This window comes from Tympanuchus pallidicinctus, unplaced genomic scaffold, assembly GCF_026119805.1.
Source record: "Tympanuchus pallidicinctus isolate F22 unplaced genomic scaffold, pur_lepc_1.0 scaffold30, whole genome shotgun sequence".
NCBI classification, from domain to species: Eukaryota; Metazoa; Chordata; class Aves; order Galliformes; family Phasianidae; genus Tympanuchus; species Tympanuchus pallidicinctus.
In genome coordinates this window covers 2868055-3102840 of record NW_026294748.1, presented here as the reverse complement: position 1 = coordinate 3102840, position 234786 = coordinate 2868055, and the positions used below count along the sequence as shown (strand labels likewise).

Below are 234786 nucleotides of genomic sequence, written 5' to 3'. Positions count from 1 at the left end.
TTCCTCTGTGAAACTCACACATGTTCCCTCCAACTCCAGGAAGATGCATTCTTGGGGGATGTTTTACATCACTTCCTTCAATGCTGGAAAAAAAAAGACAACACAGCATTAATTGGAGGGGGTGTAGGAATAGCACGATGGACAGTGAGTGGGAGTGCTGCTGTGTGCTTCCATAGGAGGCGATCAGGCCCTAAGGAATCTGAGCCAAATTGCGCTGTCTCTCCAGCCTGATGCAGCCTCCTTGTGAGCACACAGCAAAGGGTCCATTCCCCAACAATGGGAATACTCTGAAATAAACAGCACAACAGCAGGAAGCGGAGCAGAGGCTTTGCTTTCCTTCTCAGCTTCCCTCCCAGGAGCTCAATGCCATCAGAGAGCCCTGACCCAGCGCTGAGCTGCCGACATCTCCCAGCTGCACTGGGGCAGGAGGGAGAAGCAGCAAGGAATGGCTGTGCCCCCCCCTGCCTGTCCCTGGAGAAGAGAAACACCGAGTAAAAGCTGCACAGAGAAGGGCACAGCAAGATCACCGCTCCCCAGCCTTCAGCCTGCTCTGGCAGTTATTTGCATGCTGAAGTCGTTTCACACACACGGATTGTCCCCATGGCCCATCTGCAGCTGCAGGAGGGTGACAGCCTCCCCCCTTATCTTGCTTTGGCACCCCCTGTGTTATCTGTGTCAGCTTTTGGGGCCGAGCGTCTGAAAGCATTAAATAATTAAAAATTGAGTCTGCCCCAAGCACTTTTTCCCCTCTTATTTTGTCTCCGGCGTTCCCAAATGTCGAGAAACAGTGATTTATCACTGAGAAAAGTGAACAGCTGCCTTACCCTTGATTCAAAACAGCATGAAAACTGAGGCAAAATTATTAGTCAGATTTCTGACCGAGTTGAGACGCTGCAGCAAACTTCAGCCCATTTCCTCTGCAGTTCACAGTTGCTCTGCGGCAGCGCTGGTGACTGCTGGGCTTTGTGTCCCAGAGGGCCACATTCCTGAGAGCAGATCAGTCTTAAAGCTTAAAACACCTTTCCCCAGGTGTTCTGCCTCCAGTAATGGAGCTGCTCGTAGCTGCAGCTCTGTCCCACAGGGGTGGTCCCCTCGCTTTGCTAAGCATCCATCTGCACAGGGAATGGGTGGGGGTGGAGGTGTGGGGATGCGTTGGGCCCTGGGGGGTCCCAGCACTGCTGGCTTCAGCAGAGAGCAGCTGGGCCTTTGGCCTGCAGGAGCCAAGCTGCCCACAGGGAATGGAGAATTGGCTTTTCCAGCTTGGATTTTCATCAAGTTTGGGGTGTATTTTCCTCATTACAAATAAAATCCACTTGGGTTTCACCATAATCCCTTCATTTGTGCATGGAGTTGCGGAGTCAAGCTGGACTGTGCGGTGAAGCCAAGAGGCAAGGCGTCCTTGGGATGCTCAACTGGAGGGCAGAGGGCAGGGATGACATGGAGCCCCACTTCCCAGCCCTGTTCTCACTCAGAAGAAAGATACAATAGTGTGTATTTTGAAACACCTGGAGCTATTTGTAGTTAGAATGCAACAGGGGGTTCAGCATGAGGAAGGGCCCCCAGGCTGGATGTGTGCCCAGCCTCCCCCCGCCTCTATGGTCCTGTGCAGTGATGGTGCTGGGGGTGCAGAGGGGGACAGCAGCTTCCTTTGGCATGATGGACTTCCATGGGTTGCACTGCTGGATGGGCAGTGAGCAGCTGAGGCCTTGCAAATTCAAAGTTTACCCGTTGAGTTCTTCCATAGGTTGAGCAAATGGCTGCGTGCAGCAAATCTTCCTTTTAATTCCCCCTGATGACTTGCAGATGGGGAAGTGATGTATGTGGTGCTGTGCAAGAAGCTCTCAGGAGCTCTGCATTAGCACAGGTGGGATTTCAGAGGGACCTAAAGCCACCAATACACCGCCATAGTGGTACAAAACCCACTGGGGCATCATGGTCAGCTCGTGGTCTGCCCTGTGCAATCCTGGCCTCCGTTAGTAGAAGAGACGTTGAGCAAACAAAACACTGATGAGCTCTGAGCTTCTCACTTGCCCACGTCCAAGAAACATCTTGAACTATCTTATCCGTTGGATTTCATGTCTGTTTCTGCTACACTTGTATGAATGTAGTTTATTGTGGTGATTATTTACTTGCTTGGGTATAAGCCAAGAAATAAGGAGATACAATAGAAAGCTGCTGGGATTTCCCCAACTCCCACACACAGTAAAGTATGCCGACGTGCTGGAGGTTGTACAGAATCTGCAGTGTTTCTGAAAAGGCCTTTCTGTTTGACTCTTCCTTTGGTGTAATTATTAATTTGGTCGTGATTTGCTTAGCTGCATTCCTGTGTAATTAAAGGGGATTTTGTCAGATTACTTCGAGCAAAAAAACGTGTTTGTTTGATTTGATATTGGCAAGGAAAGGAAGGGAGTGCTTATGATCAGTTGAAATCTTCCTAATTCTAATTACTGGAAAAGATACAAAGTTGGTGGTTTGGTTTGTCTCATGGATAGCAATAATCCAAAGGAGGTGGAGGAGTGACTCTATGGATCATTACAGTTTCTTTTCTCATTTTTTTTCTTATTTTTGGTCTTAGCTTTCCTCTCTTTGGGCATTGCAATGGTCTTTGAGCAGAGGATGGGAGTGCATACAAGCAAACATGAAAACGGCCGATCAGATTCCATGAAGGTCCTTGAAATGGGAAAAAGAGGGTGATAAAGCAGGGATGGTGGAAATAAGGAGAATTTGAAGAAGGTGTTTGTAATGCAGTGCTCAGAAATGCTAAGGAACATACGAGGGCAGTTTTTAATGCCTCTGGTAAGAATTTTATCTGGCAAACCACCCCTTAATAGTGCATGTGTTTGTATGGCAGAAGATTGTTGTACATGTTTGTGTATGTCCACTACTGACACATTTCTGTGCTTTGAGAGGGTCTTGAAGGTGTAATTCCAATGTGAGGGAACATAATCCAACATCTTGCTTTGGCTGCAGGCGTTTGCAACTGCTTTCATATTTAAATCTTCATTAGGGACTGGTTAAAAGACAGGGGCCATTCTCTGTACATCGCATTATGCCCTGCATGGCTCTGTGTGGAGCTCCTTGCAATCAGGAGCCCAACGCCTTCCTCCACATCACACAGGAGGAACGTGCTGCCCTGTCGGCGCTCTGTGCGCTTGTTCCTCCAGCCCTGCTGGTGGGAAGTAGCGGTGTTATCCTACTTGTGTTTCTTGTTAGGATTTTGGGGGATAAACAAAACAAAGCAGGCAAACAAGGGAGGAAAAGAGTTCCTGTTTGCAAATAATTTCCCATCTGTTTCTCATTCTGTTTGACTCCGGGGAACATTTCTCCACTGTATACATCTCATTTTAACCAACACGAAGTCTGGACGAAGGCTTTGAGCTTCCTACTTCCCATCAGGATCCCTGGCTGTGAGTGGCTCCCACCCCAGGCACTGAGGATGGCTGCTGGTGCAGAAATCCTCTTTACAATCAAAAAATGACCCCAAAATTACAAAGTTTTGTTTAACCAGAGGGTTCTGAATCATTCTCTGCCATCACAAAGAAGGAGAAGTGTTGTTCAAAGCACACTCTAAGAGCTTGTTTCTATTAATCCTGCTGGGATCCTAAGCTACTGGATGCTGATTCCTATTCTTTTGCCCCTTTATGGGCATCCTGACAAGAGATATTAGATTATTCCTTGCATTTAGGCAAGGAAAGGTATGGATAATTACAACTGTACTTCTGAAAAAGTGCGTGGCCCAATTGCATTTAACTGAGAGCCTCAACGGGAGCATTTGCTGAAGTTGTTGGAGGCTGTGGCTGCCCAGGTGCCTCGTGTCCACTGAAAAAGCAGCCTTGAAGCTGCAGAAAGGCAGTGAGACCTTTCATGGGTCTGGGCATCTGTGCAAGGGGAAGGGGAAAAGGCACAGCCGTGGGAAGATCCTCTTTTACAGCACAGGCCTTTGAGCTGAGCATTGCTCGTAACAGGCTGCATTTTGGTGCTGCACTTCCCTCTGGTGTTCATTTTTTTTCTCAAGGCAGGAGCCCTATTTTCATCCTCTGAGTACAGCAATAGGATGCTGACCAGCTTGCACACCATATGGCTGAGGCCACAGGAAGAGAAGTTGCCCTGAGACAGAGACATTTTGTCTTTCTTCTGCAATCAATGTCCACGTGAGGGCTGATTCCTCCAGGAGGCAGAGATCCACCTGTCCTTTTGCCCTGGGGAGCTGAGCAGCCCATAGGCAATACTGCAGAGCCAGAGTTTGGTCCCGGAGCTTTAAGGCTGAAGTGTGCTTGCGTCCCCCCTGCTTATTGCAGGCAAGAGGTGGAAGTGATGAGGTTTTCCATCAGCAGTTGTGTTCCAGCGGGTTTTTCTAACTTTTTGCTTTAAAGAACAGTCATGTGGCAGCAAAAGCCCCAAAACCACAGCGAATACAGCAAACTATTTCTCACCAGGATGGATAAGAAGGGCAGAGATACTTGGTATCACTGGGACTGATGCTTTTTTTCCCAGTCTTTGCTCAGAGGTTCACCTCAGCCCTGTCAACATGCCCGTAGAGATATTTTGAAAGGGTGGCACATATGCTTTATTTCTGCTTTATTTCTGAATGACTTCACTGCATTCTGCACAATATTTGAGTACTCTTTTGACAAATCCGAAAAACCCAACAACTGCAACACAGAGTTGCAGCAGATGGGGAGCACAAGATGAGGCATCCTCATAACACACACAGGCAGATTGCCTTCCTCCTCAGCTCTGGATCTGACACCATAGGGAAGGCACACATAGGAGTTACCATCAGCTTCCCTGATGTTACTATGCTGAAGGAGACTTCCAGCACTGAATACTGTACAGAAATATCTCCTAATTCTATCTTCACTCTGCTGAGAGTTGCTCTGCTGAAGTTTATCTGTCTCCACAGGGAGATACAGTTACCTGCTGGCCAAAAGTTCTGCTGCAGCATTTACAGGTGGACTCGCTTTCTGTTGTTCCCATAGGAAGCAGCTCAGAGGTTCTCACAATGGCTCGGTGCTGCCTGGTGTGCACTGTGCTATTGATGTGAAGCAAGGCTGAAGAGGAAGTTTCCACAGGTCAGGTAGAGATGAGTGGCTGATTGCGATGCAGCCTCCGATGCCTCGTTTCCATCCATCCCCCTCCGTGAACACCTGGTAGTTCATTACAAAATTATTCGTTACAAAACAGGTGTGAAAAAACATGAACCAAGCTTCTGCAGGCCAACAGGAGATGAGGTCTTCAGACACGATGTGAGGGCACTGAGCGAGGTGAAGGCTGTGATGCATGAGCTGCAGCACAGGCTGTGCTCAGATGTAGCCAGGAGTGGGCAGTCACTGCCTGCAGGCTGGGGCTGTTCTGTGCAAGCAGCCACAGGGACACAGCGATGGTTTTGGTGAATCAGATCATCCTGGCTTTGGGATGGAAGAATGCAGTAATGCAAACTGAGGTTTGTTTTGCTGTACTTTGTATTGTTGTTGTTGTTGTTTTCATTTTCTTTTCTTTTACCCATGGAGCTTTGTCAAGTGCAGTTTTATTTCTTGTAAATTAAAGCACAGAGATGAAAGGAAGCCTTCTGAGGTGGTGGGAAAGTGTCATTAATGAGCTGTTAGCCCTGGGTGTAGGCTGATGGCATTTCCTTTGGAGAGGAGACTGGCCATCAGGGCTGCTGGTGGGTGCTTGCAGCAGACACTGACATCGTGATGTTGCTGATGGCTGCTCAGGTTGTTGCAGGACTTGCCAGGTAGAGAGATAAGGGTGGAGTGTGCCTGTGGGTGCTGAGCAAACTGCTGGGCTGCAGCTGCAGTGTGAGAGCAGCTGGCATTTCAGCTGTGAGCCTGTGAGGTGCCTTATTCCTGGACTTCATCCTGCAAGCCTTTCCAGGAGAGATCTTGGAGGAGACCCTCCCAGTGTGCAGGGAACCTTCATTGGCTTTCTGAATAGCACGTGGCAGATCGGTGGAAGCTTTCCCATAACTCTTATTTATTTTTAATGGACTTTGGATTCTGTGCTTTTGGCCTCCCCAGTGTCTGGTTTGCTAACATCACTGCGTGTCAATTCCTGCATCTTAGCAGTGTGAAAGCAGGAGGACGTGGCTGGCTTTGGCACTTTGCTGATGCTGGTGTACCTGAAATCACTCTGGTTAGGACTTGGTGCTCATCCTGTGGAAGGTGAATTTCAGACATAGTCCTGATACCGAAGAGGGAGAAATATGACTTCTAGAGAAGTTATAAAGCAGGTTTGTCCTGTCCTTTGTGTTGTGGGTTAGCACCCAAGCGCTTGCCCTGCCCTTCTCCCTGGTCGCAGAGGCCAGTGAAGTGCAGCAGGGAAAGCAGAGCCTGAAGAGATCTGTTTTTTGGAGACAGAACAGAGCTTTTTGCCCCATCTAGTGGGTACACGGTGTATTGAGTCTGGATTCCGTGCTAATAGTTTAATTCCAGAGTCCTGCTTACCTAACGCAGTTCCCAGTGCCTGGTTTGAAGTTTGCCTCCTGGCTGTTTATGAGCATTACTCGCATTAAAGTGCTGGCACAAAGTTAACCCGGCTTCCTGAGTGATGCTGGAAGTGAATATAACGTCTGCAATCTCCCATCTGATCTCCAACTCCTTTTGTTTTGTTTTGTTTTTCCCATCACCATTACAGAACTGACACCCAAGACTCGAAGGCTCTTTCCCGTCTTTCAGTGTCGCTGACTGCTGCCAAACTTCTCTGTGAGGCTCACAATGGTCCTGAGCTCCAGAAACCTCTGGCAGAGCCAAGCTGCAGCGGTGCCAGGATGTGCCATCTGCCAGGAGGGAGAATCATTCTCAGACCTCGTGAGGGAGAAGGATATTTCTTGCAAGAAATGCTGTTAATGCATTTAGCTGGTGGGCCAGAGCTCAGTTTGTTCTACGAACTGTCTGACTTGAAGCTGAACAGCTGAGGGTGGGACTGCCATAGAGGCAGCCAACAGAGGCACAACTTTGCTTCCAAAAATGTGTTAAGGTAACATGAACTGCAAGGCCTGGAGACCTTCTGAGAGCTGAACTGAAGCTCCTGGTTCAGCTGACACCGGCAGCACTTTGCAGATGGGGCACGTTTCCTATCCAGCAGTGCAGGCAGTGTTCGTCTCCTGATTCCTTTGTCTCTTTGCCCTTTGTCTCCTGATTCCACCAAGTGGGAATGTTCCTACCTCACAGAGACCGAGTCCTAATGTAATACCTGTAAAACATTGTTGTAATTCTTGGATACAAAGTCAGCGTGGTAACAAGGGAACAATTATTATTTGATTTACTCTAATACGCTAAAACAGATTGTCTGCTTTCAGGCATACTTTAAATCTGGTTAAGTATTGGATGTGATTCACCAGGAGGGTGATACAAGAAGGAAGGAGCTAGAGAAATGAGGGCTTAGCATTACAAAGTGCAGTAACTCAGAATTTGTTCTGGTTATGTTAATCTTCCCTTGCTTCTTAAGTCATTGCCTCCTCATCTTTAGGAAGCAGTAATTTGCTGACAACGACCCACAATAAGGATGGCATTTTCAATCATTACCTAAAGGAACAAGGAACTGAAATAACAGTATTAGGTCTTTAGAGGATGAGAAGAATTTACACGCAGGCCACGTCCTGCTCTTCCCTTTTCTGATCCTTTCCTCAGTTTTCAGCTCCCTAAAGGCTGCCTTCTTGGGCACGTAACACGCTGAGTGTGGAACCAGAGTGCAGGCCATTCATTGCAGCAGTGACACAAAACGTGTGCTGCAAACATCTTTCTGGTCATAGAGCAGACAGCAAAGGCAGGATGAGCTGTGTTTTACAAGGACCCTTGCAAAGCAGCCTTGCAATACTGGACATGGACTGTGCAGATTCTCCAGTGTGGACAGGGGACAAACCTCTGCTGTGCTGCTGCACTCAGTGGGGCTGTTTCCATGTGGGAGTGTGGTTGGTTGCTCGGTGAGAGGGACTCTGTCAGATTTCTTCCTTACCTGAATGTCCCATGTGGGCTTGGTGCATCTCTAGGCATGTCAAAGGAACTGTACTTTGGTTACTGAACTTGCAGGAGTGTGAGAGCAGCGATTAACAAACGACTTACAGTGCTATGGGAACTCCAGATAGAAGGAGCTGTAGCAATGCAAACTATTATTATTATTTTCTAGGTCAGAGGAAGAAAGCAATTAGTTGTAGACCAGTAATTTTCTTTTTCTATTTTATCCTGCAAATGAATGTGATTAGAAGACAGCAGTAATTACACTGATGGGATGGAAAAAGGCCTTCCAGCTTCTCTTGGACTGTTATTTTTTATTTTATATTAATTCTGGATTTTCTTTGAGCTGGCAAGAGCATTTTGTTTTTGGGAAGGGACCAAGCAAATCATTCTGGCAATACTGTAAGTCCAGTCAAGGGCAGCAACTCTTTGATAAGAGATACTCCAAATAGCCTCCATACCAACCCAGCTACCTTCCTGCACTGGAATTTTGATACTGTATGAGGATTGCTTAAGCAGCAGCTGCTGGCTTGCTGTGTTTTTAGGATGTGTTTATAAACTGTTCACATGTGGGTGGAATTGCAAACCATCATCTACCGGAGAAGATAATAAACATCTAGGGTTGGCTGGAAGTCAAGAATGACAGGTTGCTTAAAAAAGCTGGAGTGTTATCACTTTCTTCCATCCAGGTGTGAGGCTGAGCCGTGATTTTTAGAAAACCTTTGTAGGGAAATGAGACTCCTTGGGCAGAGCAGCTGCTGACCTGACAGGGAAGACTCTCATCTGCCATCTGGAAGGTTCCAGTCTGAGTCAGAAAAGAGATTCGAACCCAAGCATGACATTTTCCAAATAGGAGGCTCAATCCCAAAGGTATTTGGCTAGATAGGCTTCAGTGTCTCTCTGAGACTATGGTCCATGCTGACCCAACAACCTTCACAATTTGTTTTTCCTTCTCACAAGCTACTGTATCTCAATGAAAGTTGAAATAAAAAATTCAGGCCAGCTGCAATAGCGACTGCCAACCACTAATTGCTTGCTAATTTTGCGAGGGACACAGATGCTAACAGCAAAATCCAGAAAGGGAACAGGGGCTTGGGAGTTGATTTGCATCGAGCTGGAGCCAGGAAAAGTCATTCTGGATTCAGACCAATTCTCATATGTTGGTGGACAATGGGATTTAAGTCACTACAGATATCTGTGGGGATTCGCCAAGTATTTGGTGCATCTTTGTATCCTGAGACATCCTTGTGAATCTGAGCCGTTGCTTCCAGCAGTTGCAGGGAGCATGAAACCAGATAGCAAAGCAGCTCACAATAGTAATAACAAAGCCCTCTCAGTTTCATAGTCTGATAAAACATACAAGACTCGCGGGACCTCTCTGGTCAAAGTTCACATTCACAGTCAACTCAAGGACTGAGGTGTAGTCAGAGGGCTCCATGGAACATCTGGTTCATTCCCCTTCGGTTGCAGAATATCCACTAACAAGCTGCAGAGCTACAGTGAAGGCATGGAAAGCCATGGTCATAAAGCACTGCACAAAAAAGCCAGCAGAGGAAAGCAGTGCTTTTACAGGTGTCCTGAAGCTTGCCTGTTACAGAATCACAGGATGGTTTGGGTTGGAAGGGACCCTCAAAGGCCATCTGGTCCCACCCCTTGCAATGAACAGGGGACACCCAAAGCTCCATCAGGTGCTCAGAGCCCCATCCTGCCTGACCCTCAATGTCTCCAAGGATGGGGCACCCACCACCTCTCTGGGCATTGATGATGTACACCCTAATTAAATTTCCCAGATTATCACATGAACTGGAGCATGCTCTGAGACAGAGGGTGAAACCAACCTGGCTGAAATTCCCTGACCTGTGAAGAAAACTCTTCCTTGGGCTGAAAATGGCAGGCAGCCTGAGAGCAGGATCTCCACGTGCCTGCACCTTGTCTTTAGCTCTCCTTGGATGCTGGTGCTTCAGAAATCCCCTGTCCCCCAGGAGCCAGCTTAGGTAGTGTACATGAGCAGAAATAATCTCCTGGCTTCTGTCTGGGAACACAAGCCAGATGTCCCACTTTTTGGGTGCATGTAACACAAGCAAACTGACCGCCTCTTGTCTGTGCAAGAAGCTCTGCTGAAAGCCCACAGACTTGAAGGAAACAACAGAAACTGGAAAGGAAATGAATTCTCTGCTGCAGAGCACAACAGATGGGTCACCTCTGTTGTGGGTCATTTCTCATATTTGTGGCCAGCGTGAAGCAGACTTACAAATGTCAGTGTGAGGCAACTGCAGAAGTGTTGCACACAGCCTCAAATTCTTCTGTCACAAACGTTAGAGGCTTTCATTCCATCTGGGAAGATCCATCGTAACAGGTTTGCTTGCAGTACATAACAAGCAATATCGCGTGTTCTCCGGGATGTGAATGCAGATAGCTGGAGAGCAGTGAGAGCCTTTGGTTGTGAGCAGAGGGATGAGGAGCAGAGGGGTGAGGGCTGCTTATGGAAGATCCGTCTGTAGGCACCTTGAAAGGGCAGACCTGTGGGATTGATTCAAGGTCGTGCAAGGAGCGTGAGGCAGAGCCAGGGCCGGCATCCACACCCGCGACTCAGCGTGATGCCTTAAGAAGAAAGGCTATCTTTCATCTAAATTAAAACCCCACCATTTTATAAAAGCTTCAGGGCCTCTGTCTAATCTATTCACACAGCATTCATCACCGTGGCATCTAGGTGCCACTCTCGTCGTCTCTTAACCTTGCCAGCATCTATCATGAATATTCTGAGCATCTATCTGGGTTTCCAAATGAGATGAACGCGCTCTTCCACTTTCTGCATTGAGTTTTGCTGAGCACAGCCAGGCTTTGTGTCTGATAAACAGCCCATCCGAAACAGCCTCAGAAAAAAATAAAAGAGAATAAACACCACGAGGATGCCCAATTAGCAAATATCGCACTTAGCCATATTTTGGAGCTTCTCTTCTCCCTTTCCCATTCGAACTTGTGCACTCTAACAACACAGGCCTGTGAGTCTGTCACCACACAGCCGCCAGCTGCATAAAATCAAGGCATTGGGCTCTTTAATTGAATGCATAATGAGTTGACTGACAGGTTTAATTAACAAAACTCATCCTGTGTGTGCACCTGGAGGTGAAAATAAGTTTAATCAAGAGGAGTTGGCAAGTGCCAACAGCTCTGTCATGGCTTTTTTTTTTTTTTTTTTAATTATTTTTATTTTTCTTACTTTGGTTGGTTCCATCTAGGCTTTATTTTTGCAGAAATGGCTCTGGGTGTTGATTAATTATCTTTTGCCCGAGATTGATGAATTGTTGCAGTCTGCCTTGTAAGGAGGACTGACGTTCCTGCAAAAGCTGCTCTGAAGGCTTTAATAACCAGTGCCTTGGAGAAACCACTGATGGCAAACCTCCAACACGTCCCTTAACATTTGGAGACCTCATCTGTGTGAGGAAAATGTGCTCTTAAAATGTGTTGAATGATGTTACTGCTAAGATAAGATGGATTTCTGGTGAAGCTGGTGATGTGCAGCTTGCTAAGAAGGTGTGGGAATGAGACAGAAACCACCACAAATCCAATTGCTTAGGTTGAGTTCCTTCTGTTTTGAAACACCAACTGTAGCATCTTTGGTGGGACTTCTGTGTTGGATACAGCTGCTATCTGGGAGGCGAGGGAATGCCTTCCTTGCTTCTGAAGGCAAGGCTGCAGGAGATGTCCTCATATCCAAGGTCAACCTGTGGCACCATTCCCTCTCTCCACATGCTAGGGCACTCAGGCAGTCTCAGGCCTCCACTTTGGTCCTTGTGCATCCCAGCTTGAAGCGTCCAGCTGGGCGCCTGGAGCTGGACTGATGCCAAAGGTGCCCAAGGGCCATGCATGTTCCCTGCCTCCCAACAGCAGCCCTGGGGCCTCTGGAGCTGTCGAGTCCCAGTCTGCTCACCCAGCACACCAAAGATGTCTACCAAGTGAAGTTCTAGCAAAAGTTGTGGGCGTTCTACAGGGAGGTTAATGCATTCAAGCTGTCAAAATATTCTTCCTGCTATTCACCCAGTTAACATGCCCTCTCTTTCTTTTGCCTGAAAAGGCATTTGCTATGGTATTTTAATACATGGTCTGTGTTCAAGATGTTAGTGACAGCTGTTGTATGACTACAGGAAGGAAATTATGACTCCCTAATGATAACATGTCACGGCATGTCTCTTTGCTTTTCTTTTCCTTTAGATGTACATTTCTTCTGCCAATGTCTCCGTCACTGCACACATGCAGTTAATTGTGTATCGATGACATGTATACTGTGTGTTGGGAAGAGGGTTTTCAGGAAGAATCTGAGTGCTTCTACCTTGCCTTTAAGTGACGTGGAATTGGCAGAGCAGATGCCCCATGTGGCAACGTGATCTTTTGTGCTTTGGGTTGCTTCATATCAGGATGTTGGTATTGCCATTGCTTTTTTCTGGGGTGATGGACCTACATTGAGCTCAGTGAAGGATCCAGCATTCAGGGATTGTCAGTTTAATGTCCTACATGACTTCTGTGGCTTCATATTCTGGAAGGGCTGACAGCTGGTGGGGACCCAGCGCATGAAACACACGGAGGAGGATGGCCCACCATCGCCACCGCGTTTCAGCTGCAATCTCACACCTCCAGCCTTCGCAGGGCATCTTGGCACCGAGCTCTAATGAGAAGTGACCAAAAAAGTCTCTTGCATCTGCTTTAAGGAACTTTCTGGAGTGACACGCATGTTTAACCTAGTTTTGAATTCCCTCGGTGTGGGAAAGTTTCTGTGCCCAGGCAGAAGGCCCGGAAGGGTTATGCATCATTTAAAACCTCGTGTTCAAAATAAGGGGCAGGCTGGGGACGGGCAGGGAGTGGAAATGTAGGTTTGTAATTCTCAGCTCAGCAGGAGCCACTGTTTTGTGCTGGGGCAAAAAACCATCTGATTAACAGCTTCTGGCAAGGGCAGCAGCCCTTGGTTCCTCTTGCTTCTCACTGGCACAGCAGAAGAAGTGGCCTTTTGCTATGGCAAGGCACTACTGTCAGCCAAGTGTACCTCTGCCCAGCTCCGACTCTGATCTGCAGCACCCCATCAGGTTTTGGGGTTACCTCAAGCAATCAAACAGCTTTAACTTTGCTCTCTGAAGCACAGCCCCTGCTGGTTTCCCATTGGCATCTCAGGCACAGCTGTTTGTCTTTACAGGTGATGAGTTGCTACCACTCAGTATTAAGTCTTCTAATGCCAGGCTTTTTTTTTTAAGAGAGAATCCTCAAATGTTTGAATAGGAACAGCAGGAACAAAAGGCTTTTTGTGATATCTGGAGACAGGAGGTTCTGTGCACAGTCACACTGTGCTTCTTGGGGTGTGTGTGGCTCCCAGGGATGCTGAGCATTCAGGGCAGTACCTGACAGGTGGCTGAGGCTGCATCACCCAATGGTTTTTGAGTAGGATTTGAGTTCTGGGAGTCTCTACCATGATCATCTTTTAAATTATTCCAATTTGCTGCTTGATTGCTTCTGGGAGTTCTGAGCTTCACAGCTGGTCAGTGTGATTTTAGGGTGAAAATTCGTGGCCAGTCAGCATTTGACCCCAGAGGGGATTTTCAGATTGCCTGTGGAGAAAGAGCACAGGTTTGCATGAAGGATAAACACAGAATGGAAGTTGTTTCAGCTCTTGCAAGCTGTGACAGCCACAAAAAAAACCAAATGCTGTCTTCCTACTCTGCTGCTTAGAGGAGTGGTACCAGTAGGAATGACTGGACATCCCTGCTTCCTTGCACCCCCTCTGCCACAAGGTGCCGTTTCCATTTCATTTTTTCCCACTAAACTCTGAGTGGATTCCATCCATTTATAGATGAGTGCTGGACAATGCAAAGCTTGTTTTGGGAAAGACACGGCTGCGTCTCTGTGGAGGACCAGCTTTATCTCTTGAAGGTAGGTTTTGGTGTGGGACTGATGCCAGGAGCTGTACAGGCTTTCCTCCATCCTCCCACACGCAGAACGCAAAGCCAAAGCAGAGGGCTGCGCACAGAGTGGGGTTTTTCAGCCCCTTTTGCCCAGGGAACCCAAATAGTCGCTCGGTGAGGGCAGGAGACGCTCCTGCTCTGCTCGGGTCGTGCCTGAGGAGCAGCAGCCACACGAGGTCAGTGTTGCACTGTGCAAATGGCTGCAAGAAGGCGGCACGGCCTTGGAGGAAAACTTGACCCGGAGAGAAGGGTTAATTCGTCGTGGGCACTTCTGCGTGCTTTGCTGTCCGCTTTACCTCTGCGTTCCGCGAAGCCCTGTGCTAATGAGGAATTTGTTCCTGGAAGGAGATTTTGTGCCAGCGGGGAAGAAGAGCTGCCGGATGGGAGCAGTGCAGAGCTGGGTGCTGGCACCCTGGTGGGATGGTTGGGTCAGAACCACCTTGGGAGCTGCAGGCTTTCCCCGTGCAGCCAGTTGGGTGGAGGTGGCAGCTGGGCAGGGGTGCCAGCAGCCTGGCTGCACACCAGTGCCTGCTCATCACAGCTCCACTCTGCTTACTGGGGCTGAAAAGTCCTCTGCGCCTGCTTGCAGCTCCTCAGCCTGCAAAGTATCCTTCCAGGGTGGTCCGGGCAGGTTGGTGCAGGAGGGCTGCCTGCACGGGGTCGTGTCTGGCTGCTGATGGGGATTTGCATTCCAGCAGCTCCGGCTGCTGCCTCCCCAGGGGCTCAGGGCTCGCAGCCACACTCCAGGGCCCATTCCTGGGGAGCTCTGGCTGCTATTGATGTGGTCTCGCTGCTTTAAAGAGAATGGCTGGGACAGTGACAGAAGTGAAACTCATTCTCCAGTAGGCTCTGCGGTTCCTTTATTAAAAACAGACAGATAAACAAACAAATTACAGCCCCGTTTTGAGCACGTCCTTCGGTTCCTCTTCAAACAGCTTGATGCTGTTTTAAAAAAGCTTTAAATAAGAACACAGCCTCCTGAGTCTTGGCTGCAAACTATTGGATTTAGGCTTTCCCTGTGCCTCTAGGTCCGCTGCCTTTGCTGTCTGCTGTCTGGCTGATGGGAGCTTTTCATTCGTTTGGCTTTTCCTGGTGAGAGGCTTCAGAACGAGATTCCTTGTGTGCAGTCTTTGATGTTGTGCCACAAAGAATCTCCCCTTTTTCCTAATGCTCCGCTGAACCCCATTAAGGAAAAAAAAAAAAAAAAGCAGTTTTATGTAACTGTGCTGAGAGGAAGTGGGGTGACCCATGCAAATAGTTTTTGTGTCACTTACAAAGGCCCAGATGCTATGGTGATGGGTTCAGCGAAAAGATCTGAACCCATTTAGCCAGGGCTGAGCTGGGCCGCCTTAGCATTGCGCTGCCTGAAAAGCAGAGGATGTGCAGCTGGGGCTATGAAGGCATCCCTGCCCTGCTGGGTAATGCGGTCCGACTTCTCAGGGATGCTGTGCAGCACTTGCCAGCTTGCTGCCTTCTCTGCACACTCGTGATGTTCTTTGGTGATCCGTGATTTGGTGAATGTGAGGAACCTCCAGATCTCAGTCTGGAGGTGAAAAGTGAGGTGAAAAGCACTGCGGACTCTTCCTCCTTCAGAAGCAGATGAATAGCTGTTCTGTTTCATGTGACACTTAGTGGCTTCAGCTTTATTGCTTTGTTGACATCAGGCTCTGTCCTTGTTCTCCCTGTCTAATATCTTCCAGTACATTTGGTTGGGTATCTCTCATTCTTCCCATGCATGGTATTCTTAAGGCTGAGGGAAAGGATAAGGATTGCCTTCCTCATAGACCAGAAGAAAGCTCCTGGTTTTTAGGCTCAGTCTCTTTGCCCTGCAGTATGGGTTGGTTGCTGAGCAAGGCACAGCTCTTAGAGAGCATTTGCTTTGGGCCCCTGCCTGCAGCATAATAACAAAACAGGTGCCATCAGCATGCCTGAGAATCCCAGCCTTGTGAATAGGCTTTGCTGGAAGAGCGTTTTTGGAGAAGAGAAACCTATGCACTGACCCTTTTCAGCATCATCTGATGCATGCACCGTGATTAGAAAGAGTAGAGGAAGTTAAAAATAACCTGTGGAGGAGGCATTCTAATGAGCAATTATCATTCCTTTCCATTGACTTTTGCAGCAAGGCTCTCCATGTGTTTAGTCTTCTCGAAAGAGCATGCCAGATGTTAGAGTGACTTGTTAAGTCCCTGAATACTGTTCTCACTGGTGTACTGAGCCATTGTCAGGGCTTTTTTTTTTTTTTAATAACTATTAAAATAATTGGGCCCTGAACATTCTGACCTGATAACGCGAAGGAATCTTGGCTGGCTTTCCTAGGGGTCACGTTTGTGAATAGAAAACGCGAGGAGTGTTTGCCAGAACAAAGAAATGTTTCTGCATGTAAAGATCTTCAATAACTTAATCTGAGGTGGAATCATCTGGCTTCAGAAACTGTGCCTCCTGGCAAAAGCTGACTTTTGCATTTCAACATCCTGAACTTTAGTCTTCAAGGAAGCTTTTGTGCTTGTGGGGCTCTGCTGTTCTCCCCAAAGAGTTCTTTGCAGATGATTGACAACGGGGCCAATTCCACCTTTGCACGATTTTAATGTGGGGAAGGCGGCGAGGAAAGCAGGCGTCTCTTTACAAAGCGTCTGAAGCGCTTTGCTCACACGTAGGAATCTTAATTGGATTAAAATACAAACGTGCACGTTGTGATTTTGCATGCTATGGATCCCACCCTCTTGTTTTTAGCTGCATTGGCCAAACTCAGTGAAGTGCACGGTCAATGTTTTAGCTTTGCCTTTGGTGTCCCTCGGTTGGAGCTCATTAAGCATTCGGGGAATAATAATTCTGGGACTTGAACTTTGATCTGAGGAATCTGGGAAAGAAAGGGCCGGAAATTGCAGCAGCCTGATTAGCTACCCCAAGTTGATCAACTTCTCTGCCAGATGCAGGCAGAGCTCCCAGAGGCTGGGGGACAATAGCAGTGGTGCAGGAGAGGCTCCTCGCGTGCGGTGGCTGCGCTCCCATCACATCCCATTACCATCTCCCATGCAGATGGCAGCTCGAGCCGCTCCTGCACACCCAGCGCCGACCAGAACCCTCATACAAAACATCCACTTGGCAGATGACTGCGAGTGCTTTTAACCCTCTCTGTTTGTTTTGCTGATTTTCACACGTTTGGGAGTTGTGTGGTTTCAGCTGGGAGTGGAAACATCAAAATATCTTGAGAGGAGCTCGGCCAGAGCTCTGCTGGGAGGGCTGTCCTGCGTCTGCTCCAAACCTGTGGGGATTCAGAGGTGCAGGGTGGGATTGCAGACCACGTGTGTCTGAGTTTTATCCTTTGAGCAGCACTCTGTTCCTCAGGAAGACATTTAGGCTGGGGTATAAAACCTGCAGCGCTTACATTCAGAACGAGGCAGAGTTTGTATTTTTGTCCCCCCTCACCCCCCAAAATATCCTGAGAGTTTCGACTCCAATTCAGCTCTGTGTTTTGACAGCCTCAGTTTGATGACGAACCACCGCCGGCGCTCGGCTGTGTCAGCCTGGGGATGCTCTGACAACTCCCAGCTCTAATTGAGCAACAGGTTTGCTTCTCACACAGCGGAGTTTGTGACTCTGATCCCTTCCTCTTTGTGAAGCTACACCCGTCACTACTGGAATACCTTGAAAAGATGGGAATATTGAGCCCTCCATCTCCGGAAAGCTTTCCCCGTTGTCTTCATTTTTCCTCACAACTTTTTACACCTTCTCTTTCAGTCTGAGGCACAGCAAAGTTCTGCCTCAGTGTCAGAGAGCAGTAACCACAGGGCTGTGTTTCTGCTGCCACAGGGGAAAGGGATGTGGAGTTTTTCCAGAAAAGCTTCTAAGGAAGACGTTTATTTTGTTCCTGCTAGAAATGAAACACAAAATATTGCAGCTGAAAACCTAAATGATGTATGTTCCAAAATGAGGACGCTGGGGTGTTTCATGGACTGTAATTCCAATGCTGGGTCTCTCTCCTTCTGTGGGAGATACTTGGCCCCTGTCCCACAGGGCAGCACTGGGCTGTCACGTCGGGATGCTCTTCAGGGGGAAAAGTAATCAGTCACTGAGGATAACATTTGAAAGAGACCTTCATTTTTGAATAAAAAATACCATTTTGGCACAGTCCCGTCTGCCTGCCCTTCTGCCTGCTCCATGTTGTGGTTTTGTGCAGCATTAGGAGCTATTTTGAATAGAACTTTGGGCACTCAATGTCAGGGAATGTTGGAGGTTGTGTGGCAGGCGGTCGGCTCTCTCTCCATTTTCATGGTGGAGGGGTGTTTTCCCATCCCTGTGTAAAGCTGAGTTTTATTTTGAGGCCGGAGGACTCAGGAACCGTTCCCCCATCCCAGCACATCCTAAAGCCTTCTCCTTTCCACTGGCTGCAATAGCACCATTTCACTGAATAAATTAATCAGAACGTAAAATCTGTTGCATGTGGGGAAATAAAAAAGGGCTGCACTTCGGTGAAGCTGCTGGTGGTTAGTCCTTCTTTTTCCCTGTATGGGTGAAACGGTTACATGAACCTCCACTATTGTTGCAAGAAAAAGTGGCTTCCTGTGATATAAAGTAATTTTTTTAAATAGGAAACATATGGCTGGGCCCTAACAACAAAGTGATATTCAGGTGCTGATGGCATATGCCTCCAGTCGTATTGCAGGAAGCTATCTTGGAAATCTGGTGGCAGAGGCTTGCACACTAATGTTCAGGAAGTGCGGTGGGGGAGGGAATCTGAAACCAACATCAGAAATACATTTACATTTTTAATTTCACTGAAAGTCCTTTGCCATTCCTCTTTTCAAAGTCACTGAGATTCACTCCCAGTTGGCAGTAATGAACGGATGCTGAGTTGGGAGTGCACTGCTCCATTTAACGCTCATCTGAGGGAAAAAAAGAAAGGTTTTTGGAAGGAGAGCTGCACTCCAGACTGCTGTGACTTCCCCCCCATAGCTGTGTTTGCACACTGCCTCCCTCCAACAGAGCTCTCTATGGGGAAGTGGGGTACCCTCCTGTGGAGCAGGATGGTGGAAGTATTCCCTGATTCCAAGGGGTTCAGCCTGCAGGTGACCACCTGTGGCCTGAAGACACAAAGTCGAGGTGTTGCTGTAGCATCAGCTCTTGCACTTCCCTGCCTCTTTTGTGGCTTGCTCTAAGCTCAGAGGTGGTTGCTGCTGTGTGTGCAGAATGACATTGCTCCCGTGGTGCTTCTTGTATTACTGGAGCCAGGCATCAAGGAAAGAACTTGGCCTGAGCCATGGTGAGACTTTTTTTTTCTTTCCCGTTGGCATTTCTGTCTACCTGCTTGTAATCACTGTTAATATTTACCTTTGTTTCCTTAGCTCTGTGAAAACTGAGCCAAACATCAAACTTTTTTATTTTCTGGCCTTTGGCTGAAAACTTCAGACGTGCTGTTCCACCACAGCCCCGACATTCAGGTCTGTTCTTATCTGCAGGCTTGGGTTGGACGCGCGACCCTGCATGACGTTGGTCAGTGGGACCCAATGGAGCCAGAGATCTGCTCACTGTGGATGGCAGCTGTTGGAGGCACAGCTCCCCTTGGCTCTGTGAGAGCTGCCTGCGTTGGCTGTAGGACAGCATCAAGCCACAGAACTTGGTCATGGTTTTGTCTTCGGTCACAGAACCCCACACTTGCAATTGTTGTCCTTGCACCATCCCTTGCTCCTGCTTTCATTACTGTCCCCTTACTCACACCTGCAGTGTCCTCATCTACAAATGTGCCCTTGCTTTAACCCTTCAGTGGGCCACAGCTGGGGAAATGTGAAGATGTGAGAAATTCCCATCGGTTCTGGATTTGGGATGAGTGTAAAGAAGGGATGTTTGAATTTGTTTTATCCATGTCTTTTTACTGAAACAGATTGTCCAGTGTGGTTGTGGATGCCCCCTCCCTGGAAGCATTCAAGGCCTGGCTGGATGGGGCTGTGAGCAAGCTGGTCTAATGGGAGGTGTCCCTGCCTGTAGCAGGGGGTTGGAACTGGCTGATCTTAAAGGTCCCTTCCAACCCAAACCATTCTGTGATTTTGGGAGTTGTCAGTGGAGCAAAGCTGGGAATGCTTTTTGTTTGGCAAAGAGCTTTAAGAAGATACGGGTGGCACAATGGAGTGCCTTAACTTTCAGCATGAGACAACACGTAGACAAGAATTCCAAGGTTTTCCAATAGAAACCTTGAATCGTGGAGGAATTTTCATCAGAGGTGCACAAGGTGCAGAGAGCCCAAACAGCTCAGCAGGATTGACTGTGAGTGTACGGTGTGCAACCAAGGAGGTGCCACGGGAGATGAGAAATGAGGTCAAGTAGCACGTCTGCTAGAAACGTAGCCTTTCTGAATGGAAAAAAAGCATGCTGCAATTTATTGTCAATGAAGACCCATCAGCAGGAGAGAGTGAACCCCATTCATCCCGATTAATTAGGTGTGGGACTTAAGCCTCGGTCTTCCACAGCTCTAGCCACGGAGCCAGGCAGCATCTCCGAGGATTCCGACTACAAAATCTTAGAAAGAATTTTAATTGATTGGTTCCAATGTCTGCTGGAACAATAACAAATAAAGCCTTCTGAACGTGGGGATGCCACCGGTTTCCAGAGGGCGTTTTGCTGGGCATCATTTTCCTGAGCGTTTCCCTGCCTGCCCTGACCTGTGTAGCCTTGGTTTGAGGGAGGCACAAGAGCTGCCCTCGGGCAGAAGGCACAAAAGCTGCTTTTACGAGGCTGGGTGAGGCTGCTGTGCGCTGAAGGGATCCCTCCGTGCTGCCACACGCTGGGAAAGGCAGCGTTTGCTGTGATGTCACCCCGACACCGCCGAGCAGCGCGGTCAGCTTGAGGCTGGGGGCGGAGGAGGGGGGAAGGAGAGGGCTGGGGGAGCACAGAGGAGGGCGTCCCGGAGAGGGAATGCTTTTACAAAGAAAAGAACCAAAACACAAAGCTCTCCCTCCCCTGGCAGTCTGTCGGGTTGTGTGTGCAGTCTCCGGTCGCTTGTCCTACAGCAATGATTTGTTAGACAAGTGGAGCAGAGCTGAGAGCTGGGAGGGAGGGGGAGAGAAGGAGTCGGGTGGAGGGGGAACCTTGGAATGGAGTCAGGAATGAGTGATGGGCCGGGCTGCAAATGTTACTCGAGTGATACCTAATGGAGGGGGGCTGCGAGGGGAAGGGGGAGAGGGGAGGAGAGGCCAATGGAGATCGGGCTGTGCGCTGCAGCAGCACGGGGTTTTATTTTTCACTGCTAAATGCAAAATTGATTATTATTATTTTTTTAGATGCAGAAAAAGAATTAAAAAAAAAAAAGAAAAAAGCCTCTGCCTCTCTCTTACATTGCCCAGACAAAGAAAGCTGCAGCAGACAGTCCAGACAATGGATGGTCCTTTATCTGCTAAGCATTTGCCTTTCTCAGCAGTTAAGGTTAAAAAAAAAAAAGAAAGAAAGAAAGAAAAAAAAAGAAAGAAAGAAAAAAAAATCCACCACCCAAGAACCAAAAAAAACCCCAAAACCCCCCTCATTGAAGGAATGAATTAAAAAGATGACCCCGGAAAACGTGGCAGCCTTTTTATTTGATGAGGAATCAAGTTCATACAGCGTGTCAGCAGAGGTGCTGCGCTTTGGTCTTTTATTTGTTTCCTGGCAATAAGAACATTCCTTTTTAAGCTGATATCATCCTCTCATCTTCTCCCTCCCTCTGCCTTCCCCTCTCTTCCTCTTCTCGCATCCTTTTTCCTTCCTCCCCTTTCTCCCTCGCCCCTTTCTCCCTGCATTCTCACATACATTACCCCTTCCTTTCATCTCGGGGCTGACCTGAAATGACCTTTTGCCTGGCACTAGACGTGACTTAACTGATAATAGCAGATACTCGGGGGCCTCAAGCGGTGGCTTGTCTGAGCACGTAGAGGGAGGGCAGAAAGAAAGATCCTTTTTCTTTTTTTCCCTTTTCTTCCCCCCCCTCCTTTCCTCATAGGCAAAACATGGATTTCTCTTTGTAGCAGCGTTTCCTGCAAGGTAGCAATTAATGACGCTTTGTGCCGCTCGTTGCCCGTTAGATAAAATCCTTCCAAAGCTTTCCCTGCGGTGTCTGTCCCAGCACACGAGGGAGGGGCAGGGAGGGGAAGTCTGTCTGCAAGCGGCCGGCAGCCCCGCACCATCGCTCGGCCGCCACCGGCTCCGCATTGCGTCTGCTGCCTTTGTGCTCCGGCTTCAGCCAAACCCACGTCGGAGCAGCACAAACGTCCTTCTGTCTTAAATAATCAACACTTCTAGGCTGCCCATCCGGCCACAAGGTTATTATTTTGCTCCTTAATGTCCCTCGAAGCCATCGCGGTAAAGATAAGATTGCAGGCGGACCCGCTGGGTTTTTATTTTATTATTTGATTTGATTTTTTTTATAATGTTAACTATTTATTTGGATACTCGGCGAGGTTGGGTGAGTTACCACAGCAACGACTCTGCATCTTGAACATGAAAGGGCTCTTATTGTGCCATGTGGTGCCTCAGAGATACAGAGAAAGGAGGAGGCGGGGAGGAGAATTCCTCTTTAAAGAAACAATAGCCAAACATTATGTGAACTCGGGGGCTTTATAATAAAGTTGGGAGGCGAAAAAAAAGAAAAAAGAAAAGAGAAGGGGCTGCAGCGGTCTGCGGTGAAAAAATGTGCTGACTTACAGAACTTTGGATAAAGAGGTGTGCGTGTTTATAGAAATATTAATTAATTAGCTGTTAAATAAAAGCTGAATATATATACACGTATTTCATTCTCTCAGCAGATCGTTTGCTGGTCGGGCTGTCAGACTGCCCAGGCAGATCAGAGCTGAGGGTCAGAGCCCAAGATATGGTTTTTATTTCATTTTATTTTATGAACTTTGTTCTGCTCTTTCTTTGGAGAGAAAGGAAAAGGGGTGGGTGTTGAAGTGTCCAGAAAGGAACCGCAGCGCGGTCTGTTCCCCATTGTCCAAAATAATGGGGTGACTGAATCCCCAGACAATGAGGAAACCTGGATAATAGGGTTACTAAAGGATGCGGAGCAGAAGTACATGAATGGCTGCACGCAGCGCTGAGCGAGATCCAGGGGAGCTTGTTAGCTCAGATTTTCACTGTCCTGCTTGGACCCAGGCTGCCATGCACATTGTGCCACCTGCACGCCCCTGTGCTGGCACCCAGGGGGGACTGCGTGCTGCAGAGCACATCCCTGTGCTCAGGTTGAGCCCCACAGACCTGCTGTGCCCTGTATAGGGCCAGCTGGAGGTTCCCTGCTCTGCCCCACACTCAGATGAGTGCACGTGTGCAGACTTGTCACCAATATCTGGGGATGGATTGAAGTTCTCAGACCAAGGAGCCTGTTAGGCTCAGTGCAGCTGTACGCAGAAATGGCTGCTGCTTGCAGTGACCACACCTTCTGTTGTTAGGATAAAGGCACCCTGCCCAGGTGTGCTGCATGTAGGAAATGGAGCCCTTCAATGCCCTGCAGGCCTTCCCTGGGAGGGTCTTTGGCCCAGGAAGCAGCTCTTTGCTTGGGTTACTGTGCTCTGTTTTCTCTTCTGCATCTTTGAGAATGCATTGCAGAACTCACAAGCGCTTTGTTTCCTGCTGTACCTCGCAGGTAATGCATTTCCTTTACTAAGATCCATTTGTAAACCAGTTCAGGTTGATCTTCCAAGTATTTATCTCAGCTCCATGCCTTGTCAGCAATGTGGATGAGGGTGGAGGGAAGGATGGGCCAGCTCAGGAGGACATCTCAGCAGCCCTCTCTGCAGTTTCAGCTTGTTTTGCTTCACATGGTTGGTAGCGAGGTGCTAACCATTGGGACAAGCCTCAAAGCACCATGTGAAACCTGGCCTTGTCTCCCATGCCTTGATACAATTTACGTGGGGGATCGTGCAACCAGGTGGGGAACTTGTATGGTTTCCAGGCTTTGGTCAGACAGAGTTCTTGCAGTTCCCCTGAAATTTCATAGAAGTACCACCTTTTGACAGTGGAAAATAAGAAGGAGTCCTGGGCTTCACTGAAAGTTAACATTAGCAATTTAAAATCCACCATGCATCATACGTTCAATACTTCCCGTTCCCCTTTGCTTTGGGATATGCAAATCTTAGTGTATGAATTAGTAATGCTTACTGAAGGCAGAAAGGTATAAAGATATGGCAGTGGGAGCCACAGTCCCTTTGTGGAGTCTTTGGGGTGTTCAGCCTCATCATCTGCTTACACTCTTGTGCTGTGCGTGCCCACAGTTTGCTGTCGGCACGCTTTTATAACAAGATTGTTTCTTCCCAGCCTTGAGAGCATCATGTTTAGAGACCTTACATTTTGAATAATATTGCATAACTACTTAGGATTACTTTCACTCTCCAATGCAGGTTCGAGCTCTGTTCTTAATTACCTGGGTTTCCAGCTCTTCTTTTTAGAGAACAGACTCTCAGTTGAGTGGGTTAAATGACTGTTGCAGGTGAAGGACAAGGCAAATCATGGTTTACTGCCTGAAAAGCGTGGCTATGTGAAGTGATGATTGTATTTTCCTGAGCGCGTTAAAGTGTTAGCTGTCTGAATGTCTGCGGTGGTGGCATCATAAAAGATTTCTGGTTTCTTTCATATGTAGTGGGCTGAGATCTGTCAAGGTAATATTGGCATTAAACCTGCCTCTAATTTTCAAAATATATGTGAATGGGAGAGTAAGAAAAGGAGCGGTGTTAAATCGCTGATCTCTTTATCAAGAAGAAAAAAAAAATGATGCAGTGGAAGAAGTGAAGTGTATTTGCCTTTGATGGCTGCTCAGGTTAAGGAATAATGGCATATTATGGGTTAGCAGCCAATGGAGTTATGCTTGTAACTCAAGTCGCTGTGGCCTCTGCTGAGTGTTTCAGGTTCAAAGGCTCCTAATGGTGCACGGAGCAGCCCCAGCCTGAGAACTGCACCCAGGAACAGCTGTGTGTGCAGCGTGGGGCTGCCCATTGCAAAGGCACACTCCAGGCTCAGGACCAGTGTTTGACTCTACACGTTGTTCCATACACTGCCATCACCTCTGTCTTCCTGCTCGTGTCCTTGTGGCTCTACTAAAGCCCACCTCCAGTCACCAGAGTGCCTTCTGCTGGCACAGGTTCCTCGGAACACCTGAGGCCAGCTGAGAGGTAAGATGAAACAGGAGGTGGATATGAGGCCATGTGAATGTTGCTCTGCTCCAAAACCTTCCAGTCTGCTTTTAATCCTGTATTTGGAGAGTGTCTCTCACAGTGGGAACATTACAGATGTAGCTGTTCCTTAGCGATGGGACAGAGCACTGTGAAGGAGCACAGCGTCCTGGTGAGGTGGGAGGAGTCCGATTCGCTGTGCCTAGTGATGCTCCTCTGCCCATCCATGGCCTCTGTGCCCACAGAAAACCCACTGCTCCCCACTTGCTGGTATGGATAGGACCTCTCCTGGCAGTCCCAAGCTGATGGTGTATCAGGCACTCAGCAGGCAGTTGTTTCCTCTGCAATCAGTGGCTTAACTCCTGTGTGTTAAGAACACCAACAAAAAGTGATTGAGATAAGCTGAGCTTATTTGAAACTGTTGAGTACATTGAGCATGTGGGAATGGCTGCTAAAAGCATTTGTATTGCTTAGTAATTTGAAAGTAGAGAAACATAAAAAGGAAATGATGTCCACAGTGAGTTGGATGGTGTTCCTGCATCTGGGGAGACAAGAGCTGGAAACTGGAGTGTTACTTAAGAGTTTTGACCCCTGAAACTTGTGTCTCCTTCCAGCTGGCAAGTGAACAGTGTTCAGCGTGTAGTGGTGCAGGGAATGGCTCAGCGAGTCCTCCAGCAGAGCTCTGCTTTTGGGAGGGAAAGGGGAGAGGAAGCTGCAGACCTCTGCCTCTTTCTGCCCCACGTGTCCCGTTGTGCCCATGCGTGCTGCTGCTCTGAGGGGCCTGTGATGACTGGAGATGGAAACTGGGCGATGTTCCACGCTCTCACCTCTTCCATTAATTTCACTGCATAACCTTGGGCGCGTAACCACAATCTCTCATCTGTGGGTGGGAGTGGAATCGCTCGGTATGCCTTGAAGTGAAGGCTCCCCACTGCCCGCGCATCGCTCTGCCCCAGCCCCCGGCACCTGAGCTCTGCTGAACCGCTGCAGGGAGCAGCGAAGTGCTGGAGGCACTGCTGGGCGACTTGGGACTGCCGTGCTGCAGGCGGTGACATTTCGGCAGCTGATGCTCCACCAGCTCAGGTGAGGGCAGGCAGCCAGGCTGAGCACTGCCAGGCACCGGGGCGTTGCATCTGCATGCGCTGTAATTAACCAGCAGGAGATGGCAGGCGCTCAGGAGAGGCTTTCTTAACCGATGCTCACTGGACAGGCTGACATCTGCAAATTTCAGACACAACTTGCACTGTACCCAATGGGCCTACATCCCTCAGTGCTGTGTTAGGTGTGAGGGGACAGGACAGAGGCACTCGGTTTGAAGAAGGCTCCTAGAGGAGGAAACTGTTTCCCTTAGAAGTTTCAAATAGAAAGGAAGTAAACTGCCTGAAGTGTTTTGAGGGGTGAGTGGGCTGATAAACAAAAAAACAGAGTGCAGCATCTTCTCATCCCATGGAGCAGGGCAGCAGAGCACCTCCCGTTGCCCTTGCTTTGTTACAGTAACACTGCAGCTTAAGTAGCTGTGCTTTTCTCTCTTACGTACCAGCTGAGTTCGTAGGCAAGTTTCATTAATGATTATAATTTAATTGCATAAATTTCTTGCATGCTGATAGAAGAATAGGCCCCCTGCTTAAGTGTGCAAAGTGCTCTGGAGTGCTTTTTCCTCTCCTTCTCCTTGTGTTATGACTTGTTTCTCTAAATGTTGTTTTTGCATAATTATTTGTTTAAATGTCAGAAATGCTACAAATCCTGCAAACACCACTAGGTGTAGCACTCAATACCAGCAGTTTTAGTCCTGCTGACTTTTTTTTACAATTATGTGTTTATGGCAGAAGTACATTTTAAAGTGGTTTCCAAGTAAACACAAGACAAAACTGTTTGCATGGAAAGCTTTACTGAGACGTGCATGTATTGATTGCACTTACCTCTGTAACAAATGAGAGGCTTTCAGTCCCCTAGCAGTTACTGAAGTAGTTACTTCAAGGTCTGCAGTGATACAGAGATACGTGAATGCACCCAGACACTTTAAAAACTACTAAATCCATACAGGATCTGATCAAAAGGAAACATGCAACGTGCAGTGGTGAGGTGCAGAGGTAAAACAGTGGTGGCAGTGGCATAAATAGACAACAGTATTTGCAGGACAGGGCGCTATTAAATTCATGGGATGTAAGACAAACACACCGTGGCACTCACTTTGACCCTGCAAACCACTTAAATGGGATCAGCTAAGAAAAGTCATCATCAGCCCAAGAAGGGATGAGGGAGGTCTTAAGAAGAAAGGAGAGTGCTTCGAATGAATCAGCAATCAGTGGTCTGAAAGAGAGGAGGAACAACCAGCACAACGGATGTGTTCAGGTGGAAGTTAGAGGTGGATTGGTGCAAGCTGAGGAAGGCTGCTTGGGACTTTCTGAATGAAGAATCAGCATCGGTATATCCCAAACCAACCTTTTCATGGTGTCAGTTCTAATGATGCTTTCCATGAGCCTTTTCAGATGGCTTGATAAAGAGTCTCACCTTCTCTTCCTCGATCTTGGGAAATTAACTACTGAGGTCCCCAAATCACGGTGGTCACACTTGAGGTTGTCCATCTTGCTGCTGGGGATGATTTGTGGCCACTGCAGAACTGCTGCTCTTTGAGATCCTCCTAAAGCATTGAGGCTCCTTGGGGGAGGCCTGCTGCCCTTCACCTTGCCCCATGTCTTTGCAAAGCATGTGGGAAAGCCTTAACAAAGCGATGGAATCCCCAGAAGGGAGCTGTTAGAATCCTTACAGGCTTAAAAATTCAGTACTGACAAAATCAAACATTGATAAGGAACAAAAACAAAGGAAGAAAAGTAAACTTTCACCTTTCTTCCCCTCTCCCCCGCGGACTGTCATGAGCTAAACGCAGTGTTTTAGAAAGAAATGTAACATATAATCCCCAGGTAAAGCTTAATAATTCTCTCTGCTGCAAAATTTGCTTTATAAATGACTTTCCACTCCTCTCACCCCACTCTGATTCCGGAGCATTGCGCACGCTGGCAATGAAGACCTTTTTTGTTGGAGTGCCAAAGTTGAACTCACCAGCAGCTTTAAGTGGAAAAAATGAAATGGATCCGTTTGTTGCATGGGGATGATGTGTATCCTGTGCAAAGCACCGGAGCAGGAATTTAAGGCAGACCGTACTGGCCTGTAGCTGAGGGTATTACCGTCTTGTTTTGTAATGGCTTGACCCTGTTGTTGTGCATATTGACAGTTGTCATCCTCCTCTGAAATGTTTATGGGTAAAATATGGAGCTTGCATTGCAGCTGGTTCCTGGAGGTGCTACATCTGGAGATTGGCAAGTGGGAACTCATAGGCTGAGCTCTGGCAAGCTGCTGGCTAGCCACACAGTAGGGTGTTTGCCTTTGGAATGGTCCATACAGGAACATAGCAGTCACCATTCAAAGGAATCTTCCATCTTTGCTAAGGTTCTAAGCTCACAGAGAGCAGAAAAGCAAACCCTCGAGCACGTTTGGAATTTGTAGGACCTTCAGTCAGATTTTAGGGTCCAGTTCAATTCCTAAGGCACTGTGATGTCTGAGGTAGTCCTGCCTTTTGGCCTGTGCCTTGCAATGCCATGGATGTGTATTATCTGCTTTTCATTTTCTTATGGCTGGATGCTGGTATTCACTGCACTGTGCACTGCTCAGCTGAAGTCTTTATCAGACTGCTGGCTTTGTTGGGATTAGGTACCAGCCAACTCATTAATCCTACAGAGGCTGATAGATGGTGAGTCTTCCTGTGCCGGCAAAAACTCCTTCAGGATGAGATAATGGCTTTTAGTTACACTTAATCAGAAACAAAACTCGGAATGTTTTACCTTCTATCAGAAATTACTAACAAATCTTGATTAAGGTAGACAAGCTTTTTTCCTTTCTTCATTTTTTGTCCTTTAAAGTATCATGTCTCATTGCAGCTTAGAGACAGCACAGATGATGTAGCACAATCCTTTCAGGAGAACTGCACTGCACCAACATCCTTCTGCAAATATTTATCATATATACCTCGCACAGAAAACATTTAGCCTTGAAACAACTCTCCTGTGAGAGGGGAAAAATGAAGTTCCCTGAGCTCAATGCTGTTGCTCATGCAGTTTGTCTTTCCTCCTCCCTCAATGAAATTTATTGTGCCTGGAATAGAAACCTTAGGTTGTCATAGGAAATACTTGCTGTTATTTATTATCCTGCAAGAAGACTCTGCTAAGCTAATTCATGCAATAGACTTAAAAAAAAGGTCAGGAGGAAACAAACAGCCCACATTTTTGGTGAGAAATCTAAAAAATCCGTGAACCACAGCTCTGAATTGCTGTGAGATACGAGCGGATCAGCACTGGTCACTTTGACCTCACAGCATTGCACCGCTGAGCTCCATGGTGCAGGCAGTGCTCTGCTCTGCTAAGGTACCACTGCCCTCCCCACGCTCTGCAACACTGGGTGGAAAGAGGTTTTGCTGCAAAATGTCCTGCAGTCAGCTCATTTCAGAGTGCTACAGGGGAGCGGTGTGAGGCTTGCCTTGTTTAAAGTGGAGTTTGAATCTCTGGTAAGACTGTGGCTGTGGCTTGATCTTTCCTGCATTATTTGTAGCCTTTTGCCAGTGCTGTCTCAGATTGATCGTAGTGATCTTTGTAATAATTACATCCAGTTCCTTTTGGGTGCTATAAATCAGAGACGTGATTTGCCCAAAGTTACGTGGAAGACCAGAGCAGATCTGGGAACTGCTGTACTTTCAATATCTGCTCTGTCATTCTGTCCTAGCAAAGCAAGGCCTTTAAAGTTAAAGCTTCTCGTGCTTTTATTTCTAGTACACTTAGATTACCTGCTGCATTCTGGGAAACCTGCCAGCTACTCATATTTAATATTTTATCAATAAATGAATGCATTAATGCCTCTGAAACAGATCCTAAGGTTGAAAGATAGACAGTTTGGTCAAATTTTTGTCCGTGATCATAGAGTTTCTCTCAGTTTCTTGCCTCTGAGCTCAGCTTCTTGGGTCTGATGAAAGAGGAGAGAGGGGCAAACCTACAGTGTTGCAGCTCCATCCCTTTGAGGCTGTGTACTCCCTGCTGGCAGCAGCCCTGAGGCTCCTCCTGCAGCACCCTTTGCTCTGCTGTCCAGGGGCAGGCTGTCCCAGAAGCAGCTCTCCTGGGGCCATTGGTGTCCCCATGGTGGTGGGGAACTGCTGCTGGCGGAGCTGAGGTGCCACGTTCCTTTGGTGGAGATGCTCTGACTGTGGGTCACTGCATGCACAGCCCACGTGGGGCTCAGACCCAGGGCTGCTGCAGTTCCAGCCCGATTCCTGCTGAAAATCAATGGAACAGAGGCTTCTGAGTCACGTAACTCCTTTTGAAAAGCTTCTCTATGGACAAAAGCCAACTTGACTGTTGAGAGGAGCAGAAACAGAGCCCCACCCTTTACAGTCTTTCTTTAATTTATCCTTTCCCACCGACAACTGAAGGATGGATGCGTCTGAGCACCAGGAGCAAGGAAGATGAGAGCCAGCAGACAGCATCCCTTGGGAAGTCCTGTTCTTCTCTCTTGGTAGTGCTTGGAGTGGCCGTGGGGAAGCACCGACAGGTAGTGCTGAGCTCGCCATGTCGTGCTGCTGGCACATGCAGCCGTGCCTGCTGCTTGCATATGGTGGAAAAAGCACGATGCGGCTCCAATTCCTCCGGGCAAAGACGATGCTGTAAATAGCATGGCCAAGTTTCAAGCTCTCACAGTACAGTGGGAAGCGATCCAGGCTTTTCTGGTGTCAGGAAGGAGAGCAAAAATGTATTTTATGCATCCTAGGGGGAAAAAGGAAGCAAAGCTGCCCCAGCTGGAGTTGTGAGCTCTGGGAGGGGCAGCCATTTGGCTCTCATTAAAAGTGGCAACAATAGTTCCCCATTGGATCTTGGTGAATGTGTGCTGGTGGGCTCTGTCGTTCATCCTGGAAAGGACTGATGCCATGCCAAAGTCTGTTTCAGGTCTGCGCCTTAGGGCACAGCTTTCTGGTTAGGATATGTAGTCATCATCCCAGAAATCAAGCAGTCCAAAGCTTGTGCAGCTCCCTGTAGGCTTTTCACTTATCTAGGCTTTTCCCAGTCCTTGTCCTGACTCACAGATGCCTGAAGGATGCAGTTCTCCAGTTGCTGATGATCCATCTTGGGGTCACTTGTTGGCTTCTAGGCACAGCACAAGTCTTCTTTCTCTGCTCCTTTTCAACCCTGCCCAAATATTTGCTATTCAGCAGCCCTAATTGCAGAGTCTAGAAGGAGTTTAAATGCCTCATTCCTGCTGAAATTCACTTTGGTCTGTTGTCCTGCAGTCCCAGCTCAAAGGCAGGTAGAGCTGGTCCCAGTTTCCCTCAGAGAAACCAGACTCAGTCCTGTGGCAGGACAGAATGTGCATAGCTAGGCTTGTCTTCACTGACAGACATTGTACCACTGGCATACAGTGCTCCAACAGTCTTCAAATGATTAACAGGAGAGCTCTGTGGACTCGAATGCCCCTACATGATTTTTCTTTCCAGAAGAAAACTGGAGCTAGAGCACTTTCCTTTTGGACACGGGATTCGTCTGAGCGCTGGGCCAACGCTGTGCTAAAGAAATGGTCGTGCCAACCTCTTATGGCTAATTAGGCATGAAGGGAATCAGCAGTCTGCTCCCTGTGCTGTGACTCACAGACGGCGGATTTGCAGCGTGCCTTCAGCTTGCAGGCCTGCAGTGCTGTGGCACAGGAAGATGGATCCTGAGCATGCAGCAGCCTGGAGGGGCTTGGTGGGAATGGCAGAGCCCTGCTGTGGCAGTGCGTGGTTGCAGCTTGGAGCATTTCATGCTGCTGTTCTATCAGGAGCACAGCAGGGAGGGTCTGGTTGTGGGCAGCTGTGGGATTTGTGTCACCGTGTCTCTCTAGCAGGTTACCAGCACTCTGACAAAGTTGCCGTCATAAGGTCGTGCCATGATGGTGTGCTCCTAAGATGCATTAGTGCTCTGTGCTTTGGTTTGGCTCCTGCTCCCAGCTGGAGCTCAGTGTAAGCTCTTGGGCTCCAGGCTGGAGCATACAGGCACTCCATTCACCCAGGAGTTGCTGTGAGCAATGGGTGAAGACAAGGATGGCTCAGAGCACTACAACTGTTTGCTGAGTGAGCCTGTTTTTAAGCCCTGGGTTCATCACCTCTGAGCTTTAGGATCATTTTGGATGCGAGTAAGGTGCGCTGCCTGCCTGCTTTTGATGCCTCAGGCTTTATGAATCCAACAGATTTCATTCTCTTGTGCAGCTGAATGACAAGGCCATGAAAAGTGGCCCAGAGATGGTCCAGGGGGAAAAATCCAGTTGGGCTGACAGTTTGTTTTGTGCTGTTAGGGACTTCCCTGACCAAAGGAAAGCTTAGGGAGGCGAGATGGAGGTGTACCAAAGGGAAAAGCCTTTTGCTTGTTGTGCTGGGGTTGATCAGCCTTATGCGGCTGCTTCTGCACATCGACAGGAAACTTTCTTTCTCTGGGGATTTCCCAAACCTCAAGTTATGCACATTAGAAATTCAGCATGGTTGTTTTTGTTGTGCAGTTTGGGGACTTTTCCTTGTGTGATCCTGAAGGAAATGAGGAAGAGCAGATCTGTGTGGGCACTTCTTTTTATTATTACTTTGTTCAAACTTGGTTGCCCAACAGAGTGGTTCTGAACGTACCCATGTGAGTTCAGTCCCAGTGTGCACTAATACCATTTGCAATCTAAATGGGGTCTAAATGGGACGTTTGGAATCCAGGGACTTGATTTTTGCCGTGGTCTGTCCCCCTTCAAACCCAGCCCCGGAGCCACGTGAGGTCTGCAGCTGCTCAGATGCAGAGGTCACAATCGAATTGTAACCTATTTTAAAGTGTGGTGTGATAGTCGTTATCTAAGAGGCCTTGGAAATGATGACAGCTTAGATTTTGATTAGTGCTCTTTACCTCACAATACCACAGCCCTTGTTATTCCATTGTAACTCATCGTTTGCCGCCTGGTGTTTTTATGACACGGCACTCTGGGCCAGCATAGCCTTCATTACAAAAAAATCTCCTGGTCCTATTGTGGGTGAGAATTGAGATGTGAGAGCTAAGTGTAACCTGACGGAAAAAAAATTGGCAAGCAGCTGAAAAGCTTGAAATATAATGAAAAGCTTTAAAAATAACACATGCGATTTTGTAGAATTGCTTTTCTTCAGCCACTCTTGCGGGCTTTGGAAGGAGGGAGATTTCTGCTGCACGGTGTTCAAACACTCAGACACAGCAATATTGTAAATTGCAAATTGAAGTGCCAGAACCAGTCTGTCCTGTACAGGTCACTGAAGTAGACACAGCTCTTGCCTGAAAGCATTTGAAATCTAAAACCGTGGTGTGATTCCCACTGAAGGTAATGACAAAACTGCGAGTGATTGCAAAGGGAACGGGATGGGGCTCTCACTAAAGGGAAGGGTCTGTATTTTTGCTTAGCAGATGCTCCTCACCTAGGACAAATCCCAACAACTTTTGTTCAGGAATCTCAGAATCGGAAGAACTTTTTTACGCAGTGCTCATTCCTCATTTTAAAGCAGGTTTGGGAAGACGAGATTTAAAGAGAATTCCCAGCTGTTATTGAAGCATTTAATCATCCTTTAAAAGCCGGTGCAGTTTTATTTTCTCTGGGGAGCGAGTAGCATTAGCTGAAGCATAAAGCAAACTATACCAAGTGTAGAAAAAACTCAGCCCGATGTCCTGTTTGACAAACTGACCTGCGGGTCACAACCTGGGTTTATTGATCTGTGGGGCCATGTCTGGGTGTCGGGCTTGTTTTCTGGACTTTGGTTTCAGCTGCATTCCTGACTTCTGAAAGAGTAGGGGGTGTGGATTTCTACTAGGAGTAACCACTGGGAAGGAAGTAATGTTCATTAAGTGTGCAGGCAGTGCAGGACTAAGCATGCTCAGTGAAAAAGCTTTTCTCCCTTGCCTGTCAAGCCCTGTGTTTGAACTCATTCCAGAATGCCGGATTTACTTTTCACGAAGAAGCAGTACCTGGCCAGACCGCATTTTTCTCGCTCTCCTTGGTCATGGGAAGATTGGAAACAATATTCTTTTGATGCTCAGTGCACTCAGCCTGCGTGCGTGTGCGGCTGTGGCAGTGGAGGAGGAGGACAAACTTTGCTACCTGTGAGACGAAGGCTGGTAGGTCGGTGGGGGGTGCAGAGGAACTTTTGCAGCTCGTGGCTTTGGCTGACGCTGTGCTTTCTGCTCTCTGTCCCTTCCCATCTGCAGCAGAGCTGAACTTTCTGAAAGTTGAGCAGCTTTCTGATTGCTCAGCCGCTCTGAGAAGGTAAATTTGTTTGAAGTGAAAAACGTGCGAGCGTGTTTTGGGGATCCAAGCTTGGCTCTTGCAAACTGGTAGCACAGGGGTGTGTTTTCTTTTACTTTCCCTGCTCTTAATTCTTTTCAGTGGTTCCTATAAATGCAATCCTTTCCTTCAAGTGTGTGTGCTGTAAAAGGCTGCTCCCCCTGCTCTCCCCACCCTCTCCTTTAAGGCTGAAAATGAGACTCGTTCGTGAATAATGAACTCTGTATGTCATCAAGCAAATCTTGTGGCTGCTTCATGTGATCGCTCCCAGTCTCAGCAGAGATGTTATGCCTTTTAATACGTTCACAGCTTTTTATGGAAAATGAATTGCAAAACTGCTAGCAGAGGGGTGAGAGAAAGCAATTTGATTTGATAACAACATGTTTCAATGTAGCAGACTGTTGTGCTTTTAAATTTTTAAGTGCTTTCTACTTCTTTTTTGTTTTGGTTTGGAGATGTGCTTAGAGGTCTTGAAACAACCTTAGAAAGAGGAAAAAGGGTCATTTTTCTTCTGCAACTCTGTGCTGCCTAATGGAGATTTTTCTGAGCATAGGCCACACGGCCAAGGAACAAAATGACCACAGAGTAAGAAGTGAAATGGACTCAAATAATTAGAAACTGTGTGTAGTTAATGATTGTTTGCAATAGGTCAGAAACATCTGGTTAGATTTTGTCCTCCAGTGTTCTTTAGGATGGTCGTATTGCTTATTAAAAGTGAGCATTTTGTTTTCTAAGTGTGAAAAGTGTATGCAGCCTTCAGCATTCAAATCACATGGATTTTAGAGACTCGAGATCATTAAATAACTAGATATGCAAATGCAAAATCCTTGTGCTTACCGTTTGGTTATTTTAAGGTGGGAATCGATTGTCTTTGCAAAGGATCTCAGGAGGAGAAAGGGTAACAGGTCAGTCACGATGGTCCAGTCCTGGTTATGGGGCGGGAAGTGCACAATCCATGAGCAAAGTACAATAATGGGCTGTGCTGCTGCTCGCCACTCGCAGCATGGGAAAAAACCCCTCAGCATCTCTTCTTTGCAGAGGGTGAGGGTAGAGAACAAGGAGGAGTGCTGGGTTCTCTGGGCTTCGGGTTGGTTCCCACCAGGATTACCTGCTGCGTGCACACGGAGGGACGGGGAGCAGCTAGGCCAAGCAGAAGGAATCTGCAAATGACCAAAGCTGAAGCTCTCTGATCTTGCCTTACTCTTATCCCCTTGAGATCCTAGGAAGTTTTTTTGATGAGAGGAGGCTGGGAAAATTGCTTTGCCTTATTTCACTTCTTTGATTTAGCAACCTGCAGGGGATTATGGAGGCAGCAAGGGTTGTGCTGCAGATGGACACGGGCCCTGTGTGACCACAGCACGCTCTCTGCCTTCTTTGCATGCAGTCCCTCCATTTGCTTAGCTGTGCACTGGGGCGGGTGACCACGAGGGATTCCTGTGAGGCTCTTTGAGTATTTTCTGGCAGAAAAAATACCTTGCGTTGCAGGGAAGTGATAAGGCCAAGCTTCAAAAATGCACATCCAGATTTGGGTTCAGAAATGAACTTTGGGACCTCTCGAGTCCACAGATTTCAGCTTAAATCCTTTTAGTCACTGCAGGAAGGCAAAATAGCACCGTTATCCAGATGCAAACTGCACGGCCTGCCCCACACTATTGTTTGCTTTCAGGTGTCCAAATCCAGCAGTTCTGTATGGATCCACTTCACATGCAAAACATAATTAGAGACAGGAAATGTTTTTAAATTATTTCGTTTCCCCTCCCAAGGTTAAGATTTTGCAATTCATTGGCGTGCGGATGTTCCAAGTGAAAAGCAGCTCTTTGGACACGGAGCCCATATCTTAACACCCCTATCTGTGATCCATTACTGTAACATCTGCTGAATGGGTACCAGCCAGATCCATCCCCATCTCTGTTTTCATCCATCATCTTTCCAGGTATTCCCAAAGCAAATCCACACCTGCTCACTGATTGAATTTAAATCCTCGTGTATTTTAAACAAAGGGAAGGGGTCTGTGTACTTCTTGGAAAGGCCCAGGTGTTCCCAAGGTTTCATTGCGTCCAGAGTAAGCATTTCTTTGCCATGAAGGCATGTCCTCTGAAACCAGCCACAGTCGATAGGCAGAGGTGAAATCTGACAAGAGAAAGAGGAGGTGTGGGCATGGGATGTGCCCTGCAGCACTGAGCAGTGGGTCACAGCAGTTACCTCTGCTGGGAGTCTGCGTCAGCCCTGGGATGTGCAGAGCAGCAGCCTTAGGTTTTGGGAGCAGTTATTTGTGGCAGCTTCCTTGTTTCAGTGCTGACACAGAGATGCCCTTCTTTGAAGACGGGGGTTTGCTTGGAGCATTGTGAGTATCAGGATGTCAAGACCCATCTGAAACACCCTGGATAAGGCAATCAGCGAAGCAAGTCAGCTGGTATCCAGCTCTGCTGGAGGAAAGCAGGCGCCAATGGGTGTATCTCTGCTGGGTCATTCTTGACCTGCAGATGTTAAATGTGATCTCTTCAGATAATGTGCTTGTGGGATTATTGGAATGTTCTCCAAAGCTGGGCAGGACTTCTCTTATCGCTGAACACGCTGAAGTGTAAAACAAACGGGGAATGATTTGTTTTGGCACGAGCTGCATTAGATGCATTGCATTGCTTTATTCAAAGCACAGATTTTGTGCTGCATTTCAGAATGTGTGTGCAAATAATGCGGGTTTTTTTTTTTTAAAGGTCTAACATGAAAGCAGGTACCGCAGCAGTAGTTTAACCACAGCAGGGCAAGTCATTGTAGGCCATTGTATCTGATGTTTGTTTGGAGGAGCTGATCTTGGTCATTCATAGGAAGATGCTGAGTGTGCCTTTCCTTCCCCGCTTTCTTTGTCCCCAAAACAGCCCACAGCTGTGGCTGCAGGGAGAGCCGTGCACTCCAGCTGGAGCCATCGTGGCAAGTTGATAACAGCACTGATTTCCTCACCTGTAACTCCATGTGGAGGCTGCCCACCTACAGGTCACACTTCCCAAGGAGGGCTGTTGGGTCTTCTTTACAAAGGCTTTTAGCCTTTTCACCAGTGGAGTTTCCCCAGCTCCTCCCTGCCCCATCAGTCACCTCTTTCCTGTGGTTCAGCAGCAGGGCTGTGCTGGGGGTGTTTCCAGAGCACCTGAATTAAGAGCTGAAATTGTGCCTTCTCCTCTCTGTAGACCAAAACTAAGCAATCTCTTTGCTGTCTGCACTGGTGGATTTGAGGAACCATCCAAAGATGCAAAGGCCTTCAGAGCAAAAGCAGCAAAGCACAGCTGATTTCTGAGGCATGCTTTTCCTCAGGCATTGATTTTGTTTTTATTAATTTCCCCAGAACTCAGAGATATCTGCAGGTATTGCCACATCATTGCTACGTGCTGGAGACATAAGATGGGGCAGTGACTGTATGCAAAAGATAATCGTTTAATGCAGCACTGGCATTAATGATGAATCCCCTCATTTATTGTTACAGGTAGCACTGGAAATGAAAAGAGTTCCATTTACGATGTTGTTCTCAGGCTCTGTAAATGTAAGTACCAATATAGTTCCAAATTGCACTGTATTTCAACGTAGGCAGAAATGGGTGTCTTAATGATCAAAGAGCAATGCACGTGCTAACGTTGTGTGGGTTTTCAAAAGAACAAACAAATGAGGAGGGTAGGGAGAAGTGGTGCTGTTTGGCATTCCCTTGCTGGCTCTGCACAAAATCAGTGCTGGTTTGGGTTTGGATTCTGCTGTATTTGGGCCAGAGCTGTCTCTGGGGAAGTCTGGGAGGCGTAGAACAGGAGGAGAGGTTGTAGCTCTGCCCAGGGATGGATCTCCTGGGTAGTAATTTCACCAGCTCCCGAGGGACTGCGGAGTCTGAGTCCTGTTTTTAGCAGCATTGTGGAAGCTTAGATCAGGTTTAAAGCTTTTAGGAGCCTGGAAATGCAGGTAGGAACCCCATGGGATCTATGAAGTGTCTGCCAAGGTCGTGTGTCTCACCGAGAGCTCCTACCTAACTCAGCTGTTAGTAAAAGCCACTTCTGCATGAATCTTCATATAGCCCTTATCCTTGTGAGCCTGATATCGCCTTATTTCAGGGGATCTGTGACTCATAAATACCACAGCCTGCCTTTAAGGTGCTGAATGAATGGAGGTGATTCTGACTAATGTAGGTGATTTTGACTCTGCTTTAAAACCAGAGGGGGAAATAATGAACAGAAGACAGAGCGGCGCTGCCTGGTGGTGCCCTCTGGATTTGTTTGTGTGTTCATTGAATTCTGTGGGAGTTTTCGGCTGCTGCTTCAACTTCTGCCACTCGAAGGGCTGCAGAGAGCTGCTCCATTTCAGCCGAGGCTCCGTGCGCATTGGGAGCTCTGTAAAAGTTTGTGGGAGCTGCAGCTCGGGTTGGAATTCATCGTCCGGAGCTCCTCCCTGGGTGGAGCTGCAAACGAGCAGAATTTTCTCATCGATATGCAAATTGCCCAAAGAAACAATTTCTGAATCGCCTCTGTGTTGCTGTTGGGGTTCAGGTGGTCGGAAAAACGAGCTTTGTGTTCACAAGGCAGCAGGGACGAGGGCTGCTCCAAAGTGCCTTTGTTTGAGTATATGTAAAGCCATCAATGCGTCATTCTTTCTGCTTCAGTTGCTAGAGACTCCCATCTTCTCTATTGATTTTACCCAGAATGCTTACTGCCCTTGAAGGTGTGACCTGTACCTCCGGCTAATTTATTTCTGTCATGGCTGCAGCATTTTTTAGAGGGCAGCGGGGGTAGGAGAGAGAACAATGAATTCAACATGGAATATAAATCCCAAGTCTGTAGCCTTCAGACATTCCAGCACGCAGCCCGCTCCATTCTCCCGTTTGGCATTCTGCACGGTCTTGGATTAAGGAAAAAAATAAAAGGCATTTGTATAACTAATCAGGTGAGCCATTCTGGGATAATCCCTTTGGTCACAGACTGCCATATATACCACGATTTCCTTGGGCTGCTGAACGTTTTTCAATGACATCCTCGTGTATGAGCCCGAATCAGAAGTCTCACCTTGATGGCCTTGAGTCGTTTCGGATCTGAGTGCTGCTGCTTTAACGTCTCTAGATTTGTAATGTGGAATGTGAAAGGACAAAAACTTTTCTGCGTGTGTGTTGGAAACTTGTTTTGGACTGCAGTGGTGTGATGGATCTTCTTTGTTTTGCTTTATTTTTGTTTTCATTTGTTTTTTTTTTGCACTTAGTTGTTCCTGTTCAGGTTTTTATAGTGAAAAATAAGTGATGTGTAAGCACACGAGTTGAAACTCTCCACAAATAGTGAGATTAAGCACCTGGCCCCTTTCATTATTCTATTGAAATATGTGGTTTTTGCTCTCATGACCTGACTGCGTAGCTGAAGTCTTTCTCCCCTGCCCCATGCAGTTCATCAATAGTCCTGGATTTCTATAGGGCAAACACAGCGCCCTATAGGAATTGTGGAGGGCTTGGATGGAAAACTTTGTTGGTTTGGTGCTGTGCCTTGGGGATGCGTGCAAGGAATGGGGTAGAGCATGTGGTGCTTTATGCATTGCTCCTCCCACCTTGCTTGGTTTCCACATCCATAGGCACAGAGCTCTCTGAAACTGGGGACAGAAAGGAGCAAAAAGGATCTGCAATGTAACGATGGTGATACTGAATCGTAGCTCAGGCAGGCTGGCTGAAACTGCAGGTTGGTGCTGAGATTTGAGCTCATCGAGAGAGGTGACTTAAAGGAGCCATATCAAAACACGAGCTGCACGTAAAGCAGAGTAACTGCCTTCCTGGGGGATGCAGATCTCGTGGAGCAGTTACTGCAGGATGCCCACCTGGGGCTGCTGCTGCAGGACAGGGCAGCGAGGCCAGCTGGGAAGGTTGGGCTGCAGCGGAATGCACCGAGCTCTGCAGTGGAAGCACTGGAGATTTCCAGGTGCTGTGCTGAGATCCACTGCCACAGACAGCACTGAATTAGCCCCAGATAACTGAACTTAGTGAAACATCAACCAGTCTGGCCTGCATTCAGATTTTATAGATAAATCTTGTTGCTTGCCATGGGTTCCGAGTGGGTCTGTGCCACACAGCTGCAAGTGTTTGGTTTGGTTTCCCCAAATATTTTCTGCAGTGAATCACTTGGAAACATTTCTGTAGCACTTACTGCTGTGGAGAAGAAAAGTGGAACAGAAGGGATCAATTTGGGGGAGAAATGGGAATAAAAAGGTTTGTGCTTCACGCAAGGTGCAGAGCGATGCTCTGCCACAGGAAACAAAAGGCTCTGTTGGTATAAAGTGAATCTTTTTGCACCTCCTCTTTCTGCATTGTGGTGGATGTCCACACGTGACCTCTGTCAACATATGGGCTGTTACTCATGGAAGAAGGCAGCCAGGGCTGGGCGTTCAAGCATGCAGTCTCCTTGTTTCCTGGCATTTTTGTGTTTATGGGTCTCTCTCTTTTTTTCCTTTGCCCCTAATGGCAATAAAGTAAAACAAGATCCGGTCTTTTCATAGCATTGCCACTCTCCTAAAACAGAGGGAGGGAGGAAAAGAAAGGCATTTCCAGCACAGCAAAGACCCCGTGCTCCTGTAAAAGTGTTTTTGGGCCTCCTAGGTAAACCCAGTGGAGAGAGGGAGAAGCAGAAATGCGTAACTGCGAGGTGGTAGCAGGCACCCCTGTGATTTAGCACGTTGCCCTGAGGCCTCATTTATCTCTCACTGGTAACAGATTCAGACACTAACTCAGACTGGAGCTCACCTCGTGTTATTCTGCAGCAAATCACCGGAAAAAGAGTTGCCTGTTTTTATTTCCTCATTTTTTTTCCACCTAGAAGCTGAATTTTTGGTCAAAATGGAAAAATATTGAGTAGTTTATAACATGGAAGGGACACCCTGAAGATAAGATTTCAGTCTTCCTTCCACTCCTGTGTTGCCACCATCAAAAGGTGATATTTTGACGGAAAGTGCTTTTGTGCTCTGAGTGTAAATCAGCCATTTCAGCACTGAAACACGTCCAAATGCAGCCCCTGGTTGCTCTGTGCCCACTTGCTGGTCCTGGTGCCCGGTGATTTTTCAGCTAAATGTGATATCTTTCTTCACTTTCTGTCCTAGGAAGGTATTTGTGTGCTCAGTAGAACCCCTGAGGCGACCTCATGTCCATGTTGGGAGAACTGAATCCCAAGGCTAATGGCAGGAACAGGGTATGAGGATGTCAAAGAAACACTGCAGATAAGATGGATAAGGTGTAGTGGGAGATTCTAGGCATGAAAAGCATTCAAGTAATGCAACCGGGTGGTTATTATTTTATATCTTACAAACTGAAAACATCAGTCAACTTTTCCAGCGTGCAAATGAAGGAAAAATACCTAAAGGTGGGTTTGAGAGAGGTGCTTCACAAAATAATTTTATATATATATATATATATATATATATATATGAAAAGGCTTCTCATATGCTTCCCAGATGTACCAATCCCCTATGTGTGTTCTCTCAGGCTGATTATGGAATACATGCATTTATCCCTCAGAGCAAAGGGAGAATTGATTTCTTTCCAGAGCGGTGTGGATCGCTGTGCTCAAGACCATTAAGCATCAGGAGTGAGATGCACACATACAGGTCCACCCTGGTGCGTCAGCGTTGGAGGCTGCAGACGAAACTTTTGGACAAAAGTAGTGCAGATGTGAGAAGGTGTTGTGATGCTGGATGGCTCGAGGCTTTCATTTCAGTCCTGCAGGTATGTGTGGGAGCCTCCTGCAGCTGGAGGGGCTCTTTGCTGCTAACAGGCAAGGGCTGCACGCCTCTGAGCGCTTGGAGATCCAGGCCTGAGTGCAGCTCGCATCGTGTGTTCACTATGATGGCTCAGGAGAGCTCAACCTGGCCAGACAAAGGGATGTAAAGAACCGTGTGCTTGTTTGTATTGGATAGATAGAATTTAATTCATATTAAAGTAATGATGCATACTTAGAGTGCAACAGTTAAACTGCGCCAAACCCCTTTGTGGTCGATCTTGTTCACCATGAAGGTGATTTCTTTTCATTTCAGCTTGATTCGTGGCTTGGCTGAAGTTTGCTTTTGATTTTATCGTTGGTTTGTTGCAGTAGTTTGCGTTTATGTCTGAGCTGATTTCAGCTTTCAAGAAAGAAAAAAGTGTGTGGTTTGTTGCATGGAATGTCTTTGAGAATATTAACCCCAAAGGTGTCAATATCTGAATTTGAGTCGTGTCGGACTAATTTTAAAGGTACACTTGCTTTAGAAAGTTCAGCTTTGCAAATGCTGAAGATTCTTTGGTACCCTGGAGGGAGCGATGGATATTGAATTCTAGTCAGTGTTATAACTGAAAATCTAATCTCTGCAAAATCGAGCTCATGGCTTAGCACTGCATTACTCTGTGCATAGAGGGAAAGCAGCCTGGCTGGGAGAGATCCATGGTTAGGATGAAATTCAGTTAGGTGTGGGTCTGAACTTGCCCACATCCAGCTGTGACCCCAAAACGTGAGCACTCACACACAGAGCTGAGTCCTGAGGCTCTGGAAGGTGAGCTGAAAGGAAGAAATGGAGTGCATGACACGGCTTACTGTGCACAGAAGCTTTGCTCCTCACAGCATGCAGGGACTGGGCTACAGAAAGTGAATACATTACAGCCCCTTCCTGTTTGCACGTACCTCCAGCTTCAGTTTTTCTGCAGTGCTGTGGGCCCGTTGCTGAGCTAACAGACTGCAGTGCAGACTGAAGGCACAGAGGACGTGATGCAATTAAATTACAGAGATGTGTTAGGTCTGTAATGGATATCTAAAGTTTTCCTATTACTACTGTATTTGGAAACGGAGGCATTTGACAGACCTGTGATGGGTGGAAGTATAATTATTTTATATAGATTGGGACCCAGGAAAAACAGAAGTCTGTTGGGTTTCATTTCCACTTGTGTTGCTGGCTTGCTCTGTAAGCTGGAGGGGCAAGTAATTTAAGAGCTGTGCATCTCAGTTTCTTCACCTGTCAGCTGGGGGAATTACTTCACAGGGGATTGGAAGTATCATTATAATGATACTTGCAACGTGCTTTCATATGCTAGGTAGAAGAGTGGGAGCATTAACATGTACAAGAGAGAAAGAAAAAGTAGGTTAGCTTGTCTGAGCTTGTCATGCTTCTACTGTGTCAGCAAACTCAGGGAGACAAGAGAAAGGAGAGAAAGAGAGATCAAAAGAATACATTAAATTAAAAAGTAAACAGAGAAAGTTAAACTTGAAGTGGCAAGCGTGGAGATACGTCGGGCCTGCTCTGTGCTTTGCTGCATTAACTTTCCTTTTCCATCGTGTGCCAAGATCTTGGCCATCACCAACGTGCCCCCAAGGATCACGAGGCAATCCGTGCGCCTGCTGTGTGGCCGCGAGCTCCTTCAGCTCTGCTGAGCTGGCCAAGCTGAGGCTGCTGCATGTGAATAAAGGCTTTGTGAGGAAAGCAGGGGAAGTTCAAAACCTGTGCTTCCCCCATCAGCAGGGATCCCTCTGCCTGGGCTCTGCTGGGAGCTCTCAGCACGTTGGGATGCAATGAGCTGCTGGCCCTTAGTGTGGGGGTGATGGCAACCCCTCATCCCACTGCACCTCTGGTTGTGGGGACACGGATAAAGCAGGGCTGTGTACCCTCCTATCTCCCAGCAATCCACAGTTAAGGGCTCATTAAACAAGAGGCTGCTTCAGGTGCCGCATGCTAATTTTGCCCTCTGTGTGCTCTGACTTAACTCACAGACACAGAACAGTTAATTTACCTTTCTGTCCTTGCTGAGGTACTTCTGTGAAAGCTCCTACAGTAACACAAAGCAGCAGCATTTGGGAACAGCTTTCAGCCTTCATTGGTTTTGTCCCTCGTTGTTGCAGTGGGAGAGCAGAGTCTCTGGGTGGGATGGCTGTTTCCTCTGAGCTTTGTCAACACGTTCACACTAGGTTAGGCTTCTGCACAAATGTTTTCCTTTGCTTCAAAGTCCATGTGTGAAGAAGACAGCTCTGTAATGTGGTGCTGCTGCGCATCGCGTTGCGGTCGAGGCGCTGCCTGTTGTCACAGGACAGATCAGCCAGATTGATTTGTTGCCTCCACATTGATGTTCCTACTGTGTGGATTCCTTTTTGGAAGCGGTGCTGCAGTCCTGCAGGGTGGCCACTGTTCAGCATCTTACAGTGAAGAGGCCACTGAAGTGGTCTTAAAGCTGTTGGGACAGAAGGAAGAGAGGCTGTCCCTCCCACCTGCCCCTCTCCTTACCCTGTTTGTTTTGCAGGCACTCTCTCATGGGTAGGTGAGATGACCAGGCGTAGTTTGGAACTAGCTGTGCTCAGCTTGCTTCAGTCTGTTCTGCCCGCTCGTGAAATGAGCACAAGGAGTCTTCGTGTGAAGATCCATAATGCAACAAATTTTTCCAAATAATGTAGACAGAAAGGAACAAAGAGTGAGGGAGAAGTCTTGACAGTCAATATATGAAGGGTTACTTATATTTTTTACAGAATTATAGGTCAACCACCAGGCTGCTGAAAGTAATCATACCAGCTGTAATCTTCTTTAACGATATCCAGTCAGAAAAGATGAAAAATTGTTTTGCTTCCTTTGAAGAATGGGAATATCTCTTTCCTCATCCTCTTTGACCTGTTTTACTGTAACAGATTCTGGATCCACTCAGCTAAGTCATCATAAGCAGAGTTTGATGGAAACAAATTGCACCATAAAGCTTATCCTAAAAGTCTGTCTTTTGCACCTTCAGCAGCTGGCATGGCTTTGAAGAAAAACTGCTCAATCTGCATCCTAAACCTCCTCAGTCTGCCTTATCTGTGGCTAAACTGGACTGCTTGGAACCATAGCCTGCGAGGTATAATCTTATTTTTACACATGGTCCAACTGTTTTACTGTGTGTCATCTGAAATGCAGCCTTCCTTTCTGAAACCCACAAGTAGCCACGAGCTTCCGCTGATGTGCCAGGGAGCAGTAAATTCTCAAACGAACTGATGAGTGAATAGAAGTGTGGTAGGGATGTGGTAGCAGAAACCTCCTGCAAGACAAAGAGGACGATGGCATTTGTCAGAGATCTTATGGACACAAATGCCTATTCCTCATCCACTTAAAGTGAACAAAACCTATGCAGAGACAGCACAGCCTGCAGGGGGGAAAGCCAGCCATATCACACGTGGAGGGCAGGACTTGAAGCACACGCTTCTCAAAGATGTCAGGAACGGAGCACTGGAAAGTGTTGTTTCCTTACAAAATATCTGGCAGTGGGGCTGGGCAGCAGAAGCATCAAGCTGCTTTGCAGCAGTCTCTGTGTCACTGGCAAAGAAATGGGGTATGGAAGGATAGACAGTTGTGTTTTAATGCAGATGAAACCACTTGCGGGCATAGCAGCAAGAGCAGCTCATTTGAGTAGCTCTGTTTGGTGTTCTTGAGGATCTGAATAAGGCTAGCACAGAGATACAATGAAGTAATGGGATCTCCTGCAAAAGGAAGTTATTTCAACCAAGATAACGTGACGTGGACATGAAGTCAGAGTCTTCCAAGTGCCTGAGGACCCTGCATGCTACTTTAGAGCCATGAGACCTGATCGTTGATCGTCATCGCAGGTACCAACAAAATAGGGATGTTGTGCAGCAGAGTTTTTGCTCGTCTCCTTTACTTCTGCCCTAGCCATCGTAAATAATGGTTTTAGAAGAGGAACTTGAGAAGGAGGTCATCCTGAGGAAAAGGCTCTAGGGAGATAAAGGCGACATATCACTTAATGCAAAACAGATGATTAATGGTGAGGATTGTAACTCCTACTTAGCAAGTTAGTGTTTAATGCAAATGTGAGCAGTATCAGGGAAGATAATGATTTGGCTTTTAATTCAGAACTGCATATGGCAACTCAGTAATACCTACTGTATAAGCATAACATGGAATTATTGAGACACCCTCCCAGCTCTTTCTTCTATGAATGTGTTTATTGTGGTGCGGTTAGCTGGTTGACTGTTAGTGATGCTGTAAAATAGAAGCTGTCTCTGGTGTTTTCAGATTTATGCTTTTCATGCACAATCACATCTTTTCATGCTATCCTGATTGTGCTGTGTCCCTGCTTACCCTTCATGCCATCTTGTGAGGGTGTCCAATCATCATCAGCTGTGCAGACTGCTGCTTGTTCCTCTTCAAGACTTCTTATCGTTGCTTTTGTGCAAACCAAATAGCAGCCACTTTTCATTCAGTGGTGCTGGAAGGGAAGCTGGGCACCAGCCAGTTTATTGAAGTCTCTGGAATGTTTGTTCTCCAGTGAATAGTCTGCCTTTAAACCTCTCCATTCAATTGTGGTGGCACACCTGAAGCTGACAGATACTCATAAGACAAAGGACATAGTTGGTTGTTAGTTCCATTGTTTTGTCCAGATAACTTTCTAGTTACTTCTCTCCATTGTTTGAAGGAAGAAAAAAAAAGGCCAACAGGCATAGAAGTCCTTGGTTTTCTCCTGGTTGCCTCAGAATCCATTCAGAATCCAGCTCAGAATCCATCCCTCTAGAATCCATTCTGTGTGAGCAGTTTCCTTTGGTTCTACTCACAATTGACTGGGTTTGCTGCAAGCTGAGTATGAGCTGGAGGCGACATGCCATTAGAAATATGACATTGAAATGAGGTCCTTCAGCATTGAAAATACAAAACTGAGTAAGAGATCCGTTATCAGAAGCGGTCACTGGAACAGAATCCTAAGTCTGGGCGGAGCAGCTTTTTCAAGGGGGAGGTTGGTGGCACCCAACAAGACGTGGAAGTGAAGGTGGAGGAGAGGCCTGGGGGCTGAGATGCTGTAGGATGAAAGCTGAGGCTGTCAGGAGGAACTGAGGAGCTGCCAGAACAGCAGTGCACCCGGACTGCAGGTGAAGCCAGGAAGAGCCTGGAGAGTAACCCATGAGAAAGTCAGTGAAGCAAGGAGTTCTGTGGTCAGAGCACACCATGAAACTCATGGGAACATTTCCCACTGTAGATAAGAGGAGAGCATGCCTGAGATGGAGAGCTCTTAGCCCAGGGAAGTCATTAAGTGTCTGAATTCCTGGCGGCTGGCCTGAGGACATTGTTAAGAGAGGAATGAAGTCAAGCATGGACCCCCACTACGTCTTGGCAGAACAATATTTAATATTTAAGCCTTTTAAAGTGAAGAGAGCTGTGTAGGAGCACATCTTAAAGAAGAAGGAGCACAGTCCGTGTTGATGAGCTGTGCACAGTTTCTCTGCTTTCTGTTCAAGATGACTCTAGTGCCTTAGCTTAGTCTGAGAAGCAGCTTAGGGGAACTGACCGTTTCCAGTTGGTTCACAAGTCCTAATTAATACTTCTATTTCCCAGTGAGTTTTTACCTTCTGTTTAGTTTTGGCTGGGAAGGACAGCATGGCAGTGTGTGGTGGCCCAGCATGAAGCTGGTCGAAAGCAAAACAATGCCTGGTTGGTTGGTTTTCTTCAGTAGTGTTTCTGCCTGCTGGAGGAGGAAGCATTCCATGTGATTCTTGTTAGGAAAGCGAAGGACTGGAAAAGGTAAGGGGCATCTCTTAAGGCACTCAGCTAAGTGGTGGTAGAGTCAAGAAATGGAGGCAAGGTTTCCTCCTGATGGAGAGAAATTGTGAGGCCACAGCATTTTCTCCAAGGTACGGCATGGAAAGTCTATTTCAGAGATTGGTCACGTTAGGAATGAGACAGTATTGAAAATGGGAGGTTATTTTGTAAGGAAACAAAGCCCTGATCCAAAGATGACTTGAAGTCACTGGAATTCTTTCCATTGATTTCCACGGGCACAAATGTTTATTTAACAGGAAGATAATGGGCAAGATGAACTGTTTCCCATCTCTGACTGCAATAAATACAGCTTTTAGAGCATGGTCAGCCGTTACATTTCCATGCACAGGGTGGCTGATTGCCTTCTATTTGAAGAGAGAGGGAAGGAGAAGAAATGGAGGTGAGAGGAAATTGCAGCAACAGGCAGCGCAGAAGGGAAAGAAAGAGGAAGCAGGGCATATTTTGCTCTCACCTGCTACAAATTATCCTGCAGCACAATGGCAGCAGAAGGCAGAGAGGAGGAGGAGGAGGAGTGCAGGGCCGGGCGGTGCAGCCTGCTGCTGCGAACAAAAGGCTTTTCTGTCTTGGAACGCGGTGTGCCGAGGTGGCAGCTCTGCGCTCGCACTGCTTTGTGCTCCTTTGGGTTTGGTTTCAGCAGACAGACACCTACCTGGGAAGGGCTGCCCTGCAGTCTGGGAGAGCTTTTGCTCCCTGCAGCTGGCAGCGTTGTGTCCTGCTATTGCTGGTCAGTGTTTGGCTGGCAGGCTGATGTTACAGTTGTAGCAGAACTGGTTCCATATTGGCGTTTGATCCTGGGAGAATGGGAAAAATCTGGTCAATGCGGTTTTCATTAGCCAAAAAAAAACCCAAAACTGTAGCATGCTGGAGTCATTAGTAGTTTGTTGATTGAGTTAACCGTGCAGGGCGGGCTGCAATTGATCATCTGCATTCTCATTAAATATGCCGCTGTCTAGGAGGTTTGTTATAAAGCTGCTTGGAGGACGCGAGGAGTCTTGAATTCAGCCAAGAGCATCGGATTCAAAATACATTTGGCTCAAACTTTCAAACTGTGTGATTAGTATCAGAGATGGGACGGAGGTGTAATGCACAAGTAATCTGGAAGTGTGGCTGCGCCGGGTCTGGTTTCAGCCCTGCATGGGGAGAGAGATCATGGCTGAAACTTGAATCCAAAGCAAAACTTCTGTGGTGCTGCAGCGTTTCCATGCAGGGCTGTCCAGGAGGTGTAGGGGAGGGAAGGAAGCATTGCTGTGCCTCATTTAAAGATAACGAGCTATTGTAAACCCTAACCTAAAGCCAAATCCACACCTTTGCGTTGCTGGTAAGGCAGACAATAAGTTAAAAAGATGCATACAGGGAGAGGTGATATAATTTTGCTTTCAAGAAACGGGTGAACGGGAGTTGCTGAAAAGTGTTACCTTGAAAATATATCATGATCACTTTAAGCCTTGTCTACGTCTTTCAGCTTTTGAAATGCTGAAGATCACATCTTGAGGGAATTTGTTAGAGCCTTTGAAGTATTTTTATGTTAGGCCCCTATGGCAGAAGATTGCACAGATCAAGAAAGTACCGAGTAGATTTATTCACAGAAAATGCATTTAAATTACCCAGCTATACGGGCACACATTCTTCAATTATAGCCCGGTGTCTGGTCTCTGAAATCCTCCCAAGAATTGAGGTCGTAGAATTTGAAAATGAGCTTCTGTACGCCATACTTCTGGCCTTTCAGATGTAATGTAGCCTGTACTGTGTGCTAAATTGGATGGAATTCAGAGAAGAGCAACAAAAACGATTAAGGGAGCAGAGGAACTGACTTACATGGGAAGATTAAAGGCATTACAAATTTGTGGCTTGGTTAAGCAAAGACTACTGCAAGTCATTGGAAGTTTCTGGAGGCAGGAATGCAGCTTGAGAATCCCCGGTCTTGTCTGAACCTGTTTTTGTTTGCGTGTTTGTTTTAAAGCAAAAAAGCTTCTTTAGAGCAATATCTTCATCTGGTGCAACTTAGTACAGTTCCAGTGAAAACAATGGAGCTGAGGGATCTGTGCCAAATTAGGCTGTCTGAAAATGTGGCCCATACACTTTTTTTTTTTTTTTAAAGAGGCAGAACCAGGAGGTTAGGAATGCAAGTGGTGGTTTGGATACTGCAAGTTAATTCCTGGTACGTTCAGAAGACAGTGTGGTGAGGTGCAGAAAACACATTGACTCCTCCTCTTGTTGCCTTTGCTGATGCCTGATCTGGGGTAACGGTGCTGTGGTCTCGGAAAGGGGGGCGGTGGAAGCCCCGATGCTTGGGATGTGGTCCTTCTCTTAGGGATGGAGTCTAACTGATTGCATACAATGAGATTTTAACCATCAAGTTAATTTCTGGCTGCCTTCATGCTCCTCATTCCATTTGGGTGAGGAGTTATTCTGTCCCTGGGCCGGAGTGCATTGGCTGCACCTGGAATTCAGGAGCTGCTGCCTCTGTAAGTGGCTGCTCTTTGGAGTGAAGCTGCCAGAGAGCAGAGGAAGGAGACTGGAGCATGGAAGCTTCTGAATGTATATTCCTGCAGATGTCATTTCCCATTGTAATTCACTGGTGATCTTGACTGAGAGATAGCAGAAACCAAACCACTAGAACATGATTTAGACTCGTTTTCATTGCACCAAAAAGGCCCAGCACTAAGAGGGCCTGTGGAGACCGTGCTGCCATTTTGTCTGCATCCTGATTCTGCTGGGTCAGGATTGGCACAACGACCTGCCAGATATCTCAGCATCCCTGCAATATCCAGCTCAATGGATGGATGGAAGAAAAAGAAAGCATAGCCCAAGTGAAATGAGTGTTTGGAAAATGAGGATTTGAGTGTGCGAATAAGACAGGCAGGAATACCAAATGTGGACCGAAGATGCCAGGGGAATTGTTTCCATAGAAACACAGCTAAGGAGGCTCACATGGCTCCCCAGCTCAGACTTACAAATTCATATGATTATCTTAATGGTCAACATAATGGATTGAAAAGAGATAGGTGATTAGTAAAATTTGATCCGAGTTTGTTGCAGATGTAGGAGCATTGTGCTGAAGTCTCTGATTACAGCTTAGAATGGCTCAGATGCGGAGTGCGGATCGCTCTGATTTGATGCAGTAAATCAGGATTAACTCCCGAGCAGTGAATGGTGCCCTAATGGTGTCAAACAAAGGGAATCAGACCTAGCTTCTTTTAATTAACTTGAAGAAGAAAAGTCCATGCTTGGTTTCTTGACGCATTGTTCGTCCACCTTTGTTATCCAGTCTTTTTGCATGGCTGCAAGCATAATCTTTTGCATGTAAATCAATACCATTCAGAATGCCTCAGGAAATATTGTTCTGAAATGTGCTCAATGGAAGCACATGCCTTTCAGTGCCAGAATTTATGAGGGGCCCTGGGAGCCTGCTTTCCTTACTTTGTTCTTGGAGATATTTCTCCTCAGAAAATCCAAGATGTGTAGGACTCATTTCAGAGTCTTAAAGACTCTTAAAGAACCCAATACCCAAAAGAGGCCATTTGGCATTGCATTGGTGGGCTTCCATGAGCAAGCTGGATGATTCTGCATTTAACTGCGTAAGCATTGGTGATGTTCACAAAGAGTGTTTAACGTTCACTTGCATGACATGAGGCTGGTCTAGGCTCGTATGGGTGGTGTTTCTAGGAAGATGGGATTGAAGCATTTAGTCTCAGTCTGAACAGCCCTAAATGGAACCCAAAGGATTCAGATGCAGTGCAGATGTGTGGCTTGGGCTCCTCTCTGTGATGCCCGTGGTGGCCTGGCCATGTCCTGTGAGGCTGTGTTTGAAGCTGGTTTGGTCTGTCTGATTTCTAAAGCACCAAAACAAGCCACAAGCTTCATCTCTAATGATAGTCATTCGTACTCTTTTTTGGAAGAGGATCTGTGTGGAGGGAGCGGAGATGGGACAGTTTTGGACACCATTTCCAGTAACTGATGTTTGTGAGCAACTGTCCCAGTATACAAGAAAGAAACATCTCTACAGCCAGAAAAATATGTGTTGTTATCCTTCTGGAAGCATGTGGGGGGGAAAGCAAAATAAAGGCTGAAATTATGGGGAAAATGGTTCCCAGCTTTGCTGAGCTTCCCAGAATTGTCAAAGAGTTGCCGAAGACCCTCAAAACCTTCCTAGCAGCCCAGCTCCAGATGAGCGTCCCCAGTGCTCCCACAGCTCCGAGAGGAAAACATCCGAGGTTTGGGAAGGGTCAGCCAGAAACGACATAACTGCAAACATGGAAGGAAATCAAAGAGCTGCAGGGTTCCGCCCAGCAGAGAGGAGGGCGCGAGAGGCGGCTGGGCCAGCCAGCACCAGCACAGTGCTAAGAGGAAGAGACGCCCAGCGAGGAGCATTTCTCCTTTCCAGCCACATTCAGGGCTAACCTCGACCCGTGCTTGGAGTTGCCTTGTTTTGAAATGCCCTCTCTTGCAGCAGTTTGCTCTCCCACAGCTCCTCGCTTTCTTGCTTCTGTGGTGGGTTGAGTCTGATGTTTTCTGTAAGGACCTGTGCTGTACAGTGACATCATGGACTGTAATTTCTATCCCTTCGTTTCTCTGAGTTCCTTTTCTGTACTGTGATCTTCTAGGACTCTTCTCATGCATTGCTGGGAGCGGGGCAGCATTTACAAAAGCACCTAAATAACTTGGGACCCCAAGTCCTATTTAAGAAAAAGGGCTTAAGGGCCAGAATCGGAAAGGTATTCAGTTGACAAGGAGAGGGCTAGGTTGAAAATGAGACAAAAGACAGACAGCAAAGACTTACTCCCTTGAAGTAAATAGGAATGTAGCATTTCAGTATTGCTGAAAATTCAGTGAGGTTCTATCCTGTAGAGCCCGAAATGAATTAGAGTGCTGCTGTCTTGTGACCTACGTAAGCATTCCAGCCTTCTTCTATCGTGTCCCTTAAGGCAGTGTTCTTAACTCAAGGAGTTTGGACAGGAGTGCTGCTGTTGTGCTCAGAGCGTGCAGCTGCCAACAAAGTGGGCATTGAAGCTCCTGCTGCAGCGTGGCTGGCACTTATTGGGGACATGTTGAGGAGCTGCATGTTCTGCCCTGCATCGCGAATGCTATCGTTAAGTGGAACGTTGTTAAGCTTTACTGATGCTTCCCACGCCCTCAATTAATGGGGAGTGCAGCGTGGATTGACTTTGTCAAGCTGTTGATCTGGGGAGACTTTGGGTTGCTGAAGTGCCTCTGTCTGCAACATGAAATTGGTTGTCAGCTCACACTTCCCCATCCGTCCCGTTCCCAAAGCTGTTTTGTTTGCCTGTGTTGAGTGATCTCTCTGAAATTATTTCTTGATTTTTATCTGAAATCCATTGATAATGGTTATTTAAGCTCTTTCTGTGCTATCTGGTTGTTTTAATTTCAGGGAATGCATCGAGGAGTTTAAGTATGTATTAGTTATCATATTGATGGATCAGCCAAGCAAGGAGCGCTTGGAAATTCACATATTCCTTTTTGTTGACCTATGGTATTTGAAATATAAGCTCTTCACACGCTGTTAGCAGTTTGAACATCTATAAACATTTCTCAGTATGTTTAGATTTTGTTTTGGAGTACTTTGAATATATACACGTGGATTTTTCCTTTAATCCATCCAAGAATATTAATTGCCCATTTGGTTTGTTGTTTGCCATTTATTTAAGGCTCTTCCTTCACAGTGGTGTTAGTGTAATTTGTGCTAAATCCAGTGCAGGAGCGAAAGCTGTAAGCTCTGCAGTGCTGGAAATTGAGAGCTATTGTGGTCTGTGTGTGACACAGCCGTGATTTATGTCCTGGGTCACATTATACACCTCTGCATCTCACTTCACTCAACTGTAAAAGGCAAAAGTAGCACCTCCCCCTCCTGAATGCTTTAAGATGTCTGTAGTACTGGTACAGTATGGTAGTGAAACTGTGGTGCTTGTGTTTTATTCATGGCAGAGCTTGGTGCGCTTCAGAGGTGCATACATTCAAATGTATGAATTATTTTTGACAGTTTCCTTGCCAGAATCGTTACAAAATCTTCCCCCTTGTCATTAATTGCTGACGGGTGTTAAAAAATTTCCTCCTCTAACTTGATGCAGGTCAGTGCAAACAGTCACTGTGTTTCCATGAGCTGTTCGTAGGACTGGTGCAGGGCATCCAGGTTCCTCCCAGACTTGTTTGGATGAAAGCCTTACGTCCTCAAGAGTCCCCAGAATATTCCAGGGTGTCTGCAGGAGAAAGAGGAGGCTTCTCCCAGGTCCAAAGTTTCTTTTCTTGGATGAGAATATGCCTATAGAACCATCACTTTGTTTAAACTTGCACCAACATTTAGGCCAGGGGATTATTTGTGGTAGTGATTCCCTTCTTCTTCTGGCCCCTACTCACCTGAAATCTGGACGTATCAGCCTGGGTGGGATCACACAGTGCAGACACAGAGTTGCACCTGTTCTGTGAGTCCCACGCATGGCTTGGGGGCTGGATGGGAACCTGGGCTTCAGTGGAGCCAAGTGGGGCCATCTGGTGTGAGTTGCTTTGATTCATTGGCATCTCTGACATTTGTGCCAGGCCTTACCCTGTTGAGTCTGGATGCTTGATGAACCTTTAAGTATCAGCGGCAGGCAGAACTGGTTTGAAAGGCTGCACTCAGGTTGATAACTACTCAGCTAAAGACCTTCTGCAAGGCTCCTGCTGCCTGGTACCAGAGGGCAGATTGGCACATCAGCCATCACAGCATTGATTTGTGTGGCTCCCCTGGCTGAAGGTGAGGGTATGCATTCACAGGCTGAATATCTCTGCTGCTTGGAGGTATGACATGCTATTTTGTTCCCTTTCCCTTCCCTTCCCCTTCCCCTTCCCTTCCCTTCCCTTCCCTTCCCTTCCCTTCCCTTCCCTTCCCTTCCCTTCCCTTCCCTTCCCTTCCCTTCCCTTCCCTTCCCTTCCCTTCCCTTCCCTTCCCTTCCCTTCCCTTCCCTTCCCTTCCCTTCCCTTCCCTTCCCTTCCCTTCCCTTCCCTTCCCTTCCCTTCCCTTCCCTTCCCTTCCCTTCCCTTCCCTTCCCTTCCCTTCCCTTCCCTTCCCTTCCCTTCCCTTCCCTTCCCTTCCCTTCCCTTCCCTTCCCTTCCCTTCCCTTCCCTTCCCTTCCCTTCCCTTCCCTTCCCTTCCCTTCCCTTCCCTTCCCTTCCCTTCCCTTCCCTTCCCTTCCCTTCCCTTCCCTTCCCTTCCCTTCCCTTCCCTTCCCTTCCCTTCCCTTCCCTTCCCTTCCCTTCCCTTCCCTTCCCTTCCCTTCCCTTCCCTTCCCTTCCCTTCCCTTCCCTTCCCTTCCCTTCCCTTCCCTCTACCTACCTATCTTCAACAGCCAAGTGGGTCAGTTCCTGCCTTTGCTTATTAATTACAGATACATACTGTAATGTTACTTTCCACAATCAGATGAGCTGTTTAGTATCTGATGATCCCTTAGCAGAGACTTTATTTTCAGTACGTGTGATTTTCACCCCAACTTCTTTCAGATGCAGCTCTGCTAAAATCAATTGAAACCGGTTAAAACTTGTTAATTTGGTAACACATAAAAATCCAAGATCTTTTCGGTCTTTAACCTAGGTGATCCAAAGGAATCAATAGAATTACATTTACGTCCTCTCCAGGACTGTTATGGGCCTTAATTAACAAAGCATTTAAGTCACTTTGTGATCCTTTGATTAAAAAAATAAAGTAAAATAAAATGCAAGGGCACAGAGCTGAAGGATAAGGATAAAGGATATCCTTCTCTTGGAAATCTCACAGGTCTGTCCCTCACTGCCCCTCTAGATCCCAGTAGCTGCTCTGGGGGTTGGATTGGCCCTTGGGCAGAGAATTCATCTGGACCCGTCTTACAAAACACATCTCTCAAGTGAAACTTTTGCCTATATTTTTCCCAGAAGATTCTTCTCTTTCAGTCCAGAATTTTATCAGCAATTCTTATGCTAACAGGGGTCAGGAGATGAGATGTTTCTCACGTTACACTTGAAGCTTCTCATGAATAATGGCCTGTATCACCTCTATTGTCTGTCCAAAACATAAGCAACCAGACATAAGGCCAGAGGAGAAACTTAAAGAGTGCTGAATGAGCCAGCAGGGCAGACCAAGAGCTGAGATAGTCGGAGAGGGAAACAAATACAAGGTAGAGCAGATGGTTATTTGGAGAAATAACTGAGCAGATTAACTACCAGGCAGCTAGAGAATGAGTCAGTCCCTAGCTAAAAAGTGCCCTGAAATCTTCAGAGTGAGATTAACAGAAGCGCAGATGAAGATCGCTGTAGCCAAAATAAATTAAAGGTCATTATTCCCAAGTGAATTTTCTTAAGTGTGAAGTAGAGCACATCAGGCTTTTCACAGACATCTGAGGGGATGGCCGTGCTTAAGACCATCGCTTGCTCCTTGTGTGGGGGCAATCTGTCCTTTCTGAGGCAATTTATTCCTGTCGGTATTGTCTTCCTTTCTGAAATTCATTTCTTTGCCTTTATTATTACTATTATTATTTGGTATATCTTTATAAATATGTGTATTACGTATGGGAGGAAAAAAATAGCTGCAATTTGAGCCGGATGATAATCCTAAAATACGTGGCTTTTGAAAGGCACTGTGGAAATTTTTGTTTCCCTGCCCCCCCAGTCTTTTTGTTTTTCCTTGGTAAGACTGCAGCTGCCATCTGATTTGTATTTATATACGCTCTTTATAGATATTAATGCAATAACAGATTAAACCTAAAGTAACTGTTACTACACAGAGAAATCTCAGGGCCTGATCTTGCAAACACCAATGCCTCTGAATAACTTTAATCTTGTGCATTGTATATTTGAATTTAATGGGGTCTCTTACACGTCAAAGTTTCTCACATATGCGAATGTTTGCTGCAACTTCAGACTTTCTCCATATGTTGATGTCAATTTGTTTTTGCAACCTCAATACGGTTTAGAAACCTAAGGCTCCGATCATGGTTAGTATATGCTTTTTCAGTTCTGTTGGCTTCATTGTACCATGCTTCCAATCAAAAAAGTGGGCTGAGAGCTCAGAACTGTGCATGGATCCACACCTGCTTACATCGGGCTGTGTGGTTTGCAGGGATTCTCCTGGCATTTCTTTTAGGGCTGAGCAAGTTCAGTGGCACCACAAGAACCAGTGAAGGCTCTGCGTTCTCATCTTCTCATCGCACGTTCTGAAAGTAAATTGCTGAAAAAAACCCTGGACTTTAACTTGGAAAATCATACAATAGCCAAACATCCAATTTAATGATTGCATAAATAGCAGAAAACGTCCAGGAAATGGGTGGTGGAACTGTATCCACCTCCTCTGGTGTTGTTGGCCTCTGGGTTTCTTATAAAGGATTAAGGTAAACGACGAGAGTTTGGACTCGCTGTGTTTGTTCTGTAGGGTCATCTTTTCTGAACCACTTACAGGATTGTAGTTTAATCAAATTTGTATTAGAATGTATAGTTTGAATAAATCCATTTCAGACCAAAGGGAATCATAGAATATCCTGAGTTGGAAGAGCCCCACAGGGATCATGGAGCCCAGCTCCTGGGTCCCTGAACAGTTCAGAGGGAATCAAAAGTCTGTTTCTCTAACGTATTCTAACACTAACATACAGGTATTTAAACTCACACAAATCCTGCAGCAAGCCAAAGCAGTACATCATGCTTGCCTTCTGCCTTGGAAGATATGAATCACATGCACAGCACACGGCCAGCCTGTTGTACTCTGCTGCTGAGCTGAAACACCAGTGGTTAGTTTTGAGCTGGATAATAATTGTAATTTTACAGGCTAATATAAGGGTAATAAAGTCTTCCATCAGGCATACTGTGACCATGAGGAAAGTTTTATTCCTGTAGGTTCAACTGTTTACATGTGACTAATGTACTCCCGGAGGAGAGGTGACGTCCCTTTAAAGCATGCAGCAGCTGACTTGCAGAACAGTGATACATCTGTGTTTGCAGTTAAGGCTCGGTAAGCATTGGCATAAATCTGATACGCATCTGATAGTACCTCAAATTATCTCACTTCTCAGCTTTTGAGTCAATAAGGCTTATTTATCAGCCCACAGAAGTGTAAATAGGTTATCTCCATATCTGTTGAGACAAAATATATGTGTGAGTACATGAGCACAAGTGTAATAGGGACAGAAGTGCAATAAGAAGGTGAGAATCAAGGCAACACACAAGGTAATTATTAGGCACTTGAAATTAGTATGGGATTTGCTTCAGTAGCCTATGCAACATTGTCCATAACCTCTTTCTCAGAAAGTTCCTCTCCTGAGATGTTGGAGGAAGGTACGAGAGATACCAGTTTGTGCATCAGAAACTCACGTGGAACAGCTGAAATACTGGTGAGAGCTTGTGAAAGGCGTTGTTTTCAAATGACACTGAATTTCCATGACTTTCATCAATTGAAGGCTGCTGCGTCCCTGTAGGAGATCTCAGTGTTACTTACACAAGAGCTGGGTGCTTTGGAGAAGATTCACCTTGTTGTTAAAGGTCTATTTGTAGTTCAAGGTGATGCTGGTCCATTAGGCTCCCTGTATAGCCAGTGGAGAGGAGAAGGCACGTTCAATTTGGGAATGATGCTGGCTGCTTTAAGAAGTCATCTGTCTGCTGGAGGCGCTGCTCTTTCAGTTCTTTACTGAAGGTGACTGCAGAACTGATTCCTGATGTCAAAGCTTGTATTAGTAGTTTCAGCATAATGCATAATGTTGTCATTTGTTTAGTTGGGAAAAGGAAGCAAAGAATACCAGCAACAAAAAAGAGGTCTCATTGTTCTTTAAGAGCAAATTGGCACTAGTGAAGTATTAACGTTAATTAAACAACTAAGGGAACAGAACACCCCTGGTGTTTGCTCAGGTCTGGGTGACGATGCTTCCGACCTGGGTGTGTGGGGTGACTCTTCTCACTCTCCTCCATGGAGCAGCCTCCAAATTCCACTGGCAGCAGCCTGGAGCTGTGCTGTGGCTCTGCCTTCTCCTCCTGTACGGCGTCCCAGCGCTGTGCCTCCAGGATGAGCAGCAGAAAAGTTCATCGGTCGGAGAAGCTGTCCTTGCCAAGCCCCGTGCTATGAGCAGAGATCCCAGCAGGGAGATCAGGAGGCTGATGATGAGCTCCTTTCTGGGCCGGCTCCCTCTGTGTGTGTTCTTCTCCTGTTTCACATGGGCCCCAGGACTGGGGCTTGTCCTCAGAACACCACGCATACTACTAGAAGCTGCATTTTTGTATAAATTGGGAACAGAGCTGGTCACCAGAGATTGAAAATCTGGCAGGCAGAGCTGATTAGACATGCTCAGAAGAACTTGCAGTTTCACTGCCGCGTGCTTTGGGCTTGCAGTGAAAAACAAGGCTGAATGCTGAGTGCCAATATTTGTATATGTGATTCCATTGTTTTATCTGAGGATGAGATCAGATGGGGGAGAGAGCCCAGAACAAAACTGAAGTGCTCCTTTTTATTCTGCAGCATCATGAGGAATGTGAAACTGGGGTCACCCCCCACCCCACCCTGCAGGGATCTGTATGGCTCCTAACCCTGTGCTCCTCAATCTTTTTCCATTCCAGCAGCAACTACCACCCTTTCTAAAGGTCCCTGTGCTTCTCTGGCTCATTTAGGTGTGTAGAAAATGCAGAATTGTCCCAGTAGACGTCCTTACCTCCTTTGGAAATCCCCTGTCTTGACAACACAGCTATTGGTTGTTGATTGCTTGACAGCTGGTCTTGAATTGAACCTGTGAGGGTTATCATCTTCTGTCCTCAGTGAAGCTTAAGGATGCTGAAAGATGTCTGTCAGGTGCAGCTTTGGATGGGGCAGTCAGACCTAACCTGGGCATTGTGAGTCAAACGTGATGGAGCTCTGCTACTGAAGAGCTGAGGCCTGGGTTGTTTCTACTGGGAACTCAAGAAATTGCTTTTCTGGATTAAAATAGCAATTTCTGTTTGGTTGAGTAGATAAATCCTGAGCAAAGCCTGTTTTTCTCTAAAGCAAACTTGGGTCACGTAAGTGGACAGTTACTGGAACAGTTGGGAACTTGGTCTTTTTTGTCTGCAAACTGTTGGATTGTTTGAATCCCAGAGCCTGAAGGTCAAGGTTTCTTATGAAGATACTTTTCTTATTCTTTGCTTGTTGGATTCCTATTCTCATTGCGCTTCCCTTTAGTTTTCCTTTAGTACTCATTTATACCTTTTAATAGTATTGCACTGCCAGATAGTTATTTGTAAAATGCAGGTACTTGCCTTTATTTCTATGGAAGGCAGTGATGGCGGTGCTGTGGTTGGATGGGGCTTTGGAGAAGGCCAAGGGTGGGATCCCAGGACGGGGAGGAGATGGGAGTTTTGCATAGATGGTGGCTGAATTGATTGTTTCAATGCTGAAATTTAATTGTAGTATTAACCATGTGCCAGAGCACCAGGAGCCCTGTGAAGGTGTCTGTTTAGTTACTATTTCAGCAGAAGGAAGCAAATTGAATAATGACGTTATTTAAATGTTATGATCAGTGGGGATTGAACCCAGGACCCTGCTAGCTGCAGCTCTGTGTTCCTGTAGCTAAATTGCCCAAAATTCATCGCAGCAGTGAGACAGGGTCTGGTTCCCAAGGCTTTGCTGCTGACTTGGACCATCCCGGCGCGTTTTTCCTGTCTGTGCTGCAGGCAGAGGTTTTCTGGCTTTCCTGTTGATAGGAGCCAACAGAGGCCCCAAAGCTGTTGCAGACAGATGCATTACCACAAGGCCAGATGCTGCCTCTGCCCCAACCACTGAGCAAGACAAACAATTAGAGAAGCCATCTCTTTATCAAATTCATTTACAGCAGTTTCTCCCAGTGCTCTTTTCAGAGAGATGAGGGAAAGAATCCAGTGAATACCTACTGAAAGCTCTGTCCAAACTCATTTAAAAAGAAAAAAGAGAAATAAAATATCAGTGCATAAGTCTGTCTGCAGCTACAGAGGAGGGAAGCAGATGTAAGCAAGCCTGCCTGCATCTTCTGAAGTGCTGTGTGTTGCTGGAAGGCAGCCAGGGCTGGAAAAACGGCTGGAGGCAGCACCCCTTCTCTCTCCCTGACCTGCCAGCAGACGTTTTGACACTGGGGAGCTGTGGAGCACATACTGTGCTTTGCAACTGGACACTGTGCAGAGCTGTAAATCTCTGGTCACATATTCACTGTGAGACGTTTGTGTGTAAAGCCAGAGATCCTCAGACTCCTGCAGCTCGCCTGGGCTCCTGCACATTGCAGTGGGTGTGCTCTGCAGTTCGCTTTGCTGAAATGTGCTGAGCTCTGGAGGATGGTTTGTACTCCATGGGGTGGGGAGAAGGCATAGTGACACTGAACACGAGCATCTTGCCTCCTAACCAAAGCTGCCTTTCTGTTTCACGAATCTCTCTGCCTAGATCTTTTCTTCTTTAGCCTACATTCACCTCTCACGTTTTATTCTCAATGAGCAGCCTTTGCTTCTGCAATTTATTTATTGTTATTTTGCTGCCCAGCTCATGGGCAGTGTCCTCCTGCCCTACTGCCGTGGTGCTGGCAGATCCCCTGGCTGTGCACAACCACACTGAGGTGTGACTGCATCCCTGCAGGCCCGTGACTGAGGGCTCATTGGGAGGTGCTGCTGAGATTTGAAATTGCTGAGATGTGACTGTGTAGGATGCCAAGAGGGACGGCCAGAAGTGATCCTTTAAAAGTGCACTTTGATGGTGGAAGGGATTGGTGAAGTGAACCTTAAAAGCCTCAGTGTTGTTCCATTTCTCATTTTCTCATGTAAGGATTTCTTTTCCCTTTCTGAAGACTTCCAAAATCCACAACCTCACTGAAAGCCTATTGCTCCCCAAAGAACATCTTTCTGTAGGCGTTGTCCCAGCTCTATCTCCTATTACAGCTGCAGCTTCTTTCCTTTGAGGCAAAGCCAAAGCTGCCGCAATAAGTATCAGCGCTGGAGATCTGAGCTCTGTCTGATCCAGAGGATGGGGTTAAGGTTGTTGGGCAGTTCTTGTCCCATTTCCCACTCTGTCGTGTGGGTGAGAGGCGTCCCATCACCTGCTGCACCCTGAGCTCTTCCAGCTCCTGCCCAGGGGCCCATTGGTGAAGGCCTTTGGGGACCCAGCGTCACCCAAGGAGAAGGGAATCAGGAGCTTTTTGGCCACTGCATCACATTCAAAGAGAGAACGTTTGGTAACTTGGGCATTTTATGGCTGCAAAGCTACCTTTTAATGAAATGACAATTCCAAGTGCGATCCCTTGAATAAACTCAATGTTGTGGTTAATTGCAGTTTTCTTTCCAGTAGTGTTCAGATCCTCCAGACAGCATCCATACCATGTGCTGTGAGGGGACTGAAAGGCGCTTGGCAGCTCTGCTCTGCGCAGCCTCCATCATTTCTGTCATTGACCCAAATCTTACAGCAGTTCCCCGATGTGAGGTGTCTCCCATCCCATCCCATGGCTGCTGCTGGACTGCCATGTCCCGCCTGCCCAGCTCTGCCCCACTTCATTTGGTTGGAGGTTCATCACTGTGTGGTGTAGCTCCATCTTTAGCATGCTCTGTGAGTTGGAAATTTGGTCTCTAATTGCTGCCATCGTGCTGGAGAAGGGTCTGCAGTCCTGCCCTGTATTGCTGGCACGGCTTGGCTCACACAGGGCGCTCACACGGCTGGCTGGGGGGGAAATAGGGAAAATGGGCTCCTTGGTGTCAGACAGAGCCTTTTCCTTAGCGCTGTGCGTGCTCAGCAGCAGCAGAATGAGAAATACCTGTCTGGGAAGGAGACAGCCCTGCTGTTAGCCAAAAAAGAAACCCAAGGTGATTTTTTCTTTGAGCGCTCAGGGCTTGGGCTGAGACAGGAATGTAGAACGCAGGCTTGTACAGAATGGCTTAAACATCCCCCAAAATCTTGCTAGGAGGATGAAATTTTCTTTTCTTTTCCCTTTCTGGTCACGTTTTAGCACTGGAGTTACTCAGCGAATTAATAGGTATAGAAATGCAAAGCTCTTTTCTTATTACACGCCATCGATCTGATTGCAGTGTCATTAATTGAAAGACTCGGGAAATGTGATGGATGGTTCAGTTCAGGATTCCACATTCGTTTTGGCATAGCCCTGCAGGAGAAAAGCTGCATGAAGCTGATTGAAGGGCTCTTTTTGTCTGACATGAATTATTCTTTCATTGTCAAACCTTGTAACAGCATTCAGACATAGGGAGATTTACAACGTGAAATCCTAAATGGGGTCTATTCTTAAAATAAAATTAGAAAAAAAAAAGAGAGCTTTATCTCACAACGTTGAAAATAGCTACGTTAAAAAAAAAAAACCCACCACTATTTCTACAAATTAAATCTCTGCTGCAAAACCCAAGGGGCTGATGTTTCCCACTTAATTTTAAATTATTCCAATGGTAAGGCCCTAAATGAAAAAAAAAACAACTGCTTTAATCACGTAACTGTTGTCAACATTTTTATTGCATTCAGAGATATTTGTTTGTAGGGGAGGGCTTGTTTGTTTTTCCAACTGCTGTCATTTACCTCGCAGAGCGATTTGTCCTTAATGGGAAAATCCTGCTTGCCCTGGAAAATGAGGCGAGGTGTCTTTTTCTTTGGGGAAAACCCAAGAAGATGCTGTTTAGAAGCCTGGTTTTTGTGGCTGATCCTGGGCCGTTCTGTTGTTAAATCCCTGTTGGTCTTTGGTGGGTTTAAAAATTTGCGCTGTGCTCTGGGAATTGGCCGCAATATTCCGAAATGCATCAATTAAAACACAGCAGAGAGGTGCAGATCGGTTCTCTTTGCACACAGCGTCGCTTGGAAAGTTGATAGAGAGTTTGGAATGCAAAGCAGCCACTCAACTTGGAGCCTTGTTGGAGAACAGAATAGCAAAATAACATAGGAGACCCGAATCGATGGCGTGGCTTTGTGGTGGGTGCTGGTGGGATGACGATGTTACAGAGCAGACAGATCAGGTGAAGGAGAGCATTTGATTACATTACATCCCATTTGTGCTGTCTGTTCAACTGATTTCTTTCTGAAAGAAAGAGGCGTTGTGTCGGAATGTGGTGCGCTGGGTTGGAGGTCTGGGACAGGCGCTGGAGGAGCGCAGAGCTGTCCATAGCGGTGTGAGCACACAGCCACCCCGTGACCTTTCTTGGCCCGCTTTGCTATCTTTCACCCCCAGATAAGCATCGAGCGATGAGTTTGCATCCGAACTCCTGAGAAACGCTCCCTTCCACCTGCGCTGTGCATTCGCAGGCAGCGGAACAGAGATGAGTAATTCGCATTAAAGTGAGAAAGCGCCTTTTCAGCGCCGCAAAATAAAACGCCTCGATGGGAAACGTTCTCGCCACCCCCCCCCCACCCCTCCCCCTGCCTGTTCTGCATGTAATACCCCTGCACGTACATTTTAAGGTCCCATTGTTCAGCGAAGGGCGCGATTATTTGGTAGTTTTGGTGACTCTCACCCGGAGCTCAGCACCGCTCCGTGGGACGCGCCGTCTCCATAGCGCGCCGTCTCCATAGCGCCGCACATCCCAGCGGCGCGGTTGGGACGCGGAGCCGCATGGCAGGCAGCGCTGCGCCCGCAGAGCCTTCAGAGCCGTGTTCTGCAGGGACGCTGCGTTGTTTTCCTGCAGCGCTGCCTCTCCGCGAGCACCTGCTGTACGCATAGCAGTCTGCTAGGTGAGGGAGCTGGGCATTGATTTCCCGAAGGAGGTATTTCTGTTGTTTTAATCGGAAGATTTTTTAATTGTTATTATTATTATTTTAATTATTATTCTTTTTGTCGCTTCTAAAGCTAAATAAACTTGGCAGGTTCTCAGAGCCCAACACTGGGAAGAACGCTTTTCCTTTGGTGTCACTAATGAGCCTCCCAAGGAAGCTGGTAGGAGTAGGAAGCGAGCTCCCGGCAGAGGGTCAGGCAGTGCATCCCTGCAGCCCTGCCCGCACGCTGTACGTGGGGAGAAGCTCAGCACCAAACCATCCCTCTCACACTGCTTAATTCTCAGACTTCCCCGCACTTCGCCACGCGGGATATAATTTCTGCAAATTAAATTACGGGTTGGAGCCGTTGTCGCTCTTATCAAATCTGTGTAAATAACGTTGTCCACAGAATCCATTGCCACCTCTGAAATGCTGCCTGCTCACGGATAGCAGCCGCGCTCTGCTCGTCTCGTGCTGCACTCAGGGTGCTGCTGGATCGTGGAGCGTCTCTATTTTATCGCTTTGCTCTTTCATTCAGGTTTTTTTTTTTTTTTTCCTTTCTTTTTCTTATTTTTCCTAATTTTCTTTTTTTTAAGTCCATTTTACCTCTGACCGTTTTTAAGGGTAATATCCTCTTTTTTTTTTCTTTTTTTTTTTTTTTCTTTTTTTTTTTGAGGTTAAGAAGAAGGAGAGAGTCAAAGGTACCGTATCTTTCTTCTTAATTGTTTGGCTTACGTCTAAAACATCGGAGAAAACACCCTTTAAATGTTCTTAAAAGTAGCAGTCGCTTAATTAAAAAAGATAGTAACAGATTGAGTGCACCCTTTTTATGGACTTAACTTCAGGAAATCAGGCGTCCTCTCTGTCTCCTCCGGAATAATCAGTTTCTTATCTAATATATATGAAATGTCCAAATACATCTACTTCATTTGCATCTTTAACTCAAGAACAATTGATCAAAAAATGGAAGCACTCTGCCGCAGATCAGAGAATCTTTTCGTTTAAAGCCTTTAAGTCACCATTTATTTCCATCTAGTTAAGCTTAATTTCCTTTTACTGTGTTGTTCAAATGAAAATATACAATGCCATGTCTAATTGTGTTACTATTCACATTAATAAGCTGTAACTTTACATAACAATGAGCAAGAAGCATCGAAAAGGCAGAAACAGATGCAATTATTTGTTGCTAGCTAAGTTACTGTACGTGACCCAGGTGCTGTAGTACTATTTGCATGTGTTTCTCACCTTTGTTCACCCAGACACATGGGGATCTCAAGCTATTGCTGACTAATTGATAGTTGTAGTAACTGCTATAGGCTCCTTAGATTAGAAATGCATGCAGACGTGTGTCTTGATTCAAACATTAAGGAACACACACTCTCACTTACTTACATGGGCAGAAAGTCTTCATACTATTAGAGGTGTGTGATGGAGATAGCAGGACATAAAACAGAAGAGAGAGAGACACAGAGAGAGAGAGAGAGACAGAGACAGAGAGATGGCATGCAGCATATATACCCCTACAAATAGTTCTAAAATGCGTTTGCAAATGCAGAAGTCTTCAGAACCATCCAACAGTTCAGCACACCCTTTTTATCTCTTCTCTGCGGGACGTCTCCATCCAGATTACTCGAAAAAAGCGGAAAAGGTGAGAGCTCTGCCATCTTAGCTCTGAATTCATCTGATTTCCTTTTTTTTTTTTTTTTTTTTTTTTTTTTTTATCCCCCCTCTCCCTTGTATTCCTCATGCCATTGTCCATTCTTATGATGGCAGCCGCCCTTGCTCTTGAATGCAAGTGTCACAGCGGGAGCAAGAAGGGTTCAGGGCTGCATTGTCAAAGCCATGGTTGCCTATTGTTTCTTAGCCTTTCACCGCTCTGCTTTTCCGAGCCTCTTTCCCTATCAGTGGCCCCTGTCAAGGGGAGGAGTAGGGAGAAAATTGCAAGAGTTACTCGTCCTTTTTATTGCACACTGTTATGATAAACAGCCCAGCAATGCATCCCACAAAATTAGGAATTATAACGATGGGACGGGGAGGGGGGGGGGGGAATTCTTTGTAGGTTTGCGTTTTGTCGCTGCCCTTGTGCCAAAAGCTTGGTTTCTTAGGACAGACTTTTGTGTTGGTGCTTTGCCCAGCAAAAAATAGAGGCAGCTGCAAAGTGAACAGTGAGCTTTTTAGCCACAAGGTAAAAATTTCCTGTTGCTATTTGGATACCGATGCTTTTCAATTTTAAGGGTTGGGGGGGAAGCATGACTGAAAGCATTTCTCTGGCTGTCCATCCATTCATCCATCCATCTCTATTTTGTGTTTTAAAGCAATTGAAAATGATTTTTAAAAAGGCCAGAGAGACTTTTTTGCAGCGTGGTTTTGTTCTAAAAGATCTCAGTGCAGAAGGAGGTTTGTGTTTCAGCTGATTAAATCTTGTACTGGGAAATGGAGGGGAAATGACTGCCCTGCTCGTGCCAGGGAGTGCTGGTTTGTCAGGTCATCTGAAAGTAAAATCCGGTCACGATTTCGTCCTTTCAGGGGGGAGAAATGCAGGCAGGACGTTATGGCCATTTGGGTTTGTGTTTGATGGCCGTGCGGGCGCAGGCCGGCTGCTGCAGCCACCCAAACTTTGGGGAGGTGACAAAGTCATGGCCTCAGGAGTTTCTTGTTTTGCTCTGTTTGATGTGAAATTGTTTAGGGGGAAAAAAAAAAAAAAGATTTCTAAAAATACAGATTCCAAGAAGAGTACAACCTTATTTCCATATTCCAATGGTAAATCATCCCGTTATTTCACTGTCTGTATTTTATTGTCTGGGAAATCTAACAAAGTAGGAGAGAAGTGGATGCTATTTAGTTTATGCTGTTAGCTGATTTTATAAATATGAGCATCTTTTTGAACCTTAAATTTATGCTTATTCTCCTAACTAAAGTATGCTCAGCAGTGTTCAGGTTTCATTTTTAGGAGTTTCTTATTACATTCTTCGGGCCATTCAAATCTGTGTTTCTCAAGTCTAGCTATTTAAGTGCTAAACAATTTTACTATGCCTAATAATAACAGGCAGAATGCTTTCAGGGGCGTAAAAACAGCTCGAGTTGTAAAGGAGCGTGCCGAGAAATCCTCCTAAAGCTGCTGTGCAGTGCTGCTGTTCTGGTGGTGCTTCAGCACACCGAGCTGCCTGCGCCTCCCAAATGATGAACGACCGCCGCGGATTTACTTTGAAAGAGAAGGGAGAAGATATTTCACCTGAATTCACTCTTAACCCTCAGAACGCTGAGATAGAAGTGATCTGATGAAGAAATTCTCTTGGTCCATCTCGCAGACAACTTGCTTTGCCTTTCATCCCCGGTACTGATGTTTTCACATGCACACATTGTCCTGCATTGCCAAGTTCTAGGTCAAGTGTGTGTCAGTTTGGAATATCTTTAGAACTGAAACTTTTTGAAGAAATGATGAAAGAACTCTGGCCTTGTTTTAAATCAAGCTCTGAATGCGGCCGAGGCCACCCTGAGAGCACAATGTTTAATTTCCATTCGACATCTGCCTTATATTTACCGCTGCAGACCGATGTCGGCAGGCGAGGAGCACTTATCGCCGATAAAAGTTTGCTATCTCTTTTGTCAGAGGTTGGCGTTTCTGTTCTCTCAATCTGGACTGTCATTTTGCAAAAATCTTTTGTCACCGGAGCTGAATGGAAAACCTGGAGTGTGCAAGAGATTAAAGATACGGGGAAGAGGATTCAAATATGTAGAGCAATTCTGCTCGTTGACTCTTTGAGACAGATGGTGCCTAATCCTGATTTTCCTTACTCCAGCGTAAGGACCGAAGTGCCCCACTGCAAGCACCGCTGAATACTGATGCAGCGTCAGGATCAGGCCTGGCTCATTTCTTTCCTTTTTACAGAGCTTTGTGCATGCAAAGCTCTCCCTTTACACTTGTGATGATAGATGCCCACCGAGTGACTTCACGCTGGCGGCAGACACAGGGGTGCAGCGCCCGAACTTCAGTCGTTACTCCAACCTTACTCCTGTGGAAGCGAGGTCAGAGCCTGACCTTTCCTGTCTAGCAACAAATATTTGAATAAGTTGATGGGTTTTTTTCTTCAGCTAGGTCTGGGCAGGGAAACGTTATCCTCTCCGAAGAGCTGGGGTGGAATTTGGAGTGTCTGGACTTTCCACAGCATCAGAGAGAACTGTTGATGCTTGAGATATTGGATTGACTTGGGGGAAAAAGAAGTTTAGCCAGAGCAGAGGCAGCATTTGGCCCCAAAGAAGTGTTTTGCTACAAATAAAGAAGGTGGTTCAGAGGGACTGAGTGGAGAACTGATACAGCCATGGGATAAAGGCTGAGAGAACTGTTTTGGGTAGAGGAGGAGAAGGTTGGCTGTATTCTTCATTTTCTAAACAAATGTTATGTCCTTATTCATTTAGGTAACTCTGTTCATGTTGCTTTTAAAATTCAAAAAAAACCTGCAGCAACAAAGGGGTCTTTCTTGTCCCAGAGCCTGAAGTTGTGCAGAGTATCAGCTCCTGACCCAGACTCCTATTTTACTTTTCTGCGTGGGATTGCAGCAAAGCACAACCCTTACAGTCCTGCTCTACAGAAGAATACATTTTTTCTTTTCTTTTTCTTTAGGAACGCCTTGATGACTTCATTGGCAATTCCTCATGGACAAGAAGGAGAAAGGGTCATCTGAGTTCTCCTGAAGATGGGAGGCAGGGCCAGACAGGCCCCAACAACGTTCCTAAGGCACAGAATGTCACCTGCCGCCTCTTCTCCTCCTACAGCTCCACACCGAGGTTCAGGTAAGCATGGCTTTTCTCCCACTGGAACTTCTCTTAGCAGTCCTTAGAAGTGCTTGTTCTTCTCACCTGTATAAACGTGCTCAGTGAGGCTTTGCAGTGGATCAGAAGGCAGTTCTTGTATTTGGATGCATTCGTTCACACCCTGCCAATGGCCTTCATGGCATCACGTGGTCATGAATATGGCAGGTTTTAAAGTGCAAGAAGACCTAACCTTAATAAATCAGGTCAGGAAAATCTCAATCAAACTTTTACTAATTTCAAATCCATATGCTGTTACCACCGAGACATTCATAGGTAGCACAATACCACTTCCAGGCACTGATTATAGAACCCATTACTCTTGCCAACCTTTTGAGTTTTGCAAGTCATCAGGACACATTTTGTGTCCAGATAAACTTTGCTTATCATGGGTAGCATCTTCCTCAGGGAATGTCACTGGTTTCTGTATGGTTGGAGGTAGCATTAGGTATTATTCAATAGGAGTGAAGTGATTTCAGCTTAGTAGATAGAAAAATAGCTTGGTTAATACCTACTGAAAGAGGAAGCATCTAAAATAAGACATGGAAGAATATATGAACTTCCATTGGGAAAAGCCTGCTTGAAGGGACTCATTAAGCCATGGGAAGCTGGGCGAGAGGTGTGGAGTGAAAGACCAGCCAGACAATTATTCTGCTAATGGATAAGATTATGTTGGTTTTCAGTAAATCAGCACAGCTCTGTGGTTAACTGTGTCTGTTGAAACAGTTGTAAATACAGAGAGTGTAAGGGGAAAACTGATGAAAACTGCCACAATGTTCAACATCAGTTGGAAATCTGCTTCAGTTGCAAGATGTAAGGCAGATGGAAGTTCCTGTCCAAAACAATTAGGGACTCTGTCCTGCTTGGTCTGGTCTTCCCCGAGGTTGAGAGTTTTGTGCTGGTAAATTTCATTCTTCCTTATTCAAAACATGTGATGTGATTTAACAAAGACAGAGCTTTGACAGCCGTTACTCTGTAAGCACAACAGAAGACTTTCATGTGACAGTATTGGGCAAGAAGGAGAAAAGGATTTTTTTAACAGTCGTTGCTTTCTTTCTACTTCAGGGCAATGGCTCTATTTTCATATTGTGTCAGGACTGCCTCATATGTTCAGTTCAGTCTTAACTCAGATTTCAGAGCATCATTTTTGGTGCCACAAGTTGATTTTGGAAGGAAAATCATTTGTAGCATAACTTCAGTTTCATTTGTATGCTTGAAATGTAGTCAAGTGCTCGCTCCAGCATTTGTATGGAAGTCCCACTTCAAGTAAATAGCTTGTTCTGATCTCAACCAGTCAGTGTGGAAATGTGCCTGTGCTGAAAATCATGGACACTTACTTTGTTTCTTGACATCGACTTTGGCTATAATGGTATCTTGGTTTGGATATGTTTTAGGCTTAAAAATGGCAATACATGAGTTGTGTTTCTAACTGCCACTTGTTCCTTTGGTTTTGCAACATTTTTCATCCATTGTTTGAGGAGAGAATGAGGTCTAATGGAAGACACTTGTCACCTTGTAGGTCCTGGCCTGTTTTTTTCTGTTCCTACTGAGCGTGCAGTCATCTTTCTAAAGTTCAGAGGCCTGTTCAAGCTTTTCTCAAAGCAAAAACAAACTTGTGTACCATTAATAGTTTTCTGGTCCCTCACAGGTTTTCATTGCCTTGTCCAGCTTCATCCTGCATGACTTGGCCAAAGGAGAGGGAACAAGATTATGAGACTACATACTGTTCTGTGTGGGGAGACGATACCCTCAGTTGAGAGAGCAGTGGAAGCAGATGTAATCTGGCTCCAAGTGTCTAAGGAATGTGCCTACATTAAGTTTAAATTCTGAGAGCACAGTTAAGTCACTTGGAAGTCATGTTCTTTCTACATAATTTACTTCAGGCTTTGTTTCTGGTTATATCTTCCTCCATTCTACCAGTGATACCTACCTTGATATCCATCTCTGGTTCACAGTCCTGCCTGCGCATCGGAAACCCTTCCACTCTTTGCCCAGTTGTTATCTTCTAGACATACAAGTCCCACCTCAAAGCTCACTTCTTCAGCATGGAACACAAAAAATGATTTTTTTTCTTGCCTACAAGGCTGTAGGTAGATTAGCTGAACAGTGGCCACGTGTCTGCATAAACTGCTGTGGTGTGGTTCTTCTTCCCTCATTTAACTTTCTTGTTTCATTTGATTTGTTGAGAAATAAGCTGATTAACTGCTTGGGTTAGAACTTTGTGTCAAGTGATTTCATTTGTCTTTGTTGTACATGCTGAATTCTGCATAAATAATAGGTGAATGGTGAAAAATAATAATTCAGATACAAGCTGCAGCTCAGAAAAATGCTCAGTTGGCATTAAGATTCAGCGACGCCCAGTGAGCGATGGAAATCAAATGGTGGTGATGATTACCAGCAGAGGATTGTGTCTTGCTGAAAACAATGGGGTGGACAAGAAACTGAATTGAGTCTTGAGTAACGTGGCTTGATCACAAAGCTGTGTTGAGCAGGAGGTTGGACTGGAGACCTCCTGAGGTCTCATCCACCTAAACTATCCTATGAGTAGTAATTAGTCCAGTCTATAGTTTTGTAGTTATCACGTTGTGAGCGTTCAGCAGTTACATGTGCGCAGACAGGTAGAACATCACATAGCATATATCTGCCCTTTGTGCAAGTGAATGAGCTGGGTGCTTTCAGTCATTGAGACAACATACTTGCTTTGAGGACGCAGGTCTCCGGCTTGGAAGCCTCCTTCCAGAAGGTGATAGTGAAATCTAAACCTTGGTAAATGATCGTTTGGGCCATCTGCCTCTTACTTGTTTAAAGAGCTGCGTTCATAGAATGGAGCAGGCAAGGGGCTCGGTGACAAACCTTCATTGTTCTGAGGTTTAAAATAAACTTGTTGCGGCTGAAGATGACAGTGTTAGTTTCCCAGAATGCATGTTGTCATTTCAGTGCAGTACGCTTTGTCAACCAAGCTGTGATTAATTGCAGCAGGGCTGCTTACAATTTGAAACAGACATCAAATGCTAATTTCTCCCTTAATGTATGGATCATATGGGGGCTGGCTGTGCACCCAATTAGTCCGTAATGCTGCAGATAGTTCTGCACTGGTGTGCTGTGCTGATGAGGATGGTCTGGTTGAAGTTGCTGAAATCACATACGAGTCGAGCTCTGTAAACATGTGTTTGTGTAACCCACTGGTATGTGTCTGATGTATGTCCCGATTTACTGGCAACTTAATAAGTGCTGCTGACCTGTGTCCTGCCCTTTCACGCTCTTAAGCAGGCGCACAGAAATACTAGTCTGGCTGGCCTGTTGATCAGCCAGCCTCCCCAGGGACCAGATTTTCTGCCTCATGAACTGGATCTGGCCCCTGAACTCACCAGCTGGCTACTCCGCTCAGTGGGTATCGCTAATGTAAGGAGACCAAACTGCAGACAGGCTAGTTCACATACTCAGAGCAGGACCAGCCTGGCTGGTGCAGGGGGTAATTATGCCACGTTAAAGTGGCTTTTGAGGACCTGAGCTGATCTCTCTCCCTGGAGCGGTGCTGAGATATATAGGCATAGCAGTTCTTTTGGAGTTAGCTCAGATATGTGACGCAGTGCTGCTAATGGAGACTTGCCCCAAATCCCCCATTTCTAGATCAAGCTATAATTACCTGTGCGTTCTGGCCGACGTTGTAGTCACCACAATTAGTGAAAGGTGAACTGTGATGCCCCACGCCAGAGTCTGCTGTGTGCAGTGTGTTGGTCAGTGTGTACTGAGCATCCCTTGAGTGCCCAAATCTCACAGCAATGGGGTCTGTCTTGGCTGTTGGTCTTGCACCCCACAGACCACACTGTACAGAATGGTTGGGTTACTTTTGGAGATCCCAAGTACAGTCCCAGCTATGACAGATTAGCGAGCTCCAAAGTCTCAAGATGCACATTTGTAGATAAAAAGCTTATGAGCTGTTAACATTATTCCATTCCTGTGCCATTACAGGCTGACGTAAGAAGAAAAGTGACTTCACATGTGTTCACTATTAATATGGGCATCGACTATGATGCTAACTTTTTTATGACAAGAAAATAGGAACAGTAAACCTGATTCTTATCTCTCACTGCTTTGTTCCCCACTGTAATATCATTCCCATTCAGTGGGATTCTCTATTACAGAGTATAAATCAAGATTATCAGTCTGATTGGAAAGGAATATATGATGCCCCATTCCCCCACCCAAGTTCTGAGAATATGTTAGGGAACTGGAAAATAAGATGAGAATCAAAAAGCAGAGATAACTGAGCAAACTGGTGTTTGCCTAAGGCAGTGGGTTTCACATTTGTGCTCTTCCAACAAGCAGGAGTTTTAGAAATACATTCTTCATTGTGCTATTACAAAGTCCTTCACCTAAAGGGCAGCCTCCAGATTTTGCTCTTCGGTTTAGATGGCTATGCTTGCCACAAGAACTGTTGAACAAAACATAAGATGCTCAGGCTATGTATTTACTACAAGTTGTGAGTGTGTTCTTGAAGTCCTCTGGATGGGTTTCAGAGCAGCCCGGAGCTTAATATGTTTGTTGGGAAACGATTTTGGCTTTATTAAAAGATTGACTGACACTGGCAAGAAGAGCAAGCCTGTTGTAAGCAAAGGCAAATTTGTGTCGAGGTCTCTGTAAGGTGCCAGTAATGGAGCCATGATGCTTTGAAAGGATTGCATAGTTTGTGGCAAAGCATCGGTACCTTTAAATTATGAGTTGGGCTGAACCCTCACTCAGGATAGCAGAGAAGATGTTGGGGGAAAACAGCTCCACTTTCGTGTGCTGAGAGGGTTGTTCTGGATAAAATAACAGCTGGAGAGATTTAGTAACTTGTACACCAGTCAAATCTTGGTCAAATGCAGTTTGCTCAGTAAGAGGCAATCTTCACTTGGGGAAAAAGAAATTCCCTCCAAAGAGTCTTAAATGAGAGGGGTTTATCTTCTGGAGGCTGATCCAACAGCCAGCAAGCTGTAGGAGTCTTTCAGGGAACTCCAGTGGAATTTGGATCAAGCTCTTCCTAATGTGTGGATTATCCCATATCTACTTATTTACAGTGGGGTTTTCACCCTCTAAACAAGAAGCTGCTGGCTGGAATCAGCCACCAAATGGCACGGCAGATAGACAAAAGTGAGCTCACTGTGATAATCTCATTATTTTAAAACCCACTGCACTCATTGGAATAGTACTCAGTAAATTGATACTGCATTTTGCATCACTCTTAGTCAGTAAGCCTATTTCAGCTGTGCCAGGAAAGTCATTATCAGGTCAACAGCATTCATTAACCACTGAGTTTTCCTAGAGAGTGGAACCACGTTTTGGTTTAGGCTTCAAGTCTGGTCACAGGGAGAAATACAGGAGTTCCTCAGCGTGTTCCCCAAGTTGGCCTGGTCCAGGCAGAGGGTGGTTAATTCACTTAGCACTCTGCTGAAGTTATGAAGGGCTTTCTTATTATTTTATTTAGTTGACAGAATAATCTCAGTGGAGATAATCCTCTGAGCTTAGGGATGGGGCTGATTTGAGCTAAAGCCCTTGAGCACCACAAATATCCCTCCTTTCCTTTCTCACTTTCTTCTAATGCTCTCCTGGTCCCTTTCGCTCAGTAGCTTCCATATCCTTCAGGATGACAAACTGGCCTTACTGCTTTATTTCCCTTCTTCAGTATCACTGAGGAGGATTAGAGCAGCCTGTTTAAAAGTCAGAGATGGAGAAGGAACCCAAAAGCAGAATTTGCTCTTCATCAACTTGCATATCTCTTCTTTTTCTCTGATAAGCAGGAGACTTTCACTATAACCGTAACAGAAGATACGTATTCACCATAATATTTATAATATAACTTATATTCTCATTATATTCCACATTAAAAAATGAAGATTTTGAGAAAAGGCCTTAACTAATCAATAATTATGCTATTTTGCAGACATTTGATAGCCTTAAATAGGATAAAATGAGCTGGTTCTTCCTTTTCCATGATGTCAGCCTCAGTCCAGGACCTTTGCTCTTGTTCCCAAGGCTGGAGTTGCAGCACTCAGGCTCTGGGCATGGTAGCACTGGCTTTTCTCTGGGACTGCAGGAAAATCTCTGAAAGCAACATTTTGAGAAAAGGATTTAGGAACCTACTTTGTTCTTAAAGACAAATATATGCTTTAGCTCAGAAGGTGATTTTAATTACTGGCAGTTAATTCCCGTTACTTTCCAAGCTCATCAGAGCTCAGTAAATGAGCATCCAGTCATGCTTGGTGCCTTCCACATTTGCAGTAGCAGCGATAATAAACCCCAGGTATTTATGGAGCAGGTCACAGGGACACTGGTGATGATTTTGGAGGCCATGCTCATCACCTGCACTGCGTTTTGTTCAGGCAGAAATAAAAGCATAAAGCCTTTGCTGTCGCCAGGTCTGCTCTGTTGCATGTGGTACCAGTGCTCCTTGACTTCCCTTTGTTTGCTGCTACAGTAGCAAGTTAATTGTTCCCCCTGTATGACCTGATGTCAAGAAGGAACCAGCTTGGGCTCAGAAATGGCACTGCTCTTTTAGTGCAGAATTGTCTGAGTTGCTCAATCCTCACTCATTTCAGTGTTTTTTTAATATCGTTTGGAGCTCCTGATCAACTTTTCTCCACCCACAGTTTACAGGGCTGTCAGTGAGCTGGAATTTGCACTGTCCTCAGCTGCCCAATGAGTGTATGCTCAAAGTCCTCATGGACACTGGTGGACACCGGCCCAGCAAACTCCTCCTGGACCCATTGACCACAGCAGAGCATCCCAGAAGGTCACTGAGAATTTGTTCCAACAATATCAGTGGAGATTTTAAGAAGAGAAGTTCACAAAAATTCCTCTGCACAAAGCCTGGGAGAGGAGGAGGACCCCCATTCTGCTGGCACTGCTTGAGCTCTGTTTTGGTGGTCAGGTATTTCCCACTGCAGAAGTGGAAGGGGCTGAGAACAGAACTGGAATAATATTTTCCTTTGCTCTGAGGGCAGAGGCAGAGGGGTTATTCACTCTGATATGCATCCAAGTTGTGTCTGTTTGCACATATTAACTGGCTATGGTTGTTATTTTAGGTCGGTGCTGTCTTCAGATATAAAATGGTAATTTATATATAGATGGAAGGCATAACAGTGTCTGTGGGAATGAGCAGATCCTGGTTCCTGCCGAGTGATAGCAGCCTCGCCATTTGTAGCCCTGACTCTGCCACATGAAGTGCTCTTACCAGCACTCTTGCGTGTCTCACCCTTATTATACACTGTATTAGTGCTGGTGGAATTGGGCCCACAACATTATGTCACAAAATAGAAAACACACGACCCTGCACCAGCTGTAATAGCGTAATAGGATAAGTGCAAGGGAGAAACAGCAGGATATAATAGGTACTCGGCTGCTTCAGAGATGGGGCACGTGTATTTACCTAGATAGAAGAAAACTGGAAAACTAGGGCAGCCTAAGAATGGAGCGACAGTGTAAGTGCTCCAGGAGGTGGTTGTTGGTGAATTGAAAATGCAGCAATCTGGGCTGTTATATAATAAATAATAACAATAATATCCATGCTTGGTCCTGTTCATCCTTCACCCAGCTGCTTTGCAGAGCTACAAGTAGCACTGGGGCCTCTTTGGTATTGGTTTTCCTAATTCCTTCCCTTCTCCTGCTGTATAAAAGCCTCTGTGTGGTGTTCTGTGCTTTGTTATGTCTGCAGTGTGGAGAGGCATTCATGTGCTTTCCTCAACCTGCACGTCCTGGATTGCAGCTGTTCCTGGAATGGAGGGCTGTGTGTGAACGACCAAGGCCAGCAACGCTCTGTGATATTTGAGAGGATGGGGAAATAGGAATCAAATGGGGGAAATCCCAGCGCTTCCTGCCCCTTCCTCATGGCAGCAGAGCTCCATCACCACCCGCCCTCTCGCACAGAGGCTTTCACTGCAGGTTGCAGAGATCTGTGTCTCAGTGCCCTGATGGCAGCAGGGCTGTGCATTGGGCTGGGAGCTGCTTGCAGCCCAGGCCTGACCTTCTGGCTCAGTAACCTCACACGTGTTTTTCTGCTCCATTTTTTTTAATGTGTACTCCTCTTTACTCATGGTTTTGTTGCTTATCTAAGTTACCGCAGTTCCTTGTATTTGCTGACTTGGATTCTGAGCCTCCTATTAAGTGATGAGTCATTTTTACTTGCATAAAAATTTGCATTTTCCTCCACAGCAGCACTTAGGAGCAGGTTAGATGAACCACTCAGATGGCTGTGAGAGAGAAACCAGAGAAAGTGGAGATGTGTGCTGTGATGCCATTTTGTTGCTCTTTGATTCAGATTACTTCTATTCAGTTACTTTCTTAGATGTGGATTGCAGAGGAGTGCTGCCTCCCTTTGCATCGCCTCCCATTCCTGTATTTCTTGATCTGAGTTGGGCAGAATTCATTTCATGTGTGTTGGATTGTGGTTTTCCCTAAGGGCTGTGCCATTCAACCTCCTACACTCACACTGTGCTGCAGCCCAGGAGGTTTCTGGAACTGATAGGAGACTCAAGTAGTTCTCCTTGTGTTGTAATACAACTACTTGTCTCCCAGAATTTATAAAGGAAATGAACAATAAAATTCACATTATAGTTCCAGGAACAGCTGAACGTGGCCAGAAAGATTCACGCTGCAGTCTTTGCTAATAGAAGCAGTTTTGTTAAAAAAACAGAAACTGAAGCTTTTAAACGTTGTATTCTTTGCAGTTTTCTCATCTGGGTCGAGTGTTCTTAGAAGGAAAATCTAGTTTAAAAAGCCCCAAAACGTGAAACTTAATAAACTTTAGAAATGATTCCACAGCTTTGTGAGATTCAATAAGGGAAAATCAATGTTAATTTTTTTCAATATACAGAAGTGCAATCGTTGTGCTGAGTAATAGGCAGTCAGAGAAGGTACTGGGGAGGGAGCTGAGCTTTGCTTCCCAGAGGTGTCCTCTCCACTTGGAATCAAAGCAAAGAGGGGATGTTGGTGTTTGTGTCAGCTCTCAGGACAGCGATGCCTCCTGCCCATCCAGCACGAGAGATGGAAGCAAGTGAGCCATTCTGTGTCATGATGGTGCACAGTCACCTGCGTGCCCAGCCTGCCTTGGAAAAGAAGGATCTTTGAAATATCAGCTAACCTCAACTGATGTACTTTCTTGAGTTGCAGATAACTTTGAGTAAATGATGGTTAATAACTGGGTTAAGCCATGTAATAATTCTTCTCACGTAAATGTAGGCTCTGCATGGCCTATATTGCTTTCATATCAGGGAGTGTCCTATTTTTGACTGCTTTGTTCTCACAGCATCCCCAAAGTGGAATGAAGTTCCTGTTTGACAAATGGGAAACTGAGGCACAGAGGGGCCGGGTGACGTGGCTCAAAGTCAGACGAAGTGCAGTGGTGCTCAGGGATGTCACAGAGTCACAGAATGGTTTGGGTTGGAAGGGACCTTACAGCCCACCCAGTTCCAACCCTGTGCTGTAGGCAGGGACACTTCCAAGCAGACCAGCTTGCCCAGGGCCCCATCCAGGCTGATATCCACCTTCTGAGTGACGAATTTCCTCCTAACACCTATCCAAATCTCCCCTCTTCAGTTTAAAACTGCCTCCCCTTGTCCTATCACTTGCTGCCCATGTAAAAAGTTGCGCTCCCAACCGAAATGGGGACCTGCCCAAGTTTTAGGCTCAGACCTTCCTCATGGCACGGTGGTTTCTGCTTGTAACATCTGCCCTGTGGGGCTGCTTGTTGCTGGACAGTTTAGGTGAGCGCGCATTTCTTTGTGTGTTCCGCTCATACAAATGCACAGACGGCGTCTGGAAGCTGGGATGCACTTTAACGGTGAGGAGGTGGTTGGGAAGTGGGGTTTGTTATTAAACAGCCTCTTTGCGTGGGTGATGTCTATGTGTTTTTAAAACCCCAGTGCCTCCCCTCTCTCCTCCCATTTCAGCGCTCTAAAAAAAGACGGATAACAAACCCCTATTCAAACCTGCCCTGTGCACGCATGGAGCCAGCAGAGACATTTTGCTGCAGCTGTGGGAACCTCGGGCCGTGTCACATGATGGGCTTCAATCACATCTCGGTCTGCGCTGTGCAGAGCACGCAGCACGTTTTAACTGCATTTGCACTGATTTGCTTCAAACAGAAGAGGCTGAGTTATTTAGCATTATTGATTCCTCTTGACTTATTGGGTGCATTAGTTGCCGTTGACCCTGGCATCTTGCTGGAACAGACTGGCGCGTCATGTGATACCGTCTGGCTTTGTCCTTGCTCCCAGTCAATTCCTGTTTTACTCAGCAGATGTCTTTTGTTCCTGACAAAGATTGCTCATCCGATTGTTTGGGGTTAGTTGGGTGTGCCCCGTCCTGCCCTGGCTCCCTGCTGCCTGCCCCAGTGCTCCCAGCACCGCTGGCTTTGCCTTTCCTCCCCTGCACCCCAGGGGTCTGTCTGGGTTTGGTCTGATAGCAGCTTCTTTCTCCTGCGAAAGTGTCCCTTCCAACCCCTGCAATTCTGTGATATGGTGAAAATAGGGCTTGGTTTTGGGAGGTCTTGGGAAGCAGGTGGGCTTTGCCTTGAGTAAAGCAGCATCATTCCCTCCTTGGTTTTCATTTGTATCAGCAGAGAATCAGCCCATAATGTATGAAGAGTTTACATCTGGGGCATAGAGGTGTGCTGCATTGCTAGGTAAGGGGAAGCAGCTAAGGATTATGACAGAAATTTGCATGGCAGCCTATGGGATTCAGGTTCCCAATCCACCTCACCTATGCCAGTCTCCCCTAGATTGTGCATTCTTGCTCTTCTAACAGTATGCATCACTGTAAACCAGCATGGAAAACCTTCTGTGTCAATCTGATTGCAACTCTTTAGATGTCTTTAGTGGGTGTGTCACCATAGTGAATATTTTGGGATGTTTTAATAGCAGGGATTGGGCTGCTTTGGTGTCCTGGCATGTGTGGGCTGGGGAAATGGGAGCAGGTCAGGTCAGGTGGGGGCAGGCAGTGCAGGAGAGGCTGAAGGCATCTCTGTTGTGTGCTGGTGGCTTTTCATAGAGAGCTCAGGGGTTGTGCTGGTGCAGCACGGTTTCTTTAGCTCTGATTGTGTATTGCAAGAGTTTGGCTACTTGTGGGGTTGGTGGGGTCCCCACTTGAGGTGATAATGGCACGGTTTCTGCTCGGTGCCTTCCATGTGCTGGATTGCTGCTCCCTCCAGAAAATGAAGAGTGAGATCACTGTCTGATCTCTGCCCCTGTAGGCAGCCTCTAATTCCCAGCATTGCGCTGCTTCCCTGCAACTTTATGTGCAACCTCAGTGAGGTCCATGAAAGCTGCTGGGAGCCTCACTACTTTTCCATTATTATTCCTTTTATTTTCCCATTATTAATTTGTCTCAGGAACTAAATGTTTCAAGTTTTATTTAATTTAGCCTGGCTTGATGTAAGACCATTCCTGCTTGAACCACAATAAATTACAGTGTTATCACCTTACCCCACTGACTGCAGCTTTGTCCCCACGGCTTGGAGAGCTTTGGAAAAGAGGGCTTTTTTTCCTTCTGCTTTTCTGCCAGTGGGGATTGGGGGGGGGGGGGAGAGGGGGAAGGGCAAAATCAAATGTATTTAATAATAATAATAATAATAGTAATAATAATAATAATAATAATAAAACCTGTGAAAGGAGAACTGGTTGTGGTAGCAAACTCCCCTTTCGGTCAGCCCTGTATGCGATCCCCCTCTTCTGGCAGCCCGTGGAATTGGCTGCGGTGGAAGCATTGCAGACCAGCACAGACAATGGGGTTTTGGTAAATGTGATTGCAGTGGTATCGTTTTCATTATCCCGGCGAAAGACCTTTTTGGAATGGCGCAGCACGGCGTAATTCCCCCGTGCATCACATTCACCCCTGCATAACCCGTTTGCTGCAGTTAATTTGCGATCCGCGCGCAGCCGGATGCAGCTCAGCTATATTTGGTGTCCTCTATTTTTAGCCTGTTTTGCAGGGCTGACAATGGAGGAGGTTGGTTGTCCTTCTGTCTGGCACCTGGCATCGCCGTTGGTGCCTGCGAGAAGACGAGGTGTGAAACGCTGCCGTTCTGATTCGGTGCTGCCTTTCCGTTCTGTTTGTCTGGATACAAATCCCGGTGGGTAGCAGGCAGCTGAGAGCCCTGCTTCCCACAGCATCCTCAGGAAGGGTTGTGGATGAGCAGACAAGAAAAAAAATATATTCACATCAGGTGCCCAATGCTTCTGGCATGGATGGTGTCGTTAGCCAAGAGCAAATGTGGTGGTGAGAAAATGAAAAGGGAGATTAGGATCGAAACTTTGGGGCTGGGGGAATTGTGGTATTTTTCTGGGTGTAGGTACTGAGATTTTCTTTGGCTCAAAGCAGAGGCAGAGGCAAGCAGCCAACTTTATATCCATATCGGAGCTTCATCTTCCAGAAACTGAATCTAATCATAAAGGTCATTGAGCTAAAGACATGTTCCTGACTAATTGTCTAATATCTGCTATCTTGCTCCGTCCTATTCCTCTTTCTTTTGCAGCAGTAATCACATTGGAGTTCATAACCTCTACCCAGACGTTTTAAAGGAGGCAGGAAAATATTCTGGGGAAGGTATTGAATTACAAACTGGATTTAAATTGAACGAGAACTGAAGGCAAAGACAGAGCTCATAGTGCCCCCCACCTTAAGGCAGTAGCATTCCCGTATTGCTCTCCCTCCTTTCCACGTCGAGTGATGAGATGAAGTCCTCTCCTTCCTCCTCCTGGGCTCCATTTACTGTAATTCCTGGCTGCACATGGCAGAAGGGCTTGAACGTGGGTGCAGAAGCCACTGTTGTATGCAGAATCAGCTGGAGAACCTTCTTGGAGCCCAGAGTTCCCTGGAATAGGAACGTTTCCCCTATTTCTCAGGGTCTTACCTGAGCCTGAAACGGAGCCCTGTCATGGAAGAAGGTTTCTTTTGGCTTCTTCTGTCTCCTGTCCTGCAGGGATGTGCCAGACAGAAGTTAGTTTCACAGCTGTCAATGGGGGAAGATTTGTGTTTCTCCTACTGGAGTGGGAGCGGACTCCTATGGGATGTCAAAGGTAAAGCATCCAGAATGTGGCAAGGCAACGCTGTGCTGTGTGACCGAGGAAGGAATCCTCTTGGTTTTGGGTAGGAGGAGGTGATGGTGGACTGTGGGTTGATAAACGGTTCGGGTTCAGGGTGAGTTGGCTTTGTTGCTGTGTGCTTTCAGTCACCTTACCTCTCCACTTCTCCTTTCCTCTTCCCTCCTGCAGTGTCTTGCAATATAAATGTTGAAGTTAGAGCGGCATAATGGGGCCTCCACACCAAATGGAGCCTCTGGGAAATGCCACGACACCAGCAGCATTCGGGTGACCCTGAATGTTGGCCACAAGCTCTTAAATCAGGTGCCCTCCTCCTACCCTGGGGGGTGCAGTGCAGGAAGGGGCGGGAGCTGGGGACTGCAGGAGATGTCTGATGGAAGCCCTGGGCTGTGCCATAATGGATCCATCTTCCCTTCTGCTAGAAAGTTTCCGAAGAGTAATAAATTCACTCCAGGTCTGTGCTGAATGCAAAATTGATCAGACTGCAGGAGCCACAGGGAATCAATGCAGTGTGTGTCTGTGTGCTGGCGCGTGCGCGTCGGCATTGCAGTCTGGGTGTGCACTGCATTTACATTTGCTGCCTTGCTCTGCCTCCTCCTGCACCAGCCTGCAGATGCCACAGAAAATCGATTTTTTATTATTATTATTTGAAATATCATGAAATAATTTTATGAAATAAAATATGAAATAAAAAAGGTGAACCGTGGCAGTAGGCAATTCTGAGCCATCTGTCTTGACTGGAGGGAGGGCACACAGGATGGCTAGTTAAAATTATTCATTAAAAAGAGCCACATAAATAAGTTTCAGCCGCAGATGAATCCTTCTGTGAGAGAGCAACTTGCTCTTGTTTTTTCCCCCCAAAGCCATCGGGAAGCCCAGGTCCTCTCTCCTTTGCAGAGCAGTACAAAGAGCTGCACGGGGGGCTCCTTCCCTGCACCCCCACCCTGCTGAGGTGCTGAATCAGTGCTGAGAAGGCACCACAGCTTCCCCCCCACGTGGCTTCCTAGAAACACAAGGACGGAATCAGATACATCTTTTAAAATTAACCAATCCAATCATCTACTGCAGCAAAGCAGGAGCTGCTGAGTCACAACCCGGTGCTTTCTCAGTGCTGGAAGAGCTGGAAGTCCATTCCTGTAGCTTAGAGGGGACGGGTGGGCATTCAGAAATGTGGGCAGAGCTGAGGTGGTGCCTTATGTGATTTGGTGGCTGCTTTTCTTTTTTTTTTGCTGCTGTTTATGCGTTTTGCTGTAACCCACAGGCAGGTTTTCAGCTGCTGCCATGGCAAAGGGCGTTTCAGGATGATTCCATCTATGTAAGCTGCTCTGTAGCCAAAAGAGGTGGCATTGTGCTCCTTCGTTTCATGAATATTCACCGTGCTCCAAAGAAATCACAAAGTTCATGGCAGAGATTCCACTTGCAGCAGTACTATCTGCTATCTGCAGGGCAAGCTGCATCTTCCTTTTATTATTTCCATATTGTATCACGCTGAAGAGCCTCTGTTTTCAGATCGTGCCAGAGATTACAAAGCCCCACAACCCTCTTCTGTCCCCGAAGAATCAATCAACCTAAACTAATACTTTAATGACTCCTTTCCCTCCCAAGGAAACAAATTCAGGCACACACACGCATACACACACGAACAAAACAACAAAAAAAATTGTTTTAAAGGAGCAAAGGGGCTGAGGAGGACCTCGTCTGGTCAATGGAAGAAAGAGACGGATGTCTGGTGCCATGGCAATGGAACGGGGATTACTTTGCACTGGAAAATAGGTTCCTTTTTTTTTTTTTTTTTTTTTTATTCCAGTGTTTTTTTTCTCAGGCAGCGAAGAGTTGTCACTGAGTCTGAGAGGCCCATTTAGAGGAAAATGAGCCTCTGAGCAGAATTGAATGCTCGCTTTCACCGGCTGCTGCTTGAACAGTCTGCTTTGCTTTTCGGGCAAGCCAGGATGCAAACACACATATTTGTTGAGAGCACTTGCACAATCCCAGTGTGTGTGCACATGTGGGTGTGTGTAGCTGTGTAAAACAAGAGGAGCTGGGCACAGGCTTGGGCTGCTTGGATGTACATTGCTTCAAAAGCAGCAAAGATTTGCTTGTAAAAAATGCGGCCAGGTATGCAGTGCATGGCTGTGAAAGTCCAGCCTTTCTCTGCCAGGATTGTTGTGCCTGTTTCAGAGATTCCATGACATTTTATCACCATTAGATGTTTAGAGGGTTTAATTGAGCCGTTTTCTGACAAAATCTCTTCTTGGTGGCTGATGGAGAATTTCTGTTGTGGCTCTGCTGCTCCCACTGCTCCCAGTTCTAAATGGTTTTTTGGAAACGGGTTACTAAGTTTCAAATGGAGGAAGATATTTTGTTCATGACGGTGTTGTTTGGAAAACTCATCTTATTACAGTGAAGAAAATGGCCAATGGAAACATACCAAAGAGATTTTCAAGAGATTTTAACTCTGTTTTTAAAATGACATTTTGAATTTTGGAACTTTTTAGAGGCTTTGGATTTTCTGTCTCTTCTTGGGGTGGAGGAGAGGCTGCTTTGCAGACATGTTTGCCAGCCCAGAGATGATGGCACAGAACGCAGTGCCCAGACAGGAGGCACAGAGTCACCCATTTACAGCCGTAGAACCAAGCCAAGGAGCTCCAAGGGCTGTCAGACTGGATCATCTTAGGGGTCCTTTCCAACATTTATGATCCTTTGGCTTCCCCGTGCTGGCCAAAGGATCCCCTGGTCATCCCAGCTCTGCAGCTGGTGCTCTTCTAATGGGGAGCACTCCTCTCAATTTCCCTCTTTTTAGCCATCCCAGAGAACAAGAGAGCATTCATTCCCATCACAAATGGCAGAGGCAGCCCAGAAGGTAGCTTCACTGTAGCATGTGGCCCTGATTCTTTCTGTCTTTGGGCCTCCTTTGGCGTGGGATTTTGGCACTTGTGCTGCCATAAGGAGCAGGCAGTGGTTTGGCTGTGCAGCGCTGCTGCTGGGGCACTGGGGCACACATCTCCCTGCTGTGAGGGGCAGCACAAACTGCCAAGCATTTACTTCAAGCTGATGCTCTGAAACGTTGCTTTTGAGTGGAGTGAAATTGCTTTACAGTATGAGCCAAAATATGGTTTTGAACTACGTTAATCCTATTCTAAGCATGCTCTGCATTTAGCATAGCAGGGGCAGCTCAGGACCTTTGCAGTGCTGCTGCAGTGTTTATGCTCTCTGTCCTTTCTGGGCTGATAGCTGCTCTGGGCTGTGTTGTTGTGAGCATGTGTGTTTGTATCTCTCCTGTCCAGAATGAAAAATAGCTCCTCTCTTTGATCTTCCCTCCTTTGCTAAAAAGTAACCCCAAATAATCCCTCTTATTACATGGGGTAGGTGGTGACATGAGCCAGGATTGGAAAAAAATGTGACCCTCCTTTTCAGCCACTGCTAACTGTGAAATGTAGAATCTCCGTCCAGGTAAAAAATTTGAGTTGTCATAGCAACAGCAGGATGGCTATTTATTTTTGGATTTCCATTTTCACTGATTTATTTAACACTTTGACAATCCATTTATAATGAAGAGGAATTGAGAGGGTTTTTGTTCCCTAGGTTTGTACTAAACCGAGGTTGGGTTACTTTCCTTTGTAGAAAAGAAGCAAAGATAAAAAAGGTAAATAAAAAAGGAACCGTGTAGATTTCAGGGGCTTTTCTTGCAGACAAATCCTTGTGCTGAGTGGAGCATAGGAAAGTGAAAACATGGCTTATTTGTGTGGTTCTGGAAGAACTTCAGCGTTATAAAATGGAGCAGAGCTTTAAGTCCTGTGCAGTGTGAGGCAGAAAAGCAGTGGGTGCTTCTTTCCACCTGCCTCTGCTTGCTGGCACATACCTGATGCCAAGCAGAAGACAGCAGAGCCATTGCACACAGCCCCTGGGCTCCTTGCACGAGCTGGGGAGTGCCCAGGGCCATGAGCAGAGCCTTGCTTCTCACTTGGGCTGCAGCTCTGCCAGGCTCAGTGCCTCAAATTCTCCTTTTCCTCTGCAGCATTTCTATGTGAGCAGTTAGGAGATCTGGGGCTCAGAGGAGCTGCAGAACAGCCTGGGGTTCAGGCAGCCCAACCCACTGTGCTTCTGCATGGGCTGGGTCCAAAATGGGCAATAATTGGCCCTAACTCATCCTGAGGTGTCTGTGTGGAAGTCAGCTGTGCTCCGTTTTCGGGACTGCTGATCCTTTGCCAGGCCAGGGGAGGTCAGTGGCCCTTCACTGAGGAGATGTGTCTGCAGGGCTTTGTGTGATGGCTGCAGCCATCCCTGGGTAGGGGCAGCTTTGAGTCTAAACAAGCAGGCGAATTAGCAGTACCTGGGAATTTTTGCAGCATTACGCTGTGTTACTCAAAGCTTTTTGGCAACAGCGCCATGTAACAACAACAAAAATTGCACCAAAAAACCCCAATGAACAAGAAATATCTATTGAATGTATCTTCTTCCTGGAAATCTCACCGCAGCGCACGCCTTCAGGCACCATCAGATGTTAACAGCCATGCAGCCAAAGCAGGCTTTAATATTTGGTGGCTTTGGAAAGCATCAGAAAATGGGGAAGTTTGAGGCAGGTTTTCCAGAAATGAGCAGTGAAAGCAGAGTGGAACAGCAGAAACAAACCCAGCAAATTTCTGCCTGAGGAATGCGTCTGAGAGCACAGAAATGGAACGAATCTCTCGGTGTTTTTCTGCCATCGCTCTGCAGATTGACTCCTCTCTGGGGTTTGTTCTGTGATGGATTTGGGCGACTAAGATTGATGGCCATAGAAGAGCTGGTACTGATGGCACATTTGTAAGGCTCAGTGAAAATGGTGAGCCTGGCAGGTACTGGGGGAGCTTTACATCATTTTTTTTTAGTATTGCTGTCCACGGCCTGGAACTGGACTGTTCTGAAGACAAGTGAGAAGGGCAGCCAGCAGCCAACGCAGTGTTGCTCTTACAGTCCTGATCCATTAATTTGTGAAACGTGGGCTTGTTGTTGGGCCATGCGCTTCAGGGAAAGGTGAGCTCTGAGCTTTGTGTTCAGTAAAATCAGCATTATTTCTGTGTCTGATGTTGAGCTTGCAGAAGCAGAGTGCTGCCCATCAGAGTCATGGAGCTTTCCCCATTTATCCTAGGGGAGGCTCAGCTTGCAGATTGTCTTTGGGGCTGAGAGTTGGGGGAAGGGTGGGAAAACCCAGGAAATCAACTTCCAGACATAAATACAATATGGACAAGTCATAAACATTATTAAAGCAAGTCTATCCCTGCAGGGCAGGTTTTTCTTCATAATGCTTTCCTGATTACGCTTCCGCAAAGCTGGGGAAGTGAATAGTGGGCTGATTATCCATGGACCACGATCTACATCAGTGCAAAACTGTTTCCATTGTATGTGAGAAGAGAACTTTGCATATTTACTGGAAGGGAATAGCCATCCTGCTTCTTATTCTGTCTTCAGATTCACAGTGGGCCTGATCCAAAACATAACTATGTCAATGGGATTCTTTGTTTGGGCTCTTCTTATGTTCCACATTACCATTGCAAAACCTGCCCTGTTTATCATCTTAAATATACATGCCATAAATAGACCCAGTATTGACACAGTTTGTGATCAAACCCCAAACTGATCCATCAAACACTTTGGAAGTAGGCTGATCACTGTACAGGCAATGGGAAATTGTTCCAAATATCCAACATAAGTGGGGACAAACCAAACAAACCCAAACCAAAAAGGGCTGACAGTGAGATAGTAACAGAACGGTCTCTAATTGCTAAAAAGCCAACAATAAAAAACCAGCCTTGAGAGAAATCCAGGTCATTTGACATAGTGTTTTCTTGGGCAGCTCCAGTCGTGATGCTCACTTGAAGTACCTGGAGTGCCTTTGTTAAGTTTCCATGTGCAGGATGGCAATGCTTGTTATAAGAGTCTGAATCTGCTCCTTGGACAATAGCCACGAAGCATCAGGCAAAGATTTGTGTTAGCATCTGTATCACATAAAGGGCTGCTTATCCTCAGTGCGCTCAGAGCAGTAGAACGCTTCCATACAAGTGCACAAGGTGCATTGCTTTCTTTATTCGATGACAGAATTCTTCCCAACATCTTAATTAGCATTCACTTGCAATGTAATTCTGGTGCTGCAACAATTTGTACTGGAATTCTGATGGATATGTTCCAGCATTTTTCCCCCCACTATCACATTTCATATCTCTCTCCTGTAAACTTTAGTACAAAGTGAAAGTCCTCTTATGCAATCTAAGTGTAATGCATCTGGGTATTGGTTATCAGACAAAGCAGGTCAGACAGATCTCTCTTTGCAGAAATAAAAGAAGTAGCCAACATAAAGCGGTGTAAATAGGAATTTCTGAAAGATATGCAATAGAGTCAGGGCATGACTAAGGGTTCTCAGAAAGCTGAAGGCTCCATTTTGATATCAGAAATCCAAAGTATCTTTTCTGATTTTTGTTAGCATAGCTAAGAATAAAAAACTCTCATTTCCAAATAGAGGTTTAATGCTAAGTGACACTTTGCATAATCTGCTTAGAGGGTCACTCTGTGCTCCTACAGTCCGTGCTGTGGTTCAGAAACACCAGCCCTTGTGCAACGAAACAGAGATTCCATGCAGTTACACAGAGCAACGAAGGGCATCTCAGAGATGGGCACTCCTGAAGGGCTGTTGGTTCAGGTGTTTGTCATGAAAGTCTAACACTGAGAAAGCAAATGACAGCCATCAGTGGTCAAGATAAAGCATTCGGTTGTCAGTTCCTACAAAGCATGTGGAAAGCTCTTGGTTTGCTGGAGGAGGAAACTGTTGGGGTGCCCCCAGAGTGCTGAGAGCAGTGCCTGAGACTGCAGGGTGCGTGGACATGGAAGGTTGGGGCTTGGCTTCAATGCAACTGCTTTGCTCCTTACTGGTTGAACAACATGTGAACTGCAGAGCACGTTCCTTGTGTTTGCTGCAGTGTCCTGATGAGTTACGTATTGACAGTGCTGTTTCTGATGATCTGGTGTGTTGTTCTGCTATCCCTTCAGTGTGTCATTCTGTGACAATTTTCTGCCCAATCGCAGAATCGCCTTTCCTACCTTTGTCTGCATTCTCTCTCTTCTGTTACATCTTTGCTGCGTTGTATCTTATTGCATCCTGTCCTGTCTGCTGCGCAATTCAGTAGGACTTAGGAAGGCAGCAGTTCCAAACCCTGCTAGCTCACCCCAGCTCTGTCCTGGAAAGCCCCCTGCGCTGACAATGAGACATAGATCAGCCTTTCTTCCCATTCTGCCCTTGGCTTCTTTGGTAAGATGGCTAAGATGGATGCTTACTGTGATAATGGTGCTGACATTCGCTCACCAGGAATTGGAGAGAGACCATAATTTCATGTCATATAGGTCTCCAGTAACAATCAAACGCTAATGAGTGCCAGGCCATTAAAGGCCTGGCGTGCACTCCAGTAGTGTCCCACACTCAGTGTCCTCAGCCCATTATCCATTGTATCTGCTAGGTATTGCTACAGTTTGCCCCAGCAGCAGAGATGTTGCACAACCACCCAGGGCTATTCTGTTTAGGCTGAATGCCATCTTTTCTGGGCAAGTGTACAGATCGTGTCTTGAACTGTGCCAGACACACTGTTTGTGGTTCATTTTCTGCTTGTGAGCCTGGCTGAACAAAAAAGGCTGTATGTATATGTACCAGTAGTGCTCATGTTACATACAATCTGACACCCAGTAGATGGTCTTTGGGGATTAATGAGGCACCCACTGCTGTACAGCGTGTTTTGGCAATAAGGAGGGCTGGTGAATCCCATGCCTGTCTTTCTTGTGTGTCCTTGGGTTTCTTTTTGGCACATACATGCAACGAAGTACAAGATGCAAATACTGCCAAAGCTTCTAGTAGAAGAGATGACATTTATATTGTTATACAGTTTGCTGATCTAAACATACCATTGCCTTGCCTTGATAGCCCAGGGCAAGCGCTAATCAGCTTTTTCATGGGCACCATGCCATCTGAAAGGGTGAACACAAATAGAGACAGTATGTGCATCATCTAGGAGTGCTGCAAGAACACGATTCCCAGCTGAGAGGATCCAAATGTGTCTGTCTCCTGCGCTTGCATGTTGGCATGAAAGAGAAAAGTGACAGCGTTAAATATAATGTATTTGGAATAAATCAAGGTTATATTCCTTAGCTGCTTCAAGCAAGTTTTCGTTATATAGGTCACACTGTCAACTGATGTAAATTGGCATAGCTTCACTTTAGGCACTGGCGTTGATGGATTTTGATGTGCTGAACATCTGGCCCCGTGTGATTGCACTCCTTCCGTGCATGGAGCTCTGCTACAGGTAGAAAGAAGCCTAAGCAGAGGTTCTGTTCGTATTTTCCTCTCTGGGACATCATCAGAGGTCTAAAAGGCGACAGAAGATGAGTTTGGGCTCTGATGTTGTATTTGCAGCTCTGTCACTAGTACTCGATGCCGGGCAGTTTGCCCTCTTAGTACTGGCATGCCTTGCTTTACCTAGAGTCTGTATCAGTACTTTTATTTAATTAGTACCTAACTACCAAGGGCATTAATTAAGATCAGAGCTGTAACGAAGGAAATTCTGCTTTGATGTCACAGGAGAACAATAACAGAACAGGGAGAACAGTTTATAGTTGAAATGGATTCTTAAGCTGAGTCACATTTCTAGCGGAGTGTGAGCTGAAGTCTGCTAATGATTTTGTTTTCAAATCTTCAAACTTCACTTGGCTTTGGGTCCAAGATGTTTTTATTTGTAAACAAACCATGTGTTTTCTCAGAGATAAGAGGATGCTTTGGAGTTCTTGTTGTTCCTTACTGATTTACCTTAGACAATCCTCTCCCTTCTGTAAAACCAGGAGTACTGTTAGTGATCCCCTACCTGCCTCAGTTATTGTTGAAATTAAGTGATGAATATTTGTACAGTGTTCTGCACCATATTTGTATAAAGGTTCTGTAAGACAAGGCTGCACTGCTGGCACTGCAGGAGCTGCATCTCTCACGGATGGGATTTGGGAGTTAATCGACTTTGGCACAACTCAGACTTTTGCTGTTGCAGCTTTTTTTTCTTTTCTTCTTTTTTATTTATTTCTTACATTTTAATTCAGAATACAGACCAGCTGTTTGAGAGCTGTTAGCTGTAGCTCTGTCAGCCCCATCGTTCAGTGTTACAGCACAAAGTACCCGTGTAAGAGATTCAGTGCTATTTAGAAAGTGTTGGTAAGCAACTAAATGTAATATTTTGTCCCACATAGGTGAACGTTGGCTGAGAGAGAAGGAATAAAGCAGTGAGTTTTACAGCAACCCAGCACAGAAGGCATGTATGTTTATTTTCCCTAATTCTGTTTAAGTGTCTTTAATTCCTACATTGTGATCATTTGATTGTTTTTAAAGGAGGGCTGTGGAATCACAGCTTCAAAATAGAAGAGATTGAGAGCGACGTGCACATGAGTCTGGTCACAAACAATGAAAGTAGAAGTTTGAGCACGGAGTTGTGCTCAGTCAGCACTGTCAGCATTAAGAGAGTGAATCTGAAAGTTGGCACTTGGTCTTGTTGAACCTCCTACAGCTGGCCTCAGCCCAACCATGCAGCCTGTCTGCATCCCTGCATCAGGCCTTCCTTCCCCCAGGCACGTCAGAGCTTCCTCCCAACTTGGTGTGCAGTACTTCCTCCCAGCAAGGCATTATCTGCAAAATTACTGAGGGTGGAATGTGCTGTACCAATGTTACCTGCATTCTCCAGGCCTGGACTCACTGCTCTGTTTAGGCAGATATCAAACGTTCAGCATGTGAGCAGTGCTGAATTCTGCAGCAGTCAACGGCTCAGGAAAATGTGGAGATCACATCTAATTCCACTACTGAGTGTGAATTTCCTTCTCTTTCAGGATCTGTCAGCACTGGTGAAGTCCTTTCTCTGAACCAGACAACAGAAGCTGCTTTCCTAGTTCATGGTTGCTCCTTTCCACTGGCAAAACAACCTCAGGGGATCTGCTTTCAGGTGAGATATTCAGCATTCAGTCAATGGAAGTGATTTCTTTTTTTTTTTTCCTCCCCTCTGTTGGAAGACCTTTGCTAATTGTGATCTGAAGTGATAATTAAGAGCTAGAAAACCTTTTAGCCTGTTGCTAGGCTCACAGATCCATTGCTTCTGCATAGTTGATTTTTTCCCCGTTTCTATTCTTTGAATTCTTATTCTTTCAGTTAGCTCCTGCCACATCTTGTGCCTCGTTACAGCTAAAATTGAGCTCACCTGTGAATTTCACACTAAATCTGAAGGCAATACTGTGTCAGAGGGGAGTTTTGGTGGGGTGCTGGTGCTTGTGCAGGTTACAGACAGAAAATGAAGAGCAGCAGGTTAGGTTCAGTATTGAAGAATAGCATCATGTAGAGGTAACACAAAGAACTAATCAGAAGCAGGAACAGAAAAAGGACTTATCTTCTGGAAGAAAGAAAGTCAGGTAGAATGAAAGGCAAACCTGAAAGCAGTGAATCTGTTTTACATCAGTGAAGGCAGAGGAGTGCCACCTGGGATTAGCTTGGCCATCAGCAGTGCTCCGTGCTGCAGATAACACAAATTCCATAGCAACAAATTTTTAGCTTGAAATCCCTGGCTGCAAGGGTGCACACTGACTAGAAAATGGGCTCATGTTTCACTGAAATCATTAAAAACTCACTTTCTTTAATTTTTTACCCACCATCCTGCTCAGAAAACTGACTTATTTTTGAAGCCCTTAATTAAGCATGAAAATCTAGCCTTAGGGAGATGCTGTCATTTTCTTCCTACCCCTTCAGCAAAAGCCCCAGTGTAACGTGTTGCATTGGGCTCTGAAGTTGTAGGATGGGTTGCTGGTGATGAGCAGCAACCAAACCTGCAGCACATGCCCAAGGACTTGCAGTCAGATGAGTCACATGTAGTATGGGCCAAGTTTAATCCCAGAGAGAATGTTACAACACAGGAAGAAAGCCCTGAAAATAACAAGAACTGGTACAGTATTTGGACCGTAAACACAAGTTAGAACAGTCTGGGTATTTGCTCTAATCCTCTCTGATTCTATTTTGAATTGCAATGTTCCTATTTGCTAAACCACTTTCTGTTTTTACACTTTTTTACTATGACATAAGGAGGAGGGATATTTTGGAAACTGGAAAACTGCCTCTTGCACCAGAATGGCATGCTACTAATTTCTGCAGGTTTGTTGAACTGAGCATTGCCACTCTGTAGGCTCTGTCAGCCTCCTCTAGAATTCCCCATAGAGATCCCCACCCTCCTACAAGGCAGGCCATGCCCCAGATGAGAGCAGTTCTGTTTGCAAGCTCTCACCTGCTTCAACTTATGTCCTTGGAAATGATGCTCTGAGTATTTGAGAGTGGAAGGGGTTGGTGTACTGATGGTTCCTCTAAGAGCAGCAACAACTGAGTGGGCCCAAACGTGCCCAAAAGACGATGAGTGCATCCTTAATGTAGCCAGGATTAAACATTAATGTGCATTTTTTATTTTTATTTTTTTAGTTTTATCATTTCACCTGAGCAGAAATTTGGGAAAGTGGTTTAATGTCAGCTAGTGTGTTTTAATGGAGGCCTGGAAGAAGAAGCAAAAACCTTCCTGTGTCCACTTGTTTCTTAGGTACACCGCATTGCCCACAGCCAGCCTCGCCACTCCCAGAGAGAGTTTGTGTAAGTCCTAAAATAATTCCATTCCTCTGTCCCACAAATATTCCCATTCGGTCAGCTTTATATAGAGTAATTACTGTTTAACATGGCGGTGCAGCTGGGTCAGGGCTTATTTTGGGGTATGAGATATAAAAAGCTGTTTGTAAAAAAGAAGAAAGTGGAGGAGACCATGTTTGTCAATCTGTCACTCAAAACAAATGAGCCTGGAAACTTGTTAGCTGACTTATTTTGAAGAGGTGGCATTCATGAGAGCCACTGGCATTGGTACCAAAGGCACTCTGGGCTTACGTAGCACTTCAGTTATAGAAATATAATTGTTGGAAACAACATTCCATTCCTACATAATGGAGAGGTAGCCAGGTTTTGTGGTGGCACGTGTTGAGGGAAGGGCATAAAGCTGTGACCAATGGACACGTGGGAAGCTCAGGCGTTTTGTGGGCAGGTGCGACTGCTGGAGAAAGGCATCTTGAAGGAAGTGCTTTGGCTCCTTGCTCTCATTCGAGCAGATCTTTGCATTTTCTGTGCCTGAAGCACTGTGCACAGAGCAGGCAGCTCATTCCCACAGCTGTGCTGTGGTGTAATTAGCTCTGTTTTACAGCTGGGGAAACCAAGGCAGTGAAAGTATTGAGTTGCTCCTGACGACCTGGTGAGTCATATCTTGGATCTTGGGTTTGGGCTCAGGATTTGCTGGCTCTTGTGCTTCTTTGCGTTTTTTCAGACCGTGCTGAGTCAAACTTCCTTCTGATTGTAGTAACTTTGATACAGAGGGACGTGTATTTAATATTCACACATGTATTTTATTTTTGTGCCTGTTGACTCCATGTGTGTGTAAACAACAACAGAAAGAAAACGTGACTATGTATATGCACGTGTCATTTCTTATCTGTTCCTAAAATACAGGTGTCTCTGGGGGAAACCAGTTCTGAAGGTGTTTATTGTACAATGGTTCAGGAAGTTGAGAGGATTATATTCTCTTCTGTGGTTTCCCATGCTGGGCAGCTCGTTTCACCTCAAAAATTAGCATCGTAGTCTGGTTCACAGAAGACCCCAATATTTTTAGTAGTCATAGGAAAGAATGTGGTCCACTGGGACGGAGCAGGAGGCTGTGGATCAGGACTCAGGGTTTGGTTGTCTTTTTCTACTTATTTTATGGCCTGGGACTGTTCTTATCACTCTTCTGTGCCTCTGTTTCATAGCAAAACAGGACTAGTAACATTGAGTTACCTTGCATAGAACAATTAAAAGTTGAAAATGATGTTTGGAGACCCTTTACTAGCCTTTGGCATCAGAGAAATAGAGCAGTTGCAAGATGTATTCTTGTGGTTTGGCTTTATTAATAACGTGAACTCCTTCTGATATTGTACCAATGAAATGAAGCTGGGAAACAAACCAGAAGCAGATAAAGACAGAAGTTGAAATCCTTCATGAACAGTTACACAACATACTAAGAAAGGATGGCTGTATTCTTGGATTGTAAAAATTCTGAAGTGCATACAGAAAATAGTTTTTCTTTGAAACAAAAATTAGAAGAACAGTGACATTCCAGGGTGCTTTGAAGTGAGACAAATCTGAAAAGAGAGGTGCTGGGAATTACGCAGACATTTCAAAATGAAAAGTTGAAAAATGAATTTGAACAAAACCTTTTGGCTCACAGCGGGTTTTCTTGACTCCTCCTCCTTTGCCAGCTATGCCAGACTGCTGGTAAATGGCAGCCTGAAAGCCTTGAGGTCCAAGTGGTGAGCCAGAAACAGACATACCATGAGCAGGACTGGGGTGTGAACAGCAGTGAGCTCCAGCTTTGTTTCCTTTGCCAGCAGTGCTGCGTGCGGCCACTGGGGCTGTGCAGAATGTCTCAGTATTGCTGTGGGACACAAACAGCAGAAGGTGTCTGAGCACTCTGTATCCCTGGGAAAGGCGTAGAGGCTTTATTTCCTTCCCTATGTTTGCTGTCTGCTCATCCATTAGGCTTATATCCAAATGTTTCTTATTGTTGCTCCCCTAGGCTGAGCCTGCTGCCTGGTGGGGGTGAAGAAATGCGCATCCATCCTTTTTTCTTGTTGCAGACTCACCAACAAGGCCATTCAGGACTGAATGCATTTCCAGGTAAGGGAGAACGCTTTCTACTTAGGTGGTGGAGGGCTCAATCAAAAGGGAACTGATCACCATAACAGTCAAAGCAACACAGGTTGGAATATGCCAGCTTCCCCTTTGTGCAGAGTATTTCCTACATGTTCCTGGTAGGAGTCTAATTGGTTCAGATAAATGCTGTTGCGTAGACACTAAGAGTAAGTAGAAAAGAAGTCTGATCCCAGGCTGTCAGGGACAGAATTTTTTTTCATTGTAGGATGCTTCTTGAATTAGTCCAGAAGAGCTCTCATTTTATTTAAGAGGTTTTTATTGATCTACAAGGCTTCGTTCATCGGTTCTGTCTTCTCGAGTGGCTGAAGCAGACTCAGCCTGCGATAGGAGTTCTTATTTGAGTTTGTTTTATCAGCTCAGTTGTTGCTAAATTTCATGCTTTTCTTCTCTGGAAAGAGGCACATGGTTTAGAGAGAGAAAAAAAGTGTACATTTCCTTCCAGCCCATTAACTTTCTTTCATGGAGCTCTGTACCAGTTTGAGTGCACAATTGGGAGGAATCAAAACACAGACATCTAGACTATTACATAAGATCAAAAAGAGAACAGAGTTGTTTTGAAGCTGAATGTAATGTATTTGTCCAAAGTCATGAACGTTTTTGAGAACTCAGTACATTCTTCCTGTTCTGCCTTAGGATGAAACTTAGACCATATCAGCTGGAGAGAGATCCCAAAATACTTGAAGCCAAATAGGTAATTGCAGACCTAATTCAAGGTCCTTACAGAGTGAGATCAAGTAGGGGTTTGAACCTGATCATTAGACGGGCTCTTTTCTCTTTCTTCCTTCTAACTTCAAGGTCCATCTTGTGTTGAAGAAACCGTCCCCATGGATGTCAGAAATATGAATGAATTCAGGTCAAAAACTTATTTTTTTTTTTTAACTGATCCAATGTATTTTGTCCAACTGCTCCCCCAGTAAAAAAAAAAATGGAAATTTCCAGAGAACATTTTCCTGTCTTGCCTCATAGTTGTATTATGTTGTAACAGTCTTAAGTTATAACTCTTCCTAAATGAACCTGCTTATTGTAAAGGACAAAAAGAACTGTGTATGTACATTGATTGTGCATATGTCCAACCACAGTGGATGGGTTTGCTGGGTTCCCCAGCCTCTTTTAGCTGTGTGTTCTTCTGTTAGGAGCAGGCTGGAAGCTGGACTGAGCTCCTTCTGCTGTCAGTCACTTGCGGTCCTGGACAGAAAAAGAAACACCAGTTTTCCTTCTGTAGTCCGGATACTGAGTCACCTGTGTGGCAAAAGAAAATAGCCAAAGGGCTGTTGTTCCCTGGTGTCCCAACGTGCCTGGGGATATTTGATCAGGGAATTTAAAGCTGGAAGGCTGGGGCTGTTCACTAGTTAACTTGGTGATGCACTTGATCTCCTGGTGTCTGAGGTTCCCATCCTTAATAAGTTGTTTTATTTTGTGGTTGGTTTTAAAGCCATTGGCAACATCTGGTTGTTTTACATGGGTGTTTCAGACATGTGCTGTCGGTTCAAGGCAGCATTACTTATAGTTGGAAACTGATTGCAACTCATCTGCCTCTTCTTGTTCCAGGCCTTGACCTGGGCTGTGGTGGGACTGGAAACCATCCCATGCTGCTGTGCTTTTCTGCCTAATAAAGTGTTTTTGTAGCTGCAAGATGAAGAAACCACTGTTCCCATGTCTCCCTGTCTGCAGGCCAGTGGTGACCAAGGCTGTGGAGGCTGACTTGTCACACATCATCCTGTATCTGGACAGGAAAGCTGCCCGTGGCTTTATGGATTGCTTCCATGCTGTGTGTCCACCCCAGAACGCTTCTGGAGGCCTTCAAACAAAGCATTTTCATACATTCCTGCAGGAGAGGGCATCACTTATGGCACTACAGGGAAGATCTCTCCCCTGCTATGCACCTTCTTGTTATTCTTGCAGCTCATTGCCCTGAGGGGCACCCAAGCTGAGAATACTAGTTCAGGCGGGCCACCAAAAAGTTTTCTGCATACATCTGGATTGGTGCTGGGGCAGGATGCTCGTGGTCTTTGATTCACACTGGCTTACCTTCTGTAGAGCAGGACTGGAGCATTCAGTGCTGCCTTTCCTTGGCAGCTCACTGCAGTGCTGCTTTGCTGTCCGTCTGCCATCTACGCTCACCTCTGCGAGCGCAGCTGATGCAGCTGATCTGTGCTTATCTGAATGCAGAGGCATAGCAGCAAGAGATTTCATGCAAATGTAGCATCGTGCAGCCCTGTTCCTTCTCGCAAACTATTGATTACGTGTCTGATTTGCTCTCCCCTGATAATAGGCCATAGGCAGAAGCCAATAGGGCGAGGAGGACGAAAACCTGTCATGATCATTCGATGCAGCTGGTGAGCCAATGGGAGGAGAACACCCGTGGATTGGGTTGGGAGAGAGTAAGGCTGGGGGAACGGTCTTAGCAACAGCAGAAAGCATCTCTTTCCCCCTCCCACTGTGCAACCATACTGGAAAGTTCCTGATGATGTTCCTTAATCTATTTGTCTTGCTCATGCCAAGTTTGTACGTGATTTGTTTGACTTTGACGTGCCTGCCAGTTTACCCCTTTCTCTCCTTTGGAGAGGATAGAAGGGCATCTTTTCTTTGTCTGTCCTACCGAAACCAACTAATGAGCTCAAGGTAAAGTGATCTCATGCTGGATTCATTGCCCATGCAAGCCCTGAGTAAGTGAGTGAGTTTTGTATTGTCTTTTTGTGGTTGGTATCTTCCTTTGACATCTTTTCAAGACAGCTAAAGCAGTGCAGGGCTGACACCTTGCCTAGCATGAGCTTCATGGTGTATCGTTGCACTGCAGGATAGGCAGCCTGTTGTGGTAGTGGGAGCTGGACTAACAGAGCTGTTGTGTTCTCAGCTCCGTTAAAGAATCCTTGTATAAAGTCAGGTGTATCCCTAGCCTTCAAATCCAGATTCCCTTACCAGGCTGCTGGGTTCTTTGGTCTGGCAATGAGAAGATAAGCTTTCTCTGTGGAGCCCTCCCTGTGATCTGTGGGCTGAGAGAAGTCAGTCTGCAGATCATGCTGCCTTACCTCTTATCTTTTATCTGCCTTACAGCAGGGACTGTTCTTTCTGTCTCTCTGCCTCTCTCATGGTCAATCCATCATTGGTTTAACCAACCGAAAATGAAAATGGCAGTTAAATTTGTCTAAACCTTCTGAACATTTATTGAAAGCCAAACATCGGCACTTTCAGCACTCCCTTGAAAATGACCTTCATTGTCCTCCTCTCACCTGCTGCCTCCTCTGGCTCATAAGCATTCACACTTCTATCTCACTATTTGCATGCTGGTAATAGACATAGATTTTGTTAGTCCTGCATCTGTCGAGACGGCGGGGACAATAATAGAAGCACCGTCGGGACCAATATATACTGGTCATAGGAGAGTGTCCAATGATGTCTGGGTCAGGGAGCCTTTAACTGCAGTGTCAGGGAATTTAGCCAGCTGTCATCGCTTCTTAATTAAAAATAGCTGAGACTCACTTACATTCCGTTGCTGTGTGTTAGCTCATTTGTCATCTTGTCCTTTGCTCTCCAGCAACACCCCAAAACACTCTCAAAAAGGAGAGAGTGAGTAGAAGTGCAGCAGGTAGGAGGGCTGCTGGATGGAGAGCAGATAACCTGTGCTGTGAGCTGCTCTTTGGGTCCTGTGGGAGTTCAACAGGATCCAAAGGGAACGGGGATACGCAGCATCACGGTGTGCGATGTACTCTGTGTGTATTTTGTGTATATGTATAAAATTAGCCTCTGTGCAAGCATGTGTCAGGGAATAAATCAAGCACTAACTGTCCTGAAGTTAGAACTTTCCTTGGGGACAAACCAGCTCATATTTTTTCCATCCTGGCTTTCCAGCACCTTCCTCTGGTGCATTACTCTGAAGGACAGAATGTTTTAACAGTACGATCCACTCAGACCTCTCCTATGTACATAAATGATTGGATTCCTTATTCCTTGCTAAATGGAATTTAGCAGTATCTGTGATTGCTATCACCTTCCAGTAAATTTCACTAATTTATTTGTGATATTCCTAGGGGGACAGGGAGATGGGAGGTTACACAGAGGTCCAGGAGCTGCAGAGGGAGATAGATAGCATGTTGTAATATCATTACTGAACGAAAATGTAATCCCCTCCCCCTGCCAAATAAAAAAGAGTATATTGTGATTGTAGTTAATGCTTGGAGCCGAGGGACAGTTTTGGCATCAGGAGAATTTTTCAGGCTTCCTTTTTACAAGTAAATCAGAGGTGGAAGGGCATTAGGCTGACTAACTTCCTGAACTGGAAGTTGCATCCGGACTACCATATTTAATTGTCTATGATTGACCTATCTTGCATGAGTTTTGCTAATCCATTTTTGAACTTGTTTATATATTTGGCCTCCACAGCATTGGGTGGTGATGAATCCCACCATTAAATCACATATTGTTTGAAAAAGTTCATCCAGGATGTCCTGTACAATGCTATCAATCTGTCTGGTGAGAAAATGGATGGCTGTTGCCAGGGGTTGAGATTCCCTCAGCCCCATGTTGGTGGTCAATGCCCAGCAGACCACTTCCATCCCTTGCACCAGACCTGCAGTGCTACAGCACCCATCTGGGGCTGCAAGGGAGCACTGTGAGCTCCTGCACAGGGTAGCTTCCGTGGTCCCACTGCTGAGCAGTGATTTTGCTGGCTGTACGGAGTCGTTGCTCTCAAGGCAGCGTTCCTGCCCACGTGAGTGAAGATCCAGTGATGCTTGTTGGTATTTTTGCTAATAGTGTTTGTTTCCTGTTCAGGGGAAATTCACATGCAGTTTGCGGGATGAACCCAGAGGTTCTCTTCAATCTGATCAGTTTTTCCTGAGTCCTTAGGGCAGTTTGTGGGAAGAAAGAGGGGAAGGCACCTGATTTGAGTTTGTATTGTTGAGGGATTTTGAGTTATCCTCAGTTATACTGATCCAGGGAACAAGAAACAACAGGTTCTGCTCATCTGAACCCTAAGTCACCAAGCTAAGGACAGACCTTCATGTTAAAGATGTTTTCAGAGTGCAGTATTTTTTTTTTTTAAACTAATTAAGCTCTGATGACTTCAGCTGTATTTTCAGCTTCTGATTAAGGCCATGATACTAATTAAACTCTTGAATTATTAAAAATGCAAATAGTCAAACCTGTGTGCAACAGCAGAATTGTGTTTCCATGCTCCAGGAGAGCAGTTGGGAGTATTTGGCAGAATCCCTTGTGGTGACAAATATTTCATCTCTTTTTTTTTCTTTCCTGTGGCTGCACTCCACTGGATGCAGAACAGAAAACATGAGCTGCTGGGGTAAATGTCTCAACTGCCTTGCAGCTAGGCAAGTAAGTTTGATTAAAATACAGCAAAGTTTTGGAAGGAACCTTGGGTCTCTTAACATCATGACTGTGGCATTTTCACTGAATGGGCAGCTGGGATTGAAATACCATGTAGTCCTTTGAGAGTGAGTCTGCTGCCAGCAGCAAAACTCTTGGAGCTGCATTTAGCCTGTGTACTTTGTTCTCAGAGTTCAGGAGCATGATAAATTATTTAGACCTCTAGATGTCCCGCCAGCCCCTATCTCTCTGGCTGTTCAGATGCATGCAGCTTTAGTTAGGCATCTATAGCAGGAGGTCTGGTTGTGCCCTTTCCTTCAATATAGGCACATATACTTTTTGTGGCACTGCTAAACAATGGGGATTCAGAAGGATGTTTTGATCTCCTTGCTGTCTGCATCTCATCGGGAATTAAGGACAGAGTAAGAGCCATCCCTGAGCACCAACACAGCTTTGTAATTGTGAGTAGGGCTCATTTCTTCTCCAGATGGATAGTGCAGACCTACAACCAGTGGGTCTTCAGGGTCAGTTAGCAGGACTTTGGGATAAGGTGGAGCTCTGCAGGCTGGGAGCTGGGTGAGTAAATACTGCCTGTGACTGGCTCCCCAGTGCTGCCCTGTGCCTAGGTTGTGAAAGCAATTTCTGTGTTTGCTGTAAAAGGTGTAACTCCAAAGCCTGTAGTGATACACTGGGCAATGTCCCTGTCTGTACCCTGGTCACTCTTGCAGCCCTGCTGGTAGAGGCAGTGGCCAGTGGGTCTTGGACACATCTGTCCCTTCCCACAGCCCTTTTGTGCTGCCATTAAGGAGGCTTGGCTAGAGCTGGCAGTATTTGCAGCTGGGATATTAGAGGGAAATGGCATAGGCAGTCTAGTTATAACCTGCCCAGAGGGAAGTTTCTTCTTAATGCCTATTTAGGTCATAATAAAGACATAAATTAAAAAAAGGTGTGCAAGACACTATTCAAATGCACCAAGTGCTTGTCACATTGAATAAACTGGGATCCTCACTGGTGTGAAGGTATTACTGTTTGTTGGAGCCACTTATCAGATAAAAATATGACCCAGTGTCTTCAATTGAGTCCAGTCAGTGTCAGGCATGATGGGGAAGCTATGTCATTTTTGCCTTCCCTTCTCGAATGTCCCTTTAGTATGTTAAAACAAAGAAATAAGTGGTCATTACTTTACCTATGACAGTTGACTTTTTTTCATCCTCCCGCTATAATGGGCTGCAGGTGTTTCACAGCCAGCCCAAGCTAATAAGGACAGACATTCTGGCTGCAAGCCAAAATTATAAAACTGTCCAGGGAGAGAAGAAAAGAAAAGACAAGGCACAGGGGGGGTGGGAAGGAAGGAAAAAGAAAGCACGGGAGTCACTCCATGCTGAGATTTTGTACTTTTGTGTCTCCTGAAGTGAATACATCAGTCAGGAATCAAAGGTTTGGAAAGTCATTCAGCCCCTCCAAATTAGAAGGCGAGCCATCTGCCTGCCAGGATGGAGCTGTCCTCAAAGGCTGTGGGCCAGGGCTAATCTCAGTGACGCTGGGGTAAGCCTGGAGCATCTCCTCCAGAGTTACAGGCAGCTCGCCTGGCATCCCCAACCCTGGCCTGGTGCATGCATCTTCCTGCCAGAAAAGCATTTTGGACCCAACCCTTTAATGTTGTATCACCATAGTGATGGACTACTCTGCTCCAGAGCAGATGAGGAATTGCTGTGGGGCTGTCCAGCGTTCATTGGTTCTTTTTAGGGAAAAGTTCAACTCGGTGGAGGCTACGAGTGCAAGGTGCAGCATGTTTGGAGCTCTGCAGCCTCTCGTCATCTTTGGTTTTAGCAGAGTGCTGCCATCGAGTCCCACGTGCCACAGGAAATCCCTTGTGTTTCCTGGAAGTCAGAGCAATGATGGAAAATCGATGGGAAGGAAAGATGCTCTGTGTGAGAACTGATGATCCACATGCGTCCTTACAGCTTTGCAGATAATGCTATTTGGAAAGCTTGGGCTGTGATGCGAGATCCCTAAGGTGCTCCATTTTTGGGCAGAAGCCAAACAACTGCCAGGATAACGGCACAAAGGAAAGCTGGATCTGAGGCTGGCTTAGATCATTGGGCTTGAACTGCCCTAAGGCATTGTAGCTAATATGAGAGATTGGCATCTCCAAAGGTACCTCTGGCTGTTGATTGCATGAGTGCCTTGGGGATGTCTCTCACCTGAGGCACTTCAGGCAGGTTCCTAAAGGTAAGTGAGATGTGCCCAGGCCTAAGGGCATGTCCTTGGGGCAGAATAGATCCCAAAGCTAGTCCTGACACAGGGTCGCAGAGATGCTCTGATTCCAGAAACTGGACTGCCCATGTAAAATCTACATGGGTCTTCCTACATGCTGCTTGGTGTTTCTGGGTCTGGATTAGCTCTCACAGACAACCGGGGTGTCCCTGACCCTGTGGCACAGACCTACCCATGAGTCACATCCAGAATGATGGCAAAGGATGTTACTCACCTCACAGAATGTTTTGGGTCCCCGGAATCACAGAAATGGACACATCTGAGATAGATTTACTTCAGCGGGTTTAATATGACAGATCTCAACCACAAATTTCTTATCCAGATTTGTTTGGAGCCAGAATATGGTTCAGGCCAAGTGTTTTGCTTTGTTTGTTTATCTCGGATATGGTTTTGGATGCTTAGCAGGAAAAAAAATCAATGTTTATGATGTTCATTTCAGATCTCCTTTTGGCAGCTGGATGAGAAAGGAATGCCACCACAAAGGAGGGATCGCTGAGGCGAGGCTGAAGTTGTATTCAAAGGCAACAGCAGTGCTGTGCATTGCAGATGTCGTAGAATCACCACCGTGATCAGTCAGCCTCTTCCCTGGAGTGACTCTGAGTTCTGTGAGTAGCATCCTGAGGGCTGAATCTGGGCCTGCATACCAATGTGAAGGTGTTAAAAAAATGCTACAACTGCAGTTGGCTTGTTTCAGGAAGGAGTTACATAGCTGTAAGACTGACAAGGTTTTAAAAATGGTGTTAAGTCAAATGGTTTCTAGTAAGGAAATGGTTGATGAGAAGATGCTTCAGGAAGTGCTTTATAATAAGACAAGCTGGGTCAGCTTTGGATTTTCTGCTTTTTTGGATGGCTTTTAGTTTTTTGCCTTAACCCCAATGGGCACTTTGTGTGGAAAAAGATGTGAATTCTGACATTGTTTGCAAAGTACTGAGAATGCTATGAGATCTCTGAAAAATACAAATAACAGTAGCAGTGCAGGGAACAGCAGCTTATCAAATCCGTCTTAGAAATGGAGGAGTTCTTGTGCTGATTACTACCTTGAAGTATGCTGTGCTTTGATTTCTGTCTTTGGATGCTGGTAAGGTGAGATCTGGGGCAGTTCCTAAGAAACTGAATGCAATTTGGTTTCTTTGAAAGCTTTTCAAACGGGACCAGATCTGCAATTGGTGCAAGCCTGTGTCTTCAGTGGCTTCAGGAGAAGTTATGCCTTAGTCTGGTGGTCAGGATTTGAATCACACTCCTCAAAAGGTTTGGTTTCTTACAGTTCCCATAACCAGGACTCACTTCTATGATAGCTTCCTGGTGCTTTGATTGTTCCTTTGGTTAACTTCAGCACAGTTTATGCATATTCAGCTGCTGAGAAGACCAGGTGCCAGTGTAAACCATTCACACTTCATATTTGTGGCTTACTTGGACTCCAAAAACCTCTCAAGCGTGCAGCATTTTATAGTGCAAGTACTCCAGAGCTGTTCTCATTCTCTCACGCTGTGTGTGCAAGCTCTTAGTTGTAGATTTGCTGTAACATGAAGTACAAGATTACATGTCCTGGGTGACAGCCCTGTTCCACCAAGCATACCTTTGGGTCAGTGGAGAGAAATAAGGAGCAGGAGGCAACTCAGACTCCTGGCAGATTGAATATTGCTCTGAGAGAACCCCTCTCTCCCAGTGATGACAGAGAGGGTCCAGGGCCCAGCAGAAAAGGGACAGATTCAGGGCATTCCTGCAGGGTATTGAACATGCTGTAGAGCAAGGTGCCAGGGCTCTGTATTGGGGGGTGCTGCTTTGGGAGCTTAGTAGCAGCAACAGGAGGTCCTGTACAGAGATCAGAATTGTGTATGCACAAAGCTGGATGACTTCACCCCTCCTCGTGCTTGGTGTATCCATGTTAGTAGCACAGAGGCCGATGGTGTGGGCTGAATCACCTTTGGAAACACTGCTGATTCTCTGCGGGGTCCAAGAGAGTTAGACTCCTAACAAAGGGCTCAGGTAATTGCCTGTATCTCATCGGGGTGAATGGAAGGCAAAGTGAGAAATATCTTCCTGTGATGTCACACGTTGCATTGAGACAAAGCATGGCCAAAGGAAATCAATGGGGAGAGCACCAGGGTCTCTTGGAATGATCTGTGGAGGATCGGCTTTGCAGTCTGCCAGCTGTTGAATGCTCCTGTGTAGTTTGCAAGCAGGGGTAAAGATTTTTTTTGAAGAGTTGAAGGAGGGCATGGCAGGGCTTCGAATATTTCTGTCAAGGTTTTGCTTTGCTTTGAGGCAGTACCAGTAGTCCGGATTCCCTGGGAGCAATGCGTGCCATGCCAGCAGGTGCTCTGCCCATCCATGTGCTGCCAGCTTTCATCCTGCTGCTCTCCCCGTTTCCACTATTTCATCTTTGCATGTGCCACTGTTTTGAATCCCCTTGCCTCGTCCCCAGCCCATGGTGAATATTCAGAAACTTGGTCTCATTTACTGCTTGTCCGGGTGCCAGAAATTCAAGTCCAAGGCGCTGGGGCTGCCTCTGTGCTGGGAGGACTCCCTCTCGTGGGCTCCACTGCCTGGACCTGGCCCTGAGCTCGGAGCTCAGCAACCCCTAACAGGTCCCCTTGCTTTCTCTCCAAGAACATGATTAGAGGTTTGAAACTGAGCAGACAGCTGGTATACTCTCCCAGGGCAGCCTCTGTGTCTGGGCCTCCATTGTTTTTGTCCAAATCGTATCTGATTGCTTTCCAAGAGCGTTCCAGTCCGTAAAACCAGACCAGGTGCCTTTGGTTGTACTAATTCCTGAAATACCAGCTACGAACAAAAGCATTTTGGTTTGGTCTTAGAAAGGGTATAAAATTAATTTCAATCTGGAATGTTTTTTTTTCCTCATTTAAAACACTAGAATTTTGTCTTACACTTTCCAGACACAAAACTGACCTTTTTCTAATTCCTCCTTTGGTCTTTTACCTATTTTACTGTATTACCTTTTACTAGATCATCAAAATTGCTTTCTGCCATACCGTTTTCTGAAATCTGACCTCTACATACATTCTTTGCACCTTGACCTTGGCTTTTTTACACGGTGTAAAACTAGAAGGAAGAAAGATGCTAGATTTTACAGCGATGTGCTTTCCCGTTCTGCTCAGTAATTTGCCAGAAATGAGGAAAAAAAACCACCACAAACCCACCCAAACAACAGAAAATCTTACCTTACCATCCAAAATTGGTGGGAGGGCTTAAAAGCTCGAGTGGGCTCTCAGCCTTGGTTTAGTTCTCCCTGCCTTTAACTGCCAAGCTGAGTGCTTTGTCCTCCAGATCGCCCTTCGTCTGCACAGCAGGAGCAGTGCTGCTGGCACCGGGGTGCGGAGGGCTCTGCCAAGAAGATGGGCCCTGGTTACGGAGCAGAGATCTGCCAACCTTCTGTGCTGGGGAGTTTGCAAACTTCCACAGCGCATCTGTTTCATTTCAGACCATGGGCTGCACTGAATGGTCCTTTTGTGTGCTCTGTCTCCAGCTACTAAAGCTGGCTCTGAAAACGCCAGCGATAAATATGACAGCTTCTGTTACCGGGTATCCCCTGGATCCTGTGGCCTGACCCGCGGTCATTCTTTGCGAGTAGTAACATTTATATTGCTGTGTCAGCCTCGTTTCTTATCATGTAACCAGAGATGGGCTTGGATGAGCATGGAAGGCTTTTCTGTACCTCTGCATTCAGGGTCATTTGGAGGTCCGCAGATGGAACGGGCACTTTGCCACTGAACTATTTACCACAACAAATGCCGTGATGTTCTGTGCATCGTTCAAGGAGAAAATGATGCTGCTCAAAATGGCAGGGGAGCGCTGCAAGGGAAGGCTGAACGGCACAACTGCAGATGGGCAAGGCTGCCTACCTGCAGCACGTGCTGCTACAGCAGGTTTTGGAGAGCTTTCCCATGGGGCAGTGCCTTGACGTCCCAGCAAAGCAGTGCAAGGAGGAGAGCCGTCTCACTGCGCCTCTGAGCAATGAGCTCTGAATCACAGTTTCCATCAGTTGAGCTGATCTCCAAAGAGTGGTTTTGGAAAATGTGACCCGCTTCATTTCTGTTTAAACATAGGCACCAGAAAGAAGCGTGCACACCTCTGGTCCTTCAGTCGCTGGACTGTCACCAGTGTGAGACATCACCCAGTGGGAGTCACTGGAAACCCAGCTCTCCCCGTGCTGTCTCTGGACAGTGTTTGACTAGACTGCTTTTATCTCTCCAGCCTGTCTGTGGGAGTTGAATCTTTGTACAGAGCCTGCATTGCTTGGCATCTAATCTGCACTAGTTGACTCAGTCAGCCTCAGAAGGCAAGGGGGGAGGGAGATAAGTAGGAGGAAAAAAGGTGGGAGTGGAAAATAACATATTTGAGGGGACAGCAGGAAGTCTGGGCTCATTCGCATCTTGGGAATTGCTCAGGACATGACCAAGTGAGTGTTTCCTGATTCTCTTCTTTTTTTCCTTCCCTGTGGGCCAGGAAGAACGGATGCCTGTAGGCACTACTGGGAGAATCCCAACATGGGAGAATGGGTGATGCCCTTAGAGAATGTCACTGGAAAACCAAGTGTCCCAGGTGGAGGTAATCTTGACCCACCGAAACAGCTCAGCTACAGTGATTGTCTGCATGTTGTTTTCTGGGGTATTTGGATTTCCCTTGAAGATCACCTGTTCTGTGTTTATGTCTCAACAGCTCTCTGAATTGAGGATAATTTAATATATATTTGCCTGCTGTTGTTTGTTGTTTTTATTATTCTGAAGGAAGGCTATCCAGGTAGGGACTAATTAAGGTTCACTGGTGATGTAAAGAAAACAGGAATGATTTCTATAAGATAAAAAACGTTGCTGGTTTTGGATCAGAGGGCTGGGGATTGTTTCAGGCCTGCAGGACATCTGAGAAGAGATGCTGTTGCGCAGGTGGAGCTGTAAAGCAGGGCAGGAAGCGAGGTGTGGAGCTGCATGTCTTTTCAAGTATTTCAGGACACCTCAACACAAAGGTTGCCATGTGAATGTCAGGTTCTGTACCCGTTATTATGAAAGTTGTGGACCTGCTCATGCTTTTAAAGATCACTGATCTCACTTTCTCTAAGCAGGCAGAGCTGGGATCGCAGCGTGCTCCTCGCATGTTCCGTGTAGTTCAAGGACTGATTAGGTCTTTTCTTTGTCTGCCCTAATTAAATCAATAAATGGCCCCTGGAGTCACCTGTGTAGCAGGTTACAAGTTGAGCTGCTGGAGGTCACTGCAGAGGGCATCCCGGCTGCCTTTGAAAAACAAAAGGGTTTTGATCCAGAATAGTCACGATGTCCCAGTTTCCTGGTCCCTTGGGCCAGCTCGTTCCTAGAGCAGGGCTGTGAAAGCAGAAAGAAAAGAGCTGAAGAGAATTGTTTCTCTCAGGGATGAGCTAAGAAATCTGGTATTTCTGTTGTCTCACATTTTACACTGTTTACTCCAACTGTCACCTGTTTTGTTTCTAGAGGCTTTTCTCATTAGTGTGTTAGCAGTGCTGTGATGGTTAGGTGAGCGGATTATGTGGCGGTGTTGCACTGTGATTTTGTTTCCAGCTATACTGTAGCAACTCCTGGATGTGCAGGCATTGGAATGAACTGTACTGTGTAGGTTGCTCTATAAACCCAGTGCTTATAAGGTGAGATCACTGTATGTGAATCCTGCGTGTTCTGTGGCTGTTTGAAACCCAAAGCAGCTCCAAGTGAATCCCAATTTTACTCATATTATGGATTTCAGATGAATTCAGCTGGTCTGAGACTGACGCTGCCTCATTCTGGGAGATGAAAACAAATCCCCATGCTGTGGTTTGCCCTGCTGGATTAGCCTGCTTTTTCTCAGGCACCTGCAAGGCTGTCTGTAGGTGTTTTCTCCAGGACAGTCGCCTTATATACCGGCTCCTGCAGGTGTTTGGAACAGTGGCCACCATCACGAGCACAGCCTCTGCCATTAGATGCTCTTTGCCAGGCTGCAAGGATAAGGGTGTGCGTGCAGAAACCCAATTCCTTGAGCACGTGTGCCTCCTTCCTTCCCTGCAATCCTGAATTCCAAAAACCCCACATCTTCTTGGAGCGCTTGGCAATGATCAGTATGGACGAAAGCAGCACTGGTAGCATAGGCACAGCTTTTTTCTTCAAGGGAGTGAAAACGGTGTCTTTTAACCTGTCAGCACGCATTTACAGCACAGTTGATGTTTGAAAGAGGCTGTCCAAAAAGAAACCTGGAGTAATAGGAGTGTGCTTGTAGGGCCAGTAAGCATTGAATAGTCTCTGTGGTGGTAGAAAAGCCTTAGGCTTCAACTGATTGCCAATTATGTGGCTCTGTTCCTTTTTAAGAAGATGCCATGCAAGGTTTGTGAGGGAGGTAAAGTGTGTTAATGTGGAGACGGTTACTGGTTTTGTTGTTGTTGTTTTTCTTTTCCCATGCCTCAGCTTGGTGTTAGAGAGCGGGCCCTGGTTTTAAAATGAAGCTGCATTCCCGAGTTCTGCCACCCATCTCTTGGAGCCTCTGTGTAAAGGGCACAAGTCATTCCACCTTAAAAAGAAAAGGGGAAGAAGAAAAGGGAAAAAAAGCAAAACCCACACTGTGCAGAGAGGGAGAGAGTTACAGAAAGTGGGCCCCCTGCTTTTTTCAGAGGGGGAATGTAAGCAGATCCTTGCTAAAACTGCTGCACTCAGCAGTTTTCAGCTTGTTTTAATTGGCCTGGCCTGAAAGAATTCTGAATGCTGTACCTGTGCCAATGAAAATGCAAATGCTTCCCCAAGACGAGGCACTTGGAGTGCCTGTGCCCCAGCTCTGATAGCAGCAGCAGGGGCACAGAGACATGTATGTGGTGGGAAACGGGGAGGCCTTGATCTGGCTCCGCTCAGAAAACAAAGGGCTTTGCAAAATAAAGCATGAATAAGGCACAGCGAAATGCAGGGTGCCTACAGGAGCTCCTGCAACACCAGAAGCTTGTCTGCGATGAGGCCCATCGCCCTCCCACCCTACGCGGGGCTGTTGGTTCCTTTGCTGATTTACAGAGAAGCCTGATGGCTCCTTCTTTCTGGCTTTGTTTCATTGTTGAGCTGCTGTTTACTGTTGAAGGTTCCTGTCAGAAGGAAAGCTGTTCCTTCAGCTGCAGAGGTGCTGTGGCTGAGTGCATCCACGCAGCCATGGTTCTGCGTCCAGAGCAGATGTAAAGTAAGCTGTGTTCTCTTTCAAAGCATCAGCTCGGTGTTGGAGTCAGAATTACTGGCATGACTGTTGTTATGCTCCAAGCTTGCCGTTATCTTAAAACATGGAAAGACAATTGCTTAAGTCTTGGTGTTTGTTTTCCAGCACTTTTTTACAACGCTGTGTTTTCCATGTGGAAATGAAAATGGTTTCCATTTCCCTTGGATTTGAGAGTAAATCACACTGGGTGCCTCACTGCTAGATTGCAGTGAATACAAGCGTGGGAGCAAAACCTCCCTGGGGAGTCCCATCCTGCCTTACCCACATCCCAGTTTTATGCTTTTCATTCCCTTGGGTTGCTGGCACTGCAGAGATGTCCATCTCAAGAACCACTTTTTGCATGTATGCTCACCTCCCTCAAGTAGCTACGTGAACCACAAAAAGCCCCACAAAAAATCCCTTTGAAACTGTCGAGTCTCATGTATTTCCTGTGTACTCATAGTCCCCATCTGGTCCCAGGTACCAATATTTGTCATCTACTGAAATTCCCCCTCTCCTGGGCATCCCTCGTTGTGACCATTTTAGATGCAAGTAACTCTGTGTTTCTCCACAAAATATGTGCTACAAATTATAGCCCCACCAAATTATGTTCTTAAGCATCTGTAAGACATACTTCTTCCTACGAGGACACATGTTAGAGTCCTGGAATGAAGAAATAAGAACAAACACCTAGCTCAGCTTTTTATTCTGCCTCAAGTCAAATTATAGCACAGTTATGAACTGGGAAACTAATTCATTTTCAAGAAATGGTTGACCAGTATTTTCTGTCTTTGTAACTGCCTATGCAGTAATGAAGATACATTCTTTGCATCTTTCAGATAAATATCCAGCATCTTAAGGTACGTAAAATTAGATCTGTATACGTTTACAGAGCAGTGATTATTCTGAATTTCATCTGAGGCAATTAAAAAGCTTCACGATGACATTTAAGGTGATATTTTTCTCCCCTATGTTAAATAATTATAAATAATAATAATGATTAAACAAATTATTCTGTTCCTCCCAGTCTGGATCAACCTTTAGGTTAATAATCTAAATCATTAAAATTCATCTGTCTCTCAAAGGATTAAGCAGTTCTAAAAATTGGAGGAACCTTTCTGCATAAGGGTGATTGATAATTACCAAAGCAAAGATGTTCTGTGGGTAAAAATTGTGAAGGCTCAGTAGTTTGATTGGGTCATTTATTGGTCAGGTTGAGGTGATATTTTCAACGATTAAACTCAGCACAGGTTTGTCCACCAACATCCTTTCTGCAGGTCAGGTCCAAGCCTGCTTCCTTGAACATCAGCTCTCAGGACTCCGTGGTTTGCAGCTGCACATTAGCTGTGTGACCTGAGGTTGCTGACAGCCACTTTTTGGGGTTATTATTTAATTTCAGTGGAAGCTCAGCCCGTATATCATGGTGTTTTATTATTTTTCCTTAAACTGTATGAATGAGATTTCTCTTGAATAAGTTTAGACATCTAAGATGCAGGTACTGAAACCAAGCTGCTACCATTGAGAGGCAGCAGATAGTGTTGGTCGTTTCCCTCTTCTTTAAGGTTGGTTATATCTCTTCACTTGTGACAGAAAGCACCCAAACAATTAGATGAGAACTGAAATCCAACTTTCAGATGGTCACACTTGAGAGATGAATGTGACCCAAGCTGCCTCTCCGTAGCCAGGAGTGCTTTTTTCCTGTAGGCACTACAAAGACAACGTGGTAAAAAATCAGACGTACAATTCAGCTTCTCTATTGCAAGGACAATCTAATGTGACTACTTGAAAGGGATACGGGCTCCTTTGGACTTTTCATCTCTTTGGATAACTAGAGACTTGTCTGGCCATGAAAAGGCACAGAAGAATGGATTTCCAGAGTGGGAAGGAAAGATAAAGCTTTCCCCATAGGGCTTATTGGATTGTGAATTGCTCCACCTATTTGCAGGGTTTCTCAGAAGTAGTCCACGTTCATCCATCTTTCCCCTGTCCCTCCAGACTACTAAATCTCTCTGCGCTCTGCTGAAACCAACCTTCACATCGTCTTAATAAATTGGGTTTCTCTGCAGGAAAAGAATTGCCATTTGGGATTATCAGGCCCAAACAGATACCCTGCGTGCAGAGTGCAGCTTAGAGACGTTCTCCTTTAAAATCTGGTGGACTTTGGGGTTGCGAAGTCAAAGGGTCATAGAATTCATCATGAATACCTGCTATGGCTGCTTGGTAACGCTTCCCCCGGCCACAAACACATATTCTTTATTCCTATCCTATTTTGTTGCTTGCACCCCTCCCTCCCCCATCGCGTTTTGTTCCTGGGTGCCCCTTGCTAAACAGGAGCTCTGCTTTTCCAGCTCAAACTTGAGCAGAGCCTCCCGGCCGGCTGCAGGCAGGCCTGGGCTCCCCTGGGAGCAGCTTTCTCAGGAAATTGAGCTATTTCCGGTCCCGGCTGCAGCCAGGAAATGAGGAGGCAGCCATGAAGAAATATATTTTTTAATTTGACGGGATTGTTTTTTTTCTCCTTATTTTGTAGCAGGGAGCGAATGGTTTGTTGGAAGCCGGGGAGGCAGAGCTTCAGCCTGGGTTAGACGAGGTCTGGGGACCGGTGCAGGATCAGTGGGGATGTGAACACAGGGAGATGTGAGCCAACGACCCCGAGGTTGGAAGCCAAAATAGTAAACACGGGCTGGAGGAGCGGTTCCGCTTTCTGCTGCCGATTTGCTCGTTTGTTTGATTCCTGTGGATTTATTTTTGTTGCAGGAGCGAATAATTCAGAGTCTTTTCAGAAGGCAGAGCTGTGCCTTTCGGGGCTGCACGCGTGGAAATGCTCATCTGCTGCCACCGCAGTGGGAAGGGCTTCTGGTCCTGTGCTCTACCGTTGTCCCACTTCTACCTTAACATGAAATTAAGAACTTTCTTAAAATTAACCTCATGAGAATTTAAAGCGAGCAAGTGCGCTTTATTTTTATGCAAGATGTGTGGCTGACCCCCTGAATGGCTCTAAAAATCAGAGTCATGTGGGTATCCCATCCATTTCTATGGCAGGGGGTGGGTAGCTCTGCGAGCGAGCGTTTCCAATGAGAATGGAAAAGCAATAGTGATGATCTTTGAGTGAACTTGGGTGGTGTTTGAGAAGTGTGTTATTATCAGAGCTAAACAGAAGGTGGTCCGTGCAAAGGATTTCAATTGAGCTGTTTTGAGAAACTGACCTGTGCCTTGAAGTGCTCTGGAGGAAGATTTTTCCTCTGCCTTTCTTCCCTCAGAAAAAAAAAAAAGCCACACATTTGAACAGAATTTATCATTTCTTGTAATATTTTCTATTTTTAGGGTATGTCTGTGTTCAGTATAGAAGGATTGAAAAAGATCTGTGATTTTTCTTGAAGATATGGAGATGTAATAGTGGAGCTAGGAAGTGTCAAAACCAAGACTTTAATGAGAATTTAAGAGTTTGTTCTGAAGTTTTGGAACATTTTAGTTCTACATCGCTGAAAGATTTTTCCTGGTTCCATTCCATGCAAAAAAAGTGGCTGTGCCATTTGCCCAACTTTTCCCAGGGCATTCACCTGAAGCTTCTGTGATAAGGGGTGAAATGTTAACTGTGTTTGCCAGCATGTTGTTTTGTTGTGCTTTGGAACTGGAGTCACAAGGTAGTGGCCAAAGCCCTGCCATCACCTTATGAGTGCTAACAAGAACTGGCCTCTGCCCTAAATGTGAGTATTGCAAGAGCATCCGCTGTGTTTCCCAATGCAGGGACGCATGATAGCAGCCCTGCGTGCATCCCAGAGGAGCCAAGTGTGTTATCTGTGCACCTTGGTGCCATGGGCAGGCACACTGGTAATGGTGTGGCAGTGCATGTTTGGAACCCCAGAATTGGGGATCCAAGGCAGACTGGATGCGTTTTGTGCCAAGGGCAGGAGAGGCAGTTGGTGCTTTTACTGCATCCCAAGGAGTTTGCATAAAATCCGTGCCTTGTTGTGATGCTCTGGCACTGCCTGCTGCGTTACATTTTGCTTTCCCCAGGTATGTGTATGTGTTTAAGTTGGTGAAGTGAGCTGGGTACGCTCTCGGTGCAGCCCCATTGCTCAAAGAGCAATCTGTGGATTGTAGATCTGAATAGACAAAAGGGAGAGAGAACAGGGGGGAGTGACTTGCTTACAGCCATCCAGAAGGAAAGCATAAATCTTCTGACCTGCAGTGCAATGCTTGCTCCCTCAGCACCCACTGCCTCACAAGCAATGTCCCAGATCTTTATGTATGTGATAGTCCCACTGAGTTCAGTGGTGGCTAAGGAAACACAAATATTGTTACTCACATGTGGAGAGTTGCTCACACACTAATCAGATGAAGAGCAGAGATATCCATCTCAGCCTTATTAACTTCATCACACAATTTATCATTGAAGCGGGTAACAGGAGGCTCAATTAGGCACTTGTGATTTTGGCAAGTGCCTGCAGAAGAGTGTCCCATTGTATAATTTTGTTTGCTTTTGGTTTTATACAGTAAAGCACAAATAACGTTTACCCATGAGACAGCCTAGGGACACGCTGCCAGAAATAGAGGCTCCCAACAATTATACAGGATGTTGCTGTGGTGTTATCATATGATTCATCCACTATGAGCACGAACAATTGTTAACCTCAAGACACTCTCACTTTCACGCCCTCTGACACACATACCACTGAGGACAAATATCCTCACGATGAGTAAAACGTTGGGATTGAGATTTTGACTCATAAAGGTCAGTTCACATCAGGTTCATGTGTCAAACCTTAGCCTTGCTGTCCAGTCCTTGAGCAGGGGGATTAAAGGAGGATCTCTGTAAACGGCGCGATGTGCTGCTTAGTAAATCCCTTCTGCATCCTGATTGACCATAGTAATGGCTGTGCATAGAGACTGTCAGAATGGTCCATGGTGGAAACTGCTGAAATCGATTACAGAGAGAATAAATTTGGCCCAGATACCCTGATGCAACTGAGTGAAGGTCAAGACTGAGAAATACATCTAGTAAAGCTGGAAGAAAGATGACCAAAGAGGTTTAGGAGCGTGAAAGATGGTTGCTCTTGGGAAAAACTTCTGTGGAGTCTTTGCTTGAACATAAGCTTGGCAGAACATGAGCTTGGAAGACCAAGCACAGTCGAGAAGCTGGATTTTGAGACTTGTAGTTGTCTTTTCTGGAGGTGCCCTGCAATGGGTAGCAGCTGGATAATGGATGAGCCTCTTTGCAACCCCATGGCTTGCATGCATTTTGTTATCCTGTGCATCATGATGTCTGTCTCTCTTGAAGGTGTTTGAGGGCCACCACTGGCTGTGCCTTTTGCAATTCTCTTAGTATGATTTAACTTAATTCTGGCCCTTCCTTCACAAGTTGGGCTCCAGTACTTGCTGTTGGTCAGCCATCTTTTGCCAGCTCTTTTGCCTTGCAAACTCACATCACTAGATGGCAGTGTAATGGCACACACGTGCCCTGCCTGTACTGATGGGGAGAAAAGTCAAATTTCACCTAAAAAGTTGATGAAATTTAAAATTTGAGTGCAAGGCAACTTCCAACCCTTAAAACAGAAGATAGTGCTTCATCCACCTTCAACTTCCTTAGCACTCACTGCTGAGACCTAGGGCGAAGTCTAATGACCCAGTGTCATGGCTGCTACACCAATTTACAGCACCTCCAGGTTCAGCCTACAGAGCTCAAGTGGATGTCACAGCCATCCTTGCACTTTGGATGCAGTGCTATGTCAGGAAATTTGGAGAAGGTTTAAAATACAAAAGCAGTAAAGCAAATAAGCACAATATTTTCCTTCAAGTTAAACTTTCCTCACTCTTCATTTTTTGCTTCCTCGTGGGATAATGGGGTTTTGAGTTGCTTTGCAGTCTTAGGCCTTGTGGCACAGTAGGTTAAGTAAAGCATGTCTTTTTGCAGTTCTCCACAAATACAGAGGCTCTGCATCACTCCAGCTGATTTTGTAGCCCAGAGGGGAGTTGAGGGTGCTCGCAGGTATTGGTTTGGTTGTATGCAGCATGAACTGCATCCTGTGGGCCCATGGATTTGCAGCGTATATAGTACATGTATTTGTGTATGTTTTCTTAGATCTGGATTAGCAGCCTCATTTATGATCAGGATCTTGACGAGGAAAATGTCATAGTGTAGAAAAATAAACAGGGTAAAAATAAATGGCAGAAAGATAGTCTTCATCACGCTGAACGTCGTCCTTTTTGGACGTCATGAAGACAGCTGTTGGCTGAGAGGGAGATCTGAAGGTCTTTGTTAGGAAACGTTATTGCTGAGATTTTCACTGTTTGGATTTCCTGTTTTCCTCACTTCTGAACCCTTTGGCTTTCTGTAATCTCAGCAGGGTCAGGTCTGGTCATCCGTGGGGAAACAGACTGGCTGAACAACAAGGCTATGTGCTGCAGGAACAGTGCTGGGGAGTCAGTAGGTGAACGGCTGAGCAGGTTATGGAGGCAGCCAGGATCCTCGTCAGAGTCTGCTCTGACCTTCTGCATAGGGCTGGCCATAAGACTTCCCTGTCTGAGCTGCATCTGTCCAGATGAAAAACATCTATCCTTGATTTAAAAACACTGAGTGATGGAAAACCACCCACTGTCCTTCAGGAGCACTTCCAGGGGATAATTGCCTTTGACTGTTCAAAATGAGCATCTTATTTTTGGTCAGAATCTACTTAGTTTCATTTTCCTTGTCACTGTATCTGGTTATACTACCTGTAGGCAGAAGAGCCCTTGTGATTTTTTTTTTTTTAATGTCTTTGATGTCCAGATATGATATACTCCAGAGAATGCTCCAAGATCTGTCATCTTCCTAATAAGATGGGAAGGTCAGAATGGAACCATTTGATCTCTCGAAACCCGTAGTTTTTAAGGAATGTGTCAAAATTCATTCCAGTTTATTCCATTACCTCCTGACTGCACCCAAACTCTGCCTTCAGAAATATAGAATGCATTTAGTAGTCTTAGTCTCAAGCCATGCATGCATGTGTCTTTGTTCCTCCACTGGATGAACACTGTTACATCTTTCCCTGCTATAGCTAAAGCAGTGTTAACCCCAGAAAAGATGAAATTAAACTGATGTAAAGGTACACAATTGAAAATATAGAGAGGCTGAAAAATCCCATCGTGTCCACACTTGGTGACAAGTCACATAATTACACCAGGATAGTTGAAGAGCTACAATTCTGTTGCTGTAGCCCTGATCTGATCCCAGAAAGTGTTTTCATTGGTCCCCTTACAGGTAGGTGTTATTAATGTTATTGTATTGTATTATTTGTGTGGTACTAAACAATTACTTTAAGTGAAATAATTGAGCTGCATCCAACACGTCTGTGTATCAGGTGAGTACTTTCTATCAGTCTAATTCTGTTTGTGCAGTTGGAAGGAAGGGCTCCCATGGCATACGTAGCTTGTATGTGCTGCATGTATCTGATGCAAGCTAAACGTGGTCTTTCCTCCCCATCCCTGGAGTACAACCAGGAGTTCTGCTCAGCATCTCTGCCAGCATTCTCCTTCTCCTTTCATTCCTTCAGTTTCTCCCTTCAAAGGTGGATTTTCATCAGTGAACAGGTTGGATCTGTTCTGGAAGGTGGCCTTCACAAGGCTAATCCGTTTCCCTCCCCTATTACATATCACCCATTTTCTCTTAGCTGTACTTTGAATTTTCCCCAGGTTACTGTGGCACAACTCGTCCATGTTTTTGGGTTCTTTTGCAATAGGGAAGCCCCTCTAGCCACAACTGTCATTAAATGCAGCTTTTCTGTGGGACAGCAGGGAAGATTTTCACAGGGTGCTGTTGAGTTGGTGGAGTTGTCCCAGAGCCTCCACCAAATGCCTTCTTTTTCTTCTTCAAGTTCACAGGTGCAGGGGATGCCATGCAGGGATGTAGGACCGGATGCTCTTCTTATTTATGATGCTGCCTTCACAGAATCGTAGAACAGTTCAGAAAGGATCCTAATGAGAAATTAGCTGGGTTGTATCCGAGTGATTCGTGGTTTTGTGGGAAGGCGATCGGGTTCTTGTGCTGCTGGATGCACAGCGTGATGTTTCAGTCACGTTGCAAAGGGGTCGGGGCTGTGCTACAGGTTGGATGTGGGACTGGGAGACCCAGGGACCTGCTGTGCTGTCCCTGAGCATCATCTCAGCGTGCGCCCAGGCAAGCAGTGTGCCCCATCCTTCCTCCTCCCATGCAGGTGACGAGGCAGCTCCAGCTCTCCCACTCGCTGACCCTCCCGGCAGCACAACTGCAACAGGACGTGGTGATTTACAAGGACGGGGCCAGCAGGAAATTCCTACCTCCACCCCCCGGAGTAAGGAGGAAGCCGAAGCAGAGCCATGACTGAGTCACTCCTGAGTCACTGCGGACGCGGTTCCTGGGGTGGTGCTGGGCTCCCCAGCCCTGCTGCACAGCTGGAGTCAGCGTGCGCTGCTGCGCCGCTGCTGGCCGTGATGGCAGGGAGACGTGGGAGGCTGCGTGGAAGGAATGGCCAGATTGGGTTAATGCTCTTCTTTAATACACGAATAAACAACTTATGGCAGGTGCCTGGCAGGTTAGGGTAATCAACAGGGTATTTATTTGGGATCAGAAAATACACTCGGTGAAACAAATCTCTCTTCTGTGTTTGGCTTACCGCAGGCTCGCTGAAATTGGACTGGGTCATTTGCTGTCTAGTCACAGATAATAAATCAAAGGGCTGAAGAAACTGCAAGAGAAAGGGCATGAACTGACCAAACATTTAGCTTATTGTAGTAAGCATCAGCCTGGCCAAAGTGAAACTTTCCCAGCAAATTTTCACTTATCTCAAATCCAGTTATTCCCCGTGGGCTGCTGAGCTCAGTAAATAGAGGTCACTTTACCTTGACCAAACAATGACTTTGCTATAGTTGGTGCCAGCTATGTAACAGTTACAAAATGTGCTTTAAAGGCTTGCTGGTCGCAGGCTGCCAGGGTGAATGAACCAGTCAGTCTGGTCGCTGTGGGCAGGATTTAGGATGCTTAGTGAGATGGAGCTGTGGTCGGATCAGCTGATCCTGTTCTTTGAGCTGGGATATAGCATGCAGGAGGACGGACGTGCATAAGGAGGAAGCAGAGAGAAGCTGGGGGAGTGGAGAAGGGATGACTTTCCTCTGATGTCAAAAATCCCATCATTCAGTGCTCGCAGGGAGAAAGACAAGAGGAGAAGAATGTGGAGAGAAAGAGGGAGAGAGGGAGAAGAAATGGAGGGAAGGGACGCACTCATTTTTTCCCCTAATTCTGCAGGGTAACGTTTACCACCCTCATACATGGAGAAATGAGCCTGATCTCGAGTGCCAAGTTCTGAGCAGCCTTGCAGCCCCAGGGACTGCTTACATCCCCATCCCGATCTGGACTTGGTTAGTACTGTCTTGATAATGAATAATCAGGTAGATAAAAATGGTCAAGAAACTTACTGCAGTTTCCTCAGGGCTCTCTTTGTGTTATCATTTATTCCTGGCAGTTTTAATTTTCGGGTCATTGTCTGTGTTTGTCTGAGGTGTTAGATACGCATCTCTCCTAGGATTTCTGCAGTGTGGTGAGGAAGGACCAGAGCTGGCTGTGAGTGAGTGTGATCGAGCAGCAGATGCAGGAGGGCTGGAGTTGCCTGCAGCTCTGTCCAGGTTGCTAATTCTTCCTTCCGAGGGGTTGATTTCAAAGGGTGCTGGATTTGTCCTCCGTGCGTTTTGCTGCGTGCCGTTGCTTGTAATTAGCTTTTCAACTGAAAAGGCTTTCTCAACAAGGGGAGGAAAAAAAAAAAAAAAAAAAAAAAAAGCCAAAAAATAACCCCACACATTTTTTGGCAGTGGGTTGTTTTTCTAAGCGATTAATTAAGCGCTGGTTATAAAAGAATTTGCATCTTTCTTCCAGTCTGTGTCAGGCATGGATTTTGTATTAATCACTTCGCTACTCTCTGACTGAATGAGGACTGAAAAAGATGCAGAGAGTAAAAATTTCCTCAGGAAATGAATCAGACAAGGAACCTATGCCTCATCTCGCCTCCTACAAATGAAGAAAGAGAGGATTTTTGTCAATGGTGGGTCAGTTTACAAATGTGTCCTTTGCAACGTGAGTCATAAGCAGTGATACATTTCACAGCAATGCAACCGCAGATGCAGTTTAAATCCAGGACTGAATGCCAGCTAAAGAAAATGGGAACGAACCCTCATGCCCATCCTAGTAATGGGAGCAAAAATGCAACCTGTCAGACCTGCTTGTACATCAGCCAGCTTTCACTGCTGCTTAAACCAGTGTCAAAATTCTCGCTTGCTGTAATGGGAGCAGAATAGAAACCTCGGGACATGATGATGTGATTTGATTGCGTTTTGCTGATAAGCATGGAAGTGGTTTGGGTTCTTACCTGGGAGAGGACCTGCCCCACCATGGGTGGTTGGGGGAGGATGGGCTTCAGGTAGAGGTGAATGGTCCCTGGTGGATGTCCTTTCAGTGAGGGCATGGGATGGAGGTGCTGTTTCTGGGGCTGTTTGAATCACTTTACTGAGATGTCCAAAATTATCTCCAGTTCTTGTTTATCTCCACATTATTATTATTATTATTATTATTTTTCCCCCTGAAGCACCATCCAGGTGCCATTCCAGGCCAGCTGGATGGGATTTTGAACAGCCTGGTCTAGTGGGAAGCGTCCCTGCATATAGCATGATCTTAAAGGTCCCTTCCAACCCAAACCATTCTATGATACTTTGTTAGTATTATCATTGTTAAGAGCTGTGTGTAAAACTGCTGTCAGAATTTGTTGTTGTTGTGGGTGAGATTATTAAATTTAGCAGAAAATCTGAGCTGAAATCTAAAAAATGTACTTTTTCATTGGTGCCACTTTCCCTTTATTTCCCAAGACTGCCCCTTACAAGGGTGGTACTCATGTTTTTCTTTACTGAGTTTTCTGTGGTCATCTGTAGCTTGCCAGCCTTTGGAAATGTTAGGTGAGGGGTCAGATATTGAGTCAATCCACCAAAGTCAATGGTGTGATCACTGTTACTGGCCAAGAGCTCTCTGCTGGTGTCCTAAAGGGTGATACGATGAGCAGCCGAGATGCTGAGGGACTTTTCTTTAAGGACCACGGCTATCCTTGGGGAGATCTTTATGTTAAACAGGTTAGTAGAGGAAGGTGATAACATTTATTTATTTGTATACGTGCGACCTTTCTGTCTGCAGGCACACAGGCCTGTCAAGTTTGCAAATATCAGCATGTTCCTTTGTAACAAGATAACATTGGGCCAGCACCAAAAGGTTGGACATGGGGTGGAGAATGGCAGACCTTGATTCAAATTCAATTTCTAAGTGGCTGGCCGCTCAGAACCGTCAGATCAGTCCTCTTCTCTGCAGGGTTAAACATTTCCTCTTACAAAAAGAGCCAGAGGCTCTTGATTATCCATGCAAAGCAGGCCAGCGCTTTGATTTGTAAGGTTTTGTCTGACACACTTTTAAATGGATGAAGCTCAATTTAGATTCCAAATGAAAACCTAAATTTGATGGTTGAGACATAGACCCACTTTTCTCTCTTATCCCGAGGCACCGTTCTCCACCCTTCCCCTTTCCTCTTCAAAAAGTGATACTGCCTAATGCTTTGAACCAAGAAAGCGCGTTTCAAGATCAGCGTGGAACAATTAAACCAATGATCTGTGCGCTTCAAGGGGAAAACTGAGCTGCAGTAGCTCTGCTTTGACAGGTCTTTGGAGGATTTCAAGGAAGTTACACCCACTTCATTCATGATAATCGGCTGTTTAACGCAGAGCAGCTCAGTGTTATGAATGAGAGGGAGCATGTTTTGGCTTGCAGAACAACTCACAAATCTAATGCTTCACTCGTCAAATAACCAGCCACATAAAAAAAATAAATCTGACTTCATTCTTGAAATGAAATTAATGAATGCAAGATTCAGTGGAAAAAAAACCAAAAAAACAACCAAACACCTAAAGCCGCATCCTCTCTTTCTTTCTGCATCCTTCTCTTTACTGTGGGTTTGTGAGTTGCTGTGGCTGGAGGATTTGGGGTAAAGCAGCACAGCCTCTGAGCTGACTGTGCAGCTGAAGGCAAGTTTTGGGAGGGAATCATGCACTAGATCACAACACACCTACTTGCTGGATTTGAGATCGTGCTGGTATCAAAAGGAGGCTGTGGATGCCCCATCCCTGCAGGCATTCAAGGCCAGGCTGGATGTGGCTCTGGGCAGCCTGGTCTGCTGGTTGGTGACCTGCACACAGCAGGGGGTTGAAACTAGATGATCACTGTGGTCCTTTCCAACCCAGACCATTCTATGATCGAAAGGGAAGCAGAAGAAAAAGGTTGATTAAGAGTTGTATGTGGATCTACCAAAGTACCAGATTTTCATGTGGATGGGTTGTTGGGGCTCTGAGAAGCACTGGGTTCTGTGCTTATGCCTAAGTAGCCCTGCTGATCAGAATTCTTTATTCTGAGAATAATATATTATCTTTTGCTTATTGAAGCTGGCTTGCAGAATACCACTGTTTCCTCTGGTAAGGGAGCTGCTCTGCATCAGATGCCTTCGTGCTCACTGGCAACACTGGGCTTTTGGGCTCCAGAAAGTTGTGGATGCTGATGGGACTCTCAGGGGGATTCACTGCAGTTTAAAACCTCTCAAATGAAAGGCAGGAGAAAGGATGCCTTAAGGCTGTCTCTCTACCCGTCCCATATTCACAGTTCATTTGCTAATAAAATGGCTTTCGGGAGGAGCGAAGAGCACATCCATCCTGCTGGCTCTGTTTTAGCAGGCAGAGATTTGCTGGTGCCTGGGCAGGAAGGAGTACAGTTACTTTGATCAAATAAACACCAACAGGTGGTTGCGAAACCTTTGACTTGAATCTGAATGGAATGTTTATTATTTGTAGTTCCGAATGAAATGTGTATCATCATTTCCCTTGCTGGTTCTCATCTGGATTCGGGATGAGACGGCCAGATGGAATAGTTATCTTTTTAGCAGTATTTTACAAAGCACTAATTGTTCTCACCATTTTTCTTCTGAGAGGATGATGCCATCAGGTTTATCTGAGAAGCACATGGTGAGATACATAGGTTGAGTAAGGGATGTTACCGAGAATGAATCAGTGGTAGGGCAGTCGTGGGAGAACTGTGCACCCCATAATACTCAAACGGTGCATGCACTGAACATTGTGCCTGTGTTTCTGGAATGGGCCTCTCTGAAAAAGTGAGTTTTGCTGCAGAGGAAGCTAAACAAAATCAATTGGAGAAAAGTCGATTCCATGTGAAGTTCTTTCATCTTTGTTCAACAGCTGAGAGCCTCTGATGGTAGGTGAGAAAAAATATTTTCTCATCCTTTTTGCACCAAAATAATTCCCAGAACAATATTCAGCTAAGGCTGGGATCTTGTTAGAGCCCTTTCCACTTAGCAGGAGATAAAAAGGGCAGGTTGGCCATAATCCCCTGTGCTGTGCCCTCCAGGGGAAGAAGAGTGAAGGCAGAGCAAGGCAAGAGTGGCTGTCTGGAAGGGAAGGTGTGTGAGGATCACTTCTTTGATTGCTAAATGCAGCAAACTGATCTTCTCCTTTTGTCTTCTGTTCTCTAGGACTGCATGTGGGGAAATCAAGACCTGAGCAGATCCTTTTTTATTTCCATTCAATCTCAGGGTGAGTAAATTTGCTTGCCTTTACTGTTGCTGTCTCACCCTGTGCAAATAAGAGATGTGACTTAAGGTTCAGAGGAGAATCTCTCTCTTTTTTTTAATCTTTGCACTGATAAAACTGTGCTTAATTTAGCAGCAGTGAGGCAGAACGTTTGGATTTTGTCATCCATTTCCAAAACTATTGTTGGCTTCCTATTTCTTTGTTCCCCCCTACGGCTCATTTTAGATTTGCATTTTATTGTAGGTGCCAAAAGATAAGTTAATGCCAACCTGATGATTAATTAACTAATACTTGCCTTTGCCCTAAGATGGAAAACCTTTATCTAAGTAACCTATTAATTATTATTTTATATATTTCTGCATGGGTACATCTAAATGGATTTGAGTTTTGCCCTACTGAGAAATTTGGGCAATAATTCATTGCAATCAGAGGACAGAAGGCCAAAGGAACCCTAAAGTTGGTACCAGAAAGTATGTCTTAATGCTGGGTCCAGGGCACTTCTTTATCTATATTCAAGCCCCAAGCAACATCGTGGTCTTGTTGTCAAATTATTGGTAATGCACATTCCTGAAGCTTTCTGATGTGCTCAGAAATGCAAAAATCAATGAAATAGCTTGAGTTTCAAGAGGCTATGAGAAATGCTGAGGCCTTCAGAAGGTATCTCAGCCTCACTGAGGAGAAAGTTGTGCAAAAATCACACCTGGGAAACAACCAACCTGCCTGACCTGGGCCACAGGGGAAACTGAAGTAGTGCTGCAGAAATTATTCCAAGTGCCATAAATACGTAGCATTAATACAGGGCCTCGGATATCAATAGGTTTAATAGAATAAATGAAGGAAAATAAAGCAAATGGCATTGAGCATTGGTAGGAGAGATATTGGTGGTGAGATTGGTGATTTCACTCTCCTGAAGCTACGGTTGGACAGTAGCAATGAGGTGGTTGCACACTTTATGGCCCTTCTGAGAATCTTGCCAATGGGCAAAAAATAACTCTGTGTTAGGCATACCAGGTAATGTTCCCACCATGGAGGAATGGCAGGACACCATACAGCAACAGATGCTTAAGAATTAGAAGGACATAAAGATGACTTGACCCATTTTTTTAGGTCATGGTTGGACTGGATGATCTTTAAGGTCTTTTCCAACCTGAGCGATTCTGTGGTTTGTAAAGGGCCTGTGGAGATTTGAAATTCTCCCTTTTGCTCTGAGATTCTCTGCTTCTCTGCTTACGCATATTCTAAGAGATGTAACACATCTAACTGATGTCTTGAAGTTATCAGAGGTGAAATATTGAATGCATATCTGCCCACCATGTAGCATAGTGGATAACAAGTACGGCTGTAGATAGGATGATAATATAGCTTGTGAACTGTGCATCTTATGTGATAAGTATATTGTTCTGCTGCTGTTGGATTCTGGGTCCAAATGCTTTTTGCTTTCATTGAGCCCTGTGGATGAATATTTTGACACCTGTTAATCTGCTGAATTTGTTTCGCTTAAATTAGAAGTGTAGTGATTTCTCAGAAGTCTCATAGCCTACCCTTGACTTCATGGGATCACTCTGCTGGTGGATTGTGTGAACAATGTGTTATTTTTAGGGTGAAGGGAAGGAAGGGACATAAATGGCAGAACCAGAAGGTGAAGGAAGAAGAGGCTGTGTGGTTCCTAAATGGAGCTGCCTGGGAAATAGGGGGGCTTGGTCAGGCTGGGTGTCCCATGGGAGGGTTGCCTTTTTCAGAAGGGTGGTTGGCCACAGAGAGGAGTGGTGACAGCAGCCTTCAGGTTGGATATGAGGAACAATTTATTCTCAGAAATGCAGTGGTAATGCATTGGCTTCCCAGGGAAGTGATGGGGTCACCATCCGTGGAGATGTTCAAGGAACGTGGAGGGGTGGCACTGAGGGATGTGGTCTGTGGGCATGGCTGGGATGGTTGGGGTTGGACTTGGGGATCTTAGTGGTGTTGTCCAGGCTCTCTGTTTCTGTGATTTGAATCCTGCTGACTTCTGTCCTTGGTCTCCACACTTTCTTAGGGGCTTAGCTCTTTTGTGGAGATATCTCCTCTTTCTCTAGGTCTGTGCTCTCTCCTAAAAACACCTTCTTTTCCCCTAAGGTCTACCCTCATTCTCTGTACTTTTTTCCACAAGTCAAAAGACCTGAGCTTTCCTGGAGGTTTTTTCTCTAGGCGTTGTTTTTTGCAGGGCATCAGCTGAGCAGGCTGTAGTACTACTGAGGCTCATTATTATTATTGGCACATTTACAGTGTCAGAGAGAGGAGAGTTCTGCAGTGGCTGTTGAGACAATTATTTGCAGTGTCTGTGCAAGGAGGGCTGTGGCTGTGATAGACTCACAGTTACAAGCACATCTGCAATATGAGAGTCAAAGCTCAGGATTATTATTATATTATTATATTGCCCATCAGTCTGTGTTCTGATGCTGCTCACTTATGCATGCTGGGAACATAGTGCTTAGGGAATGGCGTGTCACAATCCTCTTGTAGCCCATCAGCAGCACTGCTGGAGGACCTCAGGAGACTCTAAAAGGAATGAAATTGTATCAGTCTCTCTTTTTCTTTCCAACAACCAAGGATACTCACCGTGATTACATTGCTGGAGCTTTGTAGGAGGTTAAGAGCTTAACAAAGGGTCTTTGTCACACGAGATGAGCTGTCAGGAGAGATTCCCCAGAGATGCTGCTCCTCTGAGAGGTTCACACACCGATGTTCTGGGTGCCACAAGCCAAGCACAGCACTGCACTGTCCAGTGGATCAAAAACCAGCGTTTAAATGCTTTCAGCAAGTAGTGTGTAGTTTTGGAATATGTGAGTCCTTGTCTGTGCTTGTGGCAGAGGAAATAGGATGGGAGTGCCACACATGCATTTCACGTTGCTTGGCCTTGCTCCAGCTTTCTAGTGAAAGAAGCTCCCCTGGCTGAGGTTAGGAGCTGTGCTGCGCGACGGGTAATGCATTAAGCCCTGCTCCTCCTGTTTGTCAGTGAGTTTTCCAGTACCCTTAAGCTGAGATAGGTATTGAGAGTGTAACAGCATTTAATACAGAAGAGATCAGGTATGGGCGTGGGACAACAGATGCCTTCACTGATAGAGATTCTCCCATTCAGCTGTCTTTTAAATGAGGCACAGATGTCCTGAGTTCCAGTCTATGCCTGAACCACAAGACTGAAGGGAGGAGTGAATATATGTTTATTTGAGCCCCTCGTTGCATTGCTGGCAATGTATTGCTAGTTTCCATTCCTATTTTTTGTACTCTTAGCAATCTATTTGCTATTGCCCTTTTCTTCCACGCTCAGCCAGTAATCAACACACTCCAAAACACAATGGGTTCCTTTCTGCGGTGAATCCCCTACTTGATGCAAATGTTTTCTGGCCTCATTTCTTTGGGATACGTTTCAATGGGAAGAAGAGGGGAAAGTATTCCTTGTTCCTAGAAAAAATGGCACTGGCAGCCTGGGTTATTTTGTCGGACGTGTGGCTTTAAGTGACGCCTTTGCCATCTGTTCTGTCTGCTAATTATGAATGCAAAGCAAACGTAGCCCACAATTGCTTCATTTAGAATAAGGGAGATGGCAGTGACCAAAATAGTTTTATTTTGGTGTCAGATGCTCTTTGTATTTCTCCTGTCTCTTCCTAATCTAAAGCAGGTCTGAAGCACTTCTCTCTCTGGTCTGCAACAATAAACATTGCTGTGACAAACCAACCATCTCCTACATGTACATCCTCAGGGTTTTTTAAGGAGCGATTACACAAAAGCAAGGAATAGGATGATATGGCATTACTTGAACTGAGAGGGCTAGTTTTGGACTACAATTTCAACTGCAGTTGCTCTGGTTTTAGATATGTGACTCAGAGAGGCATCACTTTATCTCTGGAAGGTTTGACAGCAACACGTGCAGCACTTTGTCTGCTCCATCCCTGTTCCCTCTCACCCAAGGCAAGTTCTGTACGCCCTCTGGAATCCATGGTGCTCACAAACGATGTGTTCTCCTCTTGGTTGTGTCCAGCAGCCGACAAGGTGAATTGTCTTTGTTTTTGCTTGTGGACCAGAGGCTTTTCTCCTTTAGCGACCCATCACTGGAGATGGGTGACCCCCTCTTTCAGTGCCTCAGCAGGGCCCAGGCTATAGGAAGCACAGACAGCTGTGCCCCCTCCGTTTACTAATTATGGGCTACCAGCTTTCAGTATTGCTAGAGTTGGTGCTGATTTCAAGCCAGAGCTGGGCGGTGTGGCAAGTCGTGGATGTATCACCAGCAGCACAGCCATGGGTTGTGGTGACCTAGATTTACAAAATGGAGATGAGATAAAATGTTTGCTGTGCTCTGCTCTAAGGGGATGTGTGGCCAAAAAGCCGAAGCGCTGAAACAGTTTCTCTTTGAGTCGTCTGAAAGTGAAAGATGCAACTTGCCTTTCCCAAGTAAGTGGCAATAATGATGTGAGCTAGGCTGTGATCTCCTTGGTTTCACCTGTCCTCTCTCTGGGCTCACACCACGGAGGATGTGGACAAGTGGCCATGGGGGTTCTTTTCCTTCTTTCCTAAATAGGACTGGCAACTTGCAGATACACATCTGCTTTGCTCCAACCCTCCTTGCTTTGCTATCAAGCATGCAGACACATTTTTTACCCCTCCTTCCTTCCTTCCTTCCTTCCTTTCCTCCCCAGCCATCACTCTTGCTATGATGATCAACACGTTTCACTTCATTTTCTGCCTGCTTCTGTGTTGGAATGAAATAGAGTTGCAGCACTACCTACTAAAAAGCAATGTTTTGGACAGCAGAAGCCCTCCTTTCTTTCTCTCTGCAATCTTCTCCAAGAACTTGCAGGTTTGCAGTTAAATAATCCTTTTTTAAGTTATCTTGAGCTTTTATGAAGAATATGAGTAGGAGTTCTGATGGCTTCGTTGTTGCCCCTTTGTGGTGGCAGAGGGAAGGAGTGCAGGGGGGACCCTATGAACATTAAGATACTGCATCTGGAAAAATCTCTTGGACCATTTTCAGCTCCCAACCAACTGTCCTGGCACAGCTGAGGCAGAAATAGGCTCAGTGTGAGAGTTAAAGATTTTTTTTTTGGGTGTTCTGGGCCCAAAGGATGATCTTGTGGTTTAAGCATTTTGGACTGGAACCAATAGACGTGAGATAAATTCCAGACACTGTTGTGCACTTCCTCTGTGACAACTTCTGAAAACCATTCCTTCTCGCTGTGCCTCCACTCCCTGCTTGTAAAACACTGCTCTCTGCTCTCACGAGTTTAATAGTGAATTTGCAGTTCTGAAAGCTCCTGATACGTGACTCAGGTTATTTTCTAAACATCTTAACTTTCAAGTTAAAGTGGTGTTCTAACCCGTGCAGCTTTAAGGGGCCAACAGTTTAAAATATGAAAAAAAAGGCACAGAAGCTTAGACAAACTTCTAGAGCCCAGTGATTAATGCTAGTTAGTCAGCATGATGACAGTAAGAGCAGCCTGGTTCAGGATGGTTGAGGTTAACAATACTGGGAAATGAAGAAATGAAGGTAGGGTTCAGTTGGATCCTCTGGATTCAGGTGGAGATGTAGGAAATGAATGTCTGTGAATAACTCTGAAAGCATGACCAAGAAGAGACAATTCTGCATGCCCACATGGCTGTGCTTTGGTATGTGTTAAAAGCAGGAGATCAGATTACTGAGATCTAATTCTTTGGAGAATGACTTTGTGAAGAATGGCCCTGAATGGGATGAAGGTTTGACTCCCTGGTATGTGGTAGGGAAACCTCCCACCTTTGTGCCAAGAGGGAAGGAAGACTGGAGTCTTCCATAGCGTTGGGTGTCTAGAATAATGTGTACAAACAGTTGTCCAGTTTTTGGCTGTAATGTTTCTGGTTCGAAGTGTTGAGGTCTTACAAACATCAGCGTTTAACGAAACATCTGTCTCACATGGTTTATGTCCGACTTCCAAATCCAATGAGCTGCCAGTCAAGCTATTTCTTTGCATTCTCTCCTGGAGGACTGCATTGCTTGGAGCTCAGCAAATCTGTGGCCAAAGGAGCGAACCTCCCATGGAATAATGCATAAGGAATGTGTAGGTGTGTGCAAACGTTCTCCCTGGGGGCACGTGGCAGGCAGTGGCAGCTCCAGGTAGGGCTGGGCAGCCTGGATGAGCTGCACGTGCCCGCTGTGAACTCAGCAATCTGCATGCCTCCTGCTGTTAGCTGGGGGTCTGCTGAGTGCTGATGGCTTTCCAAAGGGCTGGCCATAGATTGATGCTCATCCACGTTCTTTCAAGATGTTTTCTGTTGCACCTGGATAATGAAAACAAAATTGCACATCCTTGGATATATCATACAGCCTGGGATGCCGGAGTTGGAGCATCACAGCAGCTGCTTTTTGGATAAGCAGCTGTGATCTGGGTTTGCATAGTAGAGGTTGGATAGTAGAAAAGGTCCCTTGCATCTGACACTGTTTTGTTTTTCCCCTGTGAGCTGTGTGAGGTTTTACACCTGCGTGCTTCTGTCTCTCAGATTAGACCCACAAGTTGGGACTCTGGGTCTCTTGTTGCTTCCCCTGTGCTGTGGTAAAATCCCACTGCCAGGGGCTCGTGGTCTCTGGGAAGGCAGTGCTGTACTTCACCTTCAAGTGATGTGAGGGTGTGTTTTGCCTGCATGAGATTGGAGAAGGTCTTTCTCATTTGTCTGTCACTTGGAGACATTGGTGATAGGGGCAACACAAAGTGGTCCAAAATTATTTCTCTGTTGGATCTGCTGTATTTGTGACTCGTGTAACTCCAAGACAAACTATCCTCTGTCCAACTGTCCATCTGTGGAACGATTTGATATATATCCATCTTTTACTCTTCAGGAGGAACAGAACTTACTGTGAGTGCAGTGTTTTCAGTGAGAGATGAACCATATCAGCACAGATTTTTCCAGATGGCTGTGACTTGACTACAGGCTAGGAGCAAGGGGGGTGTTTTCCTTCTCTATTGAGGATTTTGCCTGTTCTCTGGATGCTTCCAAACGGCTTCTATCTCTGGGTGGCTTTAAAGAGTGATCTTTAAAAAGACTGCACTGTGGAAATGCACCAGTTTGTACCAAATAGTGGGTATTACCCCAAAATATTTGCTTGAGGAGAGGTAACCTCTGAGACCCCCTGCAAGGATTTTATCCCCTCATCTTCAAATTACCGAGTTCAAACACACAGCTAATGAGACACGTAATGATGATAGAATGGAAGTGCTGCTGTAAAGAGGAACGTTTAAAAATAAGGATATACCTCTAACTAGGTCTTACAAAAGGAAGTCTTAAATAGTTGGAGAGAAACAGATGCTTTGGGGGACTTGTGGATAAAAATAGTGGCTTTCAAATTGCAACCAAAACACAAATGTGGCCTCACTTAGTCAACCTCAGTGCTAGAAATTCCTCTAAAAACCAAAGGGCCCAGAGCTGGGAAAGGATGTGAAATACCTGCTACTGCATCTGCAGTGGTTTCAGCATGTTTTTGTGTTTTCCACCTTGCCTTACTTCTTTGCAGTGTTCTGTCTGTAACAGCACCTGGCTGTAACCTTCCTTATGGGACTAAAGATTTATTTAATCGTTGCACAGTGGTCTGAGACCTCTGGGTTCTGTTTTCCTTGGAAAAATGCTGAAGTTGTGTCTGGGCCATGCACGCCTGGTTGTCTTCTCTGTGGTCTGCACAGATTTGGACAGAGCTGGTGTGGTGTAGCTCTGCTTAGTGCTGAGCCTTTCCCTTTCAGGCAGGGCTCTTATCTCAGTTATCTCTCTCTGAGATGAGGGACCAGCTCAGCCTCAGCAGGGCTGGATGCGTAGTGAAGATCCAACAACTTCTTAAAGTCCATTTCAGCCATTTGTGAATGTGTGGACCTGACCTTGGTGTCCTGCAGGCAGCTCTGCATCCAGGCCTTGGAGCATCTGTACACAGGGGCTGAGAAGCATTCAGTTGTGTGGTTTGGTCTCAGTGGAAAAAACACGGTTAGATCAGAGAGAATATTTTTATGACTATTCCTACTTTCCCCTTACTTGTTAGGGCGTTAAAAAAAAAGGCAGACCTTTCTTTTAAGTGGATAGCTTTACTCATTCATGTGGTGTTTTTGTTTCAGGCGGTTCTTCTCAAACCAAAAGAAGCAGTCAGGTGAGCCCAGTATTTTGCTTTCCTGCAGCTCTAAGCTGAGAATGAGAATTGATGTGTGGGAGCAATGCTGGACACCTCTGAATCCCAGGGACTGAGGTTTTGGTGGTTCCATCACCTCCTGACCTCTAACCCACCATTTTTAAAACACACCTTTTGCTCTTTGTCTTCTGTGCAGTGCCACAGACTGGGTTGCTTTGGAGCCGGCATTTAGCGATTAGAACTTTATAATTTTCTCCTTTATTGGTAATGCCCTCACACTGTCATTTGGAGCTGAAAGGAAAGCATGCTGCTCGAGCTGGCCCCACCGGGCGCCGTGATAATGCTCTTATGAGTGAGACTGTCATTAGATTAAGTGGAAGATGCCAGTAGAGTTGTTCTCGATGGCCGGCCTCTCTTTTCTCCACACGGTGCTCGGAGTCCAACTATACTTTTTCTTTCGCATTTCCATATTGTCCCTCCTTTATGCCTTGTCAAGAGCATTAGTCACAGCCGTCCATCTGCATCGTGTATCGCAGCCGAGACAAAGCCAGCGGGATGTGCGGCTGCTCAGCACCCTCAGCCCCGCACAGCACAGGGCTCAGGGCCCTCGTGTGAACAGCAAGCACTGGGGCAGGGAGTGAGCATCTCACCCCATGTGCTGCGTGGCAGTCCTTCTGGAGCTGGGCTAATGGACTCGCCTCTCGTGTTTTTGCAGCTCTGAAGGGAAGAGATGCTCGTTAGGTTCCCATTCTGGAGCATGCAAAGACTTCAGCTGGACCTGAAAGCAGGGCAGTGTGCTGGGGTTTGCTCCAGGGCACCGCCCGCAGCATTGGCTTTTCTGGTGTGTTGCACTGCTGAATTTGCAGACTGTAGATTTGGATTCCCCACGGGAAGAGCCCATCTCGTGAAATGTGGTGCACAAAGCGGTGAAAGGCGGGCGCTGGCTGACTGTCAGTGGGAGAGGGTTGGAGATGGAGAATTGGAAGGAGGGTTTAAGGAGAGTGATGGATTTCCTGCACCCAAATAACAAAGAAGAGGGAAGAAAACCAACACAGATGTGATTTTGTCCTGGCCAAATGATGCTTTGTCAGTCACTGAGGAATGAATTGTGCTGCGCAGCAGCAGTCACCTTCCACAAGTGCTTCAGGCTTGATTTAATATCCCTCTTCCTAAAAGTTGAAGGTGAAAAAATGGTTTAGGGGCACACACAAAGGGGAGGGGAAGAGGGGGAGGAAAAAAAAAGAAGTAAATAAAAGTTGTTTAATATGTATGACTAACCCCACTGTGGTGGGAGAATGAGGTGGGGGGGGATTGCCATGGCTGGGGGGTGTCAGACATGTGCCATGGATGGGGCTGGGAGGGGAGAGGTGGGAAAGAGCGGGCAGGGAGGGAGCGTGGCTGTCTTCATGCATCCGCACAGCGCTTCCTCTTTAAAATTCCCTTACTAAGCTCAGCTCCTATATTTTATATTCAGAATGAAGGTTCCCGCCCCCCCCAGCCCTCCCCACCCACCACCACCCTCTCTCCCTTTAACTTGTTAAGTTTGAAAGATGATATATACACACAGTTTGCTTTGCCAGTCAGCCCGTTTAAGGCCAAGATTAATGCAGTGCATTGGTGCAATCGTGCCGCAGTGGTGCGTGATCGGAATACGAGATGGAATACAGGGGGAAAGGCCAGAACTGTGCCTGTATTCCGAGTTTACACAAGTCTCCTTAGCAACTTGTCTGATTTATATATATATATGTGTGTGTGTGTGTGTGTATATATATTTTTCTTTTTTGTATGGGATATGTGTGCATGCACACGCTGTCCCAAATCACCGGCGGATAAAACATTCCCTAAGTTTTTAAATAGCTCTGCTTGTTTCTCTTGTTTTGTGTTGTTTTACATGTGTATTTTTTCCTTCTCCCTGCCCTTTTTGTCAAATGAGTGGCTTATCAATTAATTAATTAATTTGATTTCCCAGGGTGGGAGGAGGGGAAGGGCGGGGGGGGGGGGGGGGGGGACGACCCGTGGAGGGGTGGCAGCGGGGCTGGGGGGGTGAGGGGGGGTGGGAGCACCGTAATACTTTGCATTGTGACTTCTCCAGAGTTGGTTTCTTTCCAGTTGCTCACATCTCAGCATGTGGAATTATTGCGTTTTCTCCTGATTTGCCACAGAGTTGGCAGTGGGCTGACATGGTTAGTCATTTGAATTGTATTTGGATCCGAGCTGATATTTTTATTTTATTCTATTTTATTCTATTTTATTCTATTTTATTCTATTTTATTCTATTTTATTTTATTTTACTTTTTTTTGGGGGGGGGGGAGGTGCGTTTATTTACTTCGAAACACATTCTTTGCTTTTGAAAATATGCGCCGTGCATTTTATAGCCCGTAAAATGGAGGAAGGAGGGAAACAAATGAGAGAAGGTGAGAGGATTGTGGCACGGCTGTCCCTTCATTCCCCTCCCCGTACCATTTTTGTAGTTGCCTACAGAAGAACCCCCTCCCCATAGGAGGGAGTGGCCTTATAGCGATGAAGGTACGTTGGATTTGTGTGTGTGTGTGATACTGTATGAAGAGCACGGGGCAAGGGAAAGGATGTGGGGTGGGGAGAGCAGGGGAGGGTGGAGAGAGGGAAGAGTTATCCTCCAAGTGCTGTACCTTGAAATAACCCAAGGGAAAATAGTTGCTGCCTCACTTGAGTTGCTTTCAAAATCTTGCTGTGCGCTTTTACTTTTTCTTTTACTTCTTCTATTTTTTTTTTTTGGTAGAGCATGGGGGGGAGGGGAGGGGAACAAAAAAAAGAAAGAAACGGAGCCAAAGAAACAGTGGAGGCTTGATCTTGGCTTCCATACAAACAGATGTTGCCTGTCATTCCGTGGTTAAGCAGGCAGCAGATTGCAGCGAGCAGCAGCAGTTCAGGGGAACTGCAGCAGACCTGGAAAGTGGGAGATGCCTTATAGAAATACCTTTTTTCTCGCTGTTCTGCACATAAGTATTTTTTTTCCCCTGGAATTATCCTTCATTACGTGTCTGTTTTCAATTCTGTTTTCAATTATTTTCTTTTTTTTTTTTGGTACTTTTTGAATATTTATTTTTCAGCGGGCACAACAAACCCAGAGCAAAATGGGAAAGCACTGGGAACTCTCCCTAATATTACCAAAGCCTTTCGGGCTGCTCTGGGGAGCTTCTCAGTCTGCTTTTTTGTTCCTTTTCCCATAGGCGAACACATGTAGGAAAGAAGGGTATTTTGGAAATGTTTAAGGCCCGGTAAGTGAATGTTCACCACGACTCAGGGCAGGCACTGTGTTTCTGCTGAGCTCGCCCCGCAGTGCTGTATGTGGGATCGTGAAGGTTGAAGGCCTTTCTGTCTCCTTTCCAAGTTTTAGCAGCACTGTAGGAACAAGAATCCCGCTGTTTATACAGTAGAAGTTCTAACGAAGCACTGAGACGCTCCATCCCGTGGCTCTTTTGTGTTCTGTCTGCGCTTGCGGGTCTAATCCCCCTCATTTTCTATGCTCTCGTTTTTTATTTTCCCCCCTTTTTGGTTTTTAATTTCTGCTTTCCGATTTCATCGTCAGGAGAGAGAACAGCACAGCGTGGGGAGCTCTGAGCCGAAAGAGTTAAAGTTTCTTGGCACGGGAGCAGCAGTTTAGCAACAGATCAATTCATTTAAATGAAAGAAATCACAGACCGAGCCATCTGATTTTGAAATTTCACATCTTATGGCTCCACTTTAGAACAAAGCTTCTGTTTTTCTTTCCCCTCTTATTAATAATTCACGCCGCTTTTGTTTCAGCCCGTTGCTTTTCACGGGAGCTTTCGGTTGTCTGTAGTCTTTTTTTCTCTCTGCTTGTTTTTTGTTTTTTGTTTTTTTTTCCTCTTAAAAATATGAAATACCGGGGCTGCGTTCGCCTTCTGCGCTTTGCTCTGCTGCAAAGCCAGCCGTAAACCTCTGCTCAGCACAGCTGGTGTCAGAGCTGGTTGCACCCTGGGTGATCGCCGCTTGGAAACATCTTCCATGCGCTGCCCAGCGGGTTGCACACACCTCTGTGTGCTCAGCCATGTGCACAGGAGGGATTTCTGTGCCCGGATACAAGGTGCACAGCCGGCTGCAGGCAGTGTGTGTGCACCAGCAGGCGGAAGGGCTGCATCACTCTGTGCCTTACGGTGTATCTGTGTCTTGCGTGGGAGCCCTCGCGATGTGTTTCATGGCTGGTTAAAGTCTGGGGAGGATCACGAGTAACTTTGGGTGGCTTTTTGGTCATTGAAATGCGTTGGGCTTTGGTGCCAACCCTGATAGTTTGGCTGTTTTTTTTTCTTTTTTTTTTTTCCATTAAGTAAAATGAAATAACTAAATTCATCTACAGCATTTTTAAAAAGGAACGCATCCCATCTTTTACACAATCTCCTTTAAAAAAAAATAATAATAATAATAAATCATTCTTTTCTGATAAATGACAGCTTTTGGTGCAGGGGTTCACAGACCCCAACAGGGTTGGGGTGGCAGCTTTGGCCCCGTAGTGCTGAGCCTCTTCCCAGCATGTTGGGTGCATGAGGGGGGGATGCCTTTGTTCGGCTGCTCCCCAACCTCAGCTCCCCCTGCGTGAGATCCCCGGTGGGGAGGAATGGCTGTAAGTGGATTTTAGGAGTGTGAAGGGGGGTGAGGTAGCACCCTCCACCCATGGCTGGCTGTAGATGTGGGCGCTTTTATGGCTCCCTGCCCTTCTGCCAGATCCCAACCGCGTTGCAGGGAGACGGCAGGGTTCGGAGCGCCGAGCCCGTCCCCCCCAATATCGGACTATTTCTGTGGGTGTCGTTGTGGTTACATCACAGAGCGCTCCTTCCTCATCTCCATTCTTGTGCAAAATTCAAATAATTCCCCCCCCTCCCCGATAGCAGCTGTGCATGGTTTTTTAAGTCGGTCTTTAACGTTGCGAAAGGAACAATAAAATGAAAGGCAAAACCGGCATCTTAAAACTTGGCAAGTGAAAGCAGCTTGGACTGGCAGCCAAGAATCCTGCTGTGGTGCAAAAAGAATAGCATCCACGAAGCCACCACAATCCGGGGTTTCGCTTCTTTTAACAATCGCATCGGCAGCGAGAAATAATTATTCCTTGTATCAGTGTTAAAAGAGTCAAAAAGCTTAAAATGCTTGCTTGGTGAACCTTCTCAAAAGCAGGTAACGATCCTCCTATTTGATTCTGTTTTATCAAACTTTAATTGGATAAGGATCTCTGTATGATAACTAATCAGTGGGAGAAGTGGATGCGTGTTACTAACTAGCAGGGGATGCGTTTGCTGTTACAACTTCCACGGCGCTTTTTTTGTCTTAATCGCTTTGGTGCCGATAGAATTGGCAAAGTTCTGAGATGTTTGTGTTGCAAGAGATGTTTTGTTTCCGTGGGTTGGAATCGCTGCGTTGGGGAGGGCAGGAATGGATCGATCCGAGGTGGAACGTGGAAAATCAGCTTCCCTAAAAAATGAAATTAAAAAGGGGGAAAGTCGGGTGGGGGGAGGAATTCCTCCCGTAGGATTGCCTGTTCCTTTCGCTTCTGAGGCTGCAGCCTCGGCATGTGTGAAGGTGGGATCCATTTCTTGAGATTTGGCCATGAAAGCATCCGTAAATATTTTGTCTTCCAGAAAGCACTGCTCGTCGAGTTGGGCCTAGCAATATGGCAGCGCACGTTCGGTAAGGAATCTCATCAAGTGCTGCTACGAGGTAATTTGGTTTCTCCTCGCCTCTCCACTCACTGCCTTCCTTTTCCTTACAATTTCTTTTCATTATTTCAGTGCAGAAATCTATTGATACAGGTCTTTGTGCTGAAAGTAGAGAGCGTGTGTGTGTGTCTATACATAAATATATGTGTATATATATTTGTATGTATTTACAAGCCTAAATAGACTGGGGAGGGAGGTAAGGAAAAAGAATGGGGATTGTTTTGTGGTTGTTTTTCTTATTTGACTTATTTTCGTGGCAGAAGTACGAAATGGCTGCAAACAGTGCTTTGCTCAGGCACACAATGCATTCCATAATGATCGATTTTCCTGGACAGGGCATTTATGCTTCGTGGTTTGCAAGAATACCACCCACAGACCCAAACCAACGTTGTGTCTTTAGAGACTTTATTTCTCCATGTTGCTTCCTATATTCCTTTGGCTGTAAAGCCAGAGCATGCCAATCTCAGGCGGGCTTAATGCTAAACAAAGGTGTTGTGCATTTTTTGGGTGCCAGGCTCTAGAACCAAAGCTGTGCTGATCCTGTGCTCATCGACATGTTATAAAATTAATGGGGAAGCAAAGCATCCTTGGGATCAGGATATCACAATCCTTTATGTAAGGAGTACAGTCCGTGAGGTGCAGGTGGAGACTTTTTATTTGTGATCTTAGCATTCCAGTCAAATACAGTGCGAAGACGATTGATTTGTTTGCCTACCATAGATTTTCTGCCACTGTGTGTATGTTCATCAGGTTTTCAAAAGGTACAATAGCTGTATGATTGATCAGTGGGGGGAAACCTTTTGAAACCCACATCTTGTGTAATCTTTGGCACTCCTTCAGTCTCCCTGAATATGGTTGATATAAGTGAAATGAATTTTTTTTTCAAGCAGAAACATTTTTAAAAACAATAACAACCCTTGTGTTTCCCTGTTCACTTGCTGCTGCCCCTATCAGTTCTCCGTCTCAGAAATTGTCCATGAGTTTCTTTTGCAAAAGGCATGAGAAGGAGGAGGTTGGCTGCTGGGCACTTGTCATTTGCAGCACGTAGGTGCCACTGAATGCAGTCCGTGTGCCACCACGCTGCCTTTCCTCGGGGCCCACGGGAGCACAGAAGTGGTCGATGAGATTCGTGGTGGGGGCCTGACGGAGTGTTTTCTTTGGCACACATAGGTGCTTTGCTAAAGATAGCTCCTTCTGCCTTCTCTTTCCTTTTTTAACAGCTGAAGCTATGGTGATGGAGCCTAACGCTCGTTCTTCCCTTTTGTTCTGTGAAGCAGTCAGGTAGAGAGGCGCTGGGAGATGGAGGGCCAGGACTGCAGCAGCTCTCTTTTAGGCAGCTGAAGAAAGAGCATATTTTGGTTTTTGGTCGACACCTCCCAGCTGCCCTGACGAGCTCTCAGACGGTCTGCCTTGTTCTGTCTCTGTGATCATTCCACGATGAGGACGAGTTGCTGAAGTGCATTGGGTGCCTGCAGTTTCCATTCAAACCAGTGCAAGCTGAGGGCACACGTCCTGCCACAGGAGGTTTGTGCAGGCCACCCACACGCCACGACTTGGTTGCCTTCAAGGGCTTCAATTATATCCCAGTGGTTAGAAAATGAGTCTATGAGATATTAGGGAGAAAAACAAAGATTTAGAGCTAGGGAAAGCTAGTGGAAGTGTAACCTTCGCATAGGATGTGTGCTTCAGTGAGATCAGTCCCTTCTCACACAAAAAAATAAGGGGTTTCTTTGCCAGCAGAGGCGTGCAGATCATCATACCTTAAAGCATATACATCAGAGTAGAGAAAATTAGGGTCAAAATGCACTCTTAAAAAAATACTGTGTTATGCAATATTGCATTATAGCATGGGAGTGACTTACAAAGGTCTGATGGAAAAAATCCTTGTCATTGTACGAAATGCTGATAGAGGCAGCAGCAGTGTGACTGACTCCTAATACTGTGCTTATTTGGCTCGATCGGAAGGGTCAAGAGACAATCTGAATCACAATCTTAGCTCCCCTGAAATAAATGAGCTCCGTGGTTGGAGGGTTTGGGTTATTTTTGGTGGGGCAGCATTTGTTCTGTGCCGTTTGCAGCTCAGTTCCAAAGGAGTGCACAGTCAGTGTGTTTGTGCATGACGTGACTCTGTTCTGTCTGCAGGACCATGTGCTCTCTGCCCCATTGCCTCGAGTGCACTGCAGGGTGAAGGCTTTTGGAAAGCTGGGGATTCTCATTGCACGCCGGCTCCTACCTAAAAGCTTTCCTGGTTGTGCACAGATGCTGAACTCTTGCACCTCCTGTTCTTGGTCTGAATTTTGGGCTCTGAGAACTGTGGAAAAGCTGAATGCTATCAAGGTAGGTATGGGAGTCTGAAGTGTAGGAATATAAATTTAGGCAATCAGTTTAGTAGGTAACCTTTGGACAGATGGTGAAAGTTTAACATCTCTATTGCTGGATGTGGAGCAAGAGTTGCACATAACTCAGTTAAAGCAGTATTCCAACAAAAGGAAATTGTATATTAATTGCATGCTTACAGGGTGCGCAGGTTGAAGCGTTTTAAGAGCCTACACAAGAACTGGGGGAACTTTTGAAAGCATCAAAATAGCAAAATATTTTTCCACCTGCTGACTGCTTCATTTTATAGGCAGTAATCTGAAGAAAGAGGAGACGCAGCAAGTAAAAATGTGGATACACTTTAAGCAACAATTGCTCTGACTGATTTTGTGCACAGGCAGCCTGCTCTGTGGCTTAATTCCCCACCAGTTGCCCACCCAATAAAACTTCATTAATGGGAAATGTTAGTTACGCCAGCAAGAAAACTTGGAAACTTTGGGGGAAGGAGGGGAGGTTTCTTGCTGGTAACTTTGCTCTACGATTCTCTTTGAGGACTGGTTAGAAAAAATTCTAAAGCAGTTTAATATCTGTCTCTGTCATTGTAGGAAGAAATGCTGTCAGGTAGCAGTGAGTTGGAGCTGGGGGAATTTTCTGGATCGGTTCGTGAAGCAAAAGGATTCTTTCTCTTTAAAAATAGAATGACAATAGCACCCGGCCCTGTAATGACTTCTCTGAAAGTTAAAACAACTCAGAGGCAGTTGCTCTGCTTCCACCGGGCTGCCAGCATGGAAACGAGACCACTTCTTGCGGGATGGGGGTATGTGTTTATTGCACTGCTGTCTGCACACAAAAACTGCTCTTTCTTAACTTGCTGCACCGTTAGCGATACGCTGCTGGTGTTGGCCATGGCTCTTTCAGTGCTGTGTAACCACCAGCGATTCTGCCCAGGGAAGTAGTTAGGAGAAAAAGGGAAAAAAAAAAACCCAAAAAACAACAAACCCGCTGATCTCCTGCTTTCTTTTATTTGTTTTAAAGTTGGTTTTGTTTTACTGAGGTTTTGAAGGAAACTGTAGCAACAGTGCTAATGGTGTCGCAAAGCCAAGAGGCGGCTCTTCCCCCCTGGGGGAAGCGGTGTTGAGGTGCTGAGGGGCACGAAGGCTGCTGCCTGCTAACAGCTCTGACATTTCATTTGCAGAAATGCTTTTCCTCTTTTAAAACAAAAACAAAACCAACAAACCAAAGCCCAAAGCCAAACCTAACAAATTGCAGAAGAGACCCATGCCTGTTGCCACAAACCCGTAGATCCGAACTTGTGGTCATATTCCACACAAGCTTGTATCTATAGGTATGTGTCTGTCTGGCAAGTGCACAAAGTGTTGTGTTTCTGCATTTACACTGATGATGTTCCATTCTGCTGTTTGTGTCTTTCGTCTAATGCCTTCTTCCCTCCTCCTTTTTTTCTTTTTAAGAAATGTAAAAGCAGAGCTGCAGATCTCGCTCTGCAGTTACCGTATCAGTTTCTGGCTTGGGTTAATGTTAAAATACCAACTAACAACTCATTTGTGCCTGAACGAAATGGGACGGGGGAGGTCTGTGACATCAGCCTGAAGAAATGAAATCGCAGCGACGTTACACGTGGGTCTGGCTGTGGGGCATGGGCAGGGGTGGTTCTGAGGTTGCTGGGAGCAGAGAAAGCTGTTTCATTTATCAAGTGAGGGGGATCCATTCTTTGCTCAGTGGCGATTTGTTTGTGGGAGCAAGAGGTGCTTCTGTTCTGTTCTTTATTTTGGGTAACTTCAGTCCCTGTGCACAGTGCAGCTCAGTGCCAGAGCCGCCCGTTGGCTCTCCGTCTCCTTTCTCTCTCTAAAATCAGCTCGGTATAGAAGCCAGGTTCTCTTAATTTTGTGGTATTTATTTCGTTTTAAATGGTTTTTAAAGTAGAGCAGGGGAAAAACCCATGTAAGCACGCAGTAATGAAACCTGCTGGGCAAAACTGACATTTCTAAGTGGAACAATTACTTTTGAAGAAGTTTTTTTCAACCCCAACATACAGATCCTATGTGAAAATAATTAGAATGTGAACTCAAAATAAAGTCTGACTGTTTCTTTCCAGTGTTAATTTCACCAAAGATTTGGTCTGTATTTCCACTTCTAAATTTCTCTGTTTTTGAACTTGGCTGGTTTGACACACGCTGCTGCGGTCCAAAAATGGTTTTTGGTTTTTTTTTTTTCCCCCTGTCTTGCTGAATTTCCAGGGTTTTCTGTGTGTTTTCTGCTTAATGTAGATGCATAAAACAATGGCAGAGAGCTAACAAGAACTGCAGTCTAACTGCTTTTGTTTCTTCGTGTGGATTGAAACTAGCAAGAGGTGACCGAGAAGGATGCAGGATGCTCTTCCATAGTGAAGCCTTGCTGTGATTTACTGCCCTGGACATGCACCTGGAGTCCAGATCTCCCCTGGGCATTGGTTGCCATCACCTGTGAAGTTGCTGAAAGCTCCCAGTGCTCAAACAGTGCTTCCTGACTCCTTCCCCTTTGCTGGTGGACGTTGTATCTGTGGTGGAACGAATAGGGTTTCTCCTGCAGTTGATGCAGGAGGATGAGATTGCATGTTGTGACAGTGAGGTTTGTTTTTTCTAGAGAGGGTGTTATGGTTTTGCTGTTTTTCTTTTGTTTTTAAATGCTGTGAATATTCAGTGTATTAGATTCCTGTGTTTGTGGCTATCAGGGAAGCCTTGGTTGATTCAGTCTGACCTCTGAAGAGGAATGATCTGGCCAAATGCAGCTCCCAATATAATGTGTATTTGTGCATGGTGGTCTCTTCCCTGCAAAGCCATTTGGAGACATCAGGCATCTGGCAATGTGCTGAGAGAAACCTGGAATTTGTCGCTGAGCATTTTGGAGTCTGCCACTTCAGGTGACGTTGTGTTGGGAGTGCCAAAAACCCATGGCAAAGGAATTGGGCTCGTGTGTCACAAAATGAGATACCACCCTTGGGCTTGCGGGGAATTTGAAAGCACACTTTTGGATTAGAAGAATCAGTATTTGAGTCAAAGGGAAGAGTGCAAAACGACTTTGGGTACAATGTTTTAGTGCAGATCCTCACCATGCTGGGCTCTGCTGATCGATGTCCAGCTTTCTCCTTTCGGACAGAGACTTGACCTAACCATGGCTGGATGCTTAGAAAGCAAACATGAGCGATGTGCCATCAAACACAGGGCCAAGATGCCTGCCCATGCTGCTGGGCTCCCTTCTGGAGCTCAGCTTGCTTTCTGGTCGCTGCTGGTTTTCTGCTGCTTGGCAAAGGATAAGGGCAGCTGTGCCCCTGCATAGGGATGCAGCAATTCAGCCCGGTGTGAGCTGGAGATGCTCCATGGTCTGTGGGACAAGTGGACGTGCTGCAGAGCACACCCACAACACGTCACTAATTTTTTAATTTATTTTAGTTAATTTTCCTTGCTAGGCTCCCGCCAGTCTTTTTTTAGCCGTAGCCTCTGATACTCTCCCAGCCTTTGTTTTTCAGCTCAGCCTTTTGAAAAGAGCTGTATTGTGTTTTTGGTGTTAATTTGTATTTCTTTTCCGTTGGTTGTATTTCACTGCACTTCATTAAGTTTTAGAGTGAAACTCGAGTCTGACAAAATGATGGGAAGAACCTTGAAATGTGTCTTCCCTGTAGGACGGAAGAAACTAATTGGAGGCTGCGGTGCTTCTACCTGGATGTTTCTCGTGAATATTTTCCCTCACTTAGTTGATGAGGAGCTCACATTTATGCAGCAGCTTTGATCTGAGTGCCAGACAGAGTGCACAGAGATCTCTTCATCTGTCACCGAGGCACAGCGGCTGCATCCCATTGCGCCGGCGCGCTGCAGGGTCACCATGGGCAGGGAGTGCTGGATGCTTTGCCCAGTTTGATGTTGCAGGGAACAGAAAGAAAGAGAAGGCAGCTACTGGAGCTGGAAACAAACCAGAGCCCCTCATGCAGAATGTAGCAGGAGGGCCTCCGGGACATGAAAAAATCACAATGTCCTCTCAGAAATTGCTACCTTGATCTGCACAGTGCATTCTCTAGCGATAGGCAGTCATTGCTTTAGCACCTCCCAGGAAAAAATGCCTCCTATGGAACTAACCTGGCTACGTGTGCATCTAGGGAAGCTCTGCTACAGTAGTGCTCCGTTTCTCCAGTTAGTACAGAGGCAAAGGTTCTTGCCTGAAGAAGAAAAGCAAACCTTTACCAAAGCCAGCTCCTCTTGTTCTTCAGATTTGGTAAATCACGGTTCTCTCCCTCAAAATAACAAGACTGCTTCTCCTTTCTGTTAATGACATCTTTCACTGAAAGGCCATTTGCAGACAGGTGTGTTGCACAGCATCCGCTGGGGTGCAAGAATGATTTCACTTGTGTGCTCCCCCTTTTCCCAGTCTCATCTGGTGCAGAGCACAGCGAGCGGTGTCAGCAGAGAGGAGCACACAGTAGCATTCGGGTAATTAGGAGAACCATATGCAGTGGCAAATGGGAATCATGATAAGCAGAATGTGATTGTGTACCCTGGAATTTGAACCTTATCCAAACAGTCTTCTTCAGATAATCAAATCTCGTCGAACTCTTAAAAGGCAGATAGATAACTATTTCAGTAATCTGAATTTTATTTATTGTTTTAATCAGTTCTTTGTTCTTTGTTTATTTGTTTTTAATCACTGAGGGAGAAAACAGGGAGAGGATGTTCTTAGACATGGATGTTTGGGACTAAGACCCCCATCCTTGAGCCAGGCAGTCTCCATCCACTTCAGCCCCAGTGATCTGAAGGAGGAACGTCCATGCAAAACCAGCATTGGCTCTGGGACCTCCTCATGCTATGCAGAGTCTCCAACAAGAACGTTCAACCTGGGCTCTGTGAGCTTCCCACATTCCCATGAAGCAGTATGGTGCTGCTCAGCCATACAACAAACCTGGGCCTGTGGGTTTGGGGGGTTATTTAGAGTCATCAGCCCTGCAGCTTGCCTACCAGCATCACTCCTGGGCCCAGCTACTGACACAAAGCTCTTCGTGCTTCAGCAGTAAGTGCTTGGCTACCCTTCCCCTAGAAACTACCAGATCCCGAAATGTGATATTGAGTAAATCTTCAGATTGCTGTAACTCTTGCTAAAAATTCAAGCACGGACCATTTTTGTAATGTGTTGAAAAGTTTTGGGTTGCTTTCATAATATTGTAGCTGCTCTGGATGTCAGCTGAGCCCAGATGAGATTTCTTACTTTAATTTGCATGCTCTGAAAGTCTCAGCTCAGCCCAGCCTCTAGGAGTAAACCTGAGCTGGAGTAAACCTTCAAACCTCTTGAGGTTCCTCAACCGAGTCCTAATAGTGAAGCTGCATCAAGCAAACCTCGAGGGGTGAGCTGATCAGATGGAATCACATCAGCATTTCCATTGTAAAATCTCATCTGTCTGAGGTTTTTGAAAGTCCTCTGTTAAACAGATCACTCCGAGCTGAAGTTTAGCAAACAAGATTTCTGACCTCAAACCGGAACGATATCGTTTGTGGGTTTGGGTATTTATTTTTCTTTCTCCATGACTTCAGGAAATGTGTTTGCTTCAAGAGTATTTTCTGCTTTCCACCTCCTCCTTGGCAAGCCCTGCGGTTGCCTGCCTGGGATCTGAATGTGAAGGTGGGCTCTTCTTTCTTCTGTAGCCTTCATGGTCAAAAAGGCTCAGAGCCAAATCTCAGCTGATGATCTTGCAGCTGATCGTAACAAAACAGAATTCTGCTTCTTTGAGCTCATGTGTCCTGAAGTTCCATTGCTGGTATCATTGCTGTCTCAACTCTGTATGGTCAATAGGAGCAATTGCAAATGCACACACAGTATGGTGTAACTTAGGAGGAGTAATACGTGGGGCACTGCTTTTTGTGTCAGTGTTTTTGGGGGATATTATGCCCTCTGAAGAGCTGTTTTTCTGTGGAACGTGCTGCTTTGCATTGCAAAATGTTTTAAAAGAATGGAATATTCCATTAAATCCTTGAAAAGCAGCACTGGATTAGAATTTTGCCAACATTCTTGGGAAACCAAATGTAAAGTTTGGCTTCTTCCAACACAGAGTAAGAGAGGCAGGTTTCTGTATTCTGCTGTCACCTGAAGTTCTTGGGGGGGAACAGGAGGTAAAATGAGCACAGCTCTGCATCCCTTCCCCATCCAGGCTCCACCTGCACCTCCATCTGATGTTGTCTGGGTCCCGTGGGCTGCCTTTCGCTCTGAAGATGCATTAACTTACATAGGAATGTGTGGCTCTGCATTGCAATGCAAAGCTCCCCACAACTATACTTAATAGGGACTTTTATAACATTGATACGTATCATAATTGAACATTGTCATTAGATTACATATTCACCCTAATTACATAATTAGGTATGATTGTGCTAATTGAGTAAAGACATAATTGACTAAAATCACCCAAAAACAAACATGGGGAGTCACGCCACCGAAAGGCAGTGCTATAATAGACAGCAGTGCTGGAGATCTCTCCTGCTCTCCCAGAAGAGGAACATTCCTGGTTCATAGGCAGTTACCAAGCAGGCAGATGTAGTGAAGGTGCTGGGTGATGGTAATTAGGTGACTTGTGCTTTAATATTTGATCTCAGCTCCTCGTGTCAGTAGTAGCAGCAGATACTCTAATTGACGGCATGACTAGCTGCGTGATGCTTCTTTTCTGCTTGAAATGACTGTTCCTCCGGGGTGCAAATACACTTTCATCCATCCTGGCTTCATCTGAGCTTGAAATAGTGGGAACAGAATATCTCATTCTGAGACCAGGCTCCCATTGATGGCAAATCTCACCTTGTGCAGCAACTGTGGGGGTGTCTAAAAATTGACCAGAGGGTGAGTATGGGACAGAAACTGCTTCAGTGTTTAAAAATACTTCATCTTAAAGTCTCTAGTTTTTTTTTTTTCTTCTTTTCTTTCTTTAAAGCAGCTCTGAAGCAAGCATAGGTCACATACAGGTCCACAGAAAGGCTTGTTTATTCCTATCGCATTGTTTTGAAGGGGCTTTGGATATATGGGAGCTGGTGCAGAGGGATGTATAGGAAGTGGGACACGAATACTGTCTTGGTGAGAGCCCTGCCCCATGCTGGCATGCAGCTCCAGCACCTTGGGGTGGGAGGAAGCCCAGCGGGGTGCAGCTCCCAGCTCCCTACAGTGCTGGGGAGGCAGCGAGAACGCTCCTTGAGTGAGTGCCAGCGCAGAGCTGACAGCTCAGGGCTTGGGAAATGTGGCAGTGAGGAGGAAGCTGAAGTTGTGATGGAAGGGAGGCAGGGAGAGGTGGCGAGTCAGGAGCAAAGCAGTCACGGTGGCATTTGCCAACCTGCGAAAAATTTAGGCTATTTAGGCTCAAGGTGAGAATACTGCTCATGAAGTATTTTCTCTTATGTCTGTGAAAGGACCTTTGCTGAGCTGAGGATGCGACTGAAGCAAACCAGTTCCTTCTTCCCTTTCTGTTTTGGAGCGAATTCTTGGAGGATGTTTTGCTCAGCACTGTTTGTAACTGCCTGGTCTGCAAGGCGTTCCATCACAGTGCTGATGTTAGCAGTGATCTCTTTCATTAGAATGATTAGATGCTAATAACCGTTCTTTAAATGTTTTGAATTGCATTATTTCTAACCTTTATAGGAAGGTTGAGATGCAGGGAAGATAGGTTGAGATGCACAGATAGATTGTAGAGAACATGTGTGGCCTATCCTCGTGATACTGAAATGGTGTAGCTCCTAAGTAAGCTCTGTTAGCTGCAGAATGTGGAATAGGACTTTTGAAGAAGTCAGGAGAGGCAACACACCTCCTGTGTCACATAACTGAGTGGAATCTGGGGCCTCCTGCCACCATAGGTGAGGTTCATTGGATTCCATAGAGCTGCACGGGTTACATCTCTGGATGTCATGTGTGAGGGCAGATGCTCAGTGCACAAAAGGGTGGAGTTGTGTCCAGGAAGGATTCAGGGTGCTTTTGGAAAGCAGGAAAGCTGCTGGTCTGGAGCAGGGCTGGAGAACTGCGGTGTCCTGATCCATCTGTGTGTCTGGATCATTGTTCTGAGAAACAGAGTGGTCAACAGTGACTGTCCTGCTATGGTACCATACTATGCCACTAACTGAGATACTGTGCCATCCAGAGCCTGTCAGTTCAAAATAAACTTTCCTGAATACGTAGTTATTAGAAATTCTACTAATACTATTAACAGCAAACCTTGCTGTTATTTAAATTTAAATCTCTACACTTAAATCTTGCAGAAATAGTGTTTTTCTTTCCAATTTTCTTCCACTGTTGCAAGCTGAATTCCAGCACGTGGTGTTGTTTCTCATCTTCTTTCTTTGCTTTCTAGACAGGCTTTGAATGCAGAGGTAGGGCACTGGCTTCTTCATAATCAGCAACACTACTTTATCCGAGGAAAATAGGAGCAACCAAGATGCCATCTATTCAGCACAGCTCAGCACTCATTCATGAGCTCTGATTCCAATGTAATCCCCTTCCAGCACAGAGCCGCTGTGCCTGAGGATGCATTCACCTGAGAGCAGGATCTCAGAACTGATTCAGTTCCACTGTTTGCACTGGCGTATTTTAAGATGCTAATCCCTGTTTGTAAGCTGTAATAAATAGGCAGCATACTGCTTTAAGCACTAGCTTGGTGGGTAATGGGAATGAGTCACAAAGATAACATCCTGGTTGTTTGACTGTGAACTAATACAAGTGAAAAATGTAATGAGATCCTTGTTAAGGGAACACTGTCTTATTCTGACTGCTGAGACAGGCTCAGTATTGCTTATCTAAAAGCATTAATCTGAGCAAGGAATCGATGCAAGGGTAAAACTTACTTAAATGTTTCAACCCCCTTTTGCAGTTCTCCAAATCCCACTTCTGCAATCATGCTTTAAATGTGCAGGAGCCAAGATGAGTGTTCCAGAGTCGATGCTATACGTGTTCAAAAAGGAAAAGACATGTTAGGACAAACTTCACCCTAAACCTTTCTGAGAGCTTTAGAAAATGTATGTGTATGTTCTGTGCTGTAGTCCAGATGCATCTGCTACAGAGGAGGAAAAAGCCTCATTTTTCTGGCCAGGAGCAAAATTCCTTCTTGTGTGAAAAGTGTCCATGATCTTGTTTATACCTAGCAGCAATAACCATGGCTTACTGTGTCTTATGTGCTGACATACGCAGTGCGGGAGAGCTGCGTCTGCTTTGGTGCCTTTTCACCAACACAACATTTATTACTTCCAAATTAGAGCACTGAGAGTGTTGAGGCCTTTTTTTTTTTTTTTATCATTACTATTTTTTTAATTGAACCCCTGACATAATGTGAAGTGTGGGTGGCTTTCAGCATTTTTGACTGCATGCATCCAGGTTGAGGTAGTAGGTTGTATAGTTTAGAATTACACCAAGGGAGATAACTGTACAACCTCCTAGCTTTCCTTGGGTCTTGCACAAAGCGGCGTGATGAGCGACCATAATTCCTCAGCAGTGTTTGCTCTGGACACATGGAACAGGAAAGAGCAGGTAAGATGAGCTGGAAAAACTTTTCTTTTGCCTCTCTAGAACTTCACAGATGTTCGTTCTCTCAGCACTTCCTTTTTTTTTTTTACCTACTGGTGCCATATTATTGAATATTTAGCAAATTCAGCGGACTAGTAATGCTTGTCTTCCTTTATTAGCATTCGAGCAGCGCTATGTGCTACATTCCTAAAAAGCACCATGACAACACAGCAGTGTTACTGCCTTCATGGTCAGCAAGCAGAAGTCTCCAAAGGTAACAAGGAAAACGTCCTGCACTGTGTCTGTTACTGAGATGTGCAAGTGGGTTTCCCCTGGCGTTAGCTGGGTTAGTTCTGCCCCAGGAGCTGAGCGAGGCTGTGCCAGCAGCAGAGTGGGAGCTGGCACTCCTTGCCTCTCAGAAAGGTAGGAGGCTGGCACTGATGCTTCCAGATAAAACCTGCAAGGGTTTGTGTGAAAGTACCTAAATCTACACAGTCCCCAGGAGAGCTGTTCTTAGGGAATCTCCATTAATGATTACAGTTAGCTAAAATGGTGGTTTTCAAGTTTTGGGTTTTTTTTTTTTCCTAGGCTTTTACAATTAAAGTAGGCGTTTCAAAGACTGATGCTTCTGGTCACATCTTGTAAAGGTGGTTTGCTTCTCCATCGTATCAGTTTCGTTTAGCATTGCTGCTCTGCATATGCTTTAGGCTGATTTATTTCTCTGCCCATAGATCTTGTTGGAAGTGCACGTTTTCAACTGATGTAAATCCACAAACTGTGCTGACCCACATCCAGCATAGAGTTAGTGGACACCACTCTGCAATGGTTGATTCTTTAGCTGCTTGGTACTTCTCTAGGAAAAACATTACATATTAATGGTGACGGTTCCCAAATAAGAACAGCTTGCTTTCCTTTTTGGTGGCAGAACTGTAGACCTGCTTCATGCAAGTATAAGGGTACTTTGTAAGGTTGAAAGTTGCTGACTGTGTGTACTAATACACATACTTGTGGCTATCAAACTTAATGCCAGATGGATATGTAAATCAAATAATCTATCTGCTCCAAAGAACAAGAGGTAACAATGAAGAAGGAGGATGGTCAGTGGTACAGTGGAGTTAACAATAACCATAATTCAGTGTGCATATTTTTCTTCCGAACAAAGCAGCATTCCAGCTTTCCCCCTGATGAGAGGAATGTATTGTCAATTAATTAGACTTCCATCATATGTCCTCGGATGCCCTTCTATCATATGCCTTCCATATGTCCTTATGTCATATGCCTTCCATATGCCCTCTGTGTAATTAAGCTTCTATCATATGGCTTCTATCATATGCCATTTAAGTAGATTTCCAGGAGAATGTGGCAGTGTTACAATTACGGACCTTTTGCAATGAGTAAAGGAGCAGCTCATGAGCTGTAGATTAGAAGAGGAGGAAGCAAAAGGAAGGTGTCTAGCTCTGAACGGTTCCTGTAATTGCCAGTCTTGTTTCTCCCTGCTTGCACAAGGAACAGACAGAAGTGTCCTAATTTCCTTCTCTTCCATTGCTGTTCCATTCCTAGTTTTTATTCAGTTATTCCTGTGAACAGTAGGAGAGATAGTAACTGTTTTTCAGAGAACATTTCCATTGGAATGTAAAATGAAAAAGAAACAATCCACCCCCTAGAAAATTGTTTGTCCTTTGATAATGGAATCTAAACTTTGATCTGATTTTTTGTCCTTTTAAGTCTGACGTACAAAGGGAAGGACTAGAAATGTCATGGGGGGAGAACTAATGAAAATGAGCTGGTGCACTTTGTTTGAGCACACATCCCTATTCTCTATTATGGGCAATGAGTGTAAATAGCGTTGTGCATTTCTTGGCATGGTGATTGCTTGGTAGATAATGTAGAAGAATACGTAGTGAAATGGATTCCAAATTTACTGTGGCTTACTAAGACCCAAAATAGGCTCTGATGCCTGTATACCTCATGAAGAAAACTGCAAGCGTCCAAGGAGCGATAAGGTCTTGGAATGGTTTCCAATGAAAAGGCAGCTAATGTGCTCACTTGGCTCATGTGCATCTCTGTATCCATGCCCTCTTCCTTCCCCAATACTTCTGAAGCCGTATTCTATCACCAATCAAATTTGATAGAGCAGCAGCGACTCCTGAGACCATTGTGCTCCAGCAGGCTGTACAGAATTTGCAACCATGCACCCTGTGTAGCTGGGAGGATGGCTGGAAGGATAAAGAGAAGGTGAAATATCACGAGATGCTCTGAAGTGACAGAGCTGTAAGCTGGGGAACAGTTCTGTAGTATGTGTAGGTTTATCTGGAGCAAGTGGTTGGGATGAGAACAGTTTGGACAGATTCCCACTGACTGGTGGCCAGCCCATGAAGACATTGTGACTTCACTGCTATTTTATGTGTTTTATGCAGATGAAGCTGGTATTTACAAAAAAATTGTCCTATATTTTGCTAGGTAGACATACTGCAAGTCACTACTAGCAATATAGGTTCCTCACAAGAAGATACTGGGTCTTACTTTTGTTCTAGGTCACTAGGGAAGTTATTCTGAAAACTGCCTCCTGTGGTCCTGCAGTATCAGTATAAGGATTTGCTGATGTCACAGTTGTAAACTGCTTACTGAGGAATGTGTTGGAGCCTCTTATGGCTCAGCTGTATCTTTCAACACCACTAATTTATTTAAAGAATAATTAATAAGGTCTTGCATTCAGTAGTAATTTCTTGGTTTGCTGGGCAGCAAGGTATTACTGGAAACAGCACATTATTGCAAATTCTCTTTTGTTTCTGTGTTTCCACGTGGCTGTGGTGGCTGTGAAAGGTGCCAGCCAACGGTGATGAAGAAGGAGGAACTCTGCTTATCCACAGATAATGGGATTTGCTTGCATGCAGCCCCACAAGCATCTTCTGAGCTGCCTCACAGCTGTCCTTGGATGGGCCAACCTGTGGCAGTGAGCAATCTGGGCAGGGCTGTTTCCTGGGCCTTGAATGCTCATCCTTTAGAAAGGAAACTGAAATTCAAAAACTTTCAGTGTTGGAGGGATCTTTTCTTTCTTTCTTTCTTTTTTTTTTTCTTTTCCTTAAACAATGCCTTTCATCTGCTTCCACACCCAGCTGAAACTATGCCGCAACACTTCTGCTCCTAAATCAGATGCATTAAGTATAGTCAAATTTATACATAAAAGTTTTGCAAGAACAGGGATGAAATAGAATGGAATGCCAGAATGACTCATTGTTTAATGAATAAGGCCCTAAGTGTTCTATTGATGCCATTTATAAATCTGTATAAAATGTATAGAATTCATGTCATAACTGGAATTCCAAGCACAGCAACCTTGTGAGCTAAATTATGATGATGATAGGGTACTGCACAAATTAATATGAATTCTAACACGCTTCTGCTTGAAAGCTGCTCAGACAGTTAAAAATAAGACAATTTCATTACAGAGATTCAAAGCCCGGACCTCAGAAATGGTCTCCTCTCTTCTTTTGAAGTTGCAAGTTGCTGAAGGAGGGAAGTTTTTTTTGTCTGTGTTCAAGTCACAAAGTATAACCTATAAGGGAAAAATACATCCTTTCCATTAGATACAGATATTGATTACAGTGCAGCTGGAAAATGAAAGAATTAGGTGGTAGAGAACCAGCTCTGCATTCAGACACCCATCTGTGTGAAATGAAGGGCTTGAGGCCAGAGCAGAGACCTGAGCACTCGTCTCTTTTTGACCACCTTTTTTCTTCCCTTTCTCACTTTCACCTTATCATAGATTTGCCATAGATTTGCAGCTTAGGAATGAAAGCAGATGAAGTTCAGCACTTCCAGAGTGAGTTTTCAGGAGTCTTCAGTCACAGCCAGATTCCTGGGTGCGTGGTGTTGGGCTGCCAGCATTTAATTGATAAAAACTTCCAAGGGTTGGAAATTTTGTATAGCCCAAAAGATCCAAAGCATTTTACTGGGGGGGGAATGGCTTCTTTTTTCACATGTTTCTTTTCTGACCAGAACAGGACTTCTGGTTGCCCTGACTCCACTGATCTCTAGGCAGTCCCAGCTGCATATATTTAGCTTCAAAGATTCATAATATAAAATGTATTTTCCCGAAGCAAATCAGATTTTTACATGTGAAATTAGCCTCTTTGTGCAATGTCATGGCCCTGTTTCTTGGTTAAATAAGTTCAAGAATCAGGTTTCTGGGGCAGATGGGGAAAGATTCTGAAATTCGGTGCTAAACACAGTGCCTCCCGCTTCCTTCCATCTCTCCCTGCTTCCCTCTATCTCTACAGAAAACAGTTTCATCTCCAGTTAGGCGCTCCAGCCTTGTCTAAAATGACACTTTAAAGGCAGGGTAGGTGTAGCCAATATGGGATCCTCGATTTCCCTTTTCTATCTACGTTCTCCTGTGTTCAGGTAACGGAACAACTGCATCATGCTGCAGAGGAGCAAATGTTGGGGTGCAGGGCTTCCCCCTGTCCCTTTCAGGCTGCTGAGGATAAACCCACTCCAAGCATGAGTCACCCCTCTGCCATTCTCCCCTTCCACCCTTTGCCAAGGTCTGGTGACATGACTGTGATTTCTCTGAAGCTTGTCTTTGTTACAGGTGTGACACACGGCTCATAGGGTTTCATTATGGCTTTCATAACGTATTAATGAAATGTCAGGATCAAGTCATTTGTAATTAACAGTGATGTGTAAATGTCATGTCTAACAATTGTAGTGTAAGTGTATTTTTGTGAATGGGCCATTTTTTCACATGTGCAACTGGCAGCGTCCAAAAAAGCCTTAACCAGTCAGGCAGACGTTTGATAAAGACAGACTATTTTTTTCTTCTTCTTCCTTTTGCTTTTGCATTTTCCTCCTGAAAATATGATGTGCAGTCTGATATGCAGTCAGTCCCTGTCGCCTGCTGTTGCTAAATCCAACACCAATTCAGAGCTCAAGCCATCAATGGGAGCTTTTTTGAGCATTCCAGAGCTTGGTCCTCTTATGAACGTAGAGTGGATGAACCCCTGCACAGTAGGGAGGTGAAATTCAACTGAGTGTTGTCTGTGTTTTTGGGAGCAAAAACAGTGAGGCATGCAGAGCAGGAGCTGTGCTACCAGGCCTGAGTGTTCAAAAAGATGCCAGCAAAAATGGGCCTAAGCATGGAGATATCCAAAATCGGCATAGTGGAACCATTCCCATTAGAAAGGAAAACAAATTTACATCAGAATGAACAGAAAGGAAATAATGAGGAGGTAGAATGAGAAATTCTTGTAGTCTTGCAAAGTGAGTACAAGGAGACACGCGGTGAAAGCAAATGGTGACAAATTGAAAATGTTTTAAAAGGCAATTCTTTTTCACCAGCGCTTAATTAAAAAATGAACCTAATTGCTTTTAGAAGTTAATGGGACCAAGAAGTTTGCAAGCCTAGAACAGGTTAGATACTAAAGTTTGTAATAAGCATATGCAGAATTATGCTAATTCAGAGCTGAGTTTAGACTTCATGTTTCAAGACCTGAAGCATGAATGAAGCGCAGCAGTTCAGGACAAGAAGTGAAGCAGTGCAAAGGACAACTGTGGGTCATGCAGAGCCGCCAACACCTGTCACACTTGGAGCAGGTTTGGTAGAGAAGTTTGCATTCTGCCCAGCCTGCATCTGTCTCTTGGAGATTATTAAGCACGTGGCTCACACTGACAAATGAGTGAAGGGTTGATGGAGCAATATTGATAATAATTACCCAGCAGCCTGGTCCACCTGCAGTTCCTCACAGCTGCTGTGCGTGATGGGGAAGGTTTTTGTGACCACTGTAGAGTAAAGGATACAGAGGCAGGTGAAGCTGGCTCCTCTGAATCGTGCTGCTTGGAAATGCATGGCTCTCAGCTTGGTACGAGCTTTGGGGTCACTCCATTCAGTCCCTGAATGCTGTAGGCAAACAGTCTGCGTTCTTTGGCCTTAGTGAGCTTAAATAATTGTTGCAAGCAGAAGGTCAAACCCATTCCTGGGTTAATGCCCCTGATGTGGGTGTATTTTAAAGAGCTGGGTTTTTTCCTTGTGTTTGAAGTGGCTTCTCATCTCGTCTGAGGAGGAGTAGCAGTTGTGGCTTCAAGAGCGGTTTGCAGTAATGCTGTTTGTAGTCTGACAAATGCCACAGCTTCCCCTTGGCTTTCTATTTCCTCCCATAAGTGAAGTTGTTAGATTTGGAGACAGGATCTCAAAAAAAGAATGAGGAAGAAAGGAAGAACGGGAAGGAAATGGGAAGGGGAGAAGGCGAGGCACAATTGCTATCTGCTACAGATCTTGTGGTTGGAGTTGATTTGGAAATTGCCTTCCCAGTGGCTTTTGAAATGTGAAAGGAGAACTTACGATTAAAGGAGCTAAGATATTTCAGTCACGTGTTTCCCTTCATTTGTGTGTGAGAATAGTTACTGAATAAGAAATTGAATAGTGTAGGTTCAGTGGAAAAAATACAACCAGGGTCTGCTGCTCGCTGTGTTGGTAATGATGCAGTTTGACTGCTGAATCATTTCTGTTTGTAGGGTTCTGTCATACATGGCACTGGTCAGTGAGCTCTGATTGTAGTGCTGCAATAAATCATCAGGGCCCTATGCTGGTGGCTGTATGTCCTAAAGGATCACTCAGAACTTCATGTCAAAATTAGAGACCTGCAGTCTCTTCCTTCTTCAGTGTGAGTGTGGGTTTGTCCTCGTATACCCTGCTGTGGAGAAGGCTGCTTTTAAATCTTTAATAGGGCATTAGAGCAATTTGCCTGTGATTTAGTAATAAGTGGGCAAGGAGAGTGGTGACAAACGAAGCCGGGAGGCCCTAAAATTCTTTGAATATTCCATGTTTTCCTGGAACTGTTGGGAAAAGGCTGCCAGAAAGGTCTTGGCAGGTTTTCTAGGTGGCTGGCCAAGTCTGAAGCAAATGTGGATAGTTAATAGGCTAATGCAGCTCTGGTTCCAAGTCCATACATATATAACATAAGTTTTTATTTAAGAAATCCCACCACACGGAGGAGCAAATGTAGTGCTAATATATCTTCCTGCAAGAAAATGGCAAGGGAAAAAGCACTGTCATCTTGTGAAGATAAAGCAAAGGATCCTTTGCCCTTGCGTTTTGGAGAGTTGAATTGTGATTTTAACAAGAGGAGATGTAGGAAATGAAATCAGTAGACAGGCAGTGGCTTTCCCATGGGGGCCCCATATTAATTGGGAAAGGCTGATAAAGCAATAGTTTACATCTGGGAAAAATAGCAGGAGTTGTTCAAAGAATGGATTTCCATTGCTAGATTGTCTGTTTGTTGTTAAAAAAAAAAAAGGTAATTGAGCAGGACAGTGATCAAATAATGGCGTGGGAGCAACTGCTGCAGTTGGTTGCATGTGGACAACCCTTCCTAGCTCAGAGCTGGAATCTGTCTGTGGGTCAGGCTGTAAAGCTTAGGTGTTGCTAATCAGCCACAGTATAAGTTAGTTTGGGAAGGGTTCCTCTGTGCACGGGACTCAGAATGTTGGCTCTCTGCAGCTGCAGGCACCCAGGAATGGATGTTCACCATCGTGCCTGGCGTGAGTTTGCTCCTGGGAAACAGGAGTTCAGATTTCTCTCAGGCATCAGGTGAATTAGCTTTGTAATTTTACAGTCCTCTCCAGTGTGAAGGATTCTTGTTTGTGCTCAGCTCGTGGGGCTTGTCTTGTTTTATTATTAATGAGGAGAAGGCTACTGTGCACAGCCTCTGCCGTTATCATGGAACGATTTATTTCTTTGATTAAGCTGCTGGTGCAAGTCCTGAAGTTCTGCACCAGTCTTCCTGTGGGATCTCTGATGAGTCGCTTATTTTTCTTTGTTTTCACTCGCTGTCTATTAGATGGAGGTCCTTCTAACGCAGAAGGAAAGGCAGAGGTGCAGATCGTATGTGAGTTGTTCAGTCTGCTGTGTTGCACGTCATGTTGAAACTGCAAGTGAGCATACTGTGTATCTGCATGAAGATAGATTTCATATGGACTGCTGCCATGCTGACATATACATTCATTAGCTATACAGCCTTAGAACTGACAATATTTATAATCGAATACTACTCTGATAAGAACACAATCAACTCAAAAAGGATGTTATTGTACTTCGAAAATCCTATTTAAAGAATGTCATTTATTATCATAATAGGTTAAGTAACCTCGTATTCAGATTGTTCTATTTGTTTTCCTCATTTTCTACCTCATACAAATGTTACGCTGTCTCTGTGCTGTAAAAACAACTGAATTTAAACTTAGGATGTAACAGAGCCTGCACTGCAATGTTCAGTGATGCAGAAGAACAGACTGGCACCAGGAGTGGGGAGACTGGCTGCTCTGCTTGCATCCTGCTGCTATTTCTGGCATGCAGAGACTGAGCAGTGTCTGCTGGCCCAAACCTAAGTCCTCAGACACGGCTGCATCTTCAACACGTTCTGACACTCGTGCTCTCTCTCACATGCCTCTGATATGTGGCCTTCTGATTTTTAGTATTCTCAACACCAGTGAAAACAAGTTATAGTACTTTAAGAGCTCTGTGTCTAGTTTCCAAAGGTAAGAGGACTTGCATTCAGCCCTGCGTTCAGGTTCCCAAGCCTGTTATTTATCTGACAGCAGGACCTAAATGGCTTGGCATCCTGTAGATGCCCTGTGAGAAGAGGCTTCCTGCCCCCAGGAGCCTGCAGTCCAACCAGATAAGGCCAGCAGGAGAGGGAACACAGAGAGATGGAGAAACTTGACCAACTGAGCACGTCGAGTGGCAGGGCAGGGAATAGGAACAGACCTTTTGAATTCTCACCACTGTCACCACCACCAAAAATATTTCGGTGTTCTACCTTTTGGTTTAACTCTTAAGCAATAGATGAGACAAATATTTTTGTTGCTGTTGGGAGAAATATGCCCCCCTTGTTTAATTTAATTTTATTTTTTCAAACTGTGGCAAGCGTGGGCCATAGCTGGAGTACAGGAACAACTGGAAAACAATTTTTTGTTTATCTTTGAAATAATTCCAGCCTCTCTTTAAAAAGAAAGTCATTGCTGGTGAGAAAGGCTGTGACAGGAGGTCTGGGGGATGTGTAGGATGACTGTGCCCTGAGGTCCTTCTGCTCCTTATAACCTATCAGGGCTCTCTACAAACATGAATTATGGCTCAGAGTCATTTCTTTCTCATGTGAGATAGATATGTTACCTATTTTGGTTTTATGCAGGGGAAAAATGGGCGCAGACTGGGGATCCACAGTGGGTTCATGGAGGAGAAATAACAGATCTCTGGCCTGCAGCAGGCAGCAAGCGAGGCTTTCCATCTCAGTGCAGAGTGACCTGTACACTTTTTGCCTATTGCAACATAATTCATTCTAGCTCCGTTTTCGCCTCATGGATTTCTAATTTTAATGTGATTTTCTACTCTTCCTGCTGGATCAGATTCCCAAAATGTCACTAAACTTTGTGCCTGTTACTGACGTTCGATCCGGGTTCAGTCGCTGAGATTCTAATGGAGCAGTGTCAGTCTGTGTTTTACTTTTAGTGACTTTTAGGGAAAGAGGAAAAAAAAAAAAAAAGAGTTGATTAATTAAAGGACATCACCTTTTTCATGCAATGATTCTATTTAAATTTCAAACAAATTTAAATAAAAAGCATTAAATGTTCACCGTAGGTTAACAGACTAATGAAGCTCCGTCAGTTAGTAACTGAAATACCTGAAAATCAGTCAGCCCTTTGGTGTGAGACCTCAGATCTGAAGGAGCATTACCACCAGCTCAGAAATGATCAGATTGTACTGAAATTTTAGTGAGTTTCTTGTAGCTTTGGTCATGTTTTATGTGAATCAAGCCTTATGCGAAATTCCTGGTGGACCAGAAGCCATGAGAAATACGAGGGTTTTCAGGTACTTGATGTGGTGTGGAAATGGCAAATCATGCAGGAGTAGATGTTAAACATCAGTGCGTGACTTCATCCAAGCAAGTTCAAGTTTCGTCTTGAGTTTTGGAGTTTGGTTAAATCCAGTATGTGCAGAAGAGCTCACATCCGAGAGCGGATTGGGAACTCCCTATGGACAAAACACACATAACTCCAGGTACTGCATTCCTGCTTCCCATGCTCTTTCTTTGGTAGTGAATGAATTAATCTCTGTTACATCCACTGACCTTTTGTTGAACCCTTCCCATTTTCGCAAACTTGGTTTTAAATAAGGCATGGAATGATGCAGATTTCCAAGACTGTCGTGCCTGGAGGTGAACAACTCTGCCTCATTTGGCTTTTTCCTTGCTTTTCTCACCCTAGGATAAATTGTTTCATGGCTTTGTCCATAAAGAAATATGGCTTGGTCCATAAAATAATAGCTGTATTATTCTAACTGTCCTCCATTGTCTAGAGGTTGAAAGATTCGGAGCTCAACAGCCTTTTAAAAACATGTTAGCAGAATTGGAGTCAGGTAGAAAAAAATACAACCATCCCCTCTCTATGCCGAATCGCTATCAGGATAGACCTTGTTGGGTCTGAAGGTGAGAGCTGATGGGTGGGTTGGGTTAAAAGGATTTATTGGGGATGAAATGGAGTTATGGGACCATCAGCCATACTGCATCCTCTTTGTCGGCTAACAGGGTTGAGGATAACAAGAGTTATCTGGACTGAAAGAGCAGCTTTCTTCCAAGGACTCCCTGTGGACACGGTAAGCTTTGATGTGATGGGTTTATATGTGGGGAAGCAGGGTAGGAAGAGGTGAAAAACTGCCTGGGTGTGGAATTGGGTGATGCTGTACAAGACTTCAAATTGGAAGCCTTCTGTTGTCCAACTCCTCACTTGGCATTTAGAGATTCTGGTCATGCCCAAACCAGGACGCTTCACCCAACCTTTTTTGCCATGGATATACCCCACACCATGAATTTGCACCTTTCCTCAGTCACTGTTAGAACTCTTCATTGATATTGGCAGATATTCTTTACTCCCTTGAAGACTTGCTATTGTTTCTTAAAATTCTTCCCACATCTTCTCATATCTGCTGCCCGTAGAGCTGAGGCAGAACTGGTATTTTTACAAATATTTCCAAAATGGTGTCGGTGTGGTAAAATTACCAATTTTATCTTTTTCTCCTACAGGAGGGGGAAAAAAAACAACAACTTTAAGTTGGTCTGTAGCAAAGTTACTGACTCGTCTCAAAAACACCTCAAGGTTTTATAGTTAATGCTTAAGTCCCTAAAGCATCCCCTCTGGCTGAGCCTCCCTTCCCCTATGTGTTTTCTCCTTTGAACCTCTAATTCCAATTCATTTCAGAAAAAAATCATCATAGTTTGTCTGCACTCCGCTTTCTGCTCCAACTGTGCACCTACCAAGGTCTGCTTTGAACCCGGGTCTGTGATTAAATTCATTCTTCCTTTCTGTTTTCCAGCTCCTCTCTGCAAAATGGCTCTCACTCCATTTCTGTGAGAACTCTTCCCACAAACCGGGTCCCTAAGAGGATTAGTGAAGGGGATACCAATTTATTTATACTCACCTCAGCATGGTAGCAGCCAAACACTGTAAGTTGCTGGATTATTAAATGGCCTGGAGCACATGAAAGGAGCTTCAATCTTCTGGTGCGGTTCAGAGCGGACAGGTGTCTGCTGCACAGCTGCTCTGGGCTGATCCTCAATTTTGGCAAGGTTATTTTCTTCCTTTTTGACCTGCTCACATTGGTGAGATGAACAGGTGTGCTCAGAAACAAACGGACCGTGGAGATTTGGTCCCTTTTTAAAGGCAAGGCCAGTTTTCGGGCCTCTCTCAGTTGCACTTCGCTGGGGGGGGAGGAAAAAAAGAACTAAAGAGAGATATGGAGAGTTAGGGCAACCCCTCAAACTTTGTTTAATTACAAGTTCCTGGCACTCCCAGTGCTGGGTGATGCTGCCATTTGTGTTTTCTTCTATAGTGCCTGGCTTGCATGGTCCCAAGCAGAGTTAAATGCATGTCTGTGACCACAAGAGGATGATGCCTCTGTTTCTTTGTGCCAGCCTGGAGGCCCTGAGGTGCTGTAGTTTAAGTCCTTGAAAAACAAGGTTGCTGGACTCTAGTAAATAAAGTGTCCGGATGTTAGAGATGATTCATAAAAAGCAATTAAAAAAGGAAAGTGCCTTGCTGCTGAGCGTAATGTCTTGAAGATGTCCTTAGGACTGTGTAATGCTGCAGACAGTGGGCAGTGGTAAGTGACCGCTGTGCTTAAGATTAACCAATCTGTTTCCAGTGTAACTCTTCACTTGGTTCTCATGATCAAAACTTTATATTTATATATATATATAATTTTTTGGTAGCTGAATTTTCCTTGCTGAGCCATTGCTTCAAAATAGTTCCCATCCCTTCCTTCCTTTGAAGAACATCTATTGTAATATTTTCCATGGGAGAAATGTGGTTCTTTGAAATTTAAATACCAGAGATGGCAAATAATTGAAGTTCATCAAACGTGGTTTAGTCGTGGAGTTGGGTTTTCTTTCAGTGCTACCCTCTTGCCTTCCAGCCCTGACCTTCCACAAGGCACAGAGCAGCCCACTTGTGGTGCCATTTGCAATAAGCAAGACAGAGCTGTGTTACAACACGACTGGGATTCTTGCTGTGTGCAGAGATGCCCAGCGTGGCCACAAGGCCTAAGCAAGAGGTAGGCAAACATCTCCCTGCATGGCTTTTCCAGTCCCTAACTAACCTGTGAGCTCCCAGCCATGCTGCTGGCTCTGCCTGTTGCGTTGGATGCCTTTTGCTTCTCTTGGTGTCTGCACGTGGTCCAGAGCTGGGGCTTGGCTTTGCTGTGCCCTTCATTAGACCAGGCATATATGCTAAGGGAAGCAAAACAGTTTACTGATTTATCATGGATCATTAGATGGAGTAACTATTCTTAAAACATCACCAGTATAGATACAATAATTAGAGATGTGCTTTTGTTAACATTGCCAGCCTCTACCCTCTTGTACAGTACCCTTGGGTACTAAATAATTACCCACTTTGTGTGGTTATCTAGCTCACTAATTACCCACAAAAATTGGGGTCAGGTGTTAACTGCTTGAAATAAGTATCCTCCGAAGACTTGGTTAAATTGTGTAAAGAAATTATGTGTTTGCAGCAAAACTTAAAAGGAAAAAAAAAAAAAAAAGCAAACTTTTGTTGTTGGAAGGAAGAGGGGAACAGAGACAGGACAATGGATGTGAATTGTCCTCTGTGATGGCAACATCTCGCACACAGCTATCATGCTGCGGATGGAATCTGTAAGGGGAGGGAGAGGATGGCTGGCGGATGCAGTCTTTCTCATCCTCTGCTTTTCCCAAAGATTAGATCCCTCAGTACATAGTGTCTGATTCTTCCTCTATCCAGGCTGCTGTCAGTCGGGGTTGTGTCGGTATAAATGAGAAAATTTGTATGCATGGATTCCTGGGCTGCCTTTACTGCATAATTCCCCCTCCTCTGTCACTCAGGGACTTCTGCATTGCACCCAATAATTGAATTATGCATTGTATATGTATTTCCATATGTTTATTTTAGTTGTTTCAAACTCTGTATGCATGCAGAATCTCATTCCAGGGCTGCTGCTCGTAAAATGTAGCTCGCTTTGAGTAATAATTTAATTCCTGCGTTCAGGGAGTTACCCCAGTGAGTCAAAGATTTCTAGATAGCCCCACCCTCCCCAACTTCCCGAACACTTACACTGCAGTCACTTTCTCTTTGCCAGACCCACACAAGACGCCACGGCCAGCCAAAATCCCAGGAGGCAGCTTGTCCTGCCTGCCCCGTTTCAGCCCCGGGGAAATAGGAAATAAAGCCCCGAGAGCCCCGAAACCAAAGCCTGTGAAATACCTGGCTTAGAACAGAGGGATATTGAATAGCCTGTCCTCCTAACCTGGTGTCTCACACCGGGACTCGCCGTCTGCAGCACAAAGGAAATCGATGTAAGTGGGAACGAAGATGATTCTGAAAATCCCACCGTGCAGCCTCGGGATGTCTGGCCTCGCAGATGCCCTTAACGCTGCAGTGCTGAGCACCTGCACAGCGCCCAGCCTAACAAAGGAGCTGCCTTATTTATTTATTTCCGTGGCTGCGTTAGGTGCTTTTTCCCCTGCGGTTCTCACTGAAGAACCCTGGATACGGTCCGGTTCTGGCTGTTATCGGTGCCCCCCGCCCCGTGGTTCGGGTTGGGGGGTGTCTCAGGTGGTGCTTTCTGACCAGGGCTGTGCCCATCTTTTGGGGCGTACCTGCGTTCTGCATCCCTGCAGGCATCAGCCCTGCAGAGCACAATGCAGATTTAGTCGTCATCTTTGTCTCCCCCCCCCCCGCCCAGCTCCCCGCTGATGTTAACTGTCTGTATTATTATTTATTGTTATCAAGGGATTTGGTTTGATCAATGAAGTGTATATACGTCTGACGGACATTCGGGGAGGAAATGCTTGGAGAATGAGTAACATGTCTGCAGTGGAGGGTGTGTGTGAGGAGAGAGCAGCATCGGTCCTAGAAACATTGACTGATGAGTTCATTTTAAAATCCAAGGGCATCTAGCTGGTAAATTAGCACATATTGCAAATATAGTCTGGTGCGAGAGGCAGCGGCTCTGCCGTCGAGCAAGGGGGTGGGTGTGGAGGGGTGGGGGTCGAGGAGAGGAGATCGTCAGCTCTAAAGTCACGGCGGGCAGGAGCCGGGCGGTCCGCCTGCCTCCACGCAGACGCGGGGCGTGCGATTTCCACGGGCGGCTGCGGGCTGCAGTGTGGCGGGGAGGGGAACGGGGTGGGGGGGGGAGCGAGCGAGCGAGCGAGAGAGAGAGATAGCAGCGGTGGATTTTATTGTTTTAAAATCCAGCTCCAGCCAGAGGGATGCTCGGCGGAGAGCTGCGGTCCCACCACTCCCCCTTTCCCTCTTCCACCCCCCCCCCCCCCCCCCCCGCCTCCCCCCTCCTTTCTCCCCTCAGCCCCGCGGGAAGGTGCCGGCGGGGTCCCGGGGCCGCAGGCAGGGGCTGCCCGGCGGCGGCGGGGCCGGGGCGGCCGCGGCGGTTCCTCCCGGGAGCTTAAGGGATTATTGGGGAGAGGGGGGGGGGGAAGCGGGTCGGGGTGTGCGCGAGGCTGGCGGCGGCGGCGAGGCTGGGGGGGGGAGCCGGGTCCTTATTCTGTTAAAGATTTAAGTAGGCATGCAAGGAATCTCTAGGATAGTTGGCAAAGGGCGAAGGTGGGGAGGGGGGGTGGGGGGGGAAGGATCCAAAAGAGTCTGTAACCAGACACTGAAGCTTTCCAGGAGTGAGAGTGTGTGAGAGAGACGGAGACAGAGCGAGAGGAAGAGAGGGGGCAGTGTGGTCTAGTACATTTTCATCTGGTCGTTGATTTGAGCCTGATGCTTGCTGTCCCTCAACAGCCTCCCTTGCCTGTATTTTTTCTTTCCCCCTCTCCTCTCCTTTCCCTTCTACTTCATCGAAGCCTAGGGGAGCCAGTAAAGATTAAATGTGCTTTCTAAAAGGCAGCCACTTCATGCAGCTATGTCTGCTCTCCCACCCCCCCCCAGTCCGTCCCCCCCCTTCCACTCCCCCTTTTTCGAAATTAAAAAAAAAAAAAAAAAAAAAAAAAAAAAAAAAAAAAAGAGAGAGGGGGGAGAAGGAAGGAGGAGGAAGAGGAGGACTGTAGTTTAATGATGTCGGGACTGGCTGATCCAGAAGGAGGAAAGAGGGGGAAAAAAAAAAAAAAAAAGGTAAAAAAAAAAAAAAAAAAAAAAAAAAGATTTTGAGAGCCTGGACGTGGAAGGACTTTGGTGAATGGGCTCAGACTCCCGAGGTGAGAAAAGGACGGGGTGGGTGAGGATGGGGCGGTGGTGGCGGTGCCCGGTGCCGTGCGGGGCGGCTGCGGGGCGGGGAGCGGCGGGGCCGGGGGGGGGGCTCTGCTTTCGACAGCGGCGGATGAGGAGCCACGGATATTTTGCATTTTTCAACTCGGGCCCTCCGGTACGTTTGGACTTCTCCCCGGTTATGCCGCTGGGCCTAAAGCGGCCCCAGAGATGGGTGGAGGGTGCAGATCCTTTTCTTTTTTTTTTTTTTTTTTTTTTTTTTGGGGGGGGGGGGGGGGAGGGAAAGAAGGGGGGGGTTGGGAGAGAGGAAGGGGGGGGGGAAAGGGAGGAAAGGGAGGGAGGGAAAGGGAGAAGAGCGGAGAAGGAGGTGGCAGGCTGGGGACGAAATCCTGCTCTCGGTTATGGCCGGCGTAAATTTCCATTGGCTGGGGTTGCACAAGGTGCTCGGAGAGGAGTCGGTGCGGGATGGAGTCCCTTTGTGTGTGCGGGTGCGTGCGGGGCGCGGGGTCCGTCCTGCCCGGGGTTTTTTATCCAGGTTTCCCTCCGGAGCCCCCGGGCCGCAACGGAGCTGCGGCAGCTCTGACAGCGCAGGGCTGGTCCCGTTCCGGCCGCCCCCGGCTGCCGCTGGGGGGTGAGGAGAGGGCCGCGGTTTGCGGACCCCCCCCTCCCCCGGCCCCGTCCCTCCGCAGCGATCATAATAATAACAACAACGGCGGTGGGGAGCGAGGAGGGAGGAGGGCGGCGGGGCGAGGAGCTGCGGAGGAATTCGGTTCCTTTTCCCCCCTTTTTCCTTGATATATTCCCTTTAAAAAAAAAAAAAAAAATGTTTTAAAAATGCAAGCGGCTTGCCCAGCTGCACACACCCACCCTCGCCTCCCTCCCCCGGCTTGCGCACACACCGCACGCTCGCACTCGCTCAGCTCGCCCGCGCTCGCTCGGGTGTCAAAACCCGGCGGGCACGCAGCCCGGTCCGGCTCGGCTCGGCGCTGCCCTTCCCCTGCCCCACCGCCCGGGGCCCCCCCGCCGCCCCCCGAGCTTTTCCCCCCTGCTCTTGGCGCTGAAGAGTGGAGCCTCCCCCGCTTCCAAATGGTGAGTTTCTACCTGATTTTCTCGCGGCTCGGGGTTTTTCTCCATCCCCGCCGGCCGCGGGCTGGCGGAGGGGGCGGGGAGGCAGCTCCTTTATGCTGCTGCACGCTTTGTGCCAGGCGGCTACAGGGAGAGCCTGCATATTCCTGCTCTTATTTCTGCATTCCTTTTCGTTGAAACAATGAAAATAATTCCGTCACTGCCCCGAACTTCCCTTTCTTTCTTCCTCTTCGTTATTTAATGCATTTGTCGCAAGCGACCTTGGTGGGAGCTGTAAGGAACCTGCCGCGCCTTGTCGTTTTTTTGTGCAAACGATTAAAAATGGAATGTATTCTCTCAACACAGGCTCCTTAGAGAAGCTCTTTCCTTCCACCTGTGTGTCCTGTTTTGTAATCTTGAGCCAGGAATTGAACTTGCCTGCTATTCTTTCCCTCTCTCTCCTTTTTTACCTTTTATTTTTGCTCCCCGGTTTCTGCCAGGAGTAGCTCTTTGCGCCCCTCTCAATCCCTGAGACCCTAACTTGTGATGTTTAGCTTTTAAATCCACGGGTTAGGCTCTTGGGAGCTGTGAGTTGTGCTTTGACATCTTTATTTTCTTTTATAAATCTATCTATCGAATGTATACGCGGATACATAGAGACGTATACGCACACATACAACGCCGTTCCTTTTAATGGGGGGGGAGGGGGTGGGAAAAAAAGGAGAGGAAAAAAAAAAAAAAAGCAAAGCAAAGTGCAGCTCTCCTCATGGCAGGGAAGAGGTGGCCGCTCACCTTCCCAACCTCGCATTAACACAGCGTTGGTGGTGCCGGAGGTTTCTCTCGCTCGGTGTGTGTGTGTGCGTGTGCACGGGCTGATCGCGCAGTGATGCTGCACGGGGGTGTCTGTGTGTACACACAGCGGTGTTACATCCACGCGTGCGGAGATAAGAGACACGCGGGACGGATGCATGGAAACACAGCTCTTGAGGTGTGTGTATAGAGACGCACACGGTGTGTATGAATATGTATGGGGGTAAATAAACCCGAGATATGTATATATATTTACATACGGAGGTGTATTAAGAGCCGTAGCCGTGTTTTCTCGCTGTGCCTCGCTGCAGGCCGGTGCGGGCGCACAGCATCATCTCTCCTTGCTATTTTCCTCCTTGAGAGCAGCACGGAGTACCCTGAGAGCGTAACAGTAACAGCTCGGTACATTGGTGCTTGACCTCAGCTGAAATCCCAGCATGCCTCATGCTTCCAAGTTTAAAAACCGAACGATTAATCTTAGAAATGTGCTCTTCGGAGAGAGGAAAAAAAATATATATATATCCAGCCAGGAGAAGGGTCGGATCTCGCTGCTTGGTAGAGTGAAAATAAAGAATAAAATGGCTGCGTGCACCCCTGGTTGGAAATGACTGAAAGAAATCGCCAGCAAACGCTGAACTTTTATCGTAGTCCTTTTCTGGAACGTCCAGCTTTCCTGGTTTTTCAGTCCCAACGCGATGTAAATGTCAAACGAGAAATGTTAAAAGTGTTCCCGCTGCTGTTTTCCTTATTAGATTTTCTTATACTGCTGTAAAACTAATTATGGCTGGAACTGTATTTCTTATCTGTGTTCTGCAAGGCGATTTGTAATGAAGTTACTGTACCTTGTTACGGCACCGAATTGCTGTCTGATATTTGAATGCAAATGCTTTAACTCCGACCACAATGCACCGAGAGCGAATCGATGGTGCAACGTCGGGTTCTCTCAGCGTTCCGCAGCCACCCGACGGTACCGTTGTTTAATAGGGATCGAACTGAAAAAGGTTCTGCTCCCTTCTTGGTGCTGTGTATTTTTACTTTTTATTGACGCTGTAACATTACTGACCGTTATGAAAACAATGCCGACGGAGCCGCGTTTGTACCGCGTTTGTCAGCCCGAATTTCAAAGCGAGAAACCTATCCGAGCGTCCCATTACCTGCTGGGCAAAGGGAGCGGAGCGCAGCGCGCAGCAACCCGCCCACCTTTGTGCTGACCCCATCCCCGCGCAGGGCACGGACAGACAGACAGACAAAAACTCCTTTCCCTTTTATTATTAATTATTATTAATTATTATTATTATTTTTTTCCCCCACCAGCTTGCAGCGCGGGGCCGCGCTTTGTTGCAGCCCCCCGGGGGCGGTTCGGCTCTATTGTCTGCGCGCTGCCGCGGGGCGATGCGCGGCTGCGGAGGGGGGGGGGGATGCGCGGAGCTGCGGCAAAACAATGGCCGGGGGGGGGGGAGCCTGAGGAAAGGAGAAGGGGGGGGAACCGAGGAAGGGAGGAGGAGGACGAGGGGGGGCTCTCCGTGCTGCAGAGGCAGCGCCCGCTCCCCTCCCCGCCGGGCGCGCAGCTCTGAGCTCCGGCGCAGTGAAGAACATAATTGGGAGCGGGTTCAATCACTACCAGTCTAGACTCGCCCAGACACATCAATTAGAGGGGCTGGCGGCTTAAAGGGACAGAGCGGCCGCTCCGGGCCTTGCTGCTGCAAGGGGAAAAAATAATACGAACGGGGGAACCGAGAGTAAAGAAACCATACGGGAATAAAATAAGGAGGGAGATCACGAAGCAGGACCCCGTCCTTTGCTTTTCCAGGCTTTTCCAGGCGTAACGGAAGGCGTTTTCTCTCCCATCGGCTCCCAGCGCAGGTTCCGCGGGGCTCTGCGCCAATGTCAGCGTTCCCCTATTAATAGCCGACGGGAGGGAGCGCTTTGCAGGGAGCTGCGCCTCAACGCTGCGCTTCTGCGGCGTTCTTTGCCTTCTGCAGACAAAAGGAGGGATGTTGTGTTCGGGCTTCGCTTTGGCGTGGTGGCCGTAGAGGTGAAGGCAGAGCTCGTCTTAGCCTGACGCCGTTCCTTCAGTGCTGATTTCATTCCGGTACGTTTAAAGCGGAATGAAAGCAAGCTGTGGGCAAAAAGCAGTTTTGTGTTTGAAGAGGAAAATGGCAGAGAAAAATAAATGTTTGGGCGTGAGTTGAATTAACAGAGAGAAGGAATCGGGCTCGGTGTGGATCGAAGGTTGTGTTCAGCTCCACAAAATGCCAGGCTGGGGCTCGTTGCAGGCAGGGATATGTGGAATATGCCATCCTGACATTTAATTTAACACACTCCCAAGTATTTTGTGCAACACGTACTGCAGATAATTAAAGGGAGATAAAGAGGACAAAATAACGTCTGCCTTTTTGGAATATTGCACTTAGGGAAAAAATTATAATAGTAAAACAACCCTCCACTCTGCACAACTCCGATATCTGGGAGTTGTGTCTGAGCAGCAGCTGCAGCATCCAGCTCTGTGAGTTTGACCTCCTTGTAGCTGAGTTGGAACTTGCTTTCCCAAGTTGAAAGGCATTGGGGTTTGGTGGCTGTAAAAAGAAATAACGGATAAATATAATCCAAGGCAGTCCTGCAGCTTTCTTCCATTGCTGCCCTTTTATTTTAACACAAGGCTGCGCGGCCTTGTGGCTCCAAACCTGGAAGAAACTCTGTCTTTTCCTTCTGAATCATTTCCAAAGCGCGTAAGGATTTATTGGGCTGGCCACCAAATTGTAGCTGAGATCCGATAGCAGAGCATGGAGGCCGGTGCTGATTAGATGATTGATTAATTTCTAATTGATTTCTAATTCAAAACTTCATTCTCGGTATAAATCTTTGCTATGAAGGCTCAGCTTAGGAGGAGATCTGACTGCAGCCTCAAAGTCATTGCGAGGCAGCCGAGTGCTTGCTGCAAATGGCAGAATTCTGCACCTCTTGCTGTCGGTGCTGTTAACTCTTTCATTTCTCAGTGCTTTAACGTGATGAAATGTTTATTCCTAATAAACATTTGCTCACAGCCCTGGTAATAACAGAAGGCAGAGTATCAGGTAAACGCTCACCTGCTCCTCAGCTGCCCATTGACACGGCCGCTTCCCTTTTGTGCCACCTTATTATTTTAATGATTATTTTGGGCTCTGGTTTTTTTTTTTTCTTCTTCTTTTTCCTTTCCCGGGAGCAGAACGGAGCGGGGCTGTGAGGTGGAGCAGCTGGCGGGGCTGTGGGTTCCTGCTGGCACCGTGCAGCTCTGCTCACCCACTGCCAACTGCACAGCGCTGCTGCCCGGCCCCGTTCCCAGCGCTCGGAAGGAAAGAGCATCCCGGTTCTTCTTCACTCTTGGGAACACACACATTGTTTCAATAATCCAGGCAATAAATGCTAATTAGTAATGCTTAAGGACCCTACCAGTCAGAGTCATTATCATAATCTACCTCTTCCTTGTTAAAAACGCTCCTTGCTGCTTTAAAATTTGGCCAGGCGATGCTTTCTTTGCTCTTCCTCTGGAAAGCTCTCCCTGTTGCGTTAGCAATGAGTGCAGCTCTGCTGTAGCACTCAGACATTCTGTGTAGGCAAAGCTGTGTGGCAAATGGAACTGGAGCTCGAGAGAAGCGCACGGAGCTTTTCCCCCACGTCAGATTTTTCTTCTCAAACAGATATTTTTGCTTTGCTGTCCTTCTCTGCGCCCTCCCCAGCACCACCAAAGCCCACTTACAGAGGGAGAACAAAGGAAATCACGAACTATAAAGGCATCATTAAGTGTGAGCAGCAATGGCGAGGTAGCGTGTGTGATATGACAACATATTTCATGGCACAAAAGTAGAGATAATTAAATAATTCAGCGGTATTCTTAGCTAATTAGCACGGAGATCTTTCAGAAGCCATCAGGAAAATGGATCTCATCAAATCTAATAATACGCTACATTTCCCCACGATGCTCTGTTTTCCAGCCTTGCTGCCCCTCCACCCCCCCATGCAATAACACAAAAGGTTACAAATAGTTGCACGTTTAATTGGGCTGTTTTTCAGGATCGTCTTTTCTGCACAAAGCGATTTGCTCTTTAGAGGAGGGCAATATATGCGGCTGGAATTTTCAGTATTAGCCAATAAAAAAGAAAAATAAGAAGAGCCGTAGCTTCATAAAAGCTGGATCTATTAAAAATGATCCATTATTATCAGCTAGGAGCCATTTTGGGCTGATTGCAGTGGGGCTGACTCACTTTGAGTTGGGCTCGGAGAATTAACGCCGGTGTCCGAGATCTTTCTATAGAGTTAATTGGGGACGTGGATTGCCTGCTCTCTGATTTTTCCTGCCACCGAGCAGCACGTGGCAGGGCTGGGGTGAGGCCTGTGCCTTCTGCTCTGTGTCTGCTCTGACATCAAGGCCCGTGGTACCAGCTGGGCAGAACACAGCGCTCAGTGCTTTGGGTGTCCTGCAGGATGGCTGTGCTTCCGTGCCATGCCAACGCTTCCCCCCCCCTTGGCTGTATGAGTTGTGCAGCAGCAAGCAGTGGCTGTGTGTGCTCACGAGCCCCAGCTGGCAGCCTGCAGGTGTGCAGGACAGCACGACGGGTACCTGCAGGGCTCTGGCAGTGCTGCTGAACCCACAGCACGCTCTCAGGAATTTGGTGCATCAGATGTTAGTCAGAGCATCTCATTGTATGACCTCGATCCTAGCGTAGATCCATGTGATGTGTTTAGGAGCTGATCTGCTGGCTGCGTCGGATGCACTCAGGTGATAAGCACTGCTTCTGGCCTTTGCTCCAGTCCCAAACTGAGTGATGGACTCCGGTGTTGCAGTGATGGACTGCCCAGCCCGATGCTGTTGGGGGTGCAGTGCTCTGCCTCACAGTTACTCGTTTGCACGTGCAGAGAGGCTTTTCCTCCTCCGCAACGATGGAGGCCGTTTTCTGTAGGGTGGGTGGGAGGAGTATGAGGAGAAAAGGCAGCAGAAGGAGATCAGCACACCTGCAGCAGTGCAGCAACTCATGTCTGCAGGGCTGCGGTACTTCATAGTGTACCTTCTTCTCCTGTGGGGCTTTCCAGGTTGTGAGTAAGGTTACTGAAACACCATGGGACCCTCTTAGGTCCCCCAGATGTAATTATGACTGTGTTATTTCTGTGAGCAAGTCACACATTTCCCCCCCCCTCCCTTTTTTTTTAAAATTTTTTTTTTGTCATGCCCTTCACCCAACTCTTTGTTAACTATGTTACTATCTGACGACGTTACGACCAATTAAAATCACATGTATATATATTCAAGATGAAAGCTGAGTCTCTGCATTGCAAGGCAGGCCAAGTGGAAGGCTGAGACCGCCTGCTGCAGTTGTTGCTGTTGAGCTGCTCTTCCCAAGCAGCAGCTGATGTCCCTCCGATCCTCAGTGCCCAACACAGAACCCTTCATTGCCAGTGTGGTGGGACCTACAGCAGTGACCCAACAGAGCGGGCTGATGGATGGGACACTGTATCTGGAGCGTATGGTCTTTGTATCCTTATGCAGCCTGGATGGAGGGAGGTGGTCAGGAGGAGGGAGGGCGTGTAAGGGTGAGCATAGGCTTTGCTGTGTAATATCTGCTTCTGTCCTGTAAGTAAGGCATAGCATCCAGCAGCCGATGGCCCAGGATGGTTTGTGACACTTGTGGGCTCCGAGGGGTGGCTGGGCTCTGGCAAAATGTACACAGAGTGCAACTGCTCACCTCAAATCCAACGCGCTGAGCCCCACCTGGGCTGTGTGTGCTGTTGTGTGACTGTGGAAGATGGGACACAAAGGGCTCCGTATGGCAAGCAGAGGACGAGCCAAACCAGCACCTGAGAGATCCCCAGCAGCTCCTCTGGCTCCTGCAAGGTGCTGAACGGCGGCTGCTCCTCCCCAGAGGCTGAAAGCACTCCCAGCCATCACACGCTGCTCTCTTCGCTGCTGACATCACTTTTAAGATGAATTATGTGAGAAATGCTGCAAAGCATCAGAGATTGAGGAGCTGCTTCAGTGCACGGACGCCGTTCTGCGTGGAGTCTGCGGCTCACCTGAGTGCTGCTGTGGGGAGAGTGAGAAGTGGGGGGGAGGGGGGGGTAGGGAAGAGGGGGGAAAGGACAACCAAAAAACGATTGGTGGACTTTGGTTTTCGTATGCACCTGTGTTTGTGTCGTGCCTGAACTTGCAAAGAGTATGCGTGGTTATTCGCATGGAATCCAGTAAATGGTGAATCTGTAAATCAGTGACCCGAAGTGTGCTTGTCTCATTTGATCCCCTCTCCCTTCCCCCCAGGGTTCCCCCTTTGGAGCACCTGGATGCAGTGCTTGGGGCTGGGGTGGGGAGGGCTGAGGGCAAAGCTCGGGGCACCCGATGCACAGAGGGTCCAAATTGGCCTCCAGTTGTTCGGATGTGTTTTCCCTTCATGGATATTCAGCAGGGTAAGGCGCTTTAAAAGAGATTTTCCAGCTTTTAAGGCCAAACTACACTAAAAACCAGTGGGGTTTGTATTTCTCTCGCCTACATTTCACAGGTAATTCATGAGGAACATTGCAAGTTGGGCATAATTCTTTTCTCCTTCATCTCCCTTTGATCTTTTCCACGTGATCTCCCATCCCGTGTGCAGTTTTGGGGCTTTAATGTGGGTTTTGAAAGATGCTTAAGCAGAACTGGAGAAGGAGGGAAGCCACAGCTTTGCATTGCTGATGCTCTGCTCGCTGCCATTATGTCAGTGCAATACAAGAAGAGTTGGAAATAATAAACATGTAAGCACATGGCATTCGTTGAAATCGCCAGGAGGATGCAGTGAAACCTGAAGTCCCCACATTCTCTGCACAGCCAAACGCTCCTTTGTCTCACAGTCCTGGCACACGAGCTGACACTGCAAAGACAGACAAGTAGGAATGCTCTATTTTTTTTCTCCTTGCCCTGTCCTAGGAAGAATTGTCCCCAAAGCCCACCCACAACAAGCACAACCCTCTGGCCATTGTGCCTGCATGGAGAGCCTGATAGCTGGGATCCCATGTAGTGAATCTGGGGGGCTGCAGCCAGTGAAAGTGAGCTCCAGGGGAGGAACGAAGGCTTAAAGTCAGTGTCCTGTGAGGGATTCTCTGAGTCCTTGCCCAGAACGTGGTGGGACAGCAGGGAGGTGCGACTGCACATCTATCTTTTCAGTTGAGATACAGAACCCAAGGTCCCTCTTGTTCAGGGACAGATGTCCAAGGAGAAGCTGCATTCCTCTGGCACACACCGTGTGAAACCTTCCCTTCTTTGTTGTTTGCTTTAATTCCTTTTTGGGTTTCAATACTCAAAAGGAGACAACACCTGTCGGGAATGCCTCCTCAGCACAGAACTAGAAGGACAAAACATCCTGGGATGCATTCAATCCAGGTTGGAATGTCTGTCAGAATACAACACAGGGCTTAAAGCTATGAAACATGGAGCAATGCACGAATGTGTTTTGTTCACATGCTTTTGTACCTCATTGCTTGGTAATGAGTCCCTTAATTTCAAGGTATTTTGCCTCTGTGTCCTCTTCCCTGCATGGTGTGGGCAGGGGCTGCTTTTCAGCTCTCCCCATGCCTGGTTCTGTGCTTCCATAGGGTGGGCAGGTGCCTAAAAGCCCTGATTAGGAAATTTGGCCAAGGCGCTTTGCCTGAGATGGCAGAGCTGATAATTGGATTTCAGTCCTCTGCGATCCAGTCCATTACCACAGCTATAAATCACAGTGCCTGCAATCACTTGTCTAATGCACCCTGAGTTTTAAAATGTTTCCTTTACGGCCTTTTCCCTCTGTGCCTGGGAATAAACCTGAAATAGGGCGGTGGGGACAGAGCTGCCCCTTTGGTCACTCTTAGCACAGCTCTCCACCACTTGTTGACTTCTACCCAGCATTAACCCTCCCCATAAAAGAGCTCCTAAGGCTCAGTGTGCTGCATTGACAGCCCCAATATCTTTTACACCTGTAAGGATGTTATATCCTAGCTGGGAAGGCTTCTTTTATCTGCTGAGTCATGCTAGGCTCATTTCAGACAAGCTCCCCCATCACGTGCACTGTTAGCTTGGGATAAAAGGAGCTTTTTCTCTATGCAGGCTTCACCCAGCACTGGAGCTCAGCCCCACTTCGGTCCCTTTACAGGGATGGAATCTGAAGTTCTGGATCTGCAAAAAAAGGCAACAAGAAGGTAAAGGTACCAAGAGTTGGGGAATGCCCTTGTGAAGCAGTTACAGAAGAATAGGGCATGACTCTGACATGTGAGGTATTAACATAGATCAGGCAACACCATCCCTTGCACTTCGTTAACTCCAGTTCTGCTTTGGAGCAAACACAGAGATGCATTCATGAAGTCCTCACCGTTGTTGGTCCATCTATGTGCCCCCACCTGTCTATAAGACAAACATTTTCCCTTCTAGAAGAGATGCAGAAATGGGCGCCTTGAAAATCACGAGCGTTTGAAGGTGGTATTTCTATATTATTATCATCATGTTATTTTTATGCTTTTATTTCTGAGTTTTGGCTTTTTCCCTTTTATCCACCACCGTCAGAGCCTTGCCTCTTTCCCAGGAGCTGGACTTTGGATCATGCAAAAAACCACACAAGTAATGGGAAAGCAATCTTTCTTACTTGGGTTCTGGTGTCGTTGACTGAATGGCACCAGCATTAGATTTGGCCCAAAGAATCGGATGTTAAAGCACTAAACCCAGAGCTCCTCAGCAGATCCTGCTCAGGTTAGCAGAGCTCATTCCCCAGGGCTTTTAATCCGTATCAAAAGGAAGTCTGGAACTAAATTTAATCCATTTCCCAGAACTTGCTCACGCTTTCATGTAAGATGAGGAGTTTGTTGTCAAGATGGGAGCCGATTTTCGGAGCCTTCACACAACATTCTCCGATTGGTGTACCTAAGAGATGGATTAATTTGACATAGGATGGATTGTTCTAGCAGTGGTAACTACCTCTCCATGCACACACATCAAATTCCTTTCCCACCTTCACACACCCACAGCCCCCTGCTTATGCCTAGAAACACAGAAACGGAGGATCAGGCCCCACCTCAGCATCCAGTGTTCCTAAGGAGATCCAGCTGAGTAAACCCAGGCGATTGGAACCAGCCTTTCATCTACTAATGGTCTAATGGGATCCCTTTGTGTTGATTTTAGCACTTTCTCCTCTTGGCTGAATTAAAGAATCCATTGCAGTAATGCCCAACCTTTTATTGTCGTGCCATGTTATTCACCAACCCTTCCAGCCCCGTGGTTATTTTTGTTTTGGCATGGAGCCGGTTTAAAAATATTTGTCAAACAAAAGAAAGGAACAGTTTTTCCACTTCCTGTCTGTCTGTCTAGAGCCGTGGGTCTAAACAGCTTCCAGCTTTGGGAATCTAGATTTATGAGGGTATGGGATGGGGTGAGCCCAGAGCTTGGCATCCCTGGACCTGGTGCGTTCTAGTCAAGTTCTGCTCCTGTTTCTACCCCAGGGCAGTGGTCATTATGGCCCATCCCTAGAAAACTTGGCAAAAACACATCTCATACCCTCATTCCACTTGAATTTCAGGCAAAATTTGGACTTGGGCTTGATTTATCCTACAGTTTGCCCTTTCCTTCAGGAGTCCCAGTGAAGTTTGTCAAGACATCAGTCCCACCTTTGGTGATTAAAATCCAGCTCTTCACAAAACTCTTAGAAGGAAGAAAGCCAGAAGATAACAATGAGAGCGCTGTGAGATAAGGGGTTTCACCTCACCTCCTCAGTAACAGTGGATCGGTCCATCCAAAATCACACAGACTGACATCTCCTCCAAAAATAGCCGTCTGAACATTCAGTCAATGGAGTAATCCAATTGCCTGAACATTCTTGGGTGCTTTATCATTGAAATCGTAATAAATCACAGCGTGCCACAAGCTGCATTGAGCTGCATCGGGTTACATTCCCACCAATAACATGCGGTAACCAGATGAAATCAGTGTGACATGATGTAATTGATCCCAAAATTCAATGCGTGCACTGTTTTGTCTTCAAAAAAAAAAAAAAAGAAATGGTCTAAAGAGGTGTCCTTTAAAAAATGAGGGGAATTTTATTAAAATCACCGCCGGTGTCACATTTTGACTCACTATTTCTCCCTTTTATTTACTTTAAATAATGAGCACATGGGGCCTGCCCTGTAGTCCATTGAACTCCATTGAAGGATTACTATTGATTCCAGATTTGGACCTGGCCTGGTGGGAATTTTGCTGTAAAATACGGCAGAATCACTATTCTGCATATTTGAGGGCAGCTGGATTAACACAGCGGTGCTCCCACGAGTTCCTCAGGAAGATGCTTCCACCAACCAATGCCAATCACCAGCTGGAAAACTCTCCTTACATATAGCCCAGACTTTTAATTAATTAAAAGCATCGGGATAAAATAATTTCACATCTCCTAAGCAGCCCCTTCTTCCCCAGAGCGATATTCCCCTGGACCACCTTAATGAATTCCCTCCTCCCCTCGGTTTTATACATGTTTCAGATATTTATACAAGATGTATGAACATAAAAGGATTATTCATAACATTGTTGTTTCTGAAACAGGGGACTAAAGCTAAACATAATCTGGTTCAATCCCCAGCTGATGTAAATCATTCCAGCTCTCCTGGAAGTTGCTGGATGCGCACCCAGTTCGGGATGGTTTCCTGCAGGAATGGGAGGAGGGGAACAAAACGGAGCCTCCTGTGGGTGATGTCTGCTGGAAATCCATCACGGCGGTCGTCAGAGGGATGGGCTGCCAGAGCCAAAGCCACTGCAGCAGGTAATGGGGCAGGAATGCAGGAGTGCAGAGTTCAGATTGAGTTTGTAGGGCTCTTGCTGAGCTAGAGAGCACCGAGAAGTGCGTGCCACGTGTTTTGGCTGAAGTACCCAGGTCAGCTAGCTCTGAGCCAGATGCAGACCCTGCTCTTGGTGGCAGTGGCAGCGAGCCCCTTGTTCTGCCAGATTTATGGCTGCAGTCTGATGACACAGCTGGAATCCCTCGTGGAGCGAGGCTGGCTTCTGCTTGCGGTGCCCAGAGCTGAAGGGTAAGGAGGAATGTCACACTGCCCTGAATTCAGAGGCATTTAGTGGGAGTTCAGAAGTGATAAGAAGGATGAGAGTAAAATGGGAAAGCAGAGCAGAAAAATGAAGGAAAGTGGGCAATAAGGCAGCAATGGACGTATCTCCTGCTGTAAACTCTACCCCGAAGAGTGCAGGGGAAAATGCAGCTGTGATGGAGGGCAGAATGTGTCTTTGTACCCCCATTTAACCACCTTGTCCTGAGCTGGTGCAGGGCGCAGCCCTACTTTCCAATAGGCTGCAGAATGTTCCACTGCCCATTAAACTGTCTGTTTCAAGCACAATTTCTAAGCCCAGGTTAAGCAGTGTTACTGCACGCAGTGCTGGCATTTCAATGGGAGATTCCTCCTGCCTCCCCCTGCCCTGAAAGCAGCAGTGAGCAGCAGCTGCTGAGAGCAGAGCCTTGCTGCAACCAGAGCGTCTGCAAGCAGAGCTCTGAGTTCCATCCTTCTTTCTCGACATGCTTCAGAAAAGTTAATTAAAGGAGGCTGGGATATGAAAAGTGAGAAGTGCCATTGCCAAACCAGCTCTTCACTGTCTCCCTTATTGTTCCCTCTGACCAGAACATCAGTGCAGACCTCATTCCCACCGCTGACAAACTGTATTTCCACAAACTTAATGATTACAATGTGGTAATGAGCAGTAGATCACCAGATGTTCGGGCAAGATGGGCCTGATGGCTGCCTTACAACTCACAAGGTAAATAAAGCAAGCATTCTAAATCCCTCTTTTACAAGCATGGGGCAACTGACTGATTTGCCCCAAATTTCAGATGAATCATTCACAGGGTGAGGGAAACAGCGAAGGTAATAACACAGCACTGTTGACAGCAAAGAGAACCTGCCAATGTTCCATCAGGTAGATCTAGGCTGTGGTCACTGAGGAGTGGATGCAGAGAGCAATAAATACAGAGTGATGCTTGGACCAACCATGTGCTCTTACACCAATGGGGGCATCACCATTGCTGTGCTATGGAAGTGGTTTCCCATAACTCCTACAAAGTCGCAGCCGGTTGTAATGCAGAGACAAATCTTGAACAAGTGGGGCCAGGAAGGAAGCACAGCTTTAAGAAAGCCTGGAGGGTTCCTGTCTGTTTGTAGTCACGTAAACTGCTGCTCACCAGAGCATCTTTTCTGGCCAAAGAATTAACATCTTGTGGTCTTCATATTTATAGGAGGAAAATGCCAAGAAATATCAAAGCTGTGTCTCCTCTTGGCTTGTTAACATGATTCCCCAGCCTGCAAAATTGACTCTTTCGATTGGCCATGAGGAAGCCCCTCTTTTCCTGTCTGTACCCAGAGAGGACCCTCTGAGCTTGGCACAGCAGCTTTCCATGAGGCCTTCAGCCTCTGGCCCTGAAGCTGAGAGTCACCATGGCCTTTTTGTGCTCAGATCCCTGGTAGGAAGTTTGGTTTTCATGCTTTGCTGGGGTATTCCTACTAACTTTGATCTTCACTCTTGGGAGTCTCATTTACACTCAGCTGTATCTGCATCTCTGGCCTTAATCTTTCATAACGGAGTGCCCTACTTATCAAAGTGTGACAGCTATCTTAACCCCCACCCACTCACCAACACAGACGCAAGAGATTCTCCAACTGTTATGAAAGCAGATAAGTTAATTGAATAGGCTGTTTCTTGTCATACTCCAAATATTTGGTCTCCTTTGTCACTAAAGCTTGAGCCCCTCCATCCCCCATCAATGCATCCCCCCCTCCCTGCAGCATCAGAGAGCTGTTTTGCAGAGCGGTGCATTTCCATAAACAACGGATTCATTTTGCTCACCACTTTGCTGGATGTCGAAGGGCCACTTTATCACCAACGAAGTCTAGCAGTTGCTAGCTCCTTAACACACGTCCCTACAACCAGCTGTCTCAGCATGAGTCAGCACGATCATCCTTTTGGGATGCTGTGAGCAAGCAAGAAGCACCAACCTCCAGCACACACTGCAGATGAGGCCCACGAGGCGGTTCTTTCTGCTCGTGATTTTGCTTAAAGAAAAGAGGAAAGAAAAGTGCCAGTGCAATCTGGCAGAAGGAGGATCTGCCGGGCTGCGGCGTGCAGTATATTCTGCCTGCATTTGTTGGTCTGCTGTGAGCTGGTGACAGGGCTTTTTTCCCCAGCTTCCTCCTTGGCAGTCCATTTGAAAGTGGCTCATATTTTGTTATTACCTCTGATGGTTAGCAAACGACCGTATCTGCGAGTTAACTCTCATTTATGATCTTCTCATAATGATAAAGTGGTCCTTTTAAGAGTCCTGTTGCTTGCCAAAAACCTATTATTGCAAAAGTCTAAAGCCATTTCCAAACTAATTTATTGGACATTGCACTCTGAGCAAGAAGCACTAGGAAGGCTCTCATTTAATACCAGCAATCAAATACATTTTAATGCACCCATAACCAGAGCATCCAGATGCCATGGATATAAGTGTAGCTCTGCATGTCTCCAGAAGAATCACATTCCCCAGTTTTCTTTTACAAATACTGCATTGTCCCTGGGATGTTTGTCAGGAAGGACTTCTGGAGAAGCTTGCTAAGGACCTGCCTATCCAGGGCACGCTTCTGGGCTGGCTCCCCACAGACTGTAAGCAGCAGAATAGCACTTATCTATGTGGGCAGGTGCAAAGAGACCATGGCTTCTCTGGTCCAGAGCTGGCCAAACCGAGATGACTGCAGTCTGCCAACCATAACCTGTTTGGAGAGAGAAACTGAGGCTGGAGCTGGCTCAGGTCCAGAGCAGATGGGCTCCCACGGAAGTCAAAGGAAGGGAAGCTGTGCATCTCAGGCAAGTAGGTCTCCCAAAGGGTGTAGGGGAGGCCAAACCATGCCCAAATGGGCTGCGCTTTGGGTCCACTGAGCACATAAAAATGTGTTCTTTGTGCTATTTCATCAGTGTATTTATGAATCATTCTCTCTCGTTGGAACACAGGACCATTCACAAATAGAAAAAGCCTCACTAGCTGAGCTATTTCCCTTTTTGCGCCTCTGATGCTAAGAATTAGTAGTATTTTTTTGTTGGTTTTTTTTTTTTAAATCACATGAGTTCTGTGACTCATGAGAGCTGTAGGTGGTATTATTTGTTTTGGTGTCTGGAATCCCAACGTCAAACTTGTCTTTGTCAGAAGATTGATACGAGGTTGGTTTTGGCGAGAAGCACGGTAGGAGAAAGGACATCACTTAACAGATACTTAAAATGTGGTCAGGCTCTGAAAAGTGACTCTCAGAAACGACATTGTGGTTTTCCATATTTATTTTCTCTCAACAACTTCCAGAAACAATCTGCTGAATTCACAAATCTAAAGGTGATTTGTTGAGCTGTCACCTCTCCGGGCTCAATGGCGGGTTTGAATACCCCGCCTATTCCATGTGCCTCTTCCATCATCACTGCTAATAAGGATTCCACAACTGGAAACTGGCTGACACGTTGCTGATGGATGCACGAGGCTGAGTAAACTCCAGTGTGCTCTTCCACGGCTCCTTCGACTCGCTGGGGATAAGAAGAGCCATAATTCAGCTTCAGGCCGAGTTAACCCAGAGGAACACGAAAGGAAGAGTATAAATCAGGAGTGGGATGGGCTAATGGTTAAGATATGGCTCTGAAACTAAGAGGTCTTAATTCAGTTCCCATCTGTGGAATTTGGGCTCTATACTGTCATGGTGAGACTTGGACAACCGGGGGCTTAGGCAGGGCTAGTTTTGGATCAGTCCATATGACTCTCATGTGTGTGTGTACCTGGGCAACCTGTTAAACTGGGGGAAAAAACACCCGTGTTTTTCCTTGCTAACAGCAATCCAAGCTCATTCTTTGATATGTAAGTTGTGAGGCAGGTGAGACCACCTTTTACTATGAATGTTCACAGTCCTGAGCATCATTTGGGTCCTGTTCTACAGATGTGCCTGTGGATGCTGGCACAATTCAAAGGACGTTCTCCTGTAAATAGGCCGTCTCTTAAAAACCTCTGTACGTAGCCTGGTTGCTTTTCCAGCTGGCCAAGGCAGGTATGACAAGGTATGACAAGCACCCTAAGTGGAGCACTTCCCAACTTTGGTTTTCATGGCTCTGCCATTCAGCCACGTGATCTGCTGTACGAAAAAGTCCCCTGTGTTACTTAGTCCCACATGATGGGGCAAAGGTAGAACTGGCATGTCATAGCTGGGGAAGTGGCACGTGTGGCTTCCTGGTACTTGTGCAGGATGTCAGCTAAAGCTATGCGTCACGTAGAGATGAAGTTCATCCAGCTCCAAAACTTAGCAGAACGATGCTTAATGCATCATTCCAGCCTGAGAACCAAAGCTAATTACTCCATGTGGAATGAAGCTGCTGATGCAACTAGACTGCTGCTGATGCCAGATCTAGCAGGGGTTCTTCTCCTCAGTGCCATGTAGACATAGTCGTAGGATGCTAGTCAAGCAAAAATAAATCAAGATAACTGAAATGTCCTGGACTTGTCATGGCAAAAAAGTCAATCATAGAAGTGATGATATTGAGAAAAATCACTTCATTTTTCCATGGAAAATATTCAAAGAGTCAAGATGCCAAAAAAATTAAGTCATTCTTCTATAATCCATTACACTGGGTGTCTATGGAGAAACAGTAAGGACAGTCACTTTCTTTAGATACTTTAAAAGCAGGGCACTGATCTTCCCATGCAAAGACATGCACAGGTGATGAAGTTTTATTTCAAGAACACATCATCTTTACTACTGTAATTCTTAGGGTGTAATTTTCCTGTGCAAAGGTGGGGTAATTTTGGTTAAGCAACATTTATTGCTTTGCCTTTTTATTTAATTGAATTAAATACATTTTAAATCAGTTTGTTAACAGAAAGCTTGTGGGGAAGAAAGTTGGCTTTCAGAGGCCTGAGGTTTTGCAGTCTGTATTCCCCTGTGCACTACTCAGAGCCATGGGAGGCCGTCAGGCTTGGTCTGAAGCTGACTGATGGAAAACCAGAGTCCCTTTGGCTTCAAAGGATCTGAGTCAGGCAGCTTTTCTCTGTGCTAGTTTCCTCATCTTAAAGTTGGCAAAAATGCTGCCTTCTTTGGTAGGAGAGCATGAATGATTCACCGACACTGTGCAAGGATCATGGGGAATTTTGCCCAAGGGACAAAGAAATTAGAGGGCCAGAGAAATTGGAGAAGGCTTATTTTATCAGCAGTTCTTCCACAAAATGGTAGGAGGAGGTTTTGTCTTATAATCCAAGAGGCTGATAAGAGATGTCTGTAAAATCCAGGAAGAGAGTGGAAGATGGTGACTCTGAAATATGAAAGTTATGAGGATTCAGGTTACATTGCTGAGGAAACATGATACAGCTTCAGCTAATATGGCTTGAGCAGAGAGGTTTTGTCTCAGTTATGAATATTACTGCTTGTTTGTGAGGGTCTGTGGGTATGTTATACTTGCATTGCAGATTGGGCATTTTTTCAGGTCTAAGACTCACTTGCATTCGATTTTATTTTATTCATATTTTGGGGTGCAAAGGAGAATATAGAGAAGACAGTCTACTGCAGTTTCTGCTCATCTCCAAAAGGTCCAGGCCTCAACTAATAGCCCAGATCCAGATGCCCTGACGTCTGAAAGTTGGTCCCAGGTCAGAGTTTGGCCACTGACTCCTCTTCAGTCTTCCTGCATTCAACCTTTTGCTGAGTGCCCTCTAACTCTGTGTCTGTGAAGACAAATTAGACTCTTCCAGAGGCTTCCCTGAGAGGGTCCCGACCCCAGGGAATATACATGGATCCTGCCTTTTGTTGTGTTGGGTTGTGTTGGGTTGAGTTGGGTTGCGTTGCGTTGCATTGGGTTGGGTGGAGACTCTTCTTTAGCCATGGGATGAATGACTCCATGTAAGGTCCTACAATATCTGCCCCAGCATAAACCACAGAAAAAGAGTGGTCTGCCCACCTTCAGCTTCAAGCTGCGGCCTCAGCTGGGTAGGTGGAACTGGGAGGAACTGGATGAGGTGCAGCTGGGTGCAGGGTGGAGGCCAGCACTTCAGGGACAGCTATGGTGAAGGTGGGTGTGTTGGAGAGACTCTCTGAAAGGTACTTTTTAAAGCTTTCTATATGTTTCTGGAACAAAGGGAGTGGCAGTGAAAATGGGTGAAAGCCTATTGACAAATGGTAGCTGAAATGGCAATACAGGCACGCAACACAGATACTACATATTACAGTAATTTTAATTGCTTGTAATCTAGCCCCCCTGCCCCTCTTGCTTTCTCCTTCCTCCTCCCGCTCTCTCCCCCCGCCGCACCTCCCCGAGTTAATCTGTCGCTAGATTCTCAGCTTTTCTTTTGCTTCTGGTTTCATTTTCAGATGACAAAATTCAAGGCACACAGCTCTGCTGTCTGGTTGCCCTGGTAACGGCAGCCTATTATCGTACCTTGTCATTCATCAAGAAAGAATTGCACTTGACAGAGATAGACCAAAATGCCTGCAGTCTGCGGCATAAAAAAAAAAAAAGGAAGAAAGAAAGAAAGAAAAAAAGAGAAAAACTGTTTTCTTTTCTTCCAAGTATGTAAAAGGCCTTTAATGCCTATTTAGTTACATGTTTTATTTAACGTTGCTTATTATCCTCTAAAGTGATTGTCGATACTCACAGCAATAGATATTCCCCCCTCAAAAATATATTTAAGTCAATTTGGTAATTCTGCCTCTCTTTCGAGCCCTTCCACCCTGGTGCACAATATAAAGGAAATGGTTAAACGATAAACGTTTTGCATGTCGAATCCACCAAGTGACCACACAAACGCTGCCTTTCTGCTTAATTATGCCTTGTGTTGGGTAGCTTTCCTGCTCTCTTTTATAGAGCTTCAAAAATAATTAGCAGGGCATGTAATAAATAATTGAATTTTATCTTTAATTAAACCTCCAAGTGTAGGGTGTTACAGAATACAGATAAGTGTACGTAAAGAGAAAGTATGCACATGGCATGCATGTACAGATACATATATTGTATGCATTAAAAAGGTGGAGGTTTGGGCATAAAATCTGTAATCACTCTTTCTGGAGTTGGACCGGTCCCAAATTCATTGTTCTTCAAAGGCAGGAAAAGGTAATTGCCTGTTATTTTGCCTACCTCGTCTTTGCCATCTGAATTAACCCAAATTAATTCCTGAAATCTGCGGCCTCGTACTTTTTGGTTAGGGAGCACAGGATGACAGTGAGATTGGCAGCATTAGGGTTTTTGAAATTGGGGCAATTTTTTTTCTGGTAATCGTACAGCTGCTTAAATGGCTGCAATGGAGGTGGGTTTTTGTGTTTGTTTTTTGCTGTTTTATGAAGGGGTTTTGGGTCAGAGTTTTTGCTTGCTTTGGTCAATGTGCTTGTTAAAGGTGGGATACGCTGTAAAATAAGTTTTATTGGCCATGTGGTATTTTAAGCACATATCCTCCTCGCTTGGTTTTGAATCTGTGATGGTTGGCTCTTTTGTCCTGGAGATCAGAGGAAAGGAGGGAGAGATAGTGGAGGGGAGAGATAGAGTGCACTTAGAAAAGGGGGGAAATCCCTCTCTGGGATCCTCTGGGCTCTGTTTATTTTCATTCCGTGCACCATAATTGGAGCTGAGGTGCTCTGAACTTCGGGAGCTCCATTCGCGCTCCCCCAACCCAACCCAAACACCGTCTCTGTCCGCACCACCTCCCACGCGGGCTGAGGTTGCATGGGGAAACGCACAGCTGGGGTTGCACCAAATCCAAGGCAGAACAGTCGTCAGAAGGGGAAAACCTCCGGTGGGCACATCCTTCCCATCCCACACACTCACCAACTGTTGATTTCGGTTTTAGTCGCGACAGAGACAGAAAGAGCAGAGAGAGATTGGAGGAGGAGATGGCATTGAAGCCTTCGCTGAGCGCCGGCTCCTGGAGCCACTCCTGAACTTTTTTTGCTTTAATAACGCCGCAACACCGGCATTCATTTCCTGTTCGACTCCGGCCCTACCTTTTGATTTCTAAACCTCCCTTAGGCGAGCGGTTTGGGCGGACAAAGAAACGAACAGGCAGAAACAATTAAACCAGCAGATACAGTGAAAACCAACACCGCAGCACTTGCACAGCTATCGCAGCGTCGGAGCGAACGCTGCCGTGCATTTGATGTTTCCGCCGTCAGCCTCAGTCCTGCAGTTTCTTCTGGCCTTCCTCCTGGCTGAAGGAATTCTCCCATCCCTCAGGATCTCATAAATACATAGAGGCCCTGGAAATGTACATACGCATATCTATTTTTTTTCCTGCGTATTAATATTACACGATAATCTGGTGGAGGAAAAAAATTAAAACGCTGGATCTCGAGCTTCTCAACTGCGAAATGGTTCTTTAAATCCCTTCTAAATGCTCGCATATGTCTTTATGAAAAATTGGAATTCGGAATGTTTATACAGCCCTGAATAGTGCAAGTGAATATCCTTAAATTAGCTTTTCAAGTTGATTTACAGCCTGAAAATTCTGTAACAAGACACGAGAATTATCTGTTGAGAAAGGAATAGGGTTGGTTTTTTTTTTTCTGTTATTGTCTGTCTGTGTGTTCTTTGCTATGAGACAAAATGGGAGCCAGAACGCCAGCTATGATATGTGCTCTCGGGAGGAGAAAGGGCTGTATGAGAATTAACAAAGGAATTAACTGACTCAAAAATTAGAAGTCTACTTGCTGGGGAGGGAAAGGAGTATTTTAGCTGAGATGTATTGATCAAACCTTGCAGCACAAGGAAAAAAGTGTCCCTGAGAGTTTATGGTAGTTTTAGTTGAGAAAGGCCTAAGCACACATCAGCCCCACCTAATTAATTGGTTCTGTCTATCGACGTGAGCTTCATTTATCTCGCTGTCTTTCCGGACTCTTATTTTGTGCTGTAGCTCTGACACCTGAGGTTGTGATAGATCAGAAAATGAGGACTGTGGGACAGAGGTTTATGTAGCTCTGGGAGTTTTTAACCCTACGTTCTGATCTGACCGTGGAAAATGTGTTAGCTGGAGGTTCTGTTGGGTGGAAGGCCATTGGAGACCCTCGTAAAGAGCTCGTCTGGCCCCTCTGTGAGCCTCGCTCAGCAAACTCTCTGTGCAGTGTTTCAGCAACTCCTTTGGCTTTATTGTGCTCTGGCACATGGGGAATAGCTGATGCTCTGAAGCCAAGTTTTTAAAGCGCACTTGGCACATCTTCTGGGTTTGAAGTCACCCTTAATCTCAGCAATGAGTGCAAGTCAGAGAGATGCTTTCTGTGGGTCTGACTCAATAAAGAGCCCTGTCCTGCTGTGGCGGGAGGGAAGGCCATGCAAACTCTCTCAAGCCTTCAAAAATTGGCTGTGGAGGTGAGGAGGGCTGCTGCGAGGTCTGAGAGGAGGTTGCTCTGCGTGAGAGCCAGATGGAGGTTTTATTGAATCCAGCCTTTGGGTATTGACACAATAAAACACCTCCTGTAAACCAAACTCCTTCTTTTTCTCTGCTTCTTTCTCTCACTTCCCTGCTCTTTCTTGTTCCTTTCCTTTGTTTTCCTCTTTTTCTCTCTGTCCTCCTCCCGCAGTGAAAATATGAGGAGTGCTGCGAGCAGACTAAAAATCGTGGCACAGTGTGTGCTTAGCCAAAGTTCAGTCAGAACAGAGATTCTCTTACCTTCAGAAGTGTCTGAAATTAAAATGTCATGGCTCAGCTCCTGACTTCGGCTCGTGATGAGTTATATCCTGTGCTACAAAGCTTTCCTTGCACTGAGCAGTGCTTTCTGAGGGCAGGATGCAGTGGTGGGACAGGGAGCGGTCGGCTCAGACTGCTTGTGTCCTTTTTCCACATCTGTAGAAACCATATACATTGCTGCTCTTGTTCAGTGCATAGCACTGCTCTATTTGGTGGCACCATTGCATGAGGAGGTCTGGGTCTGAGGAAGGGGTTTGGGCTCAGATTGCAGCTTTCCTAAGTGCTATTCCAGAGGTCGGAGTTGGGGTCTTCAGGCACTCCTGTGGGCAGGAGAGCTGTGCAGTGGTTTTCCCCTTGAGCACCCCTGGTTTTAGAGGATGACGGATGTATACAAGACAGACTTCAGACTTTATTTTTATTTTCTGTGTTTTAAATCAGTGAAAAGGGAATGAAAGTGAGTCAAAGATACATCTGGAGAGCTGAGGGGCATTTCTGCAGGACAGCATGGTGACCATTGGCTTCTCCTTCAGCATGATCAGGGGAGGTTTAGTTGTTGCACTAAGAGACGTGGTTTAGTGGGGAAATATTGGTTGTAAGCAGACAGTTGGGCTGGATGTTCTTGGAGGTCTTTTCCAACCTTGGTGATTCTATGATTCCTTCATTCTGTTGAAAGTTTGCTTATGAACGTATCCTGGTGATACCATCTGAGCAGGGCAGCTTGAGTGCCTGAAATTAGGGAGTATTTGTGGATTCCATGGTTGTTCCTTTCAATAATACCTTTCCCTGCATAAGAATCAATGGCTGCAGATCATAATGAAGGATTTTGTACTTAAGCACTTGAATGAACCATTCCAACTGTGAACAGCAAAGAAGTTCCAGTGCTATGCAGGTACCTTTGTGGGTATTGCTAGAAACAGTTTTAAAACCTGAAATACGTGACTGGTCAAAATAAATGTTTAAATAATCTTCCTGTGTCATATCAAAATCAATGAGAGATCATCTCTGCCCACACAGTGGACAGCATCATCATTATTATTTTTTTTAAATCCATAGCCATATATTAGCTTACATGTGGATAAGAAATGTTTTCTAATCTTTTTCTCATTCCTCCCATGGCTGTTTTTAAGCTTAATTGAATTAATGCAATGAGGGAGTCCTTATTTCTTACAGCAGGACAAACCAAACCACCCCATTTAAATATCCATTCTGTTGTGTTTTTTTTGTGACATTTGTCTCACAATTTAGATGAAGATTAAAAATTTGAGTGGGGAATTGGTTTAATCATTGGATGCAGTGTTTTGCTAGACCAGCTATCTGCTGTGGCTCTGTGGGTCTTCTGTGGTTTCTTTTCTCAATTTAATTTGTTAAAAACTAAATGCTGCTTTGTTTCATAATCACTGAAGTGTTTTGGCAAGGATTTGGGTTAGATATTACAGGCTTTCCACTTTTTTTTCCTTGGACTCCTGTAAACAGGCTGTTTTAAAAACTGCTGTCTGATTATTCCTCTATGTGTTTGCCCAGAAGTGAATCCAAGGTGGTTGAAAGTGGTAATGTCAAATTACCACCATCGCCTTTAAAGAGCTCCTTTTTGGAAAATGAGACAAAAAATCCAAATTCAGATGAGGATTTCAAACATAAAAAAAAGCAGAACAAAAATGCCTTTAATATTCTTACATTTTTCCTATTTGTTTCAGCTAGATCCTTTAGATGTGGAGACATGGGGAGGCGTAGGACAGGGTGCTTCATGCCTCCAATAAACACAGTCAAGTTACAGCAAGACTTTGCCACTCAACTGTTGGCTCTTAAAACCTTCTGGTATTTTCTTTTAATGACCAGCTTGGATTTGCTTTGAAAACCAGACCACAGGAAGGAAAAAAATATCAAAAATTTCATGTATGTGTACACCACGACTATAACTGAATGCTTCCCTTTGCACCATGGGTTGACTTTTTAGCATTACTCTCCAGCACCAACTTTGTGCCTGTTTCTGTCTTCCTTTCCTGGCTGCCCAAATGCTTGCTTTGGTAGCATGGAGGTGTTGGGGTGGTGCTACAAATCAATGTGCTTAGAAGTAGGCAAAGATCATGTGCCCAAAGCTGAGAGGTGGGGGAATTAGATGTACTCTCATTGCCTTCTGGCTTTCGAAATTGCTGGCTCTCTTTGGTTAAGTTTTACAAGATTTTTCTCCTTAGCTGTGAATGTTAAAGACTTCCTCTTTTTTCTTGCCCCCCCTTTTAATGAAAACTGATATTCCCAATGATGTATGTGATTTTTCAGGACCTGGGTTTCAAGGAAGGATCCTTAAAAATGTGGTTGGGCTTGTGGTAAGCACAGATGAGCTGAAAAGCTCTGTTAGCAGAGTTTGATGTCTCGGGGCTATAAAAAGCATTTATAGATTGCAGCTGAGGGACGCAGGGTCAGATATTGCAAGTCTTATCTCATCCGAACCCTTGAGTCCCTGCTGGCTTCAGTGGGAGCTTGGAGATGGAGCCGTGTCCTACATATAAGTTTGGGCTCTGCCTTGCTGGCAGGGGGTTGTTTTGTTTGGTTGTTTTCATTTGGGAAGCGACAAGAGATAAACACTGCTTGGAGAAACAAAGGGAGCTATAACCGGGCCACGTTCATTACAAAAGCACGATATTTGACGATGGGAATTAAACAGAGCAGAAAACACATTTTTCTGATAGTTCAGGTGCTGCTGTTGCTGCACAGAAGTCCGTGAGAAGCATTTAGATGTGTTCAGTTCCATCTGTGGTTTCAGGACAGGATAATTTTTCATCCAGCTTTAGAAAAAGAAAGCAAGCAATGTTCTATGGCAGAAAGTGAGGCTTCCAAAATGCATTCTGATCTCCGTATTTTAGTGGATAGATCTTGTCTCCAGCATTTCTGCCAGGGCTCCTTGGGGAAAGCAAGGGGGGAGACAGGAAAAACAAAAAGACAAAAAGGCAATTATGTTTTAAAATACCAATTAATGAGCAGCTCTGCTAAAAGCACCTGTCATTTACTTGGAAATGAGTTGTCTTGTGGAGCCTTTGCAACGATTGTTTGCAGCAGACCAAATAATCTGTAGCTCTGAGCGTGCAGTTTGCAACAGCAATCCTATGCAAGTCCTTGTGTCAAGACAGGTTGCTCAGATGAGCATTGGTGTTGGCCATCTACTGGGCATGGATGCTCAGTGTTATGTACTGTGATGCCCTGCTTGGGTTCAGCCAGAGCTGTTCTGAAAGCAGAGCTTGTAACCATGACTGAGAAACACTGTGACCATGAGTGATAAACGCACCCTAAAAACAACCATTGCAGCTTCTTTGTTGGCTGGACAAACAGGAAGCAAAAAAGGACATACTCCAATCTTCATAGTTTTGGTGCAGTTTGGAGATACACTGCAAATCTGTGGTTGTTCCCAGAGCTGTAACCACAGGAAAGGTGCATGAAATCTTCATTTTTCTAAGCAAATCGATCAGTGATGTAGGAAGGAGAGCCAGCTATGCAGGGAACCATTGCAAAGCATTTAGGAAACATTCCCTTCCCTTCCTGTGCCATGAGCTCAGGGCTCCAATAACACCTTGTGGAGGTGACCAAACCTGTCTGTGCATTCTGCCATGTGCTCAATTGGAGCACAACAACACACTCATAGAGCAGAGGGATTTTTGATCTTATTAGGGCATAGGGAGGAAAAAATATGTTGCTTTTTTTATTTTCTCTGTCTTTTTTGCATCTTAATTTCACATAAACTGCCTCAAATCTATGATGCTATAAAACAAAGGAGAGAAAAGAAAGCTCTTATAGGAAACGCTCTTCAACGTAAGGACATGAGATAATGAAACAGGCTACTGGGATAAGCATATTTATTGGGTTTGTTATGTATCAAATGTAACAAAAGTGGAGTGTCTGAAGAACTCCATGTGTGGTTCCTTCACACTCTTTGATCACACAATTCCCCCTTTAATTCAGATGCAGTAGAGCTTAAGTGGCTTCATTGATGTGTTAAGTGTGGAATGATTTTTGTATAAAATTAAAAAAAAAAAAAAAGGACAAAAAAAAAAAAAAAAGACCCCATTATGTGTCCAGAAAAGCCTTGTGTGCACTTGTTTATTGAGACAGGAAGTCGGTTTCCCACACCGAACAACAGTGCTGAAACACTGAAAAATTGTGTAGGGAAGAAAAGTAAAGGAAACTTAATTTTCTACCTGGCAGAAATCGGCCTCCGGAGGAAGAAGTAGACAATGAGATTGGGCTTAAACCGAATAATAAAGCCTGATTGATTTTAGGAAAATGCTCCACGCCATTTATACCGGGGGGTTCATGTGCTGCTTTTGTTAATACAAAGCAAAGCTTTGGGACGAGCGTCTTTGTAGCCAGCCTGCTGCTCTCAGCCCAGAGGAGAAAACAGCCAGGCGAAGGGCGGTCAGGTAGCAATGCAGCATTTAAATATATATTAAAAATAAAGGAGCTGTGGATTGCTTTTAGGTCATCTAGTAGTGGTTTAGTGTTGTCAAAGCATGGAAGCCGTGCCATGGAAGGATGCTCCTTTTGTCTCACACAAAGACACAGGGCTCCCACACCTGCCCTGGCATCGCCATCCCTGTAATGGTTTTGGGTTGATGTTAAAAACGAGGCCAAAAATATGCACAGTATCTGTGTCAGGCTGTGAGCCGATACACGGCTGCTGATCCTTAGGAATGGAGCTGCAGGTCCTGAGGTTCCTGTATCTCTGGCTGTGGTTGGTGGCATTACGGGTTGGAGGTGGAGCAGTGATTGCCACCAGCTCTCGCTGCTGCCAGAAATGAGCCCAGTGCTGGGGGCTCAGAGCTCAAAAGTTTGTTTGGACGAAACAAACCCAAGAGGAGCCAAGAATGGCATCAAGTGACCCACCGAGGGCTCCCAAAGGGCTGGGAGCAGGGGCTGGGATGGCAACCAGAAGTCACAGGTTGTGTAGTGTGCTGTGATACGATGTTTCCTGGCTTTTCTCTGGTTTTGTTCAGCAAATAATGTTATCTTCTGCCTCAGCCAAAGAAGCTTTTGTGCTTTTGAGTCTTTCACCGGTGCTGGGGTCTCTTTTCACTTTGGAAGCCTATAAAAATGTGAGGTTTCTTACACTCTGATGCCAAAACCGAGGTTATTCGAAACAGAGAAGCCCTCCAAAATGCTGGGCTTTTTCAACATTACCCTGAAGCAGATCTGTGCAGGGCGGTCTCTTTGCAGCTAGCAGTGCTGCTGTGGCAGTGGCCTTCATTTCTGGCGGCTGGGCTCCCCTTAGCACAGCGAAACAAGACTGGATGTTGTGTTGAGAGACATGGTTTAGTGGGAGCTATTGGCAATAGGTGAACGGTTGGACTGGATGATCTTTTAGGTCTTTTCCAACCTTGGTGATTCTATGATTCTATGATTCCTTTCACCTGAAGGCCAAACGTCCACCAGAAATGCAAGTGGGAGGAAAATGAACGTAATTTTTCCTACCAACCCGTTCTGAATGCTTGCAAGAGCAATGCTTTGGGAGAAGCCGCCCGCTGCTGCCACGCTGCTCATCCCAATCCCCCTCCAGCCTGTCCTCAGCTCTTCCCCTTTCAGCACCGTCTCCCCACACCCAGCACATTCCTTTCATGTGCTCCGACCCACAGCCTTATCTCCCTGTAAGGCTCTAATTATGAAATGTGTGGCATGCTGCTGTGCCATGAGCACGGTGCTGCGGTGGGGCTGGGATCCAAGGAAATGCTTCTTGTTTCTGTTTGGGCAAGACAGGTTCAGAGGAAGCTGGTGGTCATTGTTTCGCTCTATTGAGATATATATATATATATAAGTATGTGTAGTTTAATATATATAAATATATAGGTTTAAGCTATGTGTATTTCAAAGCAAATAGAAATGATCACTAAGCCCATCAGCTTGCTCAGGATGATGGTGGAAGAAAGGGTTACAGTCACTGCAGTAACTTTCCCAGCTCTGCATGTGGACCTGCAGCATCTGTCCATTCCTTTTCCACTTTGATGGTACAAAGGGTTTGGGGTCTGTCCATCCCAGTCTCATTGCATCTTGCCCTCAGTCTGGGTGAGCACAGACGTTTCCTTTTAGAGCTGCAGGACCTTGGTGTGCAGCAGCAGGCTGTGTGTCTGGCAGGCATGTGGTCCTGAAAATGCAACTGTCAGATGCTCTGCGGTGGGGTTTCCAGAGCGGCTGGCTGCTGGCTTATGTCTGCTTCCACCCCAACTGTCTGCAGCAGTGAGGCCGAGGTACAAATGCTTTGCAAAATCCCACCTCAAAATAGTGAGAGCCTCATCTGAATCCCACAACACCCCCTGCTTCCCCTGTTATTTTAAGGCACGAGCCAGGCTGTGTTTGCCTGGTCATCGGCTGGGAAGCAGGAGTGTGTTCGTGACCTGCCATCCATCGCTGCTCGCCCTGACCTCCCCCTGCCCCCACGTCGTCAGCCCTTGGTGAACCCAAAACTGGCTTTTCTGATTTGAATCATGATTCAGCCTGATGCGATTTGAAATGCCTGAGTTCTTAACCCCCTGCATGATGGGAGTTTATCTAATGGAAATGCCAGCAGCCTTTAAGTCAGGCATGGCAGCGCCTTGCCAGCCGTTATACTCAGCATGCTAAATAAATGATAAATATTGTTGCACATATGTTACATCTGTCAAAAGTCTCAGCATCACGCAGTCACCACGTGGCCTTTATAAGGTGATGAAAGGAGCAAAAACAACAAACCCCAACGCAAACATCAGATATGCATTCAATATTCTCTGCCAGTGCAAAAATGTTAATGCAATAGGTCTGCGAGGAAGGGGGATTTCTTCTGTTAGGGAAGGTAAAGCAGTGGATTCGGAGTCTCCCCACCAGGTCGAACAGCCTCCAGCTCCCCGTGGCCTGGCTGTGCAGTATACATGGGGCACAGTTTTCATTTCAGATTCTGCTTTTAATGCTCGGTACGGGTGTGGGAGAGGGGATGGCAAATACAGAAACCTCTGGTGATCTGAAGTACCAATGTTACTTCTGAATGTGGCATGTGGTCTCACTCCCATTGAAGCATTTTGGACTACTGAAGGTTAGTGCATTGTGTTTTACTCTTTCCCATAGCAAGAACTTGTAGCTTCCTTGCTATATGAGTGGGGCTTGGCCAGTCATTGAGTCAAGGCAGCGGTCAGCCTTAATGCCACCCTTCAGGAACGTGAACATTCCTTGCCTATCTGATGTTTATCAGGGTGACCTCTGAGGGCACCCCACTTCTGCAATGCCTTTCCCAGGGACAGGATAAGGGTGAGCAGAGGGAAGGGACAGCCATCAGGATGCTGAACCAGGGATCTGCTCCAGCAGCAGGATGCTGCTGAACTGCTGCATCTTCCTTCCCTCCAGCAGCAATGAGATGTGCACCTGAGGGGCTCTGAGCACAGCCCCAAGCAGCACACAGCAGGTGAGGCTTCTCCACCTCCTGCCCCAGGCTCTGCCTTAGGGCACGAGCTCAACCCAAGCACCAGATTCCTCCCTCTCCACCTCTCCTTAAAAATAAGGGTCGTAGTGGCATTTACCTTGAAGTCTATTAAAAAAAAAAGAAAAATTGAGCTCCCAGAGTGTGACATGTGTGTTTTGTATTAAGAAAGCAGTTCCAGACTAATAACCATTTTGAATGGTTGTTGTTGTGCTTTGCACTAAATGATATCAGCTATTATTCCATGAGAAAGGCAAAGAAGCCTGGAAAATTAAATGAAAGCGTTCCGTGGAAATTTCAAAGGGGATTAAAGATGCTCCCCAGCTTTTCCTTTAACCCTAGATGGAACATTTCCCAGCTATAAGGTAGGAAACCACTGGAAAAACAGTTCTGCAGAAGGCAGGTAGAATTTTCCCTTTCTTTCTTTATCTTAAACCAAGTAATTTTTGGAAGACAGATAATTTACTTTGTGTGGAGCCCAGCAGAATCAGATCCATCGAGGCTCTCGTCCTTCAAGGGTAGAGAGTTGTGTTGGGTGTGAGTTGTACCCCAGGTGTGGTTATCTTCTGTGGCCAATCTACTTGTGTAGGAACCAAGGCAGGGTCTGAGTGTAAAGGCTGTACCGTGGGGAGCAGTGACAAAGGGAGGGAGCTGGGGACAGGTCTGTTGACCTTTCCAATGTGTTTCACATTACTTGTGGGCTAAGGCTGCATGTTGAGGAAAATTCGAAACAGCCTGGTGGGATTGAAGCAAGTCAGACTTGGTTGAGGCCAAATGGTTTGTAATTTAGTTTAAGACCATGACTGTGAGTCTTAAAAATCCCCAACTGTGTGTCTTGGGGGTGAGTTGAGCACTGGCTGATAATATGGCTGGGAAAAGGGCTTTATGCACCAGGCTCAGTCCTACCAGATTCTCAGCTACCCAGTGCGACCTCTGCTCCTGTGAGAAATGAAGGTGTCCAGTGCTTGGCAGGATCTGACCCGAGCATGGGCTGCGTCACGCTCAGGGATCCATCATCCTTGTCCCATTACCCCATTTAGATGCATGCAGAAGCACTCCTGGTATCTATGGAGCAACTCCACAAGTCGGGATGATCCATTTTGATTATCCTATTAAAAGGATGCAGCCTGCTTTCCAAATGCACAGGAATCTAACTAACTTAGTTGCTCTAATTAGCCCCTGCTGCAATTTCTGCTATGCTATTAAAATACTTTACACTCAAATGCAATGAAATGCTTGTAAATCAAGGGAGATTAAAAATCCCTTTGGCTGCAGAGTTGTGTTTATTAGAAAGACTTTAACATCCTGAATTTTAAAAAATGCTGCACAGGGATCCAGGGCTCATAGCGAGGAGCAGCATCTTTTATGGGACCATCTCATGGAATTGAGAAACAGTAGGAAAAACAAAGAAGACACTTCCAGGCACAAAGACCGGAGGGACCAAAGCAGGAGTAAACACACCTGAAATCATCTCACCTGAGGGTGAAATGAGCTCTGGGTTTAACTTCCCAGGTTGGGTTTGCAAGGAACCAGATCTGCAAGGGAACGTCAGAATGTTGCTGCCTGATGTGTAATGGCAGAGGTGCTGCACCTCAACTTCACTGTGGATTTTCTTCGAAAGGAAGATGGTACCTTTACGTGTTTATGTTTGACCGAGGAAGGGATCAGGTGAGAATTTAACCCCAGATTTTATGCATGTGTTTCCTCGCTGCTTATGAGGTTTATATTTGGTTACTGAATTTTATTTTCTCCCCTTTCCTTCTGGTTGGTTAGATCCTGCTGCATACACACCCTCTCACTTCTGCTCTGCTTTCTCCTGTGTAAAGGAGGTGGAAAACATGGGCAACGTAGTGGCAAGACTTCTTCAGCCCTCAGAGAGGTTAATTGCTGATAATCTAGTGGGGAAGGCTGTGGCTAATCTTCAACCCAGCCTCCAGCCTGGCAGGAGAGCAAGCTGGTTATTTTACATGGTGACTCGTGTTTATTCCAGCCGAGCACTTGCATCTTTCCCTCCGTCCTCACTGCAGTGTTGCTGCAGAGCTTTTCTCTTTACAGCAGTCATGCAGAAATCACTTTCCTCTGTCATTCCCTTTCGGCAGCAGCAATTTAGTGTCAGCCAGCCATAGCTGCAGCCCAGCACCTGTTGTGCAGCCCAAGCAGTGATCATCTGGCACGCCGCAAACAGAACTTATGCTCGCAGCGCTGGACCCGCATCCTCCCTCTCTTTCGATAGAATTCTCCTTCTGTTTTCCCAGACAAATAATCTGTTGCGACTCTTATTGCTTCTTATCTTTTGCAGCTTGGACCAGTTCCATGCACCATTTTGTTCTCAAAGATGCCGAAGCTGATTCTTCAGCGCTAGCCAAAACAAATGAAGTCTTGGCTGGCGGCGTGGCAGCAGCAGCTGGCTTCGCTGTGCCTCCCTACACCTAACACTGGGGCAGCTCTGACTGAGATAAAGACCCTTTTCCTTAGGAAATATTGCACCGTTGTTGGCCTGGTCTTTTTTTTTGTAATGGAACAGCGCAGAGGTCTTTATTAGAGGTGTTTATTTATTGCGTGTTGGTCTGAGGCATCCGTCAACAGGAAGAGAAGGGTTGAATGGATTGGAGACAAGACTGGGAACTGAGATACCCCAAGTCTGTCCCAGACACTCACCTGCTGTGTGACTGAGTTTTCCCTGCCTTGCCTTGCTGTGCCCATTCAGGCCAACAGAGCTTCACAGCTGGAGCTGACTTCTGACATAAAAGGCATCCGGCCCCATCTGGGCATACAAGAGTTGGTGCAACGCAAACAGTAATAGATATCATCCAATTTATCAGCCTAGTAGATAGATTAGATGGTACAGTGTCCCCGAGAGGCTTTCAGTGACTACAATAAACATAATCTGAATTAGAAAAACAAAGGGAAAGTGTAGGAGAAGAGAGATGGGGTTAACAAATAAGTACTGCAACAAAGGATGAGGTCCAGCATGTCGCTTCAGAAAAATTCAGCCCTAGACTCAGTCTGGAATGGAACTTTCTGGTTACGTGCTGGCATTTGCTGTTACACGAAGGTGAGAGCTGGATGAGCAGCAGCCAGACTGCCTTGGGAAAGTTCTGCGATGCTGAGGAAGAGGTAGAGGTCCCAAAGAAAAGTACGATGCTCTCTATCTCTGGCATTCAACACGTTTCCCAGCGAGTGAAAGATATGGCTAGCTTCTGCATATGTGCTGTTTTCTGACTTCTACAGACAAGCAGGTGCAGCACAGCCCCTGGGATGGGTGGGCGAAAATGTAATGAAGCTGGTGAGGTGTTTGGTTATAGGGAGATGTGAGATGGTGATGGGTAGGTAGGTGGATGGGCAGATAGACAAGATAGATGCTTTCCCTTTGCAGTATGGGAAGGCCAAGCTGGTCAAAAACTTCTAGACACAGTGTCTCTTCTGAGCTGAAAGAACATTATGTCACCGTGAAAATGCCACGCATTTCATTTTAAAAGGACATTATGGCAAGGCTATAATCAGATCTCTTAGTGCCTCAGAACCTGATTCAATAAAAACATGGCTGGGCTCCAGCAGTGTGAGGAGAAGCAGGCTATGTGCAGGGCCTTATCTTCTCCTGCAAAACCTCTGTTTTGGAGCCCTTCTGAACACTTGAACCCAAGCTTCTTCTGCTTATTTGCTATTGAACAGGGAGTCTGAGAGGGGAACACCAAAAAATATAGCAATGTGATATAATGTTTGGGTGGGGAATGCTAATTGATTTGACAGTTAATCAAAAACTACTAAGGGAAAATCAATATGGAGTAAAACAATCTAGTCTTCTGTTCTATATCGTATTCCCAGTGGCATTGTTGATTGTATAGCATCAATGTCATCTATTTTAGATGGAAATGTTACCAACTATAATGCCACTGTTGATGTTTCAAAACGATTCTAATCTCATTTCAATAATAGCTTCTGTCTCTCTTAGTGACACACATGCCATAACATTCTTGGCTAAATTGACAGCACTAATAACACACTCGGTTTTTATGTTATTCGGACCACTGTCTGCATTTTTGAGTCTTCATGTTATTTCATAGCACGGAGGGCCTGTGTCTGCCCGGAAGGATTCAGGTCGCCGAGGGCCAGCAGTGCTCTCCCAGCCACCTTGACATGGCCAGCACCGTTGGCACCCTGCATGGTCACATATGCGAGGACATGGGGAGATCTGGCTGGAGGTGATGCTCTCACATGGCCATGGAGTCATTCAGGAAGGGCAGGGGCAGGGTTGAGATTGTGGCCAGGTCTGTGGTTGAAATACAGGACGGCACGCTTCCTCCCGAGGTCTTGAATCTCTCCAAGTGAACTGGAGAAGAGTCCCACAGGGAAATTCCCTGCTGCCTTTCTGGAAGCTTTGCCTTCACATCAAAGGCTGACTTACCAAACTCAGAGCCTCTCGTGTGGTTTTATGGCACATTTTGTTTTCAACCCACCGGGATGAAATAAAACGGTGGGCAAACGGGGAGGTGGACGACTCATGGTGAATCAGACTCCAGACCAATTTGGGAGTTCTCGGTTCCTGGATGCTTCATTCAGGCGAAATTCAGGGTACAGCTCATCACCCTTTCTTGGAGACGGTTTGACTCCAAAATTTAAGGAACTTTTTTGTGGGGAACTTTCCGATCTCTCAGCAATTCAGTGCTTCCCCCCCTCTCCCTTCCCAGCCTTGTCCTTTGCTGATTTGAGCACTAAATACTCTGACCAGGCAAAGTGCTTGAGCAGATGCTTAGCTGCACATTTACCTTCAGCTGCTTTCTTGAGCATGCCTCATGCTAAAATTTTAGCAAATAGAAAAAAGTCTCTTTGGAGTCAATGGACTTCAAGCCTGTACTGAATTTTAAGCATAGGCTTTGCCAAAGCCCTTCACTTGAACCTGTTTCTGGAATATGCAGAACATAATTGGGAACACAGGAAAATCTTTCCAATAGATCCTTCATTTAAAAGAGCTTTCCTCTTCAATTATCAGCTGTGGATTTAAATGGGATGAAAACTCAGTCTTTTCTCTCAGAGTTTATCTTTCTTCCCCTCCTTTCTTTTGCAGGGGAATTTTCCCTTTATTAACTTTTAGGAGAATAAAATGTAGGAAATAAACGAACAAACAAAACCCGGAGCAATATGTGAGATCTTTAAACTAATTCGGCGGTCATCATTACTGACATCAGGAGAAAGAAATGCAAGAACACAAGTCTATTGCTTTAAGCAGGGATTTTCAGGAGGGCCTGTTGGAGTTTGGCACTCAAATCCCATCAAATCCCCTTTATACTTTTCACTTCTCTTTCTTTCCTCTTAATTTATTTTTCCTGGACATGGGAGAGGCCCGGTGCATTTTGTTAGGGCGCATTATTACATGATGTTTAGGATCAGCATCTGGGATTAAAGCAGGTTCAGAGCCCCTGTCATGCACTGAGTAGTGGGCAGCTCCTTCTCTAAGGATGTGATGTCTGTGGATGTGCTGCTGTGGAGCTTGGGTCAGTGCTGTAACACACCATGCTGTTTATTGCTGGCTGCTGATGGTGATTATTTTTATTCTAGTACCGTTTCCCTCCTATTCTGGCTTAGTTTGTACTGAAATGGATCAGCAGGACTCCCCTGGATGTTTCTGCTCCAGGAGCAAACAACAAATAGGACAGTTTCCCAGGTCTGCCCGTGCTATTGCCAGACTCAAGCCAGGGGCTCCAGGTTGCAGAAGTGTGATGCTCTTCAAAGGGAGGCAAGAGGATGGGAAGCCGTGGTGGAGCACAAGGCCCTGGGTTATGGTGAACCCCCATTCCCCTGCTGTCCTGAACACCGAGGGACGGGGGGGACTTGTTTTCTTATTCACAACTGTAGAACAACTTGAGTTGATAGCACAGTAGTATTTTTGTTGTTTATTTCAAACAAACAAACAAACAAAAACCATCCACTCTGTTGGGACGAGCCAGCATGGAGCTGTAGGTAGTTAAGGCAGCCCTCAGCTCTGTTTTAATTCCTTCTCCTAAGAGAGGGAAATTTATAGTTGGCTTCAACTCACCATTACTGATGACACACTGTAAAATTTGCTTAGTTTTGCCTCTCATGCCATTACACAGCAATCGCATTTCCATCCCAACCCAGGGATAGGAACCAGATTCTCTGCCCTTCTGCTTGGAACTCCAAAAGATTTCAGGGCTGCAGTGCCTCTCTGCTTTTTGTTTCCTGTGCCTTTGGTCAAGAAACCACCATGCTGATTTCTGACCTCATTACCGTCTCTCTTATGAAGATGAGGTACCAAAATTTAATGCATGATGTAGCCTCTGAAATATGGTTGTATGCTATGCTGGTCTGACCTTTTCATTATTCTGCAGTTTGACGGACTGGCTCTCCCAGCCCTTCCCCACAAGTTGAGGGGGCTGTAATCATCGGAGGAATGGAGCTGCTGGATAATCAGCATACAGAATGCCGAAAAGGTCAGGATAATCCAGTGTACATAACAGATGGATGCACAGATAAGTAACACACAAGCAGAATTTGAGGGTTGGGGAAGTTTTCTAACCTTCAAAGGAAGTTTTATTCTTTCTCCTATTCCCTCCCTGCCCAAAGAAACCTGCACTCTTGCTATTTGCTATTTCAGAAATGCAAGAGTCTCTCCAATTTCTGGTGTGCTGAGACAAAACGCATTTCCTGCCCGGCTGTGTGCCAGACAGAAGTGACAAGGTGCTGGGGAAGATGCTGGAAACCTTTTGGAGTTGTTTTCTTTCCAAAAAAAATCGTTTCAAACATCTTATCTCTGCTCACTTTTTTACTCCTTTCCTTTTTAATACGCAGAAGTATGAAAAAAAGAAGGTTATTAAAATGGGCATTTCAGAAGGAAGCTTGTTATAATTTGCAAATAGAGTGTAGTGAGTCGTTCTCTTTTTCCCACTGGTATCACAACAAGAGATAAGAGCGGAAAATGGGAGAGATTTTTAAAAGCAGCGTTTTGTTCTGTTCCTCAAATGAAAAAAAATAAAATAGAACCCTCTAAACTACAGGGCCGAAGATTTGAAACAATGGGAATATTATTATTTTCCTCTGGAAAATGTCATGGCTAAGTATCAAATTGTTTTTGTTATTCCCTCTCCTGAAGAAATGGCTGCAAGGAGGTGCAATGGCACAGTGTCACCATTTTGAAGTCAGGACATGAGGACCTGTCACAGGATGTAGACAAATGTCCGTGGCAAACAGCAGCAGAGGAAACCTGAAAAGTAAAATTCAAGCTCTACGTAGGAGGAAGTTCCATGTTGTTACAAGTCAGCCTGGCCCTCTATATTAATCAAGCCAGAAATCAGCACTCTCTGTTCTTAGAGGTTCAGTATAACCCAAATGGTAGAAAATAATTACCTACAATTAAAGAAGTTGCAGGATCAGTAAAGGTCAAGGCAGAGCTCTGGGGATCAGGCATTAGCCACTTGAAGGTGGGTTTGGATGAGGCTGATACAAAGCTGGACCTTCTCTGTTGTGTTGTCTAGGAGAACAGAACCTCATGGAGCAAAGCTCAAAGGATCAGGGGACGGTGCCATGGTTCACAGGCACAGGAAGGTTTGATGAATTAAAAAACCCACAGGTAATTCACTGTGGTGAAGGACAGCAATGAGTCTGGGTGTTCTGCTGGTGGGAGGAGGTCTGCAGCCCCCAGAATAGCTGTGTGAGAGCAGACCTCCTCACGTCCTACTTTAGTACCCAATTTCATTCTGGTTTGGGTCTGGCCCTTTTTTCTCACCCTGCAGGGTGTCTGAGCACAGATCCTCTGTTATCCATTCTGATCCTTTTTTGGCTTCTAAGCCAGCCTGCACCTTGTGGGACTCAGGTACTGGTTTATTAATTATCCCTACTGCAGGCTCAGGAGACCAGGTGCAAGGGGCTGTGTTAATTGTGCCCTGGGGCTCTGATGTCCTCTTCCTAATCAGCCACCCTCAGCAGCAGTGTTTTTGAAGCAGGTTACAGGCATCCAATGCAACTCGAATTCTTGAAAAATCAGCCCTCCTTTGACTGGCATCTTAGATGCGTTGCTTCAGGCTGGACAGTTTGTGACCAAATAAAGAAAGAAATAAATAAAATCCCCCCAAATACTTGGTGTTACCACATCGTTTTCCAGCACTTGTGCTTAACCCATCCCATCCCACAATGAACCCTGGCTCATCGGGCAGATGAGTCTCTGTTTCCCAATGAAGGAGCCCAAGGCATTTTGGGAAGCTGCTTTTTTCCCCTCCTTTTCTTTCAGTAGGAGTTGCTGACTGGTGGCTGCCCCTCAGTGGATGGGGCAGGTTGTTAAGGCAGAAGCCACAGCACGCTCTTACATCTGCCTAATTCTTATGAAGACAAAGTGAATTTATCTAGGAGCCCATTTCACCAGCTCCAGCCAATTGGTTTTATCCCACTTACTGTCTCCGTAGCACTGAGAATGGCTTTCCATCTGGGATTGCCATTTAAATGCATCTAAACCTTCCTTGTCTTGCAGCATCCTTTTTCTGACACAAATCCCAGACAGGTTTGTCTGTCTGATAGCTCAGGACCTACTTTCAGTGAGGGACCAATTCAGTGGGGATCTGCATTCAGTGGAGATACCTGAACCCTTACAGAGGACAATTTATCCTGTCCTAATTGGGGTGCTTAGGAGGATGGGGTGAGTTACTCCTCAGTACCACCCCTTCACTGTACACACTATAGGTGTGTACATATGACACACTATAGGTACATCTATGTGTATTTTGCAGTTTCTGCTGCCTGGAGCGATGCCTTCATATGAGAAGACTCACTCCCGCTTTCTTTCTTCCATTTCCTCTCTGGCTCGGGGAGGCAATATAGGAGAGATTAATTACTAAGACAAGATGTCAAATCTCTGCAATTAGATCCAGGTTAAACCTACTGTGTCTCTCAGCTTCCCTGGCTCTTCCAACCAAAGTGCCAAACTCCAAGGGAGAACAGCTTACGAGCTCAAAACTCAGAGGAAAACGAAGCAGCTTTGGGGAGTGAGAACTTTGTGAGAAGGGAAATAATTAATCCCTTCTGCAAATCCATCGTAGTCCCAGACAGATTGGGCTGAGAGCGATGAAGGTGATGAATAGCACAGGTGAAGGCACTGTACAGGTTGACTTATTTCTCTGTCAGACCTGGCTGCTGTCTTACCCTTTGTTGGTTGCACCATAGAGCCCTGAGATTCAATAACACTGGGACGAGTGTGAGAACTAGAAGCATAAACTTACTGGCTTTTACTCTTTAAGATGCTCTTTAAATCTCAGTGGCACTTCTTTGCCCTGCAAGCCAGCGGTCCCCAGCTCAGGTTGCAAAGCAAGATTGCAGAGCTCTCTGTTCCCAGTATCTTACATTGCAACATTACCCTCTGCAGCACCCACAAAACAGCGGGCAAAACCAGCACAGAAGGATTTGAGAGCTGAATTTAAGCAGAGCAGATAACACAGGCAGATTAGTAATATGATAAATATGGTGGCTAATTAAATAAACAATTTGAGTTTTTTCTCTCTAGAGCTGCTTAACTGGAATTGAAGTCAGAATTCAGTCCTTAGAGCATCCAGAGCCAATGCGTGCACTTTCTAGGACTGTTTTCATTGTTTGAAAACAAATGAGTTCTCAGAAAGCAATTGCAGTAAACTGAACTGCTTGTGTAACAGTCAGGTAAGAAAATGTTCAAGTTACGATGAGCAACTTCCATGTAATAAAGCAGAATATATAGGTCGTTAATCTTAATTGAGCAAGACTTTCTTAATCTATCCCATTGTGCCGAGTAGGGTTAAAGCAATCTAAATGATTAAAAAAATAAATAAATATAAAATCAGTACACATTCCTGGGCAGCGTGACACAAAAGAGGTAGTATTGATCCACAAAAGGAGGACAGGAATGACTTAAAGGTGGTGATTTGTCACAGGTGGACACATCTGCTGAACTGTGTGTTTCACCTCTGCATGCACCGATCCTCGCAGTTCCCCTGGGGGGCACAAAGGGAAGCTCCAGCCCCCCGCCCCACAAGTGCATTTTCACTTCCCACTGCCACTACCTATTAACACACAAAGCCCCCTGTTTTCTTTAGGCAGCCCATGGCTGGGTTAGTGGGCATGGTGGGGAAGGGTTGATGGTCAGACTAGATGATCTTTGTGGTCTTTCCAACCTTAATGATTCTACAGTGGTTCTATGCAGATTACAGGCAGGAGAAAAGAACACCACCACCTCTCCTGGCTTCCCTCAGGTATGCTCTAGAACAAGGAGGAGGATGTTCCTTATGGGAATTGGCCCCAAGCTTTCTTTTTCTTTCTCCATCCTTCCTTAAGGAAGCCCTCTTGCTTATTTCTAACATCCTTTCTGACCACATCACGGGTTGTTGTCCCCCTTCTTGCTTTACCTGGCTGCAGTAAAATTAAAAAGCAAATGAACGCTTCTTCCACAGTCAGATGGATTTCCCCCTTGTTGCAAAGCCAAGTTACAACTTCAGGGGGTTCTGCTCATTCCCTCGGGCACTCCTGCCTGGGCTCATCTTTGGGTTCCCCATGATGAACTTGATGTGTAGCAGCGTAGATAATCGTGTTACTGAATCCAGACTAATAGCTGCCCGTATGCCGAGACGACGCGGCTCCATCGCCGTGCCGTGAGTCATTCCAGCTGCTCAAGAATGCTATCTTTGTAGATTCCCCGTTGGTCAGAAGGAGGAATATGGAGATTGCTCCAGTTCAGCAGTGAAAATATCTCACCAGTTCGGAGACAAGAGAGCTCTTTCAGAGACATTCTTGCACAAAATACCTAATGGGGCTGAGCATGGCACAAATATGCTCCAGTTCCTGAGGCCAGCGGATAAAAGACACATATGCTGTCACAGATTAGATATGAAACGAGCATATGTTTCTGCACTGAATCAACCACAGAATCAAGTTTGCTGGTGTATCTAGTCACAGGACGGGGCCCTGGCATATGTACAGGGCAGGGAGTGTGTAGGTACGCGGAGTCAAAGATTTACCCTGCTGTAGAGCACTGAATCACAGCCAGGGCGGAATGACAGCAATTAGAGATGGAGATTAACGCTGCTGCATCTGAGAACATAATTTCAGTGGAGTCATTTCTGATTTACAAGAGAAAATGCAGATCCAGCAGCTCAAAAACGTGCTGAGGTCTGCTTCGTATTTTCTCTCCTACCATAACTAAACAATACAAGACACAAATGCACATGCGCACATACATGCACAGAGTTCCAGCACAGCATTTCAAAATGAGGGTATGTTTTAAATTTGATGCAAGGCCATGTAGAAATTTGTTGTTTTCCTAGCAGTAGAAGAGAAATTAATTTTCCTACAGGCAAGTATTTATTTATTTATGCATTTATTTCTCAAATAACAGTGCAAAACCAAGCGAGTTCTTTCTCGTTATACAAGTTGTTACTGCCTATTTGCAGGATGGGGACACTGATCAAAGGGGGCTTTGAATTTGTTTGTTCTAGCTCTCCAGCTCCACTGCTGATGTGTGACAGACTCAGCGCAGAGATGCTTGCTGTCCCATAGATGGAAATTTCCATGTTTCAGAGCCTGGTAACTGAGGGTTACCCTATCTGGATTAGTCCTGTCCTGCCAATTGGTTGTTTCCTCAGTTCCCATTGCTTCTAAGCCTCTAAGGATCTTCTGGCTGTCTTGACGTGTCCATATGTTTTATATTTTGAATAGCATTCTGTAGTCCAGATGAGACAGTTCCAGGAGGCTCAGGTTTTGTTACGGCACGCATCCGAAGTTGAATTGCCAGTCACTTGAAATTGCAGCTGTGAATATACAGAGGTACTGAAACATTTCTAAGACCCTCTCTAACACTCGTGCACCAGCTGATGTCCAGCTCGGATTATTCTGTGCAGTATCATTTTGTAATGGTTAAAAATGGGAACTTAGTGCCTCTTTTTGTTTTTCCATGGGTTTCAAAGCTCAGGAGCATGCGTTCCTCACGTTCAGTGCTTCTGGCAAAAGAACAGCTAGCAGCCTTGAATGAGGCAGGGAGATGCCAGAAAGTTCAATGTCTGAAATTCAGATGGCCCAATGAACTTCACCCATTGTTAGCTACAGATTGCTTGATGTAATCTCTGTAATGTTAGCAGCTATCTTTGAGAGTATGTGGAGGATGAGGAGAGAAACAACTATGAAGGGTACACGTGATGCTTAGCTCTAAAAAAAACTGTGAAGGGGAGGTGTGAAGTCCGGGAAGTGGAGAATCACAGATAGTCATTTCAGTTCCAACCCCTGGAAAATGATCAGAAAAAAATAATTGAAGCATGTATTAGTTCACACCTGGAGGGTAACGAGGAATGGAATAGCAGACAGCATTGATTTGTCAAGCAAATCGTGCCACAATGTCCTGAGCTCCTGGTATGGGAGTCCCAGAATTAAATCCAGAATGAATAGGCCATAGCAAAATGATAGAATCATAGAACCACAGATGGCATGGGTGGTATGGAAAATGGTGGTACCTGCCTCTAAAACTGTACTGTCCTGTGCATGATTCCATTTTGCATGGTGGTGATGGATTGATGGCTGGACTTAGTGGGCTTCTCCAACCTTAATGATTCTATGATTCTATGATTTTACTGCTGGGATGTTATTAGGACCTGATCTTTAAGGCTCTCTGTGAGTCTGGTTCTATCAAAAATCCCCCCCACCCCCCAAGTCATGGGTCACTGGGGCAACAGCGCTTCTCCAAGGCAATGTATTTGTTGGTACCCAAGGGCCTGAGAGCTAAAATACTAAAAATAATTAAAAAAAGATTTGCCTGCACACTGAGTTTATTCTGAAGTGCTTCCAAATGGCCACACATCCTTGTTTCAGTGGTGAAAATCCCTTTTAAAAATTATTTTATTTGATTAATTAAATGCTACCAATTTCTGGATGCACTAACCACAAATTTGCTAAATTCCTGAGCTAATGAAAGGCTGGCTTGCCTTGACATGAATGGGAGTTTTGTTTGAGTAACAATTGAATAAGGACTTGGCCCAAAGACAGCAAGGAAAACATTTAGATGTTAAATATGTATTCAGAAGACCTTTCTTCAAATCTTTTCTATTGCAGCAACAGGATAGTAATTGTGTTCTCCAGAAACGACAGTGCGGTGAAACATCCAGCACCTCTCAGGATTGAGTGGGGAGAGAGAGAAACTATGCAAATATTTTAGTTCAGAAATCCTTGTAGCTCCTTCTCAAACAATGAAAACCTCAATTAATGCCAGATCTCCGTTATTTAAAAATTCCAGGCAGCAACTGAGAGAGAAAGAAAGAGAGGGAGAGGGTTCAGGGTATTTTTTTCCCTCACTCAAAAAATAAAGTCCAAGGTGTTTGAAAGTCAGGAAAATTGTGTTTTACATTAAAAGTGAGAGAAGTCTGAAGCTGTGGTTCTTATCTTCCGAAGAGTTTTGCAGTCACCAATACCTGAAGTACATGAAATAGGTGACCTTAATAGATATAACTCTGTATGGGTTCATTGTACCATGAAATTAAATTTTTAATCTGAATTGATGAACAAAACTGCTAGTTTGATTCTCCCCCCACACAATAGTTTAAATAGTTAGGTAACTATTTCACTTCCAGAATGTACTTGCACAAACCCACTCGGTAGCAGGGAAATGCAGTTTGTGGAGCATGGGATGATCCAGAAACAAACAGGTCTTGGAGATCGTTTTGTTCTCATGGTTCATCGTTGCAAACAAGATTTAGGATTATTGAGAAGGGAAGTTTATGTTCTTCTGCTTCTGGGAACTCGTAAACGTAGGGGTTAATCCCACAATCATCAAAGTGAGCCTTTTGATGGACTTCACTGGTCTTTGGCTGCAGTTCCAGGCTCCTGTATTCTGCCAGTGGAAACCATCCGTTCTGTATACAATCACGTTCAGCAGCACTTTGTCCTCAGAGCTCATTTCATTTTGGTGGGCTTCCCTTCCAAGTGATGCACTTCCTCCACGTGCACAGTAAATGCCTATTGGCAGGCTGAGCTCCAGGCTGGTGTGTTTTCTGGGAGGGAATTACTGACTCTTTATTTGGCTTATGACCACTTGATCTCAAGAACTTTAACAGAACCTGTAGAAGCCTAACAGTAGATATTAATAAAACACCCTTGGCAAAAGTAGAAGAAGATGTATATATATTTAAGCTAGCTTCTTTTTCTTTTTCTTTTTCTTTTTCTTTTTCTTTTTCTTTTTCTTTTTCTTTTTCTTTTTCTTTTTCTTTTTCTTTTTCTTTTTCTTTTTCTTTTTCTTTTTCTTTTTCTTTTTCTTTTTCTTTTTCTTTTTCTTTTTCTTTTTCTTTTTTTTTTGCCTTCAGGTTCAACAATATTAATATCCTTTGTTCTGGCTTCCCCCCCCCCCCCCCCCCCCCCTCTCTAAAAGTGCCAAAACAGATTTGAGAAATAAAAATGAACAGGAAAAAGTATACATACTTCTTCAGTACAGAAACCTGAACTTGGATGAGCTGACCAACTGAAGCTGTCAGGATGGCTAGAGGAATTATTTCCTATTATCTCCAAGTAAATACCATCACAAAGTAAAAATTGATGCCATACCATTTTTTACAATGCAATAGTCATGGCCCTCACTACTGAGTATTAGAGTTAAATGTTCTGCCATGGCCCTATACAATAGCACTCTTGGACGATAGCTCACTATTTAGTTTGTTATGAAATCCAGGCTATTTTGGGAGGGCTCTATTGTTTCCATTTTATATGTACTGTAGACTTGTGTCTCAGAAAGCACAGAACTAATTGCAGAAGTTGTCACTGTTGCTGAGAAAAATGAGGGTTTTGTACCACTATGAGTGGAGAAGCATCCTCCTTGGCAGCTGAGCATGGGAGACAGCTTGGTGCTGCCTATGGACACTGGTGGAAGGGCTCAAGCTGCTGAGCAAAGCTGAAGTTCATCTTGTCACCTTGTTGGGAGTACTTCTAGAAGCACCAATGTGTGTTCTGGAGGTCTTTCCTGGGCCACAGAAACTTCATTTGTGCATCTTCAAGCAATCTTACTTGAGTTCCTGTAAGTTTGAACAGTCAGCCTTTCTGTGCTCAGATCGATCTGAGTAAATTTAGAGCTATTGAACCTCATTAAATATGTATTGATGGTGGTTGTATGTGTATTTTTTTTCCCTTTTCCCCATTTAAAGTGATTACAAGTTTGTGCGCTGAATGCAAATCAGCAAACGAGAGCTGATGAGTTTGCAGACAGTCAGTGCTGGTGCATGGCTTTCTGAGACCCATCTCATCCTTCCATTTTAGAAGGCAGTAAGTGACAGCTAGCACAGGAATGGTTCATCTTCATGGTGACAGAATCTCCTGAAGGACCGTGTCCCCCCCCGGCAGCACCCCACAAGCATGAATGGAAATTAGGGACAGATAGCAAGGAGAGTAGAGGTGAGGCATACAGAAATATTCATTATAAAAATTTCATGTGAAAGGAGCTGGGCTGACAGCTGATGGGAAGAGCGGCGTGATCCCACATGGGACCCAGAACGGCAGCAGGACACGGGAGCAAACCTCCCCGGTTCCACTGCTCTTCCAGCACTGACTGCTGCATTTCAAGTCCTGGGTTTTACATTTTCATAGGCTCCAAGAATGGCTGCTCAGTGGCTTCAGGGACAGCAGCAGTTTCGTGTACGTGTGTCGATATGTATGTGCTTGCACGTAGCTCACCTTTGGTCCCCAGTAATGTAATCCATCTTTGAAAGACACGGTTCATGACAATTTCTCAGGCTTGTTGTGGGTCAGGTGTTTACCTGGCATGAAATGGGAAGTTCTGCTGGAGTCTAACTGAGCTCTGCTACTCTGGGCTGGCTTAGAGAAATATATGAATGTGCTTTACTTATTTTGTACAATTGTAGGAGAAATGGCTTCCCTTGGAAACTCACCCATCTCCCCATTCTAAATTTGGGTGGCTCACATATGCCAAAGCAGTTTTAGGTGAAGAACCATGAAGTCATCTTCCAGGCAACGTTCATGTCCTCTGATGATCAGAATGGCACAGCCCCAATAATTTACAGTGTAGTTGCCATCTGCAACATCAGAGCATTTCGTATTCACTGTGAGTGCTCTACTCTGAAAGTAGACTTTTGCTTTTCCCCCTCAGGCCCCAAAACACATCATGTAAAACCCAAGAATACAGCCTGAAGGGCCCCCGCCTTATATCTAATCATGGGAACTATCACTTAGTATTGATATTGCCTTATTAGAGCAATTAGCCAAGCATTTCAGAAGCTTGTTAATGTTTCTAGAGTGACTTCTAATGAGGGATAATGATAACAAGCATGCAAGGTCTCTGGTGAACTTTAGATAATGATGTAAATCTGAGAAAGGTCAATGGTATTTGTGGATTCGAGGATGGCCGTTCCATTTCCGTTCATTACCTAGTTCAGCTTTTATTTTCCCTTTCTAAGCCATTTACATCTAAAGAATCTGTTCCTTATCCAATTCGGAGCCTACACTTGTTTCACAGATTGACTTAGCTGCAAAGTAAATGATGCTGAGCCTCAGCACTCCATGTAATGAGCTCCAGTCTAGACAACAGCTAATCAATTAGCAGAAGGAAAGCAGATACAACAGGGGGTGCCATGACAAACAATGACAATGTTTTGCATTTATATAGCACCTCTTCTCAGAAGATTCCCTGCCACAAGGGGCAGGGTGTGACTGCGGAAAGGGAAATGCCAGGGGAAAGTGAGATCCAACAGAGATGCAGTGCTAAGAAATTGAGATTATTTGCCACAATAGGAAGGTCTAGAGCTGTGGTAAGTGCTTACATTGGTATTTAAAAGGCATTTGCTCGCATAGAAATATCATCAGACTACAATGCACTCCACCCATATTAATATATCCGTGGTCAGGGACCGTGAGCTTGCTCCACAGCACAGAGAAGTCAGTAGAATGGAACCTTACATGGGAATGAGGAGTGCAAAATCCTGGAAAGGAACTTGAGAAGGTTGCAGGGGTCATGCTGGATAATGCTTCAAAACAGGCTGTCACATGGGGGTTTGGCTGGAGGTCCCCTGCTGTCCTCTAAGGCAGCACATAGCACCAGGAAGGGTATTTCCACCCTTATGCAAAGCCAGGACAGGAGTCAGCATTGCATGGAATTCTGATATGAACACTGTCCCTGTAAAGAGCCTCAGAAGTAGTCTGAGGTGCAAAGGAAGCATCTCACAGTGATAGCCTCAAAGAGCTGTCTATTTAGGAAAAAGAATAGGAAGAGATGACTTGATTATTCCATGCTGGCACTCCACTGGTGTATTCATGAGAAGAAAATGCTAGATACCAAAAGGCCATTTAATCTGCTAGAGATAAGCACAAAAGCCTGTTACCAAGCCAGACAAATCCAAAATGGAAATGAAGCACATTTATTTTTTATTATCATTTTAAAGGATGGGTGATCAGTTAGAAGAACCTGTTCAGTAGGCCCATAGGCTCCATTTTGCAATTGGTCAGGGATGTGAGAGCACCCCCAGGTGTTACTGGCCTTACCCAGCCTCAGCTGGGACCCATTGCCCCCATGGCCTCATTTAAGCTCATGTGTGGACCTTTAGATCCACTCAGCTTTGCTGTTCTAGAGCTTTAGGCTGGAGCTGTTGCATCATGTGCACTGGAGGACCATCAGAACACCAGTCAAAACGGTAACCATTACTGATCCCTCCTTCTGGTGGGGCTCCCTTCTCCCTGTGCCTCAGTTTCCCCATCTGATAGGCATACCCACTTTTGTTTTATGGCCCTAACGGGAGCTGTTATGAAAATGACTAATTAACGGTGGGATTTTACTATCTGGGCTGCCACGGTGAAACTGGGCTTACACAGAAATCAAAGGAGGCAGAATGGAATTGTTAATCATTTTCAGGAAGTAGCGCTATGCCTTTGGTGGAAAGTAATCTATAGAGGAAATGTTATGCAGAAGGCTTGCCATTCAAACCCCCTGAACTAAAACTGTGAGTCTGTAGATCATCTTTTGATTGCTATTAGTGCAAATACCTGCTCTTTGTTTTCTTTATTCCGCATCCCTTTAAGGTTGGAAAGGAAGGGAGCTGAGGGGGCAGCTGGGAATTATTAAATAAGTAAATAAAAGGGCAGTGCTCACATTAATCACTATATGAAGGTCTCCGTGCTTGTGAGCCCCTCTCCCTGAGCACAGAGTTGTTCATGAAGGTTTGTGCCTCAACATGGCAGTTCTCAGGTTGCTGAAGGTCTGGGCTCCTTATCTGCATCTCACACTCATCTGCCCCTATAAGCTCCAATGTGCTTGGGTAGCACGCTGTGTGGTAGGTGATCTGACTCACTTTCAGAACAATTGATAACTGTAGCAAGAGATAAAGTGTTGCTGGGGGGAAAATAATTAATATTGCTGTATGCTTGAGCTGGGAAATGCCAGGCCATCAAGGTGTGCTGCAGGAAACAAGCAAAGTCATGCACTTAGGAGAGGAAGCTCAAAAGGGAGATGCAGAGACCAAGTGGCTGGACTAGGGTTATGTATTTGGTGGAGAGTGGAAAATCCTCTTGCTGGAGCCCTGCTGCTGGGCTCCCATGCTTTTCCAGGTCTACAATTTCCAGCTTCTCCCCCAGAAGCCCCCCTACAGTCCCACCTTGTTTTGAAACTTCTTTCTGTGCTTATTAATTAGAACTTGCAGCAAACTGGGGGTTTGCCTGAATATCAGCTCTGCTTGCCCTCTCCAACTTCCATGCTTCAAAAGTTCTTATTCAAAAGGAAAAAAGTAATAATAAAAATCTGCTCTGGAGAGCATCCCTTGTCTTCTCCCCACATTTCTCTCCAAAGAATGTGTGAAGAATAAGAGTTGCTTCATGGTTTGGATGAAATTATGTATCTTTATTAGGTTTCTGTTCTCAGGAAACAATTTATTAGACGCAAGAATGTTCTGCTATGCTACCTCCTCCTTTTGGCCTGGGAATTTACAGTTCACACACTGCACCAGCACATAAATCCATTTTTATTTCTCAATTTATTCACCTGGAACTAAGTGGATTAAATCTTCTTTTTTTTTTTAAAGGAGACCGGCGCTGCACTTTCAAATAGAAGCACTGCAAATAATCACGATTGTTAGGCAGACAAATTAGAGGTGCCTGTGGACACGCAGTTGCTTTCTATGCAAACTTTTATGCTCGCTGAGTTTAAATGGAGATTTTTTTTCTTTCCCCCCCCTCTTCCAGTGCAAAATTTACCTTTAATGACCCTCTTTCCCCTTAATAAACTAGGATTGATTAGAATTTGGCTTTAAAAGATGAAAGGACTCTGCAATTATCTACTTGTATATGCCCTTCAGTAAACTACCTTGTCTCCCCCCTTCTACCTCCCCTTCTTAAGAAGACTTTCCCAGGTCCCTCTTGGCTGCGGTTGAACGATGTTGGCTCATGTCCATGCTGCAACAAAGACCTGGCATTCCAGCTGTCTGCTTCTAATCTCCAGTGTCAGCTCTTGTTAATGTTTCAGCATGAAATCAGAGGGGGCAAAGCTGCATGGAATATTAAAACCATGATCAGAATTCCACTGAAATGCTGATAGTCTGCGAGCACCATTAGGAGGGCCGTCAAATCACTGTCTAGCATTAAATAAAAAGAAAAGATTTCTATCGCTGGGGTGCACGGGAAGTACAATCAGTGAATCACCCAGCTAAATTAGCATTTTTTCAATTGGAGATCGAAGTTGATTTATTGTTCTACACAACATTAATGTAACTGTGTGCTTGACCTGTTAAGGCAGCTAATTTTTCATTTAAATGGGTTCTTTCTGTATGCAAAAAGGTTGTAATCATATTTCAACTCTGCAAAGTGATCAGGAAAGTACTGGACTGTTTCAAAATTGTCTTAAGGAGTCTCTCCTCCTTCTCCTCCTCCTCCTCCCCCCATCCCCCTTTCTGCCCAGTGGTCAAGGGCAAGCAGTTTAAGGAAAGGGGGGGATGGGGAGGGGGAGAATGGCCAAAAAAAAAAATTATATTAAAAAAAAAAAAAGCTGTCTTAAGTAATAAGCTTAATTGTCATTTGACTTGAGCTGTTTTACACCACTTTGGCAGTGTAGAAAAGCATTGGAGGGGGTGTAAGTTTCACACTTCCAATCACTGCAAAGGATCTGTTCCATTAAGTGTTGATTTTTTTTTTTTTTTTCTTTGCAAAATAATGATATTTTTTTTTTAATTATTCTCCTTTTTTTCCTTGCTGTCTTTATGAAGTTGTTGGATACGACTGTATTATTCTTCCTATAAGTTTTTTAAACAACGATTAAAAACTCAGTTCAGTGGCAGCAGGCAGAGCTAAGGACTGAAAAAAGCAGGCTAGCACGAGATTCTGTGCAGCAATTCCTGCTGGATTCAATAGAGTTCACATGCAGAATGTGAGCCCTGGTTTTGCAGTGAAGTTTGTTTTGCGAATGAAAATGATAGCTGAGTGGAACTGAAGCTGCCTGTGAGAAAGTGTCACTGATAAGGCTGGAAACACAAAGTGCAACTGCCCGAGAGGAAGTCTCCTTTTCTGCTCTGAAGGAAAAAAAAAAGAAAAAGAGGAATTTCTTTTTATTTTTTATTTTTAAGAGGGCAAAAATCCAATTTGTGTGCAAAACCCACTGAGATCATCCTGACCTGAGAGGAAAGGGTTGGTGAGGAGGTGGAGGATTGAAATCTCCAGTGCTGGCAGGATGGGAAATCTATTCCCACCCGACTCCAGCGTGCCTCCTGTTCAACGTGTCTCCTTCAAACCTGGGCATCTCCAACTGTTGCTGCCTCGTCTCCAGCATCCCAATTTGGGGAGAACTTTTCTACAGATTGACATTCTCCAGATGACAATGCAGAGCACCCCTGCGCCTCCTCCCTACCGAAATGAAGATAATATACATTTCCAATTAGTGGTACACATTCTAGTCATGTTCTCTTTTTACTCCCTAACTATCTTTGTTTTGCTAAAAAGCTGTTTGGTCATTAATGAAATCCTGCAGTTCTGCTAATCCTAGATACAATGCAGCTTTTCTCTAGCAAGCTATCCCTGACATAAAACTACAGTTACCCAAGCTCCCCGCCACATTAAGATTCGTTGTCATTTGCCTTTCATTACATACCTGATGTAGCACAGTAGCAGTCAAATGTCCTTGGCAGGCAAAGCAAAGTATTTAATTGTATTGGTTTCCGCTTGCTCCGCCTTAGGAACAATTTCTTTTTTTTCCTTGAGAAGGGGAAGGAAAAAAAAAAATACTGTGTCATGGAAACTTATACGTTCTGGTTGGACATAAATGTAATTATACTTAAATTCTCAAAGCAATCTCTCAAGCTCCCCCTCCCCAACAGCACTGTATTGCCAGTGCCATATGAAATGCCTCTCCATAGAGGCGAACAATGAGGCATTCATCAAAGGGAACTAGTGATTAGATGTTTTTCATTTTCAGAACTTTAAGAGATAAATAGGGGCCCTGTTCCTTTATTTGATGTACAGTACTGTTGGGATTCAATTAATCTCTTCTGATAAATATCGGATTTCTGCAATATTATTTTGGAAGAAAGAGTGTCACATAGAATGTTGACTTCAATTCCTCAGAATACGGGTGCTGGTTTTCAATAAAGAAAAATATTAAAGGAGGCCTGGATGGGGCTGTGAAGCTGTACAGATTTCCCATTCAACAGCCTTGTATTTTCCCTTCAAGAAAGACAGAATAAGGAGCTAAATGTTAACACGCCATTAACGTTTCAGGAGATCTGAATTTGCTTCCTGAATCTTAGAGTTGTAGAATTGTTAAGGTAAGAAAAGACCCCTAAGACCCCAACCATCCACATATCACCAGTATTGCCCACAGTACTGGGAACTGCAGTCATGGAGCTGCTGTGGAATCATGAAGTCTTTTGGTGTTTCTGGATCCACACCTGTTAAAGGCTTCTTCTTCATTAAGAAGTTGGGGATTTTTTTATTTTTTTTGTATTTTAAGCAAAAACCTTCTGAAGTGCTCATGTGTGCTGGGTTGGGCACACAGGGGTGGGTATAGGCATCTTCAGCTATTTTGTTTGTACTGTATTTCATTTCTAGAGTCTTCATCTGATTATGCAGAGTTGCAACAAAAGAGGGTCTTGCTGGCTGGCTGCTCCATGCCTGTGAAAATGGGTTGCTGCTTTCAGCCCTGAAAGCACACCCAAGTTTCCACACCTGTGTTCCAAAAGCTGTCTCTGCAATTGATAATAATTCACCCGTCTATTCCCATTGACAATTTTATTAATAAGATCAATGGCTGAACAGGCTTCAAACACCAAACGTGCATCTTGTCATTGCTGGAGCAAATGAGGGGTATTGATGGAGCAGCATTTGTGTTGCAGCTGCGGCATGGCACGTTAGCAGTGGACGGGCCAAGAAAATAGGTTGGGTTTGATCAATAGGCCTGCTTTCCCGAGTTCTGAGCCTACTTATATAAATGAACCACTTCAGTTAAAAAGTAATAATAAATTAGGTAACTATCAAGCCCAATTTGTGTGTAATGTGAAGGAGTAACTCCAATCCTCGCAGCAAAGAGAGGGAGGTGGAAGTGAGGAAGCTTGAATGCAATGTAGTGCCCATCAGGAAGGTGCCCTGGGAGTGAAGAGCCAGAACTGCCACCTGGTGTGATCCATGCTGCTAAAGCCCACCTCAATTCAACCCAAATGTGCATCATCCTGAATCTGACTCAAACTGCCCCGACCCGTTTTGGTACCATTTGTGGCTTTTATCATGATCGCGTTTCACTGCTAGAATTTATAATCTGCCTTTCCTTGTGATTATTGTGCACTAAAACTCATTTGTTTGTATGTTTTGCTATAAAATGAGCAGCCATTTATTTGGAATGGCAGACGCTGCATCGCTATGTTGAAAGACGTAACAAATGGCATTCATTAAGGGTTTGATCCTCCCCCCATTTACCTCCCTGGCAAATCTGCCACTGGTTTTACTACAGCAGAATCAGATACTGATTAAATATGAGTTTACCAGCGAGGACCAGATAGGGATTTGCAGTCAAATGCTGCAGCCAGTTTCCAGCCAGAGCACTGCTGAAATACCAAGGGACGAGTGGCAGATGTACCTACGAAAGAAGAAACATTTTTGGCACAAATCTTCCTCTTTTTATTTTAAGGATGCAACGCTCCTTTGTAGTCTCTGGGATTGATGTTAGGCTTGTTGAGGTCAGTAGGAATCTTTCAAATAATTTCAAGGGCTTTGGATCGAGCGTAAAGCCAAACTGCTCATAAAAAGTCAAGGACTATGCATAGATTTAGGAAGGGACGAGGAGGTCATCTGGTTAAAAAAGTGGATTTTCTGAATTTCTGCTGTTTTTATCAGGTGCTTTCTGAATGCAGCTCAGCTTGTATTATCTGCAAGATTTTATGTCACTGCAGTATCTCAAGCTGCACTGATAACAGGATCTCACAGTGTATTCTTAACACAAAACATGTAGAGAGTTTTGGAAGGTTTAGTCTCTGGATTAACTGAGTGGAAAATGTCTTTCACTGTAGCTACAGATGGTCTGCAACACAGGGGAGGAATCTGGAGAAAAAAGATCTGAACCTCTTTGTCTTTGCAACTTCATTAGGTTTTGCAAAATTGAACAGTGATGAGATTGTTCAAAAAGTGAGGGAAGGAGAATTATTCTCATTTTTTGTTTTATTTCCTCACTACTTTACACCTTTTTGCTCTTTCCCTGACCAACCTTCAATGAGTCAATGAGACAAAAATATTAATATGGAAAAAATTGTGCAACGTCTTTGCAGTTATGTAGGAGAAGATGAGATGTGAAGGAAATCCAGCAAGGCACCTTGCAAAGAACATGGAAATGTTGCAAACCAAATGCTGAATTTCAAACAATGGAAAGGAGAAATTAGATGATACTGGATTTACCTCCTGAGAAGTTTGATTCCCTACGTGCTGTAGTGAGATTGTTGAGTGTGTGGTGCCATGGGACCACATTGTTCCCCTATGGCAAGCCATGCTTCATTTTGACTGTCATCAGAGTCAGAACTGCAAACCTTTTGCTGGTTGCCTTGTTAGTCCAATGGAGACCAGAGGGAGAGATGGGCAGAGGGAAGACAGGCAGTGATAATGTTGGTCAGTTGGGAACAAGATGTCTTCCTGCATAGGACTGAGGTATCAAATTAAAGCCTTGTGTTTTTATCAAGATGACCAGTTCTCAACGTATGATTGGCAATCTGGGCCAAACTGATCCTTGACAAAAAGCCATCTGTGCATGAGTCCATCCAGGCTGCTGTGGGTCTGTTGGTACTGCTGGGGTCACCACCACTGGTGGTGCATGCATGCAAGCACCATTCTTGAGAAAAATACTATGGAGATATCCGGAGTGATCCTCATTTCATTTCACAAGCCCTTACAGCCAGAAGACAGCTTTGCTTTGAGGTAAGATGAAAAACTAGACCAGCCAGCAATTTCAAAGGAAATCTGTAGCCTGTATTTGTAGTGCATTAGTAACATGACTGGTGACCTTTTGGAAGATGAGGAATGCGTAGAATTGATTGTCCTGTCCAGGAGTTGTGCAGAACTATAGATCAGTTACTCTCAGACCATTTTTTCTTGCAGCCACGTGTTTGGCCAGTGCAGCTTGGTAGTTTGGTCCCGTTAAATCGAAATACAGCTGAGTAACTGGAACTATGCCTTGGTGTGGCTGCCAGAGGGACGGCTGCTGGTCACTGTGCCTGAACTTGAACATTACAGAGTTTCTCCCAAAGAGAAAGTAAACAATTTTCCTATTTTTATAGCTGCAGAATCTCGCTTTTCAAGAATATATGAGGGCTGCTCCAACAGAAATACCTCCTATTTTCTTTTGTTGGCCCGTGACATCAGAGGTAGATATTTGTGGTATGGCAGCAGAGGTTGAACCTTCCCGCAAATATCCCATTACATTTTGTTGCTGTGTGACAGACGGCAGCAGAGGGGCATTCTGACAGATTGGCGTCTGACATGGAAGTGAGTATAGAGCCAAGGGGTGTAACTGAATTCCTTTACGCAGAACAAAATTGCAACCACTGACATTGCTGAGCATTGATGAAGACCAACCCGTGGATGTGAGCAAAGTGAGGTGGTGAGCAGTGCATTTCAGCAGGGGTAACAGTGATTCACCTCCGCTGCTGCAGATTTTTACCATCACAAGAGCCAGGCATGCAGGCTCTTGTTCACTGCTGGTGAAAATGTTCAGCTAATGGTAGTAACTATGTTGAAAAATAGTCTTTTGTAGCTGAGAATTTGCTCTATCAAATAGCGTGATGGTGTTCATTCTATCTGTTGTAGTCTCCATGGAAATAAATAGGAGGCATTACTTTTGGAGCGACCTACCCCCATACACACAGAGGCACTTTTCATTACGAGAGGAGGATTCTAATTCATGCCCCCAGAAAGTTTTTGGAGTTTTAGCAGTCATTCTTATTTGGGGAGTGCAAACCCTTGAGTCTGGTGTCCTCCTGCAGAGGAATGAAGTCCAAGGGCATTTCTGTGGTGAGCTGCTCTGAAAACCCAGAGGTCTCAGACCTACGTCTATCTGCTGGGTTTTCTTACTGGTGGGTTTCTCCAGTCTGGGAACTTGAGTTGTTAGCAGCTCTCCAGGGCTGTACTTGGAAATCTGAGAGGGTTCCCTGGGTCATGTCACTTCTGCAGAAAAGAAACAAACCCTCCCTGGAAAATACTTCGACTTTGCAAACCTGCCTTCTTTGTGAAACTGTGATTTTGTTGACAATCACTTCTGCTGTGACTTATCGTTCCAGGAAGACGAATGGGACGTAGAAAGGCTATGTGATTTGCTGCAGGCCAAGAAGAGATAGTACACATGTACGACTTCTGATTTCTTTCACTCACGGCTGCAGCAACATCCTTCTATAAATTCTGAGGCAGTGACAGGTCCTCCAGACCTCTGTCAGAACTGCCTGTTTCTCTGTGGGCCTAAAAATTGTTGCAGAGCCCTCTTTTTTCTGGAGAACTCAGCTAGACAGTAAGGTCACCGTGGGATGGGGTTTTCTTTGCATTAGTCATTAGATAGTGACAGGGACTGGCGCTTGCTCTAAATTCCCCATAAAATATTGCTTTATCCACCCAACAGTAGAAAATTCTACAGCAGCAGGGTGCTGGGTTTAATCCTTAGCAGGTTGCTTTACAGTGGGCTGGAACCAGTAGGTAATTAGCAAGTTGGGTCTCCTGCATGAGAGCAGGCAGTTGTTTGGCACCCAAGAGTGGGGTGAATGCTCTGCTTCCTTTGTATGTCCAGGCGTAATATACAGGAGCCATTAGAGAGATGCCTAATCATCTTACCCTGTCAGATCCACACCGCCCTCTTTTAAGAGCCAATTTGTTTTCCTGCCAGATCGATGTTCTTATCTGTAATTGCACAGGCCATGAATGGCACCCAATAACCAGTTAATACTCGATTCCATTCCATGGCAGGGTGGGGAGCAGGGAAATGTCTTAATTTAAGCATTTACTGTACAACTGTGAAAATGTCTCTAAGTGAAATTAATTGAAGCTCAGGGAGAATAACTTATAAATCACCTTGTCTGACTTGCATAAAATGATATAGGGATATGCCAAGGTCTTATCGTGGTGCTTTGCAGAGCTGAAGAAAGCTTTAACCCTAAGGTTACTGCTGTTGTTCTGGCTCCAAGGTGGTAGAAATACAACTTGTACGGGTTATGTGATAGAAGGAGAGTTGATCTAATTAATAAGAATCTGCAAATTTTTGCTGATACTTTGTGCTTCTCCAGCATTTCCCTGCAATGGGTTGTGCTAGACAATTTGAAGGTAGTGTTAATGCTGTCAGCCATTCATCCCTTATACTTCAACAGCAATTTAAAGAGGGGTAATAATCCCATCAGACTGTGCTTTTTGCAGTACAAATATCACCAGAAAATGGAAAAAAACAGCCCTAGTGACATTTCCAGAATGGGATATAAACAATACTGGCTAAAATACAAGATGGAAATTAGGTAGACTAATGGGGAATTTGAAGAGCACATAAAGACGCAAACAATTTGCAGGGAATTTATTGATTTGCTAGAAACAGAGGGGCTGCAAGGAAAATACTTGCTAGACTTGGGGAGGGTTAAGAGAACACTCAGGGAAAATAACAATATTGCAGACAAATAAAAGTCATACCTGCCTATTAACTCTTATGACAGAGGATGGAGGGGAAAACACAGCGCAGTGATGGAAATGGGGAACAGAGGTGGGATGGAGGTGTGAGGTGGACAGCAGCCTTCGTTTGCTTTTGTTCAGCATTCAGCAATGCAGGCCTTGTTTACGGCTCCGATCTGCTGCTCTAATACTGAACAGTAAAAGAAGAAGGAGTTGCAAGGAGCAAAATGCATGTACCTGCAGTGAGAAAGATGTGACCGAGCGACTGACAAAAAAGTGACAATCCTGCTCAGATCAGCTGCTCTATGGGAAGCCTCCTTTGGAAATGTTCATCCCGCATACTGCAAATCAGCAAGGCTTAATTAAGCACTGGGCAGGCTGAATGAAGAGATTATTTAAAATAGAAATCTGTAACAACTACTTGATATGATACAGATGAGCCAAGGCGGTTTCTGTAAAGGAAATTCACATCTCTATAACAGACTCTTGGGAACAGGTCAACAAACTGGTGAATAAAGGAGAACTGGTTGACATAATTCATATAGACATGCAGAAAGGCTTTGGACAAAGTCCCTAACAAGAGGCTACTAAAAAAACTAAGGACCCGAGAGCTGACTAGTAAAGCACTGTCGTGGATTAGATGTGAGTAAAAGACCCCCCAACACACACTGGGAGAGGGGAAGAAAATGGTTCATTTGTAACATGGCAAAAAAACCCCTAAATTAATGCTGTGCCTTTTGGAGTTGCTAAAAGATATTTATTGGTGAAAAGAGAAGAGGAAAATACAGAGATGGTTTGAGCTGATTTGAGAGAAGCTGGAGGTGGATGAAGGTTTTTAATGGAACCCTACATGGAAAAAGGGAAACCTGAGGGTGGAAATTCCTGGCTGACAACACTGAGGGACTCTTCAAAAGGGTATTTGGACAACCCATATCTATCGAAGTTATCACTGGAGGGAAAAACAACAAAGGTCTGTAGCTGAACGGTTCAATGGTATCACTGTTCAGTCCGCAGCAGTGGCTAAGAAAAACACCAGTGAAGTGGCAGAAAAAAGCCCTGCTTGTATGGAACATGATATTGAAAATATAAAGATATTATATCAGCGTCCCATGGTATCGGTCACTCCTACCCTAGTAGGATACAGAATAAATAGAAACAGCTGGGAGACGGACAACGGGAATAATTAGGGGCCTGTAAAGTTCTCAATAGAATAATTTCTTGAAAGAGATTGTTCAGAGAACATAGAAGTAAATAATAAAAGAAGGGAGAAGGTGAATTGCAGTACATTCAGAACGGTTAAAAAGAACTGGGTTTTGTACAGTGTACAAAAACCTGTGGAGCTCTTTGTCTCTTGACGTGGCTGAGGCCAGGAATCTGGTGGGACTGAAAAATTCATTGAACGTCCGTACAGTGAATGGAAACATCTGCAGTAAAATGGGTGGGATGCCATTCTTAGCAAAGAACGGGCACCAAGCCTCCTACTTCGGGGCATAGTTTAAATAGTGACTGAGAAAAGGGTTGGGAAGAAACTCCCTCATTAAGGTTTTCCATTGTGATCCAGGAGGAGATACGTACTTTCCTCTGAAAAAATGCAGTTATCGGTGCCAAACCGTAGCAGGTTATCAGTCTAAATAAATGTAGCAATAACGCAGTCTTTATGATGGCATGTTGTCATTTAGTCTTTTTGTTTTTGCCTGTGAAAGGAAGGAGAGTTGAAGAGTGAGCTGCAGTTTCTCCGGGTTGCAATATGGCATCGTCAATGCACATCTGCACACAACTGCTTCAGGCAGTGACTGAACGACTTTGTAACACTCAATTAAAATCTATTGCACAGGTATATGCAAGTGCTAGCAGTAAGTGGCAGACAGAGGGAAATCACTCGTGGTTATTCATAATGGGAAAGATGGCACGACTGCATTGGCCTCAAATCATCTGCCCAGTTGGGAGAGTACTGAAAATAATGATGATTTTGGATTGATGCCCCCAACCAGGATTTTGGGATGGAGTGGAATTTAGTGACGCAGCTCTGAACTTGACAGCTTCTCATGATGCGATTTGCTTTGAAGTTTTCCATATAAGCAAAGCTAAGTTTGTACCTACATAGGGCTTTTCTGGCTGCATTTTGCAGCACTTCTGCAAGTTCCTCCTGCTGAACACCCCAGCATCCTCTCCTCTGTCTCTGCAAGACCAGCACTGCTGGAAGGGTACATGCAGGAGAGCAGAATCTCTAAATAAAAAGCAGCAGCAAAGCGTGGAAAGGAAGAAAAGTATCCTATTGTGCCAGAAAACAGATCAGACAAATTACTTTTCATCTCCTCTTCAACGCAAGTGGAAGGGGCTGAGCTAAAGTACGTGTACATATATACACACACAGCTGCACCAGGATTTCTTTTTTCTGTTCCAAAATCCAAATTAGTGCAACAGGAAAAATAAAATGCTGAGCCACCACACAGACATCTCCCCTTTCTCTCCGTGCCCACTCTCACAGAGCAGCATTTCATTCCCTACTGTCGAGGCAGCAGCAACTAAAGCGAACGCTCATATGAGCGGGGAGGCATTTGTCCCTGGAAAAATAACATCTCTCCTTCTATTAACGTTTTAATTAATCCCTTTTAGTTATGAAATGTAACTTTACATTACATAAAAAAAAAAAATTACATGCAGTCTCTTAATCTGCTAATCCTTTCTCCAGACAAGCTGGTTCTTTTTAAATCAACTGCCATTTTATCAACCCAATGGAGCAGAGATCCGGACTCAACTCTATTCAACAATACATTCTTTTCATGAGAGACTGGCCTAGCTAATATGACACCACAAAGGGCTCGAGGAATTCCAAATACCCAGCTCTTTGGATTAAAAGCATAATAATCCCATGCAGTTTTTTGTTCAGAATTGATAGAATGGTTGTATAGTGAGTCACACTTGTTTGAACTTATCAAAGTAACAATATATCAAGCGTTTCGTAGGATGATATTTTATTTTCTCAGGTTGATTCAACTTTTCTCTCAAGCCTTTTTTTTTTATTTTTTTTTTTAAGTGTGTATTTATGACTGCCAAATGCCCCTGCAGTTAAACAATTAAAACATATAATTAAGCACAGACAATCTGATAGCTTTAGCTTACGACTACAATTCCATACAGTTTTTATTAGACAAATACATACAGTTTTTACTGACCAAAACAGCAACAGTGGCACAGCACACGGCATCTACCAGCAGAAAAGAGATTTATGGCACTGCAACCCCTTCCCCTGCCCATCGGGAGGAGCAATGCAGGGCTGCCACCCATCCCTACCCAGGGCTGACTCATTGCATGGGTTTAACAGAGAGGTGATGAAGATCTGATGTTTTCTTTCTGTTTTATAAACTTATTTAAAAACAAAAACAAAAAAGCATTCGGCATTGCTGTTGCAAAGCAGCCTCTGAAAACATGTGCAGATGCTCGTTGCTGTATTGCAGCTCTTGTTGGAGGAGTTGGTGGTTTTATTGTTAACTAGTTAGTGGGTTTTCTGCTGGAATTGATAGGACTGAGAAAATTTCATGCCTGGGAGCTAGGAACTAATGGGCTGGAGTGCTGCTTAAGGACCGGTGCTTTGGCTTGCATGGGAATAGCACATCACCACTGGAAACCTGGCGGGCTCCATGTGATCAACATGCTGCTGGGCTGCGGGCATCTGTGCAGGCTTCCAGCAGAGCCCCGTGCTGGAAGGAGAGGACAGAACAGCAGGTTGTTCCTCATCCCTGAGCAGCACAGGATACACTGCTGTGGCTTTGCATTCCTACACAGCCAGGTACGACATCTTCCCAAACTGATGGAAGAACATCAAGCTGTAGGTGTCCCTGCTCGTTGCAGGGGTGTTGGACCAGATAACTTGTAAGTGTCCCTTCCAACTCCAACAAATCTATGGCCTTATTCTTGTCATGGGCCAGCTGTGATTCCCTATTATGAGCTAAAACAGAGAGAATTCATCTGGCCATTGAGGCTGAGCTGCAAAGCGCTGCTGAATGCTCATTCACTTGTTGGTATCCACAGCTCAGGGCTGGAGGACTCCTCCTGTGCCACTGCCATCCCATCCCCATACAGCTCAAGGAGCAGAAATTTCTCGTGCCATCCTGGTGAGCCCTTAGTCATGTCCCCGCAGAGAACACAGAACTTCCTTTATTTTATTTATGTTTTTGTTTTCATTGTCATAACTCTTCCCCTGAGTTCCCACCCCTCCTACTCCATATGGCATCTCACAAGGGAACAATGGGAGCTCTTCAGGGGTTGGGGCTATAACTCTTCAGAAGCAAAGTGTTCTCGAAGGAGCTGGTTGAATTTTTCATCCCAATTATTTCAATATTTCTAATTAATTTCAAAACTTCATGCGTTCGCTGAAGAATTGGCAGCGTTTGAGGGAATATTTTTCATTTTTACTTTCGACCAACTGCGGAGCTAACCAGAACAGTTTGAAATTTGACTCCCTCGCCAATGCCTGCTCCAAAGAGGGGAAATTTGGCAGAGCAATGGCAGAAATGTTCGCTGATTTCCCAGTTTCTCCTCTTTTCATTCCAGGCCCTGACCCCAAACCCAGCCAACCAGCTCCCCGGGCTAACAGAACAAAAGTGTTAACGAGGAAGCAAATACAGTTCAAAACTTCCATTCTTACAAACACGGGGAGGGGGGGGGGAAAGAATAAAAAAATAAAAAACTACGAGAAAAGCCACAATTTTCAGCCGGATTAGGATGGCTTTCTTTTGCCAAGCCAATATTGTCTGCATGCCTCCTCGAAGCAGGGCTGGGTCCTTCCATACCCCACCAGTGCCCCTTTAAACAAACACCTCGTAACACTCCAGCTATAAATAGCACCGAGGTGGAAATGGCTGCATGTGTTTCTATGCCCTCCTTTGTGTTTGCGTTTTCCAAACATGCGAGCCTTCTCGCCCCCTCGTCTCCCTCCCCCCTGCTCCAATGCAACGTGTGGTTATAGACAGAATATTTATAATAGGTCCCATTTCTAAGCAATTTGCACCGCTGCCACGCAGCGGGAAGAAATTGAGAAATTGCTGGGTATTTATTTATTTATTTCTCCGTGGAAATCCGCACTTAATCCTGCCCAGAGTGGCAATATATACGATACGTACATGGCATGTATCAAAACACACACGTTGCATTGAGGGAGAGAGAGAAAGAGACGCGAGCTGGTGTGTGTGTGTGCTTTAAATGCAGACCATATTGATTGCAATGTGGAACTGATAAAGATGGGAGATATTCTTATCTCTGCAGGAAATAAAGTGTTTGGGGTAGTATTTATGGGCAAGATGGTGATCAGCTTGTGCACCCCATCTCTCCCAGAGCTGCTGCTTTGAGGTAAGCCAGGGGTTGGCTGCTCGCTGGTGGGGAGGGAGCTCACAAACCATCTTCAGAGATCCCTCTGCTGCCCTAAAGTCACTGCAAATCGCTTGAAAACAGAGCACTGTAGGGAAACAAGCGCGCTCTGCTCTTCTGACTTTCCCTACACATCTGCTGTGGGCAGCTATTAATGGGATATCAGGCTTAAAGGCTAATTGTACTGCAGCCTTATTATGGGATGAAGTTTAAGGGGATCACCGCTCGCATCAGCCTGACCCCACACCCAAGGCTGGTGGGAGGTTCTGTAGGAATTCTAACTGGTTTAAGGCATAGGGCAGCTCTAGGTTATGCCATGTACCTGTGTGGAGTTCTTGGTAGATGAGGTCCATATGAAAAGGAAACAAAAGCCTGTATCAGAGTGTTTGGCTTATGTCATGCTAAAGTATGTTTGCCTTAAGTTTTCTTCTCATTCAGGACAACAACAACAACAACAACAAGAGGATTCAGATGTTTCCATTTTGGAAATCAAACCCAGTGGGATAGGAAAAGAGGAGGGGAAAGAGGAAGGGCAGAGCTTTGGTCGGTATTTAAGGCAGTCCTGGGGATGAGCTTATCCCAGCTCCACTGCTGCCTGTAGTTTGAGCTCAGAGCTGTTTGCTTGGCCCAAGGTCTTCCTAAGCCCATCTATGGCAGAAGCTGCTGTTTGGAGTTAAGAACAAGGCCAGCAATGCCTTTGCATTTTTCAAGGCTACGCTGTTAACTTCTGGCAGTCTGTTGTAGTTTTGGGTTGGTTTGTTGTTTTTGGTTTTTTTGTTTTTTTTTTATTTGGCAGATCAGGTGGGTTTTTTTGCCTTATTTTTTTTTTTTCTTTTCCCCTCTCTAAATACATTTGAAGTCCTTCTTTTGTCAATGAATTTATAGCATCCTGTGGCAGTGAGTTTCCCCAAACTGACAGCGTGCTGTGCAAGAACCAGACAGAGGTTGGAAAGGTTTTCTAATTCAGAGGGGGAATTCTTTAGGGCTGGGATTCCTGCTACATGGAGGACATGGGATATGCAACAGAACAGGAGCAGTTTTGAGCTATTTTTTGTGATTGCCTTTGACAAACCCTGTCTATCAGCTTATGGGAATGAAAAAGAGCAAGCATCTCTCTCAGCCCTTTTTTCATCAGTATCAGGCAGCATCTTAGGGAAAGCACTATTATTTGAAAGGATTAGGCCCTAAGGAATGCGCATGGGACACGAGAAGTATTGAAGCACAGTGGGTGTGATACCAGCAGCATCTGTGATCTAAGGAACCCTCAGAAAGGCAAGGAGGAATGTGTGGCTGTTGCAATGGGTTGCTGGAATGTCAACCAACACGTGGGTGCCACCGGGCACTGCTGGGAATGCGAAGCCAATCTAGGTGGGCACCAAGATATGCACCAAACAATGTGCAACAAATGTGCCCTGGGGAGGCTGGGGGTGGGAGCAGGGTGCTGGAATTAAAACATAGATTAAGCTCCCGGTGTGTTTTGCTCTCACTTCTCAAGTATCTGTCTCACGCTGTTCCTCTCTCAATCTGTCAGCTACAGTTAATAGCTGATCAGAGCGGTACTTTCACGAGTCAGCTGGGTTGTTTGCATAAACAGTTGCTAGGCTGATGCAGCCAGCAGTGCTTTGGGGCTGAGTGTGCCCTGCACGGCTCCCACCTGCACTCATCCCCTCCCCACCCTCTGCTTTGCTCTCTGCAGAAAAGCACCTGAGCGTGGATCTGTTCTCAGCATCCTTTTCCTCACCCATGCTCAGCCCCACAACCAGGTTTGCTATTGGAGCGCGCTCCAGGACGTGACTTCAGGTGCAATAAGTCACAACCAGGGCTCTGCCTGAGCGCTGCCTTTTGCAGTGAATTATTAAGCCCCGTTTCTCACCTTTATTAAGATTATAATAATAAAAGCAGTACAAGAAGAGCTAAGTGTGCAGCACAACTCCGGAGATTAAACTCAAATGCTTTTCGGTGTGCTCTGACATATTTACAACTTGAATATTTTGCTTTGAAGTGATTTCAGGCGTTTCCTATTGAGGTAATAGTTCCGTCTGAAAAACAAATGTTTGCAGTCTCATTCATTAATTACTATTGTGAGCGGTTCAAACAACCCAAGGCTTACAGCCACGCAGGTTCTGATCCAAATCTGATTTCTTTGGCCTCGTCTCAGCACTATTAATACTGACTTTCCACTTACGCAGAGCCTTTTTCTGTGACATTCTGAAGGCCCTTGACAAAAATTAATTAACCCATAATGCAAATCTGTCAAAACTGGAAGAAAAGAACACCCTGACTCTCAAAGGGTATTGCTTTGCAGGAGTATCTGAGCAGAATGACAGCTGGGATGTAACTTCTGATGATGCTGCCATGCTTGAAAATGTACCTTTTAAAACTGTTTCTACGTAATGCTGTGTGGGCAAAGTGAGCATCTGATATTATTTTCTTCCACAGATGGGGAAAACAGTCACCAAGTGACTAAACAGTTTGCTCACAGTCACACAGGAGAGGAACGTGGTGTTTCTAATTCCAGCTATGTACCTTTCTTATTCCCTCTCTGCACACTCAGCATCGTATAGGGAACCTCGAGGTTTGGGTTCCTGTGTTTTGCAAAAGGTACAAGAGTAAAGATCTGGACCTCTCTGACAAGTTCATGGTCCCCTGCACATTGCCTGTTATGGAGCTGTGCTTGTACTTTGGCCATATTTAAATTCACATTTAAATTGATTTTCCTAAAATTATGCTCATGTTGCAGAGCAGGTATTTGTTCCTGCTAGGCTGAAGTTAACCTTAAACGCTGCGCATTTTAAAAGGCATTCACAGCATTTCATCACTGAAAGTTTTGCTTTGCAAGAGGGAAGATTGCCCTTTTATATGACAGTTACAGATGGAGCCATAGGAATGCCATCATGTTATGGTCCAAATGAATAGAGATGGTTTCTTGAAGCTCCTTGGACATTGCCTAAGCACACCTGAAGAGTCAAACTTGGCCAGGTCTCTGTACGTGGGAACATTGGCACAAAGAAGTTGCCATATAGAAGTTGCTTTCAGAGAAAGGTGCATTAAAACTGTAGCACAATTCACCTGCAAAAATGGATTCTTCCCATGTTGCCTTTTCAATAGAAAACCACACACCAGTCAGCAGTATTTTATCATTTCCCTAATTCGTGTTCCTTTTGTATTCTTCACCCTGTGTGTAATTCAGCATATGATGTTTGGATTTTGTGTGGCTGCAATGTCTCTTCAAGCTCTCTCTGCAATGTTGCTTCTGTCTGGTGGCACAGAGTTATTTTCCAGAGGTCAGGTGGATTTAAAAGGGCATTTAAAGCACCCACGGTGTTTGATGTTTCTGCAGTCAACAGGTGATGGGTAAACTTATGTGTAGTAACGTAAAAAGGGAAACTTCCTTAAACAAAAGAATAATCCCATTGTCTTTTCCTTTCAATCACTGTGCTGGTGCAGAAAAGCCCAGAAAGCATTCTCCAATTGCAGATCACCTGAGTTCTGTTTGGGGTGGTTTGTTTTTTTTTGGTTGCAAATGTTTATTAGGTGATAGATGACACCTGTGTTCCTTGGGCAGTTGTGATGCAGCAGAGGGGAGGCCTGCGTCTGCATGAGAGCTCATCTCATCAAGGTAAGCCAGTTGGGTTCTTTCTATGATCATTTGATGGTGTGTTTATTGTGGTGCTGAAAAAGCTTCTTGAAATTTGTTTCTTTTTATAAGCATGCTTGTGCGTTTCTGTCACTTGAAAGAGTTACTTAAGGCTCTTTGGTTGTGATTTTTAGAGGGCAGACCTGCTTGCCTCCCTTAGGAGTAGATGCTGGAGAACTCTACTCATCAAAGCGGTTAGCTGTGTAATTTCTGAGTTGCTGTAGCATCTCTTGGTCCAACCAGGCTCTTGGCAGGAGGCCTAAGGGAGCTGCTTGGAGGTTTTGTTCTGTGATGTGTGGATGCAAATTGGGAATTTGCCTTTTGGTGTGTCCAGGCTTTTCCCTATTTCCAAGTGAAGCTGTCCACGTTCTGGGTCTGCCCTTTGTCCTGGTGTTATCAGCCCACTCTTTAGAGCTGTTGTTCTTTTCACACTCGTTTCAAACAGAGGTAGTTTGGGGTTAGCAGAGCTGCAGGAGCCCAATTTCCAGCACCGTTTCCATGTGGATTTGCTCGTGTTGAATTAAGAGTGAACTTCTTTCTCTCAGTGGAGCTGCTCACAGCGTTGGTTGCCTTTATCTGGTCCATATTTTATTGAAATTTGCATGAGATGAAGGATCCTTCATGCCTTTACTCCATCTCTTTGGGTTGTTTGAAAGTTTGGGATTTGGAGAACACAGAGAGCTGGAAAACAGTATGCATTGTTTTGTTAAGAAACTGGGCTAAAAAAAAAAAAAAAAAAGCAGCTTTTACATTATTTGTGCTTTGATTTCTTTGGGGCTGGTATCTCTAAAGACTGTTTTGCTTCTGTTATCAATGTTTGTTAGGAAGAGGAATGCAAAGTGGTAAAGAACCCGAATGTACCCCACGTCTCGGGCACATTGATTTTATTATTATTGTCTGTACCAATAATATGTTTACTGCAGTTGCATATGTAATAGCTTCTCCCACACTTTTCCTGGTTGTGGTTCCTTACAAAGCTGTTTGCATGCAGCCCCCAACTGAAATGACAGCAAAACTCCAATTACCCACATAAAAATCAAAAGAAATTGAATTTTGTCTGTTTGTGGATTTTGGTGCAGGAGCTACTGGCCCGTAGGCAGCAGCAAAGATAATTTTCCCCTGCCCCCAGCTGTGTTCTTGGTAAATACAAAGGGGGGGAGCAGTTGCTGCTGGCGTATTTACAGGCTGAACAAACAAAGCACAGAAGGGGAAACAGAGGCATTGGAAATCAAGGTCTCACACAGACTTAGGGGACAATATGGATCTTGTGATGCTTAAGGCAGTGCTGCATCCCCTGGGCTACAGTTCTCCTGTTAGGCCTCCTGTAGGTACTTCCTCCCTTTCTTTCACCCGTAGTCACACTTGTTTCTGCTCTCTCCTTCACACACGTGCTTCTGCTAAAATATTCACTGGGAGTGTGAAAGCAGCTGCTCTTGTAAAGAAACAACCTTGCGTGTTATTAAGAAAGTGCTCCCAGTTGCTGATGTTGGGAGTAGCTACAGATACTCCCCATAAAATTACCCAAAGGAAATGAGGTATGCAGCTCTCTCCTAGAGCGCTATTGTTTGACAAAGATGGTGTGCAAAGGGTTAAAGATTACCAGGGCTGGAGATGACAGGCTGATGTGCTTTCCAGGTAACGGGGATAAGCTGGAGCTCATTATAAATGGGATGAGCGTGGGCTGTCTGTAGGATAGCAGCACCTCACACAGGGTGGGGTGGCTTTCTTGGAGAGCAGGGAGGGAAGGAAGGACAGAGGGAGGGAGGCTTTCTTCCTCCAGTGGATAGGTCTGAGGATGGCTGCTTTGCTCATTTATTATGTCCACAGCAAGGCTATGCTGGCTAATCGATACGCTGCAGTGGAGGGTTTGATGGTGATCATACATCCTGGGTGTGGTGAATGGGCTGATCTGAAAGCACTGCTGCAAAGCTGTGATGTTTCGTGTTGGGTTTTTTGTTGTTGTTGTTGTTGTTGTTTTTTCTCTGTTAAGCTGCTAAGAGGGTCCCTGTAAATGGCTGATTTTTGTTCTTATTATTACTGTTGTTATTGTCTTCTTCCTGAGGAAGGCAGTGGGAAATGGCTGCCTGGCTGAAAGAGTCCCTATGAAGCTTTGTGCTTTACATCCATCGTGATTATTTTCTGCATCCAGACGATTCAAAAGGGGCGAGATTCTAGAAACAGGCATTTTGTGATGCTGGGAGGTGAAGCATTTACCTCCCTGTGTATAGGAAGGCTATCGGCCTCTGTTACGTATCTGAGTGTGTCTGCCCTGCCAAGCACTGGTCTCCTCAGCCCACTCGGTATGCCAAGTTTAAACCTTTGGAACACATTATTTTCATGCTCTGCAGGGACTTTTCCGAGAGGATTAAGACACTTCTCTTGTGTATTATATGAAAAGAAATGTTATTCCCTTTAAAATAGAAGTATCTGAGGAAAAAAATGCTCATAAGTGCACTACAACTAAGTATTGCATCTCCTAGCACGGTGCCAAGTGCTCTTGCCGTCAGGCTCCCAGGCTTTATAGTGCTCTAAAACCTGTTCAAAGTCCTCCTGAATTCAGTCTGAATTGGGTGTTTGCTTTAAGATAGGGTCCAGCTGAAGATTTATCTTCCATTTAGGTAGCATGTACAGCAAAATAGGTGAACTCCAGTCTCCTTTCTACACTCATTTGATGCA

The 234786-nt window shown here is 45.6% G+C and overlaps 1 long non-coding RNA gene across 13 annotated transcripts; it reads left to right on the top strand.

The window, feature by feature from the left end:
- The first annotated feature begins 33863 nt into the window (after positions 1-33863).
- LOC128087645 (uncharacterized) lies at positions 33864-143185 on the top strand. 13 transcript variants are annotated; one of them, XR_008209918.1, is made up of 14 exons: positions 33864-34203; positions 37845-37897; positions 69186-69355; positions 91696-91761; positions 92326-92438; positions 93950-94114; positions 94710-96214; positions 104286-104451; positions 119221-120400; positions 124603-124663; positions 132757-132788; positions 138399-138477; positions 140619-140813; positions 141398-143185. It is a non-coding gene; the product is annotated as an uncharacterized LOC128087645 (long non-coding RNA). The 13 variants fall into 13 exon arrangements; XR_008209916.1 differs by lacking the exon at positions 132757-132788 and having other exon boundaries at positions 33865-34203; positions 119221-119337; positions 120288-120400; XR_008209915.1 differs by lacking the exon at positions 132757-132788.
- The last annotated feature ends 91601 nt before the right edge of the window (positions 143186-234786 follow it).